General features: G+C 44.2%; 2 protein-coding genes across 3 annotated transcripts; one reads left to right on the forward strand and one right to left on the reverse strand.

Moving 5' to 3' along the window:
• Positions 1-42,162: 42,162 nt before the first annotated feature.
• elapor2b (endosome-lysosome associated apoptosis and autophagy regulator family member 2b) lies at positions 42,163-170,326 on the forward strand. Its single transcript, XM_078235986.1, has 22 exons — positions 42,163-42,395; positions 101,852-101,972; positions 111,819-112,008; positions 113,745-113,892; positions 118,061-118,147; positions 121,217-121,322; positions 123,172-123,324; positions 127,827-127,915; positions 133,413-133,593; positions 135,462-135,590; positions 136,520-136,610; positions 136,714-136,816; positions 138,641-138,778; positions 138,886-139,149; positions 140,837-141,010; positions 143,516-143,705; positions 145,569-145,665; positions 146,633-146,734; positions 152,013-152,139; positions 156,264-156,442; positions 162,970-163,135; positions 169,633-170,326. The coding sequence occupies exons 1-22, from the start codon at positions 42,237-42,239 to the stop codon at positions 169,690-169,692; spliced, it is 3,054 nt and encodes a 1,017-aa protein (XP_078092112.1). The 5' UTR covers positions 42,163-42,236; the 3' UTR covers positions 169,693-170,326.
• A 12,391-nt stretch (positions 170,327-182,717) lies between these two features.
• On the reverse strand, positions 182,718-264,735 carry grm3 (glutamate receptor, metabotropic 3). 2 transcript variants are annotated; one of them, XM_078235988.1, is made up of 6 exons: positions 264,262-264,636; positions 252,197-253,055; positions 193,755-194,821; positions 185,393-185,571; positions 183,593-183,630; positions 182,718-182,794 (listed from the first exon to the last, which is right to left on the reverse strand). In XM_078235988.1, the coding sequence occupies exons 1-6, from the start codon at positions 264,514-264,516 to the stop codon at positions 182,718-182,720; spliced, it is 2,475 nt and encodes an 824-aa protein (XP_078092114.1). In that variant the 5' UTR covers positions 264,517-264,636. The 2 variants fall into 2 exon arrangements, with proteins under 2 accessions (XP_078092114.1, XP_078092113.1); XM_078235987.1 differs by lacking the exon at positions 183,593-183,630 and having other exon boundaries at positions 185,397-185,571; positions 264,262-264,735.
• Between the last annotated feature and the right edge of the window lie 23,623 nt (positions 264,736-288,358).

The following is a 288,358-nucleotide window of genomic DNA, read 5'->3' on the forward strand; positions in this document are numbered from 1 at the left end:
ACGGCCAATGCACCCTAACCTGCACGTCTTTCAGACTGTGGGAGGAAACCGGAGCACCCGGAGGAAACCCACGCAGACACGGGGAGAACGTGCAAACTCCACACAGACAGTGACCCAAGCCGGGAATCGAACCCGGGTCCCTGACTCTGTGAGGCAGCAGTGCTAACCACTGTGCCAATGCACCGCCCCCGTCTGCCTTTCAGATTCTGCCCCCCACTGTGTCCGTAAACATTGTTGTAAACCACAGACCTCGTCATCAAAATCAAACGGCTAATGTTGGGAATCTGAAATAACGACTAATGCTGGAAGGAGAAGAGCAGCATGATCTGTAGGACAAAGGCACAGTGTTAACATTTCACATTGAAGGCACTTCATCAGAACATTTCTGCCGGTGAACTCTCTGCAGCACAGAAAAGACTCTGTGCAACACATGGATTTCAATGAATCCAAATGAAAAAACAGTTGATTCCAGTTTGTATACATACAGGAATGGCCACAAGAGGATGCCATTCACTCCTCCCTGCTGAATGAAAATACTACACTCAAGTTAAAATTCCAACATTTACAAATCACTGGTCTCCTCTACGAGGATACAAAGGAATGCAAAAAGAACAGGAGTAGGCTACTCGATCTCTCAAGTCTATTGCACCATTCAATTCCATGGCTGGTTCTACCTCAACACCATTTTCCCGCATTTCCCCATTTGCCTTGACGTATTTAATATCTCAAAATCTACCAAGCTCCATCTTGAACATGCTCAATTATGGAACCTCCACAGGCCTCTAGGGTAGAGAATTCCAAAGATTTAATACCTTCTGAGTGAAGGCATTCATACTCCTTGCAGTCCTGAATAGGCTACCCCTTATTCTAAAACTGGCCGTAATTTTAGCGGCACGCCCACCTGAGGCTCATAGGATCGTGCCCGAGACCAATGGGGAATGCCTTTCTGCAAGCCTTGCCCGCCCTGAAATCGGGGTGGGCATGCCAGTAAAATCAGGGCCTCTGTCTCTAGACCCTGAAACCTGGAGAAACATCTTCCTTGCACTACTACCCAGTCGAGCTGTGTAAAAAATTTTGAATAATTCAATGAGATCACCTCTCATTCTAAATTCTAGGCCAGTGGTTCCCAACCTGGTGGTCCAATGGTGGTCATCATAGAAATCATAGAAACCCTACAGTACAGAAAGAGGCCATTTGGCCCATCGAGTCTGCACCGACCACAATCCCACCCAGGCCCGACCCCCATATCCCTACACATTTTACCCGCTAATCCCTCTAATCTATGTATCCCAGGACACTAAGGGGCAATTTTAGCATAGCCAATCAACCTAGCCTGCACATCTTTGGACTGTGGGAGGAAACCGGAGCACCCGGAGGAAACCCACGCAGACACGAGGAGAATGTGCAAACTCCACACAGACAGTGACCCAAGCCGGGAATCGAACCTAGGTCCCTGGAGCTATGAAGCAGCAATGCTAACCACTGGGGGGAGGGGGGAGTTTGCAAGGGTAGTCCGTGGGGGCGGCACAGTGGTTAGCACTGCTGCTTCACAGCGATTCCCGGCTTGGGTCACTGTCTGTGTGGAGTTTGCATGTTCTCTCCGTGTCTGCGTGGGTTTCCTCCCACATTCTGAAAGATGTGCTGGTTAGGGTGCATTGGCCGTGCTAAATTCTCCCTCAGTGTTACCCGAACAGGCGCTGGACTGTGGCAACTAGGGGAATTTCACAGTAACTTCATTGCAGTGTTAATGTAAGCCTTACTTGTGACTAATAAATAAACTTTAAACATTTTTTAAAAATGCAATTATGTGTACCCTGTATAGACAAACACTTAAACGAATGTGAGATGAAAAAAAAGTTTCAAAAAGTATTCCGTATACTTGGTGCTGTGTGACAAGGAGAGAGTCTTGAAGATTCAGTTGCTGAAGAAGTTAAGCATGACGGATAGAAAGGATTTCTACTGCAGACTTAAGAAGTATGATCAGTATTATGAAAGATACCAGAATGAGTTTGGCCTTGACAAGTGCTGCAGTGCCATCATGCCCAGATCTCATGGTGTTGCTTCTCCATACATCTCACCTGGCTCTATTTGAGGAGCTACAAAGCCCTGCTCCTGTGTTGTCACACATGGAGGTGGTTCCTCTGGCTGCAGCACTGAGCCTGCCTTTAGTGCCACTGCTGGCTGTCTCTTGGAGTCTCAGGGCACGAGCAAACTGAGACCACACTATCTTTTTGATTTGATTTGATTCACTATTGTCACATGTATTGGGATACAGTGAAAAGTATTGTTTCTTGCATGCTATACAGACAAAGCATACCGTTCATAGAGTGCATAGGGAAGAAGGAAAGGAGAGGGAGCAGAAGATAGGGTTACAATCTGATGCGCGACAATCAAGCACGAGGTGCAAGGCTTCAGCAATTGAAGGCTTTTATTGACAAACAATGGAACTATCTAAACACGAGTACACCATTCCAGACTGGAGGGGTCCCGCCTGAGCAGAGGGTCTTATACCTCTCCCAGGAGGCGGGGCCCGACTGGGATGTGCCATAACAGCATCCACCACAGGTATATTAATCCCACAGTGTAAACACCCTAGCCCAACAACAACATTATAACAACCCCACAGTGTCAACCCCCTAACCCAACAGCAACATTAGAATAACCCCACAGTGGTAACCAACGATGGTTCACCACACAATCATAACTAGGATGCAGAGAAAGTTCAGCCTAATGTTAGGTCCATTCAAATGTCTTATGTAGCAGGGAGCAAGCTGATCTTGAGTCAGTTGGTATGTGATCCCAGACTTTTGTGCCTTTTTCCTGACGGAAGAAGGTGGAAGAGAGAATGTCTAGGATGTGTGGGGTCCTTGATTATGCTGGCTGCTTTTTCAAGGCAGCGGGAAGTGTAGACAGAGTCAACGGATGGGAAGCTGGTTTGCGTGATGAACTGGGCTGCTTTCACAACCCTTTGTAGTTTCATGCGGTCTTGGTCTGGCAGGAGCATATCTGAAAAGGATGCTTTTTTGCCGAATTCTATGCACCGAATTCTATGCACTATAAATTCATGTTGAATTTTCTTAATCTCCTGAGAAAGTGGACTTTCTTAACTATAACATTGGCGTGGAGGGACGAGGACAGTTTATTGGAGATCAGGACACGTAGAAGCTCTCAACCGTTTCCACTTCATCACAGTTGTAGGCAGGGGCATGCCTTCCACTACGCTTCCTGAAGTCGATGACTATCCCTTTCATTTTACTGACATTGAGGGAGAGATTATCATCGCACCAATTCAACAGATTCTCTTTCTCTTTCCTATACTCCGTCTCGTCATTGTTTGAGATCTGACTTACTACGGTGGTGTCATCAGTAAACTTGAAAATCAAATTGGAGCGGCATTTGGCCAGAGAGTCATAGGTGTATAAGGAGCGTAGTAAGGGGCTGAGGACACAGCCTTGCGGGGCACCGGTGTTGTGGATAATCATGGACCACCACATCATTGCCATTGTCTATCCTTACTGATGGGTTAGGAAGTCTAGGATCCAGGTGAAGAGGGAGGAGCTGAGCCCTAAGCCACGGAGTTTGGAGATGAGTTTTGTTGGGATAATGGTGTTGAAGGCTGAGCTGCAGTCAACAAATAGAAGTCTGACATAAGTGTCCTTGTTATCCAGGTATTCCAGGGTTAAGTGTAGGACCAGGGAGATGATGTCTGCTGCGGACCTGTTGCGGCGATAGGTGAACTGTAGTGGATTCAGCAATCTGGGAGACTGGAGTTGATGTGTGCCATGATTAACCTTTCGAAGCACTTCATAATGATGGATGCCAGAGCCACCAGGCGGTAGTCATTAAGCACGTTGCCTGGCTTTTCTTTGGTACAGGGAAGATCATCTTCTTCTTGAAGCAGGTAGGGAACCTCAGATACATGTAAGGAGAGGTTAAAGATGTTTGTGAATAATCCCGGCAGCTGGTCCATGCAGGACCTGAGTGTTCGTTCGGGTACCCCATCTGGGCCAGTCGCTTTCTGTGGGTTCACTTTCAAGAAGACTGATCTGACGTCTGCAATGGTTGTTATAACGTAACCAATGGCAAAATGATATGGTGGTCAGCTGACAGCAGATGGAGATTGTGGTGAGCTTGTGTGGCCCAGGGCCTGGCCTGAGTGTTATGTAATGAAGTTTCTTTATTAAACCGTTTTCTTTGATTTACTTTGCGAAGTTAGTTCTTCTATTGCTTGCAACTGAAGTATCCTTACTGCTGGATAAACAATGGTGACCTCAGATACCAATTCAGCTGAGATTTCTGGGGCGGATGACGTCCTCTCGCTGACCTCTTGCTCAAAATTAGCATAGAATGCGTTGAGCTTGTCGGTGCATTGTTGTTGGCGATTCTACACACCTTCACCTCGTAGCCTGTTATGTTGTGTAAACCTGCCATAGTCAGCGGGGGTCTGTGTGGCTAGCCCGGGACTCTTGCTTGTTCCGGTACTGTCTCTTGGCATCTTTGATGGGTCTCCATGAATCGTATCTGGATTTCTTGTATAGGTCAGGGTCACCCGACTTGAATGCCTCAGACCTGGACTTCAGTCAGCAGTGGATGTCCCTGTTCATCAATGGTTTCCGGTTGGAAAACACGCGGATTTGCTTCTTTGGCACACAGCCTTCTACACACTTACTAATGAAGTCTGTTACTGTAGTGGTGTACTCATTCAGGTTGGTCGCTGAGTTCTTAAATATTTTGACCAGTCCACTGACTCGAAGCAGTGCCATAGGAGATCATCCAATTCCTCAGACCAACATTGCACGACTTTCTTTATCAGATTCTCCCGCTTCAGTTTTTGCTTGTAAGCCAGGAGCAGGGGCACAGCCTTGGTCTAATTTTCCAAAGTTTGATTCAAAAGGGATGAATGATAAATGGATGGGAGGTGTGCAGGAGGGATTTTACGGTTTCGGGATGAGCAAGGCCGTAAAATCTCACCCTATATTCTGCACCCTCTCCTTTCTTTCTCCTCTATATATTCTATGAACAGTATGCTTTGTCCGTATAGTGCACAAGAAACAATACTTTTCACTGTACGCTAATACATGTGACAATAATAAATCAAATGAAATCAAAATTCCAGCTGTCTAACTAAACTCTTGCCTTCTTCATGCTGTTTATATCTCTGTTGCTGGTACCTCATACTTACCCTGAAAGTTAGAGTAAAAGGTAATTATTGTAACTGTTTGAATTTGTATGTACCTGTGAATATATTGTTGGAATAAAGGAATAATGTGGTTTGAATAATTTTCTTGGGTTGGTATTGAGATCTTTCCAACTCTTTGTCTGTTGTAATATAATTCATTTTTCTTGTTTAATAGATATTTTATTCTGTGTTAAAAGTTCATTAGCAGACTCCTGTGAATATGTTCAGTAACTTTCCTGCACAGTTTCTAAGAGAAACAAAGTTAGGATCTATCAGGCCAGGTTTCTCTCTGGGATCTGACTTGTCCAGTATTAACATCAGCTGGGATCATAACACTGACCCACTTTCTGCCTGGATTGTTACTCTTTTATTGACTGTACTAAATGTGGATTCAGCAATGAAAACATTGTCTCTATTTCCTAATCTAACTCAAGTCACCAAAGATAGCTTCTTGCTGGACTCTTTGTCAAGCCCATCCCTGGATATTGATCATGAAAATCACAGCAACTGCAATCTGGACCATTCAGGCATTACAACTCTGGATCCACACACAACACAACCCTTACCAACACGCAATTAATTCTTACACATAAAAAAAGGCAAATTTCTAAATCCAGTATCTGTGTTAGCCACTCATTTGCAATGTAGTCGTACACCCTTACTAATACAAAAGAACATAAGAACTAGGAGCAGGAGTAGTCCATCTGGCCCCTCGAGCCTGCTCCGCCATGCAATATGATCATGGCTGATCTTTTTGTGGACTCAGTTACACTTACCCGCCCGCTCACCATAACTCTTAATTCCTTTATTGTTCAAAAATTTATCTATCCTTGCCTTAAAAACATCCAATGAGGTAGCCTCAACTGCTTCACTGGGCAGGGAATTCCACGGATTCACAACTCTTTGTGTGAAGAACCCTTGTGTGAAGGACTCAACTCAGTCCTAAATCTGCTTCCCCTTATTTTGAGGCCATGCCCCCAGTTCTAGTTTCACCCGCCAGTGGAAACAACTTCCCTGCTTCTATCTTATCTATTCCCTTCATAATCTTATATGTTTCTATAAGATCTCCCCTCATTCTTCCGAATTCCAATGAGTATAGCCCCAGTCTACTCAGTCTCTCCTCATAAGCCAACCCTCTCAACTCCGGAATCAACCTGGTGAATCTCCTCTGCACCCCCTCCAGTGCCAGTATATCCTTTCTCAAGTAAGGAGACCAAATCTGTACACAGTAATCCAGGTGTAGCCTCACCAGCACACTATAAAGCTGCAACATAACCTCACTGTTTTTAAACTCCATCCCTCTAGCAATGAAGGAAAAAATTCCATTTGCCTTTTTAATGACCTGCTGCACCTGCAAACCAACTCCTTGAGATTCCTGCACAAGGACACCCAGGTCCCTCTGCACAGCAGCATGCTGCAATTTAGGTTCGCTGTGAGTTGTTCTACCAACGTTATCTGCTGGGACAGGTGCTCAGCACATCACCGTCTTGAGGGCTTGACTCCACCCCGGCCGTCTCTGACTTTACTTTGTCCTAAAGCTTATCCAGAAATCTTCTGGGGACATAGTGTGGAATCTTCACTCCAATTTTAGGCATTTATGGGCTGTACCTCAGGGTAAATGAAAGGATTAAAAGATGAGTAGTGTCAGAGTTCACGGAAAAAAAAACCTCCCACACTCACATCACGTGACCCCCCCTCCCCCCGAAAATATTTCAACATTGTGCCCGATCTAGATTAGCTGGTTCCATGGATGCTGTCTGATGTAGAATATGTTGCAATTACTACGTGATCTGGGTGCACTGCCAGATTTCTAGTAAAGTTGGCTTTGGAACTGGGTAACATACTTTTTCCAAGAGAGAGAGAGTCTAGAAAGCCACTTTCAGTCTGTCTCTTCTGATGAATTCTTTCTCACAATCTCAATGCAGCCTGGATAAGAGCAAATTACTGCGGATGCTGGAATCTGAAACCAAAAGAGAAAACGCTGGAAAATCTCAGCAGGTCTGGCAGCATCTGTGAGGAGAGAAAAGAGCTGACGTTTCGAGATGACAGCTTTGACAAAGGGTCATCTGGACTCGAAACGTCAGAACATAGAACAGTACAGCACAGAACAGGCCCTTCGGCCCACGATGTTGTGCCAAGCTTTATCTGAAACCAAGATCAAGCTATCCCACTCCCTATCATCCTGGTGTGCTCCATGTGCCTATCCAATAACCGCTTAAATGTTCCTAAAGTGTCTGACTCCACTATCACTGCAGGCAGTCCATTCCACACCCCAACCACTCTCTGCGTAAAGAAACTACCTCTGATATCCTTCCTATATCTCCCACCACGAACCCTATAGTTATGCCCCCTTGTAATAGCTCCATCCACCCGAGGAAATAGTCTTTGAACGTTCACTCTATCTATCCCCTTCATCATTTTATAAACTTCTATTAAGTCTCCCCTCAGCCTCCTCCGCTCCAGAGAGAACAGCCCTAGCTCCCTCAACCTTTCCTCATAAGACCTACCCTCCAAACCAGGCAGCATCCTGGTAAATCTCCTCTGCACTCTTTCCAGCGCTTCCACATCCTTCTTATAGTGAGGTGACCAGAACTGCACACAATATTCCAAATGTGGTCTCACCAAGGTCCTGTACAGTTGCAGCATAACCCCACGGCTCTTAAACTCCAACCCCCTGTTAATAAAAGCTAACACACCATAGGCCTTCTTCACAGCTCTATCCACTTGAGTGGCAACCTTTAGAGATCTGTGGATATGGACCCCAAGATCTCTCTGTTCCTCCACAGTCTTCAGAACCCTACCTTTGACTCTGTAATCCACATTTAAATTAGTCCTACCAAAATGAATCACCTCACATTTATCAGGGTTAAACTCCATTTGCCATTTTTCAGCCCAGCTTTGCATCCTATCTATGTCTCTTTGCAGCTTTTTTCTCTCCTTCCAGATGCTGCCAGACTTGCTGAGATTTTCCAGCATTTTCTCTTTTGTTCTCTGCAGTCTGGCCTGTTATACTCCACCCATTGGGTCTTACTGAGGCAGCCATTGTTTAAATATCCAGCACTTTGCATTTTGCAATGATGAGTTTCAGTGGGTCTCTGAAGGTTTGTTAGTTTGTTACTTTCACCTTGGAAGGTGGTCTTGCATTTTAAGTGATTTGTTCTGTCTCATTTCAAATTGCAAAATTTCCAGTCAGTCGAAAGTTTAAAAATCATATTGCCAAAAGTTAAGGGGATAGCCTCTATATATAAACAATATATATATATCTACACAGATATACAAATGGCCACAAGAGGGTGCTATTTCTTGGTAACTAACTCAAAATGTTGAACCTAACTTTAATTGAAAACCCATTCACTTGCACAGAGTTAAAATCAGGTCCATTAACTTTTCCTCTCCACAGGTGCTGCCAGCCCGGCAAAATCTTTACAATTTTATCATCATTGATCATCTTGAGAATCTTGAGAATCAGTGTAGTGCACAATAAACACCTGGAATCACATGAGAAATAACTGGGTGTTGTTGGTGGGCATTTCTCTGGATGGATTAATGTACAGATCAAGTTGTCTCAATAAACATGTGACGATATTGTGAATTGTAAAACACGTATCTAATAACTGCAACTAGAAGTCTGGAACGATAAACAGAAAATGTTAAAAATCCTCAGTGTAAGGTGACATCTGAGGATTGGGGGTCTCACTAACTGTCCTGGCTTGAGACAATTCACACCTCTTTAACCTGTGATTATCCCTCTCTCCACTTGTCTGTACCTGTAAAGACTTGATTACCTGTAAAGACTCGCATTCCAATCATTCTTCACAATCTGTAATTATCTTGCAATCGTGTCTTTGCCGTATTTGTGAACCCAACTCTCCACTCATCTGATGAAGGAGCAGCGCTCTGAAAGCTTGTGATTCCAAATAAACCTGTTGGATTTTAACCTGTTATAGAACTGCCCTATCTTCATCAATGTCAACAAAACGAAAGAGATTGTCATTGACATCAGGAAGCGTAGAGGAGAATATTCCCCGGTCTACATCAATGGGAACAAAGTGGAAAGGGTTGAGAGCTTCAGGTTTTTAGGTGTCCAGATCACCAACAGCCTGTCCTGGTCCCCCCATGCCGACACTATAGTTAAGAAAGTTCACCAACGCCTCTACTTTCTCAGAGGACTAAGGAAATTTGGCATGTCAGCTACTACTCTCTCCACCTTTTACAAATGCACCATAGAAAGCATTCTTGCTGATTGTATCACAGCTTGGTATGGCTCCTGCTCTGCCCACGACTGTAAGAAACCACAAAAGGTCATGAATGTAGCCCAATCCATCACTCAAACCAGCCTCCCACCCATTGACTCTGTCTACACTTCCTGCTGCCTTGGCAAAGCAGCCAGCATAATTAAGGACCCCACGCACTCCAGACATTCTCTCATCCACCTTCTTTCATTGGGAAAAAGATATAAAAGTCTGAGATCACGTACCAACCGACTCAAGAACAACTTCTTCCCTGCTGCTGTCAGACTTTTGAATGGACTTACCTTGCATTAAGTTGATCTTTCTCTCCACCTTAGCTATGACTGTAACACTACATTCTGCACTCTCTCATTTCCTTCTCTATGAACAGTATGTTTTGTCTGTATAGCGCGCAAGAAACAATACTTTTCACTGTATACAAATACATGGGACAATAATAAATCAAATGAAATCAAATCAAATCTATTCATAAAGTTGCAATTTGTGTTCCCACTTTGTGATATGAATTTTGCTAACTATAGGGCGCCCAGGATTTTGATTCTGAACTATTCACCTTTACCATCATACCTTGCGGCAACCTGCCTTTGGCAGACGTGAACAATGATTCATACAATACTTAAAATACATTTAAAATATCAGTATATATGTTGTTTACTTCCCTTAGTGCATTCACATGTGACCTATTCTCTTGTTTGCTTATAATCTTGTTTTAAGAATCATTTAACTTTTTGCTAGTAATTCTGTCGGTGTCTTAATGTTTACTGTCTAAAATCCTGATTGATTTGTTAGAAATTTCCCACATCAGGCAGGTAGAATAAAAAAGAAGCATGTTATCTAAATAGTGAGAGATTGTAGAGCTCTGAGGTGCAGAGGGATCTGGGTGTCTTAGCACATTAATCACAGAAGTATACAGAAAGTAATTAGGAAAGCTAATAGAATATTATCATTTATTGTGAGGGGAATTGATTACAAAAGTAGGAAAGTTAGGCTTCAGTTGCATTGGGCATTGGTGAAATCACACCTGAAGTATTGTGTACAATATTGGTCTTCTTATTTAAGAAAAGATGTAACTGCTTTAGAAGCAGTTCAGAGAACATTTACTAGACTAATATCTCGAATGGTTGGGTTGTCTTATGAAGAAAGGTTGGAAAGGTTAAGTTTGTATCTACTACAATTTAGAAGAGTAAGAGGCGACTTGATTGAAACCTTTAAGATCCTGAGGGGTATTGACAAGGCGGATGTGGAGAAGATGTTTCCTATTGTCAGAGAATCAAGAACTAGGGCTCACTCTTTGAAAATAAGGGGTCGCTCATTTAAGACAGAGATGAGGTGAATGTTTTTCCCTCAGGATCGTGAGTCTCTGGAATTCTCTTCCTCAAAAGGCAGTGGAAGCAGAATTGATGAATATTTTTTGGGCAGTGTTAGATAGATTCTTGATTAACAATGGGGGTGAAAGGTTATTGAGGTAGACTGGAAGCTGGTCAGATCAGCCATGATCTTGTTGAATAGCGGAGCAGGCTCGAAGGGCAGAATGGCCTACTCCTACTCCTAATTTGTATATTCATATGTATGTCTGGCTTTTAACACCTCGAAGAACAAGGACAGCAGAGGCTGGAACCACCACCTGCAAGTTCCTATTTAAGCCATAAACCATCCTGATTTGGAACTATGGGCGGGAGTTTATGACCTCGTAAAATGCTGCCCGAGGCCGACGGAGATTTCCATTGTGAGTCTCGCCCGTCCCGAATCCGGGGTGGTCTCGCCCGTCCCGAATCCGGGGTGGTCTCGCCCGTCCCGAATCCGGGGTGGTCTCGCCCGTCCCGAATCCGGGGTGGTCTCGCCCGTCCCGAGTCCGGGGTGGTCTCGCCCGTCCCGAATCCGGGGTGGTCAAGGCGGTAAAATTCCGGAGGAGATTGGTGAAGCATTGAACCAATATTTCTCTTCGGTGTTCACGCAAGGGGACATGAATATAGCTGAGGAGGACACTGGGTTGCAAGGGAGTAGAATAGACAGTATTACAGTTGATAAGGAGGATGTGCAGGATATTCTGGAGGGTCTGAAAATAGATAAATCCCCTGGTCCGGATGGGATTTATCCAAGGATTCTCTGGGAGGCAAGAGAAGTGATTGCAGAGCCTCTGGCTCTGATCTTCAGGTCGTCGTTGGCCTCTGGTATAGTACCAGAAGATTGGAGGTTAGCGAATGTTGTCCCATTGTTTAAGAAGGGGAACAGAGACTTCCCCGGGAATTATAGACCGGTGAGTCTCACTTCTGTTGTCGGCAAGATGTTGGAAAAAATTATAAGGGATAGGATTTATAGTTATTTGGAGAGTAATGAATTGATAGGTGATAGTCAGCATGGTTTTGTGGCAGGTAGGTCGTGCCTTACTAACCTTATTGAGTTTTTTGAGAAAGTGACCAAGGAGGTGGATGGGGGCAAGGCAGTGGACGTGGTATATATGGATTTTAGTAAGGCGTTTGATAAGGTTCACCATGGTAGGCTTCTGCAGAAAATGCAGATGTATGGGATTGGGGGTGATCTAGGAAATTGGATCAGGAATTGGCTAGCGGATAGGAAACAGAGGGTGGTGGTTGATAGTAAATATTAATCATGGAGTGCGGTTACAAGTGGTGTACCTCAGGGATCTGTTTTGGGGCCACTGCTGTTTGTAATATTTATTAATGATCTGGATGAGGGTATAGTTGGGTGGATTAGCAAATTTGCTGATGACACCAAAGTCGGTGGTGTGGTAGACAGTGAGGAAGGGTGTCGTAGTTTGCAGGAAGACTTAGACAGGTTGCAAAGTTGGGCCGAGAGGTGGCGGATGGAGTTTAATGCGGAGAAGTGTGAGGTAATTCACTTTGGTAGGAATAACAGATGTGTTGAGTATAGGGCTAACGGGAGGACTTTGAATAGTGTGGAGGAGCAGAGGGATCTAGGTGTATGTGTGCATAGATCCCTGAAAGTTGGGAATCAAGTAGATAAGGTTGTTAAGAAGGCATATGGTGTCTTGGCGTTTATTGGTAGGGGGATTGAATTTAGGAGTCGTAGCGTTATGTTGCAACTGTACACAACTCTGGTGCGGCCGCACTTGGAGTACTGTGTGCAGTTCTGGTCCCCACATTACAGGAAGGATGTGGAGGCTTTGGAGAGGGTGCAGAGGAGGTTTACCAGGATGTTGCCTGGTATGGAGGGGAGATCCTATGAGGAGAGGCTGAGGGATTTGGGATTGTTTTTGCTGGAAAGGCGGCGGCTAAGAGGGGATCTTATTGAAACATATAAGATGATTAGAGGTTTAGATAGGGTGGATAGTGATAGCCTTTTTCCTCTGATGGAGAAATCCAGCACGAGGGGGCATGGCTTTAAATTGAGGGGGGGTAGTTATAGAACCGATGTCAGGGGTAGGTTCTTTACCCAGAGGGTGGTGAGGGATTGGAATGCCCTGCCAGCATCAGTAGTAAATGCGCCTAGTTTGGGGGCGTTTAAGAGATCCGTAGATAGGTTCATGGACGAAAAGAAATTGGTTTAGGTTGGAGGGTCACAGTTTGTTTTTTTTAACTGGTCGGTGCAACATCGTGGGCCGAAGGGCCTGTTCTGCGCTGTAATGTTCTATGTTCTATGTTCTATGTTCTATATCACTGTCGCTGGGTCAACAAGCTTGAATTCCCTCTCTAACAGCACTGTGGGTGTACCTACACCACATGGACTGCAGCGGGTTCAAGAAGACAGCTCACCACCACCTTCTCAGAGGCAATTAGGGATGGGAACTAAATGCTTGCCTGGCAATGATTCTCACATCCTGTGAAAGAATATTTTTTTAAAAATCAGAAGGTTGTGATTTCAGTCCCACTCGAGGAGCTGAGCACAAGATTTAGGCTGATAATTGGGTGCAGTACCAAAGGAGTACAGCACTGTCAGACATACTAACTTTCAGATGCCATGCTAAACAGAAGCTCCATCTGCCATTTCAGGTTAATGTAAAAAACTCCATTTTAAAGAAGGATCGGGGAGTTATCTACAATGAAAAGAGAAAATGCTGGAAAATGTCAGCAGGTCTGGCAGCATCTGTAAGGATAGAAAAAAGCTGATGTTTCGAGTCCAGACGACCCTTTGTCAGAGCTTTGTCAAAGCGTCATCTGGACATGAAACGTCAGCTCTTTTCTCTCCTTACAGCTGCTGCCAGACCTGCTGAGATTTTCCAGCATTTTCTCTTTTGGTTTCAGATTCCAGCATCTGCAGTAATTTGCTTTATCCAGTTATCTGCAATGTGCTAAGCAACAGTAAACAGATTGTCTGGTTATTATCACGGTGCTGTGTGTGGGAGCTTGCGGTGCGTATATTGCCTGCTGTGTTTTACAGCAATGACTAAATCCTAATGGTACTTCATTGCATGTAAGCGCTTTGGGATGTCTTGTGGTCATGGAAGGTGCTCTATTAATGCGTGCCTCTCTTTTGTTTGGGGTTTGAACAGCCTAACAGGTGGTATTTAAAAGAACTGCTGGAGTTTCTCAAGTGTTTGTATTGTGTGAGGTTGGAAGGAGCTAGAACACTGCCCCAGGCTTTGTAAAATAATTGTAACTTCGACTGGCCTGCTCCCAATCACCTCTACCATCCCAGGCTTCTGGACCTCAACCAGCGCTGCCTAAAACTGCTCAGGCCCCTGCTGGTAAGCTGCGATTCATGAGAATTATTCTGCTGAGGCCTTGCGGGAAGGAATTCAGTTTTGTCCGCAGGCCTGACCAATCTTTCCTAATTGCTGTCTAGTCTAAGGCCTGAATTTAACCTCCTATGTTGCTAATCTCATGGCCACTTCGGATTTTTTGGACAAAGAGGAACAAAAATATACCTCTGCGTTTCTCCATAATGCATGTCCTACCAGGAAACAAAATCTGTTTTCTTTTCTGAGAAGCTCTGGTGAAATGAATGACTATCATTTATGTATTTACACTCACATTTCCTTGTTACGAAGCTCTTGTGAACTTTAGCTGGTTGAACCAGTTTGTTCCTTTAAACAAGGGACGTGCAGGCATGGTATGCAGCCCATCCCGCTCTCATACATGTTTCTGATTTTCAAACCATACCAAACAGTAAGATCCTGGAGACTTACAACATCCTGGTAGAAATGAATCAACAGGATTAGTGAAAACAGAGGATTAAAGGATGGAGTACTCAAAAAACTACTTAAAGTCTGTTCAAGATAGTAATCTTTCAATTTTAAATTCTACAGCCACTTTAAATTAAACTGCTACTTCTCATTTTCAGAATTACAGAAAAGAAAAGCTATTCCCCATTTTCTACTTTCTCACAGACACGAGCGTTTGCTGGTGTATAATGCGACATATACTTGCAGCTCTCCTCCATGTAAGTTGTCTTTCTTTATAATATAACGGTGGACAGTGAATTTTGACAGGGTATTTGAACAGAGAAAGCATCATAGCCCCATTTATCCCATTATAGTCTGATATTTACGCTCTGCATTTTGTAGCAGGGTTGATCCTCAGGAATGGAAATATTGATTAATTTTTCCATCCAGAGAGAATGCAGCATCAACTCAGGACCAAACTTTAATTTAATCTGTTAAATTTTCATTATTTTTCAAAACAATTTTATAGTTTATTGATGGTGTCCCTTTAAAAAGAGGGTGCTTGCTGATTTTTTTGTTAACCATAGTCATCCAAATTGGAAAATTTGTTCAAAAGAGTTAGTATTGGAGTAAGATCCTGACCACAGTAACAACAACTTGTATTTATTCAGCACTTTCAACGTAATAAAACATCCCAAGGAGCCTTATGTTATGACCAGGTGAGATGGAGTGAACAAACGTTTAAGTTTCTTTTTCCCAAAGATATTGGTTGGAATTTCCCAGCTGGTCACGCCCCATTGCTGCTGCAAGCAAGGATGGAGAATTTGGCCAAATCTCCATTCATTGCAGTGGGAACAGATAATCCCGCTAGTGTGAATGGCCGGAAAATTCCAGCCGTGCCTTTTCAAAATCAGAATCTATTGAACTGTTTAAGCTGTGAGCAATAAAGGGTGGGATTTTCCGATCCCACCCACCCCAGGACCAGAAGCTTCTGGCTAAGGTCAATGGAACTTTTGCTTAAATGATCCACATGCAGACACACAGACAGACACACACACACAGTCACACATACAGACACACACACACACAGACAGACACACACACACAGTCACATATACAGACACACACACACACACAGTCACACATACAGACAAACACACATACAGACACACACAGACACACAGTCACATATACAGATAAATACACACACACACATATACACATGTACAGACACACAGACAGAGACACATACAGACACACAAACACACACACAGACACACAAATGTACACATACACACAGGCACACATACAGACTACACACAGACACCCATAAACACAGACACACACACACACATACAGGCATGCACACAGACACACATATACACATACAGGCACACATACAGACACACACACAGTCACACACAGACACACATATACACATACAGGCACACATACAGACACACACACAGTCACACACAGACACATATATACACATACAAGCACACATACAGACACACACACAGTCACACCCAGACACACATATCAGGAATGGTTTCAGTAATGGAGACTTGGTTAAAAAAGAGATAGGAAAGGCAGCTAAGTATTCCAGAATGTAAATGTTTTAGGTGAGACAGAGGGGAAGGTAAAAGAGGTGGAAGAGTTGCAATGCAAGTTAGGAAACATATTACAGCTGTACAGAGGGAGGACACCTTGGAAGAATCATGTAATGAGACACTGAGCTCAGAAACAGGAAGGGGGCAGTCACTATGATGGGGGTTTACTACAGGCCTCCCAACAGCCTACGGGAAGTTGAAGAATGGATATGGAGGCAGATTCTGGACAGATGTAGAAATAATAGGATTGTTGCAGTGGGAGACTTTAATTTTCCTCATATTTCCTCATATAGCCTTAGGGCGAGGGGTCATGATGGTGAGGAATTTGTTAAGTGTGTCCAGGAAGGTTTTTTGGAACAATATGTGGACAGTCCGACTAGAGAGGGGGTGAAACTGGACCTGGTACTAGGGAATGAGCCCGGCCAGGTCATCAAAGTTGCAGTGGGGAACATGTGGCGGACTGTATCCACAATTCTGTACGTTTTTGGATCACGAGATTGTTTTAGCAGATAAGGCAAAGGAGAATCCAAAGAGCTTCTACAAATACATAAAGGGCAAAAGAGTAACAAGGGAGAAAATAGGGCCTCTTAAGGATCAACAAGGTGTTTTATGTGCAGATCCACGAGAGATGGGTGAGATCCTAAATGAATACTTCTCATCAGTATTTACTGTTGAGAAGAGCATGGATGTTAGGGAACTTGGGGAATAAATAGTGATGTCTTGAGGAGTGTACATATTACAGAGAAGGAGGTGCTGGAAGTCTTAAAGCACATCAAGGTAGATAAATCCCCGGGACCTGATGAAGTGTTTCCCAGGACATTGTGGGAGGCTAGGGAAGAAATTGCGGGTCCCCGAGCCGAGATATTTGAATCATCGATAGTCACAGGTGAGGTGCCTGAAGATTGGAGAGTGGCAAATGTTGTGCCTTTGTTTAAAAAAGGCTGCAGGGAAAAGCCTGGGAACCACAGGCCAGTGAGCCTCACATCTGTGGTGGTTAAATTGTTGGAAGGCATTTTGAGAGACAGGATCTACAGGCATTTAGAGATGCAAGAACTGATTAGGGACAGTCAGCATGGCTTTGTGAGTGGAAAATCATGTCTCACAAATTTGATTGAGTTTTTTGAAGGGGTAACCAAGAAGGTAGATGAGGGCAGTGCAGTTGATGTTGGACTTTACATGGACTTTAGCAAGGCCTTTGACAAGGTACCGCTTGGTAGGTTGTTGCATAAGGTTGAATCTCACGGGATCCAGGGTGAGGTATCTAAATAGATACAAAATTGGCTTCTTGACAGGAGCCAGAGGGTGGTTATGGAGAGTTGTTTTTCAAACTGGAGGCCTCTGACCAGCGGTGTGCCTCAGGGATCAGTGCTGGGCCCACTATTATTTGTCATTTATATTAATGATTTGGATGAGAATATAGGGGGCATGGTTAGTAAGTTTGCAGGTGACACCAAGATTGGTGGCATAGTGGACAGTGAAGAAAGTTATCTCCAATTGCAACGGGATCTTGATCAATTGGGCCAGTGGGCTGACGAATGGCAGATGGAGTTTAATTTAGACAAATGCGAGGTGATGCATTTTGGTAGATTGAACAAGGGCAGGACTTACTCAGTTAATGGTAGGGCGTTGGAGAGAGTTACAGAACAAAGAGATCTAGGGATACAGGTTCATAGTTCCTTGAAAGTGGAATCACAGGTGGACAGGGTTGTGAAGACGGCATTCGGCATGCTTGGTTTCATTAGTCAGAACATTGAATACAGGAGTTGGAATGTCTTGTTGAAGTTGTACAAGACATTGGTAAGGCCACACTTGGAATACCGTGTGCAATTCTGGTCACCCTATTATAGAAAGGATATTGTTAAACTAGAAAGAGTGCAGAAAAGATTTATTAGGATGCTACCAGGACTTGATGGATTGAGTTATAAGGAGAGGCTGAATAGACTGGGACTTTTTTCTCTGGAGCATAGGAGGCTGAGGGGTGACCTTATTGAGCTGTATAAAATAATGAGGGGCATAGACAAGGTAGATAGTCAATATCTCTTCCCAAAGGTAGGGGAGTCTAAAACTATAGGGCATAGGTTTAAGGTGAGAGGGGAGAGATACAAAATTGTCCAGAGGGGCAATTTTTTCACACAGAGGGTGGTGAGTGTCTGGAACAAGCTGCCAGAGGTAGTAGTAGAGGCGGATACAATGTTGTCTTTTAAAAAGCATTTAGATAGTTACATGGGTACGATGGGTATAGAGGGATATGGGCCAAATGCGGGTAATTGGGATTAGCTTAGGGGTTTTAAAAAAGAAAGGGTGGCATGGACAAGTTGGGCCGAAGGGCCTGTTTCCATGCTGTAAACCTCTATGACTCTATGACGAATGGAAAAGGACATATGTTGTCCTAGGGTTAAGGTGCTAAATTGGGGGATGTCTAACTACAATCGGATTAGGCAGGATTTGGAGACTGTTGTTTGGAAGAGGCTGTTTGAGGGTAAATCCACATCTGGCACGTGGAAGTCTTTTAAGGAGCAGTTGATCGGAGCGCAGGACAGGCATGTGCCTGTGAAAAGGAAAAACAGGAAAGGCCGGATTCGGGAACAAGAGGGTAGCAAGAGAAAGAGTTGGTCCATTCAAGGACAAAGGAGGGAAATTATGCGTAGAACCATCCTCTTGGGATGAGTGATCATAATATGGTGGAATTTCTGATACAGATGGAGGGTGAGAAAGTAGGGTCCCAAACCAGTGTCCTCTGCTTGAACAGAGGGGAGTACGATAGGATGAGGGTGGAATTGGCTAATGTAGACTGGGCGAGCAGACTGGTAGGTAGGACAGCTGAGGAACAGTGGAGGATTTTTAAGGAGATTTTTTAAAGTACTCAGCAAAAATATATTCCGGTGATAAAGAAGGACTGTAAGAAAAAGGATAACCGGACGTGGATAACGAAGGAAATAAAGGAGAGTATTAAAATAAAATCAGATGCGTACAGAGTGGCCAAAAATAGTGGAGAATTAGTGGATTGGGAAAGCTTTAAAGAAAAACAAAGAACGACTAAGAAAGCGATTAAGAAAGGAAAGATAGATTATGAAACTAAACTAGCTCAAAATATAAAAAATGATAGTAAAAGTTTTTACAAGTATATAAAAAGGAATAGAGTGGCTAGAGTGAATGTTGGACCCTTGGAAGATGAGAGGGGGGATTTAATGGTGGAAAACGAGGAAATGGCGGAGACTTTAAATAAGTTCTTTGTGTCGGTCTTCATGGTGGAAGACACAAATAGTTTGCCGAATATTAGAGATCGAGAGTTGGTGGGAGGGGAGGTCCTTAATACAATTACTGTTACTAAGGAGGTGGTGCTTGGTAGACTAATAGGACTGAAGGTAGACAAGTCCCCGGGCCCGGATGGAATGCATCCCAGGGTACTGAAAGAAATGGCTGAGGTAATAGCAGATGCGTTAGTAGTAATTTATCAAAATTTGCTGGACTCTGGGGTAGTGCCGGCTGACTGGAAAACAGCTACTGTTACGCCGCGGTTTAAAAAAGGAAGTAGACAAAAGGCGGGTAACTACAGGCCGGTTAGCTTAACGTCCGTAGTTGGGAAGATGCTAGAGTCCATTATTAAAGAGGAAATAACAGAGCACCTGAATAAGAATGGTTCGATCAAGCAGACGCAGCATGGATTCATGAAGGGAAAGTCGTGTTTGACGAATCTACTGGACTTTTATGAAGATGTCACTAGTGCGGTTGACAGAGGGGAACTGGTGGATGTGGTGTTTTTAGATTTCCAGAAGGCGTTCGATAAGGTGCCTCACAAAAGGTTGCTGCAGAAGATTGGGGTACACGGAGTTAGGGGTAAGGTGTTGGCATGGATTGGGGATTGGCTATCTAACAGGAAGCAGAGAGTTGGGATAAATGGGTGCTTTTCTGGTTGGCAGTTGGTGACCAGTGGCGTGCCGCAGGGATCGGTGCTGGGGCCTCAATTGTTTACCATTTACATAGATGATCTGGAGGAGGGGACTGAACCTAGGGTATTCAAGTTTGCTGATGACACGAAGGTGAGTGGGAAAGCGAATTGCGTGGAGGACGCGGAAAGTCTGCAGAGAGATTTGGATAGGCTGAGCGAGTGGGCGAGGATCTGGCAGATGGAATATAACGTTAGCAAATGTGAGGTTATCCACTTTGGAAGAAATAATAGTAAATTGGAATATTATTTAAATGGAGAAAAATTACATCGTGCGACTGTGCAGAGGGACCTGGGGGTCCTTGTGCACGAATCGCAAAAACTCAGTCTGCAGGTGCAGCAGGTGATCAAGAAGGCGAATGGAATGTTGGCCTTTATCGCGAGGGGGATAGAATATAAAAGCAGGGAGGTCTTGCTGCAACTGTACAGGGCACTGGTGAGGCCGCAACTGGAGTACTGTGTGCAGTTTTGGTCCCCTTATTTGCGAAAGGATATATTGGCCTTGGAGGGAGTGCAGAGAAGGTTCACCAGGTTGATACCGGAGATGAGAGGTGTAGCTTATGAGGAGAGATTAAACAGATTGGATCTGTACTCGTTGGAGTTTAGAAGGATGAGGGGTGATCTTATAGAGACATATAAGATAATGAAGGGGCTGGATAGGGTAGAGGTGGAGAGATTCTTTCCACTTAGAAGGGAAACCAGAACTAGAGGGCACAGCCTCAAAATAAGGGGGGGCCGGTTCCCAACAGAGTTGAGGGGGAACTTCTTCTCTCAAAGGGTAGTGAATCTCTGGAATTCTCTTCCCATTGAAGTGGTGGAGGCTTCCTCGTTGAATATGTTTAAATCACGGGTAGATAGTTTTCTGATTGATAAGGGAATTAGGGGTTATGGGGAACAGTCGGGTAAGTGGAACTGATTCGCTTCAGATCAGCCATGATCTTGTTGAATGGCGGGGCAGGCTCGAAGGGCCAGATGGCCTACTCCTGCTCCTATTTCTTATGTTCTTAAGTGGGTGAGATCCTTAATGAGTACTTTGCATCGGTATTCACAAAGGAGAGGGAGATGTTGATTGATGGTGTCTCGGAGGGGTGTGTCAACCCCTTAGAGCAAGTCATCATTACGAGGGAGGAAGAGTTAGGTGAATTAAAAAGCACTAAGGAGACAGGGTCAGTTGGCAGCTATCCCAGATTACAGAGGTAGAGCTGAAATAGAAGACCAGTCATGATCTTATTTAATGGCAGAGCAAGCTCCAAGGGCAGAATGTTGTCCCGCTGCTCTGATTCCTTGCATTCTCATAACACAATAAAATGGAAGTGTGGTTCAAAAAAACGATATAAGCAACTTTGAGCCAGGAGGAATGCATGTCACCTGTGTCACCGATATAAATTGTAAAAAGTTAACCCCCGGCACAGACCCCTGCAGGACTCCACTCATCACATCCTGTCAGTCAGAAAAATACCCATTTTTGCATACTCTCTGTTTTCTACCAGCCAATCTTCTATCCATGTTTATGTGTTACCTGTGAACTTTTATTATCCATAATAACCTTTGACGTGGCATCTCATCAAATGCCATCTGGAAATCTAAGTCCAGTACATCTACAGGCTCCCCTTTATTCACACCACATGTTACCCCATTAAAGGACTCCAAAAAAGTGGTTAAACATGATTTCCCTTTGAAAAACCATGCTGACTCTTACCGATTAACTTGAGTGTCCAGCTATAACTACCTGAATGATCAATTCTAGCACCTTCCCCATGGCAGATGTTAAGCTAACTGGCCTATAGATTCCTTTTTCTGCCTCTGTCCCTTCTTGCATAGAGGGGTCACATTTGCTACTTTCCAGTCTGATGGGACCTTTCCAGAATCTAGCGAATGTTAGTAAATTAAAACCAATGCATCTACTACCTCATCAGCAACCTCTTTTAATTCCCTGGGATGAAGTCCATCAGGACCTGGAGCCTTGTCAGCCGCAGCTCCAGCAGTTTATTACGTAATGTTCCCATAGTGATCGTAATTCCAAAAAGTTCCTCCCTCCCTTCCATCTCCTGATTTACAGTTATTACCAGAACGTTTCTTGGATCCACTCTAGTGAGTAAAGTAAAAGTAACGTTTATTTATTAGTCACAAGTAAGGCTTACATTAACACTGCAATTAAGTTATTGTGAAATTCCCCTAGTTGCCACTCTCTGGTGCCTGTTCGGGTCAATGCACCTAACCAGCACGTCTTTCAGAGTGTGGAAGGAAACCGGAGCACCCGGAGGAAACCTACGCAGACACGGGGAGAACGTGCAAACTCCACACAGACAGTGATCCAAGCCGGGAATCGAACCCGGGTCACCGGCACTGTGAAGCAGCAGTCCTAACCACTGTGCCACTGTGAAGACCAAAGCAAAATATTTGTTCATTTAATGTGCCATTTCCTTACTATCTACTGTTAACTCCCCATTCTCACCTCTAGAGAGCCAATATTACGCTCTTCCTTTTTAATTTCTACATTACAGCAATGACGATACTTAAAAAAATATTTTATTTGGCTGTAAAGTGCTTTGGGTTTTGATTTGATTTGATTTATTATTGTCACATCTATTGGTATATAGTGAAAAGTATTGTTTCTTGCGCGCTATACAAAGCATACCATTCATAGAGTACATAGGAGATAAGGAAAAGAGAGGGTGCAGAATATAGTGTTACAGTAACAGCTAGGGTGTGGAGAAAGATCAACTGAATATAATGCAGGTCCATTCAAAAGTCTGATGGCAGCAGGGAAGGAGCTGTTCTTGAGTCAGTTGGTACGTGATCTCAGACTTTTGTATCTTTTTCCTGATGGAAGAAGGTGAAAGAGAGAATGTCTGGAGTGCATGGGGTCCTTGATTATATTGGCTGCTTTACTCAGGCAGCAGGAAGTGTAGACAGAGTCAATGGATGGGAGGCTTGTTTGCATGATGGACTGGGCTATGTTCCCAACTCTTTGTAGCTTTTTGTGGTCTAGATCAGAGCAGGAGTCATACCAAGCTGTGCTACATCTGGAAAGGATGCTTTCTATGGTGCATCTGTAAAAATTGGTGAGAGTCGTGGTGGACATGCTGAATTTCCTTAGCCTCCTGAGAAAGTAGAGGACATGGTGGGCTTTCTTAACTATGGTGTCAGCATGGAGAGACCAGGACAGGTTGTTGGTGATCTGGTCACTTAGAAACTTGAAGCCCTCGGTCATTTCCACTTCATCACTGTTGATGTAGAAAGGGGCATGTCCTCTGCAATGTCTCCTGAAGTCGATGACTATCTGCTTCATTTTACTGACATTGAGGGAGAGATGCCTGTGGTTGTGAATGGTACCATATAAATCTGTGTTTTTTTGCTTTTTATTTTCTCTACAGCAAATGTTTGTTTTGATTAAATTACATTTCAAATTGTTTTCCAGGTAAATGTTAAGTTTGAAATAACTTACATGTTGTTTTATAATACTTCAAAATCATTGCAGATGTAAATGAACACCAAAGGGCTGAATCTTTTTTGTCCTTTAGTGCAACATAATAAAGTAGACATAATTACTGCTTTCAAACAGAATCAAGCTGCAGATAATGTACATCCGATTCCTGGCAGCAGAAACAATGTACAGCTGGGCACAGACAGAAAAAATTGCTGAATTCTGTTGGAGAATAAACTGAAATGTTATTCTATTTCCTCCTTCCAGGTGCTTACTGACATTTTTGTGAATTTCCAACGTTTCCTGTTTTTATTTTCTGTAAATGTTTGAAATAACCGCCGCGATTCTCCCGAAAGTGCTGAATTGGTGGAAAACTGTTCTAAATCCTGACTTCTGTCAGTTCAGCTTCTCACCTGAATCTCTGCACTCTGTGCACTGCAGAGGTCCCAATCGTGAATCTCATTGAAAACCTGGGGGGGGGGGGGGAGGGGGGGCTATTCACGCCGGAGTTTGACAGTTCTGGAACTCTGCGCATGTGCAGTGGTCCTGATCTGTCAGTCTTCCCACTTGCTGCCAGCTCAATTGCTGGCCAGCCCGGGACCCCCACAGTGCTGCCTCTCCAGACCCCACATGGCTCGATTGTGGGCCCTACAACAATTCCCAGGCCAGGCCCGACTCCCCCCTGTCCCAGAGTGCCCCTACGTACAGCCCACCAACCCCAGCAGTGGCGATCCCCCCACCCCTCTCACCCCGGCAGACCCCCCCCCCCTGCTGACCCACCTGGGGTCAGGCACCCCCCTTCCCTCCCCCAGGAGACAGGCCCCCCTGGCAGACCAACCCCCCCCCCCCCCCCCGCCCCCCACCCACAGACCGCCCCAATCGCTGCCCTCCCTCCATCCCAGACCAATCCCAATGCAGGCTGGCAGTGGAACCCCCCCACCCCCACTGATTGCCCCACCCACAATAGGCCCCACCCCCTTGGCACTGCCCCATACCCACTGGGCAGTGCCAAAGTGCCCTCTGGGCATGGGCACTTTGCCCCTTGGGCAGTGCCAGGGGGCACAGGCTGGCACTGACAGGGTGCCCATGTCCAACGGGCACCCCCCCCGCTGCCTGACCTCTTGGGAGGCCCCGATTGCCCCCCCTTCATTCCGGCAGGTTACCCACTAGTTCCCCGAACGTGAAGAGCTAGTCTGAACTCCGCTGGAATGAAGTACTCCTGGCGGGGTGGGAGATTCAATCGGGACCGGAAAGTTCCCAATAATGACCTGCTAACATATTTAAAATACATTTGAAAAAGATTTAAATGACTTACCTGCCTTCCCGCTGGTTTCCAGCGTGGTCCGACTGGCGATTGTTCTCCGGCCCTGGGAGATGCGCATGCGTTCCCGGCACATACGCAAATCCGGCAACGCACATCTCCCACCGTGACCCGACAGAAAAGTTGTGGGTCGTGATGGGAGAATCATGGCTAAAATTTCTAAATGTTATTCGCCAGGAATAATTGATTGTGCTAACAAAATTGTATTTGAAATGTTCATCTTTTTCAGGTGCATTTTCATCATTTTCTGTTTTTATTCAGATTTCCAGTCCTTTAATCAAAATAAAATTAAAGGTAAATTATATTTTAATTAAGTTTAAAGTTTATTTATTAGTGTCACAAGTAGGCTTACATTAACACTGCAATGAAGTTACTGTGAAAATCCCCTAGTTGCCACACTCCGGCGCCTGTTCGGGTACACTGAGGGAGAATTTAGCATGGCCAGTGCACCTAACCAGCATGTCTTTCAGACTGTGGGAGGAAACCGGAGCACCCGGAGGAAACCCACGCAGACACGGGGAGAACGTACAGACCCCACACAGACAGTGACCCAAACTGGGAGTTGAACCTGTAATTAAAGTCATATTTGAATTTAGGGTAGGGAATGAAAGAGATGAGAGAAAGCATTACCTCATTGAATTCACAAGTTAAATGCTAATGTCAGATGTTACATTAATAATACTTGGTTTGCACAATAATTCATTTCCTTGCAGTTGCCAATTGAAACATCTGTCCAGTTGTAATTGGATTACATTTATGACTAAATGATTGTAAAATAAAGCTTTGTCTGACAAGTTTTTCAAAATTAATGGGCAAAGATCAAACTTGGTCAGTTTTACCCAAGGAAATATTCAAATGCTTTCATATTTGAAATGCTGTGCAACTGTATAACATCTCACATTGGACAGAGCATACCAGTTCTAATGCGAGATATTTTTGAAAGCCGTCGTTTAAAGTCAATCAGAACAATACAGGTGCTTGGGATGTGGAATGCCCTGTTTAATAGATCGGTGGAAATAGAGCCAATTGTAGCTTTCAAAAAGAGAATTAGATAAATACTTGAAAGAAAAAAGATTTCAGAACTATAGGGAAAGTGCGGATAGTGGAATTAACTGCATTGTTCTTCGAAAGAGATAGCTCAGACTCGATGGGCTGAATGGCATCATTTGTGCTGTAATAATATTCCACAAAAAATACATTATCATCATAATTGCTTGGAAATGAATCAAACCTAAGGTGATATTTGCTAATTGCATTTTATAAAATCTGCAAGATTTTCGCCTGACAATTTTCTGCAGTTCTGGACTACCTTAAAAGAGTTAGTATTGCAGGCGATGTCAAGGTATATTCCCTTGAAGGGGAAAGGTAGGACAAATCAATCTAGAACCCCCCTGGATGACAAGAGAGATAGAGGTGAAGATGAAAAAGAAGAAGTGTGTATACGGCAGGTGGAAAATACAATGGCGAATCAGGCTGAATATAGACGGGCCAGTGGGGAAGTGATAAAAGTGATTCAGAAAAGCTAGCTGAGAGCATGAAAAGAGACTGGCAGCTAACATAAAAAGGAATCCCAAAGTCTTCTATAAGCATATAGAAAGCATATAACAAAAGGATGGTAGAAGAAAGAGAAATTATAAAGGAAACTTGCATGTGGAGACAAGAGAAGTAGTGGGCATAATAAAAAACTCCTTTGCCTCTGTCTTTACAAAGGAAGCAGATGCTATCCAGGCTGAGGTGAGAGAGGAGGTAACTGGTGCATTTGAGGAATTTGCAATCGAGAAAGAGGGCATTTTAGAACGGCGATCTTTGCTTAAAATTGATAAGATACCAAAGCCGGATGTGATGCATCCAAGAATACAGAGGGGGTTGCAGATGCACTGGTGATAATCTTCCAGTATTCCTTAAACACAAATTTGGTACTTGAGGACTGGAGAATTGCGAATGTTGCATCCTCATACAAAAAAGGGTGCGAGGATCATGCCAGCAGCTACAGACCAGTCAGTTTGTCTGGTCCCTTCAGTGGTAGAGACACTTCTGGAACTATAGTTTGGAAAAATAAAATCAATGGGCACTTACATTGCAAGAAATCTCACAACACCTATCTCACAAGATAATGGTTAGACTGCGAGCCTTAATGATGAAGGAGCAAGACTCCGAAAGCTTGTGCTATCAAATAAACTTGTTGGACATTAACCTGGTGTAGTGAGACTTCTTACTGTGCCCACCCCAGTCCAACACCGGCATCTCTACATCATGGCTACCAGCGACAGCACAAACTCCAGCTCAAAGTGGAGAGGATCTCCAAGAAGTTCGCGCATATCGACACAGACATCAAGTTTCTACAAAGATGCCAGAAAGCAGATTACCTGTTAAGACTCGCATTCCAACCATTATCTGGTAATTGAGTCTGTGTCTATTTATGCCCTGTTTGTGAACCCAACTCTCCACTCACCAGTTGAAGGAGCGGCGCTCCGAAAGCTTGTGATACCAAATAAACCTGTTGGACTTTAACCTAGTGTTGTGAAACTTCTTACGGTGCCTACCACAGTCCAACACAGGCATCTACACATCACTTATATAGCTGCAGGGTAATTAAGGAAAACCAGCAAGGATTCATGAAGGGAAAATCATGTTGAATTAACTTGCTGGAGTTTATTGAGGTGGTAACAGAGAAGGTTGATAAGGGCAATGCTGTTGAGGTGATGTATATGGATTTTCAATAGACTTCAGTACAGTGCCACACAAAATACCTGTGAGCAAAATTATAGCTCATGGAATAAGAGGGAAAGTAGGCACGAGAATAAGAAATTGGCTGAGTGACAGAAAACAGAGGGCGGAATTTTATGAATTCATTGCGCCCATTTTGCGGTGGGAAAAAGTTGTAAAATCGGGCGTGAAAAGACTAGCGGGAATGGAAAAAATTTGGCGTGATCGGACCCTGCCCAAAATGGGCGAAACATCAATTTGCAATTTTTTGCATTCATCACAATACAATTAGTGAGCTTCACTCTCAATTATCCCAGCTCACCTGATTTAAAGACCTCGTTCACTGTAGCAAGATTGGTCAGGAAAACACCTCATGTATAAAAGTCACATTCAGGCGCTTGAGCAGTCAGGGTGAGCGAGGAAGTAAGTCTCGGCTTTCAAACTGCTTGGGGGGGTGTTTGATTTGTGGTGGCCATGTTGCGTTCTGCGTCAGGGGGCCTGTGAGTGTGTGGGGGGGCAGGGGGGGTGATGGGTGGGGGCTGTTGTTGCTCACCGGATCTGACTTCGGACTCTCAGCATGGAACTGGCACAGAGCGCTGATCTCGGGTCTTAGCGCTGACTCAGGGTCTTCGTGCTGGCAACGGCAAGCACTGTTGCTGGTGGGGGATGGGCTGAAAACTTTATCAAGTGACAGTGCTGCAGTCTCAAGACTTGTCAAGCAGCACTGTCTGTGGCCACTACTGCATGGGTTCTGGGTGTGCGTTTGTGAGTGCAGGGGAATGGAGGGGCTGTGTTGCCATTCTAGGAGGTTGTGGGGGCGGTATGGGAAGTGTGTGCTGCTGGGGGGGATATGGGGAGTATGTGTTGCTGGGCTGGGGATGAGCAGAGTTCTTTAACTTCTCCATCTGTCTCTCCCCTACCCCAACACCCCCTCACCTCCCCCCACCCTGCCCCACCCCGCCACCGCTGCCCCCCCGACCTCTTCAGATTGACGAGATGGCTTTTTCAATGCAACCCATTGATTTTGCTGTTCTTTGGGTTGCTGCTGGAGCTGAGGAGGAGGAGCAGGAGGATGAATTGCGGGCACAGGATGCCCAGGCCTTACCACTCGCAGGAGGAGAGGGAGAAGGCAATCGGAGGCAGGATGTGGCTGCCATTCACCCCAAGGGGGTGGCAGGAGAAGGAGGGAACGGAGACCTCAGCAGTTCTGCACGCGACGTCTCTTGAACAACTGTTGGACATCGTGTGCTGCCAATGGCTCCGGCTCCGAAAGGAGACAGTGCGACATCTGTGTCATCTGATGCAGGACCTGGCACCTCGGGGCATGGGAGGAGCACCCCTTCCTGATGGCTGTGAAAGTGATGGCCGCTAGAAACCTTTACACCACCGGACCCTTCCAGATCGCCAGTGGAGGGTGATGGAGACAGGTTCGATCGAGATATTCAAAAGGGAATTGGATTGCTATTTGAAAAACGAGAGTGTGCAAGGTTACAGGGATAAGGCAGGGGCGTGGGATTGGGTAGAATGCTCTTTCAGAGAGTCAGTGCAGACTCGATGGGCCAAATGGCCTCCTTCTGCACTGTAAAGAACTGTGATTCGGAGTTTAACACTTTGTTAAAGAATTCTGTAGGCAGTTCTGTATAAATACTCCTTGATCGCTGTCTTGACCAATATTTATACCTCAACTAACATCATTAAGGAACAAATTATCTGACCATTATCCCATTGCTGTTTATGGGAGCTTGCTGTGCACATTTTGGTTGCCAAATTTCCACATTGCATCAGTGACTACATTATCAAAGTGCTTCATTTTTAGCCTTTTGAAGTGTTTTGGGATGTCCTTAGGTCCTGAAAGGCACTATCAAAATTTATTTTAGAAAACTCAGTTATGGTTACAAAAAAAATCATTCATCAGCCTTCAAAGGAGATGAATAAAAGATAATTTATTAGTTATTAAGGCATTAAATTAATTAGAAAAGGTTAACCCGAAGCACTGTTGCAAGTTGAACTTTATCTGCAGGACAAGGCAATATAGGCCATAGAAAGGACTTACAGTGAAGCAAGTTGTTTTAATATCTCTTAGAATCATTTTAAAGTACTTGGAATACAATGAATTCCTTTGAAGGATAGTCACTGCTATTTTGATAAGGCAGGCCCAGGACTGGGCCTGCTGAACTGCAGTCCCAGGTAGGGGCTAGTGGGTGTACAACATGGTAGTTGTTTTACTTTGCATTCTGTAACAAATGACGTTCCTCTCCAGTCAGGCTTCCTGTCTCATTACAGTCCCCTGGCCATTGACCCCTCCACCATCGGGGAAAAGTTTCTTCCTATCTACTTTATCCATGCCCCTCATAATTTTATACATCATGTCCCCCCCTTCAGTCTCCTCTGGAAAACAACTCCAGTCTATCCAATCTCTCTTTGTAACTAAAACTCTCCAACCCAGCCAACATCCTTTCATAAATGAATCTGTAGCCAATTTGCATATAATGAGATCTTCCAAACAATAAGTGAATAAGTGACCAGTGAATCTGTATTTAATTCAGGGAGGAATCTTGACTCACTGCTCTTCCTTAAGTAATGCTATCAGATCTTAAATATTTATCTTAGGGCGGCACGGTGGCACAGTGGTTAGCACTGCTGTCTCACAGATCCAGAGACATGGGTTCCATTCCCTGTCTGGGTCACTGTCTGTGCGAAGTTTGCATGTTCTCCCCGTGTCTGTGTGGGTTTCCTCCGGGTGCTCCGATTTCCTCCCACATTCCAAAGATGTGCAGGTTAGGTGCATTGGCCACTCTGCCATCACTGCCAACGGGAACAGAGAAATTGGAACCCATTCACTGCAGGGGGACTGGAGAATCCCAGCTGTGGGTGAGGTCGGAGAATCTGACCCAACAGTTTCATGTAGACCGTAGTCTTCCAATAGCCTACATTGTGATTTGCTGCGTTATAATTAAGAAATTTGAATGATGTTATTGATAGAATGCTTTGTTCTGCTAGCATTTTTCTCCCATTCTATTTCCTTCCATTCGTTTCCTCATAACTCTTGCCAAGATGGTTTATTTCCTTTACTCTTTCATGGGATGTGGGCGTTGCTAACAATGCCAGATTTGTTGCCCTTTCTTAATTGCGCTTGCTGGGTGGGTCGGTTGGCCATTGGCAGTTAATTCAACCACATTGCTGTGGGTCTGGAGTCACATGTAGGCCAGACCAGGTAAGGATGGCTGATTGTCTTCCCTAAAAAACACTAGTGAACCAAATGGGTTTTTACAACATTGACAATGGTCTTGTGGTCTTTGTTAGACTTTTAATTACAGATTTTTTTTACTGAATTCAAATTCCACCATCTGACATGGTGCGATTTGAAGCCAGGTCACCAGAGCCTTACCCTGGGTCTCTGGATTACTGGTCCAGTGACAAACCACTACTGCACTGCCTTCCCCTGATGTGCTTCCACAAACACTAATCACCAGCTAACACCCTGTTGAAGTGACTATTGATTGTGTTTGAGCATTGACTATGAGTGTTGCCACACATTCTCAGTGAAGTATCAGAACTAAATGCAATTCTGCTGTAACTTCATTTCCAGATATTTGTACTTGAGCTAAGATCCCTGGGTAGCAATCAGGACTATGCTGAGGGTAATTGTTTTCCTCCCTTTATACATGAGCACTGAGTGGAAGTATAGCAGGTTCCTGCTGTCCTGCAATATCATTGGTTGTTTTCGTTGTTAACACAAACTGGGGATTGAACCAGGAAACATCTTGGTTGCTTTGACACAGCCAGTTATTGGCTACATCTGTTGACCTACTGGGGTTTATTTATTTATTTGAAGTTCATTTATTTATTAGTGTCACAAGTAGGCTTACATTCACACTGTAATGAAGTTACTGTGAAAATCCCCTCGTCGTCACACTCCGGTGCCTGTTCGGGTACACTGAGGGAGAAGTTAGCACGGCCAATGCACCTAACCAGCACATCTGTCAGGCTGTGGAAGGAAACCGGAGCGCCCGGAGGAAACCCACGCAGACACGGGAAGAACATGCAAACTCCACACAGACAATGACCCTAGCCGGGAATCGAACCCGGGTCCCTGGCGCTGTGAGGCAGCAGTGCTAACCACTGTGCCACAGTGCTGCCCCAGGGAGCCCTAGGCTCAGAAATCCTCCCAACTAAAGCTCTTCGACTCAACCTCACTTTCCTCCTTTAAGACGCTCCTTAAAACCTATCTCATTGACCAATCTTCGTTCATTCGCCATAAGATTTCCTGATAATGGCCTGGTGTCAAATTGTGTTTATTAACATTCCTGTAAAGTGCCTTGGGACATTTTACTGTGTTAAAGGTGCTATATAAATACAAGTTATGCTTGTTGCTGAGGTGGATCTATTTCTAATTTATCATGTTTTGGGAGCAAACTTGGACATTTAAAGAAATCTCAATTTTCTAAGGCTAATCGCTCTTATCCTGAATATTTTCCCCAAGCAATATACAGGTGCTTACATTATCCAATGAAAGATTGGAAGTGGCATTGCAGGAAAATGGAAGCTACAACAAGTTCCAGTAAAAGTTCATCACCACCCCCTAAGGGCAACAGAGGATGGTTAATAAATGCTGCCTTCCAGTCCAAGAATAAATAAAAGTGTGAGAAAGGAGAAAACTAAACTGTCACTAAATTAATTGGACTTTTGATGTGATGGGGAGTAGCTCATGGATTGGGTCAGACAATCATTAATGTGGGGATAGATCTTTTGTCTATCTTCTCAGCGACAGGCAAGTACATATCCTGAGAGACCAGTGGAAGAAGAATGCTGGAAAAGCTTGCCCTTATTACATTTTAAATAAATTATTCAAACATTCCACGGTTTCTATTTGGTTCTCTACCCTTCAAACCATTCTGAGAAGCCCTTCTGTTTGTGAGAATGTTGTAGGAAGTCACACTAAGCTCACGCCTGGAGATTGAGTTCAGAGTGACCTCCTGCTTAAATCCAGGAATTTGGTAAGTGAGGAAATTTTAAGGGTTCATAGAATCATAGAATCCCTACCATGCAGAAGGAGGCCATTTGGCCCATCGGATCCACACTGACTCTCTGACAGGGTGTCTTACCCAGGCCCTCTACCCTGCCCTATCCCTGTAACCCCGCACATTCACCATGGCTAATCCATCAAATCTACACATCTTGGGGCACTAAGGGTCAATTTTAGCATGGCCAATCCATCTATCCTGCATATCTTTGGACTGTGGAAGGAACCTGGAGCATCCGGAGGAAATCCCACGCAGACATGGGGAGAATGTGCAAACACAGACTGTCACTTGAGGCTGGAATTGAACCCGGATCCCTGGCGCTATGAGGAAGCAGTGCTAATCATTGTCCAGCCTGCACTTGGTCTCTTTCTAAAGTCTAGTCAAATTTGTATTCAACATTTAACATACCTGGGACAGTAAATTGTAGTTTTCTTTCAGTCTATATCAGTGTTGGACAAGTTCCCTACCAGAGGCAGCTACAATTAGTTAACCAGGTAATTGGTTTGAACTTGTCCCTGACTAGCAGTGGCTGACTCAGGAGATTGGAATCTGAATTTTTGCTAGAAGGGGAAATGGGGTGGGACTCACACAGCAGGGAAACCAGAACTCAGCAGGGCCATTGCACTCAGTGCGAGTTCAAACAGACCACATTCTGGTTAAACCAAGGGCCTTAACCTGCAGTGTGGGAGTCACAAATCAAGGGCAGCACGGTAGCACAGTGGTTAGCACTGCTGCCTCACAGTGCCAGGGACCTGGGTTCGATTCCCAGCTTGGGTCATTGTCTGTGTGGAGTTTGCACATTCTCTCCATGTCTGTGTGGGTTTCCTCCCACAGTCTGAAAGACGTGCTGGCTTGGTGCATTGACCCGAACAGGCGCTGGACTGTGGCGACTAGGGAATTTTCACAGTTACTTCATTGGAGTGTTAATGTAAGCCTTACTTGTGACTAATAAATAAACTTAAAAGTTTTGGAATAGATGCAAGAAGAAATTAGATATAGCTCCTGGGGCTAAAGGGATGGAGTGGGGGGGAAAGGCGGGATATTGATTTTGATGATCAGCCATGATCAAAGTGAATGGCGGAGCAAGCTCGAAGGGCTGAATGGCCTATTCCTGCTTTTATGTTTCTATGTTTCTGGATGCTCTTGAAGGGTAGATACACTTCATGATCTAAAGTTTTTGAAATCCTCTTCTTAAACTTACAAGAAGCAGGTTGCAGTTATCACTGAAAGTTAATGGATTACTTTGATTGGCAGACTATCTGCTGCAGTCTAGAAAAAAAACAGTGGCATCTGATCATGCAATTTCAATGGCGTTCATTGTTCAAAATTTCCCAGGGGCTATTACTATGTTATCATGAATGCTTGGCTGAGTTCTAAAAGCTACAGTTATCACAGTAGGGGATTTGCGTTCTCTGCTTTATTGACAGTATAACAATGCTGGTAAAGATTTGGATGTCTTTGATGTTCAGTTTGACTGCAAGTTCATTTGTTTTTATAAGAGATTAAGTGCTTAAGAAGAAAGTAAAGGTTTAAATGAATGAACAGGAGATTTCAACTCCCAAGTATGTACAAATGAGTGTTGTATTAAAATGTTAGAAGTTTATTTTATTTTTTCATCTCCACATTTCCACTGAGGTTTGCCTACAATGGATACAAAGTAAGTGGGTATGGAGATGACATGGAGGGTATGAAGGACCAAGGAAGTGGGTGGGATTGAGGGATGAGGGTTAGAGAGCCTAACAGCTTCTGAACCGGCTAGGGCAAAATCTCAGAGCACTGAGTTGAGGTTCCTAACCAGCCTAACTCATCTGTCCTCCTGGCTGCCCATGCTGTGCTTCTGGTGTCAGTGGGTCAGACTTCATCCTGAAGATACCCCCTCCCACTGGAGTGAAAATTATGCAATTCGGAATTTTTATAACCAGTCCAGGTCCGGTGAGTCAGAAAATGTCCTGAATTGAACTAACTGCTTCGGTTGAGAAAATCTGGCCCCGAGTGCCTTAAATTTGATGTCATGGTTATTATGAACTTCCAGTTAATACTTGGAAATTTTTTAACACAAACAGTCTATTAAAAAGGGTCACTGAAAATCATGTGACCTTTTGGTTTCTGAGCCCTGAGTCTCAAGCAAATACCTGATTAATTATGGACATTCACAGTTGTTATGTATGAGGGTGGTGAGTGTCTGGAACAAGCTGCCAGAGGTAGTAGTAGAGGCGGGTACAATTTTGTCTTTTAAAAAGCATTTAGACAGTTACATGGGTATGATGGGTATAGAGGGATATGGGCCAAATGCAGGCAATTGGGATTAGTTTAGGGGTTTTAAAAAAAAAGGGCGGCATGGACAATTTGGGCTGAAGGGCCTGTTTCTATGCAGTAAACCTCTATGACTCTATGACTCTAATATTGATTCCGGGTACCTGCACTAAGCACTTTGTATTCATATATTCATGTATTCATCAGAAGTGACATCACAGGTCACTAGAACAGGAAACTGTCAGAGTGAAGAAGCAGCCATGTTGTGAACATCACCCTGTAATTAAACTCCGTTATTTTTAATCCTCCATGCTTCCTAGCACCAATTCTTCGATATTTAACATCAGCCATCTGGAGATTCACACCTCACTTTCTTAAAGGATGAATCATCCAGAAAGAACCATAGCATTCCAGCAAACGTTATCTTTCTGTTTCACCATGGACAATAGAAACTCAATGTGTGTTAAACAAGTGGGAGTTGACTCCATCGGCCTTCCGTTGTTACAAACTAAAGTTTATTGATTAGTCACAAGTAAGGCTTACGTTAACACTGCAATGAAGTTACTGTGAAGATCCCCTAGTCGCCACACTCCTAAATTGGGTGAATGCCAAGGTTCAAAGACCCATACAGGAAGTGTAATCAATATACACCACCTCTTTTTGGGAAAAGGATTTTGAATCTTTGCAAGTCACATGGTGAGGAACCTATTTTGTCGTTTCCTTTAAAAATTCAGCAAGAAACTGCCCAGCGACAGAAATCCATCAGACAGCCAACAACCAGCTGCACATCCCCGAAACAAACAAAGTATTAGACAACCATACAGTGAAAGTGGGAGAAGGCATCTCCCTAACCTGTTCCAACTTCAACTTCATCCAAGTATCAACCTCCTGGAAATTTGACTACAAGAGGCTTCACAGCCTACTTAAAATCCTCTGCTTTACAAGACCTTCACTTCAACCAAAGTATCAACTCAACTCAGAAACTACAAGCCTGCTATGAAAGACAATCATAAGTCGTAATTGTATTTTCCCTGACTTGTATCTAATCTTTCTGTATGTGGTAGTGTGAGTGAGTCGCATAGGTGAGACATTGCATTTTGATCATCCAGGGCAAGTGTGTCATAATAAATAACCATCTTTATTTTTAAATTCACAAAAACTTTCTGCTGGGATTATTTGAGTTGGGACATTCACTCTGAGGATAAGAAAACACACACCCCTCACATACAAAACATGCTGATCATGGACAGTAAGAAAACATATAAATTCTCTCTGCGACATCAGATAAAAGCAATTACAAGTGTATGATGACAGAATTGACTAAAGTGCTGATTTAAGGAAAAGTATTATTTCTTTGGAGTTCAGAGAAGGGTCGCTGGGATGATCCCCGGTATGGAGGGATTGTTTATGAGGAAAGGTTAAACAGGTTGGAACTCTACTCATTGAAATTTAGAAGAATGAGAGATGATCTCATTGAAACATATAGGATTCTTAAGGGGCGCGACAGGGTAAATGCTGAGAGGATGTTTCCCCCTCATGGGAGAGTCTGGGACCAGAGGACATAGTCTCAGAATAAAGGGGCAGAGACAAGAAGTTTTTGGAACCCCTTGCCACAGAGAGCTGTGGGGCAGAGTCCTTGTGTATGTTTAAGGCTGAGATAAATAGATTTTTGATCAGTAAACAAATCAAGGGTTACGGGGTAAGGGCAAGAAAGTGAACATGAGGAATGTCAGATCAGCCATGATCCTATTGAATGGTGGAGCAGGCTCGAGGGGCCGAATAGCCTATTCCTGTTCCTATTTCTTATGGTCTTAAACCAGCAAAGGATAATTAAAAAGTAACAAAGAGAGAAGAGAATGAGAGAAAACTAGCAAAATGAAGTAGAAACATAAAAACAGACAGTGAGACCTTCTACAAGTACATATAAAGCACAACATAAGAACATAAGAACATAAGAAATAGGAGCAGGAGTAGGCCATCTAGCCCCTCGAGCCTGCCCCGCCATTCAATAAGATCATGGCTGATCTGACGTGGATCAGTACCACTTACCCGCCTGATCCCCATAACCCTTAATTCCCTTACCGATCAGGAATCCATCCATCCGCGCTTTAAACATCTTCAGCGAGGTAGCCTCCACCACCTCAGTGGGCAGAGAATTCCAGAGATTCACCACCCTCTGGGAGAAGAAGTTCCTCCTCAACTCTGTCTTAAACCGACCCCCCTTTATTTTGAGGCTGTGTCCTCTAGTTTTAACTTCCTTACTAAGTGGAAAGAATCTCTCCGCCTCCACCCTATCCAGCCCCCGCATTATCTTATAAGTCTCCATAAGATCCCCCCTCATCCTTCTAAACTCCAACGAGTACAAACCCAATCTCCTCAGCCTCTCCTCATAATCCAAACCCCTCATCTCCGGTATCAACCTGGTGAACCTTCTCTGCACTCCCTCCAATGCCAATATATCCTTCCTCATATAAGGGGACCAATACTGCACACAGTATTCCAGCTGCGGCCTCACCAATGCCCTGTACAGGTGCAGTGAATGTGAGAATAGACTCTCTAGAGGGTGAGACCTGGGGAATTAACAACGGGAAACAAGAAAATGTCAGAGACTTTGAACAAGCATTTTGTATCTGACTGCACAGTAGAAAACACAACATTCATCCAAAGGATAGTAGAAAATCAGGGGGAAAAAGGAAGGGAGGAATTTAAAATGATCACAATCACTAGAGACAAAGTATTAGGAAAACTAATGAGACCTAAAGGCTGATAAGTCCCCAGGACCAGATGGCCTGCATCCTAGAGTATTAAGTGAAGCGGCTACAGATATAATGGATGTATGGGTTGCCATCTTCCAAAATTCCCTAGGTTCTGGACAGATCCCACAGATTTGAGAACCACAGATATGGTGCCACTATTCAAGAAAGGGGGGAGGCAGTTAGCAGGAGCCTATCGGCCAGTAAGTCTAACATGGGCTTGACCAAGCATTTCACTCAAGGGCTATATTTATATATTTTCTCACTCAAGGGGCATATAAATCCCAAGAAGTTAGCATGCAGGTACAGCAAGTAACTTGGAAGGCAAATGGAGTATTGACCTTATTGCAAGAGGGATGGAGTATGAAAAAAGTAGGGAACTCTTGCTACGGAGCATACAGATCATTGGTGAGACCACACCTGGAGCACTGTGTACAGCTCTAGTTTCCTTACTTAAAGGAGGGATACACTTGTATTGTAAGCAATTTGGAAAAGGTTCCCTTGGCTGATTCCTGGGATAAAGGGGTTGTCATTAGAGTTTAGAGGAATGAGGGGTGATGCTATTGAAATAGATAAGATTTTGAGGAGCTTGACAGAGATGCTGAGAGGATATTTCCTCTCGTCAGGGAATGTAGAATAAGGGGATGCAGTTTAAAAATAAATAATATACCCTTTAAAACAGAGAAGGAGGAATTTCTTCTCTCAGTGGGCTTTTAGCCTTTGGAATTCTCTTCCCATGTAGAGGCTGAATCATTGAATATACCTCAAGGCTGATTTGGACAGATTTTTGATTGGCAAAGGAGTTAAGGGTATTGGGGAACAGGCAGGAAAGTGGAGTTAAGGTTACATCAGATCAAGCATGATCTTATTGAATGGTTGAGCAGGCTCAAGGAGCTGAATGATTTTCCTGCTCCTTATGGGATGTAAGTTATTGTTTCCTGTGGCAATATTGCAGCTTGACACTCAATTTTATGAACAGCTATCTTGAAACCAAGTTCCTTTAAAAGCAAAAGTTAAACTGCAGTTGTTGGGGAATGAGATATCATTTATCTTTACGATGGACAAGTACATGACAATAGACTCCTAGAAAAGTTGCAGCACAGAAAGAGACCACTCGTCCCATCATGTCCATGCCACCCAAGAACATCAAGATGCCCTTCCTGATGCCATCTTTCTGCTCCCGGCCCATAGGCCTGTAGTTTACAGCACTTAAGATGCAGATCCAGGTACTTTTTAAACAAGTTAAGGGTCTCTGCCTCCAACACCAACTCGGGCAGCGAATTCCAGGCACCCACCACCCTCTGCATAAAAAAGTTCTTCCTCGTGTCCCCACTACACTTACTGCCACTTATCCTGAATCTATGTTTCCTGCTACTAGAATTCTCAGTAAGAAGTTTAACAACACCAGGTTAAAGTCCAACAGGTTTATGTGGCTTTTGCTACCAAATAAACCTGTTGGACTTTAACCTGGTGTTGTTAAACTTCTTACTGTGTTTACCCCAGTCCAACGCCGGCATCTCCACATCATGACTAGAATTCTCCACCAGGGGAAACAATTTTTTCCTGTCCACTCTATCTCTTCCCTCTTATTTTGAACACCTTTATAAAGTCACCCCTCAATCTTCTTGGTTTCAAGGAAAATAATCCCAATCTCTCCTTGTAACTACATTTTTCTAGTCCTGACAACATGCTTATGAACCTCCTCTGCATTCTCTCCAGAGCAATTATGTGCTTCCTGTAATGTAGTGACCAGAACTGCACACAATACTCCAATTGTGGCCTCACCAGTGTTTTATACAATTCCAACATTATATCCTTACTTTTATCTTCTGTTCCTCTGCCAATGAAGGAGAACATTCCATATGCCTTCTTTACAACCTTGTCTACTTGAATTGCTGCCTTTAGGGACCTGTGTACTTGTACACCAAATCTCTCACTTCATCTACCCTTCTCAGTATATTCCCATTTATTGTGTATTCCCTATAACTGTTTGACCTCCCTGAATGCATTACCTCACACTTCTCTATGTTAAAATTCATCTGCCACTTTACCACTCACTCCATCAATCCATTGATGTCATTTTGTTGATTATAGTTATCCTCTACACTATCCACTACGCGGCCAATCTTTGAGTCGTCTACAAATTTTCCAATCGTGCCCCCCCACATTAATCATTAATATATAACGCAAACAGTGAGGGTCCCAACACCAAACCATGTGGAAAATCACTTGAAATAACTTTCCATTTAGAAGGCGTCCATCGACAATTACCCTTTGTTTCCTATTATTAAGCTAATGTTTTATCCAGTTTGCCATGTTACCCTCTATCCTGTGGGCTTTTATTTTTTGACCAATCTGCCATGTGGGACTTTGTCAAACACCTTGCTAAAATCCATGTGCGCAACATCCACTGCACAACCTTCATCAACCCTTCTTGTAACCAGGAAAGTCAAACTTGTCAAAATTTGTCTTGTTGCATTTGTTATGAGTAATACAAGACTTCCGCATCCCATCACAGCTTTATTTGTTTATCACAAGTAGGCTTACATTAACACAGCAATTAAGTTACTGTGAAAATCCCCTAGTCGCCACACTCCGGCGCCTGTTCGGGTACACTGAGGGAGAATTTAGCATGGCCAATGCACCTAACCAACACATCTTTGGACTGTGGGAGGAAACCGGAGCACCCAGAGGAAACCCATGCAGACATGGGGAGAATGTGCAGACTCCGCACAGACAGTGACCCAAATCGGGAATTGAACCCATGTCCCTGGCTCTGTGAGGCAACAGCGCTAACCACTGTGCCACCGTGCCGCTTCAATTGAATCTGCTAGAGCTTAACACTTAGTGATTCTAGTTAATGAATTCCAAAGGCAGATTTATGTGAAAGCCTTCAGATTCCTGTCTTGGCTAATATTTATTCTTCAACAAACTTCCTTCAAGAAGATTATCTAACCATTAGCATGGCAGATCATGAGCTACAATCAATAGTGCAATCCTGAGGGGGAAGCGTCAAATGCAATCTACACACCACTCGCTACCACAACAACCTGCATTCATATAGTGCCCTTTAATGCAGTAAAACATTCCAAAGCACAAAGGCACAAGGCAAAAAGAGCTGATACGAAGCCCCATAAGTGCATTCCTTCGGACTCAAAGTTGCTTCTATCACTTTTTTGAACCACACTTCCATTTTATTGTGTTATGAGAATGCAAGGAATAGGAGCAGTGGGACAACATTCTGCCCTTGGAGCTTGCTCTGCCATTAAATAAGATCATGGCTGGGCTTCTACCTTAGCTCCACCTTCCTGCACTATCCCCATATCCCTTGATTCTCCGAGCACCCAAAATTCATTGATCTCAACCTTGAATATGTTCAGAGACTGAACAGCCACATCTCTCTGGGATAGAGAATTTCATCCATCCATAACCCTCCTGACTGAAGAAGTCTCTCTCCATCTCAGTCCTAAATGGCTGACTTTTTCCTGCCAGAGACAGCATCCTCCCCACTTCAAAAATCTCTTAATATACTTTTCAACGAGGTCACTTCTCATTCTTCAAAATTCCAGAGAACACAGGCTTAGTCGTTTACTGCTGGTTATTTATGTTGAGGGGAACATCTCAAATCTTGGCACAAAGCATTAAATCCCAGGGCTGAAGTTACTTCTCAGCTTGTGCTTTCTGTAGATAAAAGATGATGAGCTACATTTCCTGGCTTGGGATTTGAAACTTGAAGGATGTGGGAAGTGACACTGGTTCCATGTTCTGGGAAAGACTGGGTTAGGCAGGAAGAGAATGGAATGAACCTGAATTTGAAAGTGATCTACACTGAGAAGATGCAATGTCTAATGGTGATTGCCCAGGAAAACATTTATAAAATATAAATTATACTTATTTATATACATCTATAAAACATAAATTAAACTTATTTATTTACCTTTATAAAGCATATACTTATTTCTATACCTTTATAAAACAGATTATACTAATATCTATACATTTATAAAACATTTATATCCATGTATAAAACATATACTTATTTCTATACATTTATAAAACATCCTTATTTCTATACATTTATAAAACAGATTATATTCATTTATATACATTTATAAAACATACTAATTTCTATACATTTATAAAACAGATTATACTAATATCTATACATTTATAAAACATTTATATCCATGTATAAAACATATACTCATTTATATACATTTATAAAATAGATTATACTAATTTATATACATTTATAAAACATTTATATCCATGTATAAAACATATACTCATTTATATACATTTATAAAATAGATTATACTAATTTATATACATTTATAAAGCAGATTACACTAATATCTATACATTTATAAAACAGATTATGCTGATATCTACACATTTATAAATCAGATTTCTATCCATGTATAAAACAGGCACGCAGCCCACACACTAGTCTGTGAGATGGGTTAGGCAATGTTCTGATGCAGCGTGAAGAACTGAAATCACTGACGCGCGTGCCCGCCAGGGATGGGGGCGCGGATTGTGTCGGGCAAGCGCATGACGTGCCGGCTGGTCCCTGGACGGGCACGCGCAGGCTGGGTGGAGGAGGAGGAAAGGGATTTTGCTGTGTGTGTGTGTGTGTGAGGCAGAGACACAGAGGAAGCTGGAGCTGGTCCTGGCTGGAATGGGAGGCAGTGGCTCCACAATGCAATCGACAAGAAGCTGCAGCTGGAGCCAGCTGTTAGTGCCACAGGCTGCATCTGGCTGCCGGCTGGCGAGCTCTCTCATCCTGCCTCTGCTCCTCGTCGCTGCGGTGGTGTCAGGGCTCCCAGCCTGTGGAAAGGTGAGTGCCCAGCTATTGCTGTGTGTCCCCTGCTCTGTCTGCCATGATTTAATGATCAGAGATGCTGCATTCTCCCTGTGGGGGGACAATACAGCGACCAGACTATTTATTTACCCACCGGATTCCTCTTTCTTCAGCCAGAAAGCGTTTGGAGCATCCTCACCCCCTTTAATTCATCAGGGACTATTCATTATTTCCACATCTCTGATTTATTGTATTTAAAAGAATCCCTTTAAATTAAAAAAACACCATTTGTCAGTCTGATCCCAGCGACTTGATGATTGTCACTGAAACCTGCTATTGCAGTTTCCAGGAAGCTGCCTCTGAATTTAAACTGTGCTGCGTTTGGTTTCTGTTTTGTCAAATGCTCTAAAAAATAATCCCTTTTTGGTGAATGGTTAATCTTCTGGCATTGTACTCTAAAGTATTAAAGAGTTATTTTAATGGCGTGAGGCAGTAAATGAGGGCCATTTCCTCTGTTGAAATCAAGTTGGGAGTTTTGAGAGGTTTCCCTCTTCCCCACTGTGCTCTGAAGCAACCTGTGCAGCTGGTGCCTATGGCCAGGACTTGAACGCACTCTGCCCTGACTCCCTGTTCAAAGCCTTTGCTTTTACTGTACCAGACGCCCTTTTTTTCCTGATAACACCATGAGTACACAACAGTTCCCTAAATCCCACAGAGCAAATGCTCAGCATTATTATAGGCGATGTTATATCTCTGTTCAACAACCAATTGAGGTTTGTGGATATTTAAGCGACAGGTCCGCTTGAAACCAGATGAATGTTATGCCATGTGTGTTTCAAGCCATTCCCAGATCTGTAAATAATTGAGTATTACATGATGACGCAGATTTTAAGTGTAGGTTTTTCTGAGTTAACCTTTGAAAGTTTGACTAAACTTCCATTTAGTTTCTCAGAGAAAGGCGACATTAAAGGGAGGGTGTTGCACGGGAGGAGGAGTTTTTGGAAGTTACCCAGCAAGTTCAGTTCTTGGAGAAACCTGGGACACCTGTTCCGACAGTTCACCTGCAACACTGCCAATAATGCTATGCTAATTTTCTCTTATCTGTTGTAAAGGCACAGTATTTATTTTACCTAAAAATAAGCACGCTGTGGGGAGATAACACATATGAGGTAATAGTGAAAACAAGGAGGCAGTTTTATGACTCATAAAAAAGAGAAAATGCTGGATGAGTAGAAACATTAACTCTGTTTCTCTCTCCACAGATGCTGCCAGACCTGCTGAGTTTATCCAACATTTTCTGTTTTATTTCATATTTCCAGCATCCCTGGTAATTTATGTATTGTGGATACTCTACCCTTTAAGTGACGAATAATAGGACAGGTACATATTGTACGGAGCATAAACACACACACTCCAGCCCTCATTGTCCTGTGTGGAATGGTCTTGATGATGTGGTGGATGTAATGACCGTGTAACTCCGCATTGTAGTTTTTGAGTGCATGTGTGGAATTGTAAAACTTTTTTTTAGTGCTTGGCCACTTTGATAATTTCTGTGTGCTTAACCATATAGCTTATGATGAATATTGTAAGTAAAATCAAGCCTTAAATTTGTTAAAAGGATCAGTCTAAAAAATAAGCTGCAGTAATTTACTGTTGATATTTCCAATTGTTCAGCTTTTAAATTGGCATCATCACAATTGTATCATAAAACCACTTCAAACTGAGAGGTAGAAAATGACGATGATGATGGTGGACAATGGATTATTATGTAGGTAACTGTGAGGTTATAGAGAATCTCAGAATGGTTGCAGCACAGAAGGAGGCCATTCAGCCAGTCGTGTCTGTGCTGGCTCTCCAAAGGAACAGTTTACCTAATGGCACGCCCTGGCCTTCTCTATGCTGTACATTCTTCCTTTCCAGATAATAACCCAATCCCCTCTTAAATGCCTTAGTTGAATCTGTTTCCACTACAATCTCAAGCAGCGTATTCCATATTTTAACCACTTGCTGTGTGACACCATTGGTTGTTTTTCTGAATTACCCTAAATCTGTGTTCTCTTGCTCTCGATCTTTCCACTAATGGGAACAGTTTCTCCCTATCTACACTGTCCAGACTCCTCATGATTTTGAATACCTCTATCAAGTTTCCTCTCAATCTTTTCTTCTCCAAGGTAAACAGTTCCAAACCTCTCCAATCTATCTACACAACCAGTGTCCCTCATCCCTGGGAACATTTTCACAAGTCTTTTCTGTGCTTCTTGTCTATCCTAAAATCTGTTGCCCAGAACTGGACACAGTACTCCAGTTGAGGCTGAACCAATGTTCTATACGGTGCTCAAGGGGTCATCTACTTTTGACATAAAGGGGGTAGAGCAGGGTGCTTTTTAAATGGTGAATATCTAGAAACAGTAGCGATCCATGGAGACTTGAGGGTTCAGGCACATAGATCATTAAAATGTTATGAGCAGATAGAGAAAATAATCTGCAAACTAATGGAAGGCTAGCCTTTATGTCAAGAGGATGAGAATACAAGTGGTGGTGGGTGAAAGCCATGGTAGACAATACCAAATCTTGGTTAGACCACAGCTAGAGTGCTGACAGCAGTTCTGGGACCACACCTTAGGAAGATTACATTGAACTTGGAGGGAGTGCCATGTTGATTGACCAGAATGATCCATGGCTTCAACAAAGTTTAAATTATGGGTGCAGATTACAGAAATTGCCGCCTTTTAAATTAGAAGGTTAAGAGTGATTTGATTAAAGTTATTAAGCTATGAAGGGGAACAAATAAAATGGATAGTGAGAAACTGTTTGCATTAGTTTGGGAGTCTCGGAATAGCTTATTGTCTAAAAGTTAGAACCAGACTTTTACAGGAGTGAAGTTAGGAAGAGAAAGGTCAAAGTGAACATAAGCCCCTTAAAAAATGAATCTGGGGAGCTAGTTATAGTAACAAGGAAATGGCAGAGAAGTTAAACAAATATTCAGGGCAGCATGGTGGCACAGTGGTTAGCACTGCTGCCTCACAGAGCCACAGACCTGAATTCGATTCCTAGCTTGGGTCACTGTCTGTGTGGAGTTTGCACGTTCTCCCTGTGTCTGTGTGTGTTTCCTCTGGGCGCTCTGGTTTACTCCCACAGTCCAAAGATGTACGGATTAGGTGGCTTGGCCATGATAACTTGCCCCTTAGTGTCAGAGGAATTAGCAGGGTGGATGTGTGGTGTTGCGTGGGTGGGTCCTGGGTGGGATTGTGGTTGGTGTGGACTCGATGGCCTACTTCCGCACTGTAAAGATTCTATGATATTTTGCACGAATTTTTATGGTGGAAAATACTTTGAACATCCCATTAATAGTAAAGAATGCAGAGGAGGAATTAAATATCATCACCAGAGAAGTTGTATTAGACAACTAATGCGGCTAAAGGCAGATAAATCCCTTGCCCTGATGGTTTGTATCCCAGGATCCAAAGAGAAGTAGCTACAGAGATAAAGCATGCATTGATTGTAATTTTCCAAAAATCCTTGGATTCTGGAGAAGTATTAAAGGATTGGAAAACTGCCAATGTGACATCCCTATTCAAAAGAGAGGGAGGCAAAAAGCAGGTAACTGTAAGCTGATAAGCCTAACAACTATTAAGAACACTACTAGGAGTAGGCTATCTGGCCCCTCGAGCCTGCTCCGCCATTCAATAAAATCATGGCTGATCTTTTCATGGACTCAGCTCCACTTACCCGCCCGTTCACCATAACCCTTAATTTCATTACTGTTCAAAGATTTATCTATCCTTGCCTTAAAAACATTCAATGAGGTAGCCTCAACTGCTTCACTGGGCAGGGAATTCCACAGATTCACAACCTTTCACCTTTGTGTGAAGAAGTTCCTCGTCAACTCAGTCCTAAATCTGCTCCCCCTTATTTTGAGGCTATGCCCCCTCGCTCTAGTTTCACCTGCCAACGGAAACAACCCCCCTGCTTCTATCTTATCTATTCCCTTCATAGTTTTATATGTTTCTATAAGATCCCCCCTCATTCTTCTAAATTCCAATGAGTACAGTCCCAGTCTACTCAATCTCTCCTCATAAGCCAACCCTCTCAACTCCGGAATCAACCTAGTGAATCTCCTATTTTTGGAAAAATGGTGGAATCAATTATTAAGGAAGCAATTGCACATTTGAAAAATCATAATCTTATCAAACAGAGTTCGCATGGCTTCATGAAAGGGAAATAGTGTCTGATTAATTTATTAGAGTTTTTTGAGAAAGTCTCAACTAGAGTGGAAAGAGGAGAACTAGTAGATGTGTTGTATTTGGACTTCCAGGAGGCATTTGACAAGGTGCCTCACAAAAGATGAAGTCATAAGATAAGCGTCCATGGTTTTGGAGGTGGTATATTGGCATGGATAGAGAATTGGCTAATGGACAGGAAACAGCGAGTGGGGATAAGGGGTTCTTTGTCAGGTTGGTGATGTGTAACCAATGGGGTTCCATAGTGCTGGGACTGCAACATTAATGACTTGGCGGAAGGAAGCGAATATACTGTAGTTAAATTTGACACAAAACTAGGTGGAAAGGCATGTTGAGAGGGATATAAATGGTTTACAAATAGATATTGATAGGTAAAGTAAGTGGGCAAAAAGTTGGCAAATGGAGTATAATGTATGAAAATGTGAAGTTGTTCATTTTGGAAAGGAGAACAAAAGAGGGAGTATTATTTAAATGGAGAAAAAGTGCAGAAAGCTGCAACACAAAGGGACTCGGGAGTACTTGTGCATGAAACAGAGGAAGCTAGCATACAGGTGCAGCAGGTAATCAGGAAGGGTAATGGAATGTTGGCCCTTATTTCAAGGGGGTTGGAGTATAAGAGTAGGGAAGTCTTGCTGCAACTGTACAAGGTACTGGTGCGACCACATCTGCGATACTGTGAACAGTTTTGGTCCCCTTATTTAAGGAAAGATATTTGATTGGAGGCAATTCAGAGAAGGTTCACTAGGAAGATCCCCAGTATGGAGGGACTGTCTTATGAGGAAACGGGTTGGGACCCTACTCATTGGAATTTACAAGAATGAGAGGTGATCTTATTGAAGCATATTGGAATCTTAAGGGGCTTGACAGGGTAAATGTTGAGAGGATGTTTCCCCTCATGGGAGAGTCTAGAAGCAGAGGGCACAGTCTCAGAATAAAGGGGTGCCAATTTAAGACTGAGATAAGGAGGAATTTCTTCTCTCAGATGGTTGCCAGTGTTTGGAACTCCTTGTCACAGAGAGCTGTGGAGGAGCTGTATATTTAGGGCTGAGATAGATAGATTTTAGATCAGTAAGAGAATCAAGAGTTAAATGGAAAGGGCAGGAATGAGGAATGTTGGATTAGCCAAGATCCTGTTGAATGGCGGAGCAGGTTTGAGGGGCCGAATGGCCTACTCCTGTTCCAATTCCTTATGATTCCATAGAAACACAGCTATACACAGAGGGTGGTAGAATTTTGGAACTCTCTTCTGCAAACAGCAACTAATGCTAGATCAATTGCTAATTTAAATCGGGGATTGATACAAACAAATTCAAGAATATTGGAGAGCTGTTTGAGGGGGAGGACTGCAAGTCCTGGACGGTGTCAGTGGATCTGCAGTCTTATCCCTCGATCCAGGTCCGGATCTCTGATGCAGTCAGTGAGAGATAAAGTGAAGTTGACTGCTTATACTTCCTAAAAGAATGGCAGGTATATGAAGTTAGGTCACAGGTTAGCTCTGATTTCATTGAATGGCAGAACAGGCTCAATGGTCTCCTCTTGTTCCTTTATTCCAATGTCTACAAACTCTCTTGTCAAAATGAAATTTTGAAAGACATGGTCAGTTTTTGCATGCATCATTTTTATTTCACATCTGGTTGCAGTTGGTCTCAACAGTCTTCTATTCTGATTTGCTTTCGAGTCTCCTTCAAGATTTTGATTAAAGTAAACTTGAGGTGATAGAAGAGCAATACTTTTGTGAAGAAGTTAGATGTAAATGCTGCATGGCATTTGGGTCACCGCCATGTGCAAGTGATATCCTGTATCATTCTGATTCGCCAGAGAATTGTATTTGTTTACAAATAAGTTTTCTTTTATCTCGATTTTGAATTGAGCGCGGCTTGTGCGTGAATTGCCTCTTTGTTAAGTTGACACTCGTGTCTTCCTTTGTGTGTTAATGTACAAGATTAAATACAAAAGATTCAACAGAACCTACACTATCCATCCCGTCTATTATTTAGCAGAATTTTAACAGGACAAAGCTTTGCGCAAGGGAAGACCACATTACATACCATCTTTTGTTATTTGTGTTTCATCACTTTCTTGCTGAATAGAACTGTGTAATGCTTCTTTTGTTTAGTGTGTTTAAAGTATTTGTAAGACCAGAAATTGAGGATTCTTGGAGACAGTGACAATCAGCTTCATTATGGTGAATTTAATTGCAAAATTTATAATTATACTTACAATACCTATTGACAGCCTGGCTACGTATTTAATCTTGCATTATATATCAAACAAGGCTACGTGTTTAAATTAGTCTTTTTGGTTAGGTTTATTTTATGGAATAGTCATCAGCACCCTGGTTTGAGAAATGAGTTTCCACAATTAACCCTGGAAAAGCTTTCCCTGCAGCAGCTACAACATGTGATACATTCTGAATTATTGTTTCTGTTTTTGTCTCTTCAATCTTGTGTTGTTTACCTCGCTTCCATCTCAAGCAGCATTCTATAGTGATGTTGGATAGGCCCAGTGGTACCAGCTAAGCTGTTGTGTGATAGACAAACAAGATACAAACCAATATTAAAAGGATGGAGCTTTGATGAGGTCAAGTTGAGGTGGAGGGAAGAGAGACAGTGATGGATTGAAAGTTATTGGACAGTAGTGAAGTGTTTCACTTAGACACCAATCTTCAAAGTTTCACCCAGTCCTTTGTAATTTTGGTAAAGAAAATGGTAACTGGAACCTTTTATCTATTAAGAGGGGATGGGGGGGTGTAGATGAATTAAACTAATTTTGTAATTTCTCTGTGATGATTAGTAAAATCAATCAAAGGGTTTATGTTAGTTCCTGGTTGCTTGATGTCAATAAATGGAACAGGTCCTTATTAGCAGATTGTGATATGTTGTGCATCTGAAGAAGTGAACAACACCTTTCATAATATTTTTGAATCTTTGAGGATGTCGTACAGAAGATTAAGGAATTAATTGGTTTTATTTCTATGATCTTGATGAGATTTGATTTATTATTGTCACGTATTGGTATACAGTGAAAAGTATTGTTTTTTGCGCGCCATACAGACAAAGCATATTGTACATAGAGAGGGTGCAGAATGTAGCATTATAGTCATAGCTAGGGGTAAAGAAAGATCAACTTAATATGAGGTAGGTCCATTTAAAAGCTGATGGCAGCAGGGAAGAAGTTGTTTTTGAGTCAGTTGGTACGTGCCCTCACACTTTTGTATCTTTTTCCCAATGGAAGAAGGTGGAAGAGAGAATGTCTGGGGTGCGTGGGGACCTTGATTATGCTGGCTGCTTTTCCAAGACAGTGGGAAGTGTAGACAGAGTCAATGGATGGGAGGCTGGTTTGCATGATGGACTGGACTTCATTCACGACCCTTTATAGTTTCTTGTGGTCTTGGACAGAGCAGGAGCCATATCAAGCTGTGATACAACCAGAAAGGATGCTTTCTATGGTGCATCTGTAAAAGGATTCATGTGGTTCCCACTGTTGACACGGAAAAGTGCTTTTATCAGCGCTGATATATCTCAGACTTAAAATGTTTAAGTGGCTAGTATACTTCCTCCACACCCTGCATAAATCTATTTGCCTCAAAACACAATAAAGCTTTTGAAATGCACCAATGCTTTAACTATCGCATATGTGATAATTGCAGTCAAAACTGTTGAATCTAAGGTTATTTTTTCCAAGGTGATGGCCTTTATTTGAAATAACATGTTGATATCATTGTAGAAAAGCGTTTTAAGAAGAGTCATGTATATTCCATCACTTTGATATTATACAGCACTAAACAATGCAGCACTCCAATTCGAGGATCAATTAAAAAAATTATTAATAATTCCCGAGCGCAAATCATTTATGTAGATGGTAAACCACCAGTAGCAGTCCTTGTGGAATATCACACCCACTGTTGCCAATCTGAGTAACTTCTTTGAACCTTTGCCCCTGTTTTCTGATTTGGATGGCATGTGGGCATTGCTGGCTCGGCCAACTTTTGTTGTCTATCCTTAGTTGCAATTAGGAAGGAGGTGAGTGTCACTTTCTACAACCGCTGCAGTCCACCTGGTGTAGGTACACCCACAGTGCTGCTAGGATGAAAGTTCCAGGATTTTGACCCAATGACAGAGAAGGGACCATGATAAACTTCCACGTCAGGATGGTGTGTGGCTTGCAGGTGGTGATGTTCCTTTTCATCTGCTGCCCTTGTCTTTCTATCTGATACAGGTCATGGGTTTGAAAGGTGCTGTTGAAGCAGCCTTGGTGAGTTACTCTTATTGTAGATGGTACACATTGATGCCACTGTGTGTCAGTGATGGAGGGAGTAACTGTTTAAGGTGAAGATGGCGTGCTAATTAAGCAGCCTGCTTTGTCCTGGGTGCTGCTGAACTTCTGAGTGTTGTTGGAGCTTCCATTATTCAGGCAGGTGCGAAGTATTCTATACGACTTGGTGGACAGACTTTGAGGGCTTAAGAAATGATTTATTCAGTTCAGAATTCCCAGCTTCTGACCTGCCCTTTAGTCACAGTATTTATATGGCTACATTCAGTTCCTGGTCAATGCTGACCCGATGTGGAGATGCCGGCGTTGGACTGGGGTAAGCACAGTAAGAAGTCTCACAACACCAGGTTAAAGTCCAACAGGTTTATTTGGTAGCAAATACCATAAGCTTTCGGAGCACAGCTCCTTCGTCAGATGGAAGATATCCACTCCATCTGACGAAGGAGCTGTGCTCCGAAAGCTTATGGTATTTGCTACCAAATAAACCTGTTGGACTTTAACCTGGTGTTGTGAGACCTCTTACAATGCTGACTCCCCAGTGTTGATGACAACACACTTGACTGTTAAGGGAAATGGTCATCTGTGTGGCACTTGCATGGCACAAATGTTACTTGCCACTTGCCAGCTCAAGCCTGGATGTTATCCGGGACTTGCTGCATATGTATACAGACTGCTTTAGGATCTGATGATTTGTAAATGGCATTGAACATTGTTCAAACATGTCCACTTCTAATTTTATAATGGAAAAAATAATATTTGTTCTCTGACTCATTGTGTTCTGACTTTAGTCATGATTTGACGATGTGAAATCACATCAAAGACCTTTTGGAAATCCAAAGATATTATTTCTTCAAATAATTCAATATGGTTAGTAAAGCAGGACCTTCCCTTTTGTAATGAGTGCATTAATCAGGCCTGAACTCCCCTCACTCTTTTGAGGTTGGAACCCCCCCTCCCCTCACTCCTTTCCCAGGGCTCTGTTGCCACCCCTGCTGCTGTCACCTTCAGGCAGCCTATCAGCATCCAGTGCTCCAAGAGGTCTCACTCTGGCCCATTTGATTTCTCTAATTCTTTGCAAATTTGACGTGTTTTGACTGGCATTTCCCAGTCACGTGGCAGCTGCCAGCTTCGTGGACCCCCTGCAGACCCTTCACGGACCTCGGTTTGGAACCCCTGTGCTAGAGTCTTTGTGATTGTATGAAGCAAAACAATCTCTGCATTGAAACATTTTCTTATTCTTTTTTACTCTTTTATTTTCTTTTTTTTGAGAATGGCGATGATGTAAGTCATATCAATAGCCCTGAATTTGCTTATCAAATATTAACACATTAGGATGTAAATCAGCGGGAAGCTTGTGGTAAGGAAGAGATTCCCTGTGAATTTCCACGTGGTTCTGGTTGATTTCTGCTGTTTTCTTTGTGAAAATGGGATCGCATCTTTTAACTTCCTGTCATTTGAAATTTGCTGCATTTGTGCTTTAATTAGAGTCATAGAGGTTTACAGCATGGAAACAGGCCCTTCGGCCCAACTTGTCCATGCTGCCCCTTTTTTAACCCCTAAACTAGTCCCAATTTTCTGCGTTTGGCCCATATCCCTCTATACCCATCTTACCCATGGAAAAATAGAAACATAGAAAAACTACAGCACAAAACAGGCCCTTCGGCCCCACAAGTTGGGCCGAACATATCCCTACCTTCTAGGCCTATCTATAACCCTCCATCCTATTACGTCCCATGTACTCATCCAGGAGTCTCTTAAAAGACCCTATTGAGTTTGCCTCCACCACCACTGACGGCAGCCGATTCCACTCGCCCACCCCCCTCTGTGTGAAAAACTTCCCCCTAACATCTCCCCTGTACCTACCCCCCAGCACCTTAAACCTGTGTCCTCTCGTAGCAGCCATTTCCACCCTGGGAAAAAGCCTCTGGGAGTCCACCCGATCTATGCCTCTCAACATCTTATATACCTCTATTAGGTCTCCTCTCATCCTACGTCTCTCCAAGGAGAAAAGACCGAGCTCCCTCAGCCTATCCTCATAAGGCATGCCACTCAATCCAGGCAACATACTTGTAAATCTCCTCTGCACCCTTTCAATCTTTTCCACACCCTTCCTGTAATGAGGCGACCAGAACTGAGCACAGTACTCCAAGTGGGGTCTGACAAGGGTCTTATATAGTTGCATCATTATCCCCGGACTCCTAAACTCAATCCCTCGATTGATAAAGGCCAGCACACCATACGCCTTCTTAACCACCTCCTCCACCTGCGGGGCCGATTTTAGAGTCCTATGGACCCGGACCCCAAGGTCCTTCTGATCCTCCACAGCACTAAGAGTCTTTCCCTTTATATTGTACTCCTTCATCCCATTTGACCTGCCAAAATGGACCACTACGCATTTATCTGGGTTGAAGTCCATCTGCCACTTCTCCGCCCAGTCTTGCACCCTATCCATGTCCCACTGTAGCTTCTGACATCCCTCCAGACTATCCACAACCCCGCCAACCTTCGTGTCGTCGGCAAACTTACCAACCCATCCCTCCACTTCCTCATCCAGGTCATTTATGAAAATGACAAAGAGCAAGGGTCCCAGAACAGATCCCTGGGGCACACCACTGGTGACCGTCCTCCATTTAGAAAAAGACCCATCTATACCCACTCTCTGCCTCCTTTGGGCAAGCCAGTTCTGGATCCACAGGGCAGCAGCCCCTTGGATCCCATGCCCTCTCACTTTTTCTGGAAGCCTTGCATGGGGGACCTTATCGAACGCCTTGCTAAAATCCATATAAACCACATCTACCGCTTTCCCTTCGTCAATGTGTTTAGTCACATTTTCGAAGAACTCCACCAGGCTCGTAAGGCATGATCTGCCTTTGACAAAGCCATGCTGAGTATTCTTGAGCATACTAAACCTCTCTAAATGCTCATAAATCTTGTCCCTCAGGATCTTCTCCATCAGCTTACCAACCACTGAGGTTAGACTCACCGGTCGGTAATTCCTGGGCTATCCCTATTCCCCTTCTTGAAAATAGGAACCACATCCGCAATCCTCCAATCCTCCGGCACCTCTCCCGTCTCCATTGATGACTCAAAGATCATCGCCAGAGGCTCTGCAATCTCTTCCCTCGCCTCCCACAGTAACCTGGGGTACATCCCATCCGGACCCGACGACTTATCTATCTTGATGCCAGTCAAAGATTCCAGCACAACTTCTTTCTTAAAGTCCACATACTCAATCTTTTCAGTCCACCGCAAGCCCGTAGTACATCCACCCAGGTCCTTTTCCTCTGTGAAAACTGAGGCAAAATACTCATTAAGCACCTCTGCCATTTCTACTGGTTCCGTACAGACTTTCCCGCCTTCACCTTTTGTAGGCCCTATTCCTTCACGTCTCATCCTTTTACTCTTCACATATTTATAGAACGCCTTAGGGTTTTCCTTAATCCTACCTGTTTAATCCTACCTGCCATGTAACTGTCTAAATGCATTTTAAAAGACAAAATTGTACCCGCCTCTACTACTACCTCTGGCAGCTCGTTCCAGACACTCACCACCCTCTGTGTGAAAGAATTGCCCCTCTGGACACTTTTGTATCTCTCCCCTCTCACCTTAAACCTATGCCCTCTAGTTTTAGACTCCCCTACCTTTGGGAAAAGATATTGACTAGCTGATCTATGCCCCTCATTATTTTATAGACCTCTATAAGATCACCCCTCAGCCTTCTATGCTCCAGAGCAAAAAGTCCCAGCCTATCCAGCCTCCTTATAACTCAAACCATCAAGTCCCGGTAGCATCCTAACAAATCTCTTCTGCACTCTTTCTAGTTTAATATTCTTTCTATAATAGGGTGACCAGAACTGTACACAGTATTCCAAGTGTGGCCTTAACAATGTCTTATACGACTTCAACAAGACGTCCTAACTCCTGTATTCAATGTCCTGACCAATGAAACCAAGCATGCCGAATGCCTTCTTTACCACCTTGTCCGCCTGTGACTCCACTTTCAAGGAGCTATGAACCTGTACCCCTAGACCTCTTTGTTTTATAATTCTCCCCAATGTCCTACCATTAACTGAGTAAGTCCTACCCTGATTTGATCGACCAAAATGCATCACCTCGAATTAATCTAAAATCGCATCCATCTGCCATTCATCACCCCAGTTGATCAAGATCCCATTGCAATCCTAGATAACCTTCTTCATGGTCCACTATACCACCAATCTTGGTGTCATCTGCAAACTTACTAACCATGCCTCATAAATTCTCATCCAAATCATTAATATAAATTATATAAATTGTTCAATAAACTCCCCAAAAAAGTTAAGTCTGGTAATTAGTAACATTAATGACTGCCAACTCACCTCAGTTGTCCAGAAAATGAACAATTCGAAGTATGGAATCTCAGACTTTCCTCCAGGTTTTCAAATTTTAGGAACTTTTTTAACAATATAAAATTTAAAATTATATTTTTTTCCCTTCTGTCAACTTCTCTTTCTAAATCTGACCTTTCCTGCCCTCTCTTTATTTCTCTTTCTGAACTTGATTCAATATTGAGTTTTCTCCCTTCAAGTCACCATCTTTTGAGTCCTTCCTATGTTTATTTCTGAATCTTTGAATCTGATTGGTTAAGGAGGTGCCCTGTTTCCTTCCTGCGCTGTTACCAGCTCCCACTTCCAACAATCTTCCAGCATATTTTATTTGACCTGGAGAGTGCTGGGGGTTGGCTATGTTACATATCCTCTTGCCCCAGAATATTCCAACTCTCTGAAATGTTACTGGAGAGCTTCAGCAGTGATAAAAAAAAATCAATTTCCTGTGCCTTCTGCTCTCCAGTCCACTGGATATATCACTTACTTGGAAACCTATTGCAGTTAGTTATATTTGCAGTTTGCTTGTTGAATATTCTGTTTAAGTTGTTATGGCTATCAATTTCACTGCGCCCTTGCTTCCTATCATGTGTTTTGATAGAACCATCCAGTTGAGTTGTTTTGCAAGTTTTGCATGCAGCAAAATAAAACTGATTAATGCATAGACAAGGCAGATTACACAGAGGAAGGTCACTAATGCTAGCAATGCAGTTGTTCCAAAAATGCACTTCAGTAACGTTCAGTAAGGTCTAATACAGATAGGAAATATACAGTAAATGGCAGAACCCTTAAGAGTATTGATAGGCAAAGAGATCTGGGTGTACAGGTACACAGGTCACTGAAAGTGGCAATGCAGGTGGAGAAGGTAGTCAAGAAGGCATATGGCATGCTTGCCTTCATCGGCTGGGATATTGAGTTTAAAAATTGGCAAGTCATGTTGCAGCTTTATAGAATCTTAGTTAGGCCGCACTTGGAATATAGTGTTCAATTCTGGTCGCCACACTACCAGAAGAATGTGGAGGCTTTGGAGGGGTACAGAAAAGATTTACCAGGATGTTGCCTGGTATGGAGGGCATTAGCTATGAGGAGAGGTTGGAGAAACTTGGTTTGTTCTCACTGGAGCGACGGAGGTTGAGGGGAGACCTGATAGAAGTCTACAAGATTATGAGAGGCATGGACAGAGTGGATAGTCAGAAGCTTTTTCCCAGGGTGGAAGAGTCAATTACTCGGGGGCATAGGTTTAAGGTTCAAGGGGCAAGGTTTAAAGGAGATGTACGAGGCAGATTTTTTACACAGAGAGTAGTGGGTGCCTGGAACTCGTTGTCGGGGGAGGTAGTGGAATTGGATACGGTAGTGACTTTTAAGGGGCATCTTGACAATTACATGAATAGGATGGGAACAGAGGGATATGGTCCCCGGAAGGGTAGGGGGGGTTTTAGTTCAGTCGGGCAGCATGGTCGGTGCAGGCTTGTGGGGCCGAAGGGCCTGTTCCTGTGCTGTAATTTTCTTTGTTCCTTGTTCTAAGATTCTCTTTCTTTCTTCATTTTATGGGTTGTGGGCATTACTGGCTAGGCCCAGCATTTATTGTCCATTCCTAACTGAGCTGCACTTAGGACCACATTGCTGTGGCTCTGGAGTCACATGTAAGCCAGACTGGGTAAGGACGGCAGATTTACTTCCCTAAAGGACAATAGTGAACCAGATGGGTTTCTATGACAATCGACAATTATTTCATGTTCATCGTTAGACTTTTCCATTCCAGATTTTTTATTGAATTCAAATTTCACCATTGTCCATGGTGGGATTCTAACCCAGGTCCCCAGAGCATTACCCTGGGTCGCTGGACTCTAGCCTAGTGGTAATACCACTATGCCTCAGCCTATTGACAATGAATGAAATGCTTTGTTTCTTTTTAAATTCTTTCATTTCTGGTCTATACGTGGGAATGGCTGGGTCACCCTCCCTTCATTGGAGAGATTGCTGTTTAAGTGGTTTAGTGTTTTGTATGTAGAACCTTATTCTCTGCTTGCCATTATATCTATGTCCCCTTTCATTTCTCTCCTGTCTGGTTCAATCTATGAATGCGTTTGAAGTTGTGTTCCCCTCATTGATTAGATGTGACGTTGAAAACCAATGAGTTGAATGCAGTGCCTCTCGGGAATCCTTTTGCTTCTCTGGATACACCTCCAATACTTTACATCTAACATCAAGTAAAACATTATCATCTGACCTGAAATAAAACAAATGAAATACTGCGACAAAAATGGGATTTTTGGTATGTTTCCCCTGCAGCTTGGGGAAACAGCACGCAGGAGGTTTAAACCTCAGACCGCACAGATTTCCTAAAGAATAGCCATTAGTTTATCGATCTGACAGGCAGGCTGTCACAAGCATTAGAATGTGAGGATTGCTAAGTAAAGCACAGTGAATTTTCGAAGATGTTGGTGTGTGAAGCCATTTACACAGCTGTCGCAAATATCACTGCCTTTGTCAAAGGCTGACTATCCACCGAGTATTGACAAGGGAAGTGTTAGATTGCCGTTAATCCAGTGTAATTGCCAGAGATGCTGTTGTCCATTCTATTCAGCATTTACTCAGTGAGGTGACATTATATTCCTGTGGGAAGTCTTTTTTAGCAGAAAGCCAATTTTAACTTTACAGCAAAGAGGTCTGCTTTTTAAAATTGTCATGATGTGGCGATGTGGAGATAAAATTGTGCCAGCTAACAGCTCTGCTGGGGTTGTTTTTAAACAGCAGCTGGTTCTAAGATACAAAAAGTCTACGTATGTTTTAACACCTTGGTTGACAGAGAGAGAGTACGTGGCATCGTGCCAAAATGTATGACTCATCATTTTATTTGCAGCCTGACCTTACTTAAATATAACAATCTTGTTGATTCAAAACCTGAGGTTTTGGTCTGCGCAGAATTTTTTAAGTTGCCTGGTGTTATGTGATCTATTCTATGATAGCTGTGAGGAGAGATTGAGTAAACTAGGGTTGTTCTCCCTGGAAAGACAGAGGTTGAGGGGCGACCTAATAGAAGTTTATAAAATTATGAAGGGCATAGATAGGGTGAACAGTTGGAAGCTTTTTCCCAGGTCAGAAATGACAAACACAAGGGGTCACAAGTTCAACGTAAGAGGGGCAAAGTTCAATACAGATACGCGGGGAACGTATTTTACACAGGGTGGTGGGGGCCTGGAATGCACTACCAAGCAAGGTGGTTGAGGCGGACACGCTAGGATCATTTAAGACTTATCTAGGCAGCCACATGAACAAACTGAATAGAGGGATACAAACGGATGGTCTAATCAGGAACACATGATCGGTGCAGGCTTGGAGGGCCGAAGGGCCTGTTCCTGTGCTGTATTGTTCTTTGTTCTAATATTTTGTGCACAGAGTAAGGGTTCTTTGCTAAGATTCTAGGGTCTCTTTACTGTTTACCTAGGCAGAAAATGATTACACTCCAGATCATTGAGAACATGAGATCCAATAAGAAGGCTACGTGATGGTGTTGAACCTAAGTAAACATGGCATAACAATTCAAATTTCTAACCAACGTGTCTGTACTGAAAGACGGGAACCAGTCAGACCAATCAGTAAATTAATATTTTGTTGTAACGATCCAGAGCACAGAAAGACTTGACGAGATTATGCTGGAATGTGGGACAAGGAGTCATACATTTCCTGTGATCTAACGCATGTTTCAACAGCCTTGCATTAGTAACGAGTTAATTCAGCATTTTAAATTTCAGTTTTGGAGGGATTAGAGTCCAGTTTTTCACCAGGAGAATTCCACATGTGGGAAAGAAACTGTAAGGAGTTTGACCACGGGCGGTTCCTGTAGGACTTTAGTGTGAGGGAGAATTTTGAGCTGGGGCTGCAGCTTCTGTGCTCTACCAGAAATGTGGAGATCCAACTTAAGTGCCAGCACTTCTTTGACTGCTCCATTCACAACGTTGGAGAGTTCTGTCAAAAGGCCATTGATCTGAAATGCCAATTCCTGTCACCTCTCCACAGATGCTGCCTGACCTATTGGGCATTTCCAGCACTTCCTGATTTTTTTTTTTCTCTTGTAAATTTGATTTCCAGCACTATTTACATAGTAAAGCATTATAGAGTACTGACAAAGCTTTCCTTAACTGGTTTGAAGTGTTGTGGGTCCAGGAGCATTTATTTCTCTAGCCTGTCTGTCAGGTCTACAATATAAAACTGATTCTGTAGGATGCTGATAGAGGGCACATAAGCCTCCTTGGTGATTTCCACCTGATTTTGAAGATGTATTTCCCCCAGTTATTTACCCAGCATACAGCAAATCGATGCACTTATAACTAAAGAAAGTTTGTAATCCTTGGAGTTGGGGTAGGCCCACATCGCACGCTAATCTTTCTAATCCAAAATGCTGGGGGACCAAATTGTTTCTGGGATTTTGGAATTTTCTGGGATTTTGGAATTTTCTGGATTTTGGAATTTTCTGGATTATGGAATGATGTTAGAATTAATCACAAGTGTCTGAACTGGAAAACATGATGTGGAGATGCCAGCGTTGGACTGGGGTTAACACAGTAAGAAGTCTCACAACACCAGGTTAAAGTCCACCAGGTTTATTTGATAGCACAAGCGTTCAGAGCACAGTCCCTTCATTAGGTGAGTGGGAGTTGTGTTCACAAACAGGGCATATGCAAACACAAACTCAATTTACAAGATAATGGTTGGAATGCAAATCTTTACAGGTAATCAAGTCTTAAAGGTACAGACAACGTGAGTGGAGAGAGGGTTAAGCACAGGTTAAAGAGATGTGTATTGTCTCCAGCCAGGACAGTTAGTGAGATTTTCCAAGCCCAGGCAAGTCGTGGGGGTTACGGATGGTGCGACATGAACCCAAGATCCCGTTTGAGGCTGTCCTCGTGTGCGGAACTTGACTATCAGTTTCTGCTCAGCGATTCTGCATTGTCGTGAAGGCCACCTTGGAGAACGCTTACCCGAAGATCAGAGGCTGAATGCCCTTGACTGCTGAAGTGTTCCCCGACAGGAAGAGAATACTCTTGCCTGGTGATTGTTGAGTGGTGTCCATTCTTCTGTTGTTATAGCGTCTGCATGGTTTCCCCAATGTACCATGCCTCGGGACATCCTTTCCTGCAGCGTATCAGGTAGACAACATTGGCCGAGTCGCAAGAGTATGTACTGTGTACCTGGTGGATGGTGTTCTCATGTGAGATGATGGCATCTGTGTCGGTGATCTGGCACGTCTTGCAGAGGTTGCTGTGGCAGGGTTGTGTGGTGTCGTGGTCACTGTTCTCCTGAAGGCTGGATAGTTTGCTGCGGACAATGGTCTATTTGAGGTTGTGCGGTTGTTTGAAGGCAAGACATGGAGGCGTGGGGATGGCCTTGGCGAGATGTTCATCTTCATCAATGACATGCTGAAGGCTCCAGAGAAGATGTTGTACTTCTCCGCTCCGGGGAAGTACTGGACGACGAAGGGTACTCTGTCCACCGTGTCCCGTGTTTGTCTTCTGAGGAGGTTGGTGCGGTTTTTCGCTGTGGCGCGTCGGAACTGTTGATCGATGAGTCGAGCGCCATATCCTGTTCTTATGAGGGCATCTTTCGACGTCTGTAGGTGTCTGTTGAGATTCCTCCTCATCTGAACAGATCCTGTGTATATGGAGGGCTTGTCCGTAGGGGATGGCTTGTTTAGAGTGGAAACTGGAGCATCGTGAGGTTATCTGTGGGCTTGCGGTACGGTGAAGTACTGGAAAACACCATATATATAAATTTTCCCCTGAAGTATGGAGTAGTGATAAAAACATTATAAAGCGGCAATAAAAATTGCTTTATCATCTGTTTCTGCGCACACAGTACTGTGCTAAAATGATACTATTTTCTTATTCATCCATGGGATGTGGGCGTCGCTGGCTATGCCAGGATTTGTTGTCCATCCCTAATTGTCCTTTAGATGACTGGTTTCCTTGGCCATTTCAGAGGAACAGTTAAGAATCAAACACATTGCTGTGGCTTTGGAGTCACATGTAGGCCAGACCAGGTAAGGAGGGCAGATTTCCTTTCCTAAAGGACATTAGTGAATCAGATGGGTTTTTATGACAATTGACAAGGGTTTCGTGAGATTTTTAATTCCCGATTTTTATTGAATTCAAATATCACTATTTGCTGTGGTGGGATTCAAACTCGGATCTCTGGATTATTAGTGCAGTGACAATACCACTATGTCACCGCTTAGCCCTGTCCAGCTGATGCTGAGTAAACAGCTGATGCAAATTGGGCAGCACTTACATTAATGTTACTGCCAGTGAGGGCAACAGGAAGGCGGGTAATTTGGGTAATAACAGTCCCACTCAAGTTACCTGAAGCCAAATGAAGTCACCATCATTTACTGAGTATTCCGGATCTGTACAATTTGAAAGGTTCTAGATGTTCTGCACCTAGATGGTTTGCCAGTTTATTTGTCCAGATGGTAATGAACTTGGTGCCCTGATGCCCATGTGAGTTGGATTCTGCGATGTTGAATATTCTGCAAGGCCCCATGCTGGACGATTTATAGTTTGGTTTTGTACTTGTTAACCAAGACCCGTGCTCCAGTTAATTGATATGCATCTGTGTTTTAAATTGCCTGGTGTTATGTGATCTATTCTAATGTTTTGTGTACAGAGTAAGGGTTCTTTATTAAGATTATTGGGTTTTACTTATCTTTAAATCAAATCATGTCTTTAGGAAAATGTAGGAAAACTTTAAATACTTATGATTGCTATAAGACTGGCTCTCTCACGCTGTATCACAATTAAATGCTTCTCGCCCCCTATAAATCCACTATAAGTTTACAAACATAGATTTTAACTACTTATACTCATCTAATGGACTTGTGGGGGTGTCTCTATCCACTTGTGCTGGACAGGCACGGAGAGGGATCAGATTTCTTCAAGCTTAAAGCTTGAGGTTCCTTTTCTTCTTCTTGTTCTTCTCTTCTGATTCTGTTCTTCAAAACTCCAATATTTATTCTTTTGAGACTGGCTCGAACACATGCAGTTCTACACGTAGGCTTTTACCATAGACATATCATCCGAATTGGTCAATTGCAGGCTGCCTGTTCTTAGGGCAGTGTCCTAAATTAGTTTCACTTAAAATCAGCCTCCAGACTCCATTTGATCAATTAAGAATGACTTTATTATCATTACATGTGTTATTACAGCTTCCCCCTTGTCCAATGTCCCGCTGACTTTATTATCCATCATAAAACCAAAGCTGTTTGTTGCAGGCAAATAAAGATTATTTCTTATCGCAGCTACACACTCTCAGCTTGGAGTTTACAACCTTCTGTCCTGAAGTTAGCCACATTTCCCATCAGGCCATAGTTCTTGCTTGGCCATTTTTGTATTAGACAGTTTCTCGCTGGCTACATACTGCAGCATCTTGGATGGTTTGAACAGCATGGTGTTGAATAGTCTGAATAATTTGCTACTGGATTGGATACGGCAGCTATTGTCCATCAGCTGCTCCTCCTGAAGCTGCCCCAGTTTTGTAAACAGACTGATTGATGTTTTTATACTTCTGCTTCGGAGACACAACGGAAACCTCCTTGATATCTGGTGCAGGAGAGCACTGGGGAGGCAGTGATAACACAGGTGGATGTGAAAGGAGGAGGAGCAGGTACTGGTGGAGATTCGGTCACGTTGTACAAAGAGACGTTGGAGATGACATGGGAATGACCTGACTCCCATTTGAGACACAGCCATCTGAAGGCTGGACAGACTGAGTGGCCGGTCGTCATGTTATTAAAGGCCAGGGCTAAAGTCTCACCATGTCCTATATTAATGGGTAAAGTGATAACCATCTGAGTGTTTGAAATATCTCCTTGTACTTCGAGTGGGATGGACAGGCTGGGTCTGATCTGCACCTGGGCGATGATGAATCTGTGTGTCGCTTGGATCTGCACAAAAAAATTCTGGATAACTATGTTTCTGAGCAATACAGCTGGAGTATTGTGTACAGTTTTGGTGTCCTTATCTGAGGAAGGATGTCCTTGCTATAGAGAGGGTGCAACGCAGGTTTACCAGGCTGATTCCTGAGATGGCAGATCTGTCATATGAGGAGAGGCTAAATCGGTTAGGGTTATATTCACTGGAGTTCAGAAGGGTGAGAGGGAATCTCATAGAAACTTATAAAATTCCAACAGGGTTAGATAGGGTAGATTCAGAAAGAATGTTCCCAATGGTGGGGGAGCCCAGAACTCGGCCTCATAGTTTGAGGATAAGGGGTAAACCTTTTAGAACTGACGTGAGGAGAAATTTCTTCATCCAGAGGGTGGTGAATGTGTGGAATTCACTACCACAGACTGTAGTTGAGGCCAAAATGTTGTTTGATTTTGAGAAGAAATTAGATATAGCTCTCGGGGGCTAAAGGGATCAAGGGATATGGTGGGAAGGGGGATCAGGATATTGAATTCGATGATCAAAATGAATGGCGGAGCAGGCTCGAAGGGCCAAATGGCCTCCTCCTTCTATTTCTGGATTGCAGAGGTTACAGTGTAGCTTGATCAATATTTCCGGATAATGTTGTTGGTTTTATAACTCGATTCTAGAATTGATCATTGTCTCTGCAATCTTCATAGAATCGCAACAGTGCAGAAGAAGGCCATTCAGCCCATCAAGTCTACACCGACTCTCCAACAGAGCATTCCATCCAGGCCCTCTCCCCATAATCCCATTTATTTTACCCCGCTAATCCCCCAACGTACATATCTTTGGACACTAAAGGGAAATTTAGCATGGCCAATCCACCTAACCTGCACATCTTCGGACTGTGGGAGGAAGCCAGAGCACCGGAGGAAACCCACGCAGACACCGGGAGAATGTGTAAACTCCACACAGACAGTTACCTGAGGCTGGAATTGAACCCGGGTCCCTGGCGCAGTGAGGCAGCAGTGCTAACCATTGTGCCCGAAATCATGGTATTTTGATGACTATTTACCTGCTCTACATTCTGAACACAGTAAGAAGTCTCACAACACCAGGTTAAAGTCTAACAGGTTTATTTGGAATCATGAGCTTTCGGAGCGCTGCTCCTTCATTGTGTGAGTCGCGCAGAAAGCTTGTGATTCCAAATAAGCCTGTTGGACTTTAACCTGGTGTTGTGAGACTTCTTACTGTGCCCATCCCAGTCCAACGCCGGCATCTCCACATCATGGCTACATTCTGGATGGAACCCTAGAGTGGCAACAGGATCTGTTTCAAAAGCTTTTTTAAAAAAAAAATTCTTTCATTCATTCAAAATATTTTCATTACAGGCCAATAAAACTCTCAATCATCCAGGTCTGTTTAAGTGCCAATAGAAGAAACTGCAAGCCTTTTTATGTAAAGAAACATTATGAAATTAACGTAAAATATCAGAAAACCAGAGCTGTCATCAAGCATTGTTTTCCCTGGGGGACAGGTGTTTCAAAACTTTAATGGATGTCTGGGCTCTCAGCCAAGGAGCTCATGTGTTGCTATTATTTATGGTAATATAAGAGCTTGACAACAGGTGAACCTGCAAATCCTATCACAAGTAAAATGTCACCAACCTGAAACGATTAAATACTCTGACTTTCCCTTTTGGACAAGAAGTATTATGGGGACATTTTTCATTCTGCCTAAGGATTTGTGTATTGACTCAGCTCCCATGTGGCAAACTGCACACTTTAGAATAATTGGTCACTCTTATCAACACTCAACACCTTTTCAGAGAATGCAGATTTCTTTAAATTCATACTCATTCAGTCAAAACCAAAGAAAACATTGGTGTTACACATGTTAACACTTGCCAATTTTCACAGACACAGAATGGTTAAAATTTAACTTTGAAATGGAGTAATCAAACTGGAAAATACCTTTCGATAATTGCTGACTCATTAAGAACTGCCCATCACAAGAATTCTCTGACCGTTTTGTGCAGCATTACAATCTGGGACAAGAAAATCTGGCAGAACTTGCTTCAACCAAAATTACAGGCACACAACAGTGTCCAGAGCACTACGAAGGTTACTTTTGTCTGCAAAGAAAATTGCCAATAAACCATGAATAATTTTTGTGGGCTGCCCTTTACAGAGGGGTTGGGCTGGGGTGGGGTGTGCAGTGGGCGGACACCCCTGACTCCATATAAGCCTGACTCACAACCATAACATAGAATCCCAACAGTGCAGAAAGAGGCCATTTGGCCCATCGAGTCTGCACCGACCCCCCAACAGCACATCTTATTCAAGCCCTATCCCTGCAACCCCATGTATTTTACTCTGCTAACCCCTTTAACTTACACATCTTTGGACACCAAGGGGCAATTTGGCATGGCCAATCCACCTAACCTGCATTTCTTTGGAGTGTGAGACGAAACCGGAGCACCCGGAGGAAACCCACCCAGACACGGGGAGAACGTGCAAACTCCACACAGACAGTGACACGAGGCTGGAATTGAACCCAGGTTCCTGGTGCTGTGAGGCAGCAGTGCTAACCACCATGCCCCCATATGCTGCGGTGGGGTAAACTGCCTCGCAGTGGGACATCCGCCTCTCACCGGGGAAGTGGTCCTACCCTTGGGAGATGCTGGCCAATGGAGCTCAGTTGTGGGCACTGCTGAGAATACAGCCAGTCCCCAGAAGGTGATCCAATGAATCCCAGAGTCAGATAAGTCCTGGGTATTCGCTGGGGAAGGTTTGGCAAGCACTGGGAGGGCCTGGTCGGATGGGTTTTGGAGAGGGAGGCAGGTAGAAAAGAAGGCAATGTTAGTATCTTAGAGGGGCTGCCCTCTATGTGCAAAGGCCAATGCCCCCTCCGAACCTCTCAAAATATAGTATCCCCCTTCATTACAGCCCTTTTAACATCTTCTTTAAAACAATGGCCTGCCCTGTCCCATCTGCCTGCCATGCCAATTGTTTTATGATCTGGGCAGAATATTATTGGGGTCACTTGACTTGGTAACAAACTCAATTACCCTTAATTATTTAGTTACATGTAGCAGACAGGCGGCTGATTTCGGCAGCTGCCCACCGCCTGTGTTATGTGAGCTTGGCAGTGGATGGGAAGGGGGCGGGCTGGCCACCCGCCCTATTTTACATACCCCCTCACTCAAAACATGGCTGGCAAGATGCACAAAATCCAGCCCCATGTCTCAATTTAATTTTTGAGAATAATGCCCATTCCTGCTACTATAGGGTTCAATCCTTTGATTTCAAGTTATTTTGTATCACTGCAAAATCAAAGCACTGCACACCGGTGAGAACCGTTCATACCCAGCTAGCCTGGTGTAAGGGGAAAAATCCTAATAGGTTAATAAGATTCTTAAACCATTAGACATTAAGACACTGACAGAACTACCAGCATTGTTAAATGAATCTAAAACAGATTTATAAGCGAACAAGAAAGCAGTTTACACATATATGAAATGCAGTCAGAGATTTCAACAAGTGATTATGATTTAAAAACATATTTTAAATGTATTAATGTATTTTTAAGAGTCATTGTTCACTTTAGTCAAAGGCAGTTTGCAGCGAAGCAACATGGTAAAGGGCATTAGGGCAAAGCAATATTCTAAAAGAATATTAAAGCCTTGAGAATATGCAAGCCTTTTCAGTAGAATTTCTAATGGGGAGAACATTCAGAACACTTAATCAGACTTTATGATAGAATTCATTCACTTTCTAGATAAGATGGATGCATACCCAGACGTGGAGTCATGTGTTAATCTGGTTTGACAGTGACCTATAGGGGAACCCATGGGATCGTCCCCTTTGAGCTTTGTGGCTGGTGTTTGGTCACTAAGGGATACAGGAACTGGGTTAGCCCAGACAGGAGTTAGCATCCGAATTCTATGGACGAATGAAATGCCATTATGCCAGAGGGTAAAATGTGATTGGCTAAGGTTTATGATGTATTATTGTTGACTTATGTATGTTGAAGATGATTGATTCAAAGCTAATGAAAGGCAGGTGGGAGTAATTGATAAGAAAACCTATAATTGATCTGTTTTGAATTGTATACGTCAGATTTCATTGTAAAGGTCTAGCTGCTCTATCTCGGAGCTGCCCTGACTCTTTGATTTCTCCTAGCGGCTGCGAGTCAAAATATAGGTTACATCTTTAAACTGAGACTGGCTTTGTGAGCCTTGTATTGTCTGAATTTCTGATGGTAACCGGCCACCTCGGAAACCCCGCCAACACCTGGTAATCCTTCCAAGTCTCACAGGGCAAAGTGACCTGAAATATTACACTGCAGTCCAGCAGTAACGATCAAAGAGCGTCACTACACTTAATTTTTGCCCTTGTGATTTGACCCACTTGTTGGTCTCATCTTTCTCCAGTTTGCAAAAAAGTGCTGGCCAAGTTCAAACACTTTGAAAACACCCCAGTCTCACTTGTGTGTAACAGGGAGCAGAATTTAACAGTACCCATCAGAGCGTCATGATTCCGCTGGAATCGTACTGTGTGCAACATCCATGTGATGCAGTTTTTTAACCACAAATTATTGTCCAAAATAGATGAACATTTCAGAGAGAGAGAATGCTGAATGGTTACATTCACGTTGTTAAATATTTCATTAAAAACCCACGCTGGATTTTTGTATTTTAGTAAATTGTTTGATGTCTCTTCTTTCCTTGTGCCTTGTTTTGTAAAAGATTCCACTAATCCTTCTGAACAAAAGATAGTTCTCCCACTGTCCTGTCAATGATTAAGCCTCAATGAGCAACAGAGAAAGATTAAAACAAACAAAGAACAATACAGCACAGCAACAGGCCCTTCGGCCCTCCAAGCCTGCGCCGCTCATGTGCCCAACTAGACCATTCTTTTGTATCCCTCTATTCCCAGTCTGTTCATGTGGCTATCTAGATAAGTCTTAAACGATCCCAGCGTGTCCGCCTCAATCACCTTGCTTGGCAGTGCATTCCAGGCCCCCACCACCCTCTGTATAAAATATGTCTCCCTGACAGCTGTGTTGAACCTTGCCCCCCTCACCTTGAACCCGTGACCCCTTGTGTTCGTCACCTCCGACCTGGGAAAAAGCTTCCCACTGTTCACTCTATCTATGCCCTTCATAATTTTATACACCTCTATTAGGTCACCCCTCATCCTCCATCTTTCCAGGCAGAACAACCCCAGTTTACCTAATCTCTTTTGAGCAGCCTGGGAATGGAGGGATACAAACGATTGGTCTAGTTGGACCAAGGAGCGGCACAGGCTTGGAGGGCCGAAGGGCCTGTTTCCTGTGCTGTACTGTTCTTTGTTCTTTTGTTCTCTCCTCATAGCTAAGACCCCCCATACCAGGCAATATCCTGGTAAACCTTCTCTGTACTCTCTCCAAAGCCTCCATGTCCTTCTGGCAGTGTGGCGACCAGAACTGGATGCAGTATTCCACATGTGGCCTAACCAACGTTCTATACAGCTGCAACATCATATGCCAACTTTTATATTCTGTGCCCCGTCCAATAAAGGCAAGCATGCCATATGCCTTCTTCACCACCCTCTCCACCTGTGCTGCCACCTTTAAGGATCTGTGGACTTGTACACCCAGGTCCCTCTGTGTGCCTATACTCCTGATGGTTCTGCCATTTATTGTATAGCTCTCCATTACATTAGATCTACCGAAATGCATCACTTCACATTTATCTGGATTAAATTCCATCTGCCATTTCTCTGCCCAATGTTCCAGCCTATCTATATCCTGCTGTATTCTCTGACAATGTTCATCACTATCCGCAACTCCAGCAATCTTCGTGTCATCCGCAAACTTACTGATCACACCAGCTACATCTTCCTCCAAATCATTTATATATATCACAAACAGCAGAGGTCCCAATACAGAGCCCTGCGGACAGACATCCAACCGGAAAAAGATCCCTCCACTGCTACCCTCTGTCTTCTATGGCTAAGCCTGTTCTCCACCCACCTAGCTAGCTCACCTTTTATCCCGTGAGATTTAACCTTTTGCACCAGCCTGCCATGAGGGACCTCAGAATTCACTGTCTTACTGTTTGTTGGATCTTGCTGTGCACAGATTAAGTGCCATGTTTCTCTCCATTACAACTCTTTCTAAGCTGTGCAAGCATGTGGCCACACAGCAACCCAGAACATACCGTGCGGAGAAGCAATAAGCTGTAGAGAATCAACGTCTCTTTTAAGATGATGTGGAGATGCCGGCGTTGGACTGGGGTAAACACAGTAAGAAGTCTCACAACACCAGGTTAAAGTCCAACAGGTTTATTTGGTAGCAAATACCATAAGCTTTCGGAGCGCTGCTCCTTCGTCAGATGGAGTGGAAATATGCTCTCAAACAGTGCACAGAGACACAAAATCAAGTTGCAGAATACTGATTAGAATGCGAATCCCTAAAGCCAGCCAGGTCTTAAAGGTACAGACAATGTGGTGGAGGGAGCATTAGACACAGGTTGAAGAGATGTGTATTGTCTCCAGACAGAACAGCTAGTGAGATTCTGCAAGCCCAGGAGGCAAGCTGTGGGGGTTACTGATAATGTGACATAAATCCAACATCCCGGTTGAGACCGTCCTCATGTGCGGAACTTGGCTATCAGTTTCTGCTCAGCGACTCTGCGCTGTCGTGTGTCGTGAAGGCCGCCTCGGAGAACGCTTACCTGAAGAGCACTTCAGCAGTCACGGGCATTCAGCCTTGGATCTTCAGGTAAGCGTTCTCCAAGGCGGCCTTCACGACACACGACAGCGCAGAGTCGCTGAGCAGAAACTGATAGCCAAGTTCCGCACACATGAGGACGGCCTAAACCGGGATGTTGGATTTATGTCACATTATCAGTAACCCCCACAGCTTGCTTCCTGGGCTTGCAGAATCTCACTAGCTGCTCTGTCTGGAGACAATACACATCTCTTTAACCTGTGTTTAATGCTCCCTCCACCCACATTGTCTGTACCTTTAAGACCTGGCTGGCTTTAGGGATTCGCATTCTAATCAGTATTCTGTAACTTGATTTTGTGTCTCTGGGCACTGTTTGAGAGCACATTTCCACTCCATCTGACAAAGGAGCAGCGCTCCGAAAGCTTATGGTATTTGCTACCAAATAAAGCTGTTGGACTTTAACCTGGTGTTGTGAGACTTCTTACACTTTTAAGATGCACAAAGACATGGCCACGTGTCAACCTTGGAAGGGCCACACTGTGCAACAAACAGACATTCGAGGGAACATTGTTCAAAAGTATTTCATTAGATGTGATGCATTTTGGGAGGTTTCAACAATTGAGAAAAATTATAAATAAAATGCAGGAGCTTTATATGGATCGTTTCCAATTTTGATCTCTTTATTTCATTTATTAAGTAGCATGCAAGCAGAATTGATAGCATACACATTTCAGGCAATGACCATCTCCAATAAAAGAGAATCTAACTATCTCCCCCTTGACATTCAATGAAGGACCATCACTGAATCCCCCACTGTCAATATCCTGGGGTTACCTTCTCGAGGGCGGTTAGGGAAGGTAATAAGTATTGGCCCAGCCAGCAAAACCCACATCCCCTGAATTAATACAAAAAAAACTCTTCATGGAAATCATAGAATCGTTGAATTCCTACAGTGTAGAAGGAAGACCCAGTGACAGTGAAGCAACAGCGATATATTTCCAAGTCAGAAAGGTGAGTAGTTCGGAGGGGAACTTGCAAGTGGTGGTGTTCCCAGGTATCTGCTGTCCTTGTCCTTCTAGATCATCGTGGTTCCCAAACTTTTTTCACTGGGCCGCACTTTTGGAATAAAAATTTGCTCACACCACACTGAATTTTTTATTGATAAGAAATACATTCAAAAACAAAAAAAAAACAACTCCTAGCAGTGCTTGATTCATAACATAGAACACAACTACTTTATAATATGATCATGGGACATCCAGAAAGTATAAAACAATCACTTTGGAAAAATATCTAATCCATGTTTAAATGTTTCTTTGATTGTCCTTGAATCTTCCCGCCACACTTGCCATCTTCTCTTGCCGCACCAGTGTGGTGCACCACACCCTTTGGGAGTCACTGTTCTAGATCATAGTGGTCATTTGGAAGGTGCTGTCAAAGGAACCTTGGTGAATTCCTGCAGTTCATGTTACAGATGGTATGCACTTCTGTTACTGTAAATCAGTGGTGGAGGGAGTGAATGTACAGCACAGGAACAGGCCCTTCGGCCCATCACTGTATATGGATGGTGTAATGTCCTGAATCTGAGATGATTGACCTCCAATCACCACAACCATCTTCCTTTGTGCCAGGTATGACTCCAACCAATGGAGAGTTTTATCCTGCTTCCCATTGATTCCAGTTTTGCCAATGCTCCTTGATGTCGCACTCATCTCACCTCTGGAATTCAGCTCCTTTGTCCCCCGAGGCTGTAATGAGGCCAGGAGCTGAATGACCCTGGTGAAACCCAAACTGAGCATCTGTGAGCAGGTTGTTGCTAAGCAGGTGCTACTTGATTGCATGGTTGATGACCTCTTCCATCGCTTTACCGATAATCGAGAGTAGACTGGGGTGATAATTGGCCGGGTTGGATTTCTGCTGCTTTTTGTGTACAGGACATACCTGGGCAATTTTCCACATTGCTGGGTAGATGCCAGTGTTGTAGCTGTACTGGAAGAGCTTGGCTAGGGGAGCAGCAAGTTCTGGAGCACAAGTCTTCAATACTATTGCTGGAATGTTATCAGAGCCCATTGCCTTTGCAGTATCCAGTGCCTTCAGTCATTTCTTGATATAAGAACATAAGAACACAAGAACTAGGAGCAGGAGTAGGCCATCTCAAGCCTGCTCCGCCATTCAATAAGATCATGGCTGATCTTTTTGTGGACTCAGCTCCACTTACCCGCCCGCTCACCATAACCCTTAATTCCTTTACTGTTCAAAAATGTATCTATCCTTGCCTTAAAAACATTCAATGGGGTAGCCTCAACTGCTTCACTGGACAGGGAATTCCACAGATTCACAATCCTTTGTGCGAAGAAGTTCCTCCTCAACTCAGTCCTAAATCTGCTTCCCCTTATTTTGCGGCTATGCCCCCTAGTTCTAGTTTCACCCGCCAGTGGAAACAACTTCCCTGCTTCTATCTTATCTATTCCCTTCATAATCTTATGTTTCTATAAGATCTCTCCTCATTCTTCTACATTCCAATGAGTGTAGCCCCAGTCTACTCAATCTGTCCTCATGAGCCAACCCTCTCAACTCCAAAATCAACCCAGTGAATCTCCTCTGCACCCCCTCCAGTGCCAGTATATCCTTTCTCAAGTAAGGAGACCAAAGCTGTACACAGTACTCCAGGTGTGGCCTCACCAGCACCTTATACAGCTGCAACATAATCTCACTGTTTTTAAACTCCATCCCTCTAGCAATGAAGGACAAAATTCCATTTGCCTTCTTAATTACCTGCTGCACCTGCAAACCAACTCCTTGAGATTTCGGCACAAGGACACCCAGGTCCCTCTGCACAGCAACATGCTGCAATTTTTTACCAACTAAATAATAGTCAATTTTGCTGTTATTCCTACCAAAATGGATGCCTCACATTTACCAACATTGTACTCCATCTGCCAGACCCTCGCCCACTCACTTAGATTATCTATATCCCTTTGCAGACTTTCAGCGTCCTCTGCACACTTTGCTCTTCCACCCATCTTAGTGTCATCTGCGAATTTTGACACACTACACTTGATCCCCAACTCCAAATCATCTATGTAAATCGTAAACAATTGTGGTCCCAACACTGATCCCTGAGGCACACCACTAGTCACTGATCACCAACCAGAAAAACACCTATTTATCCCCACTCTTTGCTTTCTGTTGGTTAACCAATCCTCTATCCATGCTAATACATTACCCGTAACACCGTGCACCTTTATCTTATGTAGCAGTCTTTGGTGCGGCACCTTGTCAAATGCATATATGGAGTGAATCGAATTGGCTGAACACTGACATTTCAAAATGTTTTTATTCATTTAATGTGGGTGTTGTTGGCCAGACCAGAATTTATCGCTGATCCTTAGTTGCCCTTCAGAAGGTGATGGTGAGCTGCCTTCTTGAACTGCTGCAGTCCCTGAGATGTAGGTACGCCCACAATGCTGTTAGGAAGGGAATTCCAGGATTTGAACCCAGTGACAGTGAAGGAACGGTGATATACTTCTAACTCAGGATGGTGAGTGACTTGGAGGGGAACGTCCAGTGGTGGCTTTCCGAGGTACCTATTGCTGTTGTCCTTCTAGATGGCAGGGGTCATGTGTTTGGAAGGTGCTGTCTAAGGAACCTTAGTGAGTTCCTGCATCTTCTAGATGGTACATATGGCTGCCATTGTGCGTTGGTGGTGGAGGGAGTGAATGTTTGTGGGTGGGGTGCCAATCAAGCGGCTGCTTTGTCCTGAATAGTGTCAAACTTCTTGAGTGTTGTTGGAGATGCACTCAATCAGGCAAGTGGAGAATATTCCATTGCATTCCTGACCTGTGCCGTGTAGATGATGGACAGGAACATGATGCAGTGCCACACGATAGACCAGTGAGCTACATTCTAGCTCATGGGATAAGAGGAAAATTGGGCACTTGGGTAAGAAATTGGCTGAATGACAGGAAACAGTGTGTGATGATAAATCGTTGTTCTTCAGATTGGAGGAAGGTTTGTAGTGGAGTTCCCCAGGGGTCAGTGCTGAGACCCTTGCTCTTCCTGATGGATATTAATGATCTCGACTGGTGTGCAGGGCACGGTTTGAAACTTTGCAGATTGGATCAACTGTGATGAGGATAGTCTTGAACTTCAAAAGGACATGGACATATTGGTGGATTGGGCAGAATGTGGCAGATGAAGTTCAATGCAGAGAAGTGTGAGGTGATTCATTTTGGCAGGAATAATATGGAGGGTCAGTGTAAAATAGAGGGAGAAACTCTGAAGGAGGTGCAGGAACAGAGGGAATTTGGTGTATATGTATATAAGTCATTGAAGTTGGCAGGGGGGTTTGAGAAAGTGGTTAATAAAGTATTTGGTATCCTAGGTGTTGTTAATAGGGGTGCTAGTTAGGCCTTATCCAGAGCACTGTGTCCAGTTCTAGACACCATTCTTGAGGAAGGATGCGAAGGCATTGGAAATATTACAGAGGAGATTCACAAGAATGATTCCCAGGATAAAGAGCTGGGGCTGTGAGGATAGATTGGAGAGTCTTGGGACTGTTTTCCTTGGAGCACAGAAGACTGATAGAGCTATTCAAGATCTTGAGGAATATGGACAGGGGAAACTGTTCCTGCTTGAAAGCATCAAAAACTAGATTCGGAATCATGGGTAAAAGGAGTGGCAGTAATGTGAGGACATTTTCTTTCAATCATCGATGGTTGGAGTCTGGAATGAGAGGGTGGTGGAGGCAGGTTCGATCAAAGTATTAAAAAAGGAATTGGATTACTATCTTAAAAGCGAATGTGCAACGTTATGGGGATAAGGCAGGGGAGTGAGGAGAAAAGGGATCAAAGGTTATTGGAGAAAGCAGGATTAGGCTATTGAGTTGGATGATCAGCCATGATTGTGCTAAATGGCGGTGGATCAGGCTCGAAGAGCCAAATGGCCTCCTCCTGCTCCTATCCTCTGTTTCTATGTCTATGAGTGGAACTGGGTAGAAAACTCTTTGAGAGCCAGTGCAGACGTGATGGGCTGAATGACCTCCTTCTGCACTGTAAAGATTCTGTGATTGGGACATTTCTCTGGACGAAATTGATAAGGTAGGATTTGGTGATGCTCTGAAGGAATTTGAAAGTTACAGTAAGCATCTTGAAGTAAATGTGGGGGCACAATGAGCCAGCTGTAGATGCAAGGTGATAGGAATGTGGGAGGTGCTGCAAAATTTGAATAAATTTTACATTGTGGGAGATTGAGTCGGAGATGTCAGTTCAAGTCTGACAGAAGTTGAACCTCGAGGATAAAGTCAAGATGGGAGGTGGCAGAATGAAAGTGGCCCGGGTTGAAAGTTGTCTTGATAACGGATGTTTGGAGAGAAAACTCACCTTGAGCTCCAGCTATGACCTGAGGTTCAGCTCAGGGGGATTTGGTGAAAAATTGAGATAAGTCTTTGGACTATTTCTATGATTGACAGGCCTTGGTATTTTAAAGGTTGAGATGTTGATGGTTGTCATTCAAATTCCAGGAGCTGCCATTTTGAGAACCACGAACTCAATTATTAGATTAGCCGAAACCACCAAAATCATTGCTGTTCTCATTTCAAATTTTAGGATGAATTGTAAGAGATTTAAAAAATCAACTCTGAAATCTGCTATTCACTGAAGGATGTTTTAAAAAAAACCCTTAACTTTGTGATCTTCATGTCTCAAGTTTAGTATTTGCAGTTCATCAGTAGATGTAAAAATTCCAGATACCAAATTTAAATGCTTTACAATGAACCGAGCGAGATCAGGTTAATTTTGTCAACCATTAAGCACTTTAAGTGACTTTAGCTTTAAGTATCTAAGTCAGGGAGATTTCCTGCAGTGAGTCACAGCTGTGATGTTGGGCCTTTGTTACCAAGGAAACAGAATAAACTGCAATCTGTATTTAATTCTGTTTGTATCTACCTTTCTCTTTGCTCCCAGCCTCTGTCCTCTTTCGCCTCCCTGCCCAACATGGTAGCAGGCTAAGAAAACGGAAGAAAATAAGAACATGAGAAATAGAAGCAGGAGTAGACAACGCAGTGTCTCATGCTCACTCCACCTTTAAAGGCGGATCTTCTGCCTCAACTCCACTTTGCTGCCTGTTCCCCTCATCCTTTTCATTCCTTGGGGACAAAATATCTGCCTGACTCAATCTTGAGTGTACTCAAGGACTGAGCAACCCGGAGGTTGAGAATTGAAAAAATTCACACCCCACTGAATGGGAAATTGCTCCTTATTCTAATCCTTATCTGAAGCGTTGATGGGAAGCTTGTCGGTGAATTGGATCTCTGGTGATTTTTCAGATACCCATACAACCCTAGAAAAGTTACAGCGCAGAGGAAGGATATTAGGCCCATCTTGTCCATGCAAGCCAGAGGACATCCAGATGCCCTTTCTAATCCCACCTTCCTGCACATGGCCCATAGCCCTGTAGTTTACAGCACTTAAAGTGCAGATCCAGGTACATTTAAAGAGTTTAGGGTCTCTGCCTCCACCACCAACTCAGGCAGTGAATTTCAGACACCCACCACCCTCTGCGTTTAAAAAAAAAGAAAGTTCTTCCTCGTGTCCCCTTTACACCTTCTGCCACTTATCATGAATCTATGTTCTCTGGTTCTAGAATTCTTCACCAAGGGGAACAATTTTATCCTGTCCACTCTTATCTCTGCCCCTCACCCCTCTGCCTTCTTTGTTCCAAGGAAAATAACCCCAACCTATCCAAATTCTCCTCATATCCACACTTTTCTATCCCTGGCAGCATTCTAGTAAACCTCCCCTGCACTCCACACCTGCCTCATAACAACGTTAATTGCATAATGAGATGAAAACATTTTAAAGTTCATTTTTGGCAAATGGGTGTCACTGACATGGCTGGTGTTTCTATAACAGCTGATAGGCTGCCTTCTGGACCTGCTGCAGTCTGTGGTGTAGGTGCTGCAACATGACTGACTAATCTGAAACTTGGATGGTTTATTGCTTGGAGTTTGATTTTCTAAATTTTGTTCATTTTGCCAGAAAATCCTGATTAGTTGTTTGAAATGATGAAAGAAAATTTAAGGTGATAATATTCATTAACTTAAAAAGTCAAATTCTCTTGTATACTTTTTTAAAGATTTAGGAGCACTATGAGAAAATGTAAGGACATAAATATAAGTCCCCCTCATTATTTTAATATTATTGAAGCAATTTTATTAGTTGTTGAAGAAACCAATATTATCACTTAGACAATAAGAATTCATTCTTACTATATAAACATTTGCATTTTTAAAATTCTGAATCAGAGAATCCCTACAGTGCAGAAGAAGGCCATTCAGCCCATTGAGTCTGCACTGACTCTCTGAGAGAGTACCTTCTAGAATTCTCTGCCAAGGGAAATAATTTTATCCTGTCCACTCTATTCCCTGGGGACGGCATGGTGGCACTGAGGTTAGCATTGCTGCCTCACAGTGCCAGGTTCGATTCCCAGCTCGGGTCACTGTCTGTGCGGAGTCTGCGCGTTCTCCCCGTGCCTGTGTGGGTTTCCTCCAGGTGCTCCGGTTTCCTCCCACAGTCCAAAGATGTGCAGGTTAGGGTGCATTGGGCTGTGCTAAATTCTCCCTCAGTGTACCCAAACAGGCGCCCGAGTGTGGCGATTAGGGGATTTTCACAGTAACTTCATTGCAGTGTTAATGTAAGCCTACTTGTGACACTAATAAATAAACTTACCCATGCCCTTTCCATCACCCTATCCCCATAACACCACACATTTACCATGGCTAATTCCCCCTAACTTGCACACCTTTGGACACTAAGGGGCAATTTACCATGGCCAATGCACCTAATCTGCACATCTTTGGACTGTGAAGGGAAACTAGAGCACCCGGAGGAAACGCAAGCAGACACGGGGAGAATGTATACACTCCACATACCCAAGTCACCCAAGGCTGGAATTGAACCCTGGTCGTTGATGCTGTGAGGCAGCAGCACTAACCACTGCGCCACCGTGCTGCTCATTCATAAATAAATGGATGAAATGAATTTCTAATGCACGCAATATTGAAGCATCAGTTTGGATAGGGAATTATGTTAGAGTTTATTTATGGTGGTTATTGAGGTAAGACGTGATTCAGCCAAAAAGAAACGAACAATTTAACTGCAATTATGAAAGCTGAATGCTCTGGCATTGATATTTTGAGGGTTTTTTGACTGACTGAATTTATTCAGTCTCTACGTAGGAACGTATATTCCATCATCCACAAAATACAGATGCTTTAAGAGATTTCTTTCTTCCCTCATTTGTTATAGCCTCATGAGTTTCGGGTATCGGAGAAAGGTTTCTGGAATATTTTCTCCAGCGAATGCTGTTTTCAGCTGGATTCTTTCCCCATGTCTTCCATTGGTATATATTGGGTATCTGTGTTTACCTCCTCCAGTTAGAAATTATATTGACCATTTTTTAAAATCTGCGCTGGACTGGGTGTGATCAATTTCATTCCAATAACCCATGAAATGTGAAGAAAACCTCATGACAGTAATCAGCAGGTTGTAATTATATCGCCACCACAAATAACCTTGAGATGAAACATTCCGAGACCTTGTTCATCGTGGCCGGGGACTCCAATCACGCCAAACTCGAGCGTGCTACCAGGTTACCACAACACATCTCCTCTTCCACCAGAGGCCCAAACATCCTAGACCACTGCTACATAAATATCAAAAATGCCTACCGCTCTATCGCCCGCCCACACTTTGGTAAATCAGGCCACAAGGCTGTGCTCCTGCTCCCGGCTTACAAGCAAAAACTACAACGGGAGAATCTGTCAAAGAAAGTCATGCAATGTTGGTCTGAGGAACCAGATGATCTCCTACGGGACTGCTTAGAGTCAGTAGATTGGTCAGTATTTAAAAACTCTGCAACCAGCCTGAACGAGTACGCCACGACAGTAACTGACTTCATTAGCAAGTGTGTAGAACACTGTGTGCCAAATCCGCGTGTTCCCCAACTGGAAGCCATGGATGAACAGGGATATCCACTGCCTGCCGAAACCCAGGCCTGAGGTGTTCAAGTCAAGCGACCCTGACCTGTACAAGAAAGCCAGATATGATCTACGGGGATCCATCAAAGATGCCAAAGACAGTACTGGACCAAGCAAGAGTCCCAGGCTAGCCACACAAACTCCCGCCGACTATGGTAAGGTCTGCAAGACATAGCAGGTTACAAGATGAAGGCATGTAAAATTGCCACCAGTCCATCACGCAAACCAGCCTCCCATCCATTGACTCTGCCTACACTTCCCGCTGCCTCAGAAAAGCAGCCAGCATAATTAAGGATCCCACGCACCCCGGACATTCTCTCTTCCACCTTCTTCCATCAGGAAAAAGATACAAAAGTCTGAGGTCACGTACCAACCGACTCAAAAACAGCTTCTTCCCTGTTGCCATCAGACTTTTGAATGGACCTACCTTGTATTAAGTTGATCTTTCTCTGCACCCTAGCTATGACTGTAACACTACATTCTGCACTCTCTCCTTTCCTTCTCTATAAACGGTATGCTTTGTCTGTATAATGTCCAAGAAACAATACTTTTGACTGTATACTGATACATGTGATGATAATTCAGATCAACATCGAATCTAAGCTGGAAACTACACAAAGTCGCGTTACTTATAAACCCTGCAATTCAGATTTTTATCCCTGGCAACAACAACAGCCTTAAAAAAAAAAAATTGATACAACCTCAAAAGAAACTTGCCATCCCTCCAAACTGTTACTGACATCAGAAGCTTGGAGCAGAACTAAGGGGAGGGTCGAGCAGTGGTGGTGGGGTGCAATAATGGGACAAATCTTCAACTTTATCCCGGATATTAACACCCAACTTCCAAGTGTTAACGATGTGGCTCACTGCCTCACATGATCTTATTGTGGATTTTCCAAATTAAGCTCCAGTCTGGATGTTAAAATATAACAGTGCTTAACTGGCTGAATTGGTGAAGGAATATGTTTTCGAGCAGTTTAACTTATTCACTTAAGCTTCAGTTATGCAATAGACATGTTTTTTAGATGTTTATAAATAAAGAGAATTCCCATTTTGAAAACCATGTATGACTGAGATCTGCTGATTAATTTGTTTCATCAGAATAATGACTATGTTTAAATATGTACTTAGTGGAAAGTGAGAATCCCCATTAAACGTGAATAATTGTATTTAAATTGCCTGAGATGGCAGGAAGCAAAGTACCCTGCGGTGAGCCTGGTAACAACGAGATGAAAGCTGTAAATACATAGATAAAACAAAACAGTCTGTCCGTGATTGTGGAGAGGTATCGACAGATGTGACTGGATGTGAATTAGAATGGGCTATAAACAAAGATCAAATAAATTCAATAATTCACATTTGAATATCTGTTTGGATTATGTTTCAAGCTTTATCATGAATTATCCATTAACGTTTGGAAGTCCAGACACCCGGCTTGATATTTTTGGTTTGAAAACTATCACCAGATGAGCAAGTGATTTCTTGCTTTGCTGGGTTGGCAGTAACACGGGAAGGGAGAATGTTTGCTTTATTTGTATGGAAATTAATGTAAAATGTAAAAAAGAAGGTTAATATTGATATCGTGCATATGTGATGCATGCAAATATGTAGCTTAGAAGAAATCTTAGAAACCCTACAGCACAGAAAGAGGCCATTCGGCCCATCGAGTCTGCACCGACCACAATCCCACCCAGACCCTACCCCCATATCCCACCCACTAATCCCTCTAACCTATGGATCCCAGGACACTAAGGGGCAATTTTAGCATGGCCAATCAACCTAACCCGCACATCTTTGGACTGTGGGAGGAAACTGGAGCACCCGGAGGAAACCCACGCAGACACAAGGAGAATGTGCAAACTCCACACAGTCAGTGACCCAAGCCGGGATTCGAACCCAGGTCCCTGGAGCTGTGCAGCAGCAGTGCTAACCATTGTGCTAGCGTGCCGCCCAGCGACCATATAGCTGGATATTGTTAGGATAGATTCATATGTGGATGCTAGTAAAATGGTAAATAAAGGTAAATAGAACTTTGACTCTTCTGTTTGTTTCCAAATAAATAACTCCTTTCTGATTTGAGTTCAAGACTTTGGCACTGTTGTCATTATGGTCTGGAGTCAGGAAAATTTCCGTCTCGGCCTGTTTGCTTTTGGAGAAACTGCCAGCAGTGTTTCACAATGTTTGTTTGCAATAAGTGGTTTCAAGGGTTTGTTGTTTTTGTTAGTGGTACTTTAAAAGATTGTAATGGTTGACACTTTCATTAGCTTGGAGTGAAATTACTTTTTTTTCCCTGTTATGAATTTTTTTTAATTCATTCGTGGGACATGAGCGTCGCTGGCTGGCCAGCATTTATTGCCCATTTCTAGTTGCCCTTGAGAAGGTGGTGGTGAGCTGCCTTCTTGAATCACTGCAGTCCACGTGCTGTGGGTTGACCCACAATGCTGTTAGGGAGGGAATTCCAGGATTTTGACCCAGTGACTGTGAAGGAACGGCAATATATTTCCAAGTCAGGGTGGTGAGTGGCTTGGAGGGGAATGTGCAGGTGGTGGTCTTCCTATGTATCTGCTGCCCTTGTCCTTGTGGATGGAAGTGGTCGTAGGTTTGGAAGGTGCTGTCTAAAGATCTTTGGTGAATTGCTCCAGTGCATCTTATAGATAGTACACACTGCTGCTACTGAGCATCGGTGGTGGAGGGAGTGGATGTGGTGCCAATCAAGCGAGCTGCTTTGTCCTGGATGGTGTCAGCTTCTTGGGTGTTGTTGGAGCTGCACCCATCCAGGCAAGTGGGGAGTATTCCATCACACTCCTGACTTGTGCCTTGTAGATGGTGGACAGGAATGATGGAATGAGTTACTGTGGGTCAATATCTTGACATGGGGGTGAGCAAGGGCAATAGGGGGTGTGTGGAAGGGCAGAGCCTGGCATTGTGGTCATTGGGAGGACTGTTTCAAAGCTCCCCTCATGCAGACTAGTGTTTATGACTTTTCTGAGGGATCATGAAGCAGGTCTCTCTAAAACCTGGTGCCACCCCATGGAAATTATGGGCGAGTAGGACATTCCAATTTCCACAATGGAGCTGGCCAGGGCAGGAGCACTGGATGCGGGCTTTTGACAGGAACCAGCCTGCATCCTTTAAAGGCACTCCTGAAAAACAGCCCAGGAATGGGGCCGGAAATCCTGGAATTGGGACCAGCCTGCCATTTTTAAAAGGTTCCTGAGTCAACCTGACTCGCTGAAAATCCAGGCCCGTGTTTCTGGAGTTCCGATTCCACAAAGAGCGTTTGAGATTTGCATTAAATTTCAACACCAATCTGAAATACAAAACTGATATTGGTTAGAAAAGGAAATGTAGCCTTCAAATTATCATAAAAATCATACCTGGGTATCTGATCTCCTTGAGGGAAGGAAACCTGCTGTCTTTCCCTAATCTAGTTTATAGCAACTCTAATCCCAAAGCAATGTGGTTTACTCCTGTATCACCAACTTCCCAGGGTAATTAGGTTAGGCAATAATTGCCGGCCTTAAACTGTCAGTGACACCAGAGTCCTAAGAATGAATAAAAGGAATTAATAATCGCTTGGTAGTACAGAACTTGAAAAGTGCTGAAAAAAGACATTTCTGTCAAAGCTTTTCATCTTGAACTCATCAGGATATTCACAAGAATATCAGTGTCTGTGGAAGCAACACTTTTATACTGTATGAGAAAAGAGTGCTGATTGGTTGGCAAGTGGACTTTGATTAGTAGAGGTGTTGCCGTTGATGGTGAGTCACAGTTAACTATGAAGCGCTGTTTGAAATATAAGCCAGGCAGCTTGACTCTGGTCAAGGCATTGCCCTGAGGAGTGAATCGGTGAATGGCTGTCACCTGTTTAGCTGCGAAGAATAGGGCCCAGTCTATTCATATATGTAGCTTCCAGTGCACGCAAATGCACCACACTGCAAGCTGGACTGATCACCTTAAATCGGTTGTCAGGGGAATTTTCTAGCACTCGGAATTATTGAGCAAATATTGTCCAATCGCAGAATCACGTCTAATGTTGAGTGCTATGTTTTATGTTTTACAAGCACAGGCTGGTTGGGTACGGTCTGAACCTTGCCCATTGCGAACAGTGACTGGAAGATTGCCAGTCTTTAGGATATATGGCCAGCATCACACTGACACGGATATTCATATACCCCATTAGGCAGAAGGTACCTTTGGCTTGGTGGCAGCTTCCTGTTAGTGGTGAATACAACTCGTGTTGCTACTGCATAGTAGCAGCGCGAAACAGCCAGCTTCACCTTTGCTCAATTGTTTCAGATATCTTTCCCTTCCAGGAGAATCTGAAGTAGACAGGGATCATTCCAGGGCCAAAGTTGACAGCCTTAGGCCCATTCATGAGTTTGCATGAAATACAGTGCAAATTAGGGTAGCCATTATCCTGATACTGAAATGGGGCCGCATCGAGCTTGCATGGAGAGCAAATAGCTCAGGCTGTATTATGAGGTTGTCGATAGGGCCAATCTTACAGCATGTGGAACTGTTAGAATCCATGGGTTCATTGACCAGTAAAGGAAGGCTTGCGGTCAACCATGGTAAAGAGCCACTAGCAGATTTGTGAAATAGTATGTCAAGGAAAGTCAGTTAATTTGACTACTCTTCATTTGAGTCTCTGGAACTGTGTGTTTGGATATTTTTAAGGCAGAGCTAGGTAGATCCTTGATTAACAAGGAGGTGAAAGGTTATTGAGGGTAGGCAGGAATGTGGGTTCAGGTTACAATCAAATCAGCCATGCTCTTATTAAATGTTGGACCAGGTTTGAGGGGCCAAGTGGCCTTCTGCTCCTATTTTGTATTTCGTATGACTGCTTCATTCCAAAGGTGAATTTGAGTGCAGGTTTGTGCTCATTAAGACACGCAAAAAAATTGTTACACGCAGCTGTGGATCTAAATATAACCAATGTATCATCCACATATTGGAAATAAGCAAGGGGTAGTTGTCATTCCATTGACAGTACCTTTCTCTCAACAAAGATGTTTGTGAAAGTTGGGCCTCGAGGGGATCCCATGGAAACTCCTCTATTTGGACATACATGGTGTTGTTAAAGCTGAACTCGACTGTGAGAGTTGCTGAGTTCATAAGCTCAGTGAATACTGATTTATGCAGTGCTGGCGGCTCTAGATCACCATGATATAGCACTGCAGTGAAAACATTGGCTTCCTTAAGTGGAACATTGGTGAATAGGCTAGCAGTGACAAATAAGCAGATGGACACAGCATTGCTATCGATGTGCAAGTCTTCACAAATGTAAAATAATTCACGTGGAGGACCTGCTCAAAACTGGTTGTAACAGTTTGCTCAACACTTGGCCAATTCATGCTGTGCAGAACTGGTCATAGATCAGATAGGAGCTGGAAATTTCCTGTCCTGCCTCCCGCAGGAATCGTAGTGGTGGACCATTTAAAGGTGAGACCTTGGGTGGGAATTTCCGGTCTATAGGTGCACACGGCCAGAAAATCCTGCCCAGAATGTCAAGCCAAAGTGATATTCTGTCAGTAGAATCCTTACAGTGCAGAAGGAGGCCATTCGGCCCATTGAGTCTGCAATGAACACAATCCTTGTAATCCCACGTATTTATCCTGCTAATTCCCCTGACACTAAGGGGCAATTTAGCATGGCGAATCCACCTAACCTGGACTTTGGGAGGAAACTGGAGCACCCAAAGGAAACACAGACACGGGGAGAACAGTCACCTGAGTCCATAATTGAACCTGGGTCCCTGGTGCTGTGAGGCGGCAGTGCTAACCACAGTGGCCACCCATTTCATGAGTAATGTTTCATTATGAATTTCAGTGCCACGGTGTTCCTAGGTATGTGGACTGTACGTGCAAAAACTACCAATCAGAGTCCACTCGCCAGCCAATCAGCCCCCTCTTCTCAAACAGTAGTTGATTTTCCCTGACATTGGAATTCTTGTGATTGTCCCGATGAGTGAAAGATGAAAGACTTTGACAAAATGCCTTTTTTTTCAGCAATTAAATTTATTAAGTTGATGATATGGTCATTAGTGGGTCAACCTTGGCTCAATACTCATATTGATGCATCAGGTGTTAATTCATTTCTCGCTCCAATCTAAGTGTTAGTGTACCACTGGTGGAGTGTTGCATTGTTGAAGGAGCAAGCTTTCAAATGAGATGTTAAACTGAGGCCCTTTTGGGTGAACGTGGCACTATTTAAAGAAGAGGAGGGGATTTCTCCTGGTGTCCTGGCAAATACTTAGCACTCAACCACCTGGAAACAATGAACTGCTCATTTCATTAATTATTGTTAGTGGGAGCTTTCTGTGCACAGTTTAGCTGCTGCATTTCCAACATTACAACAGTGATTACCTGTCATTGGTCGTGAAGCATTCTGGGACATCCTGAGGACATGAATGGCGCTACATGAATGCAGGTTCTGAAGAAGAATCAGATTGAACTCAAAATGTTAAGTATGTCCCACTGCTGCCAGATCTGCTGAGTTTTTCCAGCATTTCCTAATTCTATTTTATTAAAGGAAAGTTCAGGTTTCATTATGAAACAGAAAGTTCGCTATTCAATTTCTAAAATTCCACCTTGTGTCAAATTTGTTCCAGTAATTAATTGCTTTCTAAAGTGTAATACTGAAGCTGCATCAGGAAAACTGACCAAGCAGGTTATTGAATTTCTACTGTGGCACATGCTCCAAGCACAAGTACTGGAGTGCGCTTTCAGTCTGCTCATCAGTTGGATTCAGGAAGTTGCTTCAGAAATCCTCATCCAGTATTCGGGTGGTGATAAATGGTTTGGTGGTGTTTCTGGGTCGGGTCATGTTGGGAGAGGGTGGTTTTAATTCGCTGATTCTCATTCCGCATTGCTATATGATATTTTGTTCCTGTTGCCAGTACTTTTTGTTTAATATTGCAATGCTGAAAGGGGCTTTCTGTACACACATCCCTCAATTTACGTTTTGTGCTGCTGAAGACTAAGATTCAGCCTTTCATGTCTCGGTTTTGTAATAATTATTTGTAATGGATGGAGCTTTGAAATAATGGGCAGTCAAAAATGATTCCTAGGAGTTGTGCATTTAAACAGGCAAAGCTTAACGAATAGAGCCCCATTTAAACAGGCAAAGCTTAACGAATAGAGCCCCATTTAAACAGGCAAAGCTTAACGAATAGAGCCCCATTTAAACAGGCAAAGCTTAACTAATAGAGCCCCAATTTTCAAACTGTCACAAACATATCAACCAGTGGAACCTTGCCACGCTTATTAAATCGACCTGACATAACCAGGGCGTCACGGTGGCACGGTGGTTAGCACTGCTGCCTCACAGCGCCAGGGACCCAGGTTCTCGTGTCTGCATGGGTTTCTTCTGGGTGCTCCAGTTTCCTCCCACACTCTGAAGATGTGCGGGTTAGGTTGATTGGCCGTGCTAAATTGACCCTTAGTGTCGAGGGGGGGGGGGGGGGGGGGGGGGCGGTCAGAAGGGTACATGTGTAGGGTTACAGGAATACAGGCCTGGGTGGGATGTGGTCGGTACAGACTTGATGGGCCGAATGGCCACCTTCTGTACTGTAGGGATTCAATGAAGATCGTGGAAACTTGAATCCAGCTGGATGTATCACTGCGTTTACAATTCCTCATTCTTTAATGCTGCTTTGGCTGATTTCAGTCAGATTTTACAATTGATGGAAACTCCAGGCTATAGTGTCTGTACAATTTCCTCAGATTATGTTGTTTGGGTACAGTCAGGGTCACTGAACAAAAGACAAGGTCTTGCCTTGTTCCAACGACTTCATGTTTTGTTGTGACTATTGCTTTCTGTGCAATTTCTTTAGGTTCATGTCAAGAATTAAAGGGAAGTGGCAGAAAATAAAAAGTGAAAGGAGCAGGGGATTGAGAGAGAAGGAGCAGACATAGAATTCCCATTTGAATGCTGTCGATAACTAGGGTGGTTTTCATTCCATTGGCAATGTACCCCTGATTATTCACCTCCCTCACAAATTATTGCCGGTATATATTGTCTGGAATGAAAACAGAAAATGCTGGTGATATGTAGTGGTTCTGGCAGGTTCCATGGCGAGTGATACGGAGTTAATTCTCCAGGTCGATGACTCCCTGTTGGAATTACACTTTCTGTCTGCCCCACTGAATATTTCCAGCGTTTTCTGCTTTGATTTCCAACCTCCGCTGCGTTTTGTTTCTGTACACAGCCTGTTGGGTGCAAAGCTAAGCTTTAACTTATTTTCTCTCGGTGTTTGTTTGACTAATAGTGGGTGATTGGGAATAGCAAGCTGAATTCAGTCGTGTACTGGAGGCATTTGGAGGCATTTTTATTCCTGACATAGTGATTCTGCATCTACAACTGATTCAGCAGAGTGACTTGTGGGCATTGTCACCAAATTAATTGTAACTTTCTCTCCAACAGCAAAGAAAATGTTTGGTGAAACAATTTTTAATGCAGTCAAGCTGATTGTGAACATACACAACCCAAATAAAATAATTACTGAATCCCCACAGTTAGAGAATAAAAACTGATATCAATTTACTCACCTGATGAAGGGGCAGTGCTCCGAAAGCTCGTGTTACCAAATAAACCTGTTGGACTTTAACCTGGTGTTGTGAGACTTCTTACCGTGCCCACCTCAGTCCAACGCCGGCATCTCCACATCATGATATCAATTTAACTTCTGCCTATTGGATCAATAGTTTGTACAAGACAACGCTCCCCACAGTATACGACAGCTAAATAGAAGCATGGTTTCGTGCTAATCACTTCTGGCCGTTTAGAGTACTCTTGATTTGATACTTTTGAAGTTTCTTTCTCTGGTTCCATTACTGGTTAAGCCAGGTGATGTCAGTGCTAGGAATGATGGAATCATCTTTTAGCACCAATTAATTTAATCAAATGTTTCACAGTCCTGGTTACATCCAGAACCAAGTTCCCTCTCCGTTCCACTATCAATGTCTTGTCATTAACATCACAAAAGCACCCTATACCTTACCTGTAGACCGGGTTGTTACCCGGGTTCTGCTGCTCCATCTATTTGGTAAACACAAACTCACAAGATTGCTGCAATTCGTTCAATCATTCAGTATTTAACAAGCTCCGATAACTGTAAGATCGATTTCCCAAACAAGAGATATGCCTGTTCCCAAATAAGATCAGTGAGCTAAATCTGAGTCACGCTGGCCAGGCACCAACAGGGGTTGAATACCGTCCCTGCAGTCTCTGGGCACCAGCTCACAGCTTCAGGGCTTCAAATTCTGTGTTCTTCTTTATTTCTTCTTGTGATGGTTGTTCCCGGGTTGTCGCTGTGTGGGTTTTGTCCGCCTGTATATTTGTACCTTATTTCTGAAGGAGGTGTGTGACTCGGTGTCTGTGTTCCTGCTTGCATCAAGCCATCAAATCCTATCATTTCAGCAGACACGCTCTCATTGTTCCAGTTAATCAGGTTGTCTCCTGGTGTTTATCTCACCAGACGCGATCTCTTTACTTCAGTTTTTAGGTCATCTTCTGATGCACCTGCAATGACACATTGTCTGTTGAGCGTGTAGCTTGTAATACTCACATTCAGCTAGAGCCACTTGACTCCTCAGAGTTGGCCACTTTTTAACCAGCATGCAATTCGATCTGGTCACTTGGACGTTGAGACGATGAGGGTGCAAAAAGGATCACGTGTCAGGAGAGTGGGAGTTTTCCCGGAGCACGGCAGACACACGGCATGCAAGAGCTGCTCAGTTAACATCTTGGGCACAATTTTACCAGCTCACCATGCTGTTCGTTTGGTGTGGTGAGCTGGTAAGATGGGGTGCGAGGTGAAAAATCGGGTTCACGTCCTGTTTCCTGTCTCTCGTGATCTTGATGTGGAGATGCCGGCGTTGGAAGAGTTTTAACAACACCAGGTTAAAGTCCAACAGGTTTATTTGGTGGCAAATACCATTAGCTTTCGGAGCGCTGCTCCTTCGTCAGATGGGATGGATAGGTTTGAGAGCAGATTTCCACTCCATCTGACGAAGGAGCAGCGCTCCGAAAGCTAATGGTATTTGCTACCAAATAAACCTGTTGGACTTTCACCTGGTGTTGTTAAAACTCTTCTCGTGATCTTGCCAGTCCTGTTTTGCCGGGGGGGTTGAGGGAGGTACGAGGGGAGGGAAGGAGTCAGTCTTGGACTGACTGTGCACCTGTTAAGACATTCAATAAACTGTTCCTTGTTAGAATGATACCAACATAACTAGTGATCTTTTTATAGTTATTAATTACACCCAAACATAATAAAATCCTGAAGATAATTTATATACAGCTGTGCCGTGACACAGACTAAATGAGGTAAAAATAATGTGTGGATCAAAATGATTGAAACATAAATGCAAGCTCTGTAATTGCATCCTATGTCATGCCTTTAGGACATGGTAGGTCAGTATAATTTACACAAGGAACAGTTTATTGAATGCCTTAACAGGTGCACAGTCAGTCCAAGACTGACTCATCCATTCCCATCCTACCGACCTCTCACTCCCTGCTAAATTCTTCCTCAGTGTACCCGAACAGGTGCTGAGTGTGGGGACTAGGAGATTTTGCAGTGCAGTGTTAAACTTGTGACACTAATAAATAAACTTTAAACTAATGAGCAGAGAGAGAGAGGGCGGGGGGAAGTTGGTTGCCTGTCCATGGGAGGTTACAGCGCAGAGTGAGGAGTAAACCCTAAAGGGTGTGAATTTGAAGTTTTGGGGTAATGGGGGGGGGGGAGGAGATGGGGGGAGCTGGGAACCACTGTGGGCCGGGGATGACCAGGAGTAGCCTGGTGCCGAAGAGGAGATGTGGACTGGAGTTTGGGAACTGAAGGTTTTTGAGCTTAAAGGATGGGTGATCAGCTAGAACATTATTATAATTGTCAGGTCTGGAGGTGGCAATTGCATGGATGAGAGTTTGAGCAGCAGAGTGGGTGAGACAAGAACAGAGGCCTGTGATATCTGGAGGTGGATGTGGGTAATGTTGATGATGAAGAGCGTATGGGGTTGGCAGTTTATGCCGGGGTCAATGGAATGCAGGGATTGGCCAGGGTATAGATTAGTCAGAGGTGGTGGCCAGGGAGAGGGTTGGAATTGGTTAGTATCCATAAGACCATAAGACCATAAGACATAGGAGTGGAAGTAAGGCCATTCGGCCCATCGAGTCCACTCCACCATTCAATCATGGTTGATTTCAACTCCATTTACCCGCTCTCTCCCCATAGCCCTTAATTCCTCGAGAAATCAAGAAATCAAGAATGTATCAAAGCAAACTGGATTGATTAGTAAGTTAGAGGACGACACAAAGGTTGGTGGATTTGCGGATAGCGATGAGGACCATCAGAGGATACAGCAGGATACAGATCAGTTGGAGACTTGGGCGGAGAGATGGCAGATGGAGTTCAATCCGGACAAATGTGAGGTAATGCATTTTGGAAGGTCTAATACAGATAGGAAATATACAGTAAATGGCAGAACTCTTAGGAGTATTGATAGGCAAAGGGATCTGGGTGTACAGGTACACAGGTCACTGAAAGTGGCAATGCAGGTGGAGAAGGTAGTCAAGAAGGCATACGGCACGCTTGCCTTCATCGGCTGGGGTATTGCGTTTAAAAATTGGCAAGTCATGTTGCAGCTTTATAGAACCTTTAGTGAGGCCGCACTTGGAATATAGTGATCAATTCTGGTCGCCACACTACCAGAAGGATGTGGAGACTTTGGAGAGGATACAGAAAAGATTTACCAGGATGTTGCCTGGTATGGAGGGCATTAGCTATGAGGAGAGGTTGGAGAAACTTGGTTTGTTCTCACTGGAGCGACGGAGGTTGAAGGGCGACCTGATAGAAGTCTACAAGATTATGAGAGGCATGGACAGAGTGGATAGTCAGAAGCTTTTTCCCAGGTGGAAGAGTCAATTACTAGGGGGCATAGGTTTAAGGTGTGAGGGGCAAGGTTTGAAGGAGATGTATGAGGCAGATTTTTTACAGAGTAGTGGGTGCCTGGAATTCGTTGTCGGGGGAGGTAGTGGAATTGGATACGGTAGTGACTTTTAAGGGGCGTCTTGACAGGTACATGAAAAGGATGGGAATAGAGGGATCTGGTCTCCGGAAGGGTAGGGGGTTTTAGTTAAGTCGAGCAGCATGGTCGGTGCAGGCTTGGAGGGCCGAAGTGCCTGTTTCTGTGCTGTAATTTTCTTTGTTCGTTCTTTGTTCTTTGTTCAAACCAACAACTCGATGCATATAATTCTTCAGGTGAATCCGTGCACAAATATTTCTCCTCCTCCCCCAATATTCTGGTGGAAACACGAAGAATGAAAGAACTTAGCACAAAAGTAGCTGTGGTAAATGATTACCCAGGTCCTGTTTTATGATGATTTTGCAGTGTTAATTTTCTGTGTGAATAGTGTCAGTGGAGATGAACTTTACTCTTGATTTGTAGCCAAAAGAAAAGCCTGTATGCAAATTTTAAATTCCATGTTGACTGAATTGTAAACTGGAGGAAACAGATAAGCTTGTAATCATGAAGTTACCTGATTTCATTCAAAAAAACACACCAGCTTTTCTTTCAGGGGGATCATAGCGTCTGATGGCTCTTTTTCACCATACAGAACAGTTTTTAAGTTAGAATATAATGTGTATTTTAAGTATTTGCTTTTAGTTTTATCAGGGAAGAGCTGTGAGTTTCTCCTGGGCTGTGTCTGATCCGGGTGGAGTTGCTGATACTTCGGGGAGTGGGAATGAAGTGGGCCTCACTCTCCATTTGACTCTGAAACATTTGGTATTTTCAACCTGCATGAATTACATGCTGAACTGCCTTGGTGGGACATGTATGTGTGCTTGTAATCACCTATTTCTGGATAGCTCTTAAATTTCTTGACAACATCTTAAGGAAGGAAATCATTTGTTTAAAATCCTTTCCGGATCCTTGCCAAATCTCAATCATCCCTAGTGTTGTTTATTGCCGTTTAATGTCCCGTGTGGGATTGCTGTTTGGTAGCGTGAAAGCCAGATTATGCAGCCTGTTATAGAAAGAGGCACAGGCTGGCCAGTATCAAATAAAAACAAATCCAGTAAGTGACATCCTTACTGACTGTGCTCACATTTATTGGTGATGTTTTAGCCTGGATACTGCCTTGATGAATAAGGAAATTATGGACTTATCCGCAGGAAGAAAGGGTAGCAGGTTAAGCCCCTCATTCTTTTTTCAGTGAATGTTTTTTTAATTAGATTTATGAAGAATGAAACATTTGTAAGGTTGTTGCTATAATTAATTTTCTCCTTTGGTCTGCTCTTTGAGGGCACTCACGTATGTTGTTTACAGTATCACAGCTGTTAATGCTCCTCCGATGTCCTCTCTGAATGTCTAATTCCCGTGTTGGAGGCCGCACAGTGACTTTCTGTGGGATATGTCGCAAAGCGGGGATTGTCACAGCCTGGCTCAGCCTAATGTTCACTGCAAATCCCAATACAACAGGAACTGTTTCTTCACACCACTCCCAATCCTTATCCTGGGCTCTTTCCCAAGAATCTGGAGCTACTGAAATCAGTGGCAGCGCCGACACACCCTCAGATTTGGCACGGGTTTTCAAAAGAAAGTAGTTTAGACTGAGGCTGCAAAATGAAGTTAGTTTCTGTAACCGGGACAATGTGTAGGATTTGCTGGGTATGATAAAAGTCAACACCATGGCGTTTGAGATAGAAACACATGGGGAACTCTTATTACAGACAATGAAGATGGTGTAGAAGTCAATGGTATCATAGAATCCCTACAATGCAGAAGGAGGCCATTTGGCCCATCGAGCCTGCACTGCCAACAATCCCACCCAGACCCTATCCCTGTAACCCCATGTACTTATCCCGCTAATCCCCTTCACACTAAGGGACAATTTACATGGCCAATCCACCTAATGCTCACGTGGGCGGCACGGTAGCACAGTGGTTAGCTCTGCTGCCTCACAGCTCCGGGGACCCGGGTTCAATTCCCAGCTTGGGTCGCTGTCTGTGTGGAGTTTATACATTCTCCCAGTGTCTGCATGGGTTTCCTCCAGATGCTCCAGTTTCCTCCCACAGTCTAAAGATGTGCGGGTTAGTTTGGCCATGCTAAATTGCTCTTTAGTGTCCCGGGATGCGTAGGTTAGAGGGATTAGCGGGGCAAATATGTGGAGTTATGGGGATAGAACATGGGTGAGATTGTTGTCAGTGCAGACTCAATGGGCCAAATGGCCTCCTTCAGCAGCGTAGCGTTTGTATGCACCAGGAACCCAGGTTTAATTCCGGCCTCTGGTCACTGTCTGTGTGAAGTTTGTACATTCTCCCCGTGTCTGCGTGGGTTTCCTCCAGGTGCTTCGTGTTCCTCCCACAGTCCAAAGATGTGTGGGTTAGGTTGATTGGCCCTAGCATCAGGGGATTAGCAGGGTAAATATGTAGGGTTATGGGAATAGGGCCTGGTGGAATTGTGGTCAGTGCAGACTCGATGGGCCGAATGGCCAATTTCTGAACTCTGGGATTCTATGATTCTATCTTTGGACTGTAGGAGGAAACTGGACCACCCGGAGGAAACCCATGCAGACACGAAGAGAATGTGGAAACTCCACACAGTCACCCGAGGCCGGAACTGAATGCGAGTGCCTGGCGCTGTGAGGCAGCAGTGTGAACCACTGTGCCACCGTGACACCGAGGAATTGATGCTTTCTGCTTTTAGTTTCCATGATTTATGGGACTTAGCTGTCACTTCTAACATACCAATCAGAAAGAACTGAAGTTTTTAAATTCCAATCCTAAAGTACCTTAAATTCCTTCTTTTAATTTGATTTATTATTGTCCCATGTATTAGCATACAGTGAAAAGTATTGTTTCTTGTGCGCTATACAGACAAAGCATACCGTTCATAGAGAAAGAAAGGAGAAGATGCAGAATGTAGTGTTTCAGCCATAGCTAGGGTGTAGAGAAAGATCAACTTAATACAAGGTAGATCTATTCAAAAATCTGACAGCAGCAGGGAAGAAGCTGTTCTTGAGTCGGTTGGTACGTGACCTCAGACTTTTGTATCTTTTTCCCGATGGAAGAAGGTGGAAGAGAGTGTGTCCGGGGTGCGTGGGGTCCTTAATTATGCTGGCTGCTTTGCTGAGGCAGTGGGAAGTGTAGACAGAGTCAGTGGATGGGAGGCTGGTTTGCGTGATGGATTGGGCTACATTCACGATCCTTTGTAGTTTCTTGTGGTCTTGGGCAGAGCAGGAGCCATACCAAGCTGTGATACAACCAGAAAGAATGCTTTCTATGGTGCATCTGTAAAAGTTGGTGAGAGTCGTAGTGGACATGCCAAATTTCCTTAGCCTCCTGAAAGTAGCGGTGTTGGTGGGTTTTCTTTATTATAGTGTCGGCCTGGAGGGACTAATTCACTACACCTGACAGTATTGGCTGGCTCTTGCCATATTACTTCAGAAATATCTAATAGACCAATACTACTTTTCCTTCGAGGGATTTTTGGGGTGTGGGGGATGGAGAGGAGAAATTAAGTTTTATTCACATTTCTTGAAAGTGTCATAAACAAAATCTTCCAGTTTGCAGTTATCAGGATAGGTTTCAGCTCTGGTTGTGAATGAAGCAATCAGCTACAGAAACTTTGCATTTGTTAAACTGTGCTTCAAGATGGAGACGTGTAAAGCAGTACACGTGAGAGTATGTGCTACAAGATGATGAGATCTAGGGGTTATAGATAAATAGACGGTCTGTTTCTAACTTGGTGTCACTGTTGATCCCGAGATGGATTTCCGACCTCCTATTCAGGCCATTGGTAAGACTGCCTATTTTCATCTGTGTAACCTCGTGACCTCTCCCCTGTCTCAGCTCATCTGCTGCTGAAACCCTCATTCATGCCTTTCTTACCTTTAGGCTTTAGGGATAGATAGGAGGTTCTGTGGCAGCAAAAGAGACTCACGGATGGTTTGTTGCCTACCGGATGCCAGGGTCCGTGACGTCTCGGACCGTGTTTTCCGGATTCTTAAGGGGGAGGGGAAACAGTCACAAGTCGTGGTACACATTGGTACCAACGACATAGGTAAGAGAAGGGACGGGGATTTAAAACAGGAATTTCGGGAGCTCGGCTGGAAGCTGAGAGCAAAGACAAAACATGTGGTCATCTCTGGTACGCTACCGGTGCCACGTGATAGCGAGTTGAGGAACAGGGAGAGAGTGCACTTAAACATGTGGTTGCAGGGATGGTGCAGGAGGGAGGGTTTCAGATACGTGGATAATTGGAACACGTTCTGGGGAAGGTGGGACCTCTACAAACAGGACGGGGTGCACCTGAACCAGAGGGGCACCAATATCCTGGGAGGGAAATTTGCTACGGCTCTTCAGGGGGATTTAAACTAATTTGTCAGGGGAGTGGGAAAAGGAGTTGTAGTCCAGAAGTCAGTGTTGAGGGTGGTGAGATATTGGGGAAGGTATCAAGGTCAAGGGTGGGTACCGGTAGACAGGAAGATGGGTTGAAGTGTGTCTACTTCAATGCAAGGAGCATCCGGAACAAGGTGGATGAACTTGGGGCGTGGATTGCTACTTGGGACTACGATGTTGTGGCCATTACGGAGACGTGGGTAGAACAAGGACAGGAATGGTTGTTGGACGTTCCGGGGTATAGATGTTTCACTAAGTGTAGGGAAGCTGGTAAAAGAGGTGGAGGAGTAGCATTGTTAATCAAGGATAGTTTAACGGCTGCGGAAAAGCACTTTGAGGGGGATATGCACACTGAGGTAATATGGGCTGCAGTTAGAAACAGGAAAGGAGCGGTCACGTTGCTAGGAGTTTACTATAGGCCCCCAAATAGTAATAGAGATGTGGAGGAAGAAATTGCTAAGCAGATTATGGATACGTGTGGGGGTCACAGGGTAGTTGTCATGGGGGACTTTAACTTTCCAAATATTGATTGGAACCTTTGTAGGTCAAATAGTTTGGATGGGGCACTTTTTGTGCAGTGTGTGCAGGAGGGTTTCCTGACACAATATGTGGATAGGCCGACAAGGGGTGAGGCCACATTGGATTTGGTACTGGGAAATGAACCGGGCCAAGTGTTAGATTTGGTTGTGGGAGAGAACTTTGGAGATAGTGACCACAATTCGGTGTCTTTTGTTATTGCAATGGAGAGGGATAGGGCCGGACGGCAGGGCAAGGCTTACAATTGGGGGAGAGGTAATTATGATGCGATTAGGCAAGAATTAGGGGGCATAAGATGGGAACAGAAACTGTCAGGGAAAGGCATTGATGAAAAGTGGAACTTTTTCAAGGAACAAATACTGGGTGTCCTTGATAGGTATGTCCCTGTCAGGCAGGGAGGAAATGGCCGAGTGAGGGAACCGTGGTTCACAAAAGAGGTGGAATGTCTTGTGAAAAGGAAGAGGGAAGCTTATGTAGGGATGAGGAAACAAGGTTCAGATGGCTCGATTGAGGGTTACAAGTTAGCAAGGAATGAGCTGAAAAAGGGGCTGAGGAGAGCTAGGAGGGGACATGAGAAGTCCTTGGCGGGTCGGATCAAGGAAAACCCCAAGGCTTTTTAGTCTTATGTGAGGAATAAAAGAATGACCAGGGTGAGGTTAGGGCCGGTCAAGGACAGTGGTGGGAACTTGTGTATGGAATCAGTAGAGATAGGCGAGGTGATGAATGAATACTTTTCTTCAGTGTTCACCAAGGAGAGGGGCCATGTTTTTCAGGAAGAGAAGGTGTTACAGGCTAATAGGCTGGAGGAAATAGATGTTCGGAGGGAGGATGTATTGGCAGTTTTGAATAAACTGAAGGTCGATAAGTCCCCTGGGCCTGATGAAATGTATCCTAGGATTCTTTGGGAGGCGAGGGATGAGATTGCAGAGCCTTTGGCTTTGATCTTTGGGTCCTCGCTGTCCACGGGGATGGTGCCGGAGGACTGGAGAGTGGCAAATGTTGTTCCTCTGTTTAAGAAAGGGAATAGAAATGACCCTGGTAATTATAGACCGGTTAGTCTGACTTCGGTGGTTGGTAAATTGATGGAAAAGGTCCTTAGGGATGGGATTTACGACCATTTAGAAAGATGCGGATTAATCCGGGATAGTCAGCACGGATTTGTGAAGGGCAAATCGTGCCTCACAAATTTGATAGAATTTTTTGAGGAGGTAACTAGGTGTGTTGATGAAGGTAGGGCGGTTGATGTCATATACATGGATTTTAGTAAGGCGTTTGATAAGGTCCCCCATGGTCGGCTTATGATGAAAGTAAGGAGGTGTGGGATAGAGGGAAAGTTGGCCGATTGGATAGGTAACTGGCTATCTGATCGAAGACAGAGGGTGGTGGTGGATGGAAAATTTTCGGACTGGAGGCAGGTTGCTAGCGGAGTGCCGCAGGGATCGGTGCTTGGTCCTCTGCTCTTTGTGATTTTTATTAATGACTTAGAGGAGGGGGCTGAAGGGTGGATCAGTAAATTTGCTGATGACACCAAGATTGGTGGAGTAGTGGATGAGGTGGAGGGCTGTTGTAGGCTGCAAAGAGACATAGATAGGATGCAAAGCTGGGCTGAAAAATGGCAAATGGAGTTTAACCCTGAGAAATGTGAGGTGATTCATTTTGGTAGGACTAATTTAAATGTGGATTACAGGGTCAAAGGTAGGGTTCTGAAGACTGTGGAGGAACAGAGAGATCTTGGGGTCCATATCCACAGATCTCTAAAGGTTGCCACTCAAGTGGATAGAGCTGTGAAGAAGGCATATAGTGTGTTAGCTTTTATTAACAGGGGGTTGGAGTTTAAGAGCCGTGGGGTTATGCTGCAACTGTACAGGACCTTGGTGAGACCGCATTTGGAATATTGCGTGCAGTTCTGGTCACCTCACTATAAGAAGGATGTGGAAGCGCTGGAAAGAGTGCAGAGGAGATTTACCAGGATGCTGCCTGGTTTGGAGTGTCGGTCTTATGAGGAAAGGTTGAGGGAGCTGGGGCTGTTCTCTCTGGAGCGGAGGAGATTGAGGGGAGACTTAATAGAGGTTTATAAAATGATGAAGGGGATAGATCGAGTGAACGTTCAAAGACTATTTCCTCGGGTGGATGGAGCTATTACAAGGGGGCATAACTATAGGGTTCATGGTGGGAGATATAGGAAGGATATCAGAGGTAGGTTCTTCACGCAGAGAGTGGTTGGGGTGTGGAATGGACTGCCTGCAGTGATAGTGGAGTCAGACACTTTAGGAACATTTAAGCGGTTATTGGATAGGCACATGGAGCACACCAGGATGGTAGGGAGTGGGATAGCTTGATCTTGGTTTCAGATGAAGGTCGGCACAACATCGTGGGCCGAAGGGCCTGTTCTGTGCTGTAATGTTCTATTGTTCATATTGTTCTATTAACTATTTCAATACACTCCTGGCTGCTCCCCCACCTTCTGCTCTCCATGAACTTGAGATCATCTGAGACTCTTCTTCCAGTGTCATAACTTGTAGCAAATTCAGATCCCCTCTCACCCCCCGGTGTTCGCTGACTTACACTGCCTCCTAGTTAAGCAGCCTTTTAAAATTCTCTCAGTTGTTTTCAAATCCCTCACTGGCCATGCCCCTCCCGATCTCTGTAATCTCTTCCAGCCTCATAACTCTCTGTGATATCTTTGCTCGTCTAATTCTGACTTCTTGTGCATCATCGATTTCAATTGCTGCAACATTAATGGTCGTGTATTCAATCTGTGGGGCCCGCGCTCAGAAATTCCCTTATAAACCTTTCCGCCTTTTGATCTTGCTTTCCTCCTTTAAGGCGGTCCTTAAAAGCTACTTCTTTGACCAAGCTTTTAGATTATAATCTCACCTAATATCCCCATATATGGCTGAGCATTTATTTGATAATGCTCTTGTGAAGCGCCTTGGGACTTTTCATTACATTCGAGATACAGTATAAATATAACTTGTTAAATTTATGGAGCAGTCCAGTGCTTGGCTGAGAGTTTTTAATTAAGCTTTTCAGTGCAGTTTACCAGGAATATATCTCACTTCCAGAGGTTATGTTGCTGTCTACATTATTAGGCAGATCCTGAGAGTCACAGAGACATCTTGAATCAGTCTGAGCTCCTGAGGGAGAAATAGTGTTAGTGTTCTGTGTCCAGTGTCACCTCTTCAGAACTGAAGGAGTGTGATGGGTTTTATGTTGTCAAAAGGGATGTCAGAGGGAGGAAGAATGAGGGGAAAGCATGGGTTAGGACAGAGGTCAGGAGAGGTTAACTGCCAATACTGCCATGCAACATCAGGGCAAAGGGAGTGGGAATTGTTTTGTTAAAGAAACAGAGCAGAGTGTTAATGGCAGAGTAAAGAATAGCTCAGCCCTAAAACAAGAACATGAAGAACAAGATTCAAACCATTATATGTGGCAAAAAAAGAATCAAAATGGTCTGAAATTGTTGATCTCAATGTTGAGTCCAGAAGGCTATTAAGTGCCTGATTGAAAGATGAAGTGCCATTCCTTGAGCTCGCAGGCTATCAAGGGCAGGTGGGATGCAGATTTGAGGTTACAATTATCTGAAAACAGAGGGAGTTTTTGGGGATTTCTATTTGTATTGTTGAACAGTAGAAATAAGGTATAGTTTTACGTGGTTCAACTTGATGTTTCTGTGTAAGGAAGTTAGATTTGTGCCAGACAAAGGTGTTTGTATGCATAGAGGTTTGCTCGGTTCAAATGGCTCTCAGCTTTGCTGGAAGAAAAGCCATACTATGGCGTAATGGTTAAAAAACAGATGCCGGAAACTTGAACAGCTAGTTAAGAAAGCTAGAGAAATGAAGAGAAGATTCCAAAAAGTCTGAGGTTAAGGGAACAGAGGAAAATGGTGCTAAAACAAAGAACTGTTCAATAAAGTCAGACAGAGCTAAGAAACGCAGAAAAGAGGAGTCGGCCATTCGGCCCTTCGAGTCTGCTCTGCCCTTCATTTTGATCATGGCTGAAATTCAATATCCTGGATACAGAACTGGCTCCATAGTAGAAGACAGAGGGTCGCAGTGGAAGGGTGCGTTTCTGAATGGAGGGTTGTGACAAGTGGTGTTCCTCAGGGATCAGTGCTGGGACCTTTGCTGTTTGTAATCTATATAAATGATTTGGAAGAAAATGTAACTGGTTTGATTCGTGAGTTTGCGGATGACACAAAGGCTGGTGGAATTGCGGAAAGCGATGAGGACCATCAGAGGATACAGCAGGATATAGATCAGTTGGAAGCTTGGGCGGAGAGGTGGCAGATGGAGGTTAATCCGGACAAATGTGAGGTAATGCATTTTGGAAGGTCCAATTCAGATGAGATATAGACAATAAATGGCAGAACCCTTAAAAATATTGATAGGCAGAGGGATCTGGGTATACAGATACACAGGTCAATGCAGGTGGAGAAGGTAGTCAAGAAGGCATACGGCATGCTTGCCTTCATTGGCTGGGGCATTGAGTTTAAAAATTGGCAAGTCATGTTGCAGCTTTATAGAGCCTTAGTTAGGCCGCACTTGGAATACAGTGTTCAATTCTGGTTACCACACTACCAGAAGGATGTGGAGGCTTTGGAGAGGGTACAGAAAAGATTTACCAGGATGTTGCCTGATATGGAGGGCATTAGCTATGAGGAGTGGTTGGAGAAACTTGGTTTGTTCTCACTGGAATGACGGAGGTTGAGGGGAGACCTGATAGAAGTCTATAAGATTATGAGAGGCATGGACAGAGTAGATAGTCAGAAGCTTTTTCCCAGGGTGGAAGAGTCAATTACTAGGGGGCACAGGTTTAAGGTGCGAGGGGCAATGTTTGAAGGAGATGTATGAGGCAAGTTGTTTTTGCACAAAGGGTGGTGGGTGCCTGGAACTTACTGCCAGGGGAGGTAGTGGAAGCAGATACAAAAGTGACTTTTAACGGGCATCTTGACAAATACATGAATAGGATGGGAATAGAGGGATATTATCCCGGAAGGGTAGGGGGTTTTAGTTGGGCAGCGTAGTTGGCGCAGGCTTGGAGGGCCAAAGGGCCTGTTCCTGTGCTGTAATTTTCTTTGTTCTTTTATCCCACCTTCTCCCTCCCCTCCACCCCCTCCCCCCCCCCCCCCCCCCCATATATAAGAAGGCTGAAAAGTAAGAACGACATCTGAATTGATTTTCAGGTTTGTGAGATTTCATTACAGCCTGCGGAAGGCGAGTTGAAATAATTATTGGAATCAGTGGCTGGATCTCGGAGTTTGTGCAGCAGTATTTAATACAAAGGAAACTTGAAAGGACAGGGAGAAAACCTGGCGCTGGAGTTCTTGTTAAAAGTTGGAGTGGAAGTTTGTTTGAAGGGATAGCTGGAAAAACCTGGAATGGACTCTTAATGCAAACACCTGACAGAAAGCATTGTTTTAAAGCAGATTATTTTGGAAACTCATGTGACAATCAACTGGGGAGATTCTGAGAGAAATCCATGAAAGATCAATAGACTAGCATTGGTCATTTGGTTCACAGTGGGCTGCTATTTCTGAAAACTGTACAAAGGAGTATTGTATTATAATCAAACTTTTCATGCTTAATAAATGTTTTTTCTTGTTAAAATCTAATCAGCAGTCCTGTGACTCTTGTTTCTCTACGTTTTCTAAAAAAGAAAGTAAAAGTTGTGGTTTTTTGGGGCAGGGTTCCATTCTGGGATCTTCCCATCCAGTAGTGACAACGACTGGGATCTATCAGATCAGCCATGGTCGTATGAAATGGTGGAGCAAGTTCGAGGGGCTGAATGGCTTGTTCCTGCTCCTTGTTTGTTCCTATCTAATCCTTTCATGTCGTTGTTATACATATAATGAACATTATAACATTAGCAACCGTCAGTGCACAGCTAATTGTATCTCAACTTTAGAAGGTGTTTCACCCCATTTTTTGGCAGGTGTTTTGATGTCCAAGCTTCAATTCTATTTTTTTAAAAATGCGGCAGACATTCATATTGTGTTTGTATTCTCTAATACAGAATGATTACCACTTTGAGTACACGGAATGTGACAGCACTGGCTCGCGCTGGAGAGTTGCCATCCCTAAATCTTCCGGAAAATGCACGGGATTGCCTGACCCGATCAAAGGCAGAGAATGCTGTAAGTTACTGTTTGTTCTGTTTATTGGAAGAAAGGGAAAGTGTAATTATTTCAAAACTTCTTGATGCAGAGCTGCTTATTGTATTAGCTGCTACCATCTTATACAGTCAGGCTTACGTTTTATTTTGAACTGGATGCAATTTTTAAAAGATGAATCCAGTATCTTTAGGTTATATTCTTGCATCAATAGGGTGCCATGACACAGCAGTCACGATACAGGAATAGTAATCCAAGCTCTGAGTTCAAATCCCACTACAGCAGCTAAAGAATTTAAATTTACTGGATTAACTTTAGGATATGCTTTCATTAATACAGAATCCTACAAGCAGCCATTTTTCATTGTGAGTCTAGATGGTGAGTGACTGCAGGTGTTCCAACCATGGAAAGCATCACAATGATCCTGTCCTCTCCTGTTCCAAGGATAATGAGCAGATAGCAATCTGGAGTGTTTTTTTTCTCCACAGCTTCTTAAGCAAGGAGTGTTGAAGTTCATTCTACTACCCAGCTGAGATCAGCAAACACAACCGAAGGTCACAAAACACTTCTTATCATACACAAATAAATGCAAAATACCACAGATGCTGGAAATCTGAAATAAAAACAGAAAAAGCTGGAAAACCTCAGCGGTCTGGCAGCATCTGTGGAGAGAGAAACAATTAATAGTTTGAGTCCCTCAGAATGCTCTGAAGAAGAGGCAAAATATTCACTCTGTTTCTCTTTCCACATGTGCTAGAGGTTTACCAGCATCTAGAACCGAGTGAGGGAACCATGGTTCACGAAAGAGGTGGAATGTCTTGTGAAAAGGAAGAGGGAAGCTTATGTAGGGATGAGGAAATAAGATTCAGATGGCTCGATTGAGGGTTACAAGTTAGCAAGGAATGAGCTGAAAAAGGGGCTTAGGAGAGCTAGGAGGGGACACGAGAAGTCCTTGGTCGGTCAGATCAAGGAAAACCCCAAGGCTTTTTACTCTTATGTGAGGAATAAAAGAATGACCAGGGTGAGGTTAGGGCCGGTCAAGGACAGTGGTGGGAACTTGTGTATGGAATCAGTAGAGATAGGCGAGGTGATGAATGAATACTTTTCTTCAGTGTTCACCAAGGAGAGGAGCCATGTTTTTGAGGAAGAGAAGGTGTTACAGGCTAATAGGCTGGAGGAAATAGATGTTTGGAGGGAGGATGTCCTGGCAGTTTTGAATAAACTGAAGGTCGATAAGTCCCCTGGGCCTGATGAAATGTATCCTAGGATTCTTTGGGAGGCAAGGGATGAGATTGCAGAGCCTTTGGCTTTGATCTTTGGGTCCTCGCTGTCCACGGGGATGGTGCCAGAAGACTGGAGAATGGCGAATGTTGTTCCTCTGTTTAAGAAAGGGAATAGAAATGACCCTGGTAATTATAGACCGGTTAGTCTTACTTCGGTGGTTGGTAAATTGATGGAAAAGGTCCTTAGAGATGGGATTTACGACCATTTAGAAAGATGCGGATTAATCCGGGATAGTCAGCACGGATTCGTGAAGGGCAAGTCGTGCCTCACAAATTTGATAGAATTTTTTGAGGAGGTAACTAAGTGTGTTGATGAAGGTAGGGCAGTTGATGTCATATACATGGATTTTAGTAAGGCGTTTGATAAGGTCCCCCATGGTCGGCTTATGATGAAAGTGAGGAGGGGTGGGATAGAGGGAAAGTTGGCCGATTGGATAGGTAACTGGCTGTCTGATCGAAGACAGAGGGTGGTGGTGGATGGAAAATTTTCGGATTGGAGGCAGGTTGCTAGCGGAGTGCCGCAGGGATCAGTGCTTGGTCCTCTGCTCTTTGTGATTTTTATTAATGACTGAGAGGAGGGGGCTGAAGGGTGGATCAGTAAATTTGCTGATGACACCAAGATTGGTGGAGTAGTGGATGAGGTGGAGGGCTGTTGTAGGCTGCAAAGAGACATAGATGGGATGCAAAGCTGGGCTGAAAAATGGCAAATGGAGTTTAACTCTGATAAATGTGAGGTGATTCATTTTGGTAGGACTAATTTAAATGTGGATTACAGGGTCAAAGGTAGGGTTCTGAAGACTGTGGAGGAACAGAGAGATCTTGGGGTCCACCTCCACAGATCTCTAAAGGTTGCCACTCAAGTGGATAGAGCTGTGAAGAAGGCCTATAGTGTGTTAGCTTTTATTAACAGGGGGTTGGAGTTTAAGAGCCATGGGGTTATGCTGCAACTGTACAGGACCTTGGTGAGACCACATTTGGAATATTGTGTGCAGTTCTGGTCACCTCACTATAAGAAGGATGTGGAAGCGCTGGAAAGAGTGCAGAGGAGATTTACCAGGATGCTGCCTGGTTTGGGGGGTAGGTCATATGCGGAAAGGTTGAGGGAGCTAGGGCTGTTCTCTCTGGAGCGGAGGAGGCTGAGGGGAGACTTAATAGAGGTTTATAAAATGATGAAGGGGATAGATAGAGTGAACGTTCAAAGACTATTTCCTCGGGTGGATGGAGCTATTACAAGGGGGCATAACTATAGGGTTTGTGGTGGGAGATACAGGAAGGATATCAGAGGTAGGTTCTTTACGCAGAGAGTGGTTGGGGTGTGGAATGGACTGCCTGCAGTGATAGTGGAGTCAGACACTTTAGGAACATTTAAGCGGTTATTGGATAGGCACATGGAGCACACCAGGATGATAGGGAGTGGGATAGCTTGATCTTGGTTTCAGATAAAGCTCGGCACAACATCGTGGGCCGAAGGGCCTGTTCTGTGCTGTACTGTTCTATGTTCTATGTTAGAACAAAGAATAAAGAAAATTACCGCACAGGAACAGGTCCTTCGGCCCTCCAAGCCTGCACTGACCATGTTGCCCGACTTAACTAAAACCCCCTACCCTTCCGGGGACCATATCCCTCTATCCCCATCTTATTCATGTATTTGTCAAGACGCCCCTTAAAAGTCACTATCGTATCCGCTTCCACTACCTCCCCCGGCAGTGAGTTCCAGGCACCCACCACCCTCTGTGTAAAAAAACAATCTATTTCAATTTATTTTAATTCTCACTTCAGTTATCTTTAAGTTATTTTCCGATCTCCCCACTGCTTGCCTACTTGAGTTTTATTTTCTAAGAGGTATTTCTTCTGGGACTTTAATGAGCTTTTGTCCAAATTCAGCCACTGTGGTTTTTGGTTTTCTAATTTGCTTCTTTTATATCGGTATTTAATTCCTTTAAAATTCCCATAAATAACCTGAAACATTTCTGTTCCCCATCCAGCTCAGAATAAATCTGTGTTTGCTAATAGTGTGGAGCAAAGTACCTGGTGAATCAGAAACCTGACTCACACAATGCCGAGAACTCCTTTTACATTTTTTTGATCCATTCATTGGATGTGGGCGTCACTGGCTGGGCCAGCATTTGTTGCCCATCCCTGATTTTCCTTGAACGGCTTAGGGCAATTCTGAGCATAGTTAAGAGTCAACCACATTACTGTGGATCTGGAGTCACATGTCGGCCAGACTAGGTAAGGAGGCAGATTTCCTTCCCGTAAGGACATTAGTGAACCTGAAGGGTTTTTAATGACAATTGACAATGGTTTCATAGCCCTATCATGCAGAAAGAGGCTATTCGGCCCATTGAGTACGCACCGACTGCCCATCCCTGCAACCCGAGCATTTATTGTGACTAACTCACCTAACCTACCCATCTTTGGGCACAAATGGGCAATTTAGTATGGCCAATCCACCTACCCTGTACATCTTTGGACTATGGGAGGAAGCCAGAGCACCCGGAGAAAACCCACACAGACACTGGGAGAATGTGGAAACTCCATATATAGACAGTCACCCAAGGCCAGAATTGAACCCAGGTCCCTGGCGCTGTGAGGGACCCATGCCAACATGTCATGGTCATTATTAAACTTTCAATTCCAGTTTTTATTGAAATTACCCTGGGAGTCTGGATTGCTAGTCCAGTGAAAATACCACGTGTCACTGCCTCACTGCATTATAGTGTTGGCAGTCAACTGGCTGTGAATCTGTTTCCGTTACTCACGGACCATTTTCACATCACTTCAAAATTTAGAAAGATTCTGATGAACTAAGAGGAAGGAACAGTTTCCACTGGCAGGGGAGGGTTGGTAACTAGAAAGTGGTGGGCAAAAGAACCATGAGTGAGATATGGATTGTTTTTAATGCAATGAGTTGTTGGGATTTGGAACGTGCTGCCTGAAAAGAAGCATACTCAGTCATAACTGTAAAAATAATTCTGTTGTTGATAAACCATTTGCAGGGCTATGGGACAGAAGGAGGGGGATGGGACTAATTGGGTAGCCAGCATTGATGGGCCAAATGGCCTCATTCCATGCAGTAAGATTCTATGATTGTGTGTCGTCCATAATGATGAAAATTGCATGGGGTGTACTGAAGAAAGCCGGCATAACAGGTTAAACTACATATTCTCATTTTCATTCCACTGTCAAATGTACTTCAGAATGAAATCGTTATTGGATTGATTATCATGAAAATATGACCATGTAGATAGTATTCTAAATATAATATATAATACTCTCTCTCACTCTCTCACACACATGGGTGGTTCAGGATATCAGAGTTTCTGAAATGCCATTGGCTATTTGTGTTGGAGTTTGCTTGTTGTCCTCTATTTAAATAATGAATCATTGCTGGAAGTCAGTAAATGTATTTGGCTTATTGTCTAATTCAAGATAATGGTTCATTCCAGTTCAGAGATTGTTGATCAACCTGCTCTGTTCCAGAAATCAGTGCACGACTCGAGATTAAAAAGTGACATTTCACACACAGGCTGCAAACGCCAAGATGAGAGCTGTGCAAAAACCAGAAAATGCTCAGATCTGGCAACAGCTGTGGAGAGAGAAAGCGAGTTAACATGAGTGTCGGACAAAGGGTCGCTGGTCTGAAACGTTATCTCTGTTTCTCTCCCACAGCTGCTGCCAGACCTGCCGAGTATTTCCAGCATTTTCTGTTTTTTGTTTCAGATTTCCCGCACCTGCAGCACTTTACTGGAAACAGGAAGCTGATATCGCAGACTATTATTGACAGTCTGTTGGTTTGAACAGGAATGGACGGGTGGGGGGGGGGTGGAATTTTCCAGCCCTTCCTGCCAGTGCAATCTTCCGTTCCTGCCGAAGATGACCCCCCCCCCCCGTTCCTTCCCACTATGGCAGGATTCCCGATTGGTGGGATGGGCAAGCCATACAAACCGCCATAGACCTTGGCGGAACTGGAAGATCTCACCAGAGGCACAATGATGAGTGGGGAAACATGCCATGGGGGGGGGAGGGGTGACTAGAAAGTCTTGATCACCCCTCCCTCTTTTGGAACAGTTCAGGGCAGATGTAACAAGTATATTTGGGCAAGATATCAAGATAATCTGTATTTCCTTTCATGTTGAATGGATTGAGTAAGGCAGGAGGAAGAATTTTGCAGTCATAAACATTGATGATTCTGTTCGCTCTGAAGAGAGAGTGCAAAGGAGGTTTACAGGATTGTTGCCATGGCGAGAAAAATGTAGCTATGAGGAGAAATTTAATAGGTTGGGGTTATTTTCCTTGGAACAAAGAAGGCTGAGGGGTGATAGAGGTGTACAAAATTATGAGAGGATGAGATAGAGTGGACAAATTGTTTTCCTTGGAGGAGAATTCTAGAACCAGGGAGCATAGATTCAAGAAAAGTGGCGGTAGGTGTAGAGCGGACATGAAGAAGAACTTTTTTTATGCAGAGGGTGGTGGGTGTCTGGAATTCGCTGCCCGAGTTGGTGGTGGAGGCAGAAACCCTAAACTATTTTAAGAAGTACCTGGATCTGCACCTTAAGTGCTGTAAGCTACAGGGCTATGGGCCGGGTGCAGGAAGGTGGGATTAGAAAGGGCACCTGGGTGTCTCTGGGCTGCGTGGACGAGTTGGGCTGACTTACCTCCTCCTGTGCTGTAACTTCTCTATGGTTGTAAGAGCATATTTTGCTTTCATCTGTAGAAATAATATTCACCCAAATATTAAAAATAATTTAATAGCTTACAGGAATAGGGGGAGCTAGATGTAACTGAAATGTAATAATCAGTTTAAATCTCTTGTTAATCTGCTCCTGTCTGGACTAAATGAACTTTAATGTCAGAATGATTTATTACCAAAGGGAATGATGGATATTGAAATTCTCGTCGTTGAACCAGCTATGAAACTGAGCACAGGAAGTGAGGAGTCGATCTTGAATGAGCCAACAGTTTTTCAAAGCTGATGTCAGCTTCTCATGAAATGAAATAAAAATAGAAATTGTTGGAAGCTCTCAACAGGTTTGGGAGCATCTGTCAAGAGGGCAGAGTTAGCACTTCAGGTTGATGAAATATTGTAAGTTTTCTCTCGCCACAGATGCTGAGTATTTTCTGTTTCGATTCCTGAATTTTAACCCTTTTGTGTGTTCGCTTGTTGCTGACCAAGCCCAAAACCTCTGGGTATTTACCTTGCAGTGACCCATTGAACTCCCTGCAATTGTTTCTCATCAACTACTCAAAGTGAACAGGCTGAGAAGTACTTTCCTCAGCGGAGGATCGGGACATGTGACCTTTAGAATGCATCTTTTAAATTTGGAAGGAGTTTCCAATCAAGCAAAATAAAACAGGGAAGTTCTCTCTGGTGTCCTGGTCTATATTTGTTGCTCATTCAACACCTCAGAAGGATTGTCAGATCATTATCAGATTGCTGATTGTGGGAGCTTGCTGTGCACATATTGGCTGCTGCGTTTTCTACATTACAACAGTGACTATGCTTAGAAAGTACTTCAGTGTTTGCAAAGCATTTTGGGACATTCTGTGGCCATGAAAGTTACAATATAAATGCAAGTATTTTTCTTTTCACAAATTCTTGTATTAGAATTTAATAGCTCATGGCGTCCATCCCCATTACCTCGCTACTCTGGGAACAATGCATCAAAACAGCAAGGGTTTCTGGTACTGTCAAGGCAGCAGCTAAACCTTTCATAATTATGGAGATTAGGAGTTTGTTTTTTTCATGGTGTTCTAGCACAATAAATGGTTAAGAGATCCTTAAAATGGGAAATCTGGCACCATCTCTTTTATTTTGAGTCCTCGGAAAATGCATGAATTCTCACTTTATGGGTGATTAGGGTATCAATCGCAGTCATAAAGGAGACCTAATTGGGGTTGAAGGTTGATAAATCCTCTGGACCAGATGAGCTACAGCCCAGAGTGTTGGAGGAGTGGCTGCAACAATAACGTATGCATTGGTGGTTATCTTTCACAATTCTATAGATTCTGGAACGATTCCTGCAGACTGGGACGTAGAATATGTAACCCCACTATTTAAGAAGGGAGCAAGAGAGTAAATGGAAAAATACAGACCTGTTAGTTTGATGCCTATGTGGGAATGTTAGAATCTATTACACAGAATGTCAGAACTGGACATTCATAAAAGAATGACAAATAATGATATGGTTGCTCAGAGACAACATGGATTTATAAGAGGGAAATCATGTTTGACCAATCTTTTGGAGTTGTTTGAGGATGTTACCTGGAGCATAGATGAAGGAGAACCAGTGGGTGTGGTGTATTTGGATTTTCAGAAGGATTTTGATAAGGTCTCGCACACGAGGTTAGTGTGCAAAATTAAAGCACACACAATTGAGAATAATATGCTGCCATTGATTGAGAACTGGTTAACAGACAGAAAATGGAGAGTGGAAATAAATGGATCATTCTCAGGATGGCAGGCTGTTACCAGCGGAGTATCACAAGGGTCAGTATTGGGGCCACGGCTCATCACAACCGATGTCGGGACTAAATGTAATGGGCGGGATTTTCCAGCTGTACATGCCCCAGGACCGGAAATCTCTGCCCGAGGTCGATGGACCTTTGCATGGTCCACCGAATTTTCTGTCCTGCCTGCTACGATTCCCGTGGTCAGTAGGATGGGAAAATTCCGCCCAATATTTCCAAATTTTGCTGATTGGAAAAAAAATCTACATGGGAATGTGAGTTGTGAGGATGATGGAGGTTTCGAGGGGGGGTGGGGTTTGGGACAGGCTAGGTGAGGGGTAAGAACATGACAGATGGAATATAATGCAAATAAGTGTGAAGTTATCCACTTTGGTAGAAAAAAACAGAAGGCTGAGTGTCTCTTAAATGGTGAGAGGTTGGGAAGTTGTGATACAAACTTAGGCGCGGGAGTAGGCTACGCGGCCCCTCAATCCTTCTCCGCCATTCAATAAGATCATGGCTGATCTGATTGTAATCTCCATCCCACATTCCTGCCTACCTCTGATAATCTTACACCCCCTCGTTAATCAAGAATCCAGCTAGTCTTAAAAATATTCAAAGACTATACTTCTGCTATAATTTGAGGAAGAAATTCCCAAAAACTCCCTGCAGCACACCACTCATTATGTCCTGCCAACAAGACTCATTTATGCCAACTCTTTGTTTTCCTGTTAGCTAGTCAATCTCTATCTAAGCTGACATGTTACCACCTAAAACATGAGCTTTTCTATTTTCTGCAATAACCTTTCATGTGGCACTTTATCAAATGCCTTCTGGAAATTTAATCCACTTTAATAAATAGATTAAACATGAATTCTCTTTCACAAAACCAAGCTGACTCTGTCTGACTGCCTTGATTTTTTTTCTAAGTGTCCTGCTTTAACATCTTTAATAATAGCTTCTAACATTTTCCTTATGTTTCCTGCTTTCTGTCTCCCTCCCTTTTTGAATAAAAGAGTTACATTTGCTGTTTTCCAATCTAATGGCATCTTTTCTGAATCCTGGGAGTTTTGGATAATTAAAATCTTTGTATCAACTATCTCACTAGCCAATTTCTTTTCAGACCTTCGAATAAAGTCCATTTGGACCCGGGGATTTATCAGCCCCCAGACCCAGCAATTTGCTCTTTACCATTTCCCTGGTGATTGTAATTTTCCTGAGTTCCTCCCTTCCCTCCATTTCCTGATTTACCGCTCTGTCTGGAATGTTACATGCAAACTCTAGTGAAGACCATGCAAAATACTTGTCATCCCTACTTTCCATGATCAATTCCTCAGATGCCTTTCCTGTAGGATCAATGCTCACTTTGTTAACTTTTCTTATTTAAATATCTATAGAAACTCTTACTATCCTGGGTATCCTTGTTCATGAGTCACTAAAGGTGGTGTGCAGATGCAGCAAGCAATGGTGAAGGCAAATGGCCTGATGTCCTTCATCATAACGGGATTTGAGTACAGGAATAAAGATATCTTGCTACAATTGTACAAAACCTCACTGAGATCGCACCTGGTGTATTGTGTACAGTTTTTATCTCTGAATCTAAGGAAGGATATACTTGCCATAGATGGAATGCAATGGAGGTTCATCAGAACAACCTCTGGGCCGGTGGTGTCATGCTATGAAGATATAAAAGAACACATATATATCAGCCTGGCTACTTTAAGAAATTATTTAAAAAAATATAATGGACAAAGGCTTTACACCGACTGGAACCATGATTGGCTATGACTCGCACAAAAGGAATTTCGAGGCTTCAGAAAACCACAGCAACCTCACTATCTCTAAAGAGGCACTAATGACCCCTCTTCCCACAGAAATCAAACTCCAAGGAAATGCATAAAGCTCCTTAACATTTCTGAATTCAAGGCCTGGCCAATGGAAACAATCCATCTACAGGGACCCTGAAACCTCTGGTAAACAGACCAATGGAAGGAACATTAACCATCTCAAGAATCCAGGCCAGGAATTTACATCAGCTTCAATAATCTCAGGAGCGAACCAGCTTTTAAACTTGTTGAATAGAAATTGAAACGGTGTGACTTTGCATTTGAATCTTTTTGTTTTGTTTGTTTTCTAGCTTTTTCGTGTGGATCTGGGGAGTTTTTGGAATTATCAAACCAGACCTGCAATAAATGTGCAGCAGGCTTTTACTCGTTGGGCAGTGGCATTAGATTTGACGAGTTTGATACTTTGCCACCTGGATTTTCTACTGTGGCCACCTTTGAAGAGGGTGTAGAGAGCGGCACGAGCAGCAGTAACTGTAACTCGTAAGTAAAACAAATTGCTGTTCTGCCCCAGCTGTGTTGGGGGCTTGTACAAGTTCTTTTTTCTTCATATGTATTTTATTATTCACTAATTAGCCAGCATTTGGCTGAGATTTGTGCAGAAGATGATTAACGTTCCTGTGCAAGCTAACTTGCTTTTCCGTCATGCTCATCAATATTAATTTACAGAGGCTTCTTACCAAATGTATTTTCACTGGTAAAATTGAGAACAGACAATATTTGTGGTTGATCTGATTATCATTGTGTTTTGAGTAAACATTTCATAGAATCTCTACAGTGCAAAAGGAGGCCATTCAGCCCATCAAGTCTGCACCGACTCTAACAGGGCTTCTTCCCCAGGCCCTATCCCCGTAACCTCACGTATTTATCCTACTAATTCCCCCTAATCTGTACATCTTGGGACACTAAGGGGCAATTTAGCATGGCCAATCCACCTAACCAGCACGTCATTCGGACTGTGGGAGGAAACCCACGCAGACACAGGGAGAATGTGCAAACTCCACACAGACAGTGACCCAAGGCAGGAATTGAACCCAGGTCCCTGACACTGTGAGACAGCAGTGCTACCTACTGTGTCACCGAGCTGCATATTGAAGCTGATGACAAGGACCTGCTGTGGGCAGTGCAGAAAACCTGGCGACCCAGCAAAATATCCATTGATTTTTGTCGGGAATATCTAACATTTGGGTGGAATTTTGACTGCTGTGGTGAACAGCACAAGGCAGGATATTCCTGACTTGCTGTACTGGCCTTGGAAATAAGTGCCCTGAAATCTGCGATTTTCATTCTGGGAGGTAGGTGCAGGATGGAGTTGAGCTCATTAGAAGGAGGCGGTAGGTGGGCACCGGGACCGGTAAGTGCTGAATTTGTCCCGGTTGTTTTTTTAGCGGTTGTTAGGCCCTCGATCCCTCATCTCTCACACCCCATCATCCTCCAGCCATCCCATTTTGGCCCCTCGCACCTTCCATGGTAACTCGATGCCAAATCATGCTGCTCCACACACCCCAAATGGCCACTTGTGCCCTCCATGCCATCTCCATAGCTACTTACCCAGTAATGGGCAGATCTTGGGAGCCATGTGGAGATGAGAAAAGATAAACTAACAATCTAATGAGAGATCAGTGCTGCTAGTTTTATTATATTGTTAGATTGGCTATTACTGAGTTTGAAGATCAAATGTGCTGGATCATGAATGCTCCATTGACATCTAACCAATATTTACAATTTCCTACTGCAGATAAGCCGTGAGGAGTGAGCGTCCACTCCCTCCAAAAAGTAATGTGTTCCATTAAACTAAAATGTGTATTCTGTTTCTTGAGAAGGAACTCTTCAAATGCAGACATTAAAAATATAACAAAACTTACTCCAACTTTAAAATCAAAGAAAGAGTTTACTAAAAAAACTTCATTACTTTAAACTTGGGGCCTCGTCCTGGGCCACTCCAAGCTCCCCACAATTCCCAACAGGTTCTTATTTATACTGAGTCAGCTGGTCAGCTGACCATCACATTATTCTGTAATTGGTTCCATGGTTTACTGGGTCAGCTGACCCTTGCACCTTGTTACCATTGGTCACATTACATCTGATACAAAGTTACATTCTCACATATTGAACTCATTGTCTCAATGAAACATTCTGATAAAAGGACCCGAGTTGTGTGTCTTCCGTCTTTTATCATTTGGAGTCATTTTTCTTGTCATGAAATGTTACTTTTGCAGGTCTTCTTGGATTCCACAAGGGAGTTACATTGCCTCTAACAGAGATGACTGCACAGTTTCCCTTATCTATTCAGTCCACTTGAAGAAATCAGGAAGCATTACGTTTGATTATCAGTATCTGGATAACAATATCTTTTTCGAGTTTTTTGTAAGTCTGGCTCCATGGAATACATTATTTTTTAACGTATTGCTTAAACTGTGAAAAGTAAATTTTAATGTAGACCCCACATGATGTGTTGGGTAAAGTTGAATTTAGATAGCGCCATTGATGTCTACAGGATGTTCCAAAGCGCTTCACTGCATGAAGTGGGTGAATTTGAAGGATAATTTAAAAAAAGCAACAGCTCATTCTCTCAAATCGAGACCACATAAATAACAATGAGATGAGATAGGGAGCAGATCAGAAACCCCTAGGTATATTGAGAAGCCAGACTAGACTCCAACAAATTTCTACTTTGGCATTAGTGTGAGGATAAGATGTTTGAATTCAGGTGTGATTCGACTGACAAACTGGGAAGCTTTTATCAGAACAAATTTTATTTAACAGCACAGTTTAAGACCATAAGACCATAAGACATAGGAGCGGAAGTAAGGCCATTCGGCCCATCGAGTCCACTCCACCATTCAATCATGGTTGATTTCAACTCCATTTACCCGCTCTCTCCCCATAGCCCTTAATTCCTCGAGAAATCAAGAATTTATCAATTTCTGTCTTGAAGACGCTCAACGTCTCGGCCTCCACAGCCCTCTGTGGCAATGAATTCCACAGACCCACCACTCTCTGGCTGAAGAAATTTCTCCTCATCTCTGTTCTAAAGTGACTCCCTTTTATTCTAAGGCTGTGCCCCCGCGTCCTAGTCTCCCCTGTTAATGGAAACAACTTCCCTACGTCGATCCTATCTAAGCCGTTCATTATCTTGTAAGTTTCTATCAGATCTCCCCTCAACCTCCTAAACTCCAATGAATATAATCCCACGATCCTCAGACGTTCATCGTATGTCAGGCCTACCATTCCTGGGATCATCCGTGTGAATCTCCGCTGGACCCGCTCCAGTGCCAGTATGTCCTTCCTGAGGTGTGGGGCCCAAAATTGCTCACAGTACTCCAAATGGGGCCTAACCAGTGCTTTATAAAGCCTCAGAAGTACATCCCTGCTTTTGTATTCCAAGCCTCTTGAGATAAATGACAACATTACATTTGCTTTCTTAATTACGGACTCAACCTGCAAGTTTACCTTTAGAGAATCCTGGACTAGGACTCCCAAGTCCCTTTGCACTTTAGCATTATGAATTTTGTCACCGTTTAGAAAATAGTCCATGCCTCTATTCTTTTTTCCAAAGTGTACGACCTCGCACTTGCCCACGTTGAATTTCATCAGCCACTTCTTGGACCACTCTCCTAAACTGTCTAAATCTTTCTGCAGCCTCCCCACCTCCTCAATACTACCTGCCCCTCCACCTATCTTTGTATCATCGGCAAACTATAACAGACGAATTAGTTTAACCTTTATTAATTCAACAATACTTAAACTTGACAAGATACAAGTCTTAGCTGCTAACCTATCACTATGAGTTTCAATTCAAGCAATATTCCTCTTATAGACTTAAACCCCCCTTTAAAATTAGTTATCCAAACACATGCATACTTTCTGTGACTTAGGTTACCAGCCAGAAGCTCTCAGAAAGGTCTTTTTAGAGAGAGTGAGAGAAAGCCACTGCTTTCTCCTGGCAGTAAGAGTTCAACAACATCAGATTAAAGTCCAACAGGTTTATTTGGTAGCAAATACCATTAGCTTTCGGAACGCTGCTCCTTCATCAGATGGAGTTTCTTTGGCTGGAATTTTACCGCCCTGCCCACCACGGGAATTGGAGCGGGCAAGGGACAGGACATTGAAATGTTTGTTGACCTTGGGCAGGATTTTATGGTTTTGGGACAAGCAAGGCCATAAAATCCCACCCCTTGTAATTTCAAAATGAAACTGAAACCTTTTCTTTTCTTGCCAGCTTAGCTCCTCCCATTAATCACATGACTCTGTCTCTGTCAATCAACCTAATCAGAACTCTACTCTGGGAACCTAAGTAAACCTGTGCCAGGGGGCAGGGCCAACCTGTGCCAGGGGGCAGGGCCAACCTGTGCCAGGGGGCAGGGCCAACCTGGGCATGTCCCTCTCTCCCTGGGGGCTATACTTACCTTTGCGTCCCTGGGATACCCTGCAACTGATTCACGTCTTTATAAACTTGTTATAAACCTTGCTGACATGACATCACAGCAGCGAGGTATGAATATTTAGTGAGGGACGAATCATGTTTGGTGGGGGGGTTCACTAATTATATTCTAATGAGTTTCACGCCCTTTCTCGCCGGAACTTCATTACATCACTGACGAGGGTTGTGGAAAATTGGGAAACGAGACTTTGCCAGCGAGAAACACGTTTCCCGATTCTTGGTAGATTTTGAGCCCATGTTGCTGTTTGCATTGAACACGAACATGGGAGCAAAATCGCTCTTTTTTTTTGTGGATTGGCAGAATTATTCCTGTAAAATTCTCATGGGTTAGGCACATGCATGGGAGATATTTGTTAAAGAGTTCTGCTTTTGGAAGAAGGTTCAGCTTCAATCATTGAAGTCCTGAATGCCTGAGGCCTGTTCAGCTTTGCACACTTTGACCAATCCCCACTCTACGTCCTGGTGTCAAAGTCTGTTCATTGCTGGGTGTGGTTCTTGAACCATTTTTGCCTTTGCTCGGGATAATGTCAGCTACATTAGGAGTGGCCGGAATATTAACATGACAGCAAGGTGTATTCAGAATTTTGCCTCTGCCCCTCCTCTCGGGCCAGGAATGAAAGCTCCTCAATCCCCTGGTATTACATTTGATGAGGGATTAAAGAAAATATACGGGTCATAATCGAAAGACAAGAGATGCCTTGCAGAATGGGACAATACCTTTATCCCCCTTGCTCAGGTAAAAAGGAGAAACCCCCCGTTGCAGAGTTTAATACCACTGTAGATGTTGACTATTTCCTGGGCACCAGTGAAGTGACCATTGGTACCTGGGTGATTTTACACAGCCTGGTACTGTCCTTACCCAGTGCTGACGAATATGCAATTCCAGCCTGGAAAACAAGCAGGGACTGCGGTCAATTTCTTTCTCCATCCATCCAGAACATTGAGACCAATTGCCTTGTCTTTACGGACAATCTGACTGAGATCATTTGGCTGGCCACACCCCATGAATCAAACATTCGAAACACTCTGATGAAGGGTCATCCAGACTCGAAACATTGACTTTATTCTCTCTCCACAGATGCTGTCAGACCTACTAGGTTTGCCAGGCTGATTCTGGGGATGGCAGGATTGTTGTGTGAGGAGAGATTGACTAGGTTAGGATTGTTTTCGCTGGAGTTCAGACGAATGAGGGGGGGATCTCATAAGACTTATAAAATTCTAACAGGACTAGACAGGGTAGGTGCAGAAAGGATATTCTCGATGGTGGGGGGAGTCAAGAACCAGGGGTCACAGTCTGAGGATTCAGGGTAGACCATTTAGGACGGAGGTGAGGAGACATTTCTTCAGCCAAGGAGTGGTGAGCCTGTGGAATTCATTACCACAGGAAGTAGTTGATGCCAAAACATTGAATGTATTCAAGAGGCGGCTGGATATAGCACTTGGAGCGAATGGGATCAAAGGTTATGGGGAGAAAGCAGAATCAGGTTATTGAGTTGGATGATCAACCATGATCTAAATAAATAGCGGAGCAGGTTCGAAGGGCCGAATGGTCTCCTCCTGCACCTATCTTCTATGTTTCTATGCTGAGATTTTCCAGCATTTTCTGTTTTTGTTTCCAATTCCAGCATCCACAGTAATTTACTTTAATCAAACATTCGGGATCAGTGACCAATGAAAACAAAGCTCTGTGTAAACTTAGTGAACACAGTAAGAAGTCTCACAACACCAGGTTAAAGTCCAACAGGTTTATTTGGTAGCAAATACCATAAGCTTTCGGAGCGCTGCCCCTTTGTCAGATGGAGTGGAAATGTGCCCTCAAACAGTGCACAGACACAGAAATCAAGTTACAGAATACTGATTAGAATGCGAATCCTACAACCAGCCAGATCTTAAAGGTCCACATCATAAACTTAGTGAGTCAGTCGGGGAACTCAAATTCTGACAGAGTTATGAATGTTGACAAAATATGTCAATGAATTTGGGAGCGTGTGAGAGCACCATGTCTGAAACATTGCTGTTTCTGGTGTGATGAACAGCAGCGTGTAATTGTTATTTTCCAATGGTTCTTTATTATAAATCCTTTATCCCCAGGTGCAAAACGATCAATGTCAGGACACAGAAGCAGCAGATCAAAAATGGATGCGTCTCACAGAAAGCGATGAATGGAAAGGACATTCGGTAAGCGGCACATCACAACCTGACCGTTCGAAACACGATTATTGCAAAACCGTATTCATTTTAAAAAATGTGTCTGAAAGATACGGTAAAAGAATTGTGCTCGGACGAGGTTAACAGGAGTGAACTGACTTTGTCCATTCCTGAGTTGGTTAGAATCATAGAGTCCTACAGTGTAGAAGGAGGCCATTCGGCCCATCGAGCCTACACCAACAACAATCCCAACTCGGTCCTATCCCCATAACCCCATGTATTCACTCTGCTAATCCCCCTGACACTAAGGGGCAATTTAGCATGGCCAATCAAACTAACCCGCACATCTTTGGAGTGTGGGAGGAAACCGGAGCACCCGGAGGAAACACACGCAGACACGGGGAGAACACACAGACAGTGACCCAAGCCGGGAATCGAACTCGGGTCCCTGGCACTGAGAGGCAGCAGTGCTAACCACTGTGCCGCCCATGCAGATTATTATCAATGATAGTTAACACTGTTCTGCTTCCAACAGAAGAGGCAAGATAATCGTTTTCTGGGTTTGCAAATTAAAATGGATAATTGAGCAGTGTAAATGATGAAGCTTTAGTTATTGGAAAAGCAGTTGTGGAGAGAGAGACATTGGTCGAAATTCTCCGGCCGTTCGTGCTGGCACGATTCTCTGGTCCTGCGGCTGTTGTGGGTTTCCCAGCGTTGTGGGGGGAGGGCGGCGAAGGGGAGGGTGGGGGCCTGAATTGGTCATTGACAGCAGAGGGACCAGAGAATCCCTCTGCAATGATTGGCACGCTGCCTCCCGCCAACGAGAAAAGTGCTGAGGGGAGGCTGGAGACTCTCACCCTCTAATATTGATCCTAAACAAATGTAAGGAATGCAAAATACTAAAATGGTTAAGGGACATTCTTGAAATGTTAGGATTGAAGGTATTTGGTAACCATATAAAATTATATTGAAATAATAACATTGAAAATGTTGATGCATCAATTCTTTTTTTGCTAGCGCCATTAAGTTGGTGAATCCACTTAAACTATCAGTTTAATTGGAAATTAGCTGCGGTGACTTACTGTAAACTGCTGATAAAGGGAAGGCAATTACTTTGCCAGTGGAATGCAGTCGATTTTTTGGCTCTGAAGAAATGTTGCCGGCAAAGAAAGGCTTTTGAAAGGATTGGATCATCATTCATTAAATAATTGTCCAAAGTTTTGAAAATGCTGATGAATATAATGGGAAGAGGAAGCCCTTCGATAGCCGCGGGTTCATACCTCAGTTTGAGGCAGCACCATTCAACATGAAAATAAATTTCCTGAAACAGACGTCACACCAACAACCAAAAGTAAAACTCAATTGTGGAGCAAACAACAACTCTTTTTTTGGTCCTTTGATTGAGGGAGCCGGTACACTCTTGTAGCCTGTAGACATTCCTAATCAGGAAATGGGACTCTTTAATGGTTCACTATTTAGCTTGGATGACGTCCTAATGTTTAGAGGAGCTAGGCCATGGTCGCCCTGTTCGGAGGTCTGTAAAGAAAAGCAGGGCTTTGTGATGCAGTGAATATTGTCCTTGTCTCTGAGCCAGAAGCTTTGGGTTTGACTCCCATCCCAGGACTTGATGGCCAAGGAAGCGCATCCATAACACGGCCAAACAGGTTGAGTATGAACCTGTAGAATCCTTCCAACAGACGCAGGTGGTAAGAGCAGGAGAGACCCCCGGTCAGCCACCTTGATGGGGAATGGTGCCCCTCAAGCCATAAGCCGCTGATGACAGAATAGTGACCTGCTCCAGGAAAAACCTCACTACGGAAACAGGTGAAAGTCTGCCTTGTGAACACTAGGTGCAGAAAGTGAAACAACAAAGAAAAGGAGGGTTTGTGGATAACATAACGTAGAGAGGAATATGCTGCAATGACTGCACCATACAATACTGCAAACTATTTCACCCAGTCAACTGTAGACAGGGCCAATCATATATTTGTGTCGATAAGGATGTCTAATGAGACATGGAACAAAGGGATGAAGGGGGCACTTTCTGTTCGATATGTTCTTGTATGTGTAGACCTGAGGGTGCCGCTATCTGAGAAATTGTTTGTGTCTGCCCAACTGTTCAGTCCAACTTAAATCTTTGTTGGGCCATCAGGGTTTCCTAAATTCCTTTGGGCTTCTTCCCTTCGCAGGTTGCACCAAGAAAATAAACTACCTCCTTTTTAATCAGGAGAGCTTAATGACATACTCAATGGCATTAAGACGCATTTCGACATCTTGGAGCTTGCATTCATATCATGGAAAACAAATAGAGGGAAGTGATGGCCTAGTGGCATTATCGCTAGACTATTAATCCAGAAACTTAGCTAATGTTCTGGGGACCCGAGTTCGAATCCCGTCACGGCAGATGGTGGAATTTGAATTCAATTTTAAAAATCTGGAATTGGGAATCAACTGAAACCATTGTCGATTGTCGTAAAAACCCACCTGGTTCACTAATGTCCTTTAGGGAAGGAAATCTGCCATCCTTACCTGGTCTGGCCTACATGTGACTCCAGAGCCACAGCAATGTGGTTGACTCTCAACTGCCCTCCAAGGGCAACTAGGGATGGGCAATAAATGCTGGCCTGCCAATGATACCCATGTCCCACGAATGAATACAAAGCTGTAAGGAAAAATGGTTGCCAAGGCAGTGAAGGAGAGATTGGGATGAGTGATCAGAGGTTTAGTAAAGAACTGGGCTTTGAGGAGGTTAATCAAAGAGCCGAGGAGGATGGTTTTACTGAGGGAATTCCAGTCTATGTAACCTAGGCAGCTGAAGAGAAGCCTGTCATAGTGGAGAGTGAGCGAGAAAGAAAGAGAGAATCACCATTCTGTAGGAACTGGAACACCCATCATTTCTTCCAACAGCCGAACAATTGATCCCATTCGCAGACACCTGCCTGCATCCTTCAAATTAGTCCTGTAGTTGAAACTTAAGAGGCATTTAGTTGTGCTTCAAGCATTCTATTGTTGTATAAATTAACCTTTAAAGAAGTACGAGATATAAACTGCGATGATGATGAAAGGATGCTTTGATTTCTTGAACAATTGTCTGTGTAGGTGAATTTAAAGACTGGTACAAATGTCCTTTATTGGAGAACAACTGGAATCCTTTTGGGCAAGAAAATGTCCAAACCAGTTCTCTTAAAAAATATTCATATTGAAGGTAAGATTTACAAGATTTCTGACCGAATGTTTTGTAGTATTTAACAAGCCAAGTTATTCCATTTATAATACATTATTTATATTTGTGGTTTATGTTGCAATATATATTAGGAATCATTATCCAATTTATACCTTTATGTCAGCTGTGAGTTAAGTACAAGTTTCCTTTTTCGCGATTATAAACTCTTGAGAACATTTTATCTAATTTAATTTTTTGTGCAACTTTGATCTGTGACCATCCCCGGCTGGGAAAACATCACAAAGTAAATTTATCTTACAGGTCTTGAAAGTCAAATTGGAAACTAAATAACAGATCCACAACATCTGCCTTTTCTTCTCTGTATTCGGTGACAATGCTTTACTTTCAGGGCTATGGGAGCATTGTGGATAAGGACATAGAACCAGTAGCCCAGAGGCTTCAACTAATGGTCCAGAGACACAAGTTCAAGTTTTAAATCCCATTTATTGAATAAAATCTGTAATATAAAGCTGGTATTTGTAGCGGAGACCATCAAACTACTGGATTGATGTAGAAACCCATCTGGTTCATTAATGTCCTTTAAGGAAGGAAATCTGCTGTCCTTACCTGGTCTGGTCTACATCTGATTCCAGAGCCACAGCAGTGTGGTTGACTCTCAACTGCCCTCTGAAATGGCCGAGTGAGCCATTCGGTTATGTTCAAGGAAGTGACTCATCGCTATCTCCTGAAGGGGAATTAGGATTGGCAGCACGCGCTAGGCTTTGCCAATGATGCCCACATCTGAGGAATAAATTTTTAAAAGTGGGACTGTTTTTTTAAATTCCAAAATCCATCAATTCAACTTGTGAAGATTGCATCATCCTCATAATTGCAGCGAGAAATCTGAAAATTAATTTGTCCCGTCACTTCACTTTTTGTTATTCACTAAGATTCCAGTTTGCATTAACTGCCGGCTTCAGACTTCACAAGTGTTGCAATTGACCATTTTCCTGAAATTCTGCACGGGTTCATGTGATGTTTCATTGTTGAACACGGTTCTGGGTGGGTTTCTTCATCTCTGTCCCACTGCCAGTGAGAACGGAGAATTTGGCATTCCAGCTAAAACTCCATTCCTTTCCCCCGGCACCGGAGAATCTTGGCCACAAACGAAGATGGAGATTTTCGGCGTTCGTCTTTTGGATTTGGCTTTTCAACTCTGACCTACAAAGGAAGCACAGATATTCCGAGCATTAGGACAAGACAGTTTTATACCTGTCGTGCAACTAGTCTTGTTCAAACACACATTTTAAAGTCAGCCTTTTGTACTTGAAGCTTCTCTCACATCCCATATTGCTGCATATATCCAGGGAAAAAGTTCTAGAATCTACTCCTTTCATTCGCTCAGACCCGAGATAGAAATAGTTATTCAAGGATCTTTTAATAACACTTGGCGCTGCGCTGCATGCCCAGCGCAAGCTGATATCTTGCAGCTTCAGAGTTTTTCTGGCACCTTGTTCCAGATGATGAGAGTCAGGTCAAGATCACTGAACCTCGGAAATTAGGTCATTCCACGAATTGTCCTGACTTTAAATATGTTTAGGTCGTTCATTGACAATTCCCCTTTGCTGATGGTCCATAACCTTTTATCAGAAATTTTGAAATGGGGGATGAGAAAGAGAGGAAAGTGAGGGAGAAAGAGAGAGGCTTTTTTTTAATAACAGAACAATAGTTCAGTGTAGCACCTTCCCTCAGGAAAGAATCAATGACATGATGTACAAAACTAACCCAAACTTCATCTAACTTGGTAAAAATCTTAATGGTTAACTTCACACTAATTAGGATGTGTTAAATTAAGGTTTGTGCGATGAACATCTCATGTTATTTTGAACAGGTGTAGCTTATACATCAGAATGTTTCCCGTGTAAACCTGGTACATTTAGTGATACTGCCGGCTCAACAATCTGCAAACCTTGTCCTAGAAATACGTATTCAGTAAGAGGAGCAAGGTCCTGCCAGAAATGTGATGAATCAAAGCAGTTTTCAGGTACGGTCGCTTCACATTTCATTGTTTCAACGACAGAATGAAAATTGATTTTAAAAAAAAACTAATTCCCCACTGTAAAATCCTGGGATTTCTGAAGGTTGACGAATTGATTTAAAAGGAACTATTCTTTCCTGGTTGCCACTTGAAGACTTCTGCTTTTCCCTGGCTCTGAGATGCATTTTGTTCGCAACGACAGGAGTATTGCAAGATACATATTACATGAAGTGTGCAGTAAAATTAATATCATTGCTGTGATGCGCATTCAGCTGTGGACCCAAGTTCCAATATTAAATTCTAGCGAGAAGTTGAAATTCGAGGAGAGTTCAATGCGCAGACAAATTGTGAAACTATTAAGCAGCTGATGAAATTGTTTTCAAGTTTATTTAATGGTGTCACAAGTAGGCTTACATTAACACTTAGAGGTCATAGTCTTAGGATAAGGGTGAGCAAATTTAAAACAGAGTTGAGGAGAAACGACTTCTCTCAAAGGGTTGTGAATCTGTGGAATTCGCTGCCCCAAAGTGCGGTGGATGCTGGAACAGTGAATAGATTTAAGGAGGAGTTAGACAGATTTTTAATTGGTAACAGAATTGGTAACAAGTCTAGAACCATAGAATCCCACAGAAGGGAGACCATTTGGCCCATCAGGTCTGCATTGAACTCCTCCAAAAAAGTCTTGGACCCTGGCGCTGTGAGGCAGCAGTGCTAACCACCATACCAATTCCGGCCTCGGGTGACTGTCTGTGTGGAGTTTGCACGTTCTCCCCGTGTCTGCGTGGGTTTCCTCCAGGGGCTCCAATTTCCTCCCACAGTCTGAAGATGTGCGGATTAGGTGCATTGGCCATGGGAAATGTGTGGGGTTACAGGGACAGGATTGGGGGGGAGGGAGCCTTGGTAAGATGCCCTGTTGGCGAGTCGGTGAAGACTCCATGGGCCGAATGGCCTCTTCTGCACTGTGGGGATTCTATGGTTCTAAAGTAAAATAAGCAAAGTAAAGTTTATTTATTAGTCACAAGTAAGGCTTGCATTAACACTGCAATGAAGTTACTGTGAAGTTCCTCTAGTCGCCTCATTCCGGCGCCTGTTCGGGTCAATGCACCTAATCTATGATTAGGATCAGTACCTACCGGGGATTAAGCAGCAGGCTGGGGGAGTTGAAGATAAAGTTACATAGCGGTCTTTGTAAGGTTATTGGACAAGTCATTTGTCAAAGTTTTGAGTTACTGAGAACCAAAGAACAATGTTTAGTCGATGCTGCCACCCAGTGGCCATAAGCTGCAATTGCAGGCAACATTTTTTATTCTTCCCAACATGTTCAGACTGTATTAAACGATGTGATAGTTACGATACTTGAACATTGGAAAGCTCCAGCACAGCATCTCATCAGCTGCCACAACTGCTATTGCAGATAGACATGGATATTTTTATGATTGGGGAAAATATTACTTGGCCTAAATTTCCTCTGTTAGCACATTTTTAATGGCGCATTAACTTAATTTTTGTTATACACCCTCACTCGCGCAGTAAAACTGATTTTATATTCCCCTACTACGATTAAAAATTGCACGTTTTTAGAAGAATGTGAAGGCAATGCAGCGCAGCGAGGCGGGAGACTCGAGCAGAAGCCCTTTCACGGGTTCCCCACTGGGCGCCATGGACGCTGCGAGTCTTTGGCTGCCAGATTTCCAGTGCTGTCAGCTTCTTGCCAGAAATCGATGCTAAGCTGCCGAGTGTATTCAAATGAGAATTACCATCTCATTAGCAGGCCTGGGACTGAAGGCTCCAGGCCCACTGGCCTCCCCCCCCCCCCCCCCCCCCCCCCACCCGGCGCCCCCCCATGCCCGGCGGGTTCACTCCAGCAGGGTTTACTATAGCTCCCCACTTGTGGGGACTGGTGGCCTGACCCCGCTGGAGTGAAGGGGGGGCCATGGAGGCCTCCCAGGAGGTCAGAGGTAAGAGAAGGGTGCCCCCTGAACATTGACAGCCTGGCAGTGCCAGTCTGGCCCCCTGGGAATGCCCAAAGGGCATCTTGGCATTGTCCACTAGGCATTGGGCAGTACCAAGGGGGCGGGGCCTAATGGGGAGGCCTGGGGGAGGGGACCTTTGGGGGGGGGGGGGGGGGGGAATCGGTATTGATGGGGGTGGGGGAGTCCCGCTGCCACTTTGCACTGGGTGGTGACAGAGGGAGGGAGGGAGGCCAGCGAGCAGGGCTGGACATCGGGGTGGGCGGGGTTGTGGCTAAGTGGGGGGTTGGGACTGGGGGAGGGGAAGATCAGGATTGCCGGGGGGTGGGGGGGGGGGGGGGGGGGTGGGGCTGGGGGGTTGCGGGACTGGCTCGGACGCGTCTGGGGGGGGGCCAGTGATTGAGGAGGGGGGGGGGTCTGTATGCCAGCAATGCACGGTCGCGGGGCTGGCCAGCGATCGGGAGACTGGCAGTACGGGGTTACTGCGCATGCGCTGACCTCGACTCTCACCACATGCACAGTGGCCCGCCCAGCGCTACGCTGCCGGCCCCTCCAGCGGGAATAGGCCCTTCTCACTGATTTTCAATGGGATTCACACTGAGTCACTTTGCAATGCAGAGTGTGGGTGATTCATTTTGAAACTCCCGCTGAAAAAACAGCGGGATTTACTCCAGTTTTTACGCGAATTCGACACTTAGAATTTTTTTGGGAGAACCCAACCCAGTATTTTTAATTTTGATACAGTGATATTTTGGCTTTCACTGCAATGAAATTATTTTATTTTCTGAAATTTAAAATTAAAGGATACAGTGCTTCCCACTTCTTGATTTGCTGTGAGAATGCTCCAGTGTGATTGGCTGCTTACCAGCTGACTGACATCACTGCTGCCATGTGTCTGGTGATCCCCTTGAATCTGCGCCAGATTTAAATTACTGTCAGGAAGATTGATGGAGTGGAAAGGGTCGAGAGCTTCAAGTTTCTCGGTGTCCAGATCACCAACAACCTGTCCTGGTCCCCCCCGTGCCGACACTATAGTTAAGAAAGCCCATCAACGCCTTTACTTTCTCAGAAGACGAAGGAAATTTGGCATGTCAGCTACGACTCTCACCAACGTTTACAGATTCACCATAGAAAGCATTCTTTCTGGTTGTATCACAGCTTGGTATGGGCTCCTGCTCTGCTCAAGACCGCAAGGAACTACAAAAGGTTGTGAGCAAAGCCCAGACCATCAAAGAAACTAGCCTCCCATCCATTGACTGTGTCTACACTTCCCGCTGCCTCAGAAATGCAGCCAGAATAATCAAGGACCCCACGCACCCCGGACATTCTCTCTTCCACCACCCTCCGTCAGGAAAAAGATGTGAAAATCTGAGATCATGTGCCAGCTGACTCAAGAACAGCTTCTTCCCTGCTGCCATCAGACTTTTGAGTGGCTCCATCACGTATTAAGTTAATCTTTCTCTTCACCCTATCAGTAATTGCAAAACTTGGTTCTCTATGTTCCTCATTCCTTTCCTTCTCCCCTATCTACTCTATCAACGATATGTTTTGTCTGTATAGTGCGCAATGGTGTCCAATCCAAGGGCACAACAACAACTTGCATTTGTATACCAACTGAATGTCCCACAGTGCTTTACAGGAGTATGCACAAACAGAATTTGATACAGGGCCACATTCGGTGATATCAGGGCGGAGGGTAAGATTCTGAGCTAAGAGGCTGATTGAAGAGTTTCTAGTGCAATTTGGAATGGAATCTGGGGGTGACCCATTTACTGATTTTGATCAACATGTCCTATAAACGGAATGATGTTTCATTATTCGACTGGAGTGGATTAAATTGAAACACAGCAAATGTAAATCATACAAGCTTAACCATAATGAAACTGCAACATTTTAGTTTCAATAAAGCTGGAAGCTTGTGGGATACTGAGGTCTGACTGCATATTGAAACGTAAATGCATAGCACCACGCAATTCTGGGATGTGAACTTGAATCCCTACCCAACTCCTACTGAGTTGATGTGGTCAACTGCTTTCGGAATATGTGGCGATGACTGCTGGAATTCTCTGACTTCACCTGCAGATTCTCCAGACCCGCAGCTGGGATTCTCCAGTCCCGCTGCTGCCAATGGAGTTTTGGCTGTGCATCAAATTCTCCGTTCTCACTGGCAGGATCGCAGGGCGAACGAGACCAGAGAATTACAGCCAAGATCTAGTCGCTCTTAGTTAAAAGGTGGACGTGCAGTGAGGGTTTCGGGGGTAGGGAAGAGGGTGTTGGTGGTGGAATTTGTACAGAACATGGTGTTAGCCGATATGCCGTATAATTGAGGATGATATAATTCACCTGATACCTAATTAAAACTACTGAACGGGTTATGAATTGATGAGTCAAAATAAGTAGATTACTGGAATTGTGTAATTTCCAAACTGATAATTTAACAGTTAATTTCCATTCTGATTATTTCTGAAATAAGTAAAAGATCTGATGCTGCCAACTTCTATTTTGTTTATCTCGTTGTTACCATTGCTGGCTTTCTAGATGAAGGATCCAGTGAATGTAAAAATCGCCCACCGTGTACAGAGAGAGACTATTTTCAGATACACACACGATGTGACAACGAAAGAAAGGTAATTATATTTTGTACTTTTTAAAAAATGATAAAATTTAGAAATATAAGCTCAATATTTTGCCCATTTAACATTTATCCCCCAAGCTTACATGAGCTTCATTAAAAGTTTAACAGTTGATATTTAAATGTCGATCTTGAACTTCACTTGCCTGGTTCTGTACGATGTTTTGACTAATTAATTGCAGCTGCAAACATTCCATTTGTGACGTTTGAGATGTGAATTCAGTTTTGAGAGGATGTCACTTCTGTTCTTGAGCAGCAGTGTTTATTTTTCTTTGGTTTTTGCTGTGTCTTTGGGCTAATTGAGTGACTGAAGTACACTTGGTGCAAAAGTAAATAAAATGAGTTGGTAAAATAATTTTTGAGTAGAAAATTAATATTAAATGTTAAGCAGAAAATCACCTGATCAACCTGCATTGGATGAACCAGGCGGAGACTATAATGAAAGGGCTAATTTCATGGTGATTGTGGCAACCTGTTGATTTCATAGAATCCCTACAATGCAGAAGGAGGCCATTCAGCCCATTGAGTCTGCACCGACTCTTTTACTCGGGCCCGTACCCCATGTATTTGTCCTGCTAATCCCACTCATCTACACAGTTTGGAACACTAGGGGACAATTTAGCATGGCCAATCCACCTAACCTGCACATCTTTGGACTGTGGGAGGAAACCGGAGGAAACCCACGCAGACACGGGGAGAACGTGCAAACTCCACACAGACAGTGACCCAAACCAGGAATCGAACACGCGTGCTAACCACTGTGCCACCCATTCATGGCTCAATATCGAGTGACTGTCTTGATTTCAACGTAAAATTAGTCACTTGCCCTTAGTGAACCATTCCAGGGAAGATTGCCAGAATTCCAGGGAATATTCCCCTCCTGGACTCATTGAGAAATCACTCGTACCAACACCGTGTGTTCATTTCTTTTAGATACTAAGCTAATGGTGTTTTTTCAGGAAACTATACTATAATTGTTTTTGATCATCTTGTGATTTTATGTTTTTTCGGAAAGAGTTAACATTTGTTACGAGGTAAGTATTAATATCGATGTTCCTCTTACTCCACAAATCCTTTGTACATGAAAAATGTCCCTAGTTTTGAAGTGACCCAATGCACTGCAGTCTCTTTAATATCTGATGGCAATGTGTGGCGTGTGTGTGGTGCAAACTCTGCCCTGTGGGTGCCTCAGAATTTTATCAGGTTCCTATGTGTGTCCCTGTGAATTTATTACTACCGAACTACCTCCTGAAAAAGGCAAGTTTCCTGGCCCATTGCCTCCAATATTATAGAAAAATGAATCCAGTGCTAGGCTTTACTTTATTCAGGTTTACTTACCTCATTGTCGTATGAGGAACAGTTGAGGACTCTGGGTCTGTACTCGGAGTTTAGAAGGATGAGGGGGGATCTTATTGAAACTTGCAGGATACTGCGAGGCCTGGATAGAGTGGACGTGGAGAGGATGTTTCCACTAGTTGGAGAAACTAGAACCAGAGGCACAACCTTAGGCTAAAGGGACAATCCTTTAAAGCAGAGATGAGGAGGAATTTCTTCAGCCAGAGAGTGGTGAATCTGTGGAACTCTTTGCCGCAGAAGGCTGTGGAGGCTGGGTCATTGAGCGTCTTTAAGACAGAGATAGATAGGTTCTTGATTAATAAGAAGATCAGGGACTATGGGGAAAATGGTAGCCATAATGTGGAGATGCCGGCATTGGACTGGGGTAAACACAATAAGAAATCTCTCAACACCAGGTTAAAATCCAGCAGGTTTATTTGGTAGCACTGCCCTAAACATTGCTTCCACCCGAAACACGTTAAAGAAGCCATCCCCTACGGACAAGCCCTCCGTATTCACAGGATCTGCTCGGATGAGGAGGATCGCAACAGACACCTCCAGAGGTTGAAAGATGCCCTCAAAAGAACAGGATATGGCGCTCGACTCATCGATCGACAGTTCCGACGCGCCACAGCGAAAAACCGCACCGACTTCCTCAGAAGACAAACACGGGACACGGTGGACAGAGTACCCTTCGTTGTCCAGTACTTCCCCGGAGTGGAGAAGCTACGACATCTTCTCCAGAGCCTTCAACATGTTATCGATGAAGACGAACATCTCGCCAAGGCCATCCCCACACCCCCACTTCTTGCCTTCAAACAACCGCACAACCTCAAACAGACCATTGTCCGCAGCAAACTACCCAGCCTTCAGGAGAACAGTGACCACGACACCACACAACCCTGCCAAAACAACCTCTGCAAGATGTGCCGGATCATCGATACGGATGCCATCATCTCACGTGAGAACACCATCCACCAGGTACACGGTACATACTCTTGCAACTCGGCCAACATTGTCTACCTGTTACGCTGCAGGAAAGAATGTCCCGAGGCATGGTACATTGGGGAAACCATGCAGATGCTACGACAACGGATGAATGAACACCGCTCGACAATCACCAGGCAAGACTGTTCTCTTCCTGTGGGGGAGCACTTCAGCGGTCACGGGCATTCAGCCTCTGATCTCCGGGTAAGCGTTCTCCAAGGCGGCCTTCACGACACACGACAGCGCAGAGTCGCTGAGCAGAGACTGATAGCCAAGTTCCGCACACATGAGGACGGCCTCAATCGGGATCTTGGGATCATATCACACCATCTGTAACCCCCACAACCTGCCTGGATGTGCAAAATCTCACTAACTGTCCTGTCTGGAGACAATACACATCTCTTTAACCTGTGCTTAACCCTCTCTCCACTCATATTATCTGTACCTTTAAGACTTGATTACTGTAAAGACTCGCATTCCAACCATTATTTTGTAAATTGAGTTTGTGTCTTTATATGCCCTGTTTGTTAACAGAACTCCCACTCAGCTGATGAAGGAGCAGCGCTCTGATAGCTTGTGGCTTGTGCTACGAACTAAACCTGTTGGACTTTAACCTGGTGTTGTGAGACTTCTTACTATGGGGAAAAGGCAGGAGAATGGGGATGAGAAAAATATCATAGAAATCATAGAAATCATAGAAACCCTACAGTGCAGAAGGAGGCCATTCGGCCCATCGAGTCTGCACCGACCACAATCCCACCCAGGCCCTACCCCCACATATTTTACCCACTAATCCCTCTAACCTACACATCCCAGGACACTAAGGGGCAATTTTTTTTTAACCTGGCCAATCAACCTAACCCGCACATCTTTGGACTGTGGGAGGAAACCGGAGCACCCGGAGGAAACCCACGCAGACACGAGGAGAATGTGCAAACTCCACACAGACAGTGACCCGAGCCGGGAATCGAACCTGGGACCCTGGAGCTGTGAAGCAGCAGTGCTAACCACTGTGCTACCGTGCCGCCCAAAATATCAGCCATTATTGAATGCGGAGCAGACTCGATGGGCCGAGTGGCCTAATTCTGCTCCTATTTCTTATGGTCTTATTCAGTAAGATGAAAGCAAATTACTGCAGGTGCTGGAATCTGAAACAAAAACAGGAAATGCTGGAAAATCTCGACAGGACTGACAGTATCTGTGGAGAGAGAATAGAGCCAACGTTCCGAATCTCTGATGAAGGGACATCCAGACTCGAAACATTGGCTCTATTCTCTCTCCTCAGATGCAGTCAAACCTGCTGAGATTTTCCAGCATTTTTTTGTCTTTATTTACCTTATTCAGGTTTATTTTCTTGCCCACTGTGCAGGGAGACATATTCTCCCAGCTCGTTCCCCTGCTACACACCGGGCATGATGTGGAGATGACTGGGGTAAACACAATAAGAAGTCTCACAACAGGTTAAAGTCCAACAGGATAATTTGGTAGCACGAGCCACTAGCTTTCAGAGCGCTGCTCCTTGACTCACCTGATGAAGGAGCAGTGCTCCGAAAGCTTGTGCTACCAAATAAACCTGTTGGACTTTAACCTGGTGTTGTGAGACTTCTTACTGTGTACACATCGGGCAGCCAGTGCTGGCAGATTCTTCCTTGTGTATAATTGACCAATCAACATCCAGCACCTGTTCACCTTGTTACCTTCAGTTTAACATTCAGTCTGGGCAGCACAGTGGTTATCACTGCTGCCTCAGAGCGCCAGGGACCCAGATTCAATTTTCTGCTCAGAAAATTATCCCTCGGTGTCCAAAGGTGTGTGGGTTAGGGGGATTAGCAGGGTAAATACGTGGGGTTACGGGGTTAGAGCCTGGGTGGGGATGCTCTTTAAGAGAGTCAGTGCAGATTCGATAGGAATTCTATGATTCTATAAATAGAACATATTGGATTCAAACATCTCTTCCATGTGGTTGGGAGTAGAGGGGACGGTAAGTATATATCACTGTGATTTCCTGGGTAGTATTGTCCCAATCCTGTACCCTGGAGTGTGTTTTGATTCCGTACCTAAAGGCACCATGTTACCGGTTCACGCCCAGTTTCTCACCACACGTGATGTTACAGGCGCTGTTTTGCCGATTTGCATATTAGTGTCATTATTAACATGACAGTGCATTTGGCGAGAATCACTCATGGTCACCACCAGCAGAGACCAGGCATGGTGGCCACGCCAGGAGGGTCGGAGGCCATTGAAGGACCCTGGGTGGTTGGGGTAGGGCTGGACAGTGCCAGCCTGGCAGTGCCCACATGGCATCTTGGCACTGCCTAGTTGCACACCACGTGTGCCTGGGGGTGGGGCCTGAGTGGGGGGGTGGGGCTATGCCTGGTGAGTTGGAGGAGGGAAAGCACAATGACAGTGGGGGTGTTATGTAAGGGGTGGGCTCTGTAAAGGGAGTGTAGGGAGTCCACCAGGGGACTCATCGGGAGGGTCCTGATACCCCAATACTGTTGACCCGTGTTGATGTGGGGCAGAACATGCTGCCAGTGATGTTTGCGGGGGCGGGGGGGGGGGGGGGGGGGGGTGGGGGGCGAGGCGAGAGAATGGTGGGAGTCCGATATCTGTGATGGGAGTGGGGAGACGATGTCTGTGGCGGGGTGAGAGAGCTCTGCCCAACCCCCCTCCATCACCAAACCGGTGTGAATCGCACTGCTGTCAAAGAAAAACTGTGTTTTTGGTAAGATTTCGTGGCCAAACTCACCCAATTAAACAGATTTGAAACTCACCTGTTTTCAGACTTTTTTTAAGGTAGAATTTCTCTGGTAAGATTACACCAGGTTTTAAATATTGTTAAGGTTGAATCCAAACTAAAGAATCATAAATTGGGTGTTTGAAAATCTGAAGGTAAGAAGTTTGGTGATACACCTGTTTCATCACTTTATCAGTTAAATTACTTCGAAATTCCAATTTAAAATTTTCCTGAAATGAACCTTTTACAAAATTAGGAGGGATGAAGAAATATATCAATGTATTTTTTTGAAATTGTGTAGTTCCAGTAACACTTTACTCAGTCACAAGGATCACATGGTTAACACGCTTAGAATCCACTGTAACGTTACTTCAGGAATGTATTAAATGCTTTGAACCTTGGAAAACAGAACGTTTCATAAATTGTTTTTCAGACGCAAATCATGTACAAATGGATAACACCTAAACTCTGCAAGGAGGATATAAAAAATGCAATCAAACTTCCTCCATCAGGGGAGAAGAAACCTTGTCCACCCTGTAACCCTGGTTTCTATAACAACGATACTTCAAACTGTGCTCCCTGCCCCTCCGGTACCTATTCAGATGGAATGAGTTGTAAGTATCTTGCATTTTATTTATCTACTTTTAAAGCAGTTTTAGAAATGCTGTGGTTAATGAGTATAGCTACAATAGCCAAAGCTTGATCTAGTCCTAACCACTCAGACTGAAGGATCCAATAGGTCATTCTGCTGATTGGTTGATCACTATTGGGCGATGATCGGATGACAGAGGGAAAAGTTCCACATTCCTACCGCTTGCAATTTAGTCAGTTCTCTAAAAAGTTGTGTGAGAACAGAATTGGTCACAGTTGTGATGCCTCCTGTGATTCAATAGCTTGTAAACCCTCACTGCTGAGTTAGATATGTAGGGAATGGTTATTTGGGAGAGGGGCCGGGGATTGCAGGTGGTCAACCAACTAATCCCCAAGAACTCGGCTCGGGTCACTGTCTGTGTGGAGTTTGCACATTCTCCTCGTGTCTGCGTGGGTTTCCTCCGGGTGCTCCGGTTTCCTCCCACAGTCCAAAGATGTGCGGGTTAGGTTGATTGGCCAGGTTAAAAAAAAAATTGTCCCTGAGATGCGTAGTTAGAGGGATTAGCGGGTAAATATGTGGGGGTAGGGCCTGGGTGGGATTGTGGTCGGTGCAGACTCGATGGGCCAAATGGCCTCCTTCTGCACTGTAGGGATTCTATGATTCTATGATTCTATGAACAGTCAGTAAAGGAGTGAAGGAATGTTTGAGATTGAGGAAACACGTGTTTTGGTAATTAGAAAATTCTCAAGTCTCAGCCGGTCAAGCAGCATCTGTGAAGAGAGAAACATGGTTAACTTTGAGAATTTGAGACATTTTCCTCATTCTTTTTGTGTGAACTATGAGCTAAGACTCTAAATTGTGATGTGGATGCATTTAGTGTTGAAACTCTCAGAATCTTCACCTTCGTTCATAGAATCTCAACAATGCAGAAGAGGCCATTTGGTCCATTGAATCTGCATTGATTCTCCAACACAGCATCTCACCCAGACCAATCCCCCGCCTCATTTCCTTAACTCCACATCTTGGGACACTGAGGGATGATTTAGCACGGCCAATCCACTTAACCTACACATCTTTGGACTGTGGGAGGAAACCAGAGTACCTGGAGGAAACCCATGCAGACCCGGGGAGAATGTGCAAACTCCACACAGACAGTGACTCGAGGCCGGAATTGAACCTGGGTCCCTAGCGCTGTGAGGCAGCAGTGCTAGCCACCGTGCCACTCCCTTTCTCCGAGGACATTCTACTCCATGAAAGAAAAGCTACATAAGTTTTTGTAACCAGAGCAAGTTTTTAAAAACACTGAATTGAATGTGATTTATAACATCCTGACCCCCATCGTCCCTGTGACTATGTAATCCCCTATCCCACAATTCTAATATTAGGGGTAACGTAAAGTTAAAGTTTATTTATTTATCACAAGTAGGCTTACATTAACATTGCAATGAAGTTACTGTGAAAATCCCCTAGTCTCCACACTCTGGCGCCTATTCGGGTATACTGAGGGAGAATTTAGCACGGCCAATGCGCCTAACCTGCACATCTTTGGACTGTGGGAGGAAACCGGAGCACCCAGAGGAAACCCACGCAGAGATGAGGAGAATGTGCAGACTCCCCACAGACAGTGACCCAAGCCGGGAATTGAACCTGTGTCCCTGGCGCTGTGAGACAGCAGTGCTAACCCTGTGTCACCATGCCACCCGACAATGTTTTGTCGATCAAAGAGAATGAAACCTGGATGAGGGTGACGTTTGAAGCAATGTATCTGGGCACAGTGGTAAGTGCAGTCCTGGTAACAAAGTGCCGAAGAACATAATGATATGCGCATGAATGAGAAACTGAATTACTTTGTGTATGTCACATTACTTCTCTCATTTAATTTTCACATAGCATGTAGACAGTGCCCAGCAGGAACTGAACCCATGTTGGGTTTTGAATATAAGTGGTGGAACACTTTACCTGCTAACATGAAGACTTCATGTTTCAATGTTGGAAATTCTAAGTGTGATGGAATGAACGGTAAGCTTTTTCAAGGATGCATTTTCCTTGTTTGTGTTTTCTGAGGCTCTGGTTGTAAATCCATGTTGAAATAAAGAGGATAAGAGTGGACATTTGATTTCTGTGAATGCCACTGTTTCTATAAATGCTGCAGACAAAAAAAATCACATTTGAAAACTGCAAAGACAAACACTTGAATGATTGCCAGAGTTCTAAAAAGGCATTGTTTGTTTTGGTGTAAACTAGTCCTGTTTGCAATATGTCTAAGTTGTCTGACTGTGTCAAGTGCAGTAACGCACTGTGGACTGAAAGGACCATATTAAAATTGAGTTTTTGCTATGATGGTATGAATCTAAATCCATTTATAAAGCTGATGTAATAACATTTAGTTCACATTTAATATGGATTATATTGGCTGTGGTCTATGGATGCTGCTGTGATTAAAGTTATCAGGTTTTTAATGACGTTTTTGCACATCGATTTATGCTGGTGCATGAGAATTGGATATAACGTTTCCTTTCGTCATCGAAAATCAGCATTAAACTCTTCCAAATCTGCTATCTCATGGTTACATGCAGAGTGGAACTTCAGTCGTTCTGCCAGAACAATGTATTGTGATTCTAAGAGGAATGTGCGCACTGTACGAATTTTTCCACTATCTACATCCGTTAACATCCTAGAATGAGATTATCCAATCTTGCTCGAGTATGGCCAGTTTTGTTCAGATGGAAACTGGGCTGAGAATTCCCGACATATTATAATATTTTAAGATGCTTAAATGGATTGAGGAAGGAGATGTTTTAAATGAATTTTCAGGATATTTGACCAAACTACAAGAAGATATTAATCAACACACTATCAGTCTGCCAAAGCGATGTGAACATCAAGTATTTTGTGAAGAACGAGAATTAGGTTGCTAAGAAATAATTTCTTATTGTTTTTGTTTGCAGGGTGGGAAGTAGCTGGTGACCATGTTCACAGCGCAGTTGGAGGTTCCGATAATGACTATCTCATATTAAACCTGCACATTCCCAGTTTTAGGTTTGGCACATACTGTTTTTACTGAAATAATTCAAAAACGGTTTGGAAATCTTGCTTTAAATTAAATCAACATTTTTAACATAATCTCTGCTCTTGTGCTTAGCCCACCAGTTTCATCGGCGCAATCTATGGGTATGGAAGTAGGGAGGGTCAGCTTTGTCTTTGAGACTCAGTGCACTGGAGGCTGTGAGTTATACTTCATGGTGGTAAGTGCATTGAATCATAAAATCCCACTGTTCTACAGGCCCTTTGTTCTGTCAGACCGAGACTGGCTCACTGCTTGAGCTATCCACTTTCCTTTGATCTCTTTCTCTTTTACAAAATATTCTTCTTTCTGCTGTCCCAAGTTCTGCTTCCACGTACTGTTTCTCGTGGCTTATTCAATATCCTAATGACCATCTTCACAAAAAATATTTCTCCTACTATCACCCCTTGTCTACGTCGAGCCCATGTCCGCTGGATTGCAGGATCAATTTAGACTGAGCAAGTCTAAATCCACCTCCCGATGTTTGGGAATTCACTGATGTTGTGCTGAGTTCCAGGGACTCTATCGTGAACTCACCTTGAATGACCATTTGAGTTAAACACCAGGCACTGCAAGTCCACGCAGATTTTGGTGTCCCCCCACCCAACAGCATTATTCACAGAAGAAATTCACATGGATTTTTGTTTTTTGTTCCATATGGATTTATGCGGTATCCACATGACAAACTGCCCACCTGTGAGATCATGGCCGCTAGTTTAAAAGTCTAACTTAAAATCTAATTTTAATTAGCTTTCATGAATTTGGCGGTGCCAAACACTCTTACTGGTACTGTCTAGGGTGACATGTCATCTTAGTGGGGTGGCATGGTGGCGCAGTGGTTAGCACTGCGGCCTCACCGTGCCGGGGACCCAGGTTTGATTCTTGGATTGGGTCACTGTCTGTGTGGAGTCTGTACTTTCTCCCTGTGTCTGCGTGGGTTTCCTCCGGGTGCTCCAGTTTCCTCCCACGGTCTAAAAGACGTGCTGGTTAGGGTGCATTGGCCACATTAAATTCTTCTTCAGTGTACCCGAACAGGTGCTGGAGTGTGGCGACTAGGGGATTTTCACAGTGACTTCATTGCAGGGTTAATGTAAGCCCACTTTTGACACTAATAAATAAACTTAGATTAAAACAATTCCTAGATGTTGACTGCTCTTGAATCTTTTGTTTAATTATTTTGGCTCTTAGTGTTGTAATTAAAGAGTTGATTAAGTGAAGGGGATATCGCAGATAAGTATGAAATAAGGGGAACTTATTTTATATTTTACAAGAGTATATCTAAACCAGTGGTTGCTTTCTGAGGCTGAAAGATTGTAAAATGGTGTTTAGGTACAAAACCTCAGCTTCCACGAGACCTTGCTGCTTTTTGCTTTCACTGGAGCGGTGGGTAGCGAAAGTGGAATGGCCAGATTTCCTGCTTCAGTATCTGCCAATAGAGATAGCAGAGCCAGTCGGGGGATCAACCACAACTGCGAGCTGAGAGTTATCTCAAAAGCTGCAAACTTCCTCTCCAATGAGGGTGCGTTGGCACGGGGCATCTGGGCCTCATGCTGATGTTGTTTCTTGGGGTGGGGGCATGCCATTTGTCCCCCAGCCCGCATTATTCAGCCCTATGTTTGGGGGGGAAAGAACAAACTTGTATGTAATGAATTAATTAATTGGGGTGGTTTTCCCAATTGCTTAGAGAAGAGTCTATTCTACAGGGTGTTAGTCATCTTGGCAAATTTATTACAGCAATGACAAATGGGTTTCCTCCGGGTGCCACAGTCCAAAGATGTGCAGATTAGGTGAATTGGCCATGCTAAATTGTCCCTTAGTATCAGGGGGACTAGCTAGGGTAAATGCATGGAGTAATGGAGATGGGGCCTGGGTGGGATTGTGGTTGGTGCAGACTCGATGGGCCAAATGGCCTCCTTCTGTACTGAAGGATTCAATGATTCTAAGTCACATTATTAACGTGGAGATATGGGATAACAATCAGTCAAATGCCACTTTGAATTTTCAGGATATCAATAGGAAGTCCACCAGTGTGGTGGAATCCTGGGAAGGTACCAAGGAGCGACAGTCTTATACTCACATCATAACAAAGAACGCAGCTATTACCTACACCTGGGCTTTCCAACGATCCAGTTCTCCCCAAGAGGTAAGTTAATATTGTTTTCTTCAATGCTTTTCCTCAAATCAAACAGATTTTAAGTTGAGCACTGAAGAAATGAATGTGCATTTTAATTTGTCAAATTAATGTTCCAGGTCCGAAAGTATATGAATGATAATGTAAAGATCTATTCCATCACTGTAAGCAATGCGGCGAATGGCGTGGCCTCACGTTGCCGTCCTTGTGCGCTGGGCACTGATCAGAGAAGTTCATCTTGTGTGCCTTGTCCACCTGGACACTACATTGATAAAACCACAAATAAGTGCAAGGACTGTCCACCTGACACCTACCTCTCTGCTCACCATGCTTATGGTGTAGACGCTTGCGTTTCCTGTGGACCTGCCAGCAAAAGTAATAAGGTCTGTATGTGTTTAACTGAAACATTGTCTTGGAGAGTGAGCAATTAATGTTGATGGCGTTAGAATATTGTTTAGATTACTGCCTTGTGATCCTGCTGCTGTGTTGAATAGAGATAATCACTCCATCTGGCTGTCTCAATAGCTACACATTACCTGGTTTTTTAAAAATACTTTTCCAATTCAATCAAATCAAGTCCAATTCAGAGTCTCAACAAGTTGAGACATTTCCGATCCAGGCTGACAAGACAGGGCATGCAATCCTCTACCCTGTCTTAGGCCTGATCTACATGAGCCAAGGATTGGAGGAGGCACAGGTCTTCCTCCTCCAAGGCTTAATCTCATTTGCATCTCAGCCAAAAGGCTGAGATGCCGCTTTTAAAAATTGCTTCATATGAAACATATGAAGCTTAAATACAACCCAATGACCACCAACAAGTGCAGCATCGGCATAACCACACTTGATCTTAGCCAAAAGGCCGGGAAACCTGCAGTGACTCTTCCTTCTGTTGCTGTAAGTCATCTCAGATGAACCAAGACTCCATCTCTGCTCCCTTTTAATATGAACCCTTTACCAGACATCATTGGTTATCACCTTGTATCACTCCACTGCCATTGAAAATAGAATTTCTACAAGCTGCAGGGATGTTAGAATTATTCTGAAATAATAGACATGTTGCCTCACTGGGGCGACACGGTGGCACAGTGGATAGCGCTGCTGCCTCACAGCGCCAGGGATGGGGTTCGTTTCTGGCCTTGGGTGACTGTGTGGAGTTTGCACGTTCTCCCCATATCTACGCGGGTTTCCTCCGGGTGCTCTGGTTTCCTCCCACATTCCAACGATGTGCATGTTAGGGGAATTGGCCATGCTAAATGCATGGAGAAACGGGGTTGGGCCCTGGTTTGTTTATCCCAATGGGATGAGTCAGAAGATTGTAGGTTCAAGACCCACTCTGTGGATCAGTCAGTACTGAGGGAGTGCCATCTTTCAGGCCAGAGCTTAATCAGAGGCCCCATTCGCCCTCTCGCCGGGACCTTTTCAGATCTCATGGTATTATTTGGAAGAAGTGCAGGGGAATTCTGCTGTGTGGTGTCTGGCCAATATTCATCCCTCAATCAGCATCACCGTAAACAGATGATCTTGTCATTGCCACACTGTTTGTGGGAGCTTGCTGTGTACACGCTGGCTTTGCCTACCTTACAACGGTCCCACACTCACGCTGAAAATATATTTAATTGTCTGGAAAATGTTTTGGGATGTCACAAGAACAAATCAGAGCAGGATTCGACCACACAGCCTATTGAGTCTACTCCGCCTTTCAATATGATCATGGCTGATCTTGGGCTTCAACTCCACTTTCACCCCCAGATCCCTTGATCTCTGAGGGATCAAAAGTCTCTCTCTATCCTAACCTTACATTTATTCAATGATGGAGCTTTCCTTTACAACCCTTTAAGTGAAGTAATCTCCGGTAAGGTGGGGTAGAAATGCCAGTCTTCCATTTACTGCGCCACCGACAGTATTAGTGTGATGGTTTATCTGACAGTATTAGTGTGATGGTTTATCTGACAGTATTAGTGTGATGGTTTATCTGACAGTATTAGTGTGATGGTTTATCTGACAGTATTAGTGTGATGGTTTGTCGGGCTGTGTTGTAATTTTAATTGCTTGCACCCTCTTTTTAAACAGGATCACTCGATCTGTTTCAGTGATTGTTCTTTCACACACACCCTGGAGAATCGGACTTTAGCTTTTGAATTCAACAGTCTTGGCGCTGTCGCCTCCTTAATGAATGGACCAAGCTTCACTTCCAGAGGGACAAAGTATTTTCATTTCTTTAATATTAGCTTATGTGGGAATGAGGTAAGTTTTTTTTTCTCTCTGTGAAAGCTTCAAATAATCCTAATCTGTAATGATGCAAATTTGCTGAAATGTGTAGTCAGGTTTGAAGAACCAAATGCGTAAAATCAACGGGGGCGATTCTCCCATCGCGCTGCGCTGCTTCTGCAGCGCGATGGGCCAGGAGACTTCAGTGGAGGCCGTTTTGTGGGCTCCCCACTGGGCGACACAGTCTCCGCACATCTCGGGCTGAGTAACAGTGGGAGGGAGGCCAGCGATCGGGGCTGCCGGTGGGGGAGGAATTGCAGGGGGGACGGGGATCGGGAGATTGAGGCTGGCCTGGCGTGTTTGTGTGGGGGGTAGGGGGGAGCAGCGATCGGGAGGTTGGCAGTGAGTGTTACTGCGCACGCGCCGATCTCAGCACTGGCAGGTCAGTGCATGCGCAGTGGCCCGCTCGGCACTATGCTGCCGGCCTCTCCAGCGGGAATACAACAATGTCCGTTGAATTTTTGGCGCAAATCACACTCGGCACTCCACAGTGTACAGAGTTTGGGAGATTCATTTTGAAACTTCCGCTGAAAAAAACTGTGATTTACTCCAGCTTTTGCACAAATTTGACACTTAGAATTGTGTTAGAAGAATCACCTCCAATATCTTTATTACGAATGTGAATGAGTCGTTAATAACTTGGACTCAACCTTTAGCATCCAATGTGAATTCTTATTAATTAACACAGTGAGTGTATCTGCTTCCCTATTCTGGATTAACATCAGTTTCATACTGAACTGTCCAAAGGAATTGGAATCGGCCACTAACGAAATTAAATTTTCATTATGTACAAATTGATACTCCTTTGTTATTAAAGTGCAGCTTAAATTTTATGGGACTATTTCCTGATTTTGATTTTTGGAAGATTGAGGAAGGACCAGACGGGCCTTGGGGTGCATGTCCTCAGATCCCTGAAGGCAGCAGGATGGGTAGATAAGGTGGTTAAAAAGGCATATTAGATACTTGCCTTTATTAACGTCCCTGCTCTATACTGTATGCCTTGGTTATGATGAAGCTGTAAAAAACACTCGTCAGGCCACAGCTAGAGTTCTGTGTGCAGTTCTGGTCACCACGCTACAGGAAGGATGAGATTGCATGAGAAAGAGTGCAGAGGAGATTCACCAGGATGCTGCTTGGGCTGGAATGTTTCAGCTATGGGGAAAGGCTGGTTAGACTCTTTTTTTTTAGAGCAGAGAAGACAGTGGGGTGACCTCATTGAGGCGTACAAAATTATGAGGGACATTGATAGGGTATTTACGAAGAAACATTTCCCCTTAGTAGAGGGGTGAATAACCAGGGGGCATAGATTTAAGATCTGGGGCAGAAGGTTTAGAGGGGATTTGAGGAAAAACCTTTTCACCCTGAGGGTGGTGGGAATCTGAAAGTCACTGCCTGAAAGGGTGGTAGAGGTGGAAACTCTTACAAGATTGAAGAAACATTTAGTTGAGCACTTGAAATACCATAGCGTACAAGGGTGCGGGCCAAGTGTTGGAAAATGGGTTTAGAATAGATGGATGCTTGATAGCCACCGCAGGTAAGGTGGACCAAAGGGCCTCTTTCTGTGCTGTAAAACTCTTTGACTCTATGACTGTAAGGTGCAGAGTTTGGGGGAGATTGCAATGTACAATTTTGCTGCCATGTTTTTTACATTACAACAATATCTATAATTCCGAAATGCACTACTGTTTGTGAAGTGTTTTGGGATGCCTTGTGGTCATGAATGTTGCTATGCAAATACAAGTTCTGTCCTCCAGAAAACACAGAGCTCAAACCAGCCTAAAGGCCATTTCCATCCGAAATGTTGTTAAATGAATTGAATGTCACAGTATCGATGAAGTTATAGTTTGACGTTTTGTTTCATGTTCAGAGTATTTATTTCTCAATGTGTGGAAGTTAAAATGCTCAGATTAAAAATTTCATGCCTTCTCTGTAACAGCAAGTCAGAATGTTAGCAGTTGCAGACCTTCAAGGGAGTCTGTCTGCTATTTCAGGCCCCATAACATTCTTCTTTTTGACCTTCACCGGAGGGTGAGCAAGACCAGATTTTTCCATAACAAATACCAAAGGCGAGATATGGGGATATGCTATGCAAATGAAGAATTAGCAGAAGTCATCAAATGAGAAGGCGAAAAGCCAGGGTTTAATTGGCAAATATGTATGTCAATGAAGGATGTGACAAATTGCTTGTTACTGATTTGCTGTAATATAACTGCGAAGTTGTTTTTCTATAATGTCAGAACCACTCCAGTCATTTTGATGACGAGGAGGGGGTTAATTAAAGGCCTCGCTTTGGATGCTTGGTGTCTCGCGTTGTTTGTACAAGAGTCAACTAAGAGTGTCTAAGGTTGCTGGTACCCCAGCATCTCTGACAAATGAACGAGGCAATCCCTGAATTTTCAAATGTTGTTTAAACTAATTAGTTTTCAATGGAAAGTTCTGTGTTGATCCCTGAACTTTTTGAATTCATTTGTCTCCTTTTAGGGAAAGAAAATGGCTGTTTGCTCGGACAATGTATCTGATGCGACTGTGCAAGATATACAGCACGGGTCAAGTGATTTCAGCAATTCTATTGCTTCATTTCTCTGTCAATCAACTATCATTCCTTCAGATGGGAGGAGTTTTCGGACAGCACTGTCATCTCAGTCCATTAGTCTGGCTGATACCTTTCTAGGTCAGTACAGTTGAGTCATTTTGGGGCCGGTTTTGGGAAGTTGCTTTAACTGAATTTTAGAAAGTGCTGCATTTTAATTTAATATAGCAAGTAATCGGTATGTGATAGAAGGAATACTGACACCTGGTGCAGAATTCTCCCATCTGGGGCTAAGTTCCGTTGTGGTGACAGAAAGTGTTTCTTGCAGTGGTGGAAACCATGCCATATGTTCCTTCCCCGGTGAAATTAATGATGTATCTGGGGGTTTTGCACCATCCTTCGTGGTGGTTGGGCTCGATGGTCCGATCTGGGTGCCATATTGAAAGGCATCCAACGTCACGGGTCCACTCTGAAAGAAAGAAAATGGATCTCCAAGAACACACTGGGACCGATTTTTACCATCGCGTTGCGTCCGTTTTCGGACGCAGAAACTTTGTAAAGTCGGGTGCGAGGCAAGTAGCGCGATCCACGTCTACCTCTGTGCCAGCTCTCCCTTTACCAAGGCCAGGGAATGGCCGCGATTGGGACCGCGTCCGAAACGGACTTAATGGGCTGCACACCCAACTTTACTGGCATTTCCCCCTTTACTGCCGCGTTCGCCCATCCAGAATTGGCGCAAAATGGGCATGATCCACAAAAGTCTGATTTTGGGCGCTCCATCAGTGACGGTTAGTGAGGAGGTAAGCGCCGAACCTCTGGCGGCTCTCTGCTTGAGATCGGTTGGGGAGGGGGGCGGGGGGGCGGGGGGGGGGGGGGGGGGGGGGGGTCCGCTGCCACTCTGCCTGTGATCAGTGCGGTGAGGGAAGGGGGGAGGCACCCGAGATCGATCTGGGGGGTGGGGGGGATGAGGGGGTCAATAATGTTGTGGGGGTGGGGCAATGTCTGTGGGGGCCAGGGGGAGGCATTATCTTACTGCACTTTGTCAGAAAAAGACAAAGAGGATAAGTTTTCCACCATCTTGTGGGGAGGGGGGGGCCTCAACGTGCCAGCAAAGCCCGGCAACACTGAGATCAGGGCGCCATCTTTAAAGGGCATCCCAATCAAAGTAAAAAGCAACCCCCCCCTCCCAAACCTCCCCACATCCCTCCCCCCCCAACCCCTCGATCAGAGCCAGCATTCACCCCGCTACCCCACCCGCACCCCAGCATTGGTACCGGCAACCCCATCCCACTTCCCTCTGAACGTCAGATCCCTTCACCGGCAACCCCCCCCCCCCCAAATGGCCATCATCGGCATCCCCATCTGCTACGTCTGCTCCCGCCCACCACCACAGATAAATGAATCCCCCCCCCCCCACATGAGGCTCCCACCGGGTCCGTCCCTGGCAAAAGTTCCAACCTGTGCCAGGGGGCATTGCCAGGCTACCCCCATGTCGTGTCCCTCTCCCCCAGGGGCTGCACACACCCGTACGGGTATAATGAAGCTTCTGCAGGAAACGGTTAACCTTGGACAACCATTTCCTAATCCCATGTTTAACTGAGTTTGCAGTTGCTGAAAGTTGCAGTCTGATTTATTCTTTAGTATTTTGAGTGCTGATAGACTTGCCATTGGTTTTACTGTGGCTCAATCTTGTGGAACAGGTGGGTGGCATCCTACCTCTGAGCTAGAAGCCCAGGTTCAAGTCCCCCTCCCCAGGAATCGACAGCCATGGAAGCTGCATTCACAATGTGGCCAAGTAGGTTTGTAAATCCTTCCGATTATAGGGAGAGTTTCCTGGTCAGCTACTGCACAACAGCCTCCCCACAGTGAAAGACTCCACATGCAAGCTCTTGCCATGGGTTGTACTCTGTGGCAAGTATCCTGTTTTGTGTGAGACAAGAAAGTTTTACTTGATGTTTCTTCATACTTAAATATTTTATTCCGAAATGTATTTTCTTTCGCCAGGAGCAACAGTTGAAACATCCGTGCAGAATATCACTGCAAGACCAGAAAAATTCCCCCCTCCTACAAACCACATTCCTGACATACATTTCTTCTACATGTAAGTGGAGTGTGTGTGTGATTGAAACTGTTTATTCCATGATAGTGTTTGGGTTAGGGTTCTGGAACGCAATCAGTGTCTGATTTCCCACATAGTCCCCTCCTGTTTGCCAGTAACAACACGATGCTTCCCAATGTGGAGAGAAGGAATAATAAGATTGCTCACTCCATGTATTGTTTCATTGCTGCTTTTGGATGTTTATTGAAATGGTCTTGGGAGGAGTTTGTCTGTTCAAATTCATTGCAAGGAACATAAACGGGCAGCACGGTGGCACAGTGGTTAGCACTGCTGCCTCTCCGTGCCAGGGACCTGGGTTCAATTCTCGGTTTGGGTCGCTGTCTGTGTGGGGTTTGCATGTTCTCCCCGTGTCTGCATGAGCTTCCTTCCCCAGTCCAAAGATGTGTGGGTTAGGTGGAATGGCCATGCTAAATTGCCCCTTAGTGTCATGGGGACTAGATTGGGTAAATGCATGGAGTTATGGGGTGCGTGGGATTGTGGTCAGTGCAGACTCGATGGGCAGAATGGCCTCCTTCTGCACTGTAGGATTCTATGATAAAGAAGAGCATTTATGTTAAACATAATGCATGAGGGTTATCCCAGTGATTATATTTTAGTGAGTTTTGGTAAAATTTGCTATGTAACTAGGCGGGGCAGTGTGATTACAACCAAATTGAGAACCTTCCATCTGCCAATGATCAAAAACTCCAAACTCAGCCCATTCACTTGACAACAATTCATGTGATTCTCTGATGGAAATATGAGCCTTCGTCCCAGCCGCTGACAGTGCTGTTCACTGCAGAGTGAGAAACCTTTTTAGTGTGAGGTTTCCAATCGGTGTGAAGCTGGTGAATTGTTTCGTGTGGTGCTCTTTGTGCCAACTCTGAACCCGGGTTAAGACCGGTTCAATCATTTTGCGTAAGATTTTGACGACTTTTGAAAGCTTTTGTTATCCCATTTATTACCACAGGTCAACATTGTCAACAGCGTCGTGTGAAAATGGACGTGGAACAGTTATAACAATGAGATGTAGTCCAGGAAAGGCTAGCCAGGGAGAAATTTCTGTGCCAAGGTATTCATTGCAACTGCTGCATGTATTTAATGATACGGCGTGTGATATCAATACCACAAAACACTTCACAATGAGAACATTTCTAAGCATCAGTTTACTTACCAGCAACTGCAACTGTTGCTTTATAATAACGAAAATCCCAAATACCTACTCTCTCACGCTGCCTGTGTCTCTGCATGTCCCTCTCGCTGTCTGTCCCAACTCCCTCTTGCCATCTTTCCTAATTCCCTATCTTCCTGTGTGTCCCTCCCCATTCCCTCCCCCTGTACCCCTTGTTCCCTGTGTGTGTCTCACTCAATCCCTGTTAGTTTTATAACTGGACAAGAAGATCCCAGAATAGAACCCCGAGTCAAACAACCTTAATTTTTACTTTTTTAAAATGAAAACATGAAGGAATAGAGTCATGGGATCACGAGTTAGTTTTAATGAAAAAAAATTATTAAACACGAAAAGTTTAATTATGATGCAACATTCCTTTACTCCACCATTAGCGTCACAAATATACACAGATTTTAAGGTTAACATGGTTTACAGGGTATATCTTAGGCTATAATGTGTCTCAGTTGCACACAGCCCTTTCAAACACACAGGCTGACTGTGGTCAAACACACTCCACTCCGGCCCTGAGTGAGTTTCTGTGGAGTTCTCCTCAAAATCTCCCCAGATAATTCTTATACCATGAGCCATTTTGTCTCTATTCTACTTTCAAATCTTCTTGCAAACAATGCTTTCCCTCAACTGCTTCGATCAACCATTCACTTTCAGGGTTTACACTTCTCCCTTCAGGGTTCCTTTTGTCTGGACTGTTGCACAAATTCTTCACAATTGCTTTAACTATTGATTCCTAGAGTGGATTAAAATAGCTCCAAACTTTTGATTTACCTTTGAAGTCTGCTTTCCTACTTTAAATCTGGTTACTGCAGTTGCCCCTTCAACTCTGAACACCTGACCAGCTTTTTCCTTAAGTTCTCCTGAAGACTACCTTGTTCAGCTTCTTGATTTCTGTTCCCTTAACTTCAGTCTTCCTAAAACGTTCTATATACCCAATTCCTCGGTTGTCTGGGCTTTTTCTGGCTCTTTGGGAAGCCTGCCTATTTGCAGCCCCCTTGTCCTGTCCACCTTTTGTTCTGGCAGAGATGAGAGATGGTCACTCCCTGACTTCTTATCTCTAACTGCAACCTATCCAGTTAAAAACCAAACTCAAAAGCCTTCCTACTTTAAAGGTGTCCCCAGTTGCGAAGCAACCACTTTATGCTTCTGCCAGCTTGTTTGCGTGTGTGTGTGTGCGTGTGTGTGTGTGTTTTTTGCTGGAATGTGAGCAAAGTGCGCAGAGGACACAAAGTCTGCAAAGGGATATAGATAATCTAAGTGAGTGGGCGAGGGTCTGGCAGATGGAGTGCAATGTTGGTAAATGTGAGGTCATCCATTTTGGTAGAAATAACAGTAAAATTGACTATTATTCAAATGATAAAAAATTGCAGCATGCTGCTGTGCAGAGGGACCTGGGTATCCTTGTGCATGAATCACAAAAAGTTGATTTGCAGGTGCAGCAGGTAATTAAGAAGGCAAATGGAATTTTGTCCTTCATTGATAGAGGTTTAAAGTTTAAAAACAGGGAGGTTATGTTGCAGCTGTATAAGGTGCTGGTGAGGCCACACCTGGAGTACAGTGTATAGTTCTGGTCTCCTTACTTGAGAAAGGATATACTGGCACTGGAGGGGATGCAGAGGAGATTCACTAGGTTGATTCCGGAGTTGAGAGGGTTAGTTTCTGAGGACAGACTGAATAGACTGGGGCTATATTCATTGGAATTCAGAAGAATGAGGAGATCTTATAGAAACATATAAGATTATGAAGGGAATAGATAATATAGAAGCAGGGAGGTTGTTTCCACTGACGGGTGAAACTAGAACTAGGGGGCATGGCCTCAAAATAAGGAGGAGCAGATTTAGGACTGAATTGTGGAGGAACTTCTTCACCGAAAGGGTTGTGATTCTGTGGAATTCCCTGCCCAGTGAAGCAGTTGAGGCTACCCCATTGAATGTTTTTAAGGCAAGGATAGAACAGTAAAGGAATTAAGGGTTATGGTGAGTGGGCGGGTCAGTGGAGCTGAATCCATGAAAAGATCAGCCATGATCTTATTGAATGGCAGAGCAGGCTCAACAGGCCAGATGGCCGACTCCTGCTCCTAGTTCCTATGTTCTTATGGAATCATCAGAGACAGAGGATGTGTCACGGGTTATGTGAGTTATGTGAGTTTTGCCTGCTACACCTATCCCTATATTCAATGTTCTTTATTCTCCAACAGGCCAATTCCAAGGCTTACATTAGAATCTTTCATTTCTCCCTCTATCCACTCTGTTTAGACCCTCTGTGATTTTGAACAATTCTGTTAAATTCCCCCTCAGCCTTTTCTTTAGAGAACAATCCCGACTTTGCCAATCTATCCACACAACCAAAACCTCTCATCCTTGGAACCATTCTCTCAAATATTTTCTGCACCCTCTCTAAAGCCTTTACAGCCTTCCTAACGTCTGATGCCCAGAACTGTGCACAATACTCTGAGGATCTTTAGCTACTGAAGTTGCTTAAATATTTTAAAATATCATTCTGATTCTTGCTGATGTATCATTTAATAATTCATGAACAGACATGCATGAACAAATGAGCAACTGAAGAGAATAATTCTGCTTTGAATCCTTGCTTTCATTCTACTTGTTAGCAAGAACTGAGAGGCTTAATTCCTTTTTCCCTGACGGTGAATATCATTTTTGACTAAAGGTTGCTTTACAAGCCTCTGTTCTGCCTTCTGGTGTTTGAGCGTATAATCCTAAAATCATCTCATAAAATTGATAAGCATGGAGGTATTTTTGAATTCTGGGATATAATTTACTAACTCTGTGGGAGCTCAGATAAATGCAAATAATGACATATAAAAATAAGGATGGTTCAAATGCATGTTTCACAAACTTTCTGAATTGTTAAATGTAGATGGTATTAAATAATGTGGATATATGGCATTAGGTTACAGATCAGCCATGGTCCCATTGAAAGGTGGCAGTGGAACAGGCTTCAGGGGCTAACCGACGACATCCTGCTCCTATGTTTCATTTCCAAGTCTAGTTGATCTTTTCGTCCTTGTCACTGTCAAGGATGTCAATCAAATGACATAACTACCAACGCATAGTTTAGTTGTTTCAAACAAAGTGACACATTGCTTTGTGGCATGGTGGCACAGTGATTAGCACTGCTACCTCAAAGCACCAGGGACCTGGTTCGATTCTGGCCTTGTCTGTGTGGAGTTTGCACGTTCTCCCCGTGTCTGCGTGGGTTTCCTCTGGGTGGTCTGGTTTTCTCCCACAGTCCAAAGATGTGAGGGTTAGATGAATTGGCCATGCTAAATTGCTCCTTAGCGTCCCAAAATGTGTAGGTTAGGGAATTAGTGGGTTAAATACATAGGGTTAAGTGAATGGGGCAGGGGTGGGCCTGGGTAAGATGTTCTTTTAGAGAGTCAGTGTGGACTTGATGGGCTGAATGGCCTCCTTCTGCACTGTAGCAATTCTGTGGTTCTAAGCTGCCTTCTGAACAGAGAACCCTGTTTGTAAACTTTTGTTAGAAAGAAATTATATAATTACACAGACTGAGAATAGAGTTCCTTCAGATTAAAAGATGCCAAAGAAACCAGAAGATGTACTGAGAAAGTTCTGCACTTTGGGAGGGATTCAGGAAGGGAATGTCTGGTGGGATGTTTCCCTGGTAAAATTAAAAGTTTGACATTTAAGAATTCTTTATTTTGACTGATTTCAAAGTTTTTTTCCTTCAGAATTAATGTATTTTTAATTTATAAAGAGAGAAAAAATAACTTGGATGTCCAACAGACACGTCATTACATCCCCAAATGTTACCTCAAAAATTGCTCCCTCACACCCATCCTCGCTCAGTTTCAGTTCAGTCATTCCAGTGGAGAGATTCACTCCACAATCTCCTCATTCAGTACACTGAGCTCCCCACCATCTTACACAAACATACTCTGCTCCTGCAAGTCTTGTGGTTCATGCTCACACTCTGCTCCCTCTCTGCTCCCCATCTCAAGTAAATCTTCTTTAACTTTCTTCCATGTTAAAGCTCTCTTCCCCCCCCCCCCCCCCCACATCTTGCTGCACTCTTAAACCCAAATGTGGGCCAGGGTTCTGCTTGATTAGCTCTCGCCTTCATTTCCACCAACTTCCTCTTCCCCTCTTCACTAACATCTGTTTCTCCCTTCCCTCACTTCTGCTCTTGTCAAGAATCTTTTCCTCGGAATGGTTCACGTCATCAAGTGAAGTGATCCTGTTTTCGGGAACACGCCCACCTACTTTTTACAGAGTCCAGAATCCCTTCCGCTGGAGATTGGGAGCAATGTCGAGAGGAACAGAAATCTGACTCCACCATTCACCGTCACTTCCAAGCAGCAGCGGGGCTGAGCAGGAAGGGGCTGTTCTGCTCTGCTGTTGTCAACATACTGACTGAGTTCAAAACCTTAGTGCAAATAGCTGCCAGTTGGCATGTATGTACTGAAGAGCGACAAGTGTGGAACAGATAGAGTAACCATGTGCCCTGCCCCAAGCCTTGATAATAGACCGTTTGAGGGATTTTCTTCTAGAATCATAGAATTCTACAGTGCAGAAGGAGCCCATTCGGCCCATCGAGTCTGTACCGACCACAGTCCCACACAGGCTGAATCCCCATAACCCCAAGTCTTTACCCTAGCTAATCCCCCTGACACTAAGGAGCAATTTATCATGGCCAATCCACCTAACCCACACACCTTTGGACTGAGAGAGGAAACCGGAGCACCCGGAGGAAACATTTGGAGTGTGGGAGGAAACCAAAGGAAACCCACGCAGACATGGGGAAAATGTGCAAACTCCACACAGACAGAGACCCAAACTGGGAATCGAACCCAGGTTCCTGGCGCTGTGAGGCAGCAGTGCTAACCACTGCGCAGTATCCAGTCCCAAAGGATAGATTTTTTTTTTGAAATAAAGTTTTTGCATCTCATTTGCACTAATGTGATTTCTTTTCCCAAAGATCGTGGTTTTCGTTTTGTAGATGCTGGGTTTTTATTCATTTGTGGGACATGGGCATCGCTGGCTGGGCAGTACTTATTGCCCATCTCTAGAACCTGGTTGTAGAACTTCAGTAAATATGAAAGTTACCGAGTGAGAGTAAAATGCTCCCGGCTTTTCCTTATTGTGGACATTGCTCTGTATGACTGACACTTCCTTTTCTAAACCAGCGGCTGTCCAGGTGGGACCTGTGACGGGTGTACATTCCTCTTTTTGTGGGAGAGCGAGGAGGCCTGTCCACTCTGCAGAAATGACGATTACCATGAAATCGAAGGAGCTTGCAAAGGCGGTCTTCAGGTACGCTGTGAGAGTCGGCTGAATGCAGGTCATTGAGATGAACTGAGTTCCTCTTGGGCCTGATTGAATGTTTGTTGCTATGGTAATTCCTCAATTATTTTCTGATTATTTTATTGAACTGTCTCGTTAGGGTTAACTAAACTGCCTGATTAAAACCTTGGCTTGCAGCTCAGATCAGACTCACTGGAGCAGAGATTTCTCATAAGTTCTGTCTTGAATGGTCTAGGATAAGCCGTCACACTCCGGCGCCTGTTCGGGTACACTGAGGGAGAATTTAGTATGGCCATTGCACCTAACCAGCACGTCTTTTGGACTGTGGGAGGAAACCAGAGCACCCGGAGGAAACATAGGCACGGGGAGAACATGCAGACTCCGCACAGACAGTGACCCAAGCCGGGAGTCAAACCCGGGTCCCTGGCACTGAGAGGCAGCAGTGCTAACCACTATGCCACCGTGCCGTTCATCGAGTCTGCACCGACTCTCTGATGGAGTATTTTATTCTCCTGTCCTATCTTTGTAACCCCACACATTTATCATGGCTAATCCATATAAATACACATCTTGGGACACTAAGGGGAAATTTATCATGGCCAATGCACCTAACCTGCACATGTTCGGAGTGTGGGAGGAAACCGGAGCACCCGGAGGAAACCCATGCAGGCACGGGGAGAACGCGCAGACTCCACACAGACAGTGACCCAAGCAGGGAATTGAATCCGGATCCCTGACACTGTGAGGCAGCAGTGCTAACCTCTGTGCCACCGTGTTATCTTCCTTTGTTAAATCTTTGTCTGCAACCGGAATGTTTTTTATCCTAGGGCGAGAAAGAAAAGAAAGTCACTTGTGGATACTATTTATTAAAAAGATTTGATAGTTTGGGATATTCTTGACCAGGTGACCATGAACTTGGGGCACGATTTTACCGCCCGGTCACGCCACCCTCCTGCCACAGCAAGGACGGGGCATTTGGCAACGAGACAGGTCTCTGTTCACTGCAGTGGGATGGGAAAATCCTGCTGGCGTGAATGGTCGGAAAATTCCAGCCCGTGTTTCTGCAAAACTCTGTTTAAGTTGTGGAGCATTTTTTTTTAAACAATGTCAAATGCAGAATGTGAACATAAGTTGTTGAAATTTTGTCCAGCCAATCAGTGGAATCCGCTTCAGCATCCACCCACCTTTAGATCCTCACCACCTGCCATTATCCTTGTTAACCTGTGTCTTTGGCAGTTTGCAGATGAGATGTTGACCCAAGTTTCAGACTCTATACCCTCTCCATCAGCTAACTAATTTCCGCATCGTAATATCTCCCACCTTATTAGCTGTGAAAATGTTGATGTGCTTTTTTCACCCTCTCACTCGGTGTGTTAACTGAAATGATTTCTCATCATTGTTACTTTGCACGAATCTCTCCTCATCCAATCTATTTTTCCAGTATTCGAATCTGTTTCTCCTCCACACCTTTCCTCATTGACCCTCATTGGCTCCCGGTCCCCCGAAGCCTCAAATCTGCAATTCTCACCGTTGAATTTAATTCCTTCCGTGGCCGCATTCCCCTCTTTCTCTGTGCTCTCCACCAGCATTGCAAACCTCCCGAGCTCTCTTTCCCTCTGCTCAGGGCTCCTGGTATCTTCCCCTCCCTTCAACTCACCATTGGCAGCTGGGCCTTAAGCCACCTGCACCCAACCTCTCAGATTGAAAACGACAGGGCCTTGGGTGTTGGGTAGCCACTAATAAATCCAGTCGGGAAGTCAGGAGAAACCTCTTTACGCCGAGAGTGGCGAGAATGTGGAATTTGCTGCCATTGAGGCCTACAGCTTTGATGCGGTTAAGGGAAAGTTAGATAAGATATGAGCAAGAGAGGAGTAGAAGGAATGTTGATGGACTTGGGTGAAGAAAGGGGGGAAGAGATTCATATGGAGCATAAACACTATCGTAGATCCATTGGACCACATGCAGGTTGTTTGAGCCCCGTTTTAATGTTGTCTTGTGATTGGAGTTCACCGAGCCCTTGGCCTCTCCGTCTCCAGATTCTTTAACCGTTAAAAAGGGTTTCTGCCCCCTCTGCTGGTCACCCTGTGCAACAACATCACAGTAAGAAGTTTAACAACACCAGGTTAAAGTCCAACAGGTTTATTTGGTAGCAAAAGCCACACAAGCTTTCAGAGCTCTAAGCCCCTTCTTCAGGTGAGTGGGAATTCTGTTCACAAACAGAGCTTATAAAAACACAGACTCAATTTACATGAATAATGGTTGGAATGCGAATACTTACAACTAATCAAGTCTTTAAGAAACAAAACAATGTGAGTGGAGAGAGCATCAAGACAGGCTAAAAAGATGTGTATTGTCTCCAGACAAGACAGCCAGTGAAACTCTGCAGGTCCACGCAACTGTGGGAGTTACAAATAGTGTGACATGAACCCAATATCCCGGTTGAGGCTGTCCTCGTGTGTGTGGAACTTGGCTATCAGTTTCTGCTCAGCGACTCTGCGCTGTCGTGTGTCGCGAAGGCCGCCAACAGGCCTTGTTGTTATTAAATAACAACATCACCTCAATCTCTGCAGCCACTTTGCTTTGGGGCCTATTCTTTGTTTAAAGGTGAGAGGGCTCCTCAGCCTATTTTAGTGTACTGATGCAGAAACAGACCGCCCCCCCTCTCCTCTGACACCCCTCGTCCCGAAACCACTCAAGCTATTTGCACCCCAAATGATTGTGGAGGAATTGTCTGCAGGGCAAGTTCCCTGAATTGATTACTCGTCTCTCGAAGAACTTCCTGATAGCTGTTTGAAAGTTAAGGTTTAAATATTCTGAGCCTGTGTTTCTCGAGAATCATTAGAATCCTTACAGTACAGAATGAGGCCATTTGGCCTATCGAGTCTGTACCGACCTCAATCCCACCCAGGCCCTATTCCCGTAACCCCACACATTAACCCTGCTAATCCCCCGACATTAGGGTCAATTTAGAGTCATAGAGGTTTACAGCATGGAAACAGGCCTTCTTGGCATGACCAATGAACCTAACCCGCACATCTTTGGACTGTGGGTGGAAACCGGAGCACCCGGAGGAAACCCACGCAGACACGGGGAGAACGTGCAAACTCCACACAGACAGTGACCCGAGGCCGGAATTGACCCCGTGTCCCTGGCGCTGTGAGGCAGCAGTGCTAACCACTCTGCCACTGTGCCGCCCCTTTCTTGTACTCCTGCTGTTTATTTTAAAGTAGTATTTTGGATTAACTATTTCCATGCCAATTACTGCTAAGATTGACATTGAGAAACCTCCTTTCCACATTGAAGGTTTCAAAATTTCTCCCTGTATTTTGTAGTTTGCAAAATCATGGCACAAGAGGATGAGCAAAGAGTTCTTGGATCTGTTTCATCCTGAAAGAGACTTTTGAGCATGTCAGCTTCCATCTATCTGGGTAGTTTTCATCATCAAGGGAAGGAGTCGCTGCGATCAAAAATTGTGCTCTTCCAGAAAGAGATGCGGGAGTCCCACACGTAACACCTTCGCCTTAACATGTGTAGCATGCATTCTCTATAAAAATGACCACTGTTTATCCTGATATTAGAACCAAAGAAAAGTTATAGCACAGGAGGAGGCCATTGTCCATGCCAGCCTGAAGACACCCAGGTGCCCTTTCTAATCCCACCCTTCTGCACCCGGCCCATAACCCTGTAGCTTACAGCATTTAAGGTGCAGATCCAGGTTATTTCTAAACGAGTTCAGGGTCTCTGCCTCCACCACCAACTCAGGCAGCGAATTCCAGACACCCACCACCCTATTTATTAATTGTCTATCAATGAGAAAAACTTTGCAATCTTCTTGTGGATTCTAGGGGCTGGCTGCAATATTACCAAGCACCCTCCTTAGAAATAATTTTTACATATATAGTTGTTCTTGATGCCCTTATAGTGCAACCTTTACGAGAATAACCTTCAACCAATTCATTCATTCAACGCTTGAACCAATGGAAGTCTGACCGTGAGAAGCGGTGTTCCCTTGTTATAAATTCCCAGTTGGCAAGGTTGAAATGTGTTTTTTCAGGCGTGAGGGAGACTGCCTGTGGTGGGGAATCTCTCGGCAGTTTTAACTGTAAAAATGAATAACTTGTTCCTTGTTATAGGAAACCACTTACGTGTGGAAGGAGCCGAAAGTTTGCATTAAAGGCGTGAATCTCCCTGCAAAAAGTATCAGCGATTGTGAGATGATAGATTTTTGGCTGAAAGTGGTTGTGGGGATTGGAGCTTTTACTGCAGTCCTCCTGGTGATCTTAACCTGCTACTTCTGGAAGAAGAACAAGAAGTAAGTTCACTCAAAATGTTCAGAATGTCAATGAAACCAAAAGCAGCCAACTTTAAAAGTCGATTATGTTGAATAATTTGTTCCTGGACAAATGTAATTTAATTAATTTGCATAGGAATAGAAATCATAGAAACCCTACAGTACAGAAAGAGGCCATTCGGCCCATCGAGTCTGCACCGACCACAATCCCACCCAGGCCCTACCCCCATATCCCTCCATATTTTACCCGCTAATCCCTCTAATCTACACATCCCAGGACATTAAGGGGCAATTTTATCACGGCCAATCAACCTAACGCGCACATCTTTGGACTGTGGGAAGAAACCGGAGCACCCGGAGGAAACCCACGCAGAGACGAGGAGAATGTGCAAACTCCACACAGACAGTGACCCAAGCCGGGAATCGAACCCAGGTCCCTGGAGCTGTGAAGCAGCAGTGCTAACCACTGTGCTACCGTGCCGCCCTCAGTAAAGAGTGTTCAGCTGGTTTTTTTCTGTAATAACTTTCAAATCTAAAAACACAGGGAGAAAGCGACCAGGCCCTTCAAGCCTGCCCCACCATGATCATGGCTGATCTACGCTGGCCTCAACTCCTTTTCTGTGCCATTTCTCCCGTCGCCCTCTATTCCTCGATCTATCAAATATTTATCCAACTCCACTTTAAATACTTCTAATGATCCAGCCTCCAGCACCCTCTGGGGCAGAGAATTCCAGAGATTCACCACCTCCTGCGAGAAGAAATTTCTACGCACCTCAGTTTTAAATGACCGGCCCTTTATCTTGTGGCTTTGTCCCCTTGTTCAGGACTCTCCCATTAGTGAAATCAGTGGACAATTTAATGTGTCGGTTTCATGCTCAATGACAGCACAATATACATGGCATGTAGTAATCCTATTGCTGCAGAGTCAATTTGATTGGAATGCGATGCAGATAAAAGAAATACGGAATGGGCTGTGTGTAGATCCCACAGGGTTAGGATGTTGAAACCTCTCACTGGGGGGGAAAGTACTTCAAACCTCCCTCTGCAGAATTAATAAAGAACATTTCAAATATTGAATCTTGAGTCAGAGGGGATTGGTGAATGGTGCAGCAGAGAGGTGGTTTGAATAGATGAGTAAAGCTATCTGTGTTAATGGTTTTGGTTTGGGAATGACCCTGTTCTCTGGGATAAATCAGTCGTTGTAAGTGGAGTTTAACTTCAGGATTAGTAGAATGTCCATTCTTACACAGGCAGACTTGAGTGAGTACCTACTTATAAAGAACCTTTTCTCAAGCAGAGACAATTATCAGAAACTATTTTGCTCATAAGTATATCTGCAATACCGTTTCCAATCTAATAATAGCTGCATTTATAAAGACAGATGCATCATAATTTGAATGATGACTATTACATGGGTTAAGTGTCAGGTGGACAAGTCCCCGGGCCCGGATGGAATGCATCCCAGGATACTGAAAGAAATGTCAGAGGTAATAGCGGATGCGTTAGTGGTTATTTATCAAAATTCACTGGACTCTGGGGTAGTGCCAGCTGATTGGAAAACGGCTACTGTTACGCCGCTGTTTAAAAAAGGAAGTAGACAAAAGGCGGGTAACTACAGGCCGGTTAGCTTAACGTCTGTAGTTGGGAAGATGCTGGAATCCATCATTAAAGAAGAAATAGCAGGCCATCTGGATAAGAATGGTTCGACCAAGCAGACGCAGAATGGATTGATGAGAGGAAAGTCGTGTTTGACGAATTTACTGGATTTTTATGAAGAGGTGACTAGTGCGGTTGACAGAGGGGAACCGGTAGATGTGGTGTTTTTGGATTTCCAAAAGGCATTCGATAAGGTGCCTCACAAAAGGTTGCTGCAGAAGATTGGGGCACACGGAGTTGGGGATAAGGTGTTAGCGTGGATTGGGGATTGGTTATCTAACAGGAAGCAGAGAGTTGGAATAAATGGGTGCTTTTCTGGTTGGCAGATGGTGACTAGTGGCATGCCGCAGGGATCGGTACTGGGGCCTCAACTGTTTACTATTTACATAGATGATCTGGAGGAGGGGACTGAGTGTAGGGTACCAAAGTTTGCTGACGACACGAAGATAAGTGGGAAAGTGAATTGCATGGAGGAAGCGGAAGGTCTGCAGAGAGATTTGAATAGGCTGAGTGAGTGGGCGAGGATCTGGCAGATGGAGTATAACGTTGGCAAATGTGAGGTTATTCACTTTGGAAGAAATAATAGCACATTGGATTATTATTTAAATGGGAAAAAATTACAACATGCTATTGTGCAGAGGGATCTGGGGGTCCTTGTGCATGAGTCGCAAAAACTCAGTCTGCAAGTACAACAGGTGATCAAGAAGGCAAATGGGATGTTGGCATTTATTGCGAGGGGGATAGAATATAAAAGCAGAGAAGTCTTGCTGCATCTGTACAGGGCATTGGTGAGGCCACAGCTGGAATACTGTGTGCAGTTTTGGTCCCCTTACTTGCGAAAGGATATATTGGCCTTGGAGGGAGTGCAGAGAAGGTTCACCAGGTTGATGCCGGAGATGAGGGGTGTAGATTATGAGGAGAGATTGAGCAGATTAGGTTTGTACTCGTTGGAGTTTAGAAGGCTGAGGGGTGATCTTATAGACGCATATAAGATAATGAAGGGGCTGGATAGGGTAGAAGTGGAGAGATTCTTTCCACTTAGAAAAGAAACCAGAACTAGAGGGCACAGCCTCAAAATAAAGGGGGGTCAGTTTAGGACAGAGTGGAGGAGGAACATCTTCTCTCAGAGGGTGGTGAATCTCTGGAATTCTCTGCCCACTGAAGTGGTGGAGGCTACCTCGTTGAATATGTTTAAGTCACGGATAGATGGATTCCTGATCTGTAAGGGAATTAAGGGTTATGGGGATCAGGCGGGTAAGTGGAACTGATCCACTTCAGATCAGCCATGATCTTATTGAATGGCGGGGCAGGCTCGAGGGGCTAGATGGCCTACTCCTGCTCCTATTTCTTATGTTCTTATGTTGTGTGAACAGTGTAATTGTTCAATAACTATGTTGAATGGGAGAGCTTGCATTTGTTTAGGATCAGTGATGATAGCAGTAACATTAAAACCGAAGTACAATAAGTTTCTGTTCTGCGATCCAGAATTTACAACTTTCCATTTTGAAAGTGTTATCGATTTCCTTGACTTAGATTAACTGAACCTTCTAAGTTCAGGGCCCTCGTACGTGTACATTATAGCACTGACTTACTGCACAACTCACAGAATTACTTTCAGTAGCTGATGTATGTATGTGTAAATTAAGCACATTAACATACTTCAGAGTAAACCTTTGGTTGTGGAGTATATAATAGTGTCTTCCCCTTTATCGACACCGCAGAAAGTCCCACCACTGGGAATGGCAATATTTTAAAATTGTGGATTTTTAAAAACTTTAAACAGATTGTTAACGTTTTGTATTGTTTCTCATCTGTGCTACAGAGCTAAGTATGATGTTTTTGAAATAACAGATGTATGTTTTTGTAGCGAGGTGTTCATCTGTTTTATGTACCTGAGATTGGCGAGAAGAGAAACAGTTTGATTAGTTTCTGAAGTGACTAAGTTGAGTTCCAATGGTGGGATATATTTTGTCCAAAGGAACAAATGCAGTTTTATGGTGATGACTCCATTCAGTAAATAATGCTAAAAGTTCTTTGAGGTGATTTATCTCTGTAACAAGTGTTTCCAAAAAAAGGGGAAGATCTCATAGCAGTGACAGTGCAATAGATATCCCCGTTTATCCAAACAGTCGTCTGTCAACCAAGCTGCTGTTTTCAGGAATTAAATTATTGCATGGATGTGAGATCAGCCCTGTGCCACGATTGAATTCCTCCTCTTGAATATCCCCAATTTTAATCGCTCCACCATTGGTGACCGTGCCTTCAGCTGCCTGGACCCTCAAATCTGGAATTCCCTCTCTCCACCTTTCTCTCTGTCTCTCTCTCTGTCTCTCTCTCTGTCTCTCTCTCTGTCTCTCTCTCTCTGTCTCTCTCTCTCTCTCTGTCTCTCTCTCTCTGTCTCTCTCTCTCTGTCTCTCTCTCTCTGTCTCTCTCTCTCTGTCTCTCTCTCTGTCTCTCTCTCTGTCTCTCTCTCTGTCTCTCTCTCTGTCTCTCTCTCTGTCTCTCTCTCTGTGTGTCTCTCTGTGTGTCTCTCTGTGTGTCTCTCTGTGTGTCTCTCTGTGTGTCTCTCTGTGTGTCTCTCTGTGTGTCTCTCTGTGTGTCTCTCTGTGTGTCTCTCTCTCTCTGTCTCTCTCTCTGTCTGTCTCTCTGTCTGTCTCTGTCTCTCTCTGTCTCTGTCTCTCTCTCTCTCTGTCTCTCTCTCTCTCTCTGTGTCTCTCTCTCTCTCTCTCTCTGTCTCTCTCTGTCTCCCTCTCTCTCTGTCTCCCTCTCTCTCTGTCTCCCTCTCTCTCTGTCTCCCTCTCTCTCTGTCTCCCTCTCTCTCTGTCTCCCTCTCTCTCTGTCTCCCTCTCTCTCTGTCTCCTTCTCTCTCTGTCTCCCTCTCTCTCTCTGTCTGTCTGGGCCTGATTTTACCATTTTGAGTCTAAGTGCCAAATCCGGGCGTCAAATAGATCCGCGCCTGGAATCCTCTTTCCAGCGCACCCATACGCGTTTTTCCGGCTCTGGTCCGATTCGCGCTGTGGGCAGGGCTTAGCGCTGGCGGACCAATCGGAGCTCTGAACTGCGCATGTGCAGTTCGAAAAAAATCTGACGGCGCGCCCGGGCTCGAGAAAAAATGCAGAAAGCGGAGAGAGCGGCTCTCTGACGATCATCCTCTGGGGGGGGTGGGGGGAGGTGGGGTGGAGGGGCGGGTGGGAGGAGGAGCGGGGGTGGGACCCAGATCATCCTCTGGTTGGGGCGGGGGGGATCCGCTGCCAGTCTGCGGCCGATCGGTGAGGAGGGAGGGGGCGGGGTGGGTCCACCGCCACTCTGCGGGCGATCCCTCCTCCCCACCGGAGGAACGAATCCCTCCTGCCGGAGTGGACGTGCGGCCATGCCATCCCACAAAACCTTCAGGATGAAGCGATTCCTCACTAAGAAGATGAAGCAAAACCGGCCGATTCCACAGTGGATCCACAAGAAAACCGGCTACAAGATCAGTACAAGTCCAAGAGGAGACACTGGAGAAGGACCAAGCTGGGCCTGTAAAGGGATACACCATCACTGGTACACTACCAGCCACAGATTACTCTTCCCTGCAGGGGCAAGAGAGCGGGAGAGATGGCTGTGGCTGGTAGTGTACCAGTGATGGTGTATCCCTTTACAGGCCCAGCTTGGTCCTTCTCCAATGTCTCCTCTTGGACTTGTACTGATCTTGTAGCCGGTTTTCATGCGGATCCACTGTGGAATCGGCCGGTTCTGCTTCATCTTCTTAGCGAGGAATTGCTTCATCCTGAAGGTTTTGTGGGATGGCATGGCCGCACGTCCACTCCGGAAGGAGGGATTCGTTCCTCCGATGGGGAGGAGGGATCGTCCGCAGAGTGGCGGCGGACCCCCCTGCCCCCTCCCTCCCCACCGATCGGCCGCAGACTGGCAACGGACCCCCCCACCCCCGACCAGAGGATGATCTGGGTCCCAACCCCACCCCCCCTCCTCCCATCCCCCCTTCGCCCCAACCCCACCCCCCCTCCTCCCATACCCCCTTCGCCCCAACCCCACCTCCCCTCCTCCCACTGCCCACCTCCCCCCCCCCCCCCCCTCGCACCCGCCCCCCCCCCCCCCCCCCCCCCCAAACCAGAGGATGACCTGGGTCAGAGAGCCGTTGCAGGCTCTGAGCCCGCTCTTCGGAAGCTGCAGCGACGACTTCAGACTTTTATTTACCAGGTCGTTAAAAGCACGGATCCGGATCGGGCCAGAAGACGGCAAAGTGGGATTTGGCGGTAGAGTTGGGTGCGCGGTTCATTAAGTCGATTTAAATGCATGCCAATGCATTTAAATCGTCGAGCCACCCGATTCGGGCGTGGGCTGGACCTGCGCCCGGATCGGGTGTCGGTAAAGCCGCGATCTGCTCGGATTCGGGTGCAGATCGTGGTATAGGCCCGACGCCCAACTTTACCGCGATTTCGTGCCCGAAGTTTTGGTAAAATCGGGCCCTCTCTCTCTCCCCCTCCCTCCCTCGTCCACCCCCTGGCCATCCGCCCCCCTCGCCGTCCCCCCCCTCTACCCCACTTTCCACAGTAACTTCATTGCAGTGTTAATGTGAGCCTACTTGTGACACTAATAAATAAACTTAAACCTGCAAACTACTTCACTTTCCTCCTTTAAGACATTCCTTCGAAATAACCTCTTGGACCAAGTTTTTGTTCACCTGACCTAATATCTCCCATCGTGGCCCAGTGTCAAATTGTGTTTTTATAAACTCCTGTCAAATGCCTTGGGACTTTGTGATGTTAAGGGTGCGATTATAAATACAAGCTGTTAACAAGAAACCAGCTCACTCATCCTGTCACCAAAACATTTGTTGATCTTCTCTGTCTCTACCATCCTGCATCATTTTCTTAACCTGATCCTTCCAGGCTGGAATACAAATACTCCAGGTTGGTGATGAATGCTAACTCGAGGGAAGTGGAACTACCTGCAGCTGACAGCTGCGCTATAATGGAAGGAGAAGATAATGAAGATGACATTGTTTATTCCAATAAACCGTCTTTACTGGGGAAGCTGAAATCATTAACTTCAAAGGTGAGAAGTGAATGTATTCTTCATCCTGTGATATGTTTATGTAGCTGTTACAAATCTTCTTTGGTGATCACTCGCTGATGAGTGTGATTGTCTGCTTGAGAAACTTTGTGTTCCTGGTCGTGGGTTCTTGCGTGGCTAATGACCCCGATCCCAGAACCGCGTCTTCAACCACACTCTTGGCAGGTGTTTCCAGGAGGTGGGTTCGGTCCTTGGACTCGGGATTGCTGGGATTCCTTTCTCAGGCTCCTTTTAGCTGTAAATTGGGAGAGGGGAGTGTGCAGCGGGACCTGGGTGTCCTTGTGCACCAGTCGCTGAAGGTAAGCATGCAGGTGCAGCAGGCGGTAAAGAAGGCAAATGGCATGTTGGCCTTCATTGCGAGAGGTTTCGAGTACAGGAGCAGGGATGTGTTGTTGCAATTATACAGGGCCTTGGTGAGGCCACACCTAGAGTATTGTGTGCAGTTTTGGTCTCCTTTTCTGAGGAAGGATGTTCTTGCTCTCGAGGGAGTGCAGCGATGGTTTACCAGGCTGATTCCGGGGATTGCGGGAGTGAAGTAATGAGGGGAGATTGATTTGGTTAGGATTGTTTTTGCTGGAGTTCAGACAAATCTCCATTCACTGCAACAGGACCAGAGAATCCCGCTGGAGTGAATTGCTGGAAAATTCCACCCGTTTTCTCTATTTCTGACTATTTTAAATCATTTCTTGTAGAAGCTCCTCCTTGCTCTAAGGAGGGCGTTGACTGCCATGGAGTTCCATGATTACATTTGGCAAAATACTGCAGTGGTTTGCTGTTGCCTTCTGCAGTATGGCTGTTGCGGAAACTCTCCCACTCTTACTGCCTGCCATCAAGCATATTGAAAGGATTTACAGGCGGATAATCGACCTGTCTGGCTGCATTATAAATGCACCCTCCATGGCCATCAGGTCCTGAAGTGGGTCTTGCAGCTGGAGTTTCCGGTTCACAAATCCTCCCTTCTGTAAGATAAAGTTTGCCGAATCTAAGACCTTAAGAAGTCTTTACTGAAATACGCTATTATTGAGTGAGGTTCAATATTAATATTTCCTGGCTATCATTGGTTGGAATTTTCCAGCCGCACCAGCGGGCATCATTATGGGTGAGATGGGAAAATTTGGAGAGAGGCCAAAAATTAATTGTGATGTGGAGATGCCGGCGTTGGACTGGGATGGGCACAGTAAGAAGTCTCAGAACACCAGGTTAAAGTCCAACAGGTTTATTTGGTATCATGAGCTTTTGGAACGCTGCTCCTTCATCAGGTGAGTGGAGAATTGGGTTCACAAACAGGGCATATATAGGCACAAACTCAATTACAAGATAATGGTTGGAATACGAGTCTTAGCAGGTATTCAAGTCTTTACAGGTGCAGACAATGCGAGTGGAAAGAGGGATAATCACAGGTTAAAGAGATGTGAATTGTCACCAGCCAGGGCAGTTACATAGAACAGTACAGCACAGAACAGGCCCTTCGGCCCTCGATGTTGTGCCGAGCTTTGTCCGAAACCAAGATCAAGCTATCCCACTCCCTATCATTCTGGTGTGCTCCATGTGCCTTTCCAATAACCGCTTGAAAGTTCCTAAAGTGTCCGACTCCACTATCACAGCAGGCAGTCCATTCCACACCCCAACCACTCTCTGAGTAAAGAACCTACCTTGGACATCCCTCCTATATCTCTCACCATGAACCATATAGTTATGCCCCCTAGTAACAGCTGCATCCACCCAAGGAAATGAACGTCCACTCTATCTGTCCCCCTCATCATCTTATAAACCTCTATTGAGTCGCCTCTCATCCTCCTCCGCTCTAAAGAGAAAAGCCCTAGCTCCCTCAACCTTTCCTCATAAGACCTACCCTCCAAACCAGGAAGGATCCTGGTAAATCTCCTTTGCACTCTTTCCAATGCTTCCATGTCCTTCTTATAGTGAGGTGACCAGAACTGCACACAATATTCCAAATGTGGTCTCACCAAGGTCCTGTACAGTTGCAGCATAACCCCACAGCTCTTAAACTCAAACTCCCCGTTAATAAACGCTAACACGCTATAGGCCTACTTCACGGCTCTATCCGCTTGAGTGGCAACCTTCAGAGATCTGTAGATATGAACCCCAAGATCTCTCTGTTCCTCCATATTCCTCAGAACCCTGCCGTTGACCCTGTAATCCACATTCAAATTTGTCATACCAAAATGAATCACCTCGCACTTATCAGGGTTAAACTCCATCTGCCATTTTTCGGCCCAGCTCTGCATCCTATCAATGTCTCTTCGCAGCCTACAACAGCCCTCCACCTCATCCACTACTCCACCAATCTTGCTGTCATCAGCAAATTTACTGACCCACCCTTCAGCCCCCTCCTCCAAGTCATTGATAAAAACCACAAATAGCAGAGGACCCAGCACTGATCCCTGTGGTACACCGCTGGTAACTGGTCTCCAGTCTGAAAATTTTCCATCCACCACCACCCTCTGTCTTCTATGAGATAGTAAGAAGTCTCACAACACCAGGTTAAAGTCCAACAGGTTTATTTGGTAGCAAATACCATAAGCTTTTGGAGCAATGCTCCTTCGTCAGATGGAGTGGTCTCTGTTCTCAAACAGGGCACAGACACAGAAATCAAATTACAGAATACTGATTAGAATGCAAATCTCTACAGCCAGCCAGGTCTTAAATGTACAGACAATGTGGGTGGAGGGAGCATTCAACACAGGTTAAAGAGATGTGTATTGTCTCCAGACAGTACAGCTTGTGAAATTGTGCAAGTCCAGGAGGCAAGCTGTGGGGGTTACTGATAATGTGACATAAATCCAACATCCCGGTTTAGACCGTCCTCATGTGAGCGGAACTTGGCTATCAGTTTCTGCTCAGTGACTCTGCGCTGTCGTGTGTCGTGAAGGCCGCCTTGGAGAATGCTTACCTGAAGATCCAAGGCTGAATGCCCGTGACTGCTGAAGTGCTCCCCCACAGGAAGAGAACAGTCTTGCCTGGTGATTGTCGAGCGGTGTTCATTCATCCGTTGTCGTAGCGTCTGCATGGTTTCCCCAATGTACCATGCCTCGGGACATCCTTTCTTGCAGCGTATCAGATAGACAACGTTGGCCGAGTTGCAAGAGTAGGTACCGTGTACCTGGTAGATGGTGTTCTCACGTGAGATGATGGCATCCGTGTTGATGATCCGGCACGTCTTGCAGAGGTTGCTGTGGCAGAGTTGTGTGATGTCGTGGTCACTGTTCTCCTGAAGGCGGGGTAGTTTGCTGCGGACAATGGTCTGTTTGAGGTTGCGTGGTTGTTTGAAGGTAAGAAGTGCGGGATGTGCAGACGCCATGCAGACGCTACGACAACGGATGAATGAACACCGCTCGACAATCACCAGGCAAGACTGTTCTCTTCCTGTGGGCGAGCACTTCAGCAGTCACGGGCATTCAGCCTTGGATCTTCGGGTAAGTGTTCTCCAAGGCGGCCTTCACGACACACGACAGCGCAGAGTCACTGAGCAGAAACTGATAGCCAAGTTCCGCACACATGAGGACGGTCTAAACCGGGATGTTGGATTTATGTCACATTATCAGTAACCCCCACAGCTTGCCTCCTGGACTTGCACAATTTCACAAGCTGTACTGTCTGGAGACAATACACGTCTCTTTAACCTGTGTTGAATGCTCCCTCCACCCACATTGTCTGTACATTTAAGACCTGGCTGGCTGTAGAGATTTGCATTCTAATCAGTATTCTGTAATTTGATTTCTGTGTCTGTGCCCTGTTTGAGAACAGAGACCACTCCATCTGACGAAGGAGCATTGCTCCGAAAGCTTATGGTATTTGCTACCAAATAAACCTGTTGGACTTTAACCTGGTGTTGTGAGACTTCTTACTGTGCCCACCCCAGTCCAACGCCGGCATCTCCACTTCTATGAGATAGCCAGTTACTTATCCAATCGGCCAAATTTCCCTCCATCCTACACCTCCTTACTTTCTTCATGAGCTGACCATGGGGAACCTTATCAAACTCCTTACTAAAATCCATGTATACGACATCAACTGCTCTACCTTCATCGACACATTTAGTTACCTCCTCAAAGAATTCAATCAAATTTGTGAGGCAAGACTTACCCTTCACGAATCCGTGTTGACTATCCCGGATTAAGCTGCATCTTTCCAAATGGTCATAAGTCCTATCCCTCAGGACCTTTTCCATTAACTTACCGACCACCGAAGTAAGACTAACCGGCCTATAATTATCAGGGTCATTCCTATTTCCTTTCTTGAACAGAGGAACAACATTCGCCACTCTCCAGTCCTCTGGCACTATCCCCGTGGACAGTGAGGACCCAAAGATCAAAGCCAAAGGCTCTGCAATCTCATCCCTTGCCTCCCAAAGAATCCTAGGATATATCCCATCTGGCCCAGGGTATTTATCGACCCTCAGGTTTTTCAAAATTGCTAATACATCTTCCCTCAGAACATCTACCTCCTCCAGGCTATCAGCCTGTATCTCTCACACATCCTGAAAAACATGGTCCCTCTTCTTGGTGAACACTGAAGAAAAGTATTCATTCATCGCCTCTCCTATCTCTTCTGACTCCATGCACAAGTTCCCACTACTGTCCTTGACCGGCCCTAACCTCACCCTGGTCATTCTTTTATTTCTCACATAAGAGTAAAAAACCTTGGGGTTTTCCTTGATCTGACCCGCCAAGCACTTCTTATGCCCCCTCCTGGCTCTCCTAAGCCCTTTTTTTAGCTCATTCCTTGCTACCTTGTACCCCTCAAGTGACCCAACTGAACCTTGTTTTCTCATCCTTACATACGCTTCCTTTTTCCTCTTGACAAGACATTCCACCTCTTTTGTGAACCATGGAGGCCATTTCCTCCCTTTAGTAGGATTTTGCAAGCCCAGGCCAAATGGTGAGTGTTACAGATAGTGTGACATGAACCCAAGATCCTGGTTGAGGCCGTCCTCATGTGTGCAAAACTATCAGTTTCTGCTTGGCGATTCTGTGTTGTTGTGTGTCTTGAAGGCCGTCTTGGAGAACGCTTACCCGAAGATCAGAGGCTGAATGCCCGTGACTGCTGAAGTGCTCCCCGCTAGGAAGGGAACACTCCTGCCTGGTGATTGTTGAACGGTGTCCGTTCATCCGTTGTTGTAGTGTATGCACGGTCTCGCCAATGTACCATGCCTCGGGACATCCTTTCCTGCAGCGTATCAGGTAGACAATGTTGGCGGAGTCGCACGAGTATGTACCGTGTACCTGGTGGATGGTGTTCTCACGTGAGATGATGGCATCTGTATCGATGATCTGGCACGTCTTGCAGAGGTTGCTGTGGCAGGGTTGTGTGGTGTCATGTCGCTGTTCTCCTGAAGGCTGGGTAGATTACTGCAAACAGTAGTCTGTTTGAAGTTGGGCAGTTGTTTGAAGGAAAGTAGTGGGGCTGTGAGGATGGCCTTGGCGAGATGTTCGTCTTCATTGATGACATGTTGAAGGCTCTGAAGAAGATATCGTAGCTTCTCCGCTCCGGGGAAGTACTGGGTACTCTGTCGACTGTGTCCCATGTTTGTCTTCTGAGGAGGTCAGAAATTAATTGACCATTTAGCAAATTTTCCCTTCCCGCCCGTGACCATGCCTGCTGCCGGCGGGAATGGAACATCCCATCAGGTCTGCTTTTATAAAACATGTCCCAGAGTTGAAAGTGACTTCATTGATTGGCAAAATGTATTTTTAATGGGCTAATTATTTAGCAAAATATTTAATAAAATGACATCTCTTTAGACATTGGTTATTTTACTAACATGCTCTGATAATAAATAGCATTTAATTTTACAATATCGTTAATCAATCTGCCATGTTTTACACATGTGGAGTTGAGACCAACCACAGTGGTTAGCACTGCTGCCTCACAGCACCAGGGACCTTGGTTCAATTCCTGGCTTGGGTCACTGTCTGTGTGGAGTTTGCATGTTCTCCCCGTGTCTGCGTGGGTTTCCCCTGGGTGCTCCGGTTTCCTCCCACAGTCCAAGGATGTGCAGGTTAGGTGGATTGGCCATGCTAAATTGCCCCTTAGTTTCAGGAGGACTAGCTAGGTTAAATGCATGGGATTATGGGGATAGGGCTTGGGTGGGATTGTGGTTGGTGTACACTCAATGAGCCGCATGTCCTCCTTCTGCACTGTAGGATTCTATGATTCTATTCAACACAACAGGGTTGGAGGGAGTGGAGATATTTGTACCAAGGTTATGTGAGGATTGGAGGAAGAGGTGAGGGACGAACAGGAGGAGGATTGGCAAATGAAGGTTGGGAATGGGAAAGGATGGAAGATTCGAGGAAATCAGAAGTTTTATTTTTGACTAAAGGCAAGCTTATTCCTCCAATTTGTTGAGAAAAGTTTTAATTCCCCGCTTTGCTGACATCTGCCATAAGCTAGTCCCAACTAAATCAGCAGAAACAGTGTCTAATCATTAATCTTTTTCTACTTTCTCATACAAGGACAAAGATGACATTTTTGAATCCGTTCAACTCAAGTCACCAAGAGCTCGCAATATATGAGGAAGGAAAGTTGGTTGTGGAGACGTTGGCAGTAATTGCTGCTATCAAATGCCGAAACAAGCCAGCACAATCAATGTGGATGAGAAAACTTCTTAAATACTTCTGTACCTGAAACACTATTCAAAGAAACGTTTGCAAACAGATACTGTTTGATTGCCTTATTGTGCTAGTTGGAAGGAATATCAGACATGTGTTGCCAAATGTGATGAACACTGCTGGTTGCCAAACTGACAATATAAATCTCAGGAAGAGCTTACACTCATTCTTCTTAATAGTTAACCAATACAATTGGACACTTTCATTCATATTTTTCTTTGCGATTTGTGTGGTTTGCGAGGTTATTTTGTTCTGTTCCCCTTCTGTATCACTGCAGTGAATTGCAGTACTCTCTTCCCCAGTTTTTAGATTTGGCTGTATTGAGCTATAGCTGTAAGTTCCACAATTTTAAATGATAAAATATATATTATATTTATGATGTGCAAAGCAACAAATAAACTGATATCTCAATGATGAAAATAATCTTGTAATGTTTACAAGACAGTGAACATCTCCTGATGTTTTGTTTTTAAAAATCCCTCTAATGCAGTCCCTTCCTGGCCTGCGAGCAAAATAAAACTCTTTGGATTAGAAAGGTAAAACTTGCTGAGTGTGCACTGGAAGTTATTCAGTCTGTATGTTATTTTAAAAAAACTGGACACCTGTTACAAATATCAGACTGATTAAAGTGTTTCCGTTTGGCTGTAGTATTTCACGGTAAAATACTTTTTCTCAAGTTCCAATAATTTTAATATAAACTTTCTAGTTTTACCTTTCATTTGGCCAATCCTATCTGGAGCCAATTAGTTTTGTCCCCTGAATGTCATTTGCAAGTCACCACTCTGATCATCATCCTTTAAGGAACGATACCCGTTACTTCAGTAATGTTTACTATTGCTGCCGCAAATATATCAATTATTGAAAGTGAAATGATATTGGTGAATGGTTTATTGGATAATTTATACTGTAGAATTAACCAGATTAAATGCGCTAGTGAAACGTTTAATTGATTTTTGTTTGGTTGCTGTGTGAAGAAACACCAAGGCTCGTAGCACAGAGAAAAGTTTCATGCTTTGTATGTTGTAACGTTGATCAGTGTCAGAAATCCCTAAGAGTCGGAGCAGGATGTTGCCAAGATGGAATGAGATGCTGTGTTACATAAAAGGGGAAAATAACACAGCCACATTGTTTGTACCTTTGTGAGCTTGACTTGAGTGAAGAGGCGCAGTCAGTTAATCTAATTCAGCACAGACTGAGAAATGTGCTGGGCTTTCAATACAGAAATCAAACTTTAAGAAAGATTTTACAAATAGTTTTGCTACAACAGGAGTTGGTTCATAAATAAAATTGGTTGAGAAAGTCCCACCCCACCCCACTTCCATCCCCGCCATTCCCTGTTTCCCCCCCCCCCCCCCCCCCCCCCACCGATTATTACTGGCAACAATCATCAGGATTCTCATTAAAACCATTTTCAAATGATGAGCGAATGTCTTAGTTCATTGAAGTGTTAATGCTCCATTTCCCATCTTTTCCAAAAACAGTGATGATATAATTAAGAGTCAGATTTATAGTTTAGCAAACTTGTCAGCCAAATCAAAGTTTTGCTTGCTTATGAATTAGGCAGCAGAGTCACAAATCGTACTTCAAGTGACTGAAGGTAACAACAGATACAACCTTTATTTGAAAAAGAAGCAAAATAGAACTAACAAGACCAAAATGTCCCTTCCATGGCAGCAGCCTCTTTTATATGTTCAGAAGGGGAGACCTGGTTGGCCCTTTACTTATGAAGACTAATGTCTGTTTCTGATATAAACTTGTGATTTGATATTTTGAAACTGTGAAATAGGGCTGCACTATTTGATGTAAATATGAAGGTGAAATGTTCCTTTGAATGTTGCCTTTGTAGCAGTTACAGATTGGTTACTAATCAAACACGCTGCAAGATTTCTATTCGTTTAAATGAAGATACTGTTTATTACAATGAACTACACAAGATTACAAATTACATACACATATCCATATATTAGTTCCAAGAAGGGAAATGGTGTTTTGCTTACCATAGTTTTTCGTTATTCAATAATCAGCTAATTTAGTTATAAAATGGGACTGGAAGATTGGATGTTATCAGAAAAATGGTCATAATTTGAAGCATATCAGAATACTGTTCGATGCACTTAATAAACTGGAAATGAAGAATAATATATGGTGTTTTGATGAAGGCCCCATATTGCTTCTGTATTGCACACAGCTGAGTTTAGTAGCTATTTTGTTAGACATTAGTTACAAATGGTTCTTTTACTCTCCACACATCCATAGTTTAAGAAAGTTTCTACTTTGGAGGAAATTGGTGATTGCCGTGCCCAAGATTGTATCCATTTGAAAAATTGCTCACTCTTCCCACCCAGCTCACCACCCTGAGTTTCCGCTCAAACCTGTTTCCATATTGATAGAGGTGAAACCTGCCGTGAACCAACACAACTGAGCAGCAATTTTTAAAAGTTTATTTTTTAAAAATTGCTTTTAATCAACATTATAAAATGACCATTCAAATATATTAAATAAAGTTTGATTAATGCACCAAATAATGGATTTATCCCAAAAAATAAACATATTCACCACCTGTGATTGTAAATTGCTGAAGGTGAGTTGTAAAAACTATTTTCGAGTTAAATTGGAGTCCAGTTGTCAACCATTTAACAATTCTTCTTAAAGCTCAAACCTCTTCGTAGCATGTTTATTAGTGTCCTTATTCCCAAAAGTTCCAGTCCATTTTTTTTTGGCGCTTCCTCATAAACAAGCACAATTAGCAGAAACCTGCCATGGTGATGAATTTAGCCAGGAGGCACGGCCAGTTTTCTGGGAGGTGCCGGTTCTAGTTTGATGTTTTTAAAACTAGCACATCATAGAAAGTTGAGTGGCGTTTAAAATTCCACCATCCTTTGCACCGGTTGAACTGATATTGGGGGGGTGAAAAAAGCACCAAAAGAGACAAAAATGCAAGTATGTCATGAGGCCAGGTCAGCAACACTGTGGCCAGAATTGTCTGGCCATTCACGCCCCGCCATCGCTGCCGGCGAGAATGGAGAATTTGGCACTCGGGCGAATCTCTGTTCACAGCAGCGGGACTGGAGAATCCTAGCTGCGGGCGAGTTCAGAGAATCCGGCCCAACATACAACTTTTTTTCAGTTTGATTTTGCAAGTTTTATGTTTAATTGGAATAAACTGCAGTTTTCTTCTGAATATTTCTTGCACTGTTGGGCACTTGTTGCTTTAAGTCCACTAGCGATCTTTATTTCCAAATCCAGTAAAACATTCATATGTAGAGAAAAGCATTTTTATGAAGTACAGATGTATGACGATATGTTTAGAAGTGGAGGTTGCACCATTTAAAATTCTTTCCATGCGTCACACATTCTAGTTTTTCAGAATTTGTGCATTGTATGTATATTTTGGACTTGTGCATTGTATGTCATTTTTCTGCTAAGTTGTACAATCATTGTTAACCAAAGTAGTTATGGTCTTTGGTGTCATCTTTCTTAAATAAATGTGAGCAGTTTTGGGAATTTTTACAGTGTCTGTTGTCCTTTTCTTTAAGGAGCAAACTTTTACACGTAGGTATTTTGGGACATTTTCATGGGGGGATTAGTGTTTACACCTTTGGTATTTTGTATCCCTTTATTTCACTAAATCTTGTTGCCTTTGAAATAAAAAAGCGACATTGTAGTGGCTGGAAATTTAAAATAAAAACTGGAAATGCTGGAAAAATTCAACAGGTCAGGCTGACCTTGTGTAGAGAGGAAGGTTGAATGTTAATCCTACACTTAAGTTTATCACAGATGATGCTTGATCCGCTGAGTGCTTTCAGCATTTTCTATTTTTATTTAAGATTCCTAGAACCTTCAGTATTTTGTTCTTCACTTCGTGACTTCTTAAGAATGGCTGTGGAAAAGTAACTATTAACCGATGATGAGTCACTTGCTGTGTATTTTACTTGTTATTTTTGCATTTACTAATGTAAAGGATTATTCAATAGAATGGAATCATCGAATGGTTTCAGTGCAGGAAGAGGATGTTCAGTTGGCCATGTCTGTGTTTGCTCTCTGCAAATTATACTCTCAGGATGTGCATTCCAGACCTTTTTTTTCTATTTGATTTATTTTTGTCACATGTATTGTAAGGACTGAAGGTAGACAAGTCCCCGGGCCCGGGTGGAATGCATCCCAGGGTACTGAAAGAAATGGCTGAGGTAATAGCAGATGCGTTAGTAGTTATTTATTAAAATTTGCTGGACTCTGGGGTAGTGCCGGCTGATTGGAAAACAGCTACTGTTACGCCGCTGTTTAAAAAAGGAAGTAGACAAAAGGTGGGTAACTACAGGCCGGTTAGCTTAATGTCCGTAGTTGGGAAGATGCTGGAGTCCATCATTAAAGAGGAAATAGCAGAGCACCTGGATAAGAATGGTTCGATCAAGCAGACGCAGCATGGATTCATGAAGGGAAAGTCGTGTTTGACGAATTTACTGGATTTTTATGAAGATGTGACTAGTGCGGTTGACAGAGGGGAACTGGTGGATGTGGTGTTTTTAGATTTCCAGAAGGCATTCGACAAGGTGCCTCACAAAAGGTTGCTGCAGAAGATTGGGGTACACGGAGTTGGGGGTACGGTGTTGGCGTGGATTGGGGATTGGCTATCCAACAGAAAGCAGAGAGTTGGAATAAATGGGTGCTTTTCTGGTTGGCAGTTGGTGACCAGTGGCGTGCCGCAGGGATCAGTGCTGGGGCCTCAACTGTTTACCATTTACATAGGTGATCTGGAGGAGGGGACTGAGTGTAGGGTATCAAAGTTTGCTGATGACACAAAAATGAGTGGGAAAACGAATTGCGTGGAGGACGCGGAAAGTCTGCAGAGAGATTTGGGCGAAGATCTGGCAGATGGAATATAACGTTGGCAAATGTGAGGTTATCCACTTTGGAAGAAATAATAGTAAATTGGAATATTATTTAAATGGAGAAATATCATATGCTACTGTGCAGAGGGACCTGGGGGTCCTTGTGCACGAATCGCAAAAACTCAGTCTGCAGGTGCAGCAGGTGATCAAGGAGGCGAATGGAATGTTGGCCTTTATCGCGAGGGGGATAGAATATAAAAGCAGGGAGGTCTTGCTGCAACTATACAAGGCACTGGTGAGGCCGCAACTGGAGTACTGTGTGCAGTTTTGGTCCCTTTATTTGCGAAAGGATATATTGGCCTTGGAGGGAGTGCAGAGAAGGTTCACCAGGTTGATACCGGAGATGAGGGGTGTAGCTTATGAGGAGAGATTGAACAGATTGGGTCTGTACTCATTGGAGTTTAGAAGGCTGAGGGGTGATCTTATAGAGACGTATAAGATAATGAAGGGGCTGGATAGGGGAGAGGTAGAGAGATTCTTTCCCCTTAGAAGGGAAACCAGAACTCGAGGGCACAGCCTCAAAATAATTGGGGGCCAGTTCAGAACAGAGTTGAGGGGGAACTTCTTCTCTCAGAGGGTAGTGAATCTCTGGAATTCTCTGCCCATTGAAGTGGTGGAGGCTACCTCGTTGAATATGTTTAAAACACGGGTAGATAGATTTCTGATCGATAAGGGAATTAAGGGATATGGGGAGCAGGCGGGTAAGTGGAACTGATTAGCTTCAGATCAGCCATGATCTTGTTGAATGGCGGGGCAGGCTCGAGGGGCTAGATGGCCTACTCCTGCTCCTATTTCTTATGTTCTTATGTATTACTATACAGTGAAAAGTATTGCTTCTTGCGCGCTATACAGACAAAGAATACTGTTCATAGAGAAGGAAAGGAGAAGTTGCAGAATGTAGTGCTACAGTCATAGCTAGGGTATAGAGAAAGATCAACTTAATATGAGGTCTGTTGGCTGCAGGGAAGAACCTGTTCTTGAGTCGGTTGGTACATGACCTCAGACTTTTGTATCTTTTTCCTGGTGGAAGAGAGAATGTCCGGGGTGCATGAGCTCCTTGATTATGCTGCCTGCTTTGCTGAGGCAGCGGGAACTGTAGATGGAGTCAATGGATGGGAGGCTGGTTTGTGTGATGGCTTCATTCATGACCCTTTGTAGGATCTTGCGGTCTTGGGCAGAGCAGAAGCCATAACAAGCTTAACCAGAAGCTGTGCTTTTTAAAAACAAATTTTCCTTGTGTCTCACTTGGAGTTTTTGCCAATTACTTTAAACCTGTGCCCTCTGGTTCTTGATCCTTCCGCCAATGGAAACAGTTTCTTCCCATCTACTTTGTCCTGACCCCTCATAATGTTGAACACCTCGATCTTAAGGAAAACGGTCACAGCTTCTCCAGTCTATCGATGTGATTGAAGTTCCGTATCCCTGGAAACATTCTCTTAAATCCTTCCTGCATTCACTAATCCTTTCTAAAATGTGCTGTGCAGAATTGGACACAATGCTCCATGTACAATGTTTCAGAACTCACTTGTGTTTGCACACTACACCATTATTGGAAACACCCATCACCCCATATGCTTCATTAACCTCTTAGCCAGCCCTGCTGCCTACAAGCTGTTTGTGAGCACATACACCCAGCTCCCTCTGCTCCTGCACCCACTTTGGAATTGTATCATAATTTCACATTGTCTCTTCCTGTTCTTCCTGTCACCTCTCAAGTATCATGGAATTTAAGGCAGATATTATTTATGATTCTAAGTGCTCGGTATTCCACCAGTCTCAATGTTCTTTTGATGTCATCACTATCCCCCTCACTGCTTGCAATACAGGAGTATTGGTTTGAAGGTGTAGATATATGGCCGGAAGCAGTGACTTGAAATGACCTCTACCAGCACTAAACTTCCCTGTAATATCAGGAGATGTGTTCTCAACCCAGGATATAAAATAGTCATCAAATAAACAAAACCACTCAATAAATCTGCATTCCCAGTGATGTGGCGAAGAACTAAAGAGAACATGGAACCATAGAAAGTTTACAGCACAGAAAGAGGCCATTTGGCCTATTCTGTCTGTGCTGCCTAAATGTGGAGATGCCGGCGTTGGACTGGGGTAAACACAGTAAGAAGTTTAACAACACCAGGTTAAAGTCCAACAGGTTTATTTGGTAGCAAAAGCACTTCCCATGGGGAGCACTTCAGCGGTCACGGGCATTCGGCCTCTGATATTCAGGTAAGCGTTCTCCAAGGCGGCCTTCGCGACACACGACGGCGCAGAGTCGCTGAGCAGAAACTGATAGCCAAGTTCCGCACACACGAGGACGGCCTCAACCAGGATATTGGGTTCATGTCACACTATCTGTAACCCCCACAGAGTTTCACTGGTTGTCTTGTCTGGAGACAATACACATCTTTTTAGCCTGTCTTGATGCTCTCTCCACTCACATTGTTTTGTTTCTTAAAGACTTGATTAGTTGTAAGTGTTCGCATTCCAACCATTATTCATGTAAATTGAGTCTGTGTCTTTATATGCTCTGTTTGTGAACAGAATTCCCACTCACCTGAAGAAGGGGCTTGCAGCTCCGAAAGCTTGTGTGGCTTTTGCTACCAAATAAACCTGTTGGACTTTAACCTGGTGTTGTTAAACATCTTACTGTGCTGCCTAAAAACAGAGTCTCCAGCTTAATCTCACTTTCCAGCATTTGGTCTGTAACCCTGCAGGTTACAGGACTTCAGATGCTTATCCAGATACCTTTTAAATCAGCTGTGAGCTTCTGCCTAAACTGCCCTTTCAGGCAGTGAGTTCCAAACCCCACAACCCTCTGGATGAAACAAATATTTTTCCTCATTCCATCCCGCCCTGCCCAATCTTTCCACCAATCACTTTAAATTTGTGCTCCTGAGCCACTGACCTCTCTGCTAAAGTAAACAGGCTCTTCCTATACACACTAACCAGACCCCTCACAATTTTGTACATCTCAATCAAATCTTCCCCCAGCCGCCTCTGTTCCGAGGAGAATAGCCCCAGCCTATCAATCTTTCCTCATTGCTGCAATTTCCAGTCCTGGCAACATTCACGTAAATCTCCTCTGCACTCTCTAACGCAATTACATCCTTTCTGTAATGAGGTGACCAGGACTGCACACTGCGCCTCAAGGGATTCCATTTGTCTTCAGGGTGGCACAGTAGTCATCAGTGCTGCCTCACAGTGCCAGGGGCCCAGTTTGATTCCCAGCTTGGGTGACTGTCTGTGTGGAGTTTGCACATTCTCCCCGTGTCTGCGTGGGTTTCCTTCAGGTGCTCCCACAATCCAAAAGACGTGCTGGTTAGGGTGCATTGGCCGTGCTAAATTCTCCCTCAGTGTACCCGAACAGGCACCGGAGTGTGGCGACTAGGGGATTTTCACAGTAACTTCATTGCAGTGTGAATGTAAGCCTACTTGTGACACTAATAAATGAACTTAAACTTTTACTTTAATCATCTTCTCGACCTGTCCTGCTGCCTTCTGGGATCTGTGGACATTCACTCCAGGTCTCTCACTTCCACTACATCTCTCAATATCCTCCCATTCATTGGAAGAACCTAGTAGCAAGAACAGCAGGAAAACTCAGGTCTATGTTTGCTGTGAACCCTTCGAATCTCCCCTCGGAATGCCTCCTGCTGCTCTGACACTGATTTATCTCCATCTCGCTATTTCCAGTTCACTTTCGCTAGTCACTCCAGACTTCTTACTGTGCCCACCCCAGTCAAATGCCAGAATCTCCACATCATGTCTCCCTGAGGAGACAGTGACTGCTGCCCAGGTGATGGGAGCTCTGATCAGTGCTGCCTTTCCTCACGATAACTCAGCTTCAGCATCGGGCTCCTGGTCCATGGCCCCGGGCCCTCGGCTCTTCAAGCTGGAAACATGCGAGATGTGAGAGTCTGAGTGACTGTGTGGTGACTCCTCCACCAGGGCCTCTCGCTGCTGACCCAACCCTACCTGCCCTGGGCTGGCGATGGATGGGAGCGGAGGTCGGAGCCCGGGCTGATGCCCGAGAGCCGGGAGAATGGAGGGAAAGGGAAATTATTAAAGTGCAATGGCGATGAATTCAAACGCATTCTCCAAGGTGAGTCAGAGAGAGCAAAATCTGAGCCCACATTTCCAGCCGATGGGGAAGCTGCCTTTTCACTGATTCACCCAACATTCTCTATGTGCAGCAGGTTACAAAACAGTGTTTGCGTTCAGTTCCCAGATAATTCACAGTTGGGTCTGTGGTGCTTATAAAAAATAAATGGGTGGTAACTTGTAACCTTGTGGTCATGGGCTGCAGTGGGTAGTGTCCCTGCCTCTGAACCAGAAACTCCAGGTCCCTGTCCCATCCCAAGCCACCAAAGGTGCATTAATAACCTGACCAATAGATCTTTCCAATCACCTGGTGACAACCAGGAAGGGAGCAGTTTCCTAAGCAGCCGTGGAGTGGAGGCCACAGCCTCTGGTGACAGACTAGTGACCCCTTCCAGGAAAATCCAGCCACAGAAACAGTCAACCTACATCTGCCTCACCTGCCTCCTGCCTCTCCAGACACAGGAAGAAAATCAAGAATAATTTACTATCTGCTTAATAACCCAACTATGCTGTTCGAAACTATGATGGGTTTACTTTCAAATTCTCAGTGATCTGTAATTACATGTGAACAGTCAAACCTGGCTCTAAATATCTCACTATGACTCTGTCAGCTTTCAGAGTTAAGGATAATGCTATTGGTGGAATTTGTCTTTGCAGGATGGAGGCTTTGGAGAGGGCACAGAAAAGATTTACCAGGATGTTGCCTGGTATGGAGGGCATTAGCTATACGGAGAGGCTGGAGAAACTTGGTTTGTTCTCACTGGAACAACAGAGGTTGAGGGGCGACCTGATAGAAGTCTACAAGATTATGAGAGGCATGGACAGAGTGGATAGTCAGAAGCTTTTTCCCAGGGTGGAAGAGTCAATTACTAGGGGGCACAGGTTTAAGGTGCAAGGGGCAAGGTTTAAAGGAGATGTACGAGGCAGATCTTTTACACAGAGAGTAGTGGGTGCCTGGAACTCGCTGCTGGGGGAGGTAGTGGAAGCGGATACAGTAGTGACTTTTAAGGGGCGTCTTGACAAGTACATGAATAGGATGGGAATAGAGCGATATGGTCCCCGGAAGCGTAGGGGGTTTTAATTAAGTCGGGCAGCACGGTCGGTGCAGGTTTGGAGGGCCGAATGGCCTGTTCCTGTGCTGTAATTTTCTTTGTTCTTTGGATCTGTGAGTGAAGTCAATGGCTGAAATTCTCCGATCTCAGTTCTCCGCCACCATTGCCAGTGAGAATGGAGAATTTGCCGCTCAGCCAAAACTCCATTCACTGCAGTGGGTCTGGAGAACCCCAGCCATGGGCGAGGTCGGAGAATCCCAGCCGCGGGCGAGGTCAGAGAATCCCAGCCGCGGGCGAGGTCGGAGAATCCCAGCCGCGGGCGAGGTCGGAGAATCCCAGCCGCGGGCGAGGTCAGAGAATCCCAGCCGCGGGCGAGGTCGGAGAATCCCAGCCTTGGGCAAGGTCGGAGAATTCCGGGCACTATCTGAGTTTTCAGGGGAAGTTTGTGTTGTGCATCCTGTCTTTTGCAATCACTGGGATTTGCACATCAACAGCTTGCATTCATAGAGTGTGCAAAATGTCCCTCGGGACTTCGCAGAGGGATGAGAAAAAGGATCGGCTGCTGCACTGAAGAAGGAAAGATGAGGGGGACGTGGGGAGTCACCAAAAGGTGAGTCAGTGTTGAGAGGCAGAATTTATGTCACCCTCCCACCTCCCCAGGCAAGTTCACAGGAAAAGACTATTTGACTGATGGTCATGCATCATCCAATTGGTTAATGAATCTTTGTGCTTTCCAATTGGTGTAGACATGCAGTGCAGAACAAAGATGGATGGATGTGATGGCTAGATAAAAGAACAAAGAACAAAGAAAATTACAGCACAGGAACAGGCCCTTCGGCCCTCCAAGCCTGCACCGACCATGCTGCCCGACTGAACTAAGACCCCCTACCCTTCTGGGGACCAAAAGGGGCTGATCAAGTGATGAAACCGACAGGAAGGCAGTTAACCACAGTTGGCAACCCAGTTCTTTGCCCCAACCCCCCAATTAAATCCAGGGAGAGAAGGTTCAAGTGACCCCTTCCCATCCTGAGGCTAATTAAGGTGCCACAGTGGCCACTTTAGGGGCTAATTCTGCTGCCACTAGTCTTCAATGAGCGGGTGGATGGGGGTAGGCAGAAGGGGAGCTGAAGGTTGGCTAAGGTGGGCTTTCGGAGAGTTGGTGCAGACTTGATGGGCGGATGGCCTCCTTCTGCACTTCAGGGATTCTATTCTGAAGGGATTCTCGCCTTCATAGCGAGAGGATTTGAGTATAGGGATAGAGGTGTTTTGCTGCAATTGTACAGGGCGTTGGTGAGGCCACACCTGGAGTATTGTGTGCAGTTTTGGTGTCCTTATCTGAGGAAGGATGTCCTTGCTATGGAGGGATTACAGCGAAGGTTTACCAGGCTGATTCCTGGGATAGCAGGTCTGTCATATGAGGAGAGACTAAATCAGTTAGGTTTATATTCACTTGAGTTTAGAAAAGTGAGAGGGATCTCATAGAAACTTTTGAAATTCTAACAGGGTTTGACAGGATAGATTCAAAAAGAATGTTCCCAATGGTGGGGAAGTCCAGAACTAAGGGTCATAGTTTGAGGATAAGGAGCAAACCTTTTAGAACTGAGGTGAGGAGAAGTTTCTTCACCCAGTGGGTGGTGAATGTGTGGAATTCACTACTACAGAAAGTTGTTGAGGCCAAAATGTTGTCTGATTTCAAGAAGAAATTAGATATAGTTCCTGGGGGCTAAAGGAATCAAAGGATGGGGGCGAAGGGGGATCAGGATATTGAGTTCGATGATCAGCCATGATCAAGATGAATGGCGCAGCAGGCTTGAAGGGCCGAATGGCCTCATCCTGCTTCTAGTTTCTATGTTTCTGTGATTCCCAACATGTTGCATGAAAATGTGGCGAAAAGCAAAGCCATGGATGGGGCATTAGGATCTTCAGATTCGATGGTACTGGGAAGTGTTCGCATTGTTAGTGACGACGCTGTGGTTACAACATGGAAAATAACTTGGAAATTGAATCTGTTCCCCGTCTTAATTCAACCAAGAATCATCCATTATATCCTGTGGCTCAGCCACTTATTGATTCAAATAATCCCCACCAATCTATTACCTCTCTACCTTGCAAGGATATTTGCCTCACAGTCATCTTGATAATAAAACTAGGTATTAAAATGTAAAAGGTATTAAATAAGAAAATAACAGAATTGTTATTTTCAAATCAAACAAAATAGCTGTTTATTGGGTATGACCAAAGGCGGGGGTGGAGGGGGGGGGGGGGGGGGGGGCGTTTGCAAGACATTTAAAGGAATAAAAGTCATTCCGTAAGTTATTTAACATTGTTTTATTTACAGGCAGGTGGTTAGGTAGAAAAGCAAGGAATAGTTTCTGAATCAGTTATATTGGGTCTTATGAAAATCTGAGACCAATCCATTGTGGAAAAGTCAGTGCATAAAGAAGAATGCTGAGTACTAAATCAGTTCCATCAGTAGTTAGATTTTTATTCAGTTTATTTTACAATAAAGTTTTCATATTGTTTGTGCTGTTAGAACCATTAGTTACATAATGTAACTATTTGTATATACAACATAAAAATTACTATGCATTCTAGTGTAAATACATTAAGGATGGTAATAAAACCTCAAAACTTTATAATAGTCAGTTTGCCATATTTATTACAGTACTTGCCCTAAGTAAACAGTTTATAACAATGTATGTAAATAATAGTTATTTACAGGATAAAATACGATTAACCAGAAAAACAAGAGTACTAGTAGTTATTTACAGACCTTATAAATAATTTAATACGCTGTTTCTACAAAACAAGTTACTGATTCACCATTGCGCACGGTGCGTGCGCTTCTGAACAGTACAACAGTTTGACAGCTGAATAGGAAACAACTTCACAAAGATGATGTAGTTGAATCTAGAATTTCTCTTCCATTGCAAACAGTAGGAACATAGTGAGCACTGGCAGACGCTGCAAAGCAAGAGTATCATGGCACGTTATTCCAAATGTCCTTTAGAAATGTAGAAAGAAAATCATTCAAATCAAATTTACTTCCTCTGCTGTTTTCTCCCCAATCCCCTGAAGGAACTGGCTCATACAATCATAGAGTCCCTACAGTGCAGAAGGAGGCCATTTGGCCCATCGAGTCTGCACTGACCACAATCCCAACCAGGCCCAATCCCCATGTATTTACCCTAGCTAGTCCCCCTGACACTAAGGCGCAATTTAGCATGGCCAATCCACCTAACCCGCACATCTTTGGACTGTGGGAGGAAACCAGAGCACCCGGAGGAAACCCACGCAGACACAGGGCGAATGTGCAAACTCCACACACAGACAGTGACCCAAAGCCGGAATTGAACCCAGGTTCCTGGCGCTGTGAGGCAGCAGCGCTAACCACTGTGTCACCGTGCCGCGCCAGCTGTTGCTGTACGGTTCCCCCAGGCACCAAGAGCCTTCTGCCATTTGATTTCTTTCAATATGAGCCAAGACCAGGAGTATCACAGACTGTTCAACATCACAGATGTGTCCAATCTTGTCCTCACTGCCAAGTGCACAGTTGGGCATTTTCCTGGCGGAGTGATTAAGGACTTGGACATTGGCCAAATTTCCCCACACTCTAATCTAATGGTGCTGAGGCCAACTCCAGACTTTCAACAAACAAATGGCCAGATTACATATCTCCAAAATATACTATACCTCCCGCTCTCTCGAATATAATAATTTATCTTGGTAACGTTAATACAACATGGGGAGGTTAAAAAACACCTCTTTTTATTGACAAAGTACCTTTGTGGAAATGACTACTTTATTGTGACAACTAAACAAACCTTAAAAGAAATATCCGTGTGGTTGGTAGTGAGCAGGATTGCTGCAGACTGCAGGAAGATATCAATGGACTGGCAGCAAAATGGGAAACGAAATTCAACCAAGAGAAGTGTGAGGTGATGTATTTGGGGAGGTCAAACAAGGGGAAGGATTACATAGTAAATGAAAGGATACTGAGAGATGCAGACAAAGTGAGAGACCTTGGAGCGAATGCCCACAGATCCCCACAGGTAGCAGGGGACAGGTAGATGAGATGGTTATGAAGGCAGGTGAAGGCACAGAATACAAGAACAGGGAGGTTATTCTGGAACTGTATAGAACATTAGTTCGAATACAACTTGAGTAGCATGTGCAGTTCTGGTCAACTCATTACAGAAAGGCTGTAATTGCATGAGAGAGGGTGCAGAGGAGATTAACAAGGATGTTGCCAGGACTGAAAAATTGCAGCTATGAAGAAAGACTGGAGAGGTTGGGGTGTTCTCCTTGGAACAGAGGAGGTGGAGGGGAGATTTGATTGAGATGTACAAAATTGTGAGGGTCCTGGATAGTCCTGGAAGGGCCTATTCGTCTTAACAGAGAGGTCAGTGACCAGGGGCCACAGATTTAAATTGATTGGTAGAAAGGTTAGAGAGGAAATGGGGAAAAACATTTTTTCACTCAGTGGGTTGTGGGGGTCTGGAACTCACTGCCTGAAAGGGCAGTAGAGGCAAAAACTCTTAACTCATTTGAAAAGTATCTGAAAAGGAACCTGGGGTCCTGTAACCTGCAGGAATACGGACCAAATGCCGAAAAGTGGGATTAGGGTGGGTGGCGGGTTTTTAATCGGTGCAGACACCATGGGCAGTAAACTTTCGATGATTCTAACGAAATAGATTTTAGTTGACTTTTTTAAAAGTTTCACAATAGTTAGGCCTTAAAACTAATCAGGTCTGGCAGCATCTGTGGAGAGAGAAACAGTTAGTGTTTCTGAGTCCAACATGTTTCTTCTTTGGAATCAAAACATTAATTCTGCTTCTCTCTCCACAGATGCCGATGCTTTGGTTATTATGATACTTTGAGGATAGTTGGGTGGGTGGGGAGCAGAAACATTCAGAGGGGCTGGATTTTACAGAGCACTGTATTTCTCAAACACCACCAGCCCCCCACCCCACCCCACAACCCCTACCTCCCCAAAACATGCAATCACCATTGAGTGATGAGGGTGGGGTGGGGTAACCCCCTTTGCCAAGCCCACAGCCAGACTGCTGGGGTGTACCTGGCAGCCTTGCCATGTGGCATTGCCATTCCCTCACTGGTACAATACCAGTGGGGGAAGAAAGAAGCCCTGAAGTGGCCATTAATTGACTATTTAAGGGCTTCAATTAGCTCAAGGGCAGGCAGGCCACCCACCTCAGCGCAGGTCAAATGCCAGGCAAGGTGCCCTCCTGCCATCCCACCCATCATCCTGCCAGCCTGTTGCTCCCAGGAAGGGTCAGTGGGACATAAAATTCTGGTCAAGGATTTAATTCCTGCATTTTCCACACATTAGTGGGAATAATACATGGTCGAGAATTACAACCCCAATGAACAAAGAGAAAGAAAATTCCTTCTGAACAACTGACTGTTGATATTGGGGTATATTCATAAAAGTTGATCGGGGGAGGGGGTTGTTATGTGTGTTTTTTCAGGGATTTAGAGGCTCTTCTGCATAGATTATGGGTGAAGAATAGAAAAACCCACAGAATTAGCCCCCCTTTTTACTTACAGTGCGAGTGACTAGTGACAGTTCCGCTGACACTGAACCTGTTCATGGTGAGTCTGTGGCTGGTCACGTTCTTCTGCGGCTGAAACACGATGATGTGCACCTTGGGAGCAAAGAGGCAGCCTAGCACCACAAAACCACTCAGGCTGACTGAGATACACATGGTTGTCGTCTGAACCTGTGGAACAAAAGCAATTGTTAAACTATTGAACAGGTTCTTAAAGCCGAGAGACCAACACTTGAGCTATGTGCGCCAAACATTGTAAGTGTGTTTGTTCCAAATCAAGATTCAGAGTTACGTGTCCTGATTGGGCAATTGGGTACAACACCACAGCTGGAGTTACTCAGAAGTCAAATTCAGTCTTAGGAAAGCCACAGGATAGAAATCACTGCTAGCATTGGTACATTTGGACCACCTAATGTGTTTCCATCAAATGCCTTGCTACACTATTTTAACAGAAACTTTATCCTGTTTTAAAGAAATCGATGACTGCCTCGAAAATAATGGAGGCAGCAATCTGATAATTGTGTTGAAATCTGTGTTCTGATTATTTTGTCAATAGTAATTTTTACCTTGTGTTCCGGGGTGGGGGGGGTCAAATTCATGTCAAATATTGGTTTGAAGTGATCCACGTGACGTTTTAATTTGGTAATGTTACGTAGAATTCCTGATCCAGGTCTAGTCCAACTCCAAGTGTGTTGTGCTGCTTCAGAATCACTTGTCAAACTAAGTTGACAGCGATGTGTTGTTACTCATAAATTCTCATCGTGTTACAGTTTTTCTCTGGACATGCCATTTGGACAGTAAAGCAAAATTGTGATGATGTTACTGGATCAGTAATCTAGAGACCTTGTCTAATGATTCTGACAAGTTCAAAGCCCACAATGGTAGCTGGGGAATTCAAATTAAATAAATCCGGATTTAAAAAGTTACTGTCAGTGATGGTAGCTACCAGATTGTCTTAAAATCCCACCTGGTTCACTGATGGCATTTTGGAAGGGAAATCAATCCTAGAATCCCTACAGTGCAGAAGGAGGCCATTCGGCCCATCGAGTCTGCACTGACTCTCTGGCAGAGTATCTTACCCGGGCCATCTCCCCCAGCCCTATCCCCTAACCCCACACATTTACCATGGCTAATCCATCTCACCTACACATCTTGGGACACTAAAGGGCAATTTAGCATAGCCAATCCACCTAACCTGCACATCTTTGGACAGTGGGAGGAAACCTGAGCACCCGGAGGAAACCCACGCAGACACGGGGGAGGCTGGAATCAAACTTGGGTCCCTGGCACTGTGAGGCAGCAGCGCTAACCACTGTGCCACCGTGCCGCTCCCATCCTTACCCAGTCTGGCCTATATGTAACTCACAGCCCACAGCAATGTGACTGACTCTTAACTAGCCTCTGAAATGGTCCAGCTAACCACTCAGTCACATCGAAACACTATAAAAAACTATAACAAAAGTAAAATTATGGATTGCAGCATCTCATGAGGGCGGCTCACCACCACCTTGTCTGTGACAATTAAGAATGGGCAACATATGCTGGGCTGGACAGCGACACCACATCTCCTGAAAGAATAGGGAAAGTTGTGAACTCTATCTGTATGTTCAAATCTGGCACAATGTGTAACGTCTGTGGATGATTCAATCTTTTCCATGCCAATAATCCACCGCAGAAACAAAAGATTATAGTGAATTTATGGAGAGGAGTCTCTGTTGAAAAGCAAAATGAATTGGACCATTCTGATCTCCATAGTACGAGAGGAGCTGTCTACCAATTCAGACACGATCCGGGCAGCACATACAAATTAGATAGGCACTGAGATTCTGTGAGTAAGTAATTCCCACTACCCATGACCCAGATTACAGTTAATGGTGCAATATTGAGCTACACAGATTGGGAGCTCCCAGATTCAATTATTGCACTTTACTGAGTTACATGACCTCATTCGGAGTAGCAATGGAGCTGTATAATTGGCCTCTAGTGTCCTAGAATTCATGCTTTTCCACTATTGTGTAATGTGTGAACCTTGTTAGAGTCCTGACCACAACTTTAACAAATGGACTAACACTTTTGTTTAAATTTCAGACAAAGATATTCATAAAAAATGTACTGGTACGTTAGTCACTATTACCACCCTGGGATTTTAAATCATTTGTTCCCACTTTAGATGTAGTTACTATCACATCCACCTGCTCTGACTATCCCACACAGCTAGCTATATTAAAAAATTCAACCCATTACCATCAACACCAATTCTGTTAAAACTATACAAAGGGGGCAGGCTATTTTGAGCAATTCAAACAGCTGCCTGGGGTCACATTCTGCTCATACGAACATGTGAGCATACAAATGGGGTGGCACAGTGGCACAGTGATTAGCACTGAGGCCTCACAGTGCCAGGGAGCCGGGTTCAATTCCGGCCTCAGGTCACTGTCTGTGTGGAGTCTGCACATTCTCCTCGGGTCTGCGTGGGTTTCCTCCGGGTGCTCCAGTTCCTTCCACAGTCCAAAGATGTACAGGTTAGGTAGATTGGCCATGCTAAAATTAACCCTTAGTATCAGGGGGATTAGCAGGATAAATGTGTGTGGTAACTAGGATAGGGATTGCTGTCGATGCAGGCTCAATGGGCCAAATGGCCTCCTTTTGCACCGTAGGAATTCTATGATTCTTCTATGAAATTAGGAGCAAGAGTAGGCCATTTGGTCCCTCAAACTTGGTCCACCATTCAATAAGCTGACCTGGTTGTGGCTTCAACTCCACAATCCATCTACCCCAATAACCTTTGACTCTCTTATTAGTTAAGAATCTATCTACCTCTGCCTTAAAATTATTAGACCCAGCCTCTACTGCTCTCTGAGGAAAAGGGTTCTAAAGATTCACAACCCTCTGAGAGGAAATAAAATCTTCTCATCTCCATCTTGAACAGAAATCCCCTTATTTGTAAACTGTGTCCCCTAGTTTTGTCTCTCCCACAAAGAGAAATACTCTTTCAGCATCCACCCTGTCAAGTTCCCTCAGAATCTTATATATTTCAATAAGATTATCTCTCAATGTTCTGAAGTTGGATGTATGCAGGCCCATTCATTCCAACCTTTCCTTGTAAGATAACCCCATCCCAGGTATCAGATGTTTATTTATTAGTGTCACAAGTAGGCTAATATTAACACTTCAATTAAGTTACTGTGAAAATCACCTAGTCGCCACCTTCTGGCGTGTTCGGGTACACTGAGGAAGAATTTAGCATGGCCAATGCATTTAACCAGCACGTCTTTTGGACTGTGGGAGGAAACCGGAGCACCCGGAGGAAACCCACACAGACATGGGGAGAACGTGTAGACTCCGCATGGACAGTGACCCGAGCCGGAAATCAAACCCGGGTCCCTGGCGCTGTGGGGCATCATTGCTAACCACTGTGCCATTGTGCCGCCCATAAAATTTGAGTTTAGTAGATATTCTCTTCGGTTCAGTGGCCTGAGTTGCTCTGAGAAAAAGAATCCACAGCTATTACCTTCTGAAATGGATTGACTCTGATTAATATCTATTTCTGCTATAGCATCACCCAGTAGATGTAACAATATGTCTCTCTTGCCATCCAAACTGGATATTGTGTTTTATGGATGTACTAGGCTGAAAGTTTTATTTTAGGTGAGAAGAGGCTGGAACAAAGCATAAAACTGTTTTTTTTCAGTGAACATACAACGCAACAATTATGATCACACATTTCACTGAATCAGTACAAGTTTTATAATGAATAGAATCATAGAATGTCTATAGTGCAGAAGGAGGTCATTTGGCCCATCAAATCTGCCCTGTCTCTTCTACAGAACATCCCATCCAGGCCCTTTACCCGTCACCCTATGTATCTATCCCACTAATCCCCCTAACCTACAAAACTTGGAACAATAAGGCACAATAAGGCCAATACATCTAACCTGCACATTTTTGGAGTTTCTTCTGGCAATAATAGAGATAATAAACAAGCAACACTATCAGAGTCTTTCTTTTATTACTTCCTGGCATGTGGGTATCAATGGCAAGGCCAGCATTTGTTGCCCATTCCTATTGAGAAGGCAGTGCCATAGTCCACCTGGTGTAGATACATCTACAATGTTGTTATAGAGCCTAAATGTTGTCCAGGTCTGGCTGCATATGGACATGGACCACTTCAGTATCTGAGGAGTTGCTCAGATACTGAGCATTGCATAGTCATCAGCAAACATCCCCACTTCTGACATTATGATGAAGGAAATTCATTGATGAAGCAATTAAGATGGTTGCGGCTCGGATAATACCCTGAGGAACTCCTGCTGGGGCTGAGAGCATTGGCCTCCAGCAACCATCCTCCAATCAGTGGAGAGATTTCCCCCTAATTCCCTTTGTCTCCAGTTTTATTCTGAGGTGCAGAGGGATCTGGGTATCCTAGTGCATGTGTCAAAAAAGGTGAGAATGCCAGTACAGCAAGTAATTAGGAAGGCTAATAGAATGTTATTGTTCATTCTGAGGGGAATTGAATACAAAAATTATGTTTCAGTTGTACAGGGCATTGGTGATACCACATCTGGTGTATGGTGTATAGTATTGGTCTCCTTATTTAAGGAAATATGTAAATAAATTTGAAGTAGTTCAGGGAAGGTTTACCAGACTAAAACTAGGAATGAGCAGGTTGTCTTATGAGGAAAGATTGGAGAGGTTTGGTTTGTATCCACTGGAGTTTAGAGAGGCGACTTGATCATAACCTTTAAGATCCTGAGGGGTATTGACAGGGTGGATGTGGAGACCATGGGTGGGATTTAGAACTAGGGGTCACTGTTTAAAAGTTTAAGATGGAGTTGAGGAAATGTTTTCTCTCAGAGGGACGCAAACCTCTGGAACTCTCTTCCTCAAAAGGCAATGGAAGCAGAATTAATGAATATTTTTCAGTCAGAGCGAGATAGATTCTTGATTAACAAAGGGGTGAAGGGTTATCAGCGATAGGCAGGGTCAGATGAGATCAACCATTAATAGCGGAGCAGGCTCGAGGGGCTGAGTGGCCTACTCATACTCCTAATTCATATGTTTGTATGCTCGGACTCTTTGATGTCACACTTGGTCAAAATGCTGCCTGGATGTGAAGGACAGCGGCTTTCAATCCCCCGCTGAGTTCAACTCATTTGTCCATGTTTGAAACCAGGTTGTAATTAGTTCAGGAGCTGAGTGGCCCTGGCAGAACCCAAACTGGGCTTCATTGAGCAGGTTATTGATGTGTGAGTGCAAAATGGAGCTGAGACACAAATGGATCAGCAATGATCTTATTGCATGGTGGAGCAGGCTTGAAGGGCTGAATGGCCTCCTCCTGCTATGTCCTACGTATGCACTATTGCTAGAATGTTGTCAGGGGCCCATAGCTTTTGCCATATCCAGTGCTTTTAGCCATTTACTGATATCATGTGAAATTAGTCAAATTGGCTGGAAACTGTCATCTGTGTTGCTGGGGATCTCAGAGGATGCCAAGATGGATTATCGACTCGGCACTTCTGGCTCAAGATGGTTGCCAATGCCTCAGCCTTGTATTTTGCACTGATATGCTGGGCTCCCCCAGCATTAAGGATGTAGAGTTTGTGGCTTATTCACCTCTTCCTGTTAATAGTTTCATTTTCTTTCACTATTCACGCCTGGATGTGGCAGAGTTTTGATCTGATCGGTTGGTTGTGGGATCACTTAGCTCTGTCTATCGCATGCTGCTTCTGCTGCTTGACACGCAGGTAGCCCTGTACTTGTAGCTTCACCTGGTTAGCACCTACATTTTTAGGGATGCCTAATGCTGCTCCTGGCATGCCCTCCTGTACTCTTCATTGAACCAGGATGATTCCTTGGTTTGGTAGTAATTGTGGGGTGGGCAGGCCTTGAAGTTACAGATTGTGGCTGTATACAGTTCAGCCGCTGTTGATGTTACACAGCACTTCATAGATGCCCAGTGCTGAGTGGGTAGATCTGCTCTGAATCTGTCCCAACTTGAGGGAGGGTATGCTCTGTGTAGATAAAAATTCCTCTACACAATGGTGTAAGGTACTTAATTGAACTTACACACAAGTTAACAGATATTTAATTGTTTATGATACTTGGGGAAAAGTAATATTTGAATAAGCTTTCTTCTTAGTATTTTATAACTTGCATGAATAAATGTTGCTTTAAAAACCATTATATTTAAATTTAACTCTTTTCCGAATCTTTTCTGTGTAAAAATGGTCAGAATCCAGAGATATGGCAATAATAGTTCTGACTCCAGTTCTGTTTTGCTCTAAACTTGCTTCTGGTTTTGGAAAATCTCTGCAGAGAGGAAGGGCTGAAATTCCATCTCTGATCTTAGAGGAAAGAGTTGGGGAGGAATCCGATGGAGGTGATGAGGGTCTTGGCTTCCTCCTGGGCAAACCTGCCATATACGGGCCTATCAATGGCTTGTCATGGCATCAGGCCTATGGGGCCAGGAAGTTCCACCCACAGAGAATGCCAGGTGATCAGAGGCCAGGGGCTCTTTTGCCCAAAAGTGCCACTAGGTGGGCGGTGATTGCTGTCAGACTGACACCCACCAGAGGCCCAGGATCATGAAGTGAATCAGGCCATAGGTAAATGATGGCAGGCGGAGTTTTGCAGAGTGGGAATCAAAGGAAAGGAGGATGTTGGGGGGGGGGGGGGGGGAGGGGGTTGGCTATGAGGGGGTTGGCTATGAGGGCAGAGCATAGAAATCATAGAAACCCTACAGTGCAGAAGGAGGCCATTTGGCCCATCGAGTCTACACCGACCACAATCCCACCCAGGCCATATCCCTACATATTTTACCCACTAATCCCTCTAACCTACGCATCTCAGGACACTAAGGGGCAATTTTAGCATGGCCAATCAACCTAACCCGCACATCTTTGGACTGTGGGAGGAAACTGGAGCACCCGGAGGAAACCCACGCAGACACGAGGAGAATGTGCAAACTCCACACAGACAGTGACCCGAGCCGGGAATCGAACCCGGGACCCTGGAGCTGTGAAGCAGCAGTGCTAACCACTGCGCTACCGTGCCACCCTCGGATCAGTGGATCCCAGTGGGCCACCCCCCACCCCCCCACCCCCCCACCCCCCCACCTTCCCATTTTCCCAATGCCAGGTCCCTTGATCAACCACTAAGTGCCTTGGATTGAAGGTCCCCGTCACCCCAGGTGATCACAAGCAACCTGGGCAGGTTTGTGCATCGTGCCCCCCCCCCCCCCCCCGCCAATGTGGCAACAGGTCTGCCCAGCACTGGGGTAATTGGGTATTAATTGCCCAGTTAAGGGCCTCATTTGGAGGTGTGGTAGGATCACCATCCACAGAAATTTTGCCAGCTGGAAAGGTTTGGCTTTTGGGGATGGTGAGGAAAAATAGCTGGAAATATAAGAAGGTAATAGTACATCTTGCATACACAAAGAAACTCTAATATTAAGATATAGAATCAGGGAATCCCTACTGTGCAGAAGGACTCTGCACCGACTCTCCAACAGGGCATCTTATCCATGCTCTAACCCCATAACCCCACATATTTACCCTGTTAATCCCCCTAACCTGCACATCTTTGAACACTAAGGGGCAATTTAGCATGGTCAATCCACCTCACCTGCACATCTTTGGACTGTGGGAGGAAACTGGAGCACCTTGAGGAAACCCATGCAGACATGGGGAGAAGGTGAAAACTCCACACAGACAACCACCCAAGGCCAGGCTTGAACCCAGTTCCCTGGTGCACAGTTCCATCGTGCCTCACCAATATCTGGGAAATGTAGAAGAATTATACAATCTGTGCCATGGACTACTGATGGAACATTAAAGACTAATATTTATGGGCATAATGGAAAAAATGCTGAATTATGTAGGGATGCTAAATTACTGTCATCCCTTGCTGAGTGACTTTAATTTCACTATTCAATCAGGTGTACATTAATCCTGTATGCAATGATAAGTTGAACAAAACGATTTACTAAATAATTACATAAGGAACAGCACTAGGATTTGAGATTAACTTTGATCTATTATTGGAGATTCGTAGCCAATAGCAAATGCCAAAATTCTGACATTAAAACGGAAAATGCAGGTCAGTTAGCACCTGGAGGGAAAGGTAACTTCACGTCTTGGTGGGACCTGAAACATTCACCAGCTTTCTCCTTCAGATGCTAACTACCCTGCCAGGCTTTTAAATTACTTACTTTTCAATTAAACATCTATCGTGATATTGCCAGTACTTTACTGACAGCATAACGGGAATATATGAATGTAATATATTTGCCTCATCCTCACTGACACTTTGGAACTTAAACCTTGATGATAGCATAGAAAGAATCAATCACTTACCCTATAATCACTGGATGTGACGTAAAATATAGGGAGAAAGGCAAGCCAGATGATACATGTTGTGTACATGGTAAATCCAATAAATTTTGCTTCATTGAAATTTTCAGGACATTTCCGTGTCTTAAAGGCATAGACGGTACACAGGGTCACCAACACCACATCATATGTCAACGACATTAACATGCTGGAGTCCTTTACGTTACATTTCAGAATGACTGTCTCTCTTTTCTCAGGGACTGTGTACCTTCTTGTACCAGGAGCCTCCAGAATCAGCCAGACTGACACGATGATAATCTGAACTGAGATGAGACTCAGACAGATGAAGACTTGAGAACTGGGACTGATGAACCTGGGTCTCTGGGCCCCGTCCTTCACACCATTAAATATCCTAGCAATGCGGTTGGTCTTGGTAAGCAGTGCTGAGTAGCACACGGCAAAGGATGTGCCAAGTCCTAATCGGCGCAAGGTGCATATAGCTGGTGAGGGTTTCGCGATAAAGAAAAATGTCATACAGTAGGAAAAGAAGACCCCAAACAGCAAAATGTAGCAGAGTTCACGTCCTGAGGCTTTGATAAGAGGTGTGTTGTTGTGCTTTACAAAGATAGTGGCAACCATCAGTGTAGTGACAATCCCAGCACACGAGATGGTAATTGGTCCCACAGCCCAGGCATCTCCCCATCTGATATACTCCTCTGGTAAGTCATAGCATCCTGTGAGGTCCTCATTGGGCCATCTGCCCGGTCCACAGTCCTTGCACGTGAACTCATCCTCCAAATATGCATAGGGGTCGCACGGTACACAAATCCAGCAGCACACGTCTCCAGGCTGCATGTTTTTGATCTCGTTTTGGGCGCACGGATCACTGCATTGTGATGTGGGGATGTGATCTTTGGGCCAGTGAATCAGCGCTGTGTTCAGAGACAAAGACTTTGCCCATTGGCCAACCTTGATGTAGGTGTATTTTCCTGCAACTTTCTGAAAGTTGAACACATTATACCGACCAATGCCATCGCCATTTCCATCAAATTTAACTTCACTCTCCATATCACCAGGGGGCCGGAATGGGGCTGAAAAAAAAAAGAGCAAGATGACATTAAAAACACATCTTCAACCTCAGTGATACTCATGATGTGGAGTTGCCGGCGTTGGACTGGGGTAAGCACAGTAAGTAGTCTCACAACACCAGGTTAAAGTCCAACAGGTTCATTTGGTAGCACAAGCTTTCGGAGCGCTGCCCCTTCATCAAGTGAGTCACTCATCAAATAAACCTGTTGGACTTTAACCTGGTGGTATGAGACTACTTACTAAGTGACAATCCTATAGGCAGCACTTGTTCCAAAGTACCACAGCGTGGTGAAACCATGTGTACATATGCACAGTAAAGACTAAATTCCATCTGCCACGTTTTGGATGATTTACTCAGATACTTCTCCCCAGCACACACACCAGCTACAAAGCTCATTCCATCCTGGGACATAAGCAGTTGTTTTCATTCTATGTTATTCTTAAACAATTAATATAACCACTGTCTATTTTTTTTCTGACTTTCCATGTCTAAAGTTTTGCTGGCTGCTAACTCTGATACGCAGGAGTGAATCTTCCATTTATTTTTTTAGAAAATCACAGGAAATCTCTCTTGGGTCAGAATCGCCCTCATTCCACTTTGAACTGACTTCTCCTGAGCTTCCTTGAGCTGTTGCATAAATCCAGTTACCCTCCTTCCCCCACCAACTCTGCCCAATTCAAAGTGAGATGGTGGAGCTGGAGGTTGCACTGAGTAACTGTCCAACATTCAACACCATTCATGACTCCTCAGATACTGAAGCAGTCTGTGTTCAAATTCAGCAAGATCTTTGATGATTTTTGATTTGGTTTGATTTATTATCGTCACATGTATTGGGATACAGTGAAAAGTATTGTTTTTTGCGAGCTATACAGACAAAACATACCGTTCATTAAGTACATAGGGGAGAAGGAAAGGAGAGTGTGCAGAATATGGTGTTACAGTCACAGCTAGAGTGTGGAGAAAGATCAGCTTAATATATGGTAGGTCCATTCAAATGTCTGATGCCAGGCTTGGGCTGATAAGTGGCAAATTTGCACTTCACAAGTACCAGGCAATGACCATCTCCAACAAGAGAGGATCTAACCATCACCCTTGACATTCAATGGCATTACCATCGCTGAATATCCTTCTATCAACATCCTGGGGGTTACCATTGACTAGAAACTGAACTGGACTAGCCATATAAATATTACGGCTACAAGAGCAGATCAGAGGCTGGGGATACTGCAGCGAGTAACTCACGGCCTGATACCTCAAAGCCTGAGTGTAATAGAATACTCTCCACTTGCCTGGATGAGTGCTGCTCCAACAACTCAAGAAGCTTGACACCATCCACGACAAAGAATCCCATTTGATTGTTACCCTTTCCACAAACATTCGATCCCTCCATCACCAATGAACAGTGACAGCAGTGTGTACCATCTACAAGGTGCATTGCCGAAACTCACCAAGATTCCTTAGGCAGCGCCTTCCAAACCCACGACCACTACCATCTAGAAAGACAAGAGCAGCAGATACCTGGGAACACCACCTGGAGGATTCCCTCCAAGCCACCGACCATCCTGACTTGGAAAAATATTGCCATTCCTTCACTGTTGCTGGGTTAAAATTCTGGAGTTCCCTCCTTAACAGCACTGTGGGTGTACCTACACATGATGTGGAGATGCCAGCGTTGGACTGGGGTGAACACAGTAAGAAGTCTCACAACACCAGGTTAAAGTCCAACAGGTTTATTTGGTAGCAAAAGCCACTAGCTTTCGGAACAGGCTGTTCCTTCGTCAGGTGGGTGGGTGTTCTGATCACAAACAGGGCACAAAGACACAAACTCAATTTACATGAACAATGGTTGGAATGACATTGTCTGTACCTTTAAGACTTGATTAGCTGTAAAGACTCACATTCCAATCATTATTCATGTAAATTGAGTTTGTGTCTTTGTGCCCTGTTTGTGATCAGAACTCTCACCCACCTGACGAAGGAACAGCCTGTTCCGAAGCTAATGGCTTTTGCTACCAAATAAACCTGTTGGACTTTAACTTGGTGTTGTTAGACTTCTTACTGGGTGTACCTACACCACAGGGAGTGCAGTGGTTCAAGAAGGCAGCTCACCACCACCTTCTCAAGGGCAGTTAGGGGTGGGCAATAAATGCTGGTCTGGCCAGCAGTGACCACATCCTGTCAATGAATAAAATAAACTTACACAGGACCCAATGAGGAGCAGAAGTTTTTCAGAATTCAGTGGATGTAGATGAAACTGAGAAATCTTTGTCTTTTTTAATTCATTCATGGGATGTGGGTGTTGCTGGCTAGGCCAGCATTTATTGCCCATCCCTAGTTGCTCTTGAAAAAGTAGTGGTGAGCTGCCTCCTTAAACAGCTGCAGTCCCTGAGGTGGAGGTACACTCACAGTGCTGTTAGGGAGGGAGTTCCAGGGTTTTGACCCAGCAACAGTGAAGGAATGGCAATATATTGTCAAATCAGGATGGTGAGTGACTTGGAGGGGAACCTCCAGGTGGTGGTGTTCCCAGGTATTTGCTGCTCTTGACCATCTGGATGGTAGAGGTCATGTGTTTGGAAGATGCTGCCTAAGGAACCCCAGTGAGTTTCTGCAGTGTATCTTGTAGATGGCACACACTGCTGCCACTGTTCATCTATGATGGAGGAATTGAATGTTTGTGGAAGGGGTAATAATTAAACGCTGCTTTGTCCTAGATGTCGAACTTCTTGAGTGTTGTTGCAGCTACACTCATTCAGGCAAATGAAAGTATTCCATCACACTTGTGCCTTGTATTTGCTGGACAGGCTTTGGAGAGTAAGGAGGTGAGTTACTCTCTGCAGGATTCCTAGCCTTTGACTTGCTCTGGTAGCCACAGTATTTATTTGGCTCGTCCAGTTCAGTTTCTAGTCAATGGTAACCTCCCAGGGTGTTGATGGTCGGGATTCATTGATAGTAATGCCATTGAATGTCAAGGGGTGATGGTTCGTTGGAGATGTTCACTGCCTGGCGCTGGTGCGGTGTGAATGCTACTTGTCACTTCTTAGCCTAAGGCTGGATATTGTCCAGGTCTTGTTGCATTTGGGCATGGACTGCTTCACTATCTGAGGAGTTGTGAATGATACTGATCATTTTGCAATCATCAGCGAACATCCCCACTTCTGATCTTATGATGGAAGGAAGGTCATTGATGAAGCAGCTGAAGGTGGTTGGGCCTAGGACACTCCCCTGAGGGGCTCCTGCAGAGATGTCCTGGAGCTGAGACCATTGACCTCCCACCACCACAACCACCTTCCTTCATGCCAGTATGACTCCAAACAGTGGAGATTTTCCCCCTGAGTCCCATTGATTCCACTTTCGCTAGGGCTCCTTGATGCCACATACAGTAAAATGTTGCCTTGATGTCAAGGGCTGTCACTCTCACCTCACCTCTGGAGTTCAGCTCTTTTGTCCATGTTTGAACCAAGGCTGTATTAAGGTCAGAAGCTGAGTGACGCTGGCAGAACCCAAACTGAGCATCCAGGAGCAAATTGAAATAGAAGAGACCGGTGATCTTTGAATTCAGATTTCTTTAAGATAGGAACTGATCTTGACAGTAGGTGAGGGGGATTAGAGAGGTAAATGCATGGGTTACAGGGATAGGGTAGAGGGTGGGCTTATGTAAGATGTTCTGTCAGAGAGTCGGTGTAGATTTGATGGTCTGAGTAGCCTCTTTCTGCAATGTAGAAAGAGACGATCATGAGGGGTCACGGGCTCAAGGTGAGAGGGGTGAGGTTTAACTCAGATATCAGAGGGACGTTTTTTACACAGAGAGTGGTGGGGGCCTGGAATGCACTGCCAAGTAGGGTGGTGGAGGCAGACACGCTGGCATCGTTTAAGACTTACCTGGATAGTCACATGAGCAGTCTGGGAATCGAGGGATACAAACGAATGGTCTAGTTGGACCAATGAGCGGCACAGGCTTGGAGGGCCGAAGGGCCTGTTTCCTGTGCTGTACTGTTCTTTGTAAGGATTTTATAATTCTATGATCAGCTACATTTTTTTTGTCAATCTTCCCACATTTGTTTCTAACTGCGTCTGGAGGGGTGAAATGTCACCTCTGGATCTTAGCCAGCTACAAGTGCCTGGTAAAAATGAGGGACGAGATGAACATTCTCGTATCTCACTGGAAAGAAATCCCTCAAGAAATAGAAAAGACAAATGAAATGCACTAAAGGGTGGATAGTGCAATGCCCAAGATGCGTGGAAGGACTGGGGGCGGAGAAAGGGGGTGGCGTATGTGGCTGAGTCACGTGACCTTCATGCTTATTTACCTCCTGGTATCAATGTAACAACATATTTACAATTGCCTGGGAAAAATCACCCAGCGGGCAAAGAGTGGTATACGGCACATCGAGACTCAATGATGGCAGAAAGTAAGACATGGGATAGGGATAAAGTTGTTAAAAGTATTAAGGAGGAAAAAGGTGGATGGTGAGTGGGGGGGGGGGGGGGGGGGGGGGGGGGGGTGAACAAACTGTAGTGATGTGGCCCTAAAAGGAGACTTTGAAAGTTGACTATCTGGTAGGATTTTGAAAGCCTTGTGCCAAAACAATGGGATTCTCTCTCGTGGTTGATTTTCTCTTGAGTCACTCTCTGTGCATTAGTGACTCGCCCAGATACAGGGCGGAATTCTACCGCTATGCGGGTTGCAAAATGGAATTCTCAATTGGCCTCGGGTGGGATTTTAGTGACTGTTTTATTTAACAGGAAATGCAGGTTAGTTATTATTAATACAATGAAAGTGGAACAAAAGACCCCACAAAGCTCATTAATCTGTTGGGGTAATTGATAACACTATACAATTACTGATTTCCATTTCTGTGCAGGTCCTTCTGTGACTCCTGGCTCACAAAAAATAGCTTCCAACTTTTCTTTTTGGTCTCTCTTTTGCTGGATTGCCTATCTGTGCACTATATCTGTCTGCTAAAACTGCAATCAGGGAACTATGTACACCACGGAGCCCCAATTTGCAAGATCCATCGTAGCTGGTCAGCCCATTGAGCCAGTGGAATGTCTCTTTAAGGACTGGGAGTGCTGGTACAAAGGGGTGGTAAGTTTCTAAGCTAGTTAATGTTGGATGGCCTGTTGATTCTAACCCATGATATCTGGGCTGGGATTTTCCACTCACATTGGCATCGGGCGGGTTTGGCGACGGAAATATCTTGAGATGGCCAATGTTTGACATTGACGTAACAGCAGGAAGTGATTGCCCCGTTCCCCCGTCACTGCTGGCTGTATTTCCCACTGTTCAACATCAGGGATCCCATTGTAATATATTTGCATATCATTATCAGGCCCATACACCAGGATCCTCCTTGGTGGACCAGGCCATGGGGATGCTGAAGGTGAGGTTCGAGTGCCTGGACTCGGCTGGTGGAACCCTGCATCACAATCCGCAGAGGGTGTCACACATCGTTGTCACCTGCTGTGCCCTGCACATCTTGGAGGAACTGCCTGAGGAGAAGCGGCAAGTTTCTTCTGATGAGAAGGATGTTTAAGGGGATGAGGGTGAAGAGGTCTGCAAAGAAGAGGGTGTTGACCATGAAACAATGTCCCATTGAGGTAGCTGAGCTCAGGATGAGCTCATTGCCACTAGATTGATGGAGGGTGATGAGGAGATCCAGTGAGGACATACCAGTATCTTCACATGGCTGCTGTGAGCATTGTTCTCCCATCTGATTAGGGGCAGCGCACACTCTCTGATGAAGCTTCTGTCATGGGGAGGGAGCAGTTTTCCATAGTCCCTACATTCCAGGAGGATGATGCTGATTTGCAATTGGAACACTCTACAGATCCTCACAGAGCTGCTGTGAAGGTCTGACTCCTGTCTGGCTGAAGGCAGCTCACTTTCTCTCAATGAGCAGGGTCATATCATGGCAATACAGCGGGGAAGATTTCACCTCTCCTTTGTGAACTGTACCCTCGAGGTTCAATGTCACTGGAGGCTGAAGCATGGGGGGCAGCAGCCAGACTTCAAAGGTGCAGGAGCACAGATGGAGAATGACTGGAATGTGTAAAGTTAACCCTATCCATTGGGAGACATCCTCATTCCCCACGAGAAAGAAACATGACTGATGCGTTCAGTGAAGGGACACCATCAATGTGCCGGGAAGCTTGAACAACTGGAGGAAGCCCTGGACTGAGCCCCCTGACTTTATCTTGTGATCAGGTTTTCACTTCAGATTGGTGGCACAGTAGCACAGTGGTTAGCACTGCTGCTTCACAGCTCCAGGGTCCCGGGTTCGATTCCTGGCTCGGGTCACTGTCTGTGTGGAGTTTTCACATTCTCCCCGTGTCTGCGTGGGTTTCCTCCAGGTGCTCCCGTTTCCTCCCACAGTCCAAAGATGTGCGGGTTAGGTTGATTGGCCAGGTTAAAAAAAACAATTGCCCCTTAGAATCCTGAGATGCGTAGGTTAGAGGGCTTAGCGGGTAAATATGTGGGGGGAGGGCCTGGGTGGGATTGTGGTCGGTGCAGACTCGATGGGCCGAATGGCCTCCTTCTGCACTGTAGGGTTTCTATGGATTTCTATGGATTGACAAGAACATAGCCCATCAAAACAAGGAACCCGAGAAAAGATGCAGTTACAGGGGGTTTATTTACAGAGCTTTATGTACAGGTAATTGACACTGTGCTCACACTGAACAACTTCACTCTCTTGACATTTCTAACCCTGCCACTACATCTCGGTGCGCCCCCAACATCCACAGCGTAGGTGGAGGCTGCCCTGCCCTGTTGTTTGTTATGACCTTGGCAAGCGTTCCTCTGGAGGCCCGAGACCTGGAGGGCTCTGGTCTGCTACTGGGGTCCTGTAGTGTGGGGGTGCCACCCTCCTCGACCTGCGCAGATGGAGTTGCAGGAAGAGGGGACTTGGATGGATGGGAAACCCTTGGAGTCACCTGGGTGGATGGCCCTGGGGTATACACCAACTGATCCCTCTCCCTGGGTGCTTGCGGGCCCCTGATATCCTCCGTGGGATAGAGGGACAGCTGGAGTGAGCTGGAGAAGCCCTGCATCCTCTGGCATTGGCACTGATGGATGCCAGAAAATGCCACTGCCATGGAGCGCACCTCCTGCAGCTGTGCAGAACAGGACTCTTGTTCCAAGATCTGTACAGTGGCCACCACCCTCCCAGCGTTGACCTTGTTGCGTTGGCCTGTTGCTGCAATCCCCTCAGACTGACTCCATTCTGCCTTTCAATCTGAGGAGTGTAGCTGACATCCCTTCCTGATTTTCCTGCATTTGACTTTGGAGCTGCAGCAACTGTGACACGGCAGAACCCAGAGGCTCCGGATCTAACTAGGACTCAGCAAATACCTGACCTCCATAATCCTCTGTGTGACGGCACCCTGGGATGTCCCTGTCTCCACCTGCTGTGGATCTGATAGAGCGACGTGCTCACCAGATTGCGACCCTGAGGCTGCTCTAAGACTAAGTCCAACTGAGATGTGCGTGTCTGCGCTGGCGGAGGGTGTGGGTGAGCGCTGTGACAGGTCTTCTATTTCCATGTCCATGAATCCCTTCACTGTGCTGCTGTCAGGGACTGGAGTCGAGGACCTGGCTGCTGGACCTCCTGCGCTGCTTCACAGATGTACTTGTGAAAGAAAGGAGAGGTGATTAGTGTAAAGCAGGCCTGAGAAACAGGAGACATGGCTTCCAGCATCGTTGTCTGACGGATGAAGCAGTGCTGGATCCTCACTTGGTCCATTGCCTCCCACCTCACCATTAGTACAGGAGCAATCAACATTCCCACTGGCCAGCTCCAAGACTCTGTACTCAAAGTCTGTGAGGTTCTGGCACCCTCTGGGATCATCTGGGATCTCTCCCTCTTGTTGTGAGCTGCCTTCACCTACATAAAGACAGCTGGAGAAAGTATAAGCACGATGCATGCCGGGCTGATGGTAAGGATGCCTGGCATGTATGGTTGATGATTGGCAGCAGTGAGGTGATGCGGACACAGGGAAGATGGAGATGTGTGTGGGTGAGTGAGGGGTGGTATCCCTTGAGCTGTCAGTGAGTGAGATCTCTGTGGATAGGTGTGAGAGTTGAGAGTGATGAGAAGAGTAACTTACCCTGGCAGAACGAAGGAGAGCATTCATCCTCTCCGTGCACTGGATGACTGTCCTCTTCTGCAAGGTGTTAGCGCTGACCATTGCTGCCCCCACCTCCCATGCTGGACTGGTCATCCTACTGGCAGGGTCTCTGCCCAGAGTGCAGGTACAGTATATCCTGGTGTGCCTCCACTGTGTCCAGCAATCGCTCCAGGGAAGCTTTGGTGAATTTTGGGGCAGTATCCTTTTTATCTTTTACAGCCACGATTTCCCAGTGAGCTAGCTGTGCGCAGGGGCAACCTTTAAATGTGGAGCCCCGATCATTAATATACTCAGGTGATGCTGGGGGAGGTGAATCAGAAGTTGTCCCCAGCGATACAGCCTGGAGCCCGTGCCTGCAATTCTTTTCTTCTAAGTGCGGGCTGAACATTGCACTTCCCACTTGATATCGTCCTTTGAGAAAATCTCGCCCTAATGTCAGAGGAGCCATGAATCAATCCTTTATCTTTCCTAATGCTGCAAAACTTCGGAGACACCTGCTGTGATTGATATTTACACCAGTACAGACGGGTCAACAAAAATGAACTAAGTGCTGATTTGTCCCTTTATGTTCAGAGCAGTGCATTTTCCCTAGAATTTTACCTAAATGGAAACAAAGTTAGGAAAATTGCACTTTCTATAGCTACGGAAAGTAAAATGAATCTCAGACTGGAGGGGAGTGGAAATCCCTGCAGTAACACTAGGTGGCACTGTGGTCTTACTGTATTGAACTGAAAACATGTTTTAATCGCTTTGAAAAATATGTTCCAAAATTTGACCCAAACAGCTGTAATACAATAATTGTGCAACTGCAGAGTAGCTCCAAAGGTTTTGGAAACCACATCGGTCTGTTGGAAAATAGAACTTCTGATTTGCCCCCTTATCAAAAACTAAATTCAAAGGCAGAAGGGAATATTTACAATGTTGTCACATCATATACAATTTGAAATTTACAGTGTTGTAATCCCGTAGAGATCAATAATTTTAAATGAGAGATTTGAATTCCCCGTGACCAATCTCGAAGAATCGCACCAGATTTCAAGTTTTAAAACTTGTAGTGTGTTTTTTAAAAATCATTTGTGGGACATGGGCGTCGCTGGCTGACAGGATTTATTGCCCATACCTAGTTTCCCTTGGAGGACAGTTGAGAGTCAACCACATTGCTGTGGCTCGGGAGTCACATGTAGGCCAGACTGGGTAAGGACGGCAGATTTCCTTCCCTGAAGGACATTAGTGAACCAGATGGGTTTTTACAACTGGATAAAAGCAAATTACTGTGGATGCTGGAATCTGAAACCAAAAGTAAATGGCAAATTAACCATTTTAACTGCCCCTGCCAATTTAACACACGATCCTGCTCCCATGCCCACATGTCTGTCCTTGGCCTGCTGCAATGTTCCAGTGAAGCTCAACGCAAACTGGAGGAACAGCATCTCATCTTCCGGCTGGGCACTTTACAGCCTTCCGGTCTCAACATCGAATTCAACAACTTCCGATGATTTGCTCGACCCCACCTCAGCCCCTTTGTTTTTATTCTAGTTTATTCTATTTTTTACTGTTCTCTACCTTTTCTTTCTTTATTGTCTTTCTTCATTTTTCTTCCCCCGCCACTCTTTCCCCCTGCTTCCTCCCCCTTCCCTTACCTTTTCTCCCCCTTTGCTTCCCCTTTTCTAAATTTTACCTCTGTCCCATCCATTCTCCACCCCCCCCCCCACCCCCCCCATCACAGTTTACCCTCTGATTGCAGCTTCTCTGCCGTTTGGCCATTCACACCCTTTATTCTCTCTGTGGGCTGTCATTAGCAGTCTTTTCCCCTGGTTTCTGTGGCTATGATTCATCTTTCATTCCCCCCCCACAGTATAAATATCTCCCACTTTCTCTGTCTTTTAGCTTTGACAAAGGGTGATCTGGATTCAAAACATCAGCTCTTTTCTCTCCTTACAGATGCTGCCAGACCCTGCTGAGATTTTCCCTCTTTGAGTTTTTACAACAATTGACAATGGTTTCATGGTCATCAGTAAATTCTTAATTCCAGATGTATTTTATTGAATTCAAATTCCACCATCTGTCGTGCCGGGATTCAAACCCGGGTCCCCAGAACATTAGTTGAGTTTCTGGACTAATAATCCAGCGATAATATCACTAGGCCATTGCCTCCCCTATGGTGTTGAACAGTGTAAGATCAACATCGATTGAACATTACTTGGTAGGCAAATAATGCTCTAAGTTTTATTAAACAATAACCCTTATTAATGCTTTAACAAGACTAGCAACCCACACTACATATATACATTAGCACACTTTCCACAGGATTACAGTCTTTATCATTACTCCCAGTTGCCAATGGATTCACGACTCCCTGCTTTACCAAGTCATAACATCAAATGACTGTCCAAAGATGCTTCCATCAGTTTTCAGAGAATTTCCAAACCGCCTAGTATCAGTAAGGCCCAACCTGGTGATTTCTTCTCTTGTTCAAATCAGGGTGAATCTTCCAGTCTTTAGATTGCCATGGGTTGCATCTCTTCAACTATGAGACTGTCCTCCCTGCTGCATTTTGCCTGGTAGCTTGCAGAGGAACGCACCCTTCTGTTCTATGCTAACCACGCTAGTTGCAGCCTTTCATCTCTGTGAGACTTTTGCTCTCTGTCTTCTCTGTCCAGTATCCCGGAGACACAAACGCTGTCCACAATGAGTCGAGCTGCTCTTGCCTTTGTGAACGGTTTAAACCTTTCTCTCAGTAAGTCTCAACCTGGGTCTGGTAATCAAGCCATGTGGGCTTGCAATTAGGAAGAACTCATTGCAGATCACATGACCCCCCTTCACTACTCCATTTTATCTTGAATTAAAGAGACAGTCCATAATTATTGTACAAAACTCACATATATCTGTATCAACCTGGGACAGAAGCATTGGTTCTGAAACTAACAGCAATTTATTTGTTGACTGCAATCTGTTGTTTATTGCAGTGGGTTAAGGTGCATCCACTTCACTGAAACTCACTGTGTGCGAAATACAATGCAAGCATTTCCCAAATGGAGAAAGTCTTGAGGAGACATTGTCACACTGTTGAATAAGACCATAAGACATAGGAGCAGAATTAGGCCACTCGGCCCATCGAGTCTGCTTCGCCATTCAATCATGGCTGATATTTTTCTCATCCCCATTCTCCTGCCTTTTCCCCAAACCCCTGATCCCCTTATTAATCAAGAACATATCTCTGTTAACGTACTTTAGTTAGTTTTGTTACAATAACTTCATACAATCAGATCAATTGTGAGCTGTTTTCCACTCTGTTGGTATTATTCATTATCAGTAAGTTAACCCATTCTGTCAGGTGACGGTTGACATTCCAAATTTTGTAACATTTGCTGAACACAAAGAGAAGGCGACAGAGACCTGAAATTTTATCCTTTTAACAGGTCGTGGGAGACAGGATATGCCCGATGCGGCTCACCCACCTCGGGAGAGAGTGTCCATTAAGATAGGATCTTCATTGCTGGGGGCGGCGGTTGGGGGGAGGTCTGGACTGGAGTCAGGCCAACCAACCCTGGAGAAAGTTCAGAGGCAGCCATAGGAGCTACCGGCTGGGGGATCAATTGTTTTTAAGGTCTGTCTCAGTGTTGGGGAAAGGCCCTTCAGCCCTCACCCCTCACACCCTCCCTCACCCCCACAACTTCCCCATGGCCCATCATGAACTCACCAATCCTCAATGGTTCTTCCTGCTCCTTATGCCAAGCTATGTCCCTGCACCCATCATCCTCTAGCCCTTCCTACTCCCAATGCCAACCTTTGCCTCTCCATCCACCCCATGACCTCTTATAGCCACAATGTAAGCTCTGCCATTCCACCCACTCCCTATGCCAAGATTTGCCCTTCCTCTTATGGCCCATCATAGCCCCAGTGCCAAGTTATGGCATTTCCATGCTGAGTGACCCACCAAACTAAAGAACACTGCAGTGATAGTCGAATATGTAAAAAAACAACTTTCACAATAATTCATTCATAACTTTCTACCTTGTGTTAGAAATCATTTCACTACAGTTCAATAAAAGTGTCAATCATCCCGACACTTTAAAGCAATAACAAAAACCATAAACCCCTAAAACCACGTAACCTTGTGTAAGTCAATATTGTGAAATTAGCAGCAGAAATCAGGGAGCCAGAGCTGATGATCAAGCAATGTTTTCCCTGGACCACAAGTGTAATGTTTGTCTGGGCCCTCAGCCAAACCATATGCTTCACATGGGGTAAGCCACAGAGATATCTCTACGTCCTCTGTGATGAAAAACAGCAATCTCATTGCAATGTGTGCAAAATGTTGCAAAGGCTTGTTTCTATTGGAAATTGATTTCATTTGGCCTAAATCACTGGTTCCAAAGATATTTTTCACTGGTGGTAATTGCTTCTTGCTACGCCGATAAATGTGGCTGGCTGCTAACACAGCCTACGCAATTCCTCTGGTTTGCCAATTATTCCAATTGTCTTGGTACACCAGGCAATGTGTAACCACACCTGATATCAATGATTCTTTCAGAAGATGATTTCTATTTTTTTTACAGGAGAGACAGAAACAACATTTATACCTGCGCCTAGCACTGGAGAAACCATCTCCCAAAGAACAAAAATTAGTGTGTGATTGGAAAATTACTTTCTCCACTTTCTTTGATAAGGGAAAGCAGATTGATCAGAGGATCTTTTCCTGTGTCATTGTTCATGTGTGAATTATCTGGCATGAAGGGCCAAACACTGCAACATTGACATTAGCAACATTGCAACACTGGGGCGGCACGGTGGCAGCCAAGGACCCAGGTTCGATTCCCGGCTTGAGTCACTGGCTGTGTGGAGTCTGCACATTCTCCCCATGTCTGAGTGGGTTTCCTCCAGGTGCTCCGGTTTCCTCTCACAATCTGAAATACGTGCTGGTTAGGTGCATTGACCCGAACAGGCGCCGGAGTGTGGCAACTAGGGGAATTTCACAGTACCTTCATTGCAGTGTTAATGTAAGCCTGCTTGTGACTAATAAATAAACTTTAACTTTAATAAGCCAATTTCAGATTCTCAACTGATTGGCTAAGGTCAATTTCTAAATCCAATCCTGTGAAGTACAAAGCATGTTGTTCAATGTTGTCAATAATTGAGCCTGTTTTCCAAGAGCAAAGGTAACTAATCTTCTGAAGTGAGAAAAACACAGATGCTTCATTTGAACAATCTTTCTTTGAAAAGCATTGTAGAAACAAGTGATAGGAAACTGATTTCCTTGTTGGCAGAAACGGGGTTTGGATTCTGTTTCAACGATGTGGGTCCCAAACTCTACGTTTTGAGGGGAATGCACTCAACCATCCAGCATCATGTGACCCCCTCACCCCCTCCATGAGTGATTCAGGATCCCAGATGCATCCCACTTCTGACAGTTGTTGGACAATCAAAAGTCATCAGTTCTCCATTGTAGGCAGCGCCAGTGGGAATGGTGGCTTCTGGCCGGCCCCAGGCTAAATGCTGGATTCAAGGACACAGGTGAGTGAGAGTGGGATGGGGGTGGGTGTGGGGAGCAAGGGGCTGGTTGGCCAGGAGGAGGGGAGCGGGGTTAGAGGGAGGGACAGGTAGGTGAATTTGAACCTTCACCTCCATTTTCAATGCTGGGACCCTGGATTGGGAACAAGGTGCCTGTGAATGAGGGATCCTGGTAAAGTGACAGCCTCCAAGAAGCATGGACAGGTTGTATAAGAAGAATCCCTGAGTCACCACTAAATTCTGATAGTCATGGGGATAATTGGTTCTAAGTGGCTCGTTAATGAGTCTAATTGCATCCTTGCTGCCAACTAGTGGAATTCCTGTCTCACGTTCTTCCCACTCCCAACTTCATTGGGGACAGTTTTCTGGATGTTGGGAATCAGATGTGGGTACTTCCATCCGATCCTCCTGCTACCATGTTTATTCTGGCAGCTCCACTAAATCCAGGCTGTGGATTTTCTGATAAAGGATTGTTAAATGAAACTGCCTTTTTGCTGGAATAACAAAGGAAAAATTGAAAACTGCAGATATTGGAGAGCTGAAATATTTATTAAATACAGACTTAGGCCAGAATTCACTGATCCCGTTCACGCTGCCACCAGTGAGAATGAAGAATTTGACGCTCAGTCAAAACTCCATTCACTGCAGCGGGACCGGAGAATCCCAGCTGCCAGCGAGGTCGGAGAATCCCAGCTGCCAGCGAAGTCGGAGAATCCCAGCTGCCAGCGAGGTCGGAGAATCCCAGCTGCCAGCGAGGTCGGAGAATCCCAGCTGCCAGCGAAGTCGGAGAATCCCAGCTGCCAGCGAAGTCGGAGAATCCCAGTTGCCAGCGAGGTTGGAGAATCCCAGTTGCCGGCGAGGTCGGAGAATTCCGACCTTAATGTTTCAGGCCAATGACCTTCAGAATTACTCGGATGAAAGATCATTGGCTGGAAGTGTAACTCTGCTTCTCTCTCCACACATTCTGCCTGACCTGCTGAGGTTTTTTTGCTAATGATTTCTGTTTTATTCTACCGCTGTTAGTTGATTGACTATTTACATGAAACTGCAGTGTTCAGAAAAAGAAAGTGGATCATTGTCTAACTCGCAATGACCAATGACAATGTTAGCATTGACAGAACCACACATAGTATTGACTGAACACCTTAAGTAGAGGAGGGGGAGAAAAGAGTGGACATCAAAAAGCCCAGATTGGCCTAAATTACAAAAGTGCCGAAGATTACTGCATATTCAGAACCTGGTAAAAATAAAAACGGAAAATGCTGGAAATAGTTTATCGATCTGGCAATATCCAAAGAGTGAGGAACAGAGTGAACGGCCGGAATTGTACCGGCCCACCCACCATGGGAATCGGGGTGGGTGAGGGGCGGAGCATGGGAATCGGAGCGGGTGAGGGGTGGAGCATGGGAATCGGAGCGGGTGAGGGGCGGAGCATGGGAATCGGAGCGGGTGAGGGGCGGAGCATGGGAATCGGAGCGGGTGAGGGGCGGAGCATGGGAATCGGAACGGGTGAGGGGCGGAGCATGGGAATCGGAGCGGGTGAGGGGCGGAGCATGGGAATCGGAGCGGGTGAGGAGTGGAGCATGGGAATCAGAGCGGGTGAGGGGCGGAGCATGGAAATCGGAGCGGGTGAGGGGCGGAGCATGGGAATCGGAGCGGGTGAGGGGCGGAGCATGGGAATCGGAGCGGGTGAGGGGCGGAGCATGGGAATGTCTGCTGGCCTCGGGCAGGATTTTACGGTTTCAGGACGAGCGAGGCCGAAAAAATCCCGCCCAACGTTTCTGAACTGTGACCTCCAGGAGAAACTGGCCTGTCCTTCCTGAACCATGTTGTTTCCCAACAGCATTCAGCTTTAGAATATTCTGGAAAAACAATAAAGCAGCCAGATATAAAAGAATTGTGTTGAAAGTTGAAAGTAGTATTTTATTAAATCGAGGCTGATAGAAATCCAGAATCTGTTGGAAGTGTTCTGGTTTTGTGGCCTTTGATTATAAAGAAGCAAGAAGTGATAACCTAAAAACGGAATGCGTGATGAGAAGCTAAAGACATCTTTATGCTCTCCATTACTTTTTCTCAGAGATTATTATAGTTTATTCCAATACTGCCATAACTTAGAAACTGCTCAATGATTCATTCTGTTTTTTTGGTAATGACATCTGTATATTTCTAATTTAAAATGGATCTTTTTGCAGTTTGACTGGTAATTGTTTTGGATTGCGCCACATCAGAGTGAAGATGTAAACATAAAAATACTGCAGATGCTGGAATCAGAAACAAAAACAGAAAATGCTGGAAAATCCCAGCAGATCTGACAGCATCTGTGGAGAGAGAATAGAGCCAACGTTTCAAGTCTGGTTACCCTTTTGTCAAAGTGAAGATGGGTGTATTTTGGAACAAAGAAAAAGTACTATTTGAATATTTGTAAATTTATGCTACTGAGATATTTATCAGTTGCTGAATCCTTCAAAGAGCAGCAGTTTTTTTTATACTATTATTTTTTATTTTGTCTATTTTTGCATTAAAATTCTGTTTGAAACAGATTCAACTGCAACAATCAATCTCCCTTCTGTGGCTGAAATTAATTTGTTCTCTTCCACTTTGATGATTTATGGGTTTTTTTTATTTGCAAGCTGATACTCTGTAGTCTGGGAAGATTCTGCTGACTGTCTGTGAGCTCTGCGTAGCTCAGTGTTTGGCCATGTGTGAAGTGTGAGCGGATGATACGTGGAGTAACAATAGAAACTGGGTTTGTTATCACCATTTTGATTTGATTTGATTTGATGTATCATTGTCACATGTATTAGTATACAGTGAAAAGTATTGTTTCTTGCGCGCTATACAGACAAAGCACATCGTTCATAGAGAAGGAAAGGCGAGGGTGCAGAATGTAGTGTTAAAATCATAGCTAGGGTGTAGAGAAAGACCAACTTAATGCAAGGTAAGTCCATTCAAAAGTCTGATGGCAGACTGATGTGATGCAGAAGTCGCATTTCTACCTCACCATACTCCAGTAGGAACATTGGAACATAGGAATTAAGAGCAGAAGTAGGCAATTCAGCCCTTTGAGCCTGCTCTGCAGCATGGTGGCACAGTGGTTGGCACTGCTGCCCCACAGTGTGAGGGACCAGGGTTCAGTTCCTGGCTCGGGTCACTACCTGTGCAGAGTCTGCCCGTTTTCCCCGTGTCTGTGTGGGTTTCCTCCGGATGCTCCGGTTTCCTCCCACAGTCCGAAAAACGTGCTGGTTAGGTGCATTGGCCATGCTAAATTCTCCCTCAGTGTATCCGAACAGGTGCCGGAGTGTGGCGACCAGGGGATTTTCACAGTAACTTCATTGCAGTGTTAATGTAAGCCTACTTGTGACACTAATAAATAAACTTTAAGCTTATAAGAGAACCTAACTGATCAAGTCAGCATGGAGTAAATTACAATGCTGTCACGTTGGTCTACTTAGCGTTATATATTCACTAAATACATCAGAAAACAATGGGGCTGGTGGATCCGGCCAAAAGTGAATTTCCAACGATGTGATTGGTCCTAATAACTGCTAGAGAATTGGCCCTAAATCCAGACAACACTGCGATTAACCGCCACAACCGTTATCCTTCAGTATTGGAGAGGAAAGTTTGTAAATTAATTCATTCCTTAAAGCATAATGTCTGATGGAACATGACCAAAAAAATAGAAAATTACTTTTTCTATTCTTAAAGGCATCAAAGTTTTGTGATGTTCACCAGTTTGGAACCTCTTCATCACTGGGATAGCAGCTGGAGGATTTAGAATGGTTTCAGTGTTCTGTCTTTAGTTACAACACTGGCCTTATTGGCACTGTCCAGCAGGGCGGTGGCTGTGAAAATAATCAATGATTTCCAAAGGAAATTGGATTGCCACATAAAGGAATAAATGTACAGGACTATGGGGACTGAGTGGGGTCGGGGGATGGGGTGGGGGGGGGCGGGGTGGGGTGGTGGGGCTGACTGGATTGCCTTGCTAGGAACCAGCAGGGACTCAATGGATAGAATGGTCTCCCTCTATGCCATACATGACTCTGTCTAAATGATTTGATTTGATTTGATTTATTATTGTCACATGTATTAACATACAGTGAAAAGTATTGTTTCTTGCGCGCTATACAGACAAAACATACCGTTCATAGAGAAGGAAACGAGAGAGTGCAGAATGTAGTGTTACAGTCATAGCTAGGGTGTAGAGAAAGATCAACTTAGTGCAAGGTAGGTCCACTCAAAAGTCTGACAGCAGCAGGGAAGAAGCTGTTCTTGAGTCGGTTGGTACGTGACCTCAGACTTTTGTATCTTTTTCCCAACAGAAGAAGGTGGAAGAGAGAATGTCCGGGGTGCGTGGGGTCCTTAGTTATGCTGGCTGCTTTGCCGAGGCAGCGGTAAGTGCTAATGGATAGGAGGCTGGTGTGAGTGATGGACTGAGCTTCATTCACAACCCTTTGTAATTTCTTGCGGTCTTGGGCAGAGCAGGAGCCATACCAAGCTGTGATACAACCAAAAAGAATGCTTTCTATGGTGCATCTGTAAACGTTGGTGAGAGTCATAGCTGACATGCCAAATTACCTGACATGCCAAATGCACCATAAGGCAAGGGTGGATCCTGGGTCTTGTTGATTTGTACGGTTTGGCACTGCACTATGGGTAAATCTACATGTCAAACTGTCGGGGGAGGTACGATAATCCCTTTCTGCTTAATTATTGAGATTTGATGTATGTGTGGGGTGGAATTTGACAGTGCTGTCATGGCAGGGGGGTGGGGTTCTGTAAATGTGGCAAGCTATTCAAAACTCCATTGACGTCGACAGGAGGGCAAAATTCTGTCAATGTAAAATTCCGCACATGGTTTACACAATCAGGAAATAACATTTTCCAAATTGACATTAATTAAGAGAGTAAAAGTCCTCAAAATATATTGATTTATCCCATGAGAATGATAGATATGCTGTTGGATCTTATTAATGCTGATTGAGGAACCAGTAAACTGGCTGCACAGTGCCCATCAGCTCTGTACACTCTGCATCATCATTTGTGAATAGCGCTTGTTTGTTAATCCATAGATAATGTAAGAGGCCTAATGTAACATCTGCTGTGTAGATTAGTGCCAACATTCACCTGCTTATGCTGCAACGTCAGGCTTTGGGCAATTTGCTAAGATCTGGCTCATAGTTTCGTGTTTCAGCCAGTAGGTGGATGTATCGCACTTTTTAATTCATTCATGGGATGTGGCTATTACTGTCTAGGCTGGCATTTATTCGCCGGCCTCGATTTATTGCTTATCCCTAATTGCCTTGAAGAGGTGCTTTTGAGCTATTTTCTTGAACATATGTTACTGTTTCCCGCCTGAAATTTTCTTAACCTAATCTTTGATATTTTTGTACTTTCCCCCCATTTTTGGACCAAGCTGGACTCAGGTTGGATTTTGCCCAGGTCCTTACCCAATAGCCCCCTTCCCAACCACTTCCAAGATTCTATCAACAACTTCTTCAGCCCATGATATCTGGGTCACTAATCAAGAATGTTTAAAAACTCCATTCTTTGGGAGTTTGATCAGGTGGAAGTGATCCCCGTGGAGGCCGCGTTCTGTCCATCTGAAGATTGGTTTACTTTATCTCCTTGGTCTCACTGATGTACTGCGTGTGTCTTGAAGTTTTGAATGAACTAGGGGAGAAGTGGAGAAATTGTCTCTCCCGTTCTACATTTGTAAAGGAACGGTGAAGGTCCAACCCTTACAAAGCAAAGAACAAAGAAAATTACAGCACAGGAACAGGCCCTTCCACCCTCCAAGCCTGCACCGACCATGCTGTCCGACTGAACTAAAACCCCCTACCCTTCCGGGGACCATATCCCTCTATTCCCATCCTATTCATGTATTTGTCAAGACGCCCCTTAAATGTCACTATCGTATCTGCTTCCACTACCTCCCCTGGCAACGAGTTCCAGGCACCCACCACCCTCTGTGTAAAAAACTTGCCTCACAGACTAAACAATCCTGGAAGCGGTGGAGGCCTGAGGCAACAAAGCTCCTGCCCTGGAATCAAGGTAAGAAGTCTCACAACACCAGGTTAAAGTCCAACAGCTTTATTTGGTAGCAAATACTATAAGCTTTCGGAGCACTGCTCCTTCATCAGATGGAGTGGAAATGTGCTCTCAAACAGTGCAAACAGACAAAATCAAGTTGCAGAATACTGATTAGAATGCGAATCCTACAGCCAGCCAGGTCTTAAAGGTACAGACAATGTGGGTGGAGGGAACATTAAACACAGGTTAAAGAGATGTGTATTGTCTCCAGACAGAACAGCTAGTGAGATTCTACAAGCCCAGGAGGCAAGCTGTGGGGGTTACTGATAATGTGACATAAATCCAACATCCCGGTTTAGGCCGTCCTCATGTGTGCGGATTAGTTCCTCCTGGGCTTGTAGAATCTCACTAGCTGTTCTGTCTGGAGACAATACACATCTCTTTAACCTGTGTTTAATGTTCCCTCTACCCACATTGTCTGTACCTTTAAGACCTGGCTGGCTGTAGGTTTCGCATTCTAATCAGTATTCTGCAACTTGATTTTGTCTGTTTGCACTGTTTGAGAGCACATTTCCACTCCATCTGACGAAGGAGCAGTGCTCCGAAAGCTCGTGGCATTTGCTACCAAATAAACCTGTTGGACTTTAACCTGGTGTTGTGAGACTTCTTACCGTGTTCACCCCAGTCCAACGCCGGCATCTCCACATCATGACTGGAATCAAGGCCCCGGGGACGGAAGTCTCTGAGAGTCACTGGCCAATCAGTGACTGGCAGCTGTTGTGCTCAGCAGCGCCACAGGGGAGAATGTGGCTGCTGCCGGAAGGACAGGCACTGGAATCCCAGGATTGCAGAGCAATGCAGGTGACAGCTAAGCACTGTGGGAGGAGGGAGGTTTTGTGGGGTGGGGGTTGCAGGGAGAGGGTTCCAGGGAGCTCAGCAGCAAGGGTGGCTCTCAGTGGCAACCCCACCCCTGTACCCGATTTCCAGTTTGTGAAACAAGCACCAAATATCTCGAATATAAAAGCAAAATACTGCGGATGCTGGAATCTGAAACAAAAACAGAAAATGCAGGAAAATCTCAGCAAGTCTGACAGCATCTGTGGGGAGAGAATAGAGCCAACGTTCCGAGTCTGAGTGACCCTTCGTCACCGAGTGTCCCCTCCCCATATCCAGGAAGTGAGGACCTGGCCGTTTGGTTTTAGCTGCCATGCGCACCCCATGGTAACAGGCCCACCTGCAGCTGGGTTCATACCAGTGGTAATGAAGGCCTCAGTTGGCAGCGGGGCAGGAACGTTGACCATGGGCTTTCCCACCCGGAACACAAATCTGACGGAGCAGGGAAGGTATCAGGGGTCAGATATCCACTATCTTGCCCAATTAAATACCCTTGCAGCCTCCAGGGTCACCAGCATAGAGATTCCACTCTTACTTCCTGTTGCCATATTTGTGTCACAATTATGTGACTGTTTTTCCTTGAAACATGTCGATCTCTTTATGTAGAAGTGGTTTAACTGATAGTGTTACATTGCAAATAGTTTTCTGATACTCTTTCACGGGATGTGGACATCGCTGGCTAGGCCAGCATTCTCATTGCCCATCCCTAATTGCCCTTGACACGGTGGCGGTGAGCTGCCTTCTTGAACTGCCATAGTCCGTGTGGTGTAGGTACACCCACAGTGCTGGTTGGGAGGGAGTTTCAGGATTTTGACCCAGTGACTGCGAAGAACGGTGATATATTTCTAAGGGGGATGATGTGTGGTTTCGAGGGAATTTAGTAGAGGTGTTCCCAGGTATCTGCTGCCCTTGTCCTTCGAGATGGTCATGTGTTTGGAAGATGGTTTGAAAGAGCCTTGGTGAGTTGCTGCAGCACATTTTGTAGACAGTACACATTGCTGCTACTGTGTGTTGGTGGTGGAGAGACTGCATGTCGGAGATGGACGGGGAGTTAGATGGGGAGATGATGGTGTGATGATAGATAATAGATGATTGATGGGGTAGTGGTATTGTCATTGAACAAGTAACACTGAGATCCAGGGTAATGCTCTGGGGACCTAGGGTTCAATTCCGTCATGACAGATGCTGAAATTTGAATTCAACAAAAATCTGGAATTAAAAGTCAAATGATGAACATTGTCAATTGTTGTATAAACCCATCTGGTTCACTCATGCCCTTGAGGGAAGAAAATCTGCCGTCCTTACTCGGTCTGGCCTACATGTGACTCCAGATCCACAGCAATGTGACTGACTCTTAACTGCCCTTCAAGGGCAATAAGGAATTGGCAACAAATGCAGGCTCAGCCAATGATGTCCACGCCCAATGAACGAATAATAAAAAAAATCAAGCGGGCTGCTTTGTCCTGGATGGTGTCAAGCTTCTTGAGTGTTGTTGGAGCTGCACCCATCCAGGCAAGTGGGGAGTATTCCATCACACTCCTGACTTGTGCCTTGTAGATGGTGGACAGGCTTTGGGGGAGTCAGGAGGTGAGTTACTCGCCGCAGTATTCCTAACCTCTTGTAGCCACAGTATTTATTTGGTCAGTCCAGTTCAGTTTCTGGTCATTGGTAATCCCCAGGATGTTGATAGTGGAAGATTCAGTGATGGTAATGCCATTGAATGTCAAGGGGAGAGAGAATCATAGAATCCTACAGTGCAGAAGCAGGCCATTTGGCCCATCAAATCTGCACCAACCACAATCCCACCCGGGCACTATCCCCATAATCCCATGTATTTACTCTAGCTATTCCCCCTCACACTAAGGGGCAATTTAGCATGGCCAATCCACCTAATCCGCACATCTTTGGACTGTGAGAGGAAACCCGAGCACCCAGAGGAAACCCACGCAGGCAAGGGGAGAACGTGCAGATTCTGCACAGACAGTGACCCAAGCCGGGAATTGAGCCCAGGTCCCTGGAGCTGTGAGGCAGCAGTGCTAACCACTGGGCCACCACTGGGAGATGGTTAGATTATTTCTTGTTGGAGATAGCCATTGCTTGCACTTGTGTGACATGAGTGTTACTTGCCAGCTGTCAGCCCAAGTCTGAATGTTGTCCAGGTCTTGTTACATTTGGACACGGACTGTTTCAGTGTCTGAGGAGTCTTGAATGGTGCTGAACATTGTGCAATCATCAGGGAACATCCCCACTTCTGACCTTATGATGGAAGGAAGGTCATTGATGAAGCAGCTGAAGATGGTTGGGCCTTGGCCACTAACCGTCAGGAACTCCTGCAGTGATATTCGGGGACTGAGATGATTGACCACAACCACCTTCCTTTGTGCCAGGTATGACTCCATGCTGTGAAGAATTTTCTCCATGATTGCCATGGACACAGTTTTGCGGGGGCTCCGTGGCAATGGTGGGCTTTGTTATGTATTTGTATTGTGTTTCCCAGTTCCCAGATCTGGGCAGGAATCTTCCATCCCACAGTTTGAATTCGGTGGTCAGCATGGAGATGAGAGTGATATCCACTGGAGGGGGGGACCATGCACAACTTTATGCCATTCATCTTATCTTCATCTGTGAGGAGCTCACTGATTCCTGCAGCAAAGGTGGGCAGGAATTCGCTGCCTCCGCCATTATTTCACGGGGTCAAAGGTCCATGCACCATATTTCAAGGGCTCCCAAACAGCCAATTCCAGGCCCGAAGTTTCAATCTAACTGGCATTTAAGATACATCTAGAATAAGAGTCTCACAGAGAAGTCAATGTGAGGCCCCAAGGTGCAGCAAAGCAGGTTCTCCTCCAAGCTGTCCAGGAAAGGCTGTTTCCCAGAAATGGCAGCAAGAGGCCATCCTGCCAGACTGTCATAGCCTGAATCGAGGCCACAGCAGAGGAAAGCGCCCATGGAGCCCACCGGAGAACTCCTCAGCAGTGCAGACAAAGGATGAATGGTCTGCTGCACTCTACTAGGATAAGTGGCGGAAAGTGACACTCATAAGGGCACGCGAATGGCCTACTCCTGTTCCGATGGCCCAAACTTCCTGTCAGGCAGTGTAAGTGTGTGAGTGCACGGGGATGTCAGACTGGAATTTGGGTTGCAGGACTCAGCAGCAGATGGGACTGTGCACTGCACGTGCGGCAGTTACTTCATTCTCTCAATCTTCTGTCAGTTACAGGATGTCCTGCCTCTTCATCTCTGACTGGGGAGAGTTCGGGAGCTGCCACAGGCACCCGCGTTCCGAAACTGCTCATCACCCAATCAATCCTTTTGTCTGTCTGCAGGACAGGAACTTGTACAACAGGAGGGACTGGGCTCAGAGCAGAGGCGGCCGGCCCGACATCCGAATCCTCAGTCCATTCCAGGAGGAGGCCACAGGATCGGTCAAAGTGAAGCAGGACTGTGTCTGTGCTGACGGTGAGATTGGACCACCCCAGGAAGCCAGCGAGGATGCCTCCAGTCTGCAATTGTCAAATGTGCCCATAGACTGAGATATTGCTTTAATTAAGGAGCCAACCTCGGCATCCACTCAATAATTTTTCCTTCATTCCAGGTAGCAGCAAGTAAAGGGGATGGCCCACAAGGGAGACCAACCACAGAACCAACCCCAACCCCACCTCTGAGGATGAAGCCTCAGTGGATGCACCCTCACAGTGTTTCCCTGCACCCTCCACAGGTGGTCGGGCCGGCCGCCTCTGCTCTGAGCCCAGTCCCTCCTGTTGTACAAGTTCCTGTACTTCAGACAGACAAAAGGATTGATTGGGTGATGAGCAGTTTCGGAACGCGGGTGCCTGTGGCAGCTCCCGAACTCTCCCCAGTCAGAGGGAGCACAGTGGTTAGCATTGCTGCTTCACAACGCCACGGACCTGGGTTCAATTCCCAGCTTGGGTCACTGTCTGTGTGAGTTTGCACATTCTCCCCGTGTCTGCATGGGTTTCCTCCGGGTGCTCCGGTATCCTCCCACATTCTGAAAGACATGCTGGTTAGGGTGCATTGACCCGAACAGGCGCCGGACTGTGGCGACGAGGGGATTTTCACAGTAATTTCATTGCAGTGTTAATGCAAGTCTTTCTTGTGACTAATAAATAAACTTTAACTTTTACTTTCATATTCTCCTCGGTGGGTGCACGTTCTAGAATACTGTTGGGGTCACAATCTGGTGAGCACATCACAGACAGGGGTCCACAGGTGCCTGGGGCAGTGATAACCGAGGTCGCTGACACTCAGAGGACTGCTGGAGAGCAGGCCTCTGCTCAGTCTCATGTAGATGCTGAGCCTCTGGACTCAGCCCTGTTGGAGATGCAGAGGCAGGGAGGGGGACATCAGGCTCAGATACCAGAGGCTGTGCGCAGACTGGATTGAAGACTGGAGGAGTCTGTTCATGTTCTGTTCATGTTCTGTCTGCCCTCGTGTCTCCAGCAGGCAAGTGCTTGGCTGCCTCCATGGAAAGGGTAGTGGCCGCCTTGGAGACTCAGGTGCAGTAGAACGCACGGTGACGGCTGGATATGTGCTCAGACCTGCACTCCATCGCTCTAGCCGTGGGTCCAGTGCAGCAGTGGCAGGGCAAGAGGGGGGTGAGTTCCCTTGAACTCCCTCCAAGTTCCCCTTCTCCTCAAAGAGTCAGGGAGAAGCTAGCTCGCACCCACAGGACAGAGGAGGGTCAGTGAGGTTCTCCAGGGGCTTTGTCCCAGGCAGGAGTGGAGTGAGAAATTTTGAGGTGCAGGAGATTTAAGAAAAAGTCTTGGCCATATAATTCCTAAAGCGACTATTACATTGTTTTCCAATGTATGAATCATCTTACTCCCCAAACATCAGTAAACAATGCCTTTTTAAGTGAATAATTTTAGTGCCAGTTGGCGTTTTATTTTGAGCCATGTGGTAGTTTGAAACATTAGTCTTTAACATCGCTAGAATTTCATTATGCAATACTTTAATTATTTAATTCAATCCAATTAAAAGCATGAATTACAGAAGATTTTACTTATTTCAGACTGAGGGATGGTATATGGAGGAGTCACAGCTTTTCCTGATTTATATTTATAGCTTAGACCTGGGTGTGTGGGGCATAATTTCAAAACCGGGAGATACTGCAATACTTGGAAGTATCGTGGACGAAGAGAAGGATAGTGATAGACTTCAGGAGGATAAAGACAGGCTGGTGGAATGGGCAGACACGTGAGAGATTAGACTTAATGTAGAGGAGCGTGAAGTGATATATTTTAGTCAGAAGAATGATGAGAGGTGACATAGAATAAAGGGTACAATTCTAAATGAGCAGCGCAGAAGCAGAGGGAGCTGGGTGTATAAATAATTGAAAGTGGCAGGACAGGTTCAGAAAGCAATGATCCCTCCATCGAGCATTCCCCAGTCAGAAATAAGTTCCTCCATTCCACTTCCTTGCAATCCCGCATTTCCGTGCTGCCTTTCTCCCTGTCTCCTTTCCCTGAACATCCCCCCACCCTTCCCCGCTGATGCCCCCTGCACCCCCATTGTGTCCAGCCTCCGTGTAGCTTGACCTTCCACCATCCGCCCTCAATCGAGAGGTTGACCTTTCTCCCCAGGGAGGCCAATACAGCAGCTGCTCATTGGAAGAAGTCAATCTCACTTGGTGCAGGCAGTTGGAAATGTGAATGTTCTAATCCCTGATTGACGGGGAACTTAATTTGGAGGGAGAACTTAATTCTGGCAAGCTGCCCTTCTGGTGAACATTCATGACATGCTAATGTACGCAAAAGGTCTTCCCGACAATGATGATTGGGAAGCTCGACCCACCATTAACTCGCTTTTAAAATCCCCAAAACCTAATTGCAAAATTTACCCTGCTATTGGGAAACTGATTCTTGGCCTCATGCCAAATTAAGTTCCCCTGCCCACCAAGCCTTTCCCTGCTGGGGGGAACTGGAAAATTCCACCCCCGGCCTGCAGAAGATCCTTGTGCTCCAATCAACTTCTGCCCAACTTACTCTATATTTGGCTATTTAGTTTTAATTAATAATATAAATTCAAAGGACTATGTAAAGATAAGGAAAGAATGTATAGCTTAACAATGGGGAGTGAAAAACCTCCGCATAGAAATCATAGAAACTCTACAGTGCAGAAGGAGGCCATTCGGCCTATCGAGTCTGCACCGACAACAATACAACCTCGGCCTTATCCCCGTAACCCCACATATTTACCCTGCTAATCCCTCTAACCTACGCATCCCAGGACACTAAAGAGCAATTTAGCATGGCCAATCCATCTAACCCGCACATCTTTGGATTGTGGGAGGAAACCGGAGCACCCGGAGGAAACCCACGCAGAAACAGGGAGAATGTGCAAACTCCACACAGACAGTGACCCGAGCCAGGAAATGAACCCAGGTCCCTGGAGCTATGACGCAGCAGTGTTAACCACTGTGCCATCATGCCCGTCCCATGCTCTCGCCAAACATGCCCTGTCCCTTTGCTCCATTTCAGCTAGCCCTATATTTATTCTTGACTTCTACTATGTAATTCCTTGGGAGATCGCTGAAAGCAAGAGTTTACATTTATATAGCACCTTTCACATCCTCTGGCTATCACAGAGCATTTCATGGTTTCCTATTGGTTTTGGCTTCATGGAATGTACTCTTCAGGCAGTTTAAGTTCAGCAATGTGCAATGAAGAGCAATGGAATAAATGACCAGTTAATTTGTTGTGGGAGTGCCAATGGAGCAATGAATGTTGACGGACCCACCAGGAGAACATCACTGCCTTATTTCATATAAATCATCCAAACAGCCAGACAGGATCTTGGCTGAATGCATTATGTGAAAGACAACAGCTCCAACAGTACAGCTCTGTACTGAAATAGCAGCCTATATCACAGCCTCAAATCTCTGGAGTTTGAACTCACGAGTAAAAGTGCAATCACTGGGCAAAGCTCACTCTAACGACTTTCTTCCATTTATGCCCTGGTATTATTTTGTTAATTTTTGGCTGGGTTCGGCTTAGATATGTTCATAATGATTAAATATTGCAACATTTCCTATCAACCATCTCACATTTACTGCAAAATATTCCTATGTCACATTTCATTGTAGACAACAATGTTCCAGTCAGATTTCTTACAGCTTAAAGGCTCAAATTCGTTCAAACAATCTTTATTAAAAATGATGAAGAAAGCCAACCATTTGAAAGAAACAGTAAAATCCTCAGCCATCATTGACACAGGTCATTGGCAAGGAGGGAGAAAACCAAATGTTTAATTCTGGGTTCTGACCCACTGACTGAAAAGCAGACTAACTAATCAATCCCATTCTGGGCAGTTCCATCATTAGACAATGCCACATCTGCATGAACAATTTTCTGTTTAAAAAGAAATTAGCAAAACAATCAGTTAGCTCAAGTCCAAAAATGACATGCTGTTACAAATCATCGACTTCAGGAAGCGTAGAGGAGAACATACCCCTGTCTACATCAACGAGGATCAAGTAGAAAGGGTCGAGAGCTTCAAGTTTTTAGGTTTCCAGATCACCAACAACCTGTCCTGGTCCCCCCCATGCCGACACTATAGTTAAGAAAGCCCATCAACGCCTCTACTTTCTCAGAAGATTCAGGAAATTTGGCATGTCGGCTACGACTTTCACCAACTTTTACAGATGCACCATAGAAAGCATTCTTCCTGGTTGTATCACAGCTTGGCATGGCTCCTGCTCTGCCCAAGACCGCAAGCAACTACAAGAATGTGAATGTAGCCCAATCCATCACGCAAACCAGCCTCCCATCCATTGACTCTGTCTACACTTCCTGCTGCCTCAGCAAAACAGCCAGCATAATTACGGACCCCACGCACCCCGGACATTCTCTCTTCCACCTTCTTCCTTTGGGAAAAAGATACAAAAATCTGAGGTGACGTACCAATCGATTCAAGAACAGCTTCTTCTCTGATGCTGTCAGACTTTTGAATGGACTTACCTTGCATTAAGTTGATCTTTCTCTACACCCTAGCTATGACTGTAACATTACATTCTGCAGCCTCTCATTTCCTTCTCTATGAACGGTTTTTTTGTCTGTATAGCGCGCAAGAAACAATACTTTTCACTGTATGTTAATACATGTGACAATAATAAACCAAATCAAATCAAAAATCCCTTCATATTCTTTAAAAGGATTCTGTGTTGTTGTGTTCTGCCAGGAACCCACTGGAACTGGAACTTCTCTGAGTAGGAACTCCCTCAGGACTTTGGCTTTTTTGCCACTGGAAATAGCCCAAACTGATATCTATTTATGTGGTTCCTTTACTCTTATGTTATTTGTGGTTTTAAAACCCCTCTTTTCTACCCCATTACTGTGCGTTTGTGTGTGCAGTTGTGATCAAACCCCAGGTTTGAATGTGTGAATAAATTAAATCATCTCAGCGGGACATGACGGAGCAGATGCTGAGAGGTCATTTCCCTTTGTGGGAGAGTCTGGGACCAGAGTAAGGGGCCATCCATTTAAGGCAGAGATCAGAAGGAATTCCTTCTCTCAGGGGGTAGTGAATCTGTGCAATTCTTTAACGCAGAGGGCTGTGGAGTGGAGGGTGGATTGTTAGGTATGTTCGAGTTTGAGAGAGACAGATTTTTAATCAGTAAGGGAATTATGTGGATAAGGCAGGAAAATGTAGTTGAGGATTATCCTATCAGATCAGTCATGATCTTGTTGGATGGTGGAGCAGACCCAAAGGGCCAAATGGCTACTTCTGTTCCTACGTCTTATTCTGATTTAATCATTAAGTGAGTTCCACAAACAGATGGTGTGGGGAAACATGCCCCAGCAGATTGTTAAATAATTAAAAATACCCCTGCTTACGGATAGACAGTGAGAGAACAAAGGAGTTCAGTTTTGTTCCTCTCTCCTGCATGTAACACCTCTGACCTTCACAGTGGATAATTCATCACAGTTATATGTATCTGCTATTTAAAGCAATGACCAAATCTCTGGATCCCATGTCCCTAATTATCAATATCATGGGAGATTCACCACCACGGGTCTGTAGATATTTCTTGGTTTAAACTCCATTATTGACTTTTGCCAGGATTTAAAAAAAAATAATTCATGGCATATGGGCTTCACTGTCTAGAGCGGCATTTATTGCCTATCCTTAATGGCCTTTGAGAAAGTGGTGGTGGAGTCGCCTTCTTGAACTGTTGCAGTCACTGAGATGTAGGTACATCCACAGCGCTGTTAGGGAGGGAGTTCCTAGTGGCGATGAATGAACAGTGATATGGTTCCAAGTTCGGTTGGTGAGTGAGTCGCTGTTGTTTTGAGACTGGAGATTTGTAAACTTAGCAAATGAAAGCCAAGAATATTTCATCACTTAAATTTTATTTTACTTTGTGTAATAGTCAATTTTTCATTAACTATGTGTCTGCACAAAGTCAATTTAAAACAAATTCATTAAATAAATCCGTGAGAGAAGAATAGAATTTGTTGCTGTGCAGTTTGGCCGGATTGTACAACTGCTCTGGACTTTCACTGTTTTGCAATAATTCTGCAATCAATTAAATTAAACTGGTTTTTCTTCCATCTACAGTTTAATGGCATTGAGTATTACAGTGACCTGATTATATGATGCCAGCTGTATAGCAAGGAGCAGTCTGGTCACTAGTGTCCCTGGGTACCACAGAATTAACCCAGAAGGTGAAGTCATTAACATGGATTGATAACATCCTCGTGATACTTGAATTGTGAGGGAGATCTGGAATGTTGGGAGCACTGGCAGCTTTGTATAGGGAGGGGGCAGCTAAATGGACAGCTCAGACAGCACTAGGTTTGCAGGGGTGGGGGGTGAAAAGGGGAAAGGCTCCTCTGGGGGATTTTATTTAGTTTATGTTGCCTTCTCCTATGTGGCGTCTAGTTGCATGTTGGTCAGACACTCCCAGTGCACCATGAGCAAATCCCCATTTAAACAATCTCCAGGGCCCTTATACAGACTGGCTGCATCAGGGAAATCAAGTCATTCTGAGTGCTACTGGCCTCAACACTCCATCCCCAATAGTAATTCACCACACTATCAACCTGTATATTATCAACATGTCTACTACCTTCAGCATTCTTCTTTAACCGCAATCGATTCAAAAGCAGTTTTATTCCATTTAAAATTCTTATAATAGGATATGAAGTTAAAATAAAACTTATTTTTGAGTGATAATAAAATGAACTGCTGTAACGGGTAATTCATTTTCATTTAAATTTCATGAACAAAAGGTGGTGAAAATAGCCTAATAGATGCCTCGCAAACGACAGCGTGGACAAGTCTTAATGCCAGTCATCTCTTGTAGATGATCCTGGTGTAGACTGATGTTTGCTAATGGTTGTAATTAATGATCTGGGGGTTCGAGGCTGAACTGGAAACATCAAAGTAATGAAAGTGCTCAGCCAGCAGCTCACACTCTAATCAGATTTCTGTCCACTATACATGTTAATGTCAGGAAAACCAGTTTCTCAGCACTTAATAACAATCTCTTCCTGCCTTTTAAGAGACTTAATAGTATTCAAAGAACATATAATGAGATTTTTGGTAAAAGTTGGGAACATATGAGGTGTAATCGTGTTAAGACTCATTGTGCTGTTAACTCTTTTTAGTTATATTTCAAGAAGCTTGGGCCATGTTCTCTGACCTATTTCAAAATCCTTTAAGGTTATTCCTGCTTATTAACCCTTCTTTCACCATTTCCAGCCCCTGCTGCAGCCGGAGTGCACCTCACTTTTAAGAGTTGCAGGCTAACTTTAAGCAGTGCAACAATACTGTGTCTTTAAGAAATATATTTGTGTCATGTTTCTTGTGAGGGGTATGTTTACAGTACAGCTCTGGTTTATGATGCCGCTTTGTCTGCTCCAGGCAGCCCACATGCTGAGAATGTTGAAGAATAATTGATCCTAGATATTGGGGTATTCGTTTTAATCTGAGTTAATGCAGTTTTGATTATTTTTTGGGTTGTCCCCTGGAGTTTCAGAGTAGGGTTTGATTAAGTTGATTGACAGAGGCTGAGTCATGTGCTAATGGGAGGAGCTACACTTAGAGACAAACAACCAGTTTTCTGCTTGGGTCTGCAAGGAGCAGGAGCTCTTTTTTTTTCTCTCTCTGGAGATTGCAGTTTCGGATCTTCTAGAAAATAGCCATCTCTCTCCAGTGGCATTCTGGAGGCTTAAGGATACCAACACTTAAGCCTGTTGTTTGCTGATTTTGAAGAGGAGTTTGCATCTATGAAGAATATTGCTTAAATTGGAACTAATAGAGATAGACTAGTGGTTAAGAATTGTATCTTGTCATATTTAAGTATTTCAATTGGTAACAGTTACACTAATTCTTTTTGTTATAGTTAAACTGTATTGTTAAATAAAGTTGGCTTTGATAATAGTTTCCTAATGGATCAATAGAATCACATCTGAGAGAAACACCTTATCCTCACACCAATGCCAAAAATCAAACAAAGTTAGGGTCTAGTCTAACTTCATATTATACCTTGGAATTTCTGATCTACTACTTCTCTAATAGTTGTAAAATGTTGGAAATAATCAGGTCAGGCAGCAACTGTGGAGAGAGAAACAGAGTTGATATTTCAGGTTGGTGACCTTTCTTTAAGTAGTGCAGACACCTTTAAGTAATGCTCACCTCATATGAATTTGGGTTCTTGATGCGCAATTAAATCACTCGGGAGGCTAGATTGTACCCGGGAAATAAAGGCTTTTATTACTAACAAGAATGGAGCACACTATATACAATACAATCCCAGACTAAAGGGTCACCAGGCAGTGCAGTGACCTTTATACTTCCCCAGGTAGGCGGAGCCAACTGGAGTGTACCACAGAACAATATCAACAGGTAGAACAGCCCAACCCTAACCCCAACAGTGACAACAGTAACATATCTACAAACACCCATAGTGCTGACCATCCATGGCTCAGCACTCATAGTCGTAACCAACTATGGTTCACCATAATTCTCTTCTGAGGCAAACAGATATTCAGGCCGGAATTTTACCGGCCCATCCACCATGGGAATCGAACCGGGTGAGGGGCGGAGAATGGGAAGGTCCGGTGGTCTTGGGCGGGATTTTACGGTTTCGGGACGAGCTAGGCCGGAAAATCCGGCCCTCAATTTCTCTTTCAGTGCTGGTCTGCATGCTACCACCATTATAATTATTAAGCAGCACAAACATATTGCTGCATTGTGCATGTTAATCCCACATCACAATATCCAGTACCATTTTTGCGAGCAGTACAATTGTTCCTAAACCTGTTATGGATGTATTCGACTTATTTTGCTTGTTTATTTATTTGCTTCCACTCATTTTTGGATGAATATTTATGCTTAGTAAGGTGAGGGATATCAGAACCGCATGAAGGAATAGCATCTTAAAATGAAGGTAAACATAACGATCACAACATCTGTTGATGATGAAATTATCCCTTTAAGATTGAAATTGGTTTCTTGTGTTTTGGGGGTTACAGTGCGATTTTAACAGTACATTAATGTAATACTTGATAATTGCATAACTAATGTATGAATTTCAAATAATTCAGCAGCTCCTGTCTGTTGGGAAACACTAGCAGAGTCTCTTTGCAGATTTCATTTGCATTTTGTTCGGGAAATCTCCAGCAGCTTGAGTTTAGAATTTCATGAATTCTAACTCTCAGAGGGAGGCTTATGAATTCAAAGCAGACACGTGAATTTGAACCGTTCCTTCACCATATTCCTGAAAGCACATTTACATTATCTGCTCGATGAACCTTTATACAAAAATATGCAGGAGAATGTAATTAAACTCTGTCTGTAGTTGAAGAATGCAAACTTGCTTCATTATTACAAGTTTTACTGGTCTTCCGGCAACAGTTCTCAATTTTGGATTACTGATGGCACCATGGTGATGTCATGATGATTGAAGTGTTATGAATTCTGATGTTGCTTTGATTTGGAATTTGCTGTCAGCTGTCGTTTTCTAGGCCAACCAACCCTGCAATGTTCAGCTAGAGAATCCAATCAGTTCAGGATCACCCCGCAGACGTTTAAGGTTTATTTATTTATTAGTCACAAGTAGGCTTACACTGCAATGAAGTTACTGTGAAAATCCCCTACTCGCCACACTCTGACGCCTGTTCGGGCGCACTGAGGGAGAATTCAGCATGGCCAATGCATCTAACCAGCACGTCTTTGGATTGTGGGAGGAAACCGGAGCACCCAGAGGAAACCAACGCAGACACAGGGAGAATGTGCAGACTCCGCACAGACAGTGACCCAAGCCGGGAATTGAACCCAGGTCCCTGGCGCTGTGAGGCCTCATTGTCTTGATAATAGCTACATTTCTTTTGTTCTTTGAGCTGACGCAAGGAAATGCCATTGAGGTGGCGTACTCCTGCATTCATATTGGTCCCATAACATGAAAAAATAACTTTCTCTAAAACAATGAAGCATAAGGTATATCAAATATTCTGTTATAATTTAACAACTTCAAAATTTCACAGTAATTTGGGAATGTAAAGGAAAAGACCAATTTGAAGAAAAGGTGTATTAGAAAGAGGAGGAGAGATGATATTTTTATTATATTTCTGATGTGAGGTGAGGCTTCAGGTGTATGACCTACAATCGAATATTTCATATCTGTTTGATATTGACTACTCTGGTTTTGACACGGTATTTCTTGAGTAAGAAAACCCATCTCCATAAGACCATAAAGTCATAAGACATAGGAGCAGAATTAGGCCACTCGGCCCATCGAGTCTGCTCCACCATTCAATCATGGCTGATATTTTTCTCATCCCCATTCTCCTGCCTTTTCCCCATAACCCCTGATCCCCTTATTAATCAAGACCCTATCTATCTCTGTCTTAAAGACACTCAATGACCTGGCCTCCACAGCATTCTGCGGCAAAGAGTTCCACAGATTCTCCACTCTCTGGCTGAAGAAATTCCTCCTCATCTCTGTTTTAAAGGATCGTCCCTTTAGCCTGAGACTGTGCCCTCAACAGACTATCAGAAAGTACTAGTGGGTCTTCTGTGGCATTACTTACAAGATTTAGAACTTATTTCTAATTTTTGGATATTAAGGCCCAGGCTGAAGTATTCTTTGTTCGGACCTGAGTAACTGCAATGGCTTTCAAATGTCAGGTAACTTGCTCGCAGAATCACAGAATTGTTACAGCACAGAAGGAGGCCATTTGGCCCATCATGTCTGCAGTAGCTCATGTAGTACCATACCCCACCTTCTCCCCATAACCCTGCACATTCTTCTTTTTCAGATAACAGTCTCATTCAATTTGAATGCTTCAATTGAACCTGCCTCCACCAGACTCTCAGACAGCACATTCCAAACCCTAACCACTCTCTGCATTAAAATGTTTCTCTTATATCACTTTTGCTCCTTTTACTAATTACTTTAAATCTTGTGCCCTCTCGTTCTCATTCCTTTCATGAACGGGAACAGTTTCTCCCTATCTACTCTGTCTGGACCTCTCGTGATTTTGAATATCTCTATCAAATCTCCTCTCAACTTTATTTTCTCCTCGGAAAACAGTGCTAATCTCTCCAATCTATCTTCATAACTGAAGGTCCTCATCTCTGGAACCATTCTCCTGAGTCTTTTCTGCACCCTCTTCAATGCCTTCACATCCTTCCTAAAGTACTGTGCCCCAGAGAGGACACAATACTCTAGCTGAGGTTGAACAGTGACTATGGGATATTACCGTGGGATGGGATGATGTCAGTACAAAGGCAGAGAGGGGATTGGATGAATTGACTGATTGAAGTAGATGAGAATGGAAGCAATCGACCATCGATTTGGTTGGGATTTATGCCTTAATCACCATTTCTCCTGTACTCCCAGCCCACTCCGCCATGTTCTCCTATCCCTACACCGTGCCTCTCACTTTGCCTTTTCATTCTATTGCCCTTCCTCCCAGCCTCAGGCGCTGTCTCCTCCTCTTCTCCTACACCCTTCCCCTTCTATACGGATTTCCCCCTCACACTCACTCTTCCCTGACAATGGGTGTTACAATGATATAAAGGCACCAATCACTAATAAGTGATTGTGCAAACATGTGTGTTTATTCATTAATTCTAGGCATATGTGAACAGGCACACATAGACCGAAAGCTTGAGATATCAGAGCTGTGTGTGTGTGCTCTGCACCAGGCCAAAATGAAACTGAGGCTGGAACACATAACATACTTCCTTTAAAGTGATTAAATGCTGGGATCCCTTAAAGGTGCAGTGCAACATCCCTCTTTCTCTTTCGGATACTTCCCCACATCCCTCCACACCCAAAGAAGTAGAACTATTTACAATACATGTTTATGCGTAGTTACCATTACATACGTGTGTAGAACAGATGAATCTAAAGCACTGAGATAGAATTATAGAATTATAGAATACCTTCAGTGCAGAAGGAGGCCATTTGGCCCATCGAGCCTGCACCTACAACAATCCCACCTAGGCCCTATCCCTGTAACCCCACATATTTACCCTGCTAATCCATCTAACTTATGCATCCAGGGACACTAAGGGGCAATTTAGAAGGGCCAATGCACCTAACCAGCACATCTGTGTGAGGAAACCGGAGCACCCGGAGGAAACCCACGCAGACACAGGGAGAATGTACAGACTCCACACAGACAGTGACCCAAGTCGGGAATCGAACCTGGGACTCTGGAGTTGTGAGGCGGCAGTGCTAACCACTGCGCCACCGTGCCGCCCCATAGCCTGCTGGTATGTGCAGATCTTGTCATGCTAACCTTGTCTGTGGGTTTCTTTAATTACTCACAGTGATCTGTGGGATTGCCATTCTTGGATGTTGTTCCTGGTTGGATTTGGGATCGAGTCCTTGATGCAATAGGACTTTACTGTGGTTGAGGAGGTGGAATGGATCTGACTTGTCCTCAGTTACATCTCACCTTCCTGCTTTTGTGTGTAAAGACTTCACAGGACTTGGTTTGAACAAATCCTTGTCACCTTGGCTGGTTTCCACAAACCTTCTGTGGGACCCTGGATGTAAATTTGTCCTAATTGTAAATTTGGCAATTCTGTACCTGTATTTTTATCAAGCATGTTGGTCATCTTCACTCGCAGTCTTAAAACATGCTCTCTCGTTGTTGAGAGTAGAATGAGGGTAAGAATGGGTAGATTGGTACACACTGGTGTGCCAGGCATGAGCACTGCTGATAATGGAATAGTTTGTATTCATTCATGGTAAGTGGGCGTCATTGGCTAGGCCAGAATTTATTGCCCATCCATGAGAAAGTGGTGGTGTCTTCTTGATCTGTTTTGGTCCATGTGGTGCAGGCACACCCACAGTGCTGTTGCAGAGGGAATTCCAGGATTTTGACCCAGTTGCACTTAAAGATATTGCTGTCAGTTGTAACATTGCAATCTTGCTCGATCTGCCTACGTTCAAGAATTATGGATTGCATCATGTGAATCCTTCATTCAGCTAGGCCATTAGATCATGGATAATGAGGGGAAAGAAGTTGTGTGACTGTCATTCGACTTCTCACACATATACTGAAATGACTTACCAGTAAATTCTGGACTATTATCCATAATCATCTCTCCAGACACACTAAATAAACTGAAACAGCACTTAGAATGTATCCGACAGTTGTGTTTGACAGATGCAGCAATTGTTGAATAATGGGATACTTGGTACATGGACATGAAAGATGTTGGATGTGCTTTGGGCCAAGGATGGGTAGGAACTTCATGTGGAATCAGTGCTTCTTGGCGCTGACTTGACGAATGTTCTTGATATGCCTCACATTTCTTGATAATGATGTCAATGTCATTGTTCATACCCGGCCAATAGAGTCTTCTTGAATGATCTATGCCCTCATGGGAATGGGAATGAGTCATGGCATCTATATTTTCCAAGACATTGATAGCATGAATCATGTGTTCCCTGCTCTTTGTCTCGTTGTGCCCATCATGATATGTCATTGGTTTGTCAATCACCTCATGTCAATGTTTCTTCTGGGTTACTGCTTGGTCATTTTTATTGCTTGAAGCACCCACTGTCTATGGTCCGTTTGGATGAGTGCACAGCTCTTTGTAGCTGTACTAGCTTTTGCTTTAGTTCACTGGAGCTGCCAATAGTCCTTCCTGCCACATGCCTTGTAGAATGTCTAGAAAGCGAGTGTTGTATATATTGAAGAATGGTGCTGGGGTGCACGGAGGGTTTAAAATAATGGAGCTTCATTTACAGTATGTCTGTTCTCTTACACAGCTGCTTCTTCTCTACCAGTGTCTTCAAGGGACTTACGACATCACCTCTGGTGAATACATGTATATATTAACACAACAGAGCTTCAGTGAGCCAATAAGAATGAACACAAATACATAACATTTCCTCCCCAATAATTTCAATACAAGTTCAACGCGAACAATAGTCAATAAGTTAGTCACTATTAATCAATCAGATAGTCTGGAGGACATCGCTCTTGAAATGGTTGGCGGAGAACCTCTGACACCTTCTCCTTTACACTGGTGGTAGCCTCTGGCATTTTTGTCTTTCCACTAATGTCAGTAGATAAAGTGTTGCTTTCCTCAACAGTGTCTCTTGCTGTTGGGGTTACAGGAAGAGATGAGAGGTCACACAACACCAGGTTATAGTCCCAGTAAGAAGTCTCACAACACTAGGTTAAAGTCCAACAGGTTTATTTGGTAGCACGAGCTTTCGGAATGCCGCTCCTTCATCAGGTGAGTGGATTTGTTTCACAAACAGGGCATATATAGACACAAACTCAATTATAAGATAATGGTTGGAATGCGAGTCTTAACAGGTAATCAAGTTTTTACAGGTATAGACAATGCGAGTGGAGAGAGGGTTAAGCACAGGTTAAAGAGGTGTAAATTGTCTCCACTCTTGTGACTTGGCCAACATTGTCTACCTGATACGCTGCAGGAAAGGATGTCCCGAGGCATGGTACATTGGCGAGACCATGCAGACGCTACAACGGATGAATGGACACCGCTCGACAATCACCAGGCAGGAGTGTTCCCTTCCTGTCGAGTAATACTTCAGCGGTTGAGGGCATTCAGCCTCTGATCTTCGGGTAAGCGTTCTCCAAGGCGGCCTTCACGACACATGACAATGCAGAATCGCCGAGCAGAAACTGATAGCCAAGTTCCGCACACATGAGGACGGCCTCAACCAGGATCTTGGGTTCATGTTGCACGATCTGTAACCCCCACGACTTGCCTGGGCTTGCAAAATCGCACTAACTGACCTGGCTGGAGACAATACACACCTCTCTACACACCTGTGCTTAACCCTCTCTCCACTCACTTTGTCTGCACCTGTAAAGACTTGATTACCTGTAAAGACTCGCATTCCAACCATTATCTTGTAATTGAATTTGTGTCTATATATGCCCTGTTTGTGAAACAAATCCACTCACCTGATGAAGGAGCAGCGCTCTGAAAGCTCCTGCTACCAAATAAACCTGTTGGACTTTAACCTGGTGTTGTGAGACTACTTACTGTGCCTACCCCAGTCCAATGCCGGCATCTCCACATCAAGGTTAAAGTCCAACAATCACAGCTTTCTCCACATCGGGATTAATGGAAACTTCAAATTAGGATTTTGAACGGATGAATCTGGATTTTCAGCAAGTTCTGATTCCAACGGATCTGTTCTTCCAGCCAACAGGTGGTCTGTATGTCTCCACCAGATTACATCAGCTCTGCTCTGAACTGTATAAGAGACAGTCTGTGCAAGGATTTGTGGCAGGAACCCATTTCTCTCCTGTGAAGTCATTCCTAGCCAAAACTCCTCATCCTTAGTGGAAAACTTGATGCTTTGCTTTGCTTTCCCGCTGTCCTTGTTGTTGCTGTTGTATCATCTCTTTAGTTTTCAGAGATTTCAGCAGATCGAATGCCGATTGTAGTTGTCCCTTCATCATTAGTAATGAAGGAAAGCTCATGGAATGTGCGGTATTCCTGTAATAGGAATTTGTTAGGATGTACGATCAGTGAACCTTGTTCTCTGGTTGCTCTCAATGTATATTTCATGGTTTGGACAAAATGTCCTGCTTGTCCATTAGTAGCAGGACGATATGAAGCGGACCTAATATGTTGTACACCATTCTCTTGTAAGAAACTTTTGAATTTGAGTGAGACAAATTGAGGTCCGTTGACACCTATCAGTTGTTTAGGGAAGTCCAAAATGACTCAATGCTTCTCCTCACTTCTTGATAATCATCGCTGATGATGTAAATTTCATCACAGCGACTTCTGGCTACTTTGAATGAGCATCAACTGTTACTAAAAACATAAGTACTTCGAAAAACTTGCAAAATCCACATGCCCTTGTTGCCTTGCCTCTTCAGGCCATTCCCATGGATGCACTGATGCTGAGTGTAGCGGGTCTCTTACCTACACACATAGAGTCATAGTCATAGAGTCATAAGAGGTTTACAGCATGGAAACAGGTCCTTCGGTCCAGCTTGTCCATGCCGCCGCCCTTCTTTTTAAACCCCTAAGCTCGTCCCAATTGCTCACGTTTGGTCCTTATCCCTCCATACCCATCGTACCCATGTAACTGCCTAAATGCTTTTTAAAAGACAAAATTGTACCCACCTCTACTGCTACCTCTGGCAGCTTGTTCCAGACACTCACCACCCTCTGTGTGAAAAAATTGCCCCTCTGGACACTTTTGTATCTCTCCCTTCTCACCTTAAACCTATGCCCTCTAGTTTAGACTCCCCTACCTTTGGGAAAATATATTGACTATCTCGCTGATCTGTGCCCCTCATTATTTTATAGACCTCTATACGATCACCCCTCAGCCTCCTATGCTCCAGAAAAAAAAGTCCCAGTCTATCCAGCCTCTCCTTATAACTCAATCCATCAAGTCCCGGTAGCATCCTAGTAAATCTTTTCTGCACTCTTTCTAGTTTAACAATATCCCTTCTGTAATAGGGTGACACATGAATTTACTCATTCCAAAGTTGATCCCTAATGTTTCCCTTTCAATCTGTGGATAGTTACTTTCAGATTTGTTCCAGGAGCCGCAAAAGCAATGGGTCTTTATTTACCCGATGGCATAATGAGAGAGACCACTGCTCCAAAACCATAAGGGGCATCACAAGCTATCTGTAAGGGTAGCGTCAGACCAAAATGCCTAAGAACTTCAGATTCAGAAAAAGCCTCAACCTTTGAAGGCCAGTGGTGTCAATGACATGTCCCAGATCCTCAACAGAGGATTGGAAGAACTCACACTTGTCCTTGCGGATTCTCAGAGCATGGTCTTACAATCTCCAAAGAGTGTCATCCAGATTCTTAAGATGCTCCTCTTCATCTCTACCAGTGACTAGGGTGTCATCCAGATAGCAGCGGACTCCGTTCAGTCACTCAGGATCTGATCCATTGCTCTTAAAAACAATGCAGGAGCAGATGTGATACCAAATGGCAATCTTCAGTACCAGAACAAGCCTTTATCCGTCACAGTTGTCAGAAGGTCCTGCGATTTGTTGTTAACATTCTGTAAGCCTGGATCAGGTCAATTTTTATGAAATGTTGGCCTCCTGCCAATCTTGCAAACAGCTCATCGATTTGGGGTAATGGGTACTATTCTGCACATAATACTGGATTAATGGTGATCCTGAAGTCTCCACAAATCTCTATGGATCCATCCTTCTTGATGACCGATACTATTGGTGTGGCCCATTCATAATGCTGACAGGTTCCAAGACTCCTGTCTCCACAAATTGTTCCAAGTCAGCCTCCACAATCAGCCTAATAACTTATGGTACAGACCTTGCTTTTAAGCATTTTGCTTGGCTTCTTTCTTTTATTTTCAGTTTAGAATCAAAGAATCACAGAATCATACAGAAGAGGCCCTTTGGCCCATTGAGTCTGCACCAATACATGAGAAAAAGCTGACTCCCATCTAATCTCATCTGCCAGCACTTGGCCCATCGTCCTGAATGTTCTGATGTTCCAAGTGCTAATGTAGGTACCAGGGGGCGGCATGGTGGCACAGTTGTTAGCACTGCTGCTTCACAGCACCACGGACCTGGGTTCGATTCCTGACTTGGGTCACTGTCTGTGCGAAGTTTGCATGTTCTCCCCATGAGTTTCCTCCGAGTGCTCCGGTTTCCTCCCACAGTCCGAAAGACATGCTGGTTAGGTCCATTGACCCGAACAGGCGCGGGACTGTGGTGACTAGGGGACTAGTGACAGTAACGCCATTGCAGTGTTAAAGTTAAAATTTATTTATTAGTCACAAGTAAGGCTTACATTGTAAGCCTTACTTGTGACTAATTAATACATTTCTTTAATTTTACTTTTTTTTAATGAATGTGAGGCAACCCGCCTCTATCACACTCCCAGGCAGCGCATTCCAGACCATCACCACCCGTTGGATAAAAAAGTTTTTCCTCACATTCCCCCTCAACCTCCTACCCCTCACCTTGAACCTATATCCCCTCGTGACTGACCTTTCGACTAAGGGGAACAGCTGCTCCCTATCCACCCTGTCCACGCCCCTCATAATCTTGTACACCTCGATCAGGTTGCCCCTCAGTCTTCTCTGCTCCAACGAAAACAACCCAAGCCTATCCCGCCTCTCTGCATAACCTAAATGTTCCATCCCAGGCAGCATCCTGGTGAATCTCCTCTGCACCCCCTCCAGTGCAATCACATCCTTCTGATAATGCGGTGACCAGAACTGCACACAGTACTCCAGGTGTGGCCTCGCCAAAGTTCTATACAACTCCAACATGGCTTCCTTGCTTTGGTAATCTATGCCTCAATTAATAAAGGCAAGTGTCCCATATGTCTTTTTCACCACCCTATCCTGGAGTCTTCCGAGATCTAAGGACAAACACGCCAATTGCCTTTGTTTCATAGACCCTCTGAATGTCCTGCCATTCACTGAGTACTTCCTTGTCAAATGACTCTTTCCAAAGTGCATCACCTCACACTTTTCAGGGTTAAATTCCATCTGCCACTTATCTGCCGATTTGACCATTCCGTCTATATCTTCCTGTAGCCCAAGGCACTCCGTCTCACTGTTAACCACCCGTCCAATCTTTGTGTCATCCACAAACTTGTAAATCCTACCCCTCACCTAGTCATCTATGTTGTTTATATAAATGATGAATATTAGGGGGCCCAACACAGATCCCTGTGGTACGCCACTGAACACTGGCTTCCAGTCACTAATGCAGCATTCTGTCATCACCTCCTGTGTCCTTCAGCGGAGCCAATTTTGAATCCATTTTGTCAAATTACCCTGTATACCATGCAAATTTACCTTCTGTACAAGTTTCTCACATGGAAATTTGTCAAAGGCTTTGCTGAAATCCATATGAACTAAATCAACTACATAGGCGGCATGGTGACATAGTGGTTAGCACTGCTGCTTCATAGTGCCAGGGACCCGGGTTCAATTCCCAAGCTCGGGTCACTGTCTGTATGGAATCTGCACAATCTCCCAGTGTCTGCGTGGGTTTCCTCCGGGTGCTCTGGTTTCCTCCCACAGTCCAAAAGATGTGCTGGTTAGATGCATTGACCATGCTAAATTCTCCCTCAGTGTACCCAAACAGGTGCTGGAGTGTGGCGATTAAGGGATTTTTACACTAACTTTATTGCAGTGTTAATGTAAGCCTACTTGTGACAATAATAAATAAACTTTAATCTTTAAACTACCCTCATTTATATACCTGGTCATCTCCTCAAAATATTCAATCAAATTTGTTAGGCATGACCTCCCTCTGACGAAGCCATGCTGACTATCCCTGATCAAGCTTTGTCTCTCCAAGTGGAGATAGATGCTCTCTTTCAGAAGTTTCTATAATAGTTTCCCTACCACTGACGTGAGACTCACTGGTCTGTAGATTTCTGGCTTATCTCTACAAACCTCCCTAAATAGCAGAACCGCATTAGCTGTTATCCAGTCGTCTGACACCTCCCCCATGGCCTGAGAGGAATTGAAAATTTGGGTCAGAGCCCCTGCAATCTCCTCCCTTGCCTCTCACAGCAACCTGGGACACAATTCATCTGGACCTGGAGATTTATCTAATTTTAAGGCTGCCATTGCCTCCAATACGCTGTCCTTCCCTATGTCAATTTGCTCAAGAAGCTCACAGTCTCTCTCCCTCAATTTCATGCCATCGTCCTCATTCTCTTGGGTGAAGATGGATGTGAAGTATTTGTTCAATATTCTTTCAATGTCCTCTGGCTCCACCCACAGATTGCCCCCTTCATCCCGAATGGGCCCTACTCTTTCCCTGGTTATCCTCTTCCCATTGATATACTTATAGAATATTTTAGGATTTTTCCTACTTTTACCAGCCAGAGCTTTCTCATATCTCCTCTCTGCGTTCCTAATTGGTTTCTTAAGCTCTCCCCTGCACTTCACTAACACCTCCACTGATTTGCTGCCCTTGTACTTGTTGAAAGCCTTTCTTTTCCTCCTCATCATATCCTGAATACCTCTGGCCATCCATGGTTCTCTGGGCTTCCCTAGAGGGAACATGCTGGGCTTGTACCCTCCCCATTGCCTTTTTGAATGCCTTCTGTAGATTTCCCCATGAGTAGCTGTTCCTAGTCTACCTTGGCTAGATCCTGCCTTATTTTACTAAACTCCACTTTCCCTCAGTCCAAAACTATTTTTGTAACTTGTCTATTTCTTGGTTCACAACCAGCTTAAATTGTACCTTGCATATTTTCATGCTCCCTAATTCTCCATCAAAAACATCTGAGTGCTTCTTTAATCTTTTTGTGAGGCCTGATTCTCCATTGGTTATCATGTTGAGTTCGGCCCAGTTCAGTCGAAACTTCTCCAACCATGTTCGACCCATCAACGCTGGTCTTAGAAACCCTACAGTGCAGAAGGAGGCCATTCAGCCCATCAAGTCTGCACTGACAACAATCTCACCCCAGGCCCTATCCCCATAAACCCATATATTTTACTCCACTAATCCCTCTAACCTAAACATCCTGGGACATGAAGGGGCAATTTAGCATGGCCAATCCACCTTACCCAAATATCTTTCGGACTGTGGGAGGAAACTGGAGCACCCGGAGGAAACCCGCGCAGACACGAGGAGAACGTGCAGACTCCGCACAGACAGTGACCCAAGTCGGGAATCGAATCCAGGTCCCTGGAGCTGTGAGGCAGCAGAGCTAACCACTGTGCTACCGTGCTGCCCGTGGTCCTCTTGATGCACATTCCTATTCATCACGAGGGATCTGTCTGCTTGTCAGCTTTGTATCTGAGCACTATCTCTACACTGTGTCTTTAAAGCTTTTCTGTGTAGTTTCCACTGTACTTTGAGGATTATCTCATGCTATGCAGCATGATCTAAAAGTGTTCACCATGTTGTAACTGTACTGAATCTTGCTGCCAGGCAATATTGTTGCCTTGTTTGAACATTATATTAAGAAGATGCTCCAGTGACTATTTTCGTGACTCTCTCTGTCCTCATCACAGAAGCAGATTGATGTACAGAGAAAGGTTAAGACAGAAGCTATGCATGCATATTAATGTTCGCAAACAAGTTTCAAGGATCCAGGTCTGTACTTTAACACATCAGCAAGACTAAAAGCATTAGGAAGATAGATGTAGTCGATCAAGAAAAAAACATCTGGGACTTGCCAAGTATTTTTTGAATTTTAGGTCCAATGATACTGAATCAGAACCTTTTGTCATTCTCATGTGTGGTCAATTCTTAATTTTAGTCATAATTATTTATAAAGTTTATGAATAAAATCTATACACTGATAAAAAAGAATGGACTGTGTCAGGCTTTTATATGATTTCCTACTATGGACATATTGACAATGGTTTTTAGAAAATTATCACAGAACTAGCTTATACACCTAACAGGATTACACTACAAAAGCAGAAAAAAATTTAACATTCAGGAGCTCACCCAAGGTTACTGACAATGTCTGACCACTAGGGATGACTGTGCGGCTAAAGTTCTTCTACATAACCAAGTCCATATTGAGTAACATCACTAACTTAACACTTCTGAGGGGCAGAATCATTTTTTGCTGCATTCTTTTAAGATTTAACAAGAAGAAAATGCAACTCCCACATAACCTTTTGAATGAAAATAAATATTGATCCCATGTTGTAGGTTATAGTATTTAAAAATACCAACAAATAATTTAGAAGTCTGCAGCAAAGGGATTAATCGCCATCATTGGTAGTATAACATATTTTGTTATACCCTTTGAAGATTCTGTATAGTCTTGTATTGAATTTTTGAATGGATTTTGAGATGTTAAGTTCTCTCCATCTCCAAATCTCCTTCCATCATTTGAATCATAGAATCCCTACAATGCGGAAGGAGGCCAATCGGCCTGTCAAGTCTGCACCGACCACAATCCTACTCAGGCCCTATTCCCATAACCCCACATATCAAACCTGCTAATCCCGTGACACTAGGGTCAATTTAGCATGGCCAATCAACCGAATCCGCACATCTTTGGACCGTGGGAGGAAACTAGAGCACCCGGAGGAAACCCACGCAGACACGGGGAGAATGTGTAAAACTCCGTACAGACAGTGACCCGAGGCCAGAATTGAACCCGGGTCTCTGGCAATGTGCAGCAGCAGTGCTAACCACTGTGCCACCGTGCCACCCTTAATTTGAACGATGACATTTTCCGTAAATTCGTGATTGGAAAAAATCTGTACAATATATTTCTCTTTGAACAAACCTGCATAAATATAGCTAAGTGATTGTCAGCTACTAAATCTAGCTTCAATTTATTTCTATCCTAAGTAACTGGCAGCTATTTCCTTTGAGGTCAATTGTAGTTCTCCTGAGGTATGACTGAAAGCTGAAAAGAGTAAGGAAAGATGACAAACTGCAACAAGAAACCATGGTTAGGTGACACCATTCCTGGGTGTTAAAAATCTGTGGATTGCAGCAGGTTCAGTAAATGCTGGGAGATACAGAGATTCACAGCTCTGCAGAGATGAAAAGAATGAGAGGAGAAGCTGGTGAGATCAGCCTTGATTTCACAACTGTCAATATTCAGGAATGGGGCAGAGATGAAATGCTCGGGAAGTTTGAGAAAGTCCACGGCAAAAGAGAGAAACAAGTTTGTGAGTTCAAGTTCAAGATAAAAGGTCGTGAATGTAACCCAATCCATCACTCAAAACAGCCTCCCATCCATTGACTCTGTCTACACTTCCTGCTGCCTCGGCAAAGCAGCCAGCATAATTAAGGACCCCACACACCCCGGACATTCTCTCTTCCACCTTCTTCTGTCGGGAAAAAGATACAAAAGTCTGAGGTCACGTACAACCGACTCAAGAACAGCTTCTTCCCTGCTACTGTCAGACTTTTGAATGGACCTACCTCATATTAAGTTGATCTTTCTCTACACCCTAGCTATGACAGTAACACTACATTCTGCACCCTCTCATTTCCTTCTCTACGAACGGTATGCTTTGTCTGGATAGCATGCAAAAATACTTTTCACTGCAAACCAATGCATGTGACAATATTAAATCAAATCAAATTAAAAAAAATTCTAGTGACATCAATAAAATAATAAGTGAAATGTAACTGAGGGAAGGTGCTGTTGCTTCGAACAATATAAATGGATTGTTAAATGGTGCAGTTGCTGAAAATAAGTGACATATTTTAGATTTAATAGGCAACAGCGATGGTATTGATGGTGGTGCCAACAATATTTGAAGGCATATCTTACACTGGATCTACACACTAGATAAATTGTAAACAAAGTTGACAGTTTTGTTTGGTGCAGTCGAACAAGGATTTATATAGCAAATATAAAATGGAATAAAGCTAAAAGCAATTGAAGGTAAAATGTAGATTTCTCTCTGAGCGGGTAGAAACCGATAATCTGTTTAAAATTTAGTTCCATACTTATCAGTAATTATGACTGAAATAAACTTTTGATCTGCCACACACAAAAGAACGGCATTTCCCATAGAGACTGTGTTCGCCCCATTAATTCTCACTGCCACTGCCACCAAATGAATGCAAGATGATAAAAGACTACTTGAAATGTCGTGGGAAGATCGAGGTATGTATAGCTGGCTTGACAGATATTAACAACAGCTTTCAAAATGTATTCAGCTTGGATTCTGTCAGACTACATTAAGCATTTAAATCCAGTAATTAAAAAGAAAACATTTCTCTTGTAACACTCTGGACCCATTGAAAAAATGGCAGCAAATCTTGTAATAAGTAATTCTCTTGTTTTCTACTTGTCATTTGGAAAAACTCCAATCATTTGGTGTTTTGAATTTCACGATTCTTTCGCTTCCCAGTGGAAAGTGCTCCGCTAACTGTGGTGAGTGGGCTGAGTCCTGGGGACCTTGCTTTCCAACAGCTTATTTCAAGGTCGCGTTTGTTCCTCTAAGTCAAGGGCCATGACCCATAGTGCGGGAAGACCACCAAGACTGCAATGGGTAGGAGCAAAATTGTAATCTATTAAGACTTACTGATTAACTGACACCAAGCTTGAATTTTAAATAAGTTGTAGATTGCGAGAGGATGAAGATTGAGAGAGTTAAGAAGTCGCACAATCCCGAGGTCACAGGAAGAATAAGCGAGACAGTGTGACAAATTTCCACTTCAACTGTGTGAGGATTTGACAAGGTTGCAATCCTTACTCTCACCATTGTGAACATCTTATGTGGCTGACAAAACTTTTAGCAACGCACTCATTTAAATGTTAAAGCTTGCTTGGGTGGGATTGTTGCCAGTGCAGGCTCAATGGGCTGAATGGCCTCCTTCTACACTGTAGTGATTCTATGATTCTCTGAAAGTAAGCCAACCCAAATGGGTCTTCTCTCAGCATCCACTAGATCTTGCAATATCTGATTCATAATTACTTTAACTCTTTGACTGATAATTATTATTTTCAAAACACTGACATAATTTGCATGAAAAACTTTGGTTTTGGATATACATAATATAAAATGCAAAAGTTGCACCAGGTTTTTTTTGTGCTTAATCACATCTCAAATGATACTGCATTGTCTTTGCTAGCACAAACTGAACTAATTACCAGGATGCTGGCTATAACTGGCAGTGCTGCAAGATGAATAGAAAGCATAACATGCTCGACACTTTAAACAAGTTAAGAAAACAGGACACCTGATTGTCCACACGATTAATCAGGCTGTTAGTGAAAAGAAGCTGAAAAACAAAATATGTGTTGACAGGGAGGCAGGAAATATTGGGAAATGAACCATTTTAGGCTATTTTGAAGTATGCTGTCTCAAAGCAGTAATGGCACAAGTTTAAATTCAGGTCTCGCCCTCTTAAACAGGAATAGTTTGGGTCTTGAGGACACACAGACAGGAATGGAAAACAACTAAACAAAGAGAAAAACAATATCCGGTAATGATATCTTTAAAAAAATGGCTTAAAAAACAGTCCAACTGCCGATCTTTCCTGATAAATAGCTGGTCGCTTTTGGTGGTTTATATTTGCACTGGACTGTTGGCACAAGGTGTGCAGCTCCCGCTCCAACACTGGGACTTCTGTCCTCACCCCAATTTATCACATTTATGACAAGGCAATTTGAGTAATTTGTTCAACAGCAAAATAAAACTGAAGTTATTGCACAAAATCGAAGCTGACACATCAATATTGCAGCTTCAGTCAAGAAAGATGCCATTAACCACTTAGCATGGGCATTGGCTTTGATCTCTTATCGTCTTTTCGCAGAGAGGTCTTGTAATCCAGGTTAAAACCAGGTAGCAACAGCATTATATCACCATAGCAACCAGAAATTCTGACATACAAAATATCATTATGAGGTAAGCTGCAAAGGAAGTGGCCACTTGAGTACCATTAAAGATGGCAGTAACAGATTGATGGAATCACCATTTTTATGTACAACATAGTTTTAGATTTTTAAACCAGGCACAGCTTAAGCCGACCTTTAAGATGCTCTTGATTCAGATCCAGATACGGTCACAAACTGTCTTTAATATAAAATCAATGCTTCACTCAATCTGTCTGCTGCCATCGTTAATACTATTGAACTGTATCTTCTCTCAGACATAAAACTCGCACCCAATGACAGTTTGTAATTAAGATTGCCAGAGAGTCGCGAGATCTACAGTCCTTTCAAATTATATCATAGGAGTTCACACTAATCTATCAGATGATTGGTTTATAATATCAGCCCCATCCTACAATCCACATCATTGGTCACTGGCTTTAGCAGTTGCTCAGTTTGCTGCCTTCCATCATTAACAACTGTTTCGGTGTTTATGGAGCTCGAAGCTCACTAACTGCGCGTGAATGAGGCCTTAGCTTAGTTTGGTCCCCTTCTTAGTGCAATCCTGAAATACCTTTATTTTTTCTGATTTGAACAAAGAACAAAGAACAATACAGCACAGGAACAGGCCTTTTGGCCCTCCAAGCCCGCGCCGCTCCCTGGTCCAAACTAGACCATTCTTTTGTATCCCTCCATTCCCACTCCGTTCATAAGGCTGTCTAGATAAGTCTTAAACGTTCCCAGTGTGTCCGCCTCCACCACCTTGCCTGGCAGCGCATTCCAGGCCCCCACCACCCTCTGTGTAAAATATGTCCGTCTGATATCTGTGTTAAACCTCCCCCCCTTCACCTTGAACCTATGACCCCCTCGTGAACGTCACCACCGACCTGGGGAAAAGCTTCCCACCGTTCACCCTATCTATGCCTTTCATAATTTTATACACCTCTATTAAGTCTCCCCTCATCCTCCGTCTTTCCAGGGAGAACAACCCCAGTTTACCCAATCTCTCCTCATAACTAAGCCCCTCCATACCAAGTAACATCCTGGTAAACCTCCTCTGCACTCTCTCCAAAGCTTCCACGTCCTTCTGGTAGTGTGGCGACCAGAACTGGACGCAGTATTCCAGGATGCGGCCGAACCAACGTTCTATACATCTGCAACATCAGACCCCAACTTTTATACTCTATGCCCCGTCCTATAAAGGCAAGCATGCCATATGCCTTCTTCACCACCTTCTCCACCTGTGACGTCACTTTCAAGGATCTGTGGACTTGCACACCCAGGTCCCTCTGCGTATCTACACCCTTTATGGTTCTGCCATTTATCATATAGCTCCTCCCTACATTATTTCTACCAAAATGCATCACTTCGCATTTATCAGGATTGAACTCCATCTGCCATTTCTTTGCCCAAATTTCCAGCCTATCTATATCCTTCTGTAGCTTCTGACAATGCTCCTCACTATCTCCTCACTATTTGCTCCACTTGTACTATCAAAAAGTACAAAGGCAGCAAATCAGTGGAGGCATCAGTGAGGTAATAGAAAGTTTCATAGAATCCCTACTGTGCAGAAGGAGGCCATTCGGCCCATCGAGTCTGCACCAACTACAATCCCACCCAGGCCCTATTCCCGTAATATTTACCCTGCTAATCCCCTGACACTAGAGTCAATTTAGCATGGCTGATCAACCTAACCAGCACATCTTTGGACTGTGGGAGGAAACCGGAGCAACCGGAGGAAATCCACGCAGACAATGTGCCAACTCTACACAGACAGTGACCCGAGGCTGGAATTGAACCCGAGTCTTTGGCGTTGTGAGGCAGCAGTGCTAACCACTATGCCACCGCGCTGCCCTGAAGAAGAAAAGTGCAGGGTGGAACTTATGAAAGCAATTAGGAACGCAAAGAGGGGATATGAGAGAGCTCTGGCTGGTAAAAGTAGGGGAAATCCCAAGATATTCTATAAATATATCAATGGGAAGAGGTTAACCAAGGAAAAAGTCAGGCCCATTAGGGACCAAAGGGACAATCTGTGGGTGGAGCCAGAGGATATTGGTAGAGTGTTGAATGAATACCTCACATCCGTCATCACCCAAGAGAATGAGGATGATGGTATGAAATTCAGGGAGAGAGATTGTAAAGTTCTTGAGAAAATTGACGTGGGGAAGGACAAGGTATTGGAGGAGTTGGCAATCTTAAAAGTGAATAAATCTCCAGCTCCAGATGAATTGTGCCCTAGGTTGCCGTGGGAAGCGAGGGAGGAGATTGCAGGGGCTCTGACCCAAATTTTCAATTTGTTTCTTGCCATGGGAGAGGTACCAGAGGACTGGAGAACAGCTAATGTGGTTCAGTTATTCAAGAAAGGTTGTAGAGATAAGCCAGGTAACTACGGACCAGTGAGTTTCATGTCAGTGGTAGAAAAACTATGAGAGAAACTTCTGAAGGAGAGAATCTATCTCTACTTGGAGATGCAAACCTTGATTAGGGATAGTCAGCATGTCTTCGTCAGAGGGAGGCCATGCCGAACAAATTTGATTGAATGTTTTGAGGAAGTGACCAGGTGTGTCGATGAGGGTAGTGCAGAGATGGAGTTTAGATGGATTTCAGCAAAGCCTTTGACAAGTTCTCACATGGGAGACTTGTAATTTGGGATACAGGGTAATTTGATAAAGTGGGTTCAAAATTGGCTTAGTTGTAGGAGACAGAGGGTGATGACAGAAGGCTGCTTTAGTGACTGGAAACCAGTGTCCAGTGGCGTACCACAGGGATCTGTGTTGGGCCCACTGTTATTCGTCATTTATATAAATGACATTGATGACTATGTGAAGGGTAGGATGAGTAAGTTTTCGGATGACACAAAGATTGGCCGGCTGGTTAACAGTGAGGTTGAGCGTCATGGGCTATAAGAAGATATAGATGAAATGGGCAAATGGGCGCATAAGTGGCAGATGGAATTTAACCCGGAAAAGTTGTTCTCCCTGGAAAGACGGAGGATGAGGGGTGACCTAATAGAGGTGTATAAAATTATGAAAGGCATAGATAGGGTGAACGGTGGGAAGCTTTTCCCCAGGTCGGTGGTGACGTTCACGAGGGGTCATAGGTTCAAGGTGAGAGGGGGGAGGTTTAACACGGATATCAGAAGGACGTATTTTACACAGAGGGTGGTGGGGGCCTGGAATGCGCTGCCAGGCAAGGTGGTGGAGGCGGACACACTGGGAACGTTTAAGACTTATCTAGACAGCCATATGAATGGAGTGGGAATGGAGGGATACAAAAGAATGGTCTAGTTTGGACCAGGGAGCGGCGCGGGCTTGGAGGGCCAAAGGGCTTGTTCCTGTGCTGTATTGTTCCTTGTTCTCTTTGTTCTTTGTGATACACTTTGGAAGGAGTAATGTGACAAGAAAATATTTAATGAACGGCAGGACACTAGGAAGTTCTGTGTTTGTCCACAGATCTCTGAAAGCAGAAGGGCATGTTAGTAGGGTGGTGAAAAAGGCATATGGGACACTTGCCTTTATCAATTGAGGCATAGATGACAAAAGCAGGGAAGTCATGTTGGTGTTGTATAGAAATTTGGTGAGGCCACAGCTGGAGTACTGTGTGCAGTTCTGGCCGCCACATTATCGGAAGGGGTGCAGAGGAGATTCACCAGGATGCTGCCTGGGATGGAACATTTAAGTTATGAAGAGAGCTTGCGTAAGCTTGGTTTGTTTTCATTGGAGCAGAGAAGACTGAGGGATGACCCGATCGAGGTGTAAAAGATTATGAGGGACATGGAAAGAGTGGATAAAGAGCAGCTGTTCCCCTTAGTTGAAGGGTCAGTCACGAGGGGACATAGGTTCAAAGTGAGGGGCAGGATATTTAGGGGGGATGTGAGGAAAAACATTTTTACCCAGAGGATGGTGAGGGTCCGGAATGCGCTGCCTGGGAGGGTGGTAGAGGCGGGATGCCTCACATCCTTTAAAAAGTATCTGGATGAGCATTTGGCACATCATAACATTTAGGGCCATGGGCCAAGAGCTGGCAGATGGGATTAGGTGGGAGTTCAGGTGTTTCTAATGTACCAGTGCAGACTTGATGGGCCGAAGGGCCTCTTCTGCATGGTATGATTCTATAATTCTTTGATTCTGCTTTCCAACTGCCACCAAAGAATTGTGTTTAAGCCTCATTGTGTTTAAGCCTATCACCTACTCCATCAGCAAGGGAGCACAATTCTGATCTTTAGTGATTAGCTGGAGAACTGTCATATCAGAAGGAGATGAATCCCCAAATCACTGAGAGAGAGTCAATGGAATGTCGTCTTGATGCTCTGAGGTATACAATAAACTGTACTTCAAAATCCGATCCAAAATTCCCTCTGGAAACCGCCAATGGATTTGTCTTACCTGGTGACCACAGGGATGGAGATATTCCAGGTGCAGACATGTCTCCATGGATGCTATGCATCGATGGGAAATTCCCTCAAATGTTTGTGCAAAACATTGCAGTGAACTCCACTGTTATACCAGCCGTTCACCACGTCTCCAGAGAGGCTGCACCCAATCTTCATTTGAGTTTAAAAACAGAAAATGCTGGAAAAACTCAGCAAGTCTGGCAGCAACTGTGGAGAGAGAAAAAAATAGGCCGAAATTCTTCCATCATAGCGATCGAGACAGAAATTTCATTTAAAGGTCCGTTGAGCTCGGGAGGGAATTTCCGGTCTTGGGGTGTGCGCGGCTGAAGGATCCCTCCCAGAGTTAATTGGTGGGATTCTCCGGCTGTGCTCATCCCAAAACTGGAGAATTCCACCTGAGGTCAATGGACATTTGAGTGGTCAGCCCCCCGCCCGCTACAATTTCTGTGGCGGGCAGGACGGGAGACTTCCCCCCAACGTTTCACATTGCATCAAGAAAGCCCACCAACGCCTCTACTTTCTCAGAAGACTAAAGAAATTTGGTATGTCAGCTACGATTCTCACCAACTTTTACAGATGCACCACAGAAAGCATTCTTTCTGGTTGTATCACAGCTTGGTATGGGCTCCTGCTCTGTCCAAGACTGCAAGGATCTACAAAAGATCGTGAATGCAGCCCAATCCATCACACAAACCAGCCTCCCATCCATTGACTCTGTCTACATTTACCGCTACCTCGGCAAAGCAGCCAGCATAATTAAGGACCTCACCCTTCCCGGACATTCTCTCTTCCACCTTCTTCCATCGGGAAAAAGATACAAAAGTCTGAGGTCACGTACCAACCGACTCAAGAACAGCTTCTTCCCTGATGCTGTCAGAAATTTGAATGAACCTACCTCACGTTAAGTTGATCTTTCTCTACACCCTAGCTATGACTGTAACACTATGTTCTGCACTCTCTCCTTTCCTTCTCTATGAACGGTATGCTTTGTCTGTATTAGTGCGTAAGAAACAATAATTTTCATGATATACGAATACATGTGACAACAATAAATCAAATCAAATCAAATCAAATCCAATGTGATTCTGCCCAATATGAGTGCTGGGCCAAACCTTCTGGGGTTTACCCAGGACTTTCTGTTTTTATTTCAGATTTCTAGCATCCGCAGCATTTTGCTTTTATTTAATTTGTGTTTGTTGCTCAGTGAGCCTCCTCTGTTTTATATCAGAACCCAGGAGATCATCATTCACATATTCCGAAGCCAGGGACTGATATCTCTTACGCTTCTGCATATCTCTATCAGGTTCCAGTTTCAAACCTTCATCCTCTGCATTCCTTCCTTCTGCATGTCACCCAGTGGATCAATTTCTCATTAAACTCTTTGTATATTTGCATCACAATATCATGCAATAAAAAATTTTAGACAAGTGAGATAAACTATACTTATTCAGTGTCAACTGGTCTCAAAAATTGTGAATGTAAAGATGTTTGCTGAATCAAAATATACTTTAAACCTGAAAAATCAAGCTAGTTATTGCCTAAGAGCTAATAACTGAATAGTTAAAAGCAAAATATTGCAGAAATATTCTGCAGGTCTGGCAGCATCTGTGGAGAGAGAAACAGAGTTCATGTTTCAGGTCGATGACCTTTCATAAGGTAATGACCTGAAACGTTAACAATGATTATTAAAGTGATCTATTTCTATGAAACACAAAACACTGGAAGGAAGATGAGTCATAGCCACAGAAACCAAGGGGAAAAGACTGCTAATGGCAGTCCAGAGAGAGAATAAAGGGTGTGAATGGCTCTGCCGTTTGGCCATTCACACCCTTTATTTTCTCTGTGGACAGCTATTAGCAAGCAGTCTTTTGCCCTGGTTTTTGTGGCTATGACTCATCTTTCATTCTCTCCCCCTGCAGTATAAATATCTCTCACTTTCTATGCATTTTAGCTTTGACAAAGGATCATCTGGACTTGAAACGTCAGCTCTTTTCTCTCCTTACAGATGCTGCCAGACCTGCTAAGATTTTCCCGCGTTTTCTCTTTTGGTTTCAGATTCCAGCATCTGCAGTAATTCGCTTTTATTCAATGTTATGAAGGTACTGTTTTGCAGAGAAACACATATAACCATTGTTAGAAAATTTAAACGTGTGTTTTTATATATTCTGTATTAAAACGTACACCTTGGCCAACTACAGACTGCCCCAAGGCATAATGGGATAAAAGCTGAGTAAGATGAACCACATTCTTTAAGAACCATACAGCCACAGAGCACAGTTTTTATCAGTATAGGCTATAGAAAGCACAAATTTCCCAGACACTGGAATGAAATAATTCAATTTCTTCCGATAAGAGATTGCTCAGCACACAGTGAGAAAAGAACCCTTGAACTCTATGACCTACGTAATTGAAGTTGCTAAAGAAACAGTGGGAAAGGCACCTTTGAACTCTACGACCTATGTAATTGGGGTTGCTAAGAGACAGCAGATTCTACGGACCAATGAGTTCTCACACTGCCAGAGAGTAAGATGTTATTGGCCAAGGTAAATAATTCATATTATAAATATCTAATAATTCATGATTGGCGCATTCAGTTAAGACGAAAATAAGACGGGCAAATGATTTCTGAAAAATGTATAATTGCAGTACGTCTTAATAATGTAATTTAGAGTGATTTGAGTTGCCTCAAACTGCTCTCCCTCGTGTGTGGACCAGACCTGGGCAAAATAAAATGACGTCTTCACCCAGAATTTACTGTCTCTGTGTGTTCTTTGTATTTGCTGAGCTATAATTAATAGAGATATCTCCCGCTTAAAGCCCCCATAATATATGGTTCGCTGAAAAAGCTCCTACAGTGTGTCTCAAACAGAAAGTAAATTTTATGCATTTTATTACCATTATACTTGGTGTGTGTCTTAACTCCATTATGACATTTCAATTCATAATTTTCTGTACCTTTTTCAATGTATCCTTCAATGGGGTAATTTTTCTATACATGATGTATATTGCTGTCCGCTGAAAGATTACTGTTCCATGTTGTCTCACCAGTTTTAGAACAGCTCAAAAATTTACAGTACAAAACATATCATTTTTAACCATAGAATAAGAAACATTTAAGAATTAAAAATGGGCGTAGTGTAGAATGCTGATTCTCAATTAGCTCAACTCATGTTACTGCCGAAGACCAATCCTATCCCTTTTGTTCCTTTAGCTTCTTGTCTAATCCATCCTTGGTGATTTTTATTTTGTGTGTGGGAATCTTAGTTGTATATTTACATTTTAAAAGACTAGCTGCTTCACCAATCACCTTCCCTCTTTCATAAACCCAGACGTGGGGATGTTCACAATGACTGCATTGCTCAGTTTGATTCACAGCTCCTCAAATAATGAAGCAGTCTTTGCTGATAAGTGGTGAGTAACATTCTTGCCACACAAGTGCAAAGAATGGCCACCTCCTACAAGAGATAATCTAACCAGTTCACTTTGACATTTAATGGTAATGTCTGGACATTGAAAGCTCTTGCTCACTAATGGCAGTGGCCTGAATCTAGAGCATTAAAAAAATGTAAAACAAACCAAAATGTACAATAATGACATGCCTGCTCTAATCATTTATGCCAGTCACAGTGACACAGATAAAGTTCTTACCACTGAAGTTAATTTTGATTAAGTATTCTTTGTATAACTTCTTTCCATCCAGTGGCATTATGGCATCACAGAGTCTGGTGGTGTTCGGGCACAATATCCGCTGCATTCTGTGTAAGGCTTGTGCCATTGAGTACACTGCATTGACAACAAACATTATCTTTGTCTCTTGCTCATAGTTGGAGTTGTTGATTGAGAGCCGCCTGTCGCACAGCTTTTGACGCGATCGACTGCTTTGGAGCATGCACTGAAATTTCTGTTGCCAGAATGCCTTAAACCATGGGTTTCGTTTGTTGGTGTGAGGGTGGAGGCCTTGAAAGTACTTATCAAATTGCTTAATGGGGTAAGAAGCAAGCTCAAGGGTTATCGCACCATTGGCAACCTGTTCATTTCCCTTGACTACAATTTCCTGAGCTCCCCATCCATCACTGGCAATCCAGGTGAAACCAGAAACATTCAATCGGCTAGCTGCAGCCAGAAGCTCTCTGGCATCGTCACCTCGTGTGAAAAGCACAACGATCTTTGCGTTGGCTTTGTTGAGCAGTTCCTGTATTACGCCATCGTAGGACTTCTTTGTGGTGGAACGGCCGACTTTCTCTGACGTAGCAATGCAAATATTTCGAAGCCGTGCCTCATGCTCAAAGGCTTCGATTCCGGTTTCTCCGTAGTCGCCTTCCGAAGCAATGGTCGACACATAAGTCCAGTTGAAGAACTGCAAAATTTCTGCCATGGCCTTAGCCTGATAAAAGTCAGGAGGTACCGTTCTTGCAAAGTAATCGTAGCGGCTTTTATCACTGAGTTTTGCACTTGTTGAAGCATAGCTGATCTGAGGAATCTGGAAGAGCCTAAGCAAATTTGCTACCTGTAAATAATGTTAAATATATATTAAATGCAAATCAATGAAGAGATGATTATTTTAATGATGTTCAACATGCTAAAACAACCTGCATTTATACAGCGCCATTCCTCCAAGCTGCTTCACAAAGACATAGGAACGAATGTCAAGTCAAAGGAAGAAATATCAAGAGTGGTGACAAACTGCTCGATCAATGAGGTTGGTTTTAAGAAGGTTCCTAAAGAAGAAGGGGTTGCTGACATGGAGGGGTTTAAGGGAAGAACTCCAGATATGAGGTCCAGATAGTTGCAGGCACGGTTAGTAACAGTGAAGAGGTGACAACATGAGAAGTGAGGGTGGGGGGGGAGGGGGTGGCCTTCTTTTGCTGTGAACAAGCTACTTATCCCACTAGCATTAACAAAAGGCTTGAACCAAACCATTTTGGTGGTTGGGTCTCATTAGCGTCTGGCTGAGTGTTGTCATCACCAAGTTAGCACCCGTGAGGCACTTTGGTTGTTGGGGAGGTGAATAAATTGGTCAGTTCTTACACTGGGCTGATTAATGTCAGAAATTGAGAGGAGGGCAGGAGGCGGCAGTGGGGGTGTGGTGGGTAATATTGGTGATGAATACTCTGGTCTTCCTGACTGGCTAAGTGAAAGTAAAGGTTTTTTGAATGTTCTTGGAGCAGCTGGTGACAAGCCTTGACCCTGACATACATTCCAGCCACTAAATATTGCACAGGAGTTCAACAATTGGTGAAGGATTAAAACATTGAAATGAGGTTAATGCTGGAGAACTGTCTGCCTGTCTCAAAGCCCAGCCACCAATCACACCATTGGCCTCAGGCTGCAGCTCATCATCAGGCACTTGCAGTTAAGAGGAGCTCTTGCTGCAGCCTCAGATATGGAGCACAAGAGAGTTGGTGCGGTGTGTGACTGGGGCAGCCTCACCAGCACAAACTCATTTCTTCTCCTCTTCATCCATGAAGCAAAGATAGGGTGGGAATTCCCTACAGCCTTTATTCCCTCCCGGGGCAGGTGAGGAGGCGGTGAGACATGCAAAGCAGACCCACAATTGATGGTAGAAAGAAAAAAAAATGGCAAAGTGATTGGGAGGAGCAAAGAAGATTAGTGAGGGGAGAAAAGGACATTGCAAGGCTTTAACACGTGTCTGTGTCTGGCTCTTTAAATTGACTTTCACATTTTCTCCAGGGCCGTACAACCAAGGACACCCCATCATATCTGTATATGTGTATACCCATTGTATACAGATGTGGATGTCCATTGTATACAGGTGTAGATGCCCATTGTGTACAGATGTGGATGCTGTAATGACTTTAATCAGGCAGTTGAGGTTGACCTGTTAGAATATGAACTCCCTGATTAAGGGCACTCGGGATGCTGACCTCCTCGTGAACCTGCTCCTGGGCCTGGCGAGACGCGCCATCAATAGGTCCAGGCAGCGGGCGATCGACGGGGCCGTCCATCCCGACTGTCTACCCCTCTACCGCGGCTACATTCGCGGCCAGGTGTCTCTGGAGAGGGAGCATGCGGTGTCCACGGGCGTGGTTGACGCCTTCCGCGACCGCTGGGCGCCGCAGGGGCTGGGGTATATTATCGACCCCGATAATCACCTTTTGGTTTGATGTTTTAAGTTTCCTTTCGACTTTGTTTTTGGTTTGGGCTGTTCCCCCCCTTCCTTTTGGGGAGCTGCCCCTTTTAATTTGTCCCTAAGTTAGTTTGAGTTAGTTTATTATGTTGGTACCTTAAAAGAGATCCCTGAATAAGGGCACCCCTTTAATCACATTTTAATTTGATGTTTTAAGTTTCCTTTCTAATTTGTCCTTTGTTTCGGGCTGTTGCCCCTTCCTTTTGGGGAGCTGCCCCTTTTTAATTTGTTCCCCCGTTAATTTGAGTTGGTTCAATTGTTTGGCCCAAAAAGAGCTCCCTGATTAAGGGCCAAATTGATGGGCCAATCAGGGAGCCTCTTGCTTTGTATTTAACCTGGAGTGTCAGTTCCTCTGGGACTCCGAGTGTAGACTACGAACTGAAAGCACTCGGTATGCTGCTGTCAGACTGGTAAATAACGGGGTTTTGATGAAGGGATTTCTGCTTCTGAGGAATTATTGCAGATATCCATTGTGTTCAGGTGCGTATGCCCATTGTGTACAGGTGTATATATGTCCATTGTGTACAGGTGTATATATGTCCATTGTGTACAGGTGTATATATGCCCATTCTAGATATGGGAGTGATTATCTGTCACCATAATGACAGGTCATAGAATATCACCACACAGTGCCCCTTGTTTCAATAAATTGACACAATTTGGGATGGTCAGACAAAAGTACTTGCACTTATTTCTGCAGCACATCTTGCAGCCAATGAAATACTTCTGATATGTAGTTACTATTATAATGTAGGAAACATAGCAGCCTGTTCATGCACAGCAAGATCCCAGTATAGTCATGTGATATTTATTGAAGAATAAATATAGGCCAAGACACTGGGAATAACTCCCTACCCGTCTTTGAATAATTCCATGGGATCCACCCCAGGAATTGAGCTTCTTTTTACCATCTAATCTGAAAAACAGCACCTCAGGCAGCGCAGCACTTTAGTACTGCAGAGGGCTGTTAGCCTTGATTTTTATGTTGAAGAGCCTGCAGCAGGATTTTAACTCCGCTGACAGACGCAGAAGTGTGAAAGCTACCCACTGAACCGCTAGTATTGTAAGATGGCAGCTTCCAATGACTACAGGAAATGATGATGAAATATTGGTTAGGCATCAAAGTCAATGAAGATTCAAGGATCTTCACTCATTTTCTCTTCCCTATATCTGCATTCCACCTGAAAACCATGCAGCAAACGGGAAATCCAGACTCAAATATCTGATAAGACAAATTGCCTGCTCAGTCTCAGTGAATACCTGACTTGGGATAGGTTAACGTGTATCTGAGATTAGAATTTCTGTAGGTCTCTGGGCACAGTGGCTCAGTGGTTAGCACTGCTGCCTCACAGCAACAGAGCCCCTGGTTCAATTCCTGACTTGGGTCACTGTCTGTGTGGAGTTTGCACATTCTCCCCGTGTCTGCGGGGGCTTCCTCCGGGTGCTCCGGTTTCCTCTTACAGACCAAAGATGTGTGGGTTAAGTGGATTGGCCATGCTAAATTGCCCCTTAGTGTCAGGGGGACTAGCTCTGGTAAATGCATTATGTTATCGGGCCTGGGTGGGATTGTGGTAAGTGCAGACTCGATGGGCTGAATGGCCTCCTTCTGCATTGTAGGGATTCTATAATTATTCCTAGATTTTTACCTATAGCAATTCTTCATCTTTCTGGAGCAAGGAGTAGAACATTTTAGGCCCGCTATCAGTGGGGAGCTTTGTGGATGGTCCAAAAATCAGTTCCCTGATGGTGAGATGAACTTTGGCAATGATGGTCGGGGGATTTTATAGACGGGTTAAAGGTGGATTGAACTTGAACAAGGTCAGGAAGCTGTTTTGCATGTATTAGCATATTCTGCCTTCTCATTTACAGGCCCCCTCATGGGAATTAACTCCCCCTCCAAAGTAAACATCGGCCAGTTAGAAATCAGAACGTTCACATTTACGATGATATCCAAGTAATATCGAAGCACCTGGTAAGATACTTCTTCCATGGCTTTGAAATGGGTAGCTGCTACTTTGGCTCTCTGAGGGATGAGCCCTTGCCCCCAACCACCTTCCCCCATCCCCCCACTCAATCCCCCCAACGACCCCCCCCATCCCCAACCCATCTGCCTCCACCCCCCAACCACCCTCCACCCCCCCCAACCACCTTCCCCCATCTCCCCATCTCCCAACCACCCCGCCAATCCCCCAACGATCCACCCCATCTCCCCAACCACCCGTCCCCTTCCCCCCAACTATGCCTCCTGTGTCCAGCCTTCCTGCTGCTTCTTTTTCATTCCTTTCTTGATGGGGGATGGGGGGGGGGTGATTGTGGGGATGGGAGGATGGGGATGGTTGTGGGGGTGGTTGGGGGATGGGGGTGATTGGGAGGGTGGTTGAGGGGGTGGGGGTGGTTGGGGGATGGGGTGGTGGTTGGGGGGGCGGGGTGTTGGGGTGATGGGGGTGGGTGGAATGGATGCTGACCAGGGGAGGGAGGAGCAGCAGGGAAGGGTGGGAACACACTCTCCTGGGAATGTTTGAAGGATAGGCATGTCACACATGTCTGTGCCCCCTTGTAGGACAGTGGAAGACTTCTCTGGGCAGTGAGCATCAAGAGTAAAGTAAAGTTTATTTATTAGTCACAAGTAGACTTGCATTAACACTGCAATGAAGTTACTTTGAAAATCCCCTAATTGCCACACTCCAGCACCTGTTTGGGTGCACTGAGGGAGAATTTAGCACGGCCAATGCATCCTAACCAGCATGTCTTTCAGACTGAGAGAGGAAACCGGAACACCCGGAGGAAACCCATGCAGACACAGGGAGAACGTGCAGACTCTGCACAGTGACCCGAGGCTGGAATTGAACCCGGGTCCCTGGCGCTATGAGGCAGCAGTGCTGACCACTGTGCCACCCTGCCGCCCATGGGAGGGCCTCTTGGAAAGTCATGGTAAAGCTCCCTCAAGAACGGGATGAGTCGGTGTCGAGAGGGGTTTGGACACATTGACATTGAAGGCACTGAGGGAAGAGCAGGAATGTCAACGTGACTAATAATTGGGTCCAGGATAACAGGGGAGGTTACAGGATGGAGAGAAATGACAAGGTGGTGATTGTGGAAGATGATGGGGGAGCTTGGTGGGTAACGAGGGAGGTTATCAGCTGCTTGATAATTTGATGAACCTCACATACACCATTCCGAAGTTCTTAAGGTTGTTGTGCAGTTTGTAAAACCTCTTGAACATCCAAGATGGGAGGGGTCTTAGAATGGGTGTGAGGGGATAATGTCACATTTTTGGGCTGAGTGAAGGGACACCCTATTAATTACTGGGGAATCTGCAGAGAGCCAAACTCACCAGAGTAATGCTCCCAATGATCGTACGCCCAGTAAACCAATATCTCGCCATGCAAATGAGAGGGAGCTATCATTCGTTCTGTACCATTTGCCATCTGATGTTGGAAGTGGCAATGATGAAGGGAGGGAGGGTGGGAGGGAGGGAGGTGAGTGTCTCTAAAGGGTACAGCTGGTGGACTGCAACAAATTCCCAACTCCAAACCTTGTGGTGATTGCACCAGTCATGAATCCTGATACTGAAGCAGTCCATGTCCAAATGGAATCAGACCGGGACAATATCCTGATTTGGGCTGACAAGTGACATTTGCACCACACAAGTGCCAAGCAATGACTCCATGACATTCAATGGCATTATCATCGCTGAATCCCCCATTGTCAACAACCTGGGGGTTACCATTGATCAGAAACTGATCTGGACTAGCCAAATAAATGCTGTGGCTACCAGAGCAGGTCAGAGGTTAGGAACCCTGCACCTCCTGACTCCCCAAATCCTGCCCACAATCTACAAGGCACAGGTCAGGAGTATGGTGGCATACTCTGTCCTTCCCTGGATGACTGCAGCTCCAGCAATACTCAAGAAGCTCAGCACCATCCAGGACAAAACAGCCCACCTGATTGGCATCCCTTCTACAAACATTGACTTCCTCCACGACCGATGCACAGTGGCAGCCATGTGTATTACCTACAAGATACACTGCAGCAATTCACCAAGGCTTCTTAGACAACACCTTCCAAACCCATGATTACTACCATCTAGAAGGACAAGGGCAGCTGGTACTTGGAAATGCCATCACCTGGAAGTTCCTCTCTCACCACTCACCATCCTAACTTGGAAATATATCGCCATTCTTTCACTGTTACTGGGTCAAAGTCCTGGGACTCTCTCCCTAACAGCACTGTAGGTGTACATACACCACAGGGATTGCAGTGATTCAAAAAGGCAGCTCACCACACCTATTCAAGGGCAGTTAAGAATGAGTAATAAAAGCTGGCCAGCCAGTGATGCCCACATCCCATGAATGAATTTTTTAAAATGTAGAGATTATGAAACCATTTTGAACCTCAGGAGTGTGAATGAATCACATTGCCAATTATTACTTTGTTTCCTAAACAGCAGAGACAGTGAAAGGCTGAAAGTTCCAATCGTCATTCCTATTCATTACTTGCACAGCCTCACCTCATTTATTCACAACATGTCAAATCCCTGAATTGATGAATGAGGTTGGTTTCCAGAATCCAGGTAGTTTTGTCATTTGTTGGCCTGGAATCACTGTTGTGATCTAACTGTTCCAGATTGCTCATTGTCAAACAGGAACATTAGTTACTCCGGGTCCAAAATGACAATTAATCTGATGTAACTTAGTGAGAAGCACTCTAATCACTGAGTCAGAAAGCTTTGGGTTCAAGTTCCATTTCCAACACTTGAGCATAAAAGTCAAGCTGACACTTTGGTGCGGAACTGAGGGAGTGCTGCACTGTCAGAGGTACCTTTCGGATGAGATGGTAACCCAAGGCCCCATCAGTCCCCTCGAGGTGGATGTAAATGACCCCATGGTATTATTGTGAAGCAAAGCAGCAGATTTATTCCTGCTGCCCTGACCAATATTTATACCTCAATCAACTACACTGGAAAACAGATATAAAAACTGTTTCTACTCCATTCTTAAAGTTACAAAGCCAAGGCTCAGAGTGGACCAGGCAAACCCAAATCCATTTCTTGCTTGCTCCAAAAACCAAATTCAAATTGAATCCAATTCCTGGCCCCCACAGAGAGAGAAACAAGATCCAAGCTGACAAGATAAGCCATCATGTGTGAGCGTGCAGTGTCCAAACTGGCTGTCACAAAATTTGATTTACAACTGTGACTACACTTTTAAAGTATTTCATTGGCTGTAAAGCACTTTGAGACATCCTGGGACAAAGAACAAAGAACAATACAGCACAGGAACAGGCCCTTTGGCCCTCCAAGCCAGCTCCGATCATGTGTTCCTAACTAGACCATCTGTTTGTATTCCTCTATTCCCAGTCTGTTCAGGTGGCTATCTAGATAAGTCTTAAATGATCCTAGCGTGTGTGCCTCAACCACCTTGCTTGGCAGCACATTCCAGGTCCCCACCACCCTCTGTGTAAAATACGTCCCCAGCATATCTGTATTGAACCTTGCCCCCCTTACCTTGAACTTGTGACCCCTTGTGTTTGTCATTTCTGACCTGGGAAAAAGCTTCCAACTGTTCACTTTATCTATGCCCTTCATAATCTTATAAACCTCTATTAGGTCGCCCCTCAACCTCTGTCTTTCCAGGGAGAACAATCCTAGTTTACTCAATCTCACCTCATTGCTAATACCCTCCATACCAGGCAACATCCTGGTAAACCTCTTCTGCACTCTCTCCAAAGCCTCCACGTCCTTCTGGTAGTGTGGCGACCAGAAATGGACGCAGTATTCCAAATGTGGCCTAACCAACATTCTATATAACTGCAAAACCATATGCCAACTTTTATACTCGATGCTCCGTCCAATAAAGGCAAGCATGCCATATACCTTCTTCACCACCTTTTCCACCTGTGCTGCCACCTGATACAACTCTTGTATAAGGACATTATACAAATGCAACTCTTTCATAGGATGTGGGTGTCGTTGGTTAGGCCAGCATTTATTGCCCATCCTAATAACCCCCCCTTTCTTTCGTAAAGTTTTTCTTCATTTAAGCAAATAGAGTATGATTAGGGTCATAGAGTCATAGAGGTTTACAGTATGGAAACAGGCCCTTCGGCCCAACGTGTCCATGCCGCCCTTCTTTTTAAACCCTTAAGCTAGTCCCAATGGCCTGCATTTGGCCCATATCCCCCTATACCCATCTTACCCATGTAACTGTCCAAATGCTTTTTAAAAAACAAAATTGTACCCGCCTCTACTACTACCTCTGGCAGCTTGTTCCAGACACTCACCACCCTCTGTGTGAAATAATTGCCCCCCTGGACCCTTTTGTATCTCTGCCCTCTCACCTTAAACCTATGCCCTCCAGTTTTAGACTCCCCTACCTTTGGGAAAAGATATTGTCTATCTAGCTCATCTGTGCCCCTCATTATTTTATAGACCTCTATAAGATCACCCCTCAGCCTTCTACGTTTCAGAGAAAAAAGTTCCAGTCTATCCAGCCTCTCCCGGTAGCATCTTAGTAAATCTTTTCTGCACTCTTTCTAGTTTAATAATATCCTTTCTATATTAGGGTGACCAAAACTGTACACAGTATTCCAAGTGTGGCCTTACCAGTGTCTTGTACAATTTCAACAAGATGTCCCAACTCCTGTATTCAATATTCTGACCAATGAAACCAAACATGCTGAATGCCTTCTTCACCACTCTGTCCATCTGTGACTCTACGTTCAAGGAGCTATGAACCTGTACCCCTAGATCTCTTTGCTCTGCCCAATGCCCTACCATTAACTGAGTAAGTCCTCCCTGGTTCAATCTACCAAAATGCATCACCTTGCATTTATCTAAATTAAACTCCATCTGGCATTTGTCAGCCCACTGGCCCAATTGATCAAGATCCCATTGCAATCTGAGATAAACTTCTTCACTGTCCACTGTGCCACCAATCTTGGTGTCATCTGCAAACTTACTAACCATGCCTCCTATATTCTCATCCAAATCATTAATATAAATGACAAATAACAGTGGACCCAGCACTGATCCCTGAGGCACACCGCTGGTCACAGACCTCCAGTTTGAAAAACAATCCTCTACAACCACCCTCTAGCTTCTGTCATCAAGCCAATTTTGTATCCATTTAGCTACTTCACCCTGCATCCGTGAGATTTAACCTTATGCAACAACCTACCATGCAGTACCTTGTCAAAGACCTTGCTAAAGTCCATGTAGACAACATCAACTGCACTGCCCTCATCTACCTCCTTGGTTACCCCTTCAAAAAACTCAATCAAATTTGTGAGACAAGATTTTCCACTCACAAGGCCATGCTGACTGTCCCTAATGAGTCTTTGTGCCTCTAAATGCCTGTGGATCCTGTCTCTCAAAATACCTTCGAACAACTTACCCATCTCAGATGTGAGGCTCACTGGCCTGTATTTCCCAGGCTTTTCCCTGCAGCCCTTTTTAAACAAAGGCACAACATTTGCCACCCTCCAATCTTCAGGCACCTCACCTGTGACTATCGATGATTCAAATATCTCTGCTAGGGGATCTGCAATTTCCTCCCTAGCCTCCAACAATGTCCTGGGATAGACTTCATCGGGTCCCGGCGATTTATCTACCAAGATGCTTTTTAAGACTTCCAGCACCTCCTTCTCTGTAATATGTACACTTCTCAAGACATCACTATTTATTTCCCCAAGTTCACTAACATCCATGCTTTTCTCAACAGTAAACACTGATGAGAAATATTAATTTAGGATCTTACCCATCTCTTGTGGATCTGCACATAGATGACTTTGTTGATCCTTAAGAGGCCCCACTCTCTCCCTTGTTACTATTTTGCCCTTTATGTATATGTAGAAGCTCTTTGGCTTCTCCTTTGTCTTATCTGCCAAAACAATCTCGTGTCCCCTTTTTGTCCTCCTGATTTTCTCTTAACTCTACTCCTACACCCCCTATACTCTTCAAGGGTTTCACTTGATCCCAGCTGCCTATGCATGTCATGTGCCTTCTTCTTCTTCTTGACCAAGGCCTCAATATCCCGAGTCATCCAGGGTTCCCTACTTCTACCAGCCTTGCCCTTCACTCTAAGAGGAACGTGCTTATCTCGAATCCTGGTTAACATACTTTTTTAAAGCCTCCCATTTACCAGACATCCCTTTGTCTTCCTACAGACTCCTAAAATTAACTTTTGAAAGTTCCTGCCTGATACCATCAAAATTGGTCTTGCCCCAATTTAGAATTTTAACTTTTGGACCAGACCTATCATTCTCCATAGCTATCTTAAAACTAATAGAATTATGGTCACTGGTCCCAAAGTGATCCCTCACTGACACTTTTGTCACCTTCCCTTCCTTATTTCCCAAAAGGAGGTCAAGTTTCATCCCCTCTCTAGTCGGGCCATCCACATACTGAATGAGAAATTCCTCCTGAATACACTCAACAAATTTCTCTCCATTCAACCCTCTAATACTATGGCTGTCCCAGTCAATGTTGGGAAAGTTAAAATCCCTTGCTATTAACACCCTATTTTTCTTGGAGCTATCTGTAATCTCCTTACATATTTGCTCCTCAATTTCCTGCTGATTATTTGGGGGCCTATAGTAGAACCCTATCAAAGTGATTTCCCCCTTCTTATTTCTGAGTTTTACCCATATAGACTCAGTGGGTGAACCCTCGGATATATCCCCTCTCAGTACTGCCGTGATGTTTTCCCTAATCAAAAGTGCAACTCCCCCTCCTCTCTTACCTCCTGTTCTATCTTTCCTCTAGCATCTGTACCCTGGAACATTGAGCTGCCAGTCCTGTCCCTCCCTTAGCCATGTTTCAGTAATTGCTATAATATCCCAGTCTCACGTACTCATCCGTGCCCTGAGTTCATCTGCCTTGCCCATCAGGCCTCTTGCATTGAAATAAATGCAGTTTAATCTGGCCTTCCCTTGCTCTCTGTCTTGCTTTTGCCTGATCTGTCTGGTACTAGGATTACTGACACTGCCTTTACTACTTAATATGCTCTCTTTAACTTATTTGCTCTCTTTAACTAATTTGGTGAAGATGTTTTGTTGACATAGATTTATCCTTTCATATTTTTCTACCTGTCCAGTATAAATGCCAAGGTCTTAGTTAGCAATATCATTTCCATCAAACTATCCGCTACTGACTATTTTGTAATTGCAACTTATCTTTGGATCATATGCTGTGAGAATGGGATTGTATAGACATCAGCTGAGGTAACTTCAGTGTTAACCCAGCAAGAGGTGTCATTGATTAAAGTAGCAAAACATTCTCCTTCAGGTTCTGTCCCAACCTCAAATTACCCAATGGAGAATCCCAAACTTTCTCTAAGAGTAATATGATTGAGAACAACAGCTGATGCATGGAACCTAAACTCCAAAATGCTATGCTTCTGTTTGCAAGATATTTGGCAAACTTAGCATGTGTACAATTAAAAATCATGTCCAGTTATCAACTGGGATTTAGACCTGAGGTCATTGCATCGAACAACATTTGAACACCAATACAATTCAACAATTTTGTTTAATTTAAGTTTTTCTGAAATAATATGAATCTTACCTGTATTGAAACACTACTGTATGAGCCACCTACCACACCTGCAATCACTAAGGGGTTGTTGTCCTGAATTGCATATGATCCATCAGGGCAGATATATTCTGTTTCATCTACTTTTGTCAAAGATGCTCTTACAAATTCAAGAGATTGTTCCAAAGCATAAGTGTCTCGTGAGCATGTGTCCAATATGTGAACTCCAAGCTTTACACCTGGAAGTAGGTAAGTGTCTCGATTGATTTCATCTATTGCAAACAGCATGGCTTCCAAACGTTGGATCCCTCGATCTTCATTGACTCTGCCACATTCTTCCGTTCCCGAGCCTTTCTCATGTACAGGAAACAATCCACCCAAGACCAAATCTCCTTCGATTTTGATCTCCTTCTTGCCAAAATTACTTTCACCAGATGAGAAAAAGAAAAATCCTTTGGAAATTAGAATTAGGGCAACTGTTTGGAGTTTTGAAAACATCTTCAGCATTTTCTTTCTCTGGAGGAAGGGTTAGAGAACAGCTATATTTCATTTTTTATCCATTGCAATGTCAAAGCAGTTATTCTCCTTGTGGGCATTTGTGAACGTTGTAAGGCATTTCGGATCTGATGCCTGGAAGAAAAAAATAAATGAAGACTAGTTTAAGTTCTGTTTTTAAAGTTTTGCTTCAATTTCTCTGTGGAAACGATTAACCAATGTAGGCATCATAAATATCAATTGCCATCCATTTTAAATAAATGTTCATTTTTTCTCATATTGTCTTCTCTTGCAGGGTAATCAACTGATCCTCCTGCAGCACGGAAGCAGTTGACAATACTATTCTGATCCATTCCTGGGAGCTGGGATTCAAGCCAGACTTGTCTAATATTGAAAATGGAATGCCTTACTTCTGTGTGGTGTTCTGTCTACATGTTTGTCCAGATAGCACCCCAATATTGACAAAACCCAACCAAAGTTAACTAGTGGTGATGTATGGACAGTCCATTTTGAAGAGCTTTGGGACAGATGGTGGCCTAGTGGTAAAGTTGTTGGGTTTATAATCCTGTGGCCTTGGCTAATGTTCTTGGAACAGGAGTTGTCACCACGGCAGCTGTAGAATTTAAATTCAATTAATAACCTGGAATTGAAAAACTGGTTTCAGTGAGGTGTGGCATTGTGGCAAGAACGGTGCGGTGGCACAGTGGTTCCCACTGCTGCCTCACAGTGCCAAGGACTTGGGTTCAAGTAATGTTACTTAGAAAATAGAGCAGAGTTGCAAGCTTTCTGATGTTTGATCAGGAAGTGGTGGCGCAGTGGTTAGCACTGCTGCCTCACAGCACCAGGGACACTGGTTCGATTCCCAGCTTGGGTGACTGTCTGTGAGGAGTCTGCACGTTCTCCCCATGTCTGCGTGGGTTTCCTCCGGATGCTCCGGTTTCCTCCCACAGTCTGAAAGACGTGCTGGTTAGGTGCATAGGTGACTAGGGGATTTTAACAGAAACTTCATTGCAGTATTAATGTAAGCCTACTTGTGACAAACTATCATTGATTATCGTAAAAACCCCATCAATTTCACTAAAGTTTATTTATGACAGTGACCCAAGCCGGGAATCGATCCTGGGTCCCTGGCGCTGAGAGGTAGCAGTGCTTACCTGGTCTAGCCCACATGTGACTCCATAGCTGCAGTAATGTGACTGTCTTTTAATTGTCCTCTGAAATGCTGTGGCAAGCCAGTTAGTTCAAGGGCAACTAGGGATGGGCAACAGATGCTCATCTGCCTTTTGGCTAAGATCAAGCGTCAGATCTAGCCCAAGATGGGGTGCAATGCTTCACCTTGTCAGCTTGGATCTGGTTTGTCTTTCTTGTGGGACAATGAATTGGATTCAATTGGATTTTGAATTTGGAGCAAGCAAGGAATGGATTCGAGTTTGCCCGGTCCATTCAGAGCATTAGCTTTGTAACTTTAAGGATGGAATAAAAATTAAAAAATCTTGGCAGTGATGCCCACATCTCATGAAAGAATGAATTTTTAAAAAGACACATCAGCTACTGGGGACATTCCATATGTGGATCAATAGAGGTCCTCATATGATCTTCCATTTTGTCAATCACTTACAGAATAATCATTATACAAATATAAGTGTCAAAATGTTAATAAAGTATAGTACGGAATGGTGAAGATGACAACTGGGTTGAATAATATTGTTAACCTTTGATGTTTACTCTGTAAAGTAACTGAAAGGTTCAAAGTTCAATTAGAAATTCATGGGGCAGACAATACAATCTCTGCAGCCCCTCACATGATGATGATGATGACGCAGGACCGACTCAGTCTCAGGTTTTTGTGGCCTTTCCAATGATTGACACATGATACATTGGCAGCCAGTAGAGTTGAGATGTTGAATGTAGCAACTTCTGAATGATTTTTGGCTTCCCTTCAAACACCATCATTTTCTCCTTTTAAAAATAATGGAGCACAGAGATCCTTTACAAGAACTGAATGTTGCAGTTTAGCTTGCAAGAAGACCAATAACAAAAATGTGCGTTTATAACCAGGATAGGGACACCCTGGAGTAAAATTATTCACCTTTAATAAGCACCTGTTAGAAATGGCCACTTGGATATCTGACCTGGTGCTTAAGTCAGACTGTGAGGAGGTCCCAATTGCATGAAATGTAAGGATTCAGTAAGTCCTGCACACGACAGGTGCACTAGTTCTCAATGTGGTAAAGTTTTCCCACTCACATTTGCCTCTATTCAATGTGTCATCCATAGGGTTGGAGTTGGGCTTTTATTTCCACTTGTATTAGCCTCACAGTGTAGCTGCATTCCCTGACATATTGTCAACCTCCATTCATGTTTAGACAGAACATCATAGTGCAAGGAATAGTCACACTGACACATAATTGCCAGCTATGTTAAGCAAGTAATTTGAATTTCCATTTTTCTATGTGATACAGATCATCTCAAGTTATTCTTGTTCATCAATGTGTCAATGATGGGATCAGAAATAATGGGATTGAATATCTGTGGCTGTTCTTCGGATTGTCTGCTGTTGTGCTGGCAGTACATCTGCCGAATCCCCGAGAAATGGTGTAAACATTGTTCAGGCCATTCCTACAGTGATTCAGCTGATCTGCTGCGGAAGTTATGGTGGACAATAGGGGGCATTCCTGTGCAAAATGAACTCCAGTATATTAATCATTGAAAAAAGAGCAGTTTACTCAAATTGGTCCAGATTACTATATCAAGATCTGCCTGCTTGATGCCAAGTTCTCTGCCAAGTTATGCCTCCACAGACATACTCATGATGCTTTCTCTGTTTCAACTAAGTTTTCACCAAATTCCCATCCATTTCATGTCTGGTTCAAACCCTCCCACTCAATCTCTGTCCTTAATGCTTTTGGTTCTCTTTATTTGCAATGCTTTTGAGTGGTGTAGAGCTGAGCTATCTCACAGTCTTAGTGTGAGTCAAAACATTAAGTCATAGACTCTTTATGGCACAGAAGGAGTCCTTTCCATCTATGCAAGCTCTCTTTGGACCAATCCAGTTTGACTCAACATCACCACCACTCTCTCCTTATCACTCTAAGTTTATTTCCCTCAAATGCCCATCCAATTTCTTTTCAAAATTACTGACCATCTCCAATTCCACCACCTTTGTCGACAGTGGGTTCCTAGAAGTTGAAATCATCTGAGGTGAAGATCAAATGGTTTGGGGAAAAGGTTTGAGGCAGAAACAGACGAGTAGGGCTGGAAGGTTTGTCATTGAAAACATTAATGCTTGAAGAGTTTTCGCAATGACTATATGCTAACCAAAACCAATTCTTTAGAAATGTAACAAAGATAACTGGAAGTAAATTAGAAAATGCACGAGTATCGATTGTTAAACATGATATTAATGACGTGGTCTATTCTCAAAAGAAGTCAATTAGAGACCTAAATTAGTCACACTGGGAGGTTTGATATGGAGTTTTTCAGCATGCGGTTGTAATTTATGATATTGCTGTCCATGAAAGTAGAGTATTTATTTGATTCATGTCCTCTTACTCAGCTGTCGACTGAGTACAGTCTGTTCAAACAGGCCTAATTATGTATATGTCACAATCTCTTCCAGCATGGTATGTAACCCACTGACAACCTTTTATTTTGTGCCTTGACAAACTAGTTTTGTTATATCCACCCAGACCTGGTTAATAATAAAACATAAGATGACAGCAACGTAGGGAGATCCATGGCACTCCCATTACAGCGTCATTAATCTTACAAATATATGCAAAGGAAAGACTAGAAAAGACTTAGTACTCACGGACTTGTTAACTTTTACTGTTCTGTATTTGGTGGGGGCAAAAAAGTCACAGCTTGCCAGTGACGTAACAATAAGCATAATAGTTAAGTTTTGTGGTCCCAAAGTGTTCCTTGTTTACTCATTGAATTGTTAAAGGAGGAACACAATCATTATTATCACACATCCAGGCAAGTTACTGCCCTTGAGATTTCTTCTATGACATATCTCTGTGATTACAACCAATTTGTCAAAAATAGATAACTGGATAACTAACATTTATAAATACATGTGGAATATTTTTCAAAATGTACTAATTGTAAAGTTATCAAGGTTCTTACTTTCAACTCTCACTTCAACTAGGATATGTAGCAGATACCCCACTTGGATTTTCATTATAGTTGGTGTATTTTCAGGTTACTGAGAACTATGAGGGGCATGGACAGCGTGAGCAGGGAATAGCATTGGGGTCAATCACGAGGGGACAGAGTTTTAGGGTGAGGAGCAGAAGATTCAGAGGGGATTTGAGAAAACATATTTTCACTCAGAGTGGTGGGAATCTGGAATGCACTGCCTGGGAAGTTAGTGGAGGCCCGAAACTTTACAATCTTTAAAAAATATTTGGATGAGCACTTGAAACAACATAACATTCAAGGGCAGTGGGCAAGTGCAGTAAAAAGGGATTATCCCGCTGGTAGTGGTAGTTACTGTCGGTGCAGACTCGATGGGCTGAAGGGCCTTGTCTGTGCTGTATGAAGCTATAACTCTATGGTGTAAACTAATAACATTCGTACCACACGGGTGCCAGGCAATGACCATCTCCAATAAGGGAAAATGTAAACATCACCCCTTGATGTTCAATAGCACGACTAATTCTGAATCCCCCACTAACAACCTGGGGGTTACCGTTGACCAGAAACTGAACTTGACTAGCCACATAAATACTGGAGCTACCGGAGCAAGTCAGAGGCTGGCAATTTTCTGGCAAGCAACTTATCTCCTGACTCCCCAAAATCTGTCCACCACCCACAAGGCACAAATCAGTGGTGTAATGGAATACTCTCCACTTGCCTGGATGATTGCAACTCCAACTACACTCAAGAAACTTAATATCACCCAGGTAAAAGCTGGCCACTGGTTTGACAGCCCCTCCACCATCTTAAAAAATCATGTCCTACACCACGGATGAAGATGTCAGCAATGTGTACCAAATACAAGATGCACTGCAGCAAACTGTCAACCTCTTCCAAAACTGCGACCTCTTCCACTTGGAAGGGAAGAGCAGTGGATGTTTGGGAACACAAACACCTCCATGTTTCCCTCCAAGCCACACACCACCCTGCCTTGGAAATATATTGCCGTCCCTTCACCTTAACTGCGTCAAAAAACTGGAGTTCCCTCCCTAACAGCACAGTAGGTGTACCTACATTACATGGACTGCAGCGATTCAAGAAAGTGGCCACCAACACCTTTGCAAGGGAAATTAGGGATGGGCAATAAGTCCTGGCCTTCTCAGCAGTGCTCACATTCACTTGAACGAATACAAAATAATAATAGCAATCTATTATACTTTGCACTACTTGCCTGCACCCAGTGCCTGTTCAATGTGTGTCAAGTTTGACTAAATGTTGTACCAATTCAGATGAGGAGTAAAGATGTTATTTCCATGGCCTGCACTTTCAGCCAGTGAAAACTGCCTATAATGTACAGCTGGGAGTGTGCAGTTTTGCACTGTATGTTCCCTAGTGCAGAAACAGAATTCTAATTGCATTAAAGGAAATGGTATGGAGCATGTGCAGCACAACATGCTCTGGTGCTTCAGTACAGGATAACTGTGGCAAATATGTCATTCCATGTCTGGCTTTGCGACTGATGAAGAGTAAATGGGTCATGAGTCAATGCACCAGACAGACTGATGTAGGAGGGTGTTTAGTCATTCCCAAAAAATCAACATGTCTTTCTTTGTGGAATCTTCCTGTCTTCCTGCAGTAACAGGAGAATGTATTTTTGTTCCTCTGCATTAATTGGAGGTATAGGAGCTTTGTTGCTGTTTCTTGGTGGTCACATTGGAGGGAGATTGTGTTTTCTGCTCACTTAGGAAGATGTTTATTTATGATTTGTCTTTTTGATGCATTACAAATACAAACCATGTAAGGTCTAAATTCTAACTCGAAATTAATTCAAATACTCATCTCGATCGCTTTTGTGCAGGATGCTAGTGTATGTCTCATACACGTGAATGGAGTTTTGAAGCTATTTTGAGTTTCGATTGCGGTTATAGAGAAAAAATAACATTATAATAACATATGAATTCCAATACAAATATTCTTTTGCTTTACATTTGCTGAAAATATATTTGTGGAGACTGAACCTCGATGCTGTGTACACAGAAAACTGAAGTGAAGTGTCATTGTCCATCCCTATTTGCCCTTAAGAAGGTGGTGATGAGCTGCCTTCTTGAACTACTGCAGTCCATGTGGTGTAGGTACACCCATGGTGCTGTTAGGGAGGGTGTTCCAGGATTTCAACCCAGTAATATTAATTAGGGATAAACTACATATTTGCAAATCCAAATGTTAATGAAATGTATTTATAATCGTGCCATTCATGTACTCAAGACATTCTACGGCACTTTACAACCAAAGGTTCTGGTCAATGAAAGGTGGAAGCAAATCATATCAGGCTGGACTTTTAATATGAGGTTGGGAAACTGACATGCAAATGATTTCTGAGTCTCGACCCTGTATCTGAACTGCAGTGTTATACTGATGCTATTTTTAAATGTAAATGGACTGGCTGGGCAGGAGGCAAGCTCGTCACCCAACTAGAGGCTGCAAGCTACTTCAAGAGGCAGGAGCTGCCTGTCAGGTGTTAGTGACAAAGGCAAACCGCAGCCATGTTAGGGGTTGCCACTGCTTTGCTATGGAGAGCAAGAAACTAGAAACGGCCAGGAGGATAAAGATTTTTGAGAAGTGGTCAAGGAAGTCCAGTCAAGGTACAGACCTCAATCCAGCATTAGTGAACACCTCATATTTCACAAAATCATAGATGGAAATGACTTCCTTTTGTCTGGGGTGACCCATGATGTAAGGTAATACAGAACACTGGGTTATCTGAGAAGAATTAGCGCAAACTTGATGGGGCATTTTGCAGCATTTACCGATTAACCATTCTACACCTGCCTACAGCTTCCCAGCTGTGCAATGGAAAATGCCTAAAAATTACATGTAGTATTGACATTTCTGTCATGCTGTTCAGTGGAAAAGAAAAGAAAAGTGCAGGTCATGCAGACCAATTTATCAGTCATACTTCTGTGGGATAAGTGGTCAGTACTATATCTGATTTTCCAAAACCCAGTATGACAATTGGAAACAGTAGTAATCTTGTTAACCACTGTTAACATAGCAAGGCCTTTGACAAGGTACCGCATGGTAGGTTGTTGCATGAAGTTAAATCTCATGGGATCCAGGGTGAGGATTCTAAATGGATACAAAATTGGCTTCTTGACAGAAGCCAGAGGGTGGTTCTGGAGAGTTGTTTTTCAAACTGGAGGTCTGTGACCAGCGGTGTGCCTCAGGGATCAGTGCTGGGCCCACTGTTATTTGTCACTTATATTAATGATTTGGATGAGAATATGGGCGGCACGGTAGCACAGTGGTTAGCACTGCTGCTTCACAGCTCCAGGGATCTGGGTTCGATTCCCATCTTGGGCCACTGTCTGTGTGGAGTTTGCACATTCTCCTCGAGTCTGTGTGGGTTTCCTCCAGGTGCTCCGGTTTCCTCCCACAGTCCAAAGATGTGCGGGTTAGGTTGATTGGCTATGCTAAAATTGCCCCTTAGTGTCCTGAGATGCGTAGGTTAGAGGGATTAGTGGGTAAATATGTAAGGATATGGGAGTATGGCCTGGGTGGGATTGTGGTCGGTGCAGACTCGATGGGCCAAATGGCCTCTTTCTGCACTGTCGGGTTTCTATGATCAATATAGGGGGCATGGTTAGTAAGTTTGCAGATGACACCAAGATTGGTGGCATAGTAGACAGTGAAGAAAGTTATCTTCAATTGCAACGGGATCTTGATCAATTGGGTCAATGGGCTGACGAATGGCAGATGGAGTTTAATTTAGACAAATGAGAGGTAATGCATTTTGGTAGATTGAACCAGGGCAGGACTTACTCAGTTAATGGTAGGGCATTGGGGAGAGTTACAGAACAAAGAGATCTAGGGGTACATGTTCATAGCTCCTTGAAAGTGGAGTCACAGGTGGACAGACTGGTGAAGAAGGCATTCGGCATGCTTTGTTTCATCGGTCAGAACATTGAATACAGGAGTTGGGACATCTTGTTAAAGTTGTACAAGACATTGGTAAGGCCACACTTGGAATACAGTGTGCAATTCTGGTCACCCTATTATAGAAAGGATATTATTAAACTAGAAAGAATGCAGAAAAGATTTACTAGGATGCTACCGGGACTAGATGGATTGAGTTATAAGGAGAGGCTGAATAGACTGGGACTTTTTTCTCTGGAGCGTAGGAGGCTGAGAGGTGACCTTATAGAGGTCTATAAAATAATGAGGGGCATAGACAAGGTAGATAGTCAATATCTTTTCCCAAAGGTAGGGGAGTCTAAAACTAGAGGGCATAGGTTTAAGGTGAGAGGGGAGAGATACAAAAGTGTCCAGATGGGCAATTTTTTCACACAGGGTGGTGAGTGTCTGGAACAAGCTGCCAGAGGTAGTAGTAGAGGCGGGTACAATTTTATCTTTTAAAAATCATTTAGATAGTTACATGGGTACGATGGGTATCGAGGGATATGGGCCAAATGCGGGCAATTGGGATTAGCTTAAGGGTTTGAAAAAAAAAATAAGGGCGTCATGGACAAGTTGGGCTGAAGGGCCTGTTTCCATGCTGTAAACCTCTATGACTCTATGGCAGGTCCCTGCTCCTGCTCTCCTGAGTTTTGGAATCCTCTTGGTACACAATTTCCAGGTTTGAGGAAACATGTTCCTGCTGCTCTCTTCCTCGGCCATTTGGTTTGAGAGGCTGGCCTCATCCTCCCATCCTTGGGAAACGTCACCTCACTTCAGTCCCTCAGATTCCACAGCAGGATCTCCAGGTAATGGTTAGAGAGTTGAGGGTAGTCTTCCCAGGACTGCTTTCCATTCCTGTGGTTGCTGAAGCCACAAGAATTTGAGGAAAGGTTGAGGGAGCTAGGGCTGTTCTCTCTGGAGCGGAGGAGGCTGAGGGGAGACATAATAGAGGTTTATAAAATGATGACGGGGATAGATAGAGTGAACGTTCAAAGACTATTTCCTCGGGTGGATGGAGCTATTACAAGGGGGCATAACTATAGGGTTCGTGGTGGGAGATACAGGAAGGATATCAGAGGTAGGTTCTTTACGCAGAGAGTGGTTGGGGTGTGGAATGGACTGCCTGCAGTGATAGTGGAGTCAGACACTTTAGGAACATTTAAGCGGTTATTGGATAGGCACATTGTGGTGAACCATCGTTGGTTCCCACTGGATAGTACTGAGCCAGGGGCTGGCCAGTACTGCAAGGATGTACATATGTTACTGTTGGGTTGTGCTATTGTTGCTGTGAGGGTTAGGGTGGGGTTGTTACACCTTTGTACTGTAGTGTTGTGGCACATCCCAGTCTCCTGGGAGAGGTATAAGAGTCCCTGCTCTGGCCGGGACCCCTTCAGTCTGGGATAGTGTATATAAGTTCTGGCAGCTTCATTACAGTAAATAAAAGCCTTTCATTTACTGAGCTTCAGGCCTCGTGTTTGAGTAGCGCATCACACATGGAGCACACCAGGATGATAGGGAGTGGGATAGCTTGATCTTGATTTCAGATAAAGCTCGGCACAACATCGTGGGCCGAAGGGCCTGTTCTGTGCTGTACTGTTCTATGTTCTATGTTCTAATGTGTAGTCGGGCTTTCTGAACCCTGCCAAGGACCCTTTATTTAGAAATCCTTCCTTTGACAGATCTGGCACATCAACTTGCCTGCACTCTCTGATTGGCTGGAAAATGTGGAAGTGGGGTGCCAATGTTGTAGCTGAGTTAAAGAGCTGGCTTCCATTGATAACGGATTCCCAGTTTGTTACGGTTTGCCAACTGCCTGTCTCTGTCTCTGCCTCACCCCATCTGTTACTGACACCGTGGTTCTGTCGTTTCCACATTCTTCCAATGTGTTTGTGACAGGCTCTCTCCATCTTCCATTTCAGCTCTTCTCCTAATGCCTCCTTTACCCTGTTGGTCATTGTCTACTCTTCTAAAAATGAGATATATTTTCCTATGCAAAATCCTGGTCAGTAAAATTGGTCAATGAAATTGAATGACAATGTTTGACGATCAGGGGAAGTAGGGGTCAGTTGCTGTGTGCATTGTAATGCACCAAGAGTCTGACTTATTCAATCCATTTTGATTTCTGTAAATTCTCACTTCAGCTTTATTGGCTTTAACTTAATTAAAGGTGGAAATTAGCTCCAGCGTGCAATTAGTTTTTACTGACCTTTGAATAATAAGCAAGGTATTGGAAAAAGGGCTTGCACAAATTTGAATTAATTAAAGTGCTGATAATTTCCTGTGAGAGCTGGAATAAGTTAAAACGTGTGGTTTGGTTAACTGAATTGTAAGTAGAGATGCCAGCTATTTAAGTAGACTAAAATGAGACACAATGTCTGTAGATGCCATAAATAGAAATGCAGCTACTGTAATCTTTATTGGCATCCCAAGACCATCTAATTAGAACCACTTAATGTTTAAATAATGTGGTACAGGAATGTTGGTGTAAGTCCTGGATATTTAATGAAGCATTAAATTACAATTAATGGCAAAAGAGTTTATTTTAAATGAAGACAGCAAGCCTGATCATAGGTTAACCACAAGTGCACATTGTGGTACCCATCCTGAATGCCACACTGCAGCCTTCATTAGAGTTACGGAAATTCTTTTAAATCCAACAGCTCAATAATATGTATCATTTATTATAAATGAATTACAACCGTTACTTTCTTCTTGCAGAACAGTTACTGTACAACAACGCTTGACATGTTTCATGGATATTTTAGTAAATAAAGATGTTTATACGTTGATTAGTATTAATTGGATATAGGTGCATTATCTTGAGTGACTTATGGCCTGACGTTGTGTAGCTGCTAAAAGGTTTGAAACTCCGCAGTACATCAAAAAGAAGCAGCCAATTCTTCTTTCAGATTTTGACACATTAGGTAGAAATCACATCAGAATTTGCATTCAGACACTTTTAAAATTAATGAGAGATATAAGCTGATTTTCATCCTTGTACTGCTTTTTAAAAAAAAAACTACTATAGTGAAATAGGAGGCACGGCAATTTTTATCAAACCTGTCTTCTTTGGGCTTTGATTGATGAAAAAGCTCATTAGATTTTTATTCCAGAAAAGAATGGTCCCTTGTGTTGCTGAGCAACAGCACAGAATAGTGCTAAGAGTTCAGTTCTACAGCACTGTTGATCATCATACTGTTTGGTGAGACACTGGGATACAGAATCCATTCTGTGGAGGTTCAGTTGATATGTAAAGTATATAATGGAGATTACTAGGTGACATTTCTTTTTCAGCTAATGCCCCCAATTTTGGAAATTGTTGTAAACCTTGGACTCATTCCTATTGCTGTTATCTTGTGTGTCACCAATTAATAATTTTCCTTTTGAATTAGACTTCTCAGAGTTGCACACAGCACTGTACTGTGGCTTTAGTAATGAACAGTTTAGAATTAAAGTAATTGGTTTTGATGTACACAGGAACAGGATTCTTTGCTTCAGATCCCTAGATATCTGTGCCTAATAAACAGCTATCAAACTCAATCTTGAACATTTTATTTGTTCCAGCATCCATAACCTTGAGGGAGTGAGTGAGAGTTCCAGGTTTCCACTTTGTGTGAAAAAATGCTTTCTGAGTTTATTCCTAAAGGGCCTACTTCTAATTTTAAGTTTCTAATCATAAGGTCAGAGGAACAGGAGTAGCCATTCAGCCCATCGAGCCTGCTTCGTCATTTAATATGATCATGGCTGATCGGACATTTCAATGCCTTTTACACCCACTATCCACATACCTCTTTACATTATTGTTAATCAAAAATCCATCCCTGCTCTAAACATACTCAATGACTGAGCTCCTACAGCCCCCTGGGGCAGAGAATTCCAAAGATTCACAACTCATTGTGTAATGAAATGTCTTCTCCTCTTGGTCCTAAGTGGCTTCCCCCTTTTTTGAAAGTGTGCCCCAGGTTCTAGACTCTCTAACCTGGGGAACCATCTGGGGAACCATCTACCCTGTCTATTCCTGTCAGTATTTTGTGGGTTTCAATGAGATCGCCTCTCATTCTTTGAAACTCTGGAGAATACAGGCTCAGTTTGTCCAATCTCTCTTCATAAGACAATCCCACCATCCCTGGAATAAATCTGGTGAACCTTTGTTGCACTCCCTGTAATCTACTGATCTGTAAAATCAAAAATTATTTTGAGAAGAATCCTAAGCATTGGTTTGACTTGTTGAGACTAGGTCAATTGAAAATTTCAAAACTGAGAATGATGGATATTTGTTAGGCAAAGATATGAAGGGATAGGGAATTAGGGCTGATAAATGGGCGGCACGGTGGTACAGTGGTTACCACTGCTGCCTCACAGTGCCAGGGATCTGGGTTCGATTCCCGGCTTGGGTCACTGTCTGTGTGGAGTCTGCACGTTCTCCCCGTGTCTGTGTGGGTTTCCTCTAGGTGCACTGGTTTCCTCCCACAGTTGTAAAGACGTGCTGGTTAGGTACATTTACCCGAACAGGTGCTGGAATGTGGCAACAAGGGATATTTCACAGTAACTTCATTGCAGTGTAATGTAAGCCTTACTTGTGACTAATCAAATAACTTTTAACTTTAACTGAGTTAAAGTACAGATTAAGCAGGATCTAATTGAACGGTGAAATTGGATCAAGTGGCAGAATGGTTTTCCCCTGAACCTCATTGGCTGGATATTTTCAACGAATGGGAGGTAACCATACTCAAGCTTTTCTCTTTTTTCACCTTGGCTAAAGGACAATCTGATTGGGTGAGTATACGGCGTATGAATCTCCCACTACCACACATTAATTGGTTTACAGTTTTCCACATTGAATTCTAATTATGTTCTTCAATGTTAACGCTTAACCTCTTCAGGATTCTTTCAAATGTTTACTCTCATATTAGTCACTTAACATACCCATGTGCCTATGAATTTTATAAATCCGTACCTTCTTTAAAACCATGTGTGAATCTTGAAAATTTATGTAAGCAGCCTTAGATCCTCCTTTCAATTACCTCATTAAAGTTCCAATAGAATTCCAAGGCACTTGTTTATTCTAAAACCAAGCTGCCTTTTCATTATATTAACTATTCTCAGAGACTGATGTTATCCCATACGTCAGTCCCGTATGACAGCGCAGAGTCGCTGAGCAGAAACCAAGTTCCGCAGACATGAGGACGGCCTAAACCGGGATGTTGGATTTATGTCACATTATCAGTAACCCCCACAGCTTGCCTCCTGGACTTGCAGGCTGTCCTGTCTGGAGACAATACACTTCTCTTTAACCTGTGCTTAATGGCTCCCTCCACCCACATTGTCTGTATCTTTAAGATCTGGCTGGCTGCAGGGATTCGCATTCTAATCAGTATTCTGTAACTTGATTTTTGTGTCTCTGTGCCCTGTTTGAGAGCAGATTTCCACTCCATCTGACGAAGGAGCAGCGCTCCGAAAGCCAATGGTATTTGCTACCAAATAAACCTGTTGGACTTTAACCTGGTGTTGTTAAAACTCTTACTGTGTTATCCCATACAACAGGGATCCCTATTTATTGAATCCTTTCTTTCTTTTAAGATTCAAGCTTTATGTCCACTGGATCATGTGGCCCACAAATACTTAATTTTTGGATTTTCTTTATGACCCATGCTTTATTGGCCCCAACATAACTGGTTGATTTCCAAGTTGAATGGGTCTCTAATTTGTAAAATTTGTTTTTTAATGCTCCATCTACTTTTTACCTAGCTGTAGAATGTCTTTGGATCCCTCTTCCAGCTAGGCTTAATCTGCCTTCCTGTTTTCCTCTTGCACCATGTAGTAATTACCATACTCATCCTTAAGTGACTCCTGTTTACGTTCAGTCAATAATCCTGAATTTTCAAATCTTTACAATATTTCTCTTATCTCGTTCTTATTTCTGAGCCGTACTGTGGTGTTGCTTTTGTTATATTTCTCATTGAGTTCCGTAGAGATATACTTCTTGTTCACAACCTTGAAAGCGACCTTAACACTTTTTTTTGATGTGCTTTTTTTGTGTAATACTCCCTGGAACTCTTCTCACAAACCTGACAATATCAATTCAATTATCACCAGAACCCAAGTATTTCAGGTTACCAGTCAGTTCAAGCAGATTGCTCATGTACAAAATCTAATACAACATCTGTCCTGATACCTGCTCTATAATGTTACATTCACAAGCAATTGCTTATTATCTTTCTGAAATACAAGATTGCGACTCGTGGCTCGCCAAAATAAAACGGCTCAATTCTCTCCTGTTTTCTCACTCATTTGGCACTTCGAATTTTTTTGTAAGATTGTGCCCACCGTGCGTGACTTCTTACATTTCAGTTGCCTGTTTAACTCTGGGATATTGACATTATCTCTGATTTTCACATTATGTCCATCCGGCAGTAAGGATACTTCAGTTGCAAGCGATAAAAGAACTAACTTCAGAAAGTAAATCAAAGAAAAAGGTTGAATAAAGAAACTTCATTACTCCAAAACTTGGAGCAACACAAGCTCCCCGCAATTTCCATCTGCTTTTTATTTATACCGGGTCAGCTGATGACCATATCATTTTGCCATTGGTTACATTGTCGACCCTCACACCATGTTACCATTGGTTACATTATAACTTGAATTTCTACCATCTATCATGAACATCTAACTTGTCCAAACAGTTAACTTTTTAATCAGTTAATCAATTGCTAGTGTGTAGCCCTTTCTATTATTAATCTCAATCTATCATCCTTTTGGCGATAGTTTTTTTTTCTGGAGCTGTGTTGCCTTCCCTTGCACTCCTGCATCGAGTTTAGATTTGGGAAATCTGCCTGTACAATGTCTGAGGGCTGATGATCAGCCGCGCTGTCCACTTTTAGTTTATCCTTCTATAACCAGGCAAAGGTTTAAAATCTAATCAGCGTTTTCACCATCAAAGTTGCCATTTTTGCTTCTGCTCTTTCAAAATTAGGCTTCAAAGTTGAGCATTGAGTTTGACTTTTGCCCACCTGAGGCAATGACTGCTTGAACCATGCTCGAGTTGTGACTCCCCATGGATACAATTTTTAATCACTTTGATGTGTGAAGTTGAAAACAGGTCACCAGCAGTGAAGAGCAGTTCCTGCAAGTAAACACATCGCCTCGTAGCCTCTCATGTAAATTTTCATTTGATTGACAGGAGAGGTTTCGAATGAACAATCTGGTGAAATAAGTGATGATACCGTTGTTGATGTTACAACATATATTACTCATCTGAAGGATTACTGTTTTCATCCAGAACCTAATATTAACAAAGCTCAACGCTGAGATTTGGAACATCGGCTTCAGTGAACTTTAATTAAGCAACATAGATGAGCTGTGTTTGGTTTCGTGGCTGGAAGGTCGTGGCTACAAGGTTAATAAAAACAGGCGAATTTGTTAATCACCAGACTATCCAGAATCCTTAATTTGCATGGAGTACATTGAAATCCAGCCATTAAATGCCACATGGTTATACCATAATTTGGTAATCCTACAGGGGTTCTTTAACATTCCGACTGTTGCTTCCGCAGGACATTGGAAGCCCTCCCCCAGGCAGATAGTTCCCTCGCCCATTTACGCCTCGCAGGGTAGGGCCCTCCAAACCTCGCCCAAGTTGCTGGAACTGTGCTGTTTTATGCATTTTAGTTAAAAATTAATCTTTAAAATGGGATGAAGATTTATTGATACATCTCCAATTACTGTTTGTGGTTGTCATATGACGGCACGGCGGCACGGCAGCACAGTGGTTAGCACTGCTGCCTCACAGTGCCAGGGACCCGGGTTCAATTCCTGGCTTGGGTCACTGTGCGGAGTCTATACGTTCTCCCCGTGTCTGCGTGGGTTTCCTCCGGGTGCTCCGGTTTCCTCCCACAGCCTGAAAGACATGCTGGTTAGGGGTGCTAAATTCTCCCTCGGTGTACCCGAACAGGTGCCAGAGTGTGGTGATTAGGGGATTTTCACAGTGATTTAACTGCAGTGTTAATGTGAGCCTGCTTGTGACGTTAATAAATGAACTAAACTTAAAAAAATTATAAAATCTTCATGTCAGCTAGATGCAGAGCACTCTTTGTCCTGCTTCTGTTCACCCCCCTTTCTTTTGCCCTCTCTCTTTTCCCTTTTTCGGCTTCTTTCTGCTGCTCTTTACTTTTTTCTTTATCTTTCTTTTCCATTTTTCCTTGTTTCCTCCCCTTTCCCCATCTGGGGATCAGGTAATTCCATGCTTGAGGTTGAAGAGCTGGAGGGAGATTAGGAATGCAACACTTCGGAAGATCTGGAAAGGAATGTGTTCCAGCGCGTGACTGTCAGCTGAATTCTGTTTATAAAACAATGAAGACTGAGGGAAGAGTCCGTCAGTGTGGCAGGTATTTGAAGCTTGTGGACAATGAAGAAGGTGATGATAATTACTACTTTTATTTGTAAAGAACCTTTAGCAGTGAGAAACATCACAAGGTTACTGAAAGAGGTTTATGTAAAAAAACATAGTTGCTGGGCTAAAAACGGACTTGCATTTCGATAGCACCTTTCATGATCACAGGATGACCCGAAGTGCTTCACACCAATAAAGTACTTCTGAAGTGCAGTTACCGTTGTAAAGTGGGAAATGTGGCAGCCAATTCTTGTACAGCAAGATCCCACTAACAGTAATGTGATAATGACCAGATAATCTGCTTTTGTGATCTAAATTGAGGGATAATAATGGCCGAAGATGTGTAGATCAGGTGAGTTGGCCATGCTATATTACTCTTGAATGTCCCAAGATGTGCAGGTAAGATGAATTAGCCATGGTAAATGTGTGGGGTTATGGGGATGGGGCAGTGGAGGGGACCTGAGCAAGATACTCTGCCAGAGAGTTGGTGTAGACTCGATGGGCCGAATGCCCCCTTCTGCACTGTAGGGATTCTATTCTATTCTATTCTATGAAGGGCATCAAGAAGAATTCTCCTGCTCTTCTTCAAAATAGTGGCCATGGGACCTTTCACACGATTATCTGTTTAACACCTCATCTGAAAGGTCGTCCAACTAGCACTCCCTCAGCATTACACCTGAGTGTCAGCCTAGACTATTGTTCGTGAGTCCGGGAGTGGGATATGAACACACACACAAGTGCACACATACACACACAGATACAGATACACACACACATACACACATATATATACACACACACACCCATACATACATACATATACACACATACACACACACATGGTAACTGGCCAGTTATTTTGCCCTCTTTAGCCTTAGATCACTGAGGCATTTGAACTCCCCAAATAATGACTATGATCAGCAAGGCAGCACGGTGAATTGAACGTGGAAGCTTCCAGTCTGTTTGGTTCAATATCACACCATCCAATACTCCTATTCACTGAGTTATTGGAGAAAATGGGAATGCGTTTCCTCAGACATGAAGCCACTGTGATTTATTTTATAATCAGATAATCTGTACAATAATTTAAGGGATTAAAAAGGGAAAGACTTTGCTTATTTTATCAGTGAAGCTGCATCCAAGTGCATCATCATTTTTGCTTTTCTTTCTGAAGAACGGTTGCATCATTTGCATTTTAATACAAGCCCACACTCTGCACCTTAGTTCTGAAAAGAGTTATTTATAAATTAATAAGCAGTCTTTTCATTCACCTTAATTTGGATCAAGTGGTATAACTCCCATTGCACAAAGCACAATTTTATTATGCTTGAATTCTTGGTAATGACCTCATTTATTCCTCTGTTTGGTTCCCTATTAGCCATCTGTTAGTTTTGCTACCAATATGGTTTGCATAGTTGTTCATCTGAACCAAAGGTATTTATCCCCAAAGGGATTTGGTGGAACTAGGCTGGAAACCATTTGTAATAATTAAGAGGCTATTTTACTCTTGACTGTCTTGACAGTTAAAGAGATAGTGCATGTAGTGCAAATGGTTCATTTATAAAGGTTGTTCCTAAAGCTTCCAAAAGCAATATTCACAATATTCCCCAAATGTACAACAAGGTCTATTGAGGATGAAAATATAGAATGTGGTTCCAATGTGTTATTGATCACGTAATCAAACAGATTAAACTCCAACAGATTATGTTGGAGTTAAATCAGGGATTGAAGCTCCTTTTCGGATGCCACAGTGGAGTGAATACTGTTCTTATGAGATCTGAATTTGAACGCCTGATTTTTGTCAGCAGAGGGCAAGTCTCTGATGAGGACTTGGGGCACCTCTGATTTGGATCTCAGGTGAGTGAGGCTGAACAGCTTTCTGTCAGCTCTGGTTTGTAAGTCGACAACCCTCTCTCTGTAAATGACCTGAAGGCGTATGACGGCAGCAATAAGAAGAATATGCCAAAGAGTGTTGGTGGCAAAGCACAACCATGTTTGACCCCATTGCGGATCAGAAAGTGTTCCAATGTTGCCCTGTCCTTACCCATTGTGTTGTTCTGGAAAGAGGAGATCACAGGGAGTAGCTTCAGCAGGCAGCCAATTTTCTCCAGCAGCTTAAACAGACCGCCTCTTTGATTTGATTTATTATTGTCACATGTATTAACATACAGTGAAAAGTATTGTTTCTTGCGCGCTATACATACATAGCATACTGTTCATAGAGAAGGAAACGAGAGAGTGCAGAATATACTATTACAGTCATAGCTAGGGTGTAAAGAAAGATCAACTTAATGCAAGGTAAGTCCATTCAAACGTCTGATGGCAGCCAGGAAGAAGCTGTTCTTGAGTCGGTCGGTGCGTGACCTCAAACTTTTGTATCCTTTTCCTGATGGAAGAAGGTGGAAGAGAGAATGTCCGGGGTGCGTGGGGTCCTTAATTATGCTGGCTGCTTTGCCGAGGCAGCGGGAAGTGTAGACAGAGTCAATGGATGGGAGGCTGGTTTGCGTGATGGATTGGGCAACATTCACGGCCTTTTGTAGTTCCTTGCAGTCTCAGAGCAGGAGCCATACCAAGCTGTGATACAACCAGAAAGAATGCTTTCTATGGTGCATCTGTAAAAGTTGGTGAGAGTCGTAGCTGACATGCCAAATTTCCTTAGTCTTCTGAGAAAGTAGAGGCGTTGATGGGCTTTCTTAACTATAGTGTCGGCATGGGGGGACCAGGACAGGTTGTTGGTGATCTGGACACCGAAAAACTTGAAGCTCTCGACCCTTTCTACTTTGTCCCTGTTGATGTAGACAGGGGCATGTTCTCCTTTACGCTTCCTGAAGTCGATGACAATCTCCTTCGTTTTGTTGGCATTGAGGGAGAGATTATAGTCGCCGCACCAGATTCTCTATCTCCTGCCTGCATGGGTGAGGGTGAGGGTAAGAGTAAGGGTTAGGGTTAGGGTGAGGGTTAGGAATATGCAGTGGTCCCTTTGTAAACAGTATTTCTCTTGTAGCTGCCAGGCAGAGAATATTATGACAATTATAGATTTTCCGGTTCTGAACCACATGGAGTTTCAGGGTAAATCCACTCGGACAAGCGTAAGACAAACAAATAATTTCCCATCATGTTCAGCAGGGATGTGGGAGTCGCTGGCTGGGTCAGAATTGATTGCCCATCCTTGAGGGCATTTAAGAGTCAACCACATTGCTGTGGATCTGGAGTCACACATAGGACAGACCAGGTAAGGATGACAGAGATCAGTGAACGAGATGGGTTTAACTCCAGACCTTTTAATGCTAAGTTCCTCCACTGTGGGTTCGATGTCCAGCTCTGGCATGGCAGGCAGGCTTTCCATGGTGTCTAGAGCTTCCTCAGAGATGGTGTTCTCCTTAGAATACAATTCAAAGTAATGTTCCACCATCTGTCCAACTGCTTATTGCAGTCGTGGTGACGTCCCTTGTCTTTGTTTTCAATGGAGTTGTTTTCTTTGCTGATGAACCTGTTGCCTTTTTAATCCCGTCATGCATTCCCCTCGCATTCACTGTGTCAAAGGACATCTGGATATTCTGGCAAAGTTGTAACCAGTAGTCATTGGCGTACAGCTTAGCCGTCTGTTATACTTTACTTCAAATGGCTTTTACTGCATTCAGTGTCTTCTTGCTTTGGATCTCTCTTGTAATTACTGCGAATGGATTGCTCAGTTCAGTGGCAGGTTCCTGCACAGCGATATTAGCCTCAAACCAGTCTGCACTTTTCTGCTCTTGTTTCCCATATGTTGAGAGTTGTTTCACTTCCTTGCTGCACTCGATGTAGGGATGTCAGAGAGCGCCAATTCATTTGAGTCAAGGAACTGTTTGTTCTTATCTGGGTCGGCAGAGTGGCTGATGCTGATACGAGGGCAACATTTCTGCTTTGAATGAAAATGCTTCAAGCATTGCATCCTAATCCTAGTGCACACCAGGGAGTGATCTGTTTCACAGTCAGTGCGGTGGTAGCTGCGTGTGTTGAGAATGCTGTTCAGAGTCACGTCTGGTGGTGATCAGATCCGGTTGGTGCCAATGGTCTGATTTTGGATGTCTCTAGGACACATTGTGGCTTGGTTTGTCCTGAAAAAAGGTGTTAGTTACATAAAGATGATGATAGTAGCCAAACTCAAGCATTCTCTGTCTATCCTCCTTTATCTTTCCCAGACCATACCGTCCAAGGCTGGGGGAGCTATGCCTCATGCTCTGTGTCCATTCTTGCATTGAAATTGCCCAGTAGGTAAAGATGTTCTGAACTGGGAGATTCTATTGAGAGCAGCATCAAGCCCCTAATGGAACTGGTTTTTTGAATCTGTGGTATAGCCCAGTGTTGGAGCGTGGATATTCATGAGGTTAACTGACCCTCTTTGAATTGAGAGGCAGGTGGAGAAAACATGTTCTGAACCATTTCTGGGAGGTTCTATCATTGAGAGTAGTGAGGTCTTTAGAGAGAAGCCTACACCTTGCTCTGTGTAATGAGAATAAAATATAGAATTCCTCAGCGTATTACGATGTCAATATAGATCATCAATAAGTCACATCCCCTCTATATACAATATAATATTCTAAAAAGCTTGGAGCAGACTTTAAGTGAGATCTTTGTCAGGAACTTGGGATGGAAAGCTTGTACCCTTCCTCCCTGGTGAGTTTGGTGGCTTGGGGGGCATTTAATTAGACAGGATGGTGGTGGATGGGGAGCACTCTACCTTCCCATCTCCACTCCCATTAGATCCATGGTGGGAAGGCCTGTGGACAGTCTTCTCATCCTGCTACCGACTAATATCTTTAAGTACTTCATCCCACCACCGCTGGTATTAACCCAGTGAAGAGCGGGGTAGACAGTACTCATCGTGCAGGGAGTATGACAAGCAAACTCTGTCAGGGAAGGGTTGTCCCTTGTTCAAAGGCACTCATAACTTGCTTGATGAACATGGCATTGGGAAGGAGGTGTGTCCCACCGAAAGCCAAGCCCCTACCCTTGCTGCCATCCCCTCTTCCACCGACTTCCCTAGAACGCTTCCCACCCCCAAACTCCCAAACTATCCCCCCGATATCACTCAGCTCTGGCCTGTGATCCAACACAATCCTGGGCCCCAGGTGGGTATCCTACCAGCAGCAGCCTGTGCCTCCCCAGTGGTGCTGTGTTTATTGGAGCTGTTGGCTCATGATTGACTGGCAGCTCTCGGCAAGCAGGATATCTGCCTCTGGGGTCTTTGACCTTGGGAGAAGGCCCCTGCCACCGACCTGTCAAGATGTGAGGGCCTTCCCAAAAGGTGATGAAGCAGGACTCCAGCTGACAGCTGAGACCCCCCTCCCCCATCGCCTCCACTAGATTCTGCCGCATATTGTCTTCATTCTTAAAAGTCTCGACATTTAAATGACTACTTTAAAGAAAAACAAAATATTAGGTGGTGTTAAGCTTGCTAAGTGGTTGATTTACCTGTATAAATGTATAACCAGGCTATTTGTGAAACAGTTTCCCCATTGAGTTCAATCCTATTCTCACATAATGCCTGTACATATTCAACTTTTGTCATAATTTCCACACAGATTGATAACTTTAAAGAAAATTGAACCTCCAGTTAAAAGCTGAAAGAATGACACAACAGAACTGTACATGTCTTAAGACATTTACTGTAACAAAAGAATCAAAGCACTATTAGCTAAGCACTATTTTTGGAGGCAACTTATTCTTAAACCATGGAATGCAATACCCCCCTTCTTATTTTTAGCACAACCGACAGGTTTATGTTGCAGTCTCATTTAAGTCGATATTCAAATCTCCTAGATTCAGTCCAAAATTAGGTTTAGCTCCAAAGGGTTTACTCCTGTTCTTTTCCTTTCTCAGCCAGTTAACTTCTAACCCCAGGGCTGTCCTTTACAGTGAGAATATTACTGGAAATCCTCTCTCTAGCACAGGCTATGTGAATCCTCCAACTTCATTTCAACTTCTCGTGAATTTGGTCATTTCGATCCAAGTTAAGATTTTCTACCCCCATTCCTGTATGGTGGGTGCATCATAGCGACTTTTGAATTCCAGCTGCTTCCTCTCTCCTGGACTTTGGCAGACTAACCTGTCTGTGATATTTTGGGAAAGTCTATAACCCAATTTCACATTGCCTTCCTATCTTGAAGCTCACGACCGTGGCAACGTGAATCACATGGACCTGTATCCAGGTAGAGATGCTGATGGCCATCCTTGAGATCCCAAATCTCTTTTATCTTGGAAGCTAATGGAGACTTTAATGCACAACTGTTTACAACTTGACATTGTCAGCACTCTTTTGTTTTAAAGTTTTTTAATGTTTATTTATTAGTGTCACAAGTAGGCGTACATTACATTTCCAAAGATGTGTGGGTTAGGCAGATTGGCCATGCGAAATTGACTATTAGGATCAGGGGGACTAGCAGGGTAAATACATGGGGTTATGTGGATAGGGCCTGGGTGGGATTGTTATCAGTGCAGACTCGATGGGCCAAATGGCCTCCTTTTGCACTGTAGGGATTCTATGATTCTATGATTAACACTGCAATGAAGTTACTGTGAAAATCTTTCAGTCGCCACCCTCCAGCACCTGTTCGGGTACATTGAGGGAGAATTTAGCATGGCCAATGCACCTAACCAGCATGTCTTTCGGACTGTGGGAGGAAACCGGAGCACCTGGATGAAACCCATGTAGATATAGGGAGAACATGCAGACTCCACACAGACAGTGATCCAAGCTAGGAATCGAACCGGGTCCCTGGCGCTGTGAGGCAGCAGCGCTGACCACTGTGCCACCGTGCCGCTTTTGGGACTTTGGAGAGTCACAGTCTATCCACTGTTAACACACAGGCTGCTGCCATTGTCTCCAAATGTAAGCACCTCGAACCTTCATCCCAGTAAGATGATCTTGGCCCCTTTTAACCTCTAAGAATCAAACCACCCAGCCTTGATGACAGAACAGGTCACGTGATCCCTTCACTTACCCTAAACTAAAGGCATAGAACCAAAACATAATAACCATATAAATCTTATAATTTCAATACTTGAAACAGTGTTCTGTGGGTATTAACTCGAGAATTCCTCATGATTATTATCCCTTCCTCGTAGCAGGACATTGAAGCAATCACAACCTTTCCCCTCCTGCTCCTGCCG

This window comes from Mustelus asterias, chromosome 19 (assembly GCF_964213995.1).
Source record: "Mustelus asterias chromosome 19, sMusAst1.hap1.1, whole genome shotgun sequence".
Lineage (NCBI taxonomy): Eukaryota > Metazoa > Chordata > Chondrichthyes > Carcharhiniformes > Triakidae > Mustelus > Mustelus asterias.

Coding starts and splice junctions, on each gene's coding strand:
- elapor2b (XM_078235986.1), top strand. CDS start 42,237: ATGGGAGGCAGTGGCTCCACAATGCAATCGACAAGAAGCTGCAGCTGG. Junction 113,893..118,060: donor ATATCTTTTTCGAGTTTTTT/GTAAGTCTGGCT, acceptor CTTTATCCCCAG/GTGCAAAACGATCAATGTCA. Junction 136,817..138,640: donor GTGAGTTATACTTCATGGTG/GTAAGTGCATTG, acceptor TTGAATTTTCAG/GATATCAATAGGAAGTCCAC.
- grm3 (XM_078235987.1), bottom strand. CDS start 264,735: ATGCTGAAGATGTTTTCAAAACTCCAAACAGTTGCCCTAATTCTAATT. Junction 194,822..252,196: donor AATCAAAATTAACTTCAGTG/GTAAGAACTTTA, acceptor TTTTTTTTTCAG/CCCCATTCCGGCCCCCTGGT. Junction 182,795..185,396: donor TGTCACTAGTCACTCGCACT/GTAAGTAAAAAG, acceptor CTTGCTTTGCAG/CGTCTGCCAGTGCTCACTAT.